This window comes from Lissotriton vulgaris, chromosome 12 (assembly GCF_964263255.1).
Source record: "Lissotriton vulgaris chromosome 12, aLisVul1.2, whole genome shotgun sequence".
NCBI lineage: Eukaryota > Metazoa > Chordata > Amphibia > Caudata > Salamandridae > Lissotriton > Lissotriton vulgaris.
Genome location: NC_141700.1, coordinates 87492171 through 87780528, shown reverse-complemented (window position 1 = coordinate 87780528; position 288358 = coordinate 87492171). Strand labels below are relative to the sequence as shown.

The following is a 288358-nucleotide window of genomic DNA, read 5'->3' as shown; positions in this document are numbered from 1 at the left end:
TTCATAAAGTAGTCTGTGGTACAGAAGACTTTTATGAGTTGTTTCCCATATTGTATATGGTTAATCATTTTGTATAATGTGTTAAGTTATTGATTTATTTTATATAAATTAATTTATTTTTCAGACCGTTTTTCATCTTCTCTTAATTTTTAAATTGGTTTACTTTAAATAAAGTATAACACTGCTTTCCAAATTTTAAAAATAAAAAAAGAATCTAGGTGTGGTATTCTTTGAATACTTGTCTTCAATGTTCTTAAATATAAAGCAATTACATTCATCTGGAATGTCTGTTAATTGTTCCATTTTGTTATACAGGGTTTATCAAGACTGATTCTCCATTTAAATGAAGTGTTGGCTTTTCCAGGGTTAACTGCTCGACCAGCTAATTTTCTGTGCTGTATTCCGCAACAGCTAAAATTCTACTAATGTGATGCATGTGATACCTTGTATTGAAGTATTAGAGACCTTGAACAGTTGACGTTAATGACCACCTAGACTCTGACGCTTACTAATGTAGCCTACTATATCTAAACTTTTTTTGTCCTGCCTGCAGTGAGATGTTACTGATCTCATACAGATGTTGAAGGATTGCCGTAGTTTCTTGTTTGGGTGATCACCTTTTCACTTGGTTTCCTTCAGCCTTGAATAACTTCATGCAGTTTAAAGGGTTAATTTCATTCTGTTTGTCTACTACCATGGATGTCGCTTTTTGTGCATGCCAGGGTACTTGACGTTTTTACCTCTGGCTTAGAGACCACTTTAAATGTCCACCAACCTCGTGGTTTCCAAAAATAACAATACACATTTATATACGGAGAGGGGCTTTTGATAAGTCAGACCCTTTCATTCATTGGTCTTCAAGTGTCAATCACATTTTGCTTGTGTACACCATAGTTTACAGCATCGAGCAATGGTTCAGACAAACTCAGCCATAAGCTCTATTCAAGGTGAATAACAGCAATTTGTTTTTATACATTTATCATGCTCTTAAATAGTCCACTTTAGTGCCATGGCACGTAAGCTAATTTCTGCTTTAAGTTCATGTTTTTAGTCTTTCAGTGGTTCATTTTACATTAATATTTTTTTTCAAACATGCATAGCATCTTAAGAAGGCAGTACTTTTTTCACTTTTTTTACATTTGGTTTTGTACAGTTAGCAAAAAGGGAAAAAAAAGTTGAAAGCTTTCCAATGCCAAATCAAACTGCTTTGCCAATACTTAATTTATTTTATGTATCTAGTCATTGAGCCAGATAATTTAAAGTAGAATCTTAATGGCCCATGCCCCAGCCATGATCTGGGGGGTGTCACGGTATAGGGGATGGCATTTTTTTAAGTTACTGACTCATTCTAGATGTCAATTTTGAGTGCATTTTGTAAATCTTTTCTTTTAGACAACTCGGTTAGTTTCTTACATGCCTCTACTCATCAATGTGTTCCTTAATAAGAATTTCCATATTAAAGCTTGGTTTTGCAGACTGAGTTTGCTATAAAGCACTTTGGTGTCATAAAGTTTGTAAATCTTTGCCATGTAAATAATATTCACCTGGGTAGCATATTTTTACCAATTCGAAGTTGGATCATACTGTAATGGTTTCCACTGACTTATTTGTATATTTGAGATGGAACTCCACTTTCAGCTCAGATTTCTATCATTTTGTTTGGTCATAACACACAGAAAAGGAGGTCAAATGATTCAACCCCTCCCAAAGCTACAGGGTCTGATGACACTACCAGGATGATATATTATCAAGAAGTCTCTGGATACTACCTTCATAAAGTTCAGAAACTGGTACAACAAGCGCCTGAGAAGGAAACCTAGCCCAAAGGGGCAAACTTACTGACCGCCCTTATGTTGACAGAGCAGATGTGCTATATATCATAGACTAAAAAAATAACAAAATGATGCTTTTTTAGGTCTCGTAGAGAGACCTATTACGGTGAACCCAAAAACTTTAACTAAAGCGGATTTCCACGAGTGCATGAGTTCTTGTGACCGCGCTTTTATCCGAGCCGCCTGCCTCCGAGAGCTTCAAATTAAAGCCATCTGTTGCTTCCCCAGCGCACTCGGCCTCACTTCTCCTCCCCCTAATTAACACACACTTCTTTCACGGCGGCCGTGCTTCAAAGGGATCCGCTCCGCCCCTTGCTGCATTCACTTTCCCTCCACGTTCCCTCTTCTTCCTTCGTCTCCCTCGTGACTCCTCTTTGCCCACTTCTTGCTTTTAAGGACTTGTGCCCTGGTAGACGTAGCTCCTCAGCCAGGATACAGTCCTACTGACACACTGCAGGACCCATACGATCAACTTAGATGGCCTCAATATATATGTAATACCGGGACTGTAATGATGTTTAGTTGCAGGTAAGTAAGAAGATAACCACCAATGTAAAATCAATTGCAAAATCCCGTGAGTACTTATGAATCATTTCCAAGCAACGGCTCAACCTACTGTTAAGTTTATATCGTATTTTAGACTACGACGTTGAAATTAATATTCTTATAAATACCATTGCTGTCGTCATCAGCAAATGAGAACAATTTCCGAATGCATGTGCTCCAAACAGTGGCAAAGGGGATCATCGAAAGCATTGTTTAGTTATGAAAATACCAAACTGCTAGTTTTAGTATATACTTTTCTTTTGTAAATAGCAGACTACCGGACTTCAGATAGGGTCAGTTTACATGTGACCGTGTGTATAATAAAATGCAACCCATATTTTAATTTCCACTGGATCACCACTTCCAATTTCTTTACGTAACCCTACCACTTATCTGAGTTTACTCACACCCACATCTTGCGCATTTTCCACATGAGACTCCCTACCTACACTCTGCAATTTCCATGTTCTATGAATTTACTGACCACTAGATAAGACATGGCACCAATTATTTTTTCCCACTACTACTAGTACTTCTACCACCCACCTCGGTTCCTTGAAGTTGGGAGGGAGCTCCTGGAGACGGTTGTACGACGATAACACAGATGTATACTCTCGACGAGAGACGTGATTGCATTATGTGGTTTGTGCACCGCTCAGCACCTCGACTCCCGCCTAACTCAGTAGCTCGCTGCTGTCAGACGACAGCGCTTAGGCTGGAGGCGCCATCCCCAGCCCCCTGTCGCCAGCGCTTCCCTCCCACTCGCTCACTCCCCTGCTCCTTTCGCTTGGCCGGTTTTCGTTTCGTGGCCGCTATTGCTGCCGCTAATGCTTGTTCTGCCATTACTTCTTTAAACTCAGCAACTGCAGGCAGCAATGCATGTTGTGTAATGTCCCGGTTTTTGTTCCTTTAATATTCTGGTTACCCTAGTCTTCAGGCCAGGCTACGCAGATAGTTTGACAAGACTGCGCCAGTCACGGCCAGTGGAATACCTATTAAGGCATTCCAGTGCCTACTAGCAGAGATCCTGTTTATGCCGGTTAGACTTCAATACTGAATTAAGGGCGTGATTATTAGAATAGTTTGCAGTGATGAGAATGCGTGCCGTGGCGCTCTCTTGAGGCTGCTTTTACTGCTCCAAGAACAGGGGCAAGAGAAGGTCTGGGGTGTGCTGCAGCGGTGCCAGCTCATGCATGTCGCATCCCCCGCATGGAAGAGATCACATGACTTCGTCAAGTCAAACGATCGATTTGCCTCGTTTTGGCACTGTACTTAATGCAAAAACCGTGCGATCTTCGGGGCTGTAATTGCATTGTTAGGGCCAAGGAACAAGCCTGTGCCTTTTCAACAGACAGCTGGCAGGGAGAAAGGCATGTTGTTGGGAAAGAGAGAGGCAAGGCAAATAAAATTACTGCTAACTCTTGGAGATCGGCAGGAGCCCTACTTGCCTAATCTCCTAGAGATGATAGGCCGAGGAACGCAGGGTTCGCACATTGCATCTTGTGCCAGCAACATGCCACTGTGTTTCCAACACAACACATTACCAGGGACATGCCACTGTTTCCAACAGAATTCATTACTGAAAAACGCCTTTGTGTTTTCAACAAGATACATTACCATAGACATGCCACAGTGTGTTCCCACCGGGCACACACCGCCACAGACACGTGTGCTCTCAGAGGGGAAGGCGGTCAGGCAGTGCACTGGAGAGGCCCCGTGGACTTCACTAGACGGAAACCTTTGTTACAAGTGAAAGTGGAAAGGGGGTGCTGGGGCGGTGATAACAGCTCGAACTAGACCCCTAATATCATAGGGTTTACAGGCTAAACGGCGAGCATTTAGCGGATGGCCATTGATAAACATTTTTCACGCAGTGGCGTTTTATTTCCCTGCGGTCCCGACTGACATACTGGCCAATTTTCATTTTTCAAAGGTCTCCTCAAACACGTTCGTTCTGAAAGTATTAGCTTCACACACTCTCAGGATATGGGAGACAGTCAGAAACTCGGGGAGGGCATAAAATGTACTTTTAAAGATGCACAAAAACAGAATCCACATTTGATTTCACTTCCCTTCTGGACAACACTGCCAATGCCTATATCTGTAGTATCCCCCTTTTTATTACTTAAAACAGGTACCCACCCCCTCTGGTAAAAAAGATGGGACGAGGAATGAAATATAGGATGCGTACAAACTACACCTTTTCGCCGACTAGAACTGCGAAAAGTAACGTCACCAAAGCAGCTGTGGGCGACCCTTCCCCGGGTATGCACCGAGAACTTCCCCACCCCTACTCAAACCCGACCAAAACTAAAATTCACAGGACACAATAAATACTACTTGTACAATTTCAGATTTGGGAACATCGACAGGAATAAAGCTCACACTGCACCAACTATTTATGCTTAAAAAAAATAACCAAATATACAAAACCCCAGGTGTGTGCATAAGACATAAGCATCTAATACTTAAAAATAGCATACTTAAATCCCATATAATTAAAAATCACTGGACATTAAAAAAAAAAGAGAATGCTGTACTTGATTTGAGGAAACAACGTTTTTGGGAAAAGAAAAGGCAGAACACATTGTTCATTAGAAAATTAAAGTGACCTACCGAGACAAAGGCGTTTTCATTAAGTAATCAACTGCAAGAAAAAAAGAACACATAAAATAGATCCAATTGCATTCACTTTCAAAACGTTTAATCTGGAAAAGCTAATTTTTGGGCACATAACTTTGCCACTTGGGAAACAGCCCACTTGTGATAGTGCTCTATCTATTTATCGCCCTCTATCTATCTATCTATTGCCCTCTATCTATCTATCGATCGCCCTCGATCTATCTATCGCCCTCTATCTATCGATCTATCTATTGCCCTCTATCTATCGCCCTCTATCTATCGATCTATCGCCCTCTATCCATCACCCTCGATCTATCTTTCTATCTATCGCCCTCCTATCTATCGCCCTCACTTTATCTATCTATCAACCTCACTTTATCTATCGGCCTCACACTATCTATCAATCGGCCTCACTCTATCTATTGCCCTCACTCTATCTATTGCCCTCACTCTATGTATCGCCCTCACTCTATCGCCCTCACTCTGTCTATCGCATCACCACAGAATCACTGAACGCCACAGCATCACTCGTCGCCACCACAGCATCAATCTGTGCAACCATTCAACAACTACTGGTTTAATAAATATGTTCTCTCAATGTTTCAAGCTTTATTACAAATGCCACTAAAAGATGTTAATATTTTACTTCTGTTCTTGGATTTTCGTTACAATAAAATACACTGAACATAATCTTCACAAAAGTTATTTACAAAAGTTAAAGCTATTGCCATTATAAATTACAATCACTTTTATGTACGTATTATTATTATTTTTTTAATTAAGGCCATTGTTATTGGTAATATCAATACATTTAAGTCACGTAAATACAACACATATTGCATTACAAATACTATAGGTGTCACATTTGCGAAAGTTAAAACCATTGGCATTGTAAATGACAAAGCTATTAATTTCGCTATTTTCAAAACCAACACATAAATAAAAGATTTGGCATTTACAATACAAATAGCTCAAACTTTCCCAATACGAGACCTATTGCATTGCAAATGCTTGTTTTTAGATCATTCTGGCAAAGGAAAAGTTACACTCCCGCTGATATTTGAGACATTCAAAACTCTGATGTGGAGTTGCAGAGAGATTCCTAATCCAAAAGCTATACAGACGGAAAGCTGACTGGTAATTGAAGTGTTCTTACAGCTGCAAAGCCGTATTTTGTATATGCAGGCTGAGATTTGGCCCCTCAAAAGCTTGCTTTTATCTAGGACTTGCTCCATACTAGATTCTAGAAGGTAGGTTAAAAACTGACATAAGCCGTGCACCGCACCAAAAGCTGCACTGGTACTAGCTTAGCTCTTTCCTTCGTGAACTCCCCAACTGAAGAAGTGGGCTCCAGAAACCTACGTTCCACATTGACATCAAACACTACATGAAACTGATACATTTAAAGGGAATGCACCGGTAATAAGACACAACACACTTGGCTTTTTCTAAGAAGATTAAAAACACAAGATAACTAATTATGTTTGACATAACTACAGAAAGGTGTATTTAGGTTTGAAGTCTACTCATGACTTGCACACACAACAGAAAAGAAAGCGTCTTTATGACATGAGCAAAAGAACAGTTGGGGCATGTAGTGCATAATTGCAAAATCCTGCACAAGACTTGCACACGCTATTAACATGCAGCAAATGCACTCTAACTTCAATGACATCACACATAGCCAAAAATAGGTCTTGGTATGCAGCATGCATCCTTGGATGGTCACCCACCGCTGAAGCCTAACTCCTAGGCATCTACAAAAATAGGTGTGTGCGCGTGGCTATACTCAGCTAGGTGACTTGTGACTGGAGGTACAAATGTAACATGGACATATAACCATATCAGTGGTATGTGGTGCGGGACCATTGAGGTCATACAGGTGTTTGAAGATGGACCATCCACTCTATTTGGTATGGGATCAGGCACTCCCTCAGACATTGATGAGAATTTGCAACTAATGCAGTAAAAGCCTCTGATTCAAGAGAGACTCTGCACTTAAGGAACACCGGAACAAATAGGTCATCCTGAAGCCCATTAGCTAGGCAACACTGGCAACAAATAAGTATGCCAAACGCACCACTTTGCAGTAAATTATGCAAGACAAACAGCATGAAGTACATCAAGGTTGCCTTGTAGTTTAGAGTATCGGCTTGCAGCTAGACATATATGGCGCAATAGGAATACTTTAGTCAAAGGCACCAACTTGCAGACACTTCACCGAACCATACTGAAACTGTGATCTAAATCGGAGGCTAGATTTGTACACCTAGCTTTTCACTAAGGACTAATCTTCATATTTTGTCAAACTGAAACAATGAGCAATTCCACTGCACCATACAGTTTACTCAAACATGTCCACCGAATGATAATGTGCATACAGTAACTTGCAAACCGCATACAACAGCAGCTAAGCTAGAACAGAATCAGTAAAATTGTATGACTTGCCAATCATACAATGAACTTCAAAATAGGTATGCTGTTGCAATGTGTTTATTATTTCTTTTCAGACACTGCATATCTTTATCATTTTACAATCTTTTTTTGTTTTTATTTTTCTTCCTTACATGCCTTGTGTGCATTTTCCAGATTTTGTACTTCTGATTTAGTTGGTGGTGTACTTTCATTTTAACTGTGTCCAAAAGATAAAGCAGGATACATTGTGTTCTTTCATCCATCTTTGTTGGAACCACATTCTGCCACAAGTAGTACAACCTTTTAGTATCAGCGAGAGAGGTCCGAGATTGTTCCGTTTGGGACCAGCTCCTGCTTGTGCCATTGTTGTATTGACTTGCATTAATATATCTGGTGAACCCTGGCTTTCACCCCACCTTCTGTCGTGATCTTGGAAGGTTTGTTTGAACACACATTATCTGAAAGAGAGACACGTTAGCGATAGATTCCTTACCTTAGAATATCCCCAGACGTCAGACTGGATCTGGAAAGTTTTCGCTAGCAGTACCTCTGAGCGTCAGTAGGTGGCGTTGGGCGGCTCCCGTCTGTCGCCGTAAGCGCATAATGACGACACGGAGACTACGTAGGCGCCACCCATGTGCGCTGACCTCCAGTTCTTTCTCTTTCTGCGCCATTAAGTGCAGATCCGGTTAGAGCACGTACCGTAGTCCCTTTTTGACCACCTTTTTTGGGAGTTTTGTCTCTTGTGGGTCTTCTCTGGTGCACATAGGGATGTCTGGTTGTCCTGCGGGCCTGCCGTCGAAATAAGTTGGTGGTGTACCACAACAATGTCTCTACTGCCTGGAGCGCAACCACGACTCCCGGTCCTGATTAGACTGTCGGGCCATGGCCCGAAGGCCTTGAGGGAGCGGCGCCGGAAGTTGCTTGAGGTTCGGCACTAGGTCCAAGAGCCGTTCTAGAGAAGACTCGTGGGGCCTCCATCATCGCTCCTCATACTCCAAGTCTTCGCCCTCAGATTCGGGTAATAGACGATAAAAAAAGAAGTTGAAGTGTTGCAGCTCTCCGACGTCCCCCCGTCGGTCCCCGGATGCGGACGAGGGGGACAGAGGTTCTGCCCCTGCGGCTCCTTAGGAGCCTGGGAGTCCTGTGGCTTACCCGGTCCGTCGGTGACTCCTGCACAGGTGCAAGAGTTTCTTGCTGCCATGGACCGCCTATTAAGGCCTCGGACTCCCGCGGGCGCGCCTTTGGGCCCCGCGGTCCCGTGTCAGGATTCTGTCGGACCTCTGACTCCTCAGAATCCTGCACCGTTGGCTCCAGCCACAGTGCCACAAGGTCCCACGCTGCCAGATGCGTCCCCAGCGCCACCCTCTACTCTGCCTCCAGCACCACAGTGGATGCCATTAGTTTTGCCCCTGCCTCTGTTCCCGGACAGTTTTGTCCCCACCTGGGATCCAAATTGGGAAACGGCGCCAGTTCGGTGCTGTTCCGGATGCCGTTTGTTCCTTCCCCGGTCCCTGCCCTGCCGCCGCGGTCTTGGCCACATGCGGTGGTAGAGGATGACTGGGAGGGGTCCGAGGACCCTCTTGCTCGTCAGTGTGACTCAGAGCAGGATTGGACGGACGACTTGGAGGAGGCCGGCGGCCTTGATGTCTCCTCTGACCCGGGGTTTGCCTCTCCCCTGCCCACCATGGAGGAGGGTGCCTCGTACACGGTGGTGGTTCGTCGGGCAGCTGAGGTCCTTAGCTGGATCGCCCTACGGTGGCCCTAAAGACTAATCTCACTGAGGTGCTCCAGTCGGCATCCACTTCGTCGGAGCCACTGCTGCCATTTAAAGATGCCCTCACTGACGTCTTGCACTTGGTCGCGGCCGGCCACAGGGGCCTGTGTGGATAAGAACGCCGCCAGGCGTCATCGCTCGTCGCCGGGTGACCCTGCTTTTTGACCACTCATCCTACGTCATTCAAGCTTCGACATCCCAGAGTGCCTTTTCCATGGCTCCGCCGGATAAAGACTCTTAAGAGGCTGGAGCAGTTCGGCAAGCGGTTGTTCTCTGCCAGCTTGGGGCTGTGGTCGGTGAACACCGCATGTCTATTTGCTCGCTATTCCCACGCAGCGTGGGATACCGTTGCTCAGGTGTTACCTCAGTGTCCTGAAGAGGTCCAGGCTGTGGCCGAGGGTAAGGATATGGCTAAATTTGCCATTCAGTATGGCTTAGACACAGCCGACTCCCTTGGTAGGGCAATTGCCCCAACTGTGGCGCTTACATGCCCTTTGATGGCACTTGCCTGTTTGATAAGGCCGACAGTCTGCTGTAGTGTTTTAAGGACTCTCGGGCTACGGCAAAGCCCCTGGGTCTTTCCACCACGTGCCCGGCCACGTCTACTTTTCATTACTTTCGTGGCCATGGAAGTGGCGCCCCTGCCCGCTTGTTCAGTCAAAAGCCTGCGCAGAACCAAACTTAGCGCGGCCGTGGAGGCTGCTGTGGTGGCTCCGGGGGCCGGCGTGAGAGTCAGTTCACCTCCACCCCCACAACATCCGCCTCGAAGCCTTCCTAGTCTCAGCTTTGGGACGCACCCCACGCCAGTGGGCGTCAGGATTCGACATCACCTCCCCCATTGGTGTTCTGTAACTTCCGACAAGTGGGTGCTGCATTTCGTCCAGAGGGGTTACACCCTCTCTTTCAAGTCTAACCCCCACCAGCCATGCCACCTCAGTTCCACTGCATGTCGGGGGATCACTTTGCGCTTCTCCAGCAGGAAGTTATGGCCCTCTTGGCCAAGGGGGCCATCAAGCGCGTTCCTGGGCCAGAAGTAGGACGTGGTTACTATTCCCACTACTTTCTGGTCCCCAAGAAGGACAAAGGGGCTTGCACCCTATTTTGGACCTCAGGAATGTCAATCGCTTCCTCTGGAAGGAGAAGTTAAAGATGTTGACTCTGGCTCAGGTCTTGAGTGCCCTCGACCCTGGAGACTGGATGGTAGCATTGGACTTGCATATTTTCACGTCCCCGCCCGCCCCTCGGGTGTTCACAAAAGGGATGGTGGAGGTCGCAGCTCTCCTGCGCCCGTCATGGGTGTCAGTCTTCTCCTACCTCGACTGGTTGTTGAAGGTGGGCTCGCCGCAAGCAGTTGTCACCCACCTTCAGACTATGGCCGACCGCCTGCATTTGCTGGGGTTCTTCATCTACGTGGCGAAGTCGAACCTTAGTACCTATCCAAAGCACCCCTTCATCGGAGCGGTTCTGGATTCGACGAGGTTTCGGGTTTATCATCCCGAGCAGCGAGTCCGGGATTTTCAGGCTATAATTCCGATCTTTCAGCCTCTATCCCAGGTTTCAGTCAGGATGACCCTCCAGATGGCATATGCGGGCTCTGCAGTGGGACCTGAAGTTCCAGGGGGCGCAGCATCAGGGCCACTTGTCCGATCACGTCCAGATCTTGGAGGGCACTGCAGTTGTGGCTCACGAATCAAGATTGGGTCAATGGCAGATCCTTCTCCCTTCCCCAACTGGAGCATACAGTGGTGACGGATGCGTCCCTCCTGGGATGGGGAGGCAACTTGAGAGAGACGGAGATCAGAGGTCTCTGGTCCCTGGCGGAATCCCAGCTCCATATCAACCTTTTGCCGCTTTGGGCAATCCGACTTGCACTGAAGGCATTCTTTCCCTCTGTCCGGGGAAGTGTGGTGCAGGTGTTCATGGACAACACCACCGCCATGTGGTATTGCAACAAACAGGACAGGGTGGGGTCCTGGTCCCCATGTCAGGAGGATCTGCGCCTCTGGACATGGCTGGAACATCAAGGCATTACCTCGGTGGTTTGACACCTGGCAGGTTCTATGAACGCCAGGTTGGACAAACTCAGCCGCCGGTGCATGATGGATCACGAATTGCATCTGAACTCTGACGTGGCGCAAGGTCTCTTTCAGCAGTTGGGAGAGCCTTGGTTAGAACTATTCGCCACCGAAGAGAATGCGCAATGTCATCAGTTCTGCGTGTTGGAATTTCCATGGCGGCACTCGCACGGCGACGCTTTTCGTCGCGAGTGGAGTTGCGGTCTATTGTACGCCTTTCCGCCTATACCACTTCTGCCCAGAGTGCTGAAGAATATTCAGCCCAACAGGGCCCAAGTCATTCCGGTGGCTCCGGATTGGGCACGAAGGTGCTGGTATCCCGAGCTACTCAACATGCCGATCGATCCCCCGATCCGACTGCCTCTTCGGGAGGATCTTCTGTCGCAGAAGTAGGGAACGGTCCTCCACCCGAACCTGTCCAGCCTCCATCTCTATGCGTGGAGATTGAGAGGCGGCAGTTTACAGCTTTCGATCTTCCTCCCTAAGTCTGTGATGTCATTCTGGCAGCCAAGCATCCCTCCACGAAAACGGTATATGCTTGCAAGTGGAACAGGTTTGTGGCATGGTGCACAGCAAAGTCTGTGGATCCCGTTTCTGCCCCTCTTTCCGAAGTTCTTCTGTTCCTTTTTTCCTTGGCCCAGCAGGGCTCTGCTCTCTGCCCTATCAAAGTTTATCTTTCTGCCATCTCCGCCTTTCTTCTGCTTCCAGATCAGCCTTCTCTTTTTAAGTCCCCGGTTGTTAACCGTTTTCTGAAAGGCATCACGCACACATTTCCTCCTGTGCCATTCATCATGCCTAAATGGGACTTAAAGCTTGTCTTGACATATCTGATGTGCGCTCCCTTCGAGCCCATTCAGATCTGTCCTTTGCGTCGTCTTACTCTCGACTGCTTTCCTGGTAGCTACCACCTCTGCCAGAAGAGTCAGTGAGTGTAGAGTGCTGCTCAGCCTGTGCTCGTGTGTATGAATGTTGATTGCATGAATGTTCGAATGGTGTGTTGAATGTCAGTTGATGTTCGGGCTGAGCAGAGATCATACTGCTCCTGGTGGGGTTCTCTAATTTATATCTTAAACCAAAATAAAGATCAACCTTCAACATACGACCTTGGCTTCCTGATATATCTATTCTTTACATTTGGCGACGCTTCAGAAACGGACCTCCGTGCAAATTTAAAAGACACTTTAAAAAAAAAAAAACTAAACGAAAAGAGAAACTTTAAAAAAAAAAAAAAGGACCTAACTGAAAAGAAAATCTTCTACATACTGGCACCGAGAAGAACCCCACTAGTGACCTCCCACCGGTCGCCCTCTACTCTAGACGTGCCACTCGCTGCTTGGTTTTCAACTCTACTCTCTGCTCGCTTTGACTCCTGCCTGTCCTGCAGCCTTGTGAGCGTCCGGTTTAAACAAGCCTTTCGAGGACGAGATCCATTTGCACAGCAGATTGCATAGAGATCGGAGAAAAAGGGTTTGAACAGCTGATTTGAGACGGGAGAGTCAGAGAGGGAGATTGGAGAAAGAAAATGTGAAGAAAGAAAATTTGAACAGGTCACCCTGATGGGAATACAAGAGATTGTTTTCTGTTTCAGTCACCTCATCAGCAGTGTATCAGATGTTTCACGTGAGCATTTTTGTTGTTCATTTTTCAACGTACTTTAAACTTTATTGATATTAAAAGTCTCGAGCATATAGTTCCTGCTCGCGCTCTTACCGTTATAGATTTGAAGCTTCAAATCCAGCGCGAGGCACCTTTATGCATCTACCTTTCTTTACTTGGCTTCCCACTGTGACGTTTTACAGCGTCACTACAGCTATTCAGCGATTTGAGGAGCATCGTACAGCCATGAGCCACCCTGTTCAACGTAAAAGACGTACCGCCATTTTTAATGTGTGTTTTCCAATGGTAATTCCCTGCAAACTATGTGTCGTGGCAATCGCTTTATTTTTGGTTTTTGGAAAGATTCGTGAAGTCGGCTTTCACTCACTCATAGTTGTGGCTTCTTCGAATTCATCGACTCGTTTCAGGGACCTTGGAACGTTTTATTTTTACTATCTGCAGGTACTATTTCTCTGGCTGACATCATACACGGATTTCCCTTATGCCGTTTTCTGTGGGAACTTACATCATTGCTGCCTAACAGTGCCACCTACTGGCTAGTTTCCATCATTTCACGCAAATAATGAATTGATAATGCGGATTTTCTACAACTGAATTTTACTGCTCTACATGAAACTCAGCTCCGTTGAAAGTTCCGTAAAGTGTTATCTCTGTTTCTTTTAGCAGAAGTTTTATTTTATGCAGATGATATCACCTTTCTCTGCTATATTTCTACAGTTGCTTTATCCTTATAGTTACATTAATTATAAGTATTTAATTATTTGAATTTTGCACTGATTTCAGAATGAGTATTTTAGTATAAGCTTTACATGATTTGTATACGTGCATGTCTAAAAATGAAATGATTTTACAGTCATACCTAGTTTCCATGCTTCACCTACCCCACAGTAAATTGGTTTTTACGGTGTGATTTTATAAAAATATTTATATATATAATATATATATTTCAGGTGGTAGTTTTTCAAATATTTTTGATGTTATAAAGTAGGCTAATGCATTCTACTGTTTAAAAAAAGAGAGGAAAGGTGCAAATGCAGTCTCTTTTGAGGAAGAATAAAAAAAAATTCTAATGTTTTGAAAGGAAGAATGCAAATGCATTCCACCACACCAAGTTTTTAAGTTATTTATATGGGTCTTATTTTAAGACGTGTGGTTCCTTCTACTGTACACTGTAAACCACACTAAGCTTTTAAGCTATATGTATATGGGTCTTACTTTAAGACGTGTGGTCTCTTTAAAAATGCAAATTCCTTTTTCAGTACTATTATCCACACTAAGCTTTTTAGCTATATATTTATTTGGGTCTTATTATAAGACGTGTGGGTCTCTTTAAAAAAAAAAAAAAAAAAAGGTCAAATTCCTTTTTCAGTACTATTATCCACACTAAGCTTTTTAGCTATATATTTATTTGGGTCTTATTATAAGACGTGTGGGTCTCTTTAAAAAAAAAAAAAAAAGGGTCAAATTCCTTTTTCAGTGTGTTATTATCCACACTAAGCTTTCTTTAGCTATATATATATATATATATATATATATATGGGTCTTATTTAAAGACGTGTGGTCTCTTTTTCTCCAATATGTTTTTAAGGAGATTTGATGCCTTTCTCTTCATGTTTTACTTATGCTTGCGTTTCTTCCACATTTTTTGTGTATGTTTCTCTTTACGTTTTCTCCTGCACTCTGTGCAGTTTTAACCACACTACTAAGTCTAGTTTCCTCTATCCTGCACTTGTTTTTCTTTTTCAATATTCAAGCTACCTTCGCTCTGGTCTGGCCAATCAGTGTGTCATGGTGGTTCTTGCTGTGTTAACTTTTTCTCTGCTGTGTCTTTGCGCCTTCTTTGCTGCACAATTTTTTCACTCATGTTCTCATTTATTTCTCTTCAAGTGATCCTTGCACCGCTTGCTTTCATTTTTCTTCTCATTTCTTTGTATCTCTTACTTCTGCGTACTCCCCTTTTAGCTCACCTATTGTCTCCGTAAAAGGGGGAAGAGGGGTTGTGTTTCAACGTCCTTTTTGCGTGTTCAGAAAATGGTTTTACTGTATTTTACAGTTTAAGGATTTCACTCCACCTCTTCACTTGATTTTAAATCTATTGAATATATAAATGTTCTTAATTATATTTTATTTGCTTAGTACTTTGTATAGTAACATCTTATAATTATATTGTGAAGAGTCATCTTTTCTTTGTTAACAAGGGAGAAGATGTAGAGTGCTGCTCAGCCTGTGCGCGTGTGTATGAATGTTGATTGCATGAATGTTCGAATGGTGTGTTGAATGTCAGTTGATGTTCGGGCTGAGCAGAGGTCATACTGCTCCTGGTGGGGTTCTCTAATTTATATCTTAAACCAAAATAAAGATCAACTTTCAACATACGACCTTGGCTTCCTGATATATCTATTCTTTACAGTGAGCTCCAGCCTCTTTCTTCTAAACCTCCTTTCCTTTCTGTTCATCCGGACAATGTGGTTTTAAGGACCCGTCTTTCTTGCCAAAGGTTGTCTCACCCTTCCACATCGGGCAAACCATCACTTTTCCCACCTTCTTTCCGCCTCTGCATCCTTCAAAAGAGGAAGAGAGGCTCTACCGTCTGTACCTAAAACGTGCACTCTCATTCTATCTGAAGCGTACACAACAGTTCTGGGTGGATGACCAGCTCTTTGTTGGCTATGTGGGCACCAAAAAAGTTCACGCCGTGCACAAACTGACCATCTCCTGGTGGGTTGTTCTCTGCATTGAGGCCTGTTACTCATTGGCTAAGAAGGAGCCTCCTGTGGGGCTGCGTGCCCATTCTACCAGGGCAAAGGAAGCCACTACTGCCTTGGGACGCTGCATTCCCTTGCAGGACATTTGTCAGGCAGCTGCGTGGGCCTTGCTGCACACGTTTACCAAGCATTACTGCCTTGACAAGTCCGGAGAGACTGCTTCTTTGGCTGATCTGTTCTCTGAGACTTTCTGGTGTAATCTTGTTCGCAGACCCACCACCGGCGTTGGTATTGCTGGGCTATCTATTCCAAGGTATGGAATCTATCCCTAACGTGTCTTTCAGATGCACAAGTTACTACTTGTATAACGATATATCTGTAAGAGACATTAGTTAGTGATCGATTCCTTACCGCCCCACCCATCCTCCCCATTCTGTGAACTGATTTCTAGGGTTAAGGACATCCCTTTCAGGGCCCTAGTTTTTTGGCACCAGTGGTCAGTTTCTTGCATGGCTCTGCGTTCCTGGTGCGTAAAGTCGTGCAGAACTGACTTCAGCGTGCATGAGTGGCACCTCAGCAGTCTCCATGACTTCATCTCGGCGCTTACGACTCCAACAACAGACGTGGTGCTGCACGACGCCACCTACTGACGCGCAAGGTGCTGCTAGCGAAAACTTTCTGGATCCAGTCTGGCGCCTGGGGATATTCTAAGGTAAGGAATCTATCACTAATGTCTCTTACAGATATATCGTTACACAAGTAGCAACTTGTGCTTTAGTTTTCCACCTCACACTGTGCCTCTTCCAGTGTAATGCAGCATTAGGGAACTGTAACATTTGCCTAATCTGTGCTAACTCCCTAGTTTGTCAGTCTGAATGGCTTCTAGCTTCTTGGGGATACTGCACCACTTAAAACTGCTCTTTTCCTTTATCGCACTCAGTTCTGCTTCATAACATTTTCTTTTATGCCCAAATTACTTTTGAATGTTCTTTAGGGCTACCAGACCTCTATGGAGGTGCATGTTTTTTCTTTTTTTAAATATTTTATTTTCCTAAAGGTTGCCTCTTTGAAGTTTCTCTAGTCTTTGGAAGTTGTCTTAACATTTTACTTAGTACATCAGGTTCCGTGGTAAGCCAGCTTATGTCAAAATTAATTTCCCACATCTACTGAAAAAAGCTGCTGGAACAAATTAGGTTTAAGGTGAACTGAAAGATAATTCTTAAAGGCAGATGCCTACCATAAGCTATGTTGTCAACTCTACCCTTTGCCTTTTGAGCACCCAACTGGTTGAATCCTGTAGCTTGAGCAGCAGGGTGTAATGTTCTTACTTCTGTATTGCATGTATATACATGCTTTGATTGATAAATGGCACCCAACTGGTTGAATCCTATAGCTTGTGCGGCAGGGTGTTATGTTCTTACTTCTGTATTGCATGTATATACATGCTTTGATTGATGAATGGTGATTCAGTTCTTCAAGGAAACTAGCGAGGCAGAAGGTGCATTCGTGAATTCCCTTCTCTACACTTAAGAATAAAAGACTTATCTTGCTTTTCCATTACAATGTGGTTCTTTTGATGAACAGTTGGATCATGTTGCGACCTTAGTTGGTGATTTGTGTAAGGGTAATCATAATATTTCCAGCAAAAGTTGGTTGGAACCATTAAATACTGGTCCAAGGAGAGTAATTTGATACCATTTGCCATAGTGGCTTAGTCAAGTCAAGTCAAAGGATTTATATAGCGCACTAGATACCCAGAGGGTCTCAAGGCGCTTGAGAAGGGGTGGGGAGTTACTTGTCAAATATCCACGTTTTGAGTTGCTTTCTGAATGCTAGGTGGTTCTGGGTAAGGCGAAGGTGAGTGGGAAGAGAGTTCCAGGTTTAAGCTGCCAGGTAGGAGAAGGATCTACCTCCCATGGTGGTCTTGTTGATGCGAGGTACAGTGGCAAGGGCTTGGTTGGAAGATCGAAGCTGGCGGGAGGGGGTGTAGAAGGACAGTCGTGTGTTGAGGCATTCTGGTCCGATTTCGTAGAGTGCTTTGTGTGCGTGGGTTAGGAGCCGGAAAGTGATCCTCTTATTGACGGGAAGCCAGTGGAGGTTTTTCAGGTGACCAGAGATATTTTCTTTACGCGGGATGTCTAATATGAGCCTGGCAGAGGCGTTTTGGATTCGTTGGAGTTTTTTCTGGAGTTTCACTCCAGACTATCACTTGTGGATAGTGTCTTATTACACTGATGTCTTAATTCCACCCATCGTGTTGAGATTATTTGATTAAAGTCCATGAAGGTCATCTAGGGTTCCTGCAACAGTTGGGAATATCAAGCAGTTTTATTGGTGGTCAGGCATAGATGCTCAGGTTTACAGCTGGATGTCTTCCTGCAGTAATGTTCTTGTTTCTGACAAATACTAGAAGAGTTATGAGACACTGTTGTACATGGTTCCTTTACCCAGTGGTCCTTGAGGGGAAAAGTTGCACTTGATTTTACAGGACAATTTGATTTATTGGCTTATAACAAGTGTATGTTGGTCCTTTTAGACTATTTTTCTAGGTGAGTATATTTTGATTTTGTCTCTTCATCTGATACTAAGTGATTTATTTTACAAATAATTTTTGTTGTAGAAGGACCTCCGAAAGAACCAGTCGCTGATAACTGGACAGTCATTATGGTTGAGTTACAGATTAAGCATCGCAGGTCTCTTTATTCCCCCCCACCTCCACCCCCTCCAATGGATTGGTGGAGTGCATGAATGCTTTTCCTCTGTCTTTAGGTGTGCCTGCGGAAGTGTTTTTGCGCAAGAAGGCAGTGTTATGTGGTGCCCCCCCCGGCGAGCCCCCCCCCCCCCCCCCCCCCCCCCACAATACCACATTATAGTCTCCATTCAGGTAGTTTCCCAATAGAATGGGTAGGTGTGCTTATTGTCCTGATTGGGTTATAGACATTAAGTGTAGCTCAGATGATTCAGAAGTTGATTTGGACTTAGTCAAAAGCACACAAAATACCATAAAAGCACACAAAATACCATAAAAGCACACAAAATACCATAAAAGCTTACTTTAGAACCAAACGTTGCCAAAGAACTTGTCTTAGAAAGAAGCCCAATGGAGTAAAAAAAAAAAGGGGAGGGGGACTGTAAGTTTGTTGTCTGTGTCAAATTATCCAGAATGTCCAAAGGGGCTGTGTTTTTGGTAGTGAAAGTGTGGTGGAGCAGAACATGCCTTAAAATATCTCCTGGATTGTCTCAAAATTTGGCATGTGAAGAAAAATGGATGCTGTAGTCGTGATTCACATGTCGATGGCTCGTGGTGTGTTAACTGTGATGTTAACCATCAACTTGCTACCTTGCCAATTGTTACTCATGTTTTTTATTTTATTTAACAAGGATCACCTTATGAGGGAAGATGTGGTCAGACAAGTGCAGGGTCAGCCTTTGCTAACAACTGTTTCGGATGACACATCCTCCTGTTCATCTTCATTGGAGGGTTTTCCCAGAACTAGTTTGCAGGAATCTAGGTTACTCAGAGACCTAATCAAAATGTTTCTATACCTATTAGGTCTAGAGATCATTAAATGCATTAATTCTGTTTTTGTGTTATATTGTGTGCATTTATTCTGTTCTTATATTCATGTTTAGTTGTTTTTACTATTAGATTTTTTCGTTTTTTTTTGTTTTTTTTTACAGAAGGGTAAATATGTAATGGTGTGTAATATACTTGTCTCACTTGCATATACAAGCTTTGATTTTTTTATGTTTGATCTATGTTCCATGTTATGCTTCCTTTGTCAATGTTCTTGATGAACAGTGGTTCATTTCTTCTAGGGCGCAGCCATGAGATCCCTTCTCTGCACTTGAGAATAAAAGACGTACCTTGCTCGTCCAGTCTGCTGCCTCTTTCCTTGTCTTATAGGAGTATCCTGTGATGTTACAAGCTGTAAAACAGGACTGCATTTAATATAGCCTTATAGCCCGCCGTAGCGGGCTATACCGGCTATTAAAGGCCTGCTGAATCGTTAAAGGCCCGAGCCGAAGGCGAGGGACTTTAACGAGACAGCGGGACTTTAATTGCTGGTATAGCCCTGCTACGAAGGGCTATAAGGCTATTAGAACATTATGCCACTAGAGGGCAAAATGTTCTAACAAATTAAACAAAGGGTTCTCGAAGCTCGAGGGGATATAAATACCCTCGAGCTTCGAGAAGCCTTTGGAGAACATTGGAATGTTCCTCTGCGGGCCTTTACCGGCCCGTAGAAGCAGGGAGCACTCCGTTGTCTGCAATGGAGCTCCCAACATTCCAATGTTCTAATAGTGAAGAATTATGTGTAATAGACTTATGTCTGAGAGAGGCCTAACCATGTGAATGGTAATGCTGTCTTTGCTTGATTGCTGTGGTTTCAGTTTAGAAACTTAGTCTTCTGACAAAGTTCATCATTCCTGAAAAAAATTAACCAGTGCATCGGCAGAGTGTGACACATGGACTGATTGAGTGGATTTCCACACCATCTTATTTATCAAGTCACAATCGTTTTGATACACTTGACTTGTAGACAAATACTTCACCAAGAAATATATAATACCAAACTTTGCATGTGTGGTCACCAGCAGATGCTATTCTCCCAAAACTCTTTATCTACAAGAGGATACCTAATTATAGGAGAGGTGAGACATCTGGCAGTACTCTTTTTCTCCTAAAGGGTGCTTTTCCTTTTGAGACTATGGGTGTGATCCCCAAAATGTTGCTAATGAACATGATACCAGACCTATATTCTTCACTGACTTGACGTAGCTGCACTAAAAACCAGACCTGAGGCACAAGCCCTTTTGTTTATACTAGCACTCAGAAAAGGAGGCTGGAGGGCCATATCCCATCTGGTAAACTTGCTAAAGGGGAGAGTAAAATGGCTGTCAACAGTAGACTGCTGTATCTGAAAGAAACACGGTAGTGATAAATTCCTTACCTTAGAATAATCCGCCAGGTGTCAGACTGGATCCGGAATGCTTTCATCAGCAGTACGCATATGCGTCGGTAGGGGTTGTAGTACGGCTCCGCGTACGTCGCTGCCGTCGTAGTCGCAGAAATGATGGCATTGGAGCTACTTAGACTCGCCCACTCGCGCTGACGTCAGTACTTTATCTGCGCCAGCAAGCGCAGATCCGGAGAGAGTGGTACCCCCAGTCAATTTTTGACTGACTTTTTGGGGCCTTTTGTGTCTGTTCTTTTTTGAGTCTTTGACTCCTAATGTGTAGGGATGCCCGGTCTTAAATCTTGCGCGGCTTTTCCCCGCATGATGTCGGTGATGGACCCACACACCGTGAGTATCTCTACTGTCTGGGGCACGACTCCGAGTCGTGCCACGAACGCCGGACCCTGGCTCTGAAAACTTTGCGTGAGCGGTCCCGAAAGTTGCTGGAGGTACGGGAGTCGGCTCCACGCCGTTAAATGTCCTGGTCCCGTGGGAGGTCGAGGGACTGGTCACGGAGCCGCCATCACCATCGTTCGACAAAGTCTTCTCACTCGGAGTCAGGTAAGGCGAAGCACAAAAGTCAAAGCAGCGCAGCTCTTCGCCAACCTGTCACAAGACACAACTGGGGATGTGGGTGGCGCGCCTAAGCAGTTGCCGATGGCCTACTGCCCTTTTAGGGTCCATCGGCGACTCCGGGCCAGTTGCAGGAGTTTCTATCAGCCAAGGAACGCATTTTTGGGCCGTCGGCACGCCTTCGGGTCCTGGAGGTCCTCGCTCTTCGACGTCATCTGCTCTGCCCGACGCCGGTGTCAACCCCAAGAAGACCCCCCATGGATCCATGCTTGGATCCTAGCCGATGTTGGTTGGCCTAGTACGACCTCCATCAACTGCACTGGCGTTGGCCGGTTCCCTGACCGACGCCGTCCCCGGCTTCCACCCCAATGTGGGGAATGTGCCGATTGACGCCGACGGGGGATTTCCACTGGGGAGGACTGGGAGGGGTGTGAGGAACCCCTAACAGCCCAGTACGAGTAAGACCCGGACTGGGAAAAGGAAATGGAGGATGCAGGTGACCTGGAATTTTCTCCAGAACCTGGCACACTATCTCCTCCTACCGTGGCTACGGAGGAAGGTGGTACATATTCTGTGGTGTTGCATAGGCCTGCCAAGGCTCTCTACCTCGACCTCCCTACGGTGGCTGTCAGGACTAATCTGACACTAGTGCTTCAGCCGGCGTCTTCATCTGCGGAGCTGCTGATACACTTTAATGACGCACTTTTGGATGTTTTTGGGCACCTGATCCAGGCCCAACACAGGGGCTCCTGTGGATAAGAACGTGGCCCGATGCCATTGCCCGGCCCCGGGCGACCCCATTTTCCTCTTCCAACACCCTACCTCTGAGAGCGTGGTTGTCCAAGCCTCTGCGTCCCCTAGCGCATTCCCTTCCACACCTTCGGACAGGGAATCCAAGAGACTGGAAAAAATGATAAGAAAATGTTCACTTCCGCCAATGCAGGCCTGCGGTCTGTGAATACTACATGCCTTTTGGGCCGTTATCCCTATTCTGTTTGGGACACGGTTGCACAGGTGCTGCGTCAGTGTCCGGCGGAGGCCTGGACGGTGCTCTCCCAAGCTGTCGTTGAGGGGAGAGACACAGCCAAGTTCACGATTCGTTGTGGCCTTGATACCGTCGACTCGCTGGGCAGAGCTATTTCCTCGACAGTGGCGCTACGCCACCACGCCTGGCTGAGGACGACTGGCTTTTCCGGGGATGTCCAGAACACTCTGACATGCCCTTTGATGGCACTTACTTTTTTGGCGACAAGGCAGACAGTGTGTTGGAGCGCGTTAAGGACTCGAGGGCTACGGCCAAGTCCTTGGGCCTTTCGGCCATGTGCACACCTGCTTTTCGCTCCTTTCATGGCCAAGGAAGGGGCACCCAAACACGTTTGTTTCAGAGCCACAGGCCTGCGCAGCAACAGTCCCCACGCAGCTGTGGACGTGGGACCCGCAGAGGTGGGTCACGGGGCCAGCGGGTGGGTCAGTCCACCACCTCTCCTGCAGCCACTGCCTCCAAACCTTCCTAGTCTGGTGCTTCAGGCCCACCACACACCAGTGGGTGGCAGGATTTGCCATCACTTCCCCCACTTGCCCACTATCACTTCGGATAGGTGGGTTCTGCAGATAGTCTGACGGGGCTACTCCCTCCCCTTCGAGACTACCCCTTCCCCTTCGAGACTACCCCTCCAGCCATGCCAATTCAGTACCACTGCATGTCGGAGGTTCACTTGCCACTTCTCCAGCAGGAAGTTGCAGCCCTCTTGGCCAAGGGGGCCATAGAGGTGTGGTTGTTAATCCCACTACTTTCTGGTTCCGAAAAAGGACAATGGCCTGCGTCCTATTTTAGACCTTTGGAGCGTGAATCACTTCCTCCTGAAAGAAAAGTTCAAGATGCTCACACTTGCTCAGGTCTTGTCTGCCTTAGACCCGCAAGACTGGATGGTAGCTTTGGACTTGCAGGACACTTACTTTCATATCCCCGTCCTGCTGGCCCACCGGCGTTACCTGCGGTTCACAGTAGGACACGAGCACTTTCAGTTCACCGTGCTCCCTTTTGGCCTTAAGAGCGCCCCTCGGTTGCTCACAAAAGTGATGGCGGTGGTCGCAGCTCATCTGCGCAGATCAGGCGTTCAGTCTTCCCCTATCTCAACGACTGGCTATTGAAGGTGGGCTCCCCCAGGCAGTCGTCTCCCACTTCCAGACTACGGCCGATCTCCTGCATTTGCTGGAGTTCTCCATCAACGTGCCGAAGTCGCACCTGATTCCGTCAGAAGCTCCTCTTCATCGGAGCGGTTCTGGACAAGGCGCAGTTTCGGGTTTATCCTCCCGAACAGCAAGTCTGGGACATTCGGGCAATGATTCCGATCTTTCGGCCCTTGTCCGGGGTTTCGGTCAGGATGGCCTTGAGACTGCTAGGCCTCCTGCATCCTGCTGACCAATCATGCCAGATGGCATATGTGGACTCTGCAGTGGGACCTGAAGTACCAGTGGGTGCAGCATCATTGAGACCTGTACGAGTACATCCTGATCTCGGAGGACACTGCCCAACAGTTGGCCTGGTGGCTCACAAACCAGCGTTTGGTCAGCGGCAGATCTCCTTCCCTAACCGGAGCGCACAGTGGTGATGGATGCATCCCTCCTGGGATGGGGCGGCGATCAGAGGCAGAGTCCAGGCTCCATATCAATCTTCTGGAGCTCCGGGCGATCCTACTTGCAATGAAAGCATTCCTTCCCTCTGTCAAAGGGTGAGTCGTGCAGGTGTTCACAGACAACACCACCGCCACGTGGTATTGCAACAAACAGGACGGGGTGGGGTGGGGTCGGGTCATGGACCCTATTTCAGGAGGCTCTGCGCCTCTGTACATGGCTGGAAAGTCAAGGCATTTTCTTGATGGTTCAACACCTGGCAGGTTCTTTGAACGCCAGGGCGGGCAAACTTAGCCGCAGGTGCATGATGAATCACGAATGGCGTTTTCACTCTGAGGTAGCACAAGGTCTCTTTCAGCAGTGGGGAGAGCCTTGGTTAGAGACTGAGCAATGTCATCACTTCTGCGCATTGGAATTTCCAAGGCAGCACTCGCTCAGCGACGCTTTTCGTCACGAGTCGAGCTGCAGTTCTATTGTACGCTTTTCGCCTATACCACTTCTACCCAGAGTGCTGAGGAAGGTCAGGACTGACCGGGCCCAAGTCATTCTTATGGCTCTGGACTGGGCACGAAGAGTTTGGTGCCCCGAGCTACTCGGTATGAGCATGGATCCCCCGATCCAACGGCCTCTTCGGGAGAATCTTCTGTAGCAGCAGCAGGGGACGGTCCTCCACCCGAACCTTTCCAACCTCCACCTACATGCGTGGAGATTGAGCGGCGACAGTTGATTCCCTTTAACTTCCCTCCTGAAGTCTGTGATATCATTCTGGCAGCCAGGCGTACCTCCACTAAATCGGTATACGCCTGCCGGTGGAAAACATTTTTGGCATTGTGCACAGCAAAGGCTGTGGATCCCCTTTCTGCCCTCTATCATAAGTCCTTTTGTTCCTTCTTTCTCTGGCCTAGCAGGGCTCTACTCTGGGCACTATTAAGGGCTATCTTTCTGCAATTTCAGCCTTTCCCAGGCTCCCTGATCAGCCCTCTTTTCCAGTCCCCTGTTGTAAGTAGATTTCTCAAAGGCATTACTCTCCTTTTCCGTCCTATTCTGTTTATTATGCCTCAGTGGGACTTGAATCTGGTTCTTACCTATTTGATGTGCGCTCCCTTTGAGCCGCTTCACAAATGTCCTTCGTTTATTGACTTTGAAGACTGCTTTCCTGGTTGCCATCACCTCCGCTAGACACGCGAGTGAGCTCCAGGCTCTTTCCTGTAAGCCTCCTTTTCTGTTGGTCGATCTGGACATGGTTGTGCTTCACACTCGTCCTTCCTTCTTGCCAGAGGTTTTCACTGCCTTCCACATCAGGCAAACTATCACCTTGCCCACTTTCTTTCCGCCTTTGCACCCTTCCAGAGAGGGAGAGGCTCCACCGTCTGGACCCAAAACACACGCTCTCCTTTTATCTGAATCGCACACAACAGTTCCGGGTGGAAGTCCAGCTCTTTGTTGGCCATGTGGGTGCCAAGAAAGGCTGGGCTGTACACAAGAGGACTATCGCCCGCTGGGTCGTCTTGTGTATCAAGGCCTGTTATATCCTGGCTGAAAGAACTTCCGACAGGGTTGCGTGCCCATTCTACCAGAGCGACAGCAGCTACTACTGCATTGGGACGTGGTGTCCCCCTGCAAGACATCTGTCAGGGAGCCTCGCTGCACACTTTTACTAAGCATTGACTTGACAGTCCAGTCTGGAGAGACTGCTTCTTTGGCCGTTCTGTTCTTTGACTTTCTGGTGTGATCTTTGTTCGCAGACCCTCCACAGGAGCTGGCATTGCTGCGGTACCTATTCTATGGTAAGGAATCTATCACAAACGTGTTTTTCAGATGAACAAGTTACTTACCTTAAGTAACAATATATCTGTAAGAAACATTAATTAGTGATAGATTCCTTACCATCCATCCTGTTCTGCGAACTGATTTCTAGGGTTAAGGTCATCCCTTTCAGGGCCCAAGTTTCAATGCACCAGTGGTCAGAATCTTGCATGACTCTGTGTTCCTGGCGTGGAAAGTTGTGTACAGAACTGAGGACCGCGCGCGTTGGTGTGTCTAAGTAGCTCCAGCGACGTCTTCTCTGCGACTCAGACGCCAGCAACGTAAGCGGAGCCGTACTACGACTCCTACCGATGCGCAGGGGTACTGCTGACAAAAGCTTTCTGGATCCAGTATGACGCCTGGGGGGATTATTCTAAGGTAAGGAATCTATCACTAACTAATGTTTCTTACAGATATATCATTACTGAAGGGAATTAACTTGTTCGTTACAGCCACCCTTTCAGGGATTCATGTTTCCAATGTTAATTGTATTGTTAGCAAGATAGGACTGCACTCAGTGAGCCAACAACCACGATTTATTGGAACATGGCCAGGAGCCATACAAATAAGTGAGATGTGAGGGTGTCCTGATTCAAGATGGCACTCTCCTGATGTCTCTTGTGTGTGAACCAATACCGCATCTGGTCCTGATGAGCCCTGAGTTTCCTGGCTGTTTGTGACCTAGCAGCAAATAAAGGCCTTCAAAGCGCTTGTATTACAGACTTTTAGAGCAATTCAAAGTCCCTCTGGCTCGCCTGTGGGCCCCTTTGAGTTGCAGGAGTCTCCATTTACACTGCTGCTAGCGAGTCCACCTCTGCTGCCCCTAGAGCCAGTGCCTGGGCCAGTTTCAAATCTGGTACTGGCTTCACTTCTGTTACCAAGGTTCTCGCTGGTTCCTGCCATACTGATGCTGACTCCAGGTGTCAGTTGACTATCTGATCTCAATGCTGGTCTTGCTGACCCCAGGTTTGTCACTGTAAGAAGCTGGCTCTGTATATGGTATTTCCACTAGGTGGTTATAGCATGCACAGAGTCCAGGGGTTCCCCTAAAGTGTACAGAGCTCAATGTAAAACCCAAAGTGCTCTATTGGTGATAGTGTGGGCGAGCAGCCTTTGGTCTAACACAGAGGGGTATAAGACCGTTATTACACAACATTGACCAATAAGGGCGTAAGACCTTTATTTCACAACATTGACCAATAATGGACACGCAACTCAAGAAGGAGGTTCAGACCAATTTTAGAAAAATATACTTTATATTTTATTTTAATACCAAAATCTTTGCAAACGGTCAAGTACGTTTTTAAATAAAAATATAGTAGAATGTTGCAGGTAAACTGGTAAGGAATGCACTTACACTTCTAGTCTTTTGGGACCAAAGATCTGCCGGGAGCAAGGGTCAGGTGAGTACCAAAACTGCACACCCAGAAGCACAGGGGCGGCCCAATGCTTTTCAGTGGCGATTGGGGGGGGTGCCCAAAGCCACACTGTTCACAGATAAGTATATCGGTTGCAGGGGCCACGCTTTGGGGGATAGGTTAAGCAGTGGGGGGGACCACAAAGCAGCACCAAATTTAGACCATCAGGGGCTACCGGGTGCAATTTTGACTTTGGGCACCTAATGCTTTTCAATGAAGATTCTTCTTTTGGCAAACTTCCTGCAGGCGTTTCACCAGAGATTGTAGGAGGGAGACCAATGACTCCAGAGGTAAGTAGAGATGTAGGGGCACCACAGTTCATCTCACTAAGACCTAGGGGTGCCTTTCGGCGCTGCAGGCAGTCGTGTTCAGGGGTAGGCTCTGGATTCACAGTGTGCGTGCTGCTGTGTAGATCAGGAGAGGTCATCTAACACTGGACATGAGGTAAGGACCACTGGGGAGATTCACTGCGCAGGTGATCCACTCAGACTGGTGCAGTGGGCTTTGGGTGCAGGGTGAGCAGGAGACTCAGATCCACCAGGCACTGGAGTCCTTGGAGTCTGGTTCTTCTGGACAGGTCTGCTGTCCACAGGATATTGGAGTCTTTTTCTAAGGCAGCAGTTCTCCCAGGGTTTGAGGTTGCTGGCTGCAAGACAGGTTGCAGGTTCGCAGATGCCTGAGACAGACCGGTAGGGCTGGGGACAATGCATTCATCTTCAGTCTTCTCTGCTGGGATGTTTTCTTTCTACTTAGTTCATTGAAGATCTACTTTCTAGGTATGGGGTGACACTGAAATGCTAAATTTAGGGGTGTTTTAGGGCAGTATCAGGTAGGGCCAATGGGCACCTTACCTGGGGTTACACACCCTCTATTATGCCACACACCTGTGGGAGTAGCATAGACCTAGCCCTCATTGGAGGGGTCCCCCCATTTTCAAGATGAGTGACTGAAAGATGTGCGTCACATCGCCTCCCCCACGTTAGGGGTGGGGTTGGCAGAGATGGGCACACCTCCTAGTCTAAGATTCCCCACCTGAGGCTGGGGTTTGCATTACAAAGGCGGCAGGCCTTTGAAGCTTCGCTCTTTGCAGACTGGCACATTCTGGGGCGGATTTGTGACACTTCTGCCCAGGATGCGCATTGTTTCTGGTCACAGATAGCAGGGGCTCTCTGTCCAGGGGTCCAAAAACATTTCTGGTGGTGGCTGGCTTTCGACAGACTGTCTGTGACCACACCAGGATTGATAGGTTTTCAGGGGGCACCTCTGAGTACATGATGCAATATATCACAGGCAACAGTGTGTATTTATTGAACGTAGTAGTTTGGTACCAAACACTTGTGTTTAGTGAAACCCTCATGGTGCTGGGCAACTCGAGTTGTCCAGTTTCTAGTCCATGTACTCTTCTGTAATGCTTACCTGGCACTTACAATATTAAGGAATGGATTCTAATATTGTAAGTGCATGTCTGCTCATGCAGATGTGTCCTCACCTGTTGTATAGTGCACCCTGCCTTAGGGCTGTAAAGCCTGCTAGAGGGGTGATTTAACCTATACCTTTAGGCATTGCTGGCTGGCATGGCACCCAGGTAGGCTGCCATGTTGACTTTGTTGTTTTCTCCCTCACAGGCATGAACGGGCAGTCGCATGATCACAGCGGGAGGGTTGGGGGGGTCCCAAGAGACCCTCTTCAGCTCCCAGGACCTAGGTACCCAGGGTACCACTTACTAGGGACGTACAGGGGCAGAAGTACCAATTATGGATTTTTTTGTAGGGAAGAATCACTGGCACAGTGGACCTGGTTGGCAGTGACCCTGTGCACTACAAGTGAAACCACATCAAAACCAGGCAAAAAGTGGGAGCTAACCTTGCACAAAGAGGCACTTTCTCAAGTCTTGCTATGAAATCACAAAACTGCAACCATTGGTTATACTCTCAGATTTCCTCTTCTGCCTCAACGATGGTATCCTTGGAGGGTTTAGGCTCTTTTTTTTTTTTGACTCCGATTCAGACCCAGTGCAGGACTCATTGTTTCATGATACTGATACGGATAGTGTTGGATGTATTGCGGGCCAATGCATAACTTTACAACACGGTCTAAGCCACAAATAAGTCTGAACCACACACGTCTTTACCACGCATGTCCATAGAGATACATTAAAACTACCTTTAACATGTATTTCTTTACCACCCGGAGCGTTTCAAAGCAAGTTTATGAAGCATGTTCAGTTAACTTTATTCAGCTAGTTAAACAGCCATAAAAGTGCAGGAAACATTTAATAAATACAATTAAAATATTCTTAGTATCCCAATAAAATCCATTAGTATATCTATAACATACTTAAATTTCATGATTTTAAATCGGGATCCCACTAATACAAATTACTTTTCCTCACATGGGTGGCTTTCAAAATAAAAAGAGCAACATTATAACGAACAGAGGGTTCACTTAGTGCATGGGTACTCACAATCCTTTTCCCGGGGCCGCAAAGTTTGGTCGTTGGTGTGACAGAGGGCTGCACTGATGCCAGTGGGGTTATAAATATAAAGTCAGTGTAGGGGAAGCAAAGCATGTATATTTAGTAGTTGAACAAAATTACGTAATTTGAAACCAAAAAATCTGGGATGAATCCCGGCTTCTCCACTTGACCAATTGTTTTATTTAAATTTTTCCTCCTTTTTCATCTGAGGAACTTGAAATACATGACTTACGAACCCATGCTGTTCAAAATCATCTCCTGTGCTTGGAGTAATCACTAATAGTGAAAAACATCACTTTAATGAAAAATACTTCGGAATACACTGCTATAATTTGAATTACTGAGGTCAATAAAATACACTTTTGGAATTTTGAAAAGACTATCGTACTTTTACACATTTAACATGTTTAAAAATGTAGGTGTCCTAAAGTTAAGGGCCTAGTTACTGCCTTTCCCTAACTGCAGTTAACCTTTAAATAAGGTCTTGCTGTATATTTAACATTTTTCTTCATGTTAGTGCAGAGTCGAGTAAACAGCAGCCTAGTGCTGCTGCGGCCCAGGGGGCCGCATGTAAGGGTCAGGAGGGCCGCATGCAGCCCCCGGGCCATACTTTGAGTATCACTGACTTCGTGCAATCAAGTATTTCATAGCAGCTTTAAGAGATTTAATATTCTGTACAACAAAAATGGGTTTAAGATGAAAACATCTAAGATTCTGGGAAAAAATACAAAACTGCAAAAAGTGCAATGCGCTTTGCTTGCTTCAACCATCGTATCGGCAAGGGCTCATATCTAAAGAACAAGACCTCATATTTGGAAAGCCACTAAGTGGTGCACAATACCAGTCTTATCAAGACAAAATGGTGCTGAATATTTGTCACACATGATAAATAACTTTCTTGATTTCTTTTTGTTCGTTTGGGCGCTTACCGGGCTGCATGCTGTGTTGAGCCCCACCGGGACCTTGACTCCTGGATTACTGCTCCCAGCACTCCACTCGCGACAAGGACGCCGCCGACGCGTTTAGCACCCGCCAGGAGGAGCTAAAAGGTAGTCCGGCGCTGAGTCCCTTGTGATTTCGGTTTGTACGTTTGGGCACTTACTGGGCTGTATGCTGTGTTGCGCCCCACCGGGACCTTGACTCTCGCACTACCGGACTACTGCTCCCAGCACTCCACTCGCAGCAAGGGTGCCGCCGACGCTTTTAGCACGCTCCAGGAGGAGCTAAAAGGACGCCAAGGGCCCTTGTCCCGTGCGCGGGGAGAAGCCTGGGACAAGGGCGGGCCCGTCTTAGGCCGTCAGAGGCCTGAGGAGGCTGGGCTGGGCCGGGCCACCCTCCTTGGCCCCCACGAAAATAAGGTACTGGTGGCGTGACGTTTTGCTGTTTAATTGTTGAAAGTGCTGCTGACTGCCCAAGTGACTGGTGCTGTTTCTATCTTGAATTGGACCATGAGTAAACGGAAGGGTGCTGCTGGTATGCTTGATAATTTTATAATCAGAGCTGAATCAGTACTGTGCCATGAGATTGAACTGGCACAGAGAAGGCTATCACTTGATTCTTCCAACCGCCCATCATATAGGCAATCTATTACACACTCGCCGGCTACTGCTTCGTATCAGAATGAGGGCAGTTGTACTCAAATCCCCCCCAATTAATTTGAATAACTCTGCGACAGAAATACCACAAATGAAAGAGGGGTTATCAATTACAAATGAACCAGGGATTGCCGGGATATTTACAAGATTACGGGCCCAAAAAACAGTAGGAGTATTGAAAGAAAAAACAACAAAGAATTTAACAAAGGATAAAAAAAACTGGAGAAAAGAAAGGGAAGTCTGGGCCAACAGCAAAAACCAACAAAGGGGACATGAATGTGAAAGAATTTGAGGAGGTCTTATGTAGGACAATTGGAGTCCAAACTGATGTTGATTATTGTTTAAACCAAGGCGAGCAGAATGAGGCGGAGGGAGGAGATGATAGCACTGTGGTGGACATTTTCAAAAATGCCCTAGATCTGATACAGACTCAAATTGATGAATGTTTGAATACAAAAATGAAGATTTTAGACAGTAAAATATCAGCTAAACCTTACCATAGCTATGCTGCGTACAGTAATCGAAGATGGTAACAAAATAATTGAGGAGGGGGCCTGCCTACTATCAGATTTGAGGGCAGAAAATAAGGAAATCGAGAAAGCCAATGACGTTGTACAAATTTCAAAACAATCAAGACTCGCATCAGTAAATCATGCTAGAGCAGGAAGAAGATTAGAGGGATTGGGGGATAGTATGCCCCAGAGCAATATCGCTGTTCGACTTGATAATAGAACAAACCATGTGGGGAACGATAGTGTGAAGGCAGTTATCCACAGCCCAAAGGTGACCAACCTGATCCCCAATTCTGACATCTTGAAATTACCTCCGGCTGCATGTCCCTATGTATTAGTATTATCGGGTGTGCCAGTCCTAAGAAGAGATCAGAAGGAATCTTGGGGTAACCTTAGGAACAAAGTAGTTGATTGGCTCTGTAAATACAAAAAGTTTAACTCCTATAAGATGAACGAAATTCTGATTATTTATTATTATTTAGAAGTTTTCTATAGTGCTAACAAGACCCGAAGGTAGCAGAGCGCTTTACAGTAAAAGGAATGAAAAGGTGAACAACAAGACACGTAACAAGTAAAGGCGATCAACAAAGACAATTTGGGAGGAAGAAAAGTTCGTACAGTAGGACTTCTTGGTAATAGGATATAGAGATACCACATACTTCTGAGGATGCTTGCTTTCCTAGTTACCCACGACCTAGGGAACGGATAAGGAACAAGGATTTGAGTTGGCTCTTGAATTCCGCATAGGACGGTATGATTCTGATGTGCGGGGGGTAGAGTTCCATATTTTGGGAGCATTTCCTGTGAAGGAGCAGTCCGCAGTTCTCTTCTTTCTGGTTTTTGGTAGGACGAGCAGCAGGGAGTTAGAGCTTCTCAAATTTCTAGCTTGGCCTGCCTTTTTTTAGCTTGTTTGCCGAGTGTTCTGCTTTTCTGGTATGGAGGGCCTTGTGGGTTAGGCAGGCTGTTCTGAAGGTACTACGCATTTCCACCGGGAGCCATTCGAGTTCTTTGAGTGCTGGGGAGATGTGGTCAGATTTTTTGCATCCTGTGATCATTCTCGCTGCCGCATGAAGTGTAGTTTTTAGTGGGGCCAGGTGAGATTTTAGGATGTCTGTTAGGATTGAGTTCCTGTAGTCCAGTCTGGATAGGACTAGAGATTGCGTGGCTAGTTTAAGGTCCTTGTTGGGAATAAAAGGTTTGATTTTGTTCAGAAGTCTGAGGTTAAAGAATGCACTTTTTGCCGAGTTCTTAATGTGGTTTGTCAAGGTTAGTTTGGGGTCTAGGGTGAAACCCAGAGATTTTACAGAGTCAGCTAGCGTGAGAGTACCTTTAAGAGCATCAATCGACTTTAGCCACTCGATTATTTGAGGGTTGTCTTCTTTGTTTGAGATGAGAAGAGTTTCGGTCTTGTCTGGATTGAGTTTTAGATGATTCTTCGTCAGCCAATCTTGAACATCATTTAGGACAGCATTTAGTCTGTGGATGTCATTAAGAGAAGAGGTTTCCAGGTAGATCTGTGTGTCATCCGCGTAGAGGTGGAAGTGGATGTTGGAATTCCGGAGTAGTTTGGCGAGCGGTTCCATATAGATGTTGAAGAGCTGTGGAGAAAGTACTGATCCTTGGGGGACACCCTTGTTGACTTGCTGAGTTTCGGAGGTGAAGTTCTGTATTTTTATTATTTGCGAGCGGTTATGTAGAAAGGAGGAAAACCACTCGAGAACTACTTCGCCGAAGCCAGCTCTTACTTGCAGAGTCTTGATGAGGAGCTTGTGGTCCACCGTGTCGAAAGCTGCGGATAGATCACGGAGTATGAGGAGGCAGCACTTGTCAGCGTCAAGAGAACCGTGAATGTAGTCTATGATGTTCAGCATCGCGGTTTCTGTGCTGCGGCCTTGTCTGTAGCCGGATTGGAGGGGGTCCAGGAGATTGATGTTGTCCAGATGGTGCGTCAATTGCAGGAGTCCGCAGCGTTCCAGTGTTTTAGCGAGCAGAGGGAGGTTAGATATTGGTCTGAAATTGTTCAAGTCAGTTGAGTCAAGACCGGGTTTTTTCAGCAGAGGGGTGACTTGTCCCATTTTTAGACAGTCGGGGACCACTCCGCTTTGTAGGGAGCTGTTTATGATTTTGCCCCAGATAGGTGCTAAGGTGAGCTTCATTTTTTTGATTAGTGAGGGAGGAAAGGGGTCTGAGATGTGTGCTGAAGGTTTGGAGGTCGAGATCAGTGAGACTATCTCAGTTTCCTGCACAGGGCGGAAGCTTAGCCAAAGGAGGGGAGAGGAGCCGGATGGAAGGGCCTCTGGGATAGCTGTGTTGCTCTTCTGGAGGTGTAAGTTGTTGATGTCTAGAGATAGTTCGATTTTTAAGACCTTATCGTTGAAGAAGCTGGCGAAGTTACCACATAGTTCTTTGGACGCCTGCAGGGGTGTGGACAGAGGTTTGGATGTTTGATGTCTGATTATGTTGTAGAGCTCCTTAGGTCTGTTTTTGGAATTGGCTAGTGCCTCACGGAAGAGGCTGGATTTCTTGTTTTTGATATGGTTGTTATACTTCCTGCGGGCTGTTTTTAGTTGTAAGCGAAGGATGGCTGTGGGGTTGTTTCTCCACTTTCTTTCTTTGGCTCTCAGGGTTCTTCTTTCTGCGTTGAGGTCCGGATTGAACCAGGTTCTAGATGGGGTGGCACGGCTTCTTTTGAGCTTTAGAGGAGCTAGATTGTCGAGAATGGAGACTAGCTCGGAGTTATAGTGGTCGATGAGATCATTGGTAGAAAGGTGCAGAGAGTTGTCTGGAAGAAGTGAACTTAGCTGACCTTCTAGGATGTCTTGGGGTACTTGGGAGAGGTTTCTCGACCATTTGGGGGGTCTTGAGGAGGTTTAAGCGGGATGGTGGGGTGATTGATGTGAAATAAGATCATATGATGATCTGACCAGTCAACAGGAAGTATGTGGTTGACCGTGATTGAGTTCTTTTGTGCAATGATAGCGTCCAGTATGGCTCCTTTGTAATGTGTCTCCTCAGTACAGTGTTGAGTAAGGTTGTTATCAGTGAGGAGGCTGGATAGCGATCTGATTAGAGGGTTATGAGTTTCGTTCCATCGAAGGTTCAGGTCACCAAGAATTAAGTTTTTGGAATCGCCAAGTGAGTCTTGTGCAATTAGGTTGGATAGTTGTTCTCCAAACTCGTTGTTTATGCCCGGGGGGTGATAGAGTAGGTGGCACAGTAGAGAGTCGTTGTCTTTGGTCTTGATGACAGCGGATAGACATTCAAATGAGTCGAACTCGAAGGGGGAGGTTTCTGTGATGCTCCAGCTGTCCTTGTGGATGATAGCGACCCCACCTCCTCGTTGTTCTATCCTGTCTTTGGAGATGAGGGAGAAACCAGGTGGAACCATTATGTCTAGGCAGGGAGGAGATGTCTTATTTAGCCAGGTCTCAGTGAGGAACGCAACGTCAATGTCATGTGTGAGGATAGCTTCGGCTAAGTCTGTTGCGTGTAGTGAGGCCGATCTGCAATTGATTAGGAGGCAGTTGGTGATTTTCTCCTGATTGCTGGTGGTTTTGTCTGTCGCCTCTCTAGGTATAGCGGTGAGGACTGGCAATCTCTGTCGTTTGAGAGTGGGTGGATCTTTCCGGTGACCCGTGATTACTTGGATTTTAGATTTAGGTGAATCTGAAATGGGAGAGTCGTAGGTAGCGGCTAGTAGGGTTGCTTCCCTGTCTGACATGGGAGCTTCTGATCTAAGCGGCCTGGAGGTCAGGTGTTTTGAGCCCGTTAGGGTGGAAGAAGAGATTGAGGTCAAGGGCCTGGTGCATGGGGCTCTGGTTGATTCCGATTTTTTGGGACTGGAACCCAGGCCCTTGGGATAGGGATCGATCGGCTGGGCACTGAGGGCTTCTGTGGGCCCCTGGGTGATGTTGGCGTTGGCGAGGAGGGGGGTTCGGAGAGGAGGTTTGTGGGGATTACAGGCTATACCGAGGTTAAAGAGGATTTTATTAAGCCTTGGGTGATAGTGTCGACCTGGTTTTCAAGGGCTGTGAGCCGCTTTGTTATGGAATCAAGGGAGGGGTTGTGGGCATCTGGAGTGGGGCCGAGCGTGTTAAGGTTCGAGAGGATGGGTTGGGAGATGGGGATCAGGGTAGAGGGCGGGGAGGGGTGGGGAGAGGGCTAGGAGGAGGTTTAGACATGGGAGGGATAGGGAGAGGGACAGGAGCATTAGACAGGGGAGGTTTGAGAGTTGGGGAGAGACTCGAGGGGAGGCTCGTTGGCTGGGGACTGCTTGTTGGCAGGGAGGTGATTGTCGTAGGAGGTGGTTGGTGGCTGTGGCTGGGGGAGGTGAGGTGGTTGGGGGAGGGGTAGGGGGTGAGAATTGCGTTTCCTGTTGGTGGAGGATGGCTGGGCGTGGGGGATGAGATATGGCAGGGGAGGGGGAGCCTGGCGGGCTGTGTGTGGATCGATAAAGGGTGTGTCGAGGTCTTCTCTGTCAACTAGGGGAGTGGTCGGTGAGGGCGTTGAGGCGAGGTGGGGAGGGGTAGGTAGGGCTCATCTAAGTGAGGAAAATAGGGAGTCGAAGGCTTCCAGGTTCTCATTGTTAGCTTGGATGAGGACTGTGCCATTGGTGACGATAGTCACGGTTGTATAGCCTCTACCAACTGATCTGAACGGGAGAATCACGGTTAATTTACAGCTATGAGGAGTGGAGGTAGTTTTGGCGATGAGCATCCGCGTTCTGATCGTGGAGACCCAATATTCGGGTCTTTCAGTGTGGAATATTAGATCCATCTTCATCGGTCCTATGGAGGCCGAGTGGTAGATGTCAATGATTAGGGTTTCTTTATGTTTGCGGATGAGTTTCTGCTTGAAAGTGCGTTGAAGCTTTGTGGAGAGGAGGGGGGGGGGAGATGATGGTGAAGGAGTTCCGACTGTGAGGTTTGAGGTGGGCAAGTGGGACTGGAGGAGGAGGGGGAGGCTGGTCCCGGGCCATCGTGAGGACGATGGAGGGGGGAGCCTGATTAAGTTGAGGTGTGGAGCTTGGAGCTTGGGTGGCCCGGAGGGCAGGCGACAGGCTGAATTAGGGTTCTGTAGTAGGGGATCTCTGTGTATAGTCATAATCTAGTGAATAGTCCCGCCCATGTGCGTGGACCCCGGAGCAATCAAAAATAATCTCTAAAGTGTCGAAAAAATGCAGAACTGCACAGACACTTAAGAGAGAATTTAAAGACATATAATGCAGCCCATAAAAGGCTACACTGTCCAGTACTTCAGCTAGAAAATTCCACCAAAAATCCACAAAAACAGCAAAGCCTGTCCAGATTTCCTTTGTCTTCAGTACAAACCCCTCTGGAAGATAGAGAGGAAGACATGGACAGACAAGCCCCATAGGCTGCCATTATGTGTCTCCGAATAGGGTACTGTGCCTTTAAGAGAACTTTCCAGAACTTCACAGTATCCCAGAATGCCTTGCAGGTCTCTTACTTTCAGTTCTTTTTTCCGGCTCCTGCAAGCAGGACCCTGGAGCATTGAGCTCTCCCTTTTCAAGGGTTTTGTTGGTGTTTTTTGCACTAAATTCGATTTTGTGTACTTTTAATGTACTTTGGAGCTTTCTTCTTGGTTTCTTGCACCCCTTTGTTGTCCACAATGCCTGCATTATTTGACAAATGCCCGGAGTGCTCCAGGAAGAAGGCCAAGTCAGACCCCCATGAGGTCTGTATCCTCTGCCTTCCCTCTTCCCACATCCCTGAGGAGTGTGAGATCTGCCAAGGCTTCACTGGCAGGACCCTGAAGGACAGACTGAAGATCAGGCTTCAGGGACTAGAAGAAAGAAGACAGAAGGCGCAAGGTGGGTCTGGAGGGGCTTCATCTGCCCATGCTGAGGCCTCTGGGGGGCTCCCCAGGGGCAGGAAGCCCAGCACACGTCCCCATTCTCCGTTGGGGTCGGTGGCACCCACCACGACGTCGAGAGGGAAGTCCAAGGCCAGCCCCCCGTCTCCCCAGGGCTCTGGGTCAAGGAAACGTCGCCCGTCGACGTCGAGGGACTTGCATAGGCCGCCGTCGACCACAAAGACATTGTCATCGTCGCTGTCTTCGGCGTCGACGTCGAGCTCTAGGCGTCGACGGGCCCGGCGTCGACGCTCGCCGTCGAGGCGATACCGTCGATCGCCGTCGAGAGACAAGGCTTCATCGTCGTCGAGGGGATCCTCGTCGTCGAGACTGCCGTCGAAGCGGAAGCGGTCGCCGGCGAGACGGAAGCGTTCGCCGTCGAGGCGAAAGAGGTCGCCGTCGTGGTCGACGTCGAGACACTCCAAGGCGACGTCGAGGCGGTCGCGGTCGCCGTCGAGGCGCAAGAGATCGCCGTCAAGACACCGAGGATCGTCGTCAAGATGGTCCGGGTCGACGTCGAGGCATGGCAGGCGTTCGACGCCGAAGAGGAGGAGACGGTCGACGCCGAAGGGACGCTCGACGTCGAGGGGCCGACGTTCGACACCTGAACACCGGTCAGCGGCGGCGAGGGATCGTACTGCGCGGCCTAGGGCTGTGGGGGGCTCCCCTCAGTCTGGGAAGGATGGTGGGTCACCGGGATCGGTGCACTCGGAGGTGTATACTCCAAAGAAGTCTGTTTCACCTCCTCTTCCGTTACCTAGAGGCCCGCGTCCGAGGACTCCTACCCCTCCTCCGTTGCCTCCTCTGCCTGACAAGCCTCCACCGGTTCCGCCGAGGTCGGTCTCGTTGCCCAGGCTCCCGACCCCTCCCAAGAAGACTCCTAAATCTAAGGAACCACTTAAGCCCAAGTCGGCCACCCCGGAGAATCCGGTTGACCGTCCGAGGCCCAGGAGATCGAAATCTCGCTCCAGACGGAGAGAACGATCAAGGAGCAGGCACAGGTCCTCCACCCGTTCCAGACGGCGCCATAGGAGACATAGATCCAGGTCCGATACGACTTCTAGGACCCGCTCATATTCACCTACTTTGTCCGATTCCCCGGAGACTAGGGTGTCTCCTATCGAAGACATCGGTACATTCCAGGAGGTTCTCCTGAGGGGGGCTGTGAAGTTGGGTATCACGGTGACGGCTCCTACACCTACAACGTCCGTGATATTCGAGACTTTGCACAAGAAGCACCTTTCTCGCCCTCTGTTGCCTTTGGTTCCGGGACTGGTTGAACCGGCACAAGAACTTTTTCTTACACCTGCGGTGGTGAAGGCTGCCCCGTCCAGACTTTTGAAAAAATACAGGGCACCGGACTCGGACCCTGCCTTCCTGAGGATGGACCCAGTCCCCGACTCAGTGATAGTGACGGCGGCCAGAAAACAGCATTCTACCTCCCCGTCCTCCACCGTGCCTCCGGACAAGTAGAGCCGCTGGATTGATTCGGCGGGAAGGAAGGCATGTGGGACTTCTTCCACCACAATGAAGGCTTCCAGCGACTCGGCCTTACTGGGACGATATGACCGTGCGCTTTGGGATTCCATGGAGCCGTTCGCGGACCTTGTGCCGCGTGACAGGAGGGAGGACTTCATGGAAATCGTCAAGGAGGGGATGCTGGTCTCGAACCAGGTCATCAGTGCCGCGGCGGATATCTCCTTGTTAGCCGCACATGGCTACTGCCACGGTATCAACCAGCGCCGCCATGCATGGCTCAGGCTTACGTCTCTCAAGCCAGAGGCGCAACAGCGAGTGGCCAACCTGCCGTTTTCCGGGGACACGCTCTTCGGTAAACACGCAGATGACGAGATGGCCCGGATGAAGGCCGAGGCAGAAACCCTGACGGTGGTGGGCTTGGAGAAGCCCAAAGACAAGAAACCCTACCGCCAGTTCCAACGGCGGTTCGGCTCGCAAGGGAAAGGAAAAGGACAGTCTTCGGGACAACAACAGCAGCAGCAACAACAGCAGCAGTTCCGAAGACCTTTCCAAAAACGTCAGAGGGGTAGAGGTGGACAGCAGTCCTCTACCGTGAACAAGGGCCCGGCCGGGTCTCGACCCTGAGCGGTTACTTCCCCGACTTCCGTTACCCGCTCCGGTGGGGGAAGCGTTCAATTTTTTCTGGCAGAGTGGAGAAAAATTACTCAGGACAAGTGGGTGCTGAATATTGTATTCAATGGATACAGTCTTCGATTCATCAGCCCTCCTCCAGCGATCCCTCCAGTCAGCTCGCAGTGTCAACTGCTCGAGCTCCAGGCGGAGGCCGATATCCTGTTAAGGAAAAGGGCGATAGAAGACGTACCTCTGTCTCAAAGAGGAAGAGGTCTGTACTCCCGGTTCTTTCTGGTTCGCAAAAAGGACAAGAACGAGTTCAGGCCCATTCTGGACTTGCGGCAGGCAAACAAGTGGATTCGCAGAGAAAAGTTTCGCATGCTGTCGTTGCATCAGATTTATCCTCAGTTGCAACAGGGGGACTGGCTTTGTGCCATAGACCTACAAGATGCGTACTTCCACGTGCCCATCGCACACAAGCACAGGAAGTTTCTGCGATTTCAAGTCGGCACCAATCATTACCAATACACGGTGCTGCCTTTCGGACTGAAATCTGCACCCAGGACATTCTCGAAGTGCATGGCAGTGGTAGCGGCACACCTAAGGAAAGACAAGGTGTTTGTCTACCCGTACCTGGACGATTGGTTGATCAAGGCCTCCTCCTTCTCAGAAGCTCAAGCAGACTTCCGGAAGACGTGCGTTCTCTTGAACAAGTTGGGGTTGCACATCAACATGTCCAAGTCTGTCCCGATCCCAATCCAATGTATTCAATACTTGGGGGCCACCATCAATACGCTGTCAGCAAGAGTGTCTCCTTCGGAGGAGCGACGGAGATCGATCCTTCGGAAGGCTCAGGCTCTTATGACCGCTCCATCTACAACAGTGAGGACGGTGTCTTCTCTACTGGGGTCGATGGCCTCTTGTATCTTCCTCACTCCTCATGCACGACTACACATGAGGCCTCTGCAGGAGTGCTTGGAGGACCAATGGGACCAGAGGAGAGGATCTTGGGACGACAAGATACGACTGTCTCTGCATGCTCTTCAGTCTCTGAAGTGGTGGTGTTCAGCGGAAAATCTCCTCAGAGGGGTTCCCTTCCACAAGGACATTCCTACTCAGACGATCGTGATGGATGCTTCTCTCCAGGGCTGGGGAGTGCATTCGGGAGACTTACAGATCCAAGGCACGTGGTCTCAGACAGAGTCCACATATCACATCAATTTCCTGGAACTCAGAGCTGTTCACTTGGCGCTGAAGGCCTTTCATCCGTCCTTCCGGACCAACTCTCTGCTTGTACAGACGGACAATACGACCACAATGTATTACCTCAACAAGCAGGGGGGGTCGAGATCGCGCACCCTGTCTCGGGAGGCGCAGACGATCTGGCACTGGCTTCTGGCAAGAGGATTGACGATAACGGCTACCCATCTGCCAGGTGTGCAGAATGTTCAGGCGGACGCACTGAGCAGACTGATTCAGGAAAACCACGAGTGGGTCATAAACGACGACGTACTAGGAGAAGTCTTCGCGAGGTGGGGGACTCCAGACGTAGATCTGTTCGCCACCGCCGAAAACAGCAAATGCCGAGACTTCGCCTCCAGGTTCTACCAGCAAGGGACGCTGGGGAATGCACTCTGGATCAACTGGTCGAACAGCTTTGTTTACGCTTTTCCGCCCATCCCTCTGATTCCGGCGGTGCTCATCAAGCTGTCCCGGTCCAGGGAACGAATGATCCTGATTGCCCCGGAATGGCCCAGACAGTGGTGGTTCACGGACCTTCTACACCGGTCCCTCCTTCCACACATACGGTTGCCGTGCAGGCCGGACCTTCTCACGAAGTTCGGGGGGCAGATGGTGCACCCCAACCTCTCATCCTTGAGTTTGGCGGCATGGCTCCTGAGGTAGTGCAATATGGCCATTTGAATCACCCAGAAGATTGCATGGACATACTGAAGGAGTCTAAGAGGCCCTCCACTCGGACGTCCTACGCTTACAAGTGGAAGAGGTTTTGTATCTGGTGTGTGTCCAGGAACTTTGATCCTACGACGTGCAAGGAAGATGTCATCCTTCCCTACCTTCTACATTTGGCGCGATCTGGCCTTAATGTTCACTCTATTAGGGTTCATCTCGCTGCATTGACTGCCTACAGGAAAAGCCCTTCACAGACTTCCTTCTTTCAGATCCCTGTGATCAAAGACTTTTTGGAAGGCTTGAAGAAAGTGTTCCCTCCTGTCAGGCTTCCTTCGCCTTCATGGGAATTGAATGTGGTGCTGTCCAGTTTGATGAAGGAGCCTTTTGAACCCATTCATAAGGCTTCGTTGCAGCACCTGTCCTGGAAGGTGGCGTTCCTCGTGGCCATTACATCGACCCGCAGGGTGAGTGAAATTCAGGCGTTGTGTTGTAATGAACCTTATACTGTATTTCATGCTGCTAAGGTTGTTATGCGTACTCACCCTAAATTTCTTCCAAAGGTTATTTCTGACTTTCATGTCAACCAAACTATAACTTTGCCTACGTTTTTTCAGAATCCTTCATCTCCAGCGGAAAGGTCCTTACATTCCCTGGATGTTCGGAGGGTGTTGAAATTTTATCTGGATAAGACTAAAGATATTCGTAGGTCAGACCAATTGTATATCAATTACGGATCAGTCAGGACGGGTCTTGCGACCTCTAAGCAGTCCATTTCTAGGTGGATTGTGTCCTGCATACAACTATGTTACCAGAAAGCTAATAAGACCTTAGGGGGTAAGCCTAAGGCTCATTCCACCAGGGGCAAAGCTGCCACGACAGCCTTGCTCCGTAATGTGCCGATTGCAGAAATTTGCAAGGCCGCCACTTGGAAGTCAGTTCATACCTTTGCTAAGCATTACTGTTTGGACGCTGATGCCAGAGCAGATGCTCAGGTTGGACAGGCTTCGCTGCGGAATTTGTTCGCACAATAGTGGTGTTGGTTTCTTTTCTCCACCGCCGCTTTGGTGTGGGGATGGGCTTGCCATTCTATTCACTAGATTATAACTATACACAGAGATCCCCTACTACAGAAGGAGTAGTTTCTTTTCTGTAACTCCAGTTCTGTAGTAGGGGATGTCGTAGTTTAAAGGCCGATTTAGTCCACGCAATAAAAAACAACAGTTTGTTGGTAGTTAAAGAGGCTAGGATTAAATATAGAATAACACAAGAGAAGGCAAAAGCATCTTGGGACGAAGAGATTTGGTCCAGAATGCTAATTGCGGCTAAAAATAGGGATCAAATGTCATTCTGGAAAATAGTGGCAAAAGGAAATAATAAAGAAAAAGGATACAGGGAAGTCTTTCTTGATGAGACCACCTGGATCGAGCACTTCACTAAGTTATATGATGTTCCAGAGGAGGATCGGGTTTTTCCTGAGGCTAATATACTGTTGATTCCAAGTGAAGATAAACTAGTTTTTGATTTACAGGGAACCGAATTAGCTAATAATTTAGTCAAAAATGGGCAGGCCCCTGGACTACATAAAATTCCGGGAGATTTATACAAACATGAAACTAGCATCTGGGGCCCCTATATTAATTGCTTATGTAATGCTGTAGCTGCGGGTGCAGATCTTCCGGAGACATGGAGGGGGGCGGAAATTATTACAATTTTTAAAAAGGGTGATAGGAGCAATGCTGCAAACTATTGTCCAATTAGTTTAATTGATATCTTACAGAAGATCTATGCAAGGCATATTTTAAATCATATAAATATTTGGATGGAGGAAAAAGCGTTGCTCTCAAAGTTTCAAGCAGGGTTTAGAGCCAAAACGTGTACTATAGATCAGGTCCTAAGGTTCTGCTGCCTGTGTTGGAAGTATGTCACCTCAAGAAAGGGTCACCTGTATGTAGCCTTTTTAGACCTTCGGGCTGCATTTGATTTAATCCCCCGAAAACTGTTATGGGAGATACTTAGACATCAAGGGCTAGCAGCCAACCTTTTAGAGCAGATCATAAAATTACATGAAAATAATTATGCAAAGGTTAGCTGGTGCCCAGGAGAGGAGCTAACAAGACAAATACCGATAAAGAGGGGGGTTCGTCAAGGATGTGTGCTGGCCCCCACATTGTTCTCACTGTTTGTCAGCGATATACCATCCTTTTTTTCGAGGATTGTAGTAATGATTCTCCAAAATTGGGGGGCGAAAGAGTCCCAGCCCTCCTTTTCGCTGACAACACTATACTCATATCCCAAACACCCAGGGGCCTACAAAGCCTACTAAACACATTTCAGACACACTGCAGCAAAAAGGGCCTCGAGATTAACGTTAAGAAAACAAAGTATATGGCTATAAACCCCCATAAAAATTTCAAGGGAAATCTGACTCTAAACGGCCATAAATTAGAAGATGTACAGAATTTTAGCTATTTGGGTGTTTCCCTGGATTCTAACTTAATATGGAAAACTCAGATCGAAAAAAGTAAAATAATACTTACGCAAAACATGTTACCTATTATGAAAAGGCATGGATATGGTCTAAGCAAAGCAGTTTCGCCAGCCTTGGAGATTTTTAAGTTTAAAGCTCAATCAGCTGTATTATATGGAGCTGAATTATGGGGACCCACGTGTAAAAAAGCCTTAGAAACTGGTGAAAACAAATTTTACAGAGCTTTGCTAAGACTACCTGTCAGCACACCACTATTACCACTTATCTTAGATCTTAACATGAAACGTACTGACCACCATGCAATTTTGAGACCTTTAATGCTCTGGGTTAGACTTTGGTCGACCCCCGAGCTGTCAAACTATAAGGATGGTCTGAAAGAAATAATGGAACTGGATTGCTCTAACAATATTCTATGCCTCAAACATGTTAGATCTTGGTTAATTAAAATTGGTCTAGCACATTTCTGGGACCATCCGCCAACATTATCTTGAATCTCGAAGAAATTACTAAAATCATAATTTTGGGCATGTTTGGAACACCACATGTTGAACGCAAGAGTGTATGGATCGTTAATGAACAGTTTCCTCATGTTCAAAGATATAGCACATTATGAATGCTTTCTCGATGAGGTACATCCACCACTTGCCAAGACACTTTACATGAAATATAGATATGGTATCTTGAGGATAAATGCAAGTATAACAAGGTGGTCAAACAATAGTAACGATCGATGCACTTTATGCTCAGGCGAAGCAGAGGAAGATGATCTTCATATTCTGTTTTTTTGCTTGGCCTATGTGGCACCCAGAAAAAGATGGATCCGACCGCTCTGCTTAAATATAGGTGTAAGATCATATAAAGAGGCAGGAAGGATTTATAAAACTGATACCAGTCAGGTCACTATCTTTGGCATTAGCAGATTTTTGTTAGCCATAAATTTTATAAAAGCTAAATTGGGTCTGAAACTTTAGTAGAAATTCCTTGTTTTAAAACTTATGAGCTGCTCCATGTTAAATTATTCTAATGAATTGATAGAATATTTACAAAACCACCCTAATTATCATTAGTGCTGGATTGTTGTGGACATATTTTTGAACTTCATATATTTTTATTTGTACATATGCCTTACCAACTTTTTAATTATTTAATCAGGTTTTTAACGTAATGACAATTGCCCCCGCAATTGTCTTCCGGCGTCTCTGCTGAACTGCACTTTATCTCGCTTGGTACCTTCCAATCATGTCAATTATGTTTCAATGTATATGCATGTGCTTTTTTATGTATCTTTTTTGGTACTAACGTACCGAAATAAAGATTATGAATGAATGAATGAACTTTCCACCTGCCTCTATATTAAGTGACATGTATAGGGCAACTGACTATTTTGATCTGCCGGCAGCCATTCACCTGTTGATTCTATATTGCAAGTTTTCTTGAATGGTCATCTTGGTTAATAATGATACCTGTGCAGGATCTGACCATATGGGCAGCTTAGACAACATGCTAAAAGAGGAAAGTATATGTATGTAGGGGATCCAAAGTAAGACAGATGACATGAATCTAGTAAAACTAGTTTCCTCTTTTACCCATAAAGAAAACCATAATAACAAAGGTCTGACCCAAAGTATGTCTACTAAATATTGCAGACCAACTTCCTGGTGAACAATCGCACTTGAAGCGGAAGTGAGCAAACATAACTGTTTTTAAAAACTATTTTCCTCCACTTGCAAGGCAATGGTAGAGGCGTAACCCCAAAGGCCAGCTCCATATGTAGCAGTGGTCACCCCTCTAGCCTTATAAATATCGTCCATTTCCCTAATCGGTTGGATACCTATTGTAAAAGAAAATCACCCCTTTCTTGACATAAACTCCCCAAAAGCCTTCATCAATTTCTGTAAGCTAACCGGGGTCCTGAAGCATGTTAAAAAAAAAAAGTTTCTGTACAGCTAAATATTTTGTTTTGAGAAATAATTTTTGATGGTTTCTAAAATAGAACATTGACAGAAACACACTTCTATTTCTTTCAAGAAACATTTCACAGAAAACTTTCAAACAATAAGCAGAACATAAATGTAGATTAGAGTAATGCATCAGAAACAAGCCCATTACAACTGTAGTCCTTCCTGTGTTTTGTAAAACAAGCTGAACAGAACTAAACTGGCTGATATAGTTGCGAATTTAGAAAACGTTTTCCTCACACATTTTAAATACACTTTCAGTCACAATAAGAATCATGTTACAATATACATTCCAATGCATATTTTTGTTTGAAAAGTGGTTACCCCTTTAAAAGGAGCTGTCCATCATTTTGTGACTGGTCGTACACAGACACTGATCGCGTCCACATGTCTCTTCGGCTCTGTAAACAGTGACAGTTTGCTGTTGTGATACTGCCATATATCAGAGAAAGTAAGTAGTGTTAAAGCGAATACCATACCTAGTATAGGCACATTATTCGACATGATGAAGTTATTTTATACATTATTTGATTTGAACCAGTTCTGGGATTTTTTTTACTCCCCTGAACAGTAATCATTTACCATAACGTGAGTACACAGTAGTTAGATTTTACATGAAAGTAATAAAGCTTGAAATGATTTCAGGAATTAATTTTTTTAATATGTTCTTGCAGCCCCAGTGGTTACTTAAACCTCCACAGTGGGTGTCCCTCTGGGCAGGTGCTAAACAGCCTTTTTGGGTAATATTTCAATTTAAACTCCGCTGGGGGCATCCAGCAGGGGGCGCTGGACAGGGTTTAGGGGGAAAAATACTATTGTAGCTCATCTATGGGCATCCCTCAGGACAGGTGGTGGACAGTGACCTTGGTCAAAATTACTATTCTAACTCTGCCGGAGGTGTCCCTCAGGGCAGGTGCTGGACAGTGACTGGGGGCAAAATTACTATTCTAACTCTGGTGTGTGTCCTTCAGGTTAGCTGCTGGACAGTGACCGGAATGGTGATTACATTTGATTTTTAGAAAAGTAGTAACATATTTTCTTTTTCTACAGTGCCAGACATATTTTCAATCTACTCTGAAAATAATCAGCTTTGAAACCCAGTGTAACACAAGCCATCACACATTTAAAAGTAATCCAAACTTTACAAACAAGTCACCTAAACAACAATAGGCAAGAAAATTAAACTAGCCGCTTGTTCTATCTTTTTTTGGTCTCCACAACTAGAAAATCAATGACATTGGACGGTGAAATTCTTAAAACTCGTGTTGAAACTAGTTTGTCTTCTGCGGATCCGCAGAAACTGCAGCCACCTAGCGGACTACAAAAGACAATCCCGCATTGTATCACACAAACTACAGGAGCGTGGATACCCCAGCGCCATTATTGCCAAAACCAGCAAAAGGGCCCGCAATATAAACAGAGAACCTCTACTGGAAACAGTGACAAAAGAACAGGAACCACCACCCATGACCTGTGTCACAACCTATAACACAACGTCAAATCAAGTTTCTAGTATCATCCGCAAACATTGGAAGATAATCAATTCAGGCACCAGAGAATGGGGGACCCCGCGCTTCACATTTAAACGTGCTAACAACTTTAAAGACAAACTAGTGTCAACACGACCACGTGCCAGTCCTAAATCAATGGCCAACTCAGTCCTCAACTGTTGGGGCCTCCCCAAAGTCACTGGCCTTTACCCATGTAACAACTGCAGTGTGTGCCATCTCACTAAACCAACAAAAACTCTCAACCTTGAACCTGGCAAAATCTGGACACAATGCCAACAAACAAATTGCAACTCCAGCAACCTTGTGTACCTCATAACATACCCCTGCGGTCTCCGGTATGTGGGCATGACGACCCGCAAAATCAGGACTAGAGTGGTTGAACACAGAAGCACAATCAGGTGCGGCAAAAACATAAGCAGACTGACAGAGCACTACCTCGCGGCACACCACACCCCCAATGACATGTCCTGGACTGTCAATGAACAATTTGACGTTAACCAAACAGACAATGACCGGATCCTTCATACAAAAGAACAGAGATGGATCTATCGCATTTCCACCCAGCAACTGGGTTTGGGCTTGAATGACTCCATACCTTGGAGCTCGCTAAAGACATGAATTATTTGCTTCCCAACTGAAGCACACTCTTGATTCCTCTCCGTGCTAAATGTCCCTCCGTTGTATTAGCCAGTTATAATACACCTGGCCAAACAACTTAACCCTACAGCGCTTTTTAAGTCCTTTTTTCACCGTTAGCGCTCTTTATTTCTCAACCGTTCATGGTACTATACCTGTACACTAATCTATGTACACTGGGTACAGCTTACAGAGCAACACCCAATGCGCAGGCGCCGAAAATCGGTACTGGGCATGCTCATAGCACAATACACTACTTCTCCGCAGATGGGCATGCTCACAGCAGGATACATTACTCTCCCGCACATGCTCAGTATAGCCATGACTCAGCGTGTCCCCGCACATGGGCATGCCCAAAGCAGGATGCACTACTCTCCTGCACATGTGCACCATGACTCAGCGTGTCCTCGCATAGCCTGTTTTCTCTGTCCTTCCCCGCACAGGACAGTCTTACGGAGGCCGCAGAGACAACAAGAGGTTCAACGCAGACACTGACCGAACGTTTCATGAGTAAACCGAGCGCTTCAGCTACGAGCCGGGTAAGCTCTCTCTCCACAGGTCCCTAACCCCCTGAGGCCCCCCTTTTTCTTCCCAGGGTCCACTCCTCTGCTGGACTACTCCATGGAGCTATTTTGGCAATGAGCCAACGTGAGAATAATCTTCCTTTCATGCACCTATCACCGTTTTTTGTGTGTTGATGAGCTTACGATGTTTAGCCCACTTCAAAACCTCATGTATATATGATAACTTTCACCTTAGTCATACCACCAATATGGCTACACTATTTGCCGCTTATTTATCGTCTACACAGCACACTAGATATTGGCAATTAAACTGTTTTGTGAATACGTTACCATACTAAGACTAAGACATGGATCCCAGGACGGGGGGCCTGTGCGGCAACCCGGCCTCGCGGCCCCCGCCCGTGAAAAGCGGACTGTAGTGGCCTGGGAACACGGGCTGGTCAGGCTGCTGGGAACTGGATTCAAAAAGGAGAGGGTACCCCACTTTCACCAGGGAACAGGGTAGGAAGACAGTTAGTCAAAGGGGAAATCCCTGGAGTCGACTAATCCACTAATCACTGTTGGCCTTTCTTGTTGGAGAAGAAAAGGTCACAATATGCCATGGGTATTTGGACAAACTTAAAATTAGGTTTCCACAAAGAAATAGTCTCGTTTACAATCTAGATTTATTAAAATTACATTCAATTAAACAATAAAAACAGAGTAAATTCATACAATTCTTACAAAACAATTTTAAAATCCAAGATTAGGTACCTTGGAAGGATAAAAATGATTATTCAACAATGTTACACAAACACAATATTACGGTACACAATAAATGGGAAGACAGGAAAAGTATGTTCACAATAAATAGACAACAGAATAAACATAATCACAAAAACCCCTCATGTATAAGTGGCCCACTTGATATCTCTGCCACTGTATTTCACCAGATCCAATGGCCATAGACAGTTTGGTTACTCTAAAGCTTTAGTGGAAAGATGAGATACCCATCTAAAGTTTTACCCGGCCCTATCTGGATTCTTTTAGACAAAACAAGCAGTGCGTCGACGCGTTTCGGTGCTTTACACTTGATATTGTGGCACCTTCCTCAGGACTTCTTTTTTCTGGGGTTTCGGGGAACGGATGGATACACCGTATCTGTGGATATATTAGGAGAAATGTACGAAGTCAATTATCGTGCATGAAACCTGTTTCTCATTCGCTATATGGGCTGGGTTGCTGAAATTTACACATACCCAATCTGACTTCACACTCTTAGTTATAACTGCCATTGCTCTCTTGACAATTTATAATGCCTGACACAAATCCGCTTAGTTAGAAAATACATTTAGTCACTCATTGGTGTATACAGCGGCTCAATAGTGTTCAATTTGTCCACTGCTATTACTGTGGGACAGTCCCATTCGCCAAGTAGCAAACAGGCAATTCACATATAGAACCCTCCAAGTCTTTTTCATTGTGGAAGACCAACTGATATAGGAGGGACTGATGAACCCTGGGACCTGGGGAATTAGATAAATGTAGGTTCTCACCCTCGAAGTCGTGTAGGGAACGTTCCAAGATGGGGTCTACTTGAAGTATCGCTTTTGCTACCACAGATATAGTTCTTGGCGCCTTCTGTCAATTAAACAAAACTTTCATTAGGGATAAGATCTCCTATCCTCTACACACTGGGAGGTTCTTTTACATTCTCATATTTACCTCTCTCCTACATAGGGAGCTCCTTTTTATGGGGTTCCTTGATTTTTTTGTTTGTCAGGCGTTTGCCCACTTGTCGTGTATCTGTGGTAACAAAGTACATTACACTTTTTTACTATACTATTTCTTAAATACAACTTTGCACTATTCGCATAGTTTTATAATGGTAGTATCTTACCTCAAATGTTTTTAAAACGTTCTTAGAACGGGCATACAAAGTCGTTGGTCTACTCCTGAACTGGATGTGTTCTGTTGAATAAAGACAAGTATAACACCGTCATGTGTTTTTTTGTACTGCAAGATATTATGCTCTTAGCTCTGTTGGTAAACCTATGATTTAACTGGCACCTTTCTATTTTTTCGCATTTTAGTACCTGCTCCTGTTAGTTTCTGTATCTCCTGCTTAGTACCCATAGTGCCCAAATTACCTATTTGGTACCCGTAGTGCCCAAATTCCTATTTATTGTCTCTAATTTCTACTGTTTGGATGGACCAAATCTTTGTAAAAGTAATTAGCTTTTAGTTTACCCTATCCCGCTAAGGTTAGAGTCTCTAACTCTAGGTACTCAGTAGGGAGTAAATTCCAAGGGATGTCCCCACTCCATACCTTTAAAATGTGTGGGGCTAAGAGTATCCCCTGTTCGAGTTACCTACAGGGCATTATATCCTGTTCGTTAAGTTATATTGTTAATAGGTTACCCTACTTAAAAAGGGGCAAAGGGGCTTGCTCTACACTTACCGGATTAGCGCTGTTTGTCTGCTTCTGCCTCGTTCCTTCACTCGATCTCGAATGTGTTGTTTGGTGTGTGTTTTTATATCTACCCTTAATTGATTGAGTGTCCACACCTGTCAAAGAGGAGCGCTGTTATCGCGCTACAGAGACCGCCGTTAGCGTGGGCGCCATCTTTGAATGGTGTAAGATGCCTACTAATGTATCAAAGGATCTGCCCGTCGGTTATCTCTCTAAGTGCGCGCTTGGCACGAAATGTTTCTACTTGGATCTCCCATTTGTACAAGAAATGTACATCGCCCGTGTATAAAAGATTACCCTCGCTTGCTCGATCGGCATAGTAGCAGTACACGGTAAAGCGTTTCTGCTGCCTTAGTCGAAATGCTCTCGTATTGTATACCGGGCTACATTTGTTTACAAATTATCCGAATTAGTACTCTCGAGTAGAGTTTCTAGGGTCCTGGTCTCAATATTGGTAGTCCTGTTTAGACCAATCGGTCGCTCCGCTCTAACCCCTCACTGTGGGCGCCATCTTGGACTGGTAGTTCGTGTGCTCATTGACAGTGTTGCCCCATCAGTTATGGGTGCAAGAGGGTTACAGATTCCCATAAAAGTGATACCATTGTTCTTAAACCTCAATGTATATATATGAAAAAAGGGTCCCTCACTTGTTTCAGAACTTGATTCCAATGTATATAGTGCTTGTAGTGCTGTCTGCCTATGGTACAGATTAGTGAAAAGGTAGTCACTGAGTGGGAGCTGAGCTTCCTAAATAAGAGCCTCCCATTCTTCCCTGGAATTTAATCCTTTTCTGATGGTATTAAATTTAACCATATACCATTGTTCCTGTAACTTTCGTCTCTTTGTACTATCTCCTGATCTGGTGAGTTCCCTAATTCTTTCCAGAATGACCCATCTGAGGTCCTTTATTTTGTGTCCATTTTCTTTCCAATGGGCCACAAGGGGGGCATTTTCTTTGTTATTATTTATCGCAGACTTATGTTCCCCTATCCTAAGCCTCACTTCTCTGCCAGTTTCACCTATATATGCCTGGTTGGTTGGTCTTCCACAATGAAAAAGACTTGGAGGGTTCTATATATTGCCTGTTTGCTACTTGGCGAATGGGACTGTCCCACAGTAATAGCAGTGGACAAATTGAACACTATTGAGCCGCTGTATACACCAATGAGTGACTAAATGTATTTTCTAACTAAGCGGATTTGTGTCAGGCATTATAAATTGTCAAGAGAGCAATGGCAGTTATAACTAAGAGTGTGAAGTCAGATTGGGTATGTGTTAATTTCAGCAACCCAGCCCATATAGCGAATGAGAAACAGGTTTCATGCACGATAATTGACTTCGTACATTTCTCCGAATATATCCACAGATACGGTGTATCCATCCGTTCCCCGAAACCCCAGAAAAAAGAAGTCCTGAGGAAGGTGCCACAATATCAAGTGTAAAGCACCGAAACGCGCCGACGCACTGCTTGTTTTGTCTAAAAGAATCCAGATAGGGCCGGGTAAAACTTTAGATGGGTATCTCATCTTTCCACTAAAGCTTTAGAGTAACCAAACTGTCTATGGCCATTGGATCTGGTGAAATACAGTGGCAGAGATATCAAGTGGGCCACTTATACATGAGGGGTTTTTGTGATTATGTTTATTCTGTTGTCTATTTATTGTGAACATACTTTGCCTGTCTTCCCATTTATTGTGTACCGTAATATTGTGTTAGTATAACATTGTTGAATAATCATTTTTATCCTTCCAAGGTACCTAATCTTGGATTTTAAAATTGTTTTGTAAGAATTGTATGAATTTACTCTGTTTTTATTGTTTAATTGAATGTAATTTTAATAAATCTAGATTGTAAACGAGACTATTTCTTTGTGGAAACCTAATTTTAAGTTTGTCCAAATACCCATGGCATATTGTGACCTTTTCTTCTCCAACAAGAAAGGCCAACAGTGATTAGTGGATTAGTCGACTCCAGGGATTTCCCCTTTGACTAACTGTCTTCCTACCCTGTTCCCTGGTGAAAGTGGGGTACCCTCTCCTTTTTGAAACCAGTTAAGTACAGCCTCGTGCTGGAGAGTCTAGGTTTTTGTGTAGACTATCACAGTTTTTTCCTATCCCAATAAAACTATATAGTCCCTCTCCAATCATACAATGGACACACTGAAGACATTTGGCTTCAGTGAGGAACAACTAAACAAAATCTTGAGCTCCAATAGAGGGAGCAACAACATCACAGTCATCCCTAATGGGGGCGAGAAGTGGAACCAACTTATCAATCTGAAAAAGAAGATTATTAGAACAGAACTGCATGCGGATTTCATGACACAATATGTGAGGGCAGGGAAAATACTGATAGGTCTTCAAATACGGAATGAGCCAGGCTTATTCGTAGACAATCCAAAGTTCCTGGAAACATGGACTTTCATCTGTAATAGATGCAGCAGGGACCTAATGCTTCTCATTATTGAAACCGCCCAAGCTACGGTCTTGATAGAAATAAAAGAGATGGAGTAATTGGAGAAGGTCTTATTAGATAGCAATGTTGTAGAGGATGCAAAAAAAAGGCTAGAAGAGATAAATCAAGATATGAAGGGATACTGTGAATACTTGACCAACAGGAAAACCCAAAAACTTAGAAAGGACATTAGTAAATTCAGCCAGGAGGTGGTCTATCCATTTTTGAGAAAAGATTATTACACAGATAAGGCTGAGTACAATAGGAATGAGGGACCCAGACCCAGATTTCAAACAAGATTTCAACCCAGGAAACCCAGACATGTACACTTTTCTGGTACATCTGAGAGTAGCATAGAGGAAGAAGAACTGTGCAGAGAAGACGGAGAATATACGGGCCAGAACAGGGAATATGAAACCCCTTTTTTAGACCAGCGCCCACAGAAAAACAGGGGGAGCTTCCGGGGCAGAGGGAGAGGCCAATACCCGAGGAGACCAGCCCCCAGAGAACAGGACCAGGAGTACCAACAGACCCCGGCCCCTCAAGAATACAAGAGAACCAGAAACAAAGTCTATTGGCACTAGATAGGACTCCCATTATAAATCTTTCCAATAGAACACTCACACATACAGAAAAGCAAGTGTTAGGGATGGGTTTTAATTTTGTTCCAACTACAGGAATTAACAAATTCCAACTGGAAAAGGATCTGAGGGCCTTTTTCCGCAAAATACGTCTACGTCGGTTCTTTGAGGACAGACCAGTGAGAGAGCAACCCCAAGATTCGGGCCTTAGAACGAAATCTACCTTCACCCCCAGTCTAGGAATGGTGAACAAGAACTTGGAGACCTTTGAATCAATTGTAAAAATAGAAATAGGTCTCTTGTTAGAGAAAGATCATTTCCAACAGCACAATATTAGTAAAGCTCAGAGAGAGGCCATCAAATCCCTGTCCGAGGACAATAGTATAACTATAAAACCCGCAGATAAGGGGGGAGGAGTAGTAGTTTTTGACACATCTGACTACGAGCAGAGAGCACTCACCCTCCTCACCAATGAACTACACTATTCGAGAGTCTCCCAATCGAGACTTAATAAACTGAAAAAAGACGTAGAGATACTACTCCATAAAGCCCTGGAGGAGAATAAAATCACTGAGGAGGAGTGGAAATTTCTGAACAATACAAACCCAAAAATCCCCGCATTCTACGGACTACCCAAGGTCCATAAGAATCTGAATGACCCCCCCCTTAGACCAATAGTGGCATCTATTGACTCTTTGTTGGAACCATTAAGTCAATACGCAGATAGATTCCTTAAGCCCTTAGTAGCTGAACAAAAATCATATATCCGAGATACAGCGGATATGATATCCAAAGTGGAAGGGATCCCCTTTAATGAAGAAAATGAACTGATGGTGACTCTCGACGTAGAGTCACTCTACACTAACATACCACAAAAAGACACTATAGTGGCAGTTAAGAACCTCTTGGAAGAGACAGACAGACGAGGTGGCAATAAAGAGTTCATTGTTCAATGTGTATCGATGGTCCTACTTAATAACATTTTTCTTTTCAAAAAAGACCTCTACATTCAGAAGAAGGGGACCAGCATGGGCGCAACATGTGCGCCCAGTTTGGCCTGTATATACGTGAGCCTATTTGAGAAGAAGCACGTATACAATGAAGTGAGTCCATTCTTCGAAAATATTCGAAATTGGGCTCGCTTCATTGACGACATATTTTTCATTTGGCAGGGAAGTACAGAGCTCTTAGAAGAATTTCTCAGTTGGCTCAATTTAGGGGACCCAAATCTTAGATTCACAGCAGTACACAGCAGGTCCAAGGTCAATTTCCTGGACATATGTATTAAGAGTCCAGATCAACATTTAAAAGTGGAACTGTACAAGAAGGAGTCCGATAGGAACACAATCCTACATTACTCCAGTTACCACCCTAAGAGCCAGAAGGACTCGATACCATTTGGCGAGTTTCTTCGACTCAGGAGAAATTGCACGGATTTAACAGATTTCCACAAACATGCCCAAGAAATGAAAAAGAAGTTTAAGGACCGGGGCTACCCCAAAAAACTGATAAACCACTCTCTCAAGAGAGCACAATGCTACAATAGGGATTGTCTTATCAAAAAAACAGACAATAAGAAAACACAAGACAAAATAGTGATGGTGAGCCAACATTCAGTCATAGCCAACCAAATCAAAAATATCATAAATCACAATTGGAAAATTTTAAATAATGGCCCAGACGTTACTCCTTTGGAGCGTCCCCTGTATGCATACAGGAAGAACAAGAACCTAAGGTCGAACCTTGTGTATACATACAGAGAGGACAAAATAGAGACCCAAACTACCCTGAGTGGACAGAAAGCAACAGGCAATAACAAGTGTGGAAACTGTTGTATCTGCGAGTTATGTATAGTGACTAAAACAGTGGAACATAACGGTGCGATACACACAATCACCACCTTGAACAACTGTAAAACAAAGAATGTAATATATATGATCCGGTGCCCATGCAACCAGGCATATCTAGGTGGAACTGGCAGAGAAGTGAGGCTTAGGATAGGGGAACATAAGTCTGCGATAAATAATAACAAAGAAAATGCCCCCCTTGTGGCCCATTGGAAAGAAAATGGACACAAAATAAAGGACCTCAGATGGGTCATTCTGGAAAGAATTAGGGAACTCACCAGATCAGGAGATAGTACAAAGAGACGAAAGTTACAGGAACAATGGTATATGGTTAAATTTAATACCATCAGAAAAGGATTAAATTCCAGGGAAGAATGGGAGGCTCTTATTTAGGAAGCTCAGCTCCCACTCAGTGACTACCTTTTCACTAATCTGTACCATAGGCAGACAGCACTACAAGCACTATATACATTGGAATCAGGTTCTGAAACAAGTGAGGGACCCTTTTTTCATATATATACATTGAGGTTTAAGAACAATGGTATCACTTTTATGGGAATCTGTAACCCTCTTGCACCCATAACTGATGGGGCAACACTGTCAATGAGCACACGAACTACCAGTCCAAGATGGCGCCCACAGTGAGGGGTTAGAGCGGAGCGACCGATTGGTCTAAACAGGACTACCAATATTGAGACCAGGACCCTAGAAACTCTACTCGAGAGTACTAATTCGGATAATTTGTAAACAAATGTAGCCCGGTATACAATACGAGAGCATTTCGACTAAGGCAGCAGAAACGCTTTACCGTGTACTGCTACTATGCCGATCCAGCAAGCGAGGGTAATCTTTTATACACGGGCGATGTACATTTCTTGTACAAATGGGAGATCCAAGTAGATACATTTCGTGCCAAGCGCGCTCTTAGAGAGATAACAGACGGGCAGATCCTTTGATACATTAGTAGGCATCTTACACCATTCAAAGATGGCGCCCACGCTAACGGCGGTCTCTGTAGCGCGATAACAGCGCTCCTCTTTGACAGGTGTGGACACTCAATCAATTAAGGGTAGATATAAAAACACACACCAAACAACACATTCGAGATCGAGTGAAGGAACGAGGCAGAAGCAGACAAACAGCGCTAATCCGGTAAGTGTAGAGCAAGCCCCTTTGCCCCTTTTTAAGTAGGGTAACCTATTAACAATATAACTTAACGAACAGGATATAATGCCCTGTAGGTAACTCGAACAGGGGATACTCTTAGCCCCACACATTTTAAAGGTATGGAGTGGGGACATCCCTTGGAATTTACTCCCTACTGAGTACCTAGAGTTAGAGACTCTAACCTTAGCGGGATAGGGTAAACTAAAAGCTAATTACTTTTACAAAGATTTGGTCCATCCAAACAGTAGAAATTAGAGACAATAAATAGGAATTTGGGCACTACGGGTACCAAATAGGTAATTTGGGCACTATGGGTACTAAGCAGGAGATACAGAAACTAACAGGAGCAGGTACTAAAATGCGAAAAAATAGAAAGGTGCCAGTTAAATCATAGGTTTACCAACAGAGCTAAGAGCATAATATCTTGCAGTACAAAAAAACACATGACGGTGTTATACTTGTCTTTATTCAACAGAACACATCCAGTTCAGGAGTAGACCAACGACTTTGTATGCCCGTTCTAAGAACGTTTTAAAAACATTTGAGGTAAGACACTACCATTATAAAACTATGCGAATAGTGCAAAGTTGTATTTAAGAAATAGTATAGTAAAAAAGTGTAATGTACTTTGTTACCACAGATACACGACAAGTGGGCAAACGCCTGACAAACAAAAAATCAAGGAACCCCATAAAAAGGAGCTCCCTATGTAGGAGAGAGGTAAATATGAGAATGTAAAATAACCTCCCAGTGAGTAGAGGATAGGAGATCTTATCCCTAATGAAAGTTTTGTTTAATTGACAGAAGGCGCCAAGAACTATATCTGTGGTAGCAAAAGCGATACTTCAAGCAGACCCCATCTTGGAACGTTCCCTACACGACTTCGAGGGTGAGAACCTACATTTATCTAATTCCCCAGGTCCCAGGGTTCATCAGTCCCTCCTATATCAGTTGGTCTTCCACAATGAAAAAGACTTGGAGGGTTCTATATGTGAATTGCCTGTTTGCTACTTGGCGAATGGGACTGTCCCACAGTAATAGCAGTGGACAAATTGAACACTATTGAGCCGCTGTATACACCAATGAGTGACTAAATGTATTTTCTAACTAAGCGGATTTGTGTCAGGCATTATAAATTGTCAAGAGAGCAATGGCAGTTATAACTAAGAGTGTGAAGTCAGATTGGGTATGTGTTAATTTCAGCAACCCAGCCCATATAGCGAATGAGAAACAGGTTTCATGTACGATAATTGACTTCGTACATTTCTCCTAATATATCCACAGATACGGTGTATCCATCCGTTCCCCGAAACCCCAGAAAAAAGAAGTCCTGAGGAAGGTGCCACAATATCAAGTGTAAAGCACCGAAACGCGTCGACGCACTGCTTGTTTTGTCTAAAAGAATCCAGATAGGGCCGGGTAAAACTTTAGATGGGTATCTCATCTTTCCACTAAAGCTTTAGAGTAACCAAACTGTCTATGGCCATTGGATCTGGTGAAATACAGTGGCAGAGATATCAAGTGGGCCACTTATACATGAGGGGTTTTTGTGATTATGTTTATTCTGTTGTCTATTTATTGTGAACATACTTTGCCTGTCTTCCCATTTATTGTGTACCGTAATATTGTGTTTGTGTAACATTGTTGAATAATCATTTTTATCCTTCCAAGGTACCTAATCTTGGATTTTAAAATTGTTTTGTAAGAATTGTATGAATTTACTCTGTTTTTATTGTTTAATTGAATGTAATTTTAATAAATCTAGATTTTAAAGGAGACTATTTCTTTGTGGAAACCTAATTTTAAGTTTGTCCAAATACCCATGGCATATTGTGACCTTTTCTTCTCCAACAAGAAAGGCCAACAGTGATTAGTGGATTAGTCGACTCCAGGGATTTCCCCTTTGACTAACTGCTGGGAACTGGACCCTGTCCCTCGGGGCAGCGTAGGCCATAATAGCGGGACTGCGGTAGGACAGGAGAGCCGCGTGCGCACACGGGATGATGCCGCAGGCCAAGGCCAGGAAGGGAAGGGCGCGGCCCGTAGATAATAGAGCTGCAGCTGTCGCCGCCTTTGGGTTCATCCACACCATCTCTGGCGGCAATGAGGCGCCAGGCCCGGGCGGCTTCGGGGTGGTGCAGCGAGGTGCGGGAGCAGGCTTCAGAGAGGCTTCTCACTCCGGAACCATCGGTCAGCATCTCAGACCGGACTCCGGCCTTCAACCAGCCCTTGGCAGACTACATGCGGTTCTAGACACCTGGAAGGACACCCTGTGAAGTTTCAAACCTTGGGCTTCCGGTCTCGCACTCTTAGTTCTGCACCGTGACTTTAACCTGTTTACATTTTCTATTCACTTCGTTGAAAACTCAAAGTTTAGGATCTTTCTATAGTTCCCCTGCATCATCCCATTATACTTGGCAACCATGCCTTTCCAAGCGAAGGACTAGAAACGAGCAAATCAAGAGCCCGTGCGCCGCACGTGCAGAGGGGGAGCTCGGCCTGCGGGACTCTGATGAGCAGCTGGAAGCTGGCCAGGCCCTAATCCAATTAAAGGGGGTGCCTCCTGCCGGGCTGCGGGGCTGGCGGCAGGATGCATAGGAGCAGCGTGGCCACCATCTCCTGCACTGCCAACTACCTGATCTGCCCCCGCCGCGGGCACTGCTGCAGGCGTGTCTCTGGCGTGGACCCTCCTGCTGCTGCCGCCCGGGTCCCAGTGGTGTGAGCCGGGCTGTGGGGCTGGCGGCAGGATGCATAGGAGCAGTGTGGGCACCATCTCTAGCCCTGCCCCCTGATCTGCCCCCGCCGCGGGCACTGCTGCCAATCTTGCCCCTGCTGCAAGCGTGTCTCTGCCGTGGCCCGGGGGCACTGCTGCCAATCTTGCCCCTGCTGCAAGCGTGTCTCTGCCGTGGCCCGGGGGCACTGCTGCCAATGTAATCTCGGCTTCTCCACTTCACCAAATTGTTTTATCCTGAGCGAATAGCACATCCTGTGCCACAAATCCCATCACAGCCAAATTCAGGGTGCGCAAAAAGACCAACTGCAGCCACATTCGAATGAAAGAAACTACGCCACGGACTCTCCTGGATTTCTTAACTTTTTCTTTTGTCCTGGCCACCATTTTGCTGCTGATCTTGGCTGCTTTTCTCTGGACTCTGACCCGGCATCTAGTCCATTCCCTCACCCTCTAAACCTTTTCCCCGTTGATGATCCTCAAATGTTTCTTCCCCTCTCTGTTTTGCCTTTTCTCCATACCCTTGTATCCCTCCCACCCTCCCTTGGTGCTATGACTGCATCCCCCCTCCGACCCCACTTAATTGAACTCTGCTTTTCTGTATATAGAGATAACTCTAATCACTAGTAGATGCAGTAGACCTTTGTACTCTCTACCATTCCTATGTGACTCTTAGAGTATATCCATTTGTATCCCTTCCCTATGTATATAGAGATAACTCTAATCACTAGTATATGCAGTAGACCTTTGTACACTCTACCATTCCTATGTGACTCTTAGAGTATATCCACTCGTATCACTTCCCTATGTACATAGAGATAACTCTAATCACTAGCATATGCAATAGACCTTTGTAGTCTCTACCATTCCTGTGACTCTTAGAGTATTTTCATTTGTATCTCTTCTTTCTGTTTGTATCTCTTCCTTGTGTGACTCTACATCTTGTACATTTGCAATTTTTTCTGTATGTATCTTTTATGTAACACATGTAATCCTTAGTTCTTATGTTTTGCAACTGGTTCTTATGTAAAGCGCTCTGACACCTTCGGGTAAAGTTTGCGCTATATAAAATCGCACTAATTAAATAAAGAAAGAAATAAATAAATAAAAAATGTGTGTTTTGTCATACTTGTTGTATGTCCAGTAATGCTCTAAGAGGGAATCCCCCTCACACATGTAAAGCACCTTAGCGAGTGCTACACATCTTCAATATAGCACAATCACTTAAAATTAAGTAATCTGCACCTACACACTTTGGTCCTGAGGAAAGCCAGTTTTAATCATAAAGGCCTTGCTGAAACATGTAGACCCCACCTGGATATAGGAGACCCTAATTAACACTCCTATAACATCCATCAGCCTTTTTTTAATGCTAACAGTGACCCAGATATTAAAATATAATTTACCCTCGGGTACTGGGATCCCTGTATAGCTTTTAAACTTTCACCTTCCCGTCACTACACGGAACAATCAGAAACATACCTGCTCCGCTATTCAGGCGTCAAAGCACACCAGGGACACACGCTGTGTCACTGGGTGGGCCCGATGATGAAGCATGCCGCCAACCAGGTTGGTGGGTGAGGGCTTCATGAACAAACAAAAGGGTTTGTACCCTGTCTGATAACGAGCATCTACAATGGCCGAAAATCACGGCCTCACTTTCAGTGAGGACGACATCAGTGAGATCCTTGCAGATCCATCTTTTCTGGCAGACTTTAACATCGCTAATACCATAGCTCAAACAACAGACTGGGACACACTCACGGAGAAAAAGCGGAATCGAATAAGAACCATCTTACATGGTGTCATATTGACCTAATTTCTACGCACCAATACAGCACCAAGCGGACTCCTTGTTACCAATGCCCGCAGAATATTCCTGGATGACGTCACCTATAGGAAAGACTGGGCCCAGATAGCCTGGCACTGCACCAGGGACTGGTTAGTGCTCATCATTAAAACAGCAAAACGTCTCTCCAACGCTATAATTACTGATATCCAAACCACAGAGAGCCACTTTAAAACCACACTAACATCATATAAAAAGAAACTTGACAGTCAGAACAAAGAGATGGCTGAATACAAAGAATATCTGACCCAAAGCAAAATTAACAAATTCCAAAAGGACCTTAAGAAATGCAGCTATTCCAAAACATACCCATACGCGGAGAATGACTATGTACCCCCGAACAAAACAGATGGCACCTATGACAGCTCTGGAGAAAACACATCCATATCAAGCGACTCGAGCGCAGGCTCCAACAAACAACGTGGCAGAGGACGCCAAGGCCAACGCTGGCCACAAAACTGGCAGGGACCACCACAAGCCCACACCTTCGGCCCACCGCCAATTGGACAAATGCAACACGCGTACTATGCATTCCCACCTCTATACCCACCTGGCCCAATGCGGTTCTACCAAGGGAACCAAAGACCCCCTTTTTTAGGACGGGCCGCAGATCAAGCGGCAGGAGACTGAACTACCAGCAAGTCCAATGGGAAGAAGAAGACCCACTCAGTGCCAACACCCGCAACAAATCCCGGGAACAACCAGGAACGAGCAAATAGTGACCCCTGACACACCCACAGCCCTGGTGTTTAATTTATCGAGTACTCCTGTGACAGAAAGCTAGACAGCGGTCCTCAGTAAAGGCCTCTAGTACGTTCCCACCACACAACTGGACAAATTTAAACTCCATGTCGAACTAGCTGAGTTCTTTATTTATTTATTTAGCTGTTTTATAGCGCGCTCTATTACTACCAGAGTATCCTGGAGCGAAAAAGAAAACAAGCAAGCGGCCATCGAAAAAGAATTATAAAAGCTAATAGGCAATCCTGAAAAGATAAGTTTTGAGTGCCTTCTTAAAAGGAACGAAATTTTCAATCGATCTCAAGGGTAGAGGTAGGGTGTTCCAAGTCCGAGCTGTGACAACAGCAAGCGACTGGCCTCCCAGACGTACTCGCTGAAAGCGGGGTACTCTCAAGAAATTACAGTCAGATGAGCGTAGAGACCGAGTGGGGACATAGCGGCTAAATCTCTTCCTCAGGTAAGAAGACCCATGGTCATTGATTGCCTTGAATGCTAAAGTAAGGGTTTTAAAAATTATCCTTTGCGCAATCGGCAGCCAATGTAGTTCCTTCATATGTATTCGCACACTTTCTCTACTTGGGACTTTGCACAACAAACGTGCCATCGCATTTTGGATAATCTGCAGTCGAGCAACTAAAAAGGCCGGAGTTCCGCTAAAAAAAGAGTTGGCGTAGTCGAGCCGAGATAAAATTAAAGCCCTCGCAACCGACTCTCTAGCTGAAGATGGCAAATAAGGAAAGAACTTTCTCATGGCTTTAAGGGATCCGAAGCACACCCCTGTGAGTTTTTTTATGTGTGCCTCGAATCTCAGATCCTCTCCAAACCAAACTCCCAAATTCTTTGCAGAGATAGTAACTGAGCCTGGTTGGGGAAAATCAGACGGCCACAAGAGTTCTCTAAAATTGGGCGGAAATTGGCCGTACAACAAAATTTCAGTTTTGTCTTCATTGCACTTCAGCTGTGCCACTGCTAGTTAGTTAAACACAGCGGAAAGGCACGAACGGACAACCTCTGTGTTAGTTGCTGCATCCTGCCAAGTAAATAAAAGCTGCGTATAGAAAGCTCAAACTGAAGGCCTGCTTTGAAAAAGTGACACCGGAAGAAACCACCACCAATACCAATCCCAATGAAACAGGCCTTAGGTTAAAATCCACCTTCGTTCCACCTCCTACCAGTGTACCCACAGAAATCTCTATCTTTGAGCAAGCAGTTTACACTGACATAGAGAAACTGAACCCCAAAGGAACCTTCAACAATCTATCGAAAAAAGACCGGGACATAATACAACGCCTACAAAATAGCCCCACCATTGTCATCAAACCAGCTGACAAGGGGGGAGGGATTGTCCTTATGGATAAAATCGACTACAATCGAGAATGCCGCAGACTCCTCAGGGAAACACAAAATTACAAACGCCTGGATAAAGACCCCACCACGGAACTGCAAATCCCCATACACACCCTAGTAAAGAGAGCCTGTGACGCTGAACAAACCTCAACCCAAGAAGCTGAATACCTGTGCACCAAAAATGCAAAAGTACCTTACTTTTACAATGTACCCAAAGTGCGCAAGCGCACCATACCTCCCCCAGGAAGGCCCATAGTCTCAGGGATCAACTCACTATTGGAACCTCTTTCTAGGTACTGTGACCACTTCCTGAACCCACTGGTACAAGAAACCCCTACCTACATCAAAGATACCAAACACCTCCTGAACATCATCAACGATATGACCTTCGATCAAACTACCCAACTCCTGGTGGGACTAGACATAGAAAGCCTTTACACCAGTCTCCCACAAACGCCACCCTGCAAGTCCTACAAGATGTACTGATGCAAAACCCCTGGATGTACCATACACCACGGCAATTCATCCTTGACTGCGCAGCCCTAGCACTCAAAGAGAACTATTACGAGTATGAAGGCACTTACTACCTCCAAACTAATGGAACCTCTATGGGTAGTGTTTTTGCTCCAAGCGTGGCAGGACTGTACGTCCACCATTTCGAGCAGGAACACGTCATGCCACTGACCAACCCATACTCACAAAATATAAAGACATGGCGCAGGTACATAGATGGCATCTTTGTGATTTGGGAGGGAACACAGGATGCACTAAACATCTTTCTCACTTGGCTTAATGAGAGTGACCCTTACCTACAATTCACGTGCAACTGCAGTGCCACCGAGCTGGCCTTTCTAGATCTCAACATTACAGCAGAACAAGGGACTCTGCGCACTACCACCTACTACAAACCCACAGCTAGGAACTCACTGTTGCGGTTTGATAGCTTCCACCACAGACCCATAAGAGAAAAGCTACCTTTCGGGCAATTCCTGCGGATCCGCAGAAACTGCAGCCACCTAGCCGACTACAAAAGACAATCGCACAGCTTATCACACAAACTACAGGAGCGTGGATACCCCAGTGCCATTATTTCCAAAACCAGCAAAAGGGCCCGCAATATAAACAGAGAATCTCCACTGGAAATGGTGACAAAAGAACAGGAACCACCACCCATGACCTGTGTCACCACCTATAATACAGCGTCAAATCAAGTTTCTAGTATCATCCGCAAACATTGGAAGATAATCAATTCAGGCACCAGAGAATGGGAGACCCTGCGCTTCGCATTTATACGTACTAACAACCTTAAAGACAAACTAGTGTCAACAAGACCACGTGCCAGTCCTAAATCAATGGCCAACTCAGTCCTCAACTGTTGGAGCCTACCCAAAGTCACTGGCCATTACCCATGTAACAACTGCAGTGTGTGCCATCTCACTAAACCAGCAAAAACTCTCAACCTTAAACCTGGCAAAACCTGGACACGATGCCAACACACCAACTGCAACTCCAGCAACCTAGTGTACCTCATAAAATGCCCCTGCGTGCTCCGGTATGTGGGCATGACGACCCGCAAAATCAGGACTAGAGTGGTTGAACACAGAAACACAGTCAGGTGTGCCAAAAACATCAGCAGACTGACAGAGCACTACCCCACGGCACACCACACCCCCAATGACATGTCCTGGACTGTCATTGAACAATATGACGTTAACCAAACAGACAATGACCGGATCCTTCATACAAAAGAAGAGAGATGGATCTATTGCCTTTCCACACAGCAACTGGGTTTGGGCTTGAATGACTCCATACCTTGGAGCTCGCTGAAGACATGACTTTTTGCTTCCCAAATGAAACACACTCTTGATTCCCCTCCGTGCTAAATGCCCCTCTTTTGTATTACGAACCAGAAAAGGGGGTGGTGATGAACAGAGTGTCTGAATTAAGCGGACCACTCTTACCCAGTCCAAAGATCAGGGCTTGATCCATCACCGTTATTTAGCTCACTGCACCATCCCAGCTCAGAACCTGGCTATATGCAAATTAGTCTGTCCCTGGCCCAGTGCATCATGGGAACAGGGCAGACCAAACTACCAAGCCAATTCTTCACCAGAAAGGAGACAAGCTACCGGGGACCGGTTTCTGGCATTTCAGCCGTCGTCGGCCCGGCTTGCTTGAATCCTGATGGTGCAGTGAGCAAGGGACTCATGTCTGAGTATACCCTGCCACACCTATAGTGGCCAAAAATGATTCAGAAAAGGGGGTGGTGATGAACAGAGTGTCTGAATTAAGCAGACCACTCTTACCCAGTCCAAAGATCAGGGCTTGATCCATCACCGTTATTTAGCTCACTGCACCATCCCAGCTCAGAACCTGGCTATATGCAAATTAGTCTGTCCCTGGCCCAGTGCATCATGGGAACAGGGCAGACCAAACTACCAAGCCAATTCTTCACCAGAAAGGAGACAAGCTACCGGGGACCGGTTTCTGGCATTTCAGCCGTCGTCGGCCCGGCTTGCTTGAATCCTGATGGTGCAGTGAGCAAGGGACTCATGTCTGAGTATACCCTGCCACACCTATAGTGGCCAAAAACCATTCAGAAAAGGGGGTGGTGATGAACAGAGTGTCTGAATTAAGCAGACCACTCTTACCCAGTCCAAAGATCAGGGCTTGATCCATCACCGTTATTTAGCTCACTGCACCATCCCAGCTCAGAACCTGGCTATTTGCAAATTAGTCTGTCCCTGGGCCAGTGCATCATGGGAACAGGGCAGACCAAACTACCAAGCCAATTCTTCACCAGAAAGGAGACAAGCTACCGGGGACCGGTTTCTGCACATGGGCATGCTCACAGCAGGATACATTACTCTCCTGCACATGCTCAGCATATCCATGACTCAGCGTGTCCCCGCACATGGGCATGCCCAAAGCAGGATACACTACTCTCCCGCACATGTGCAGCATAGCCATGACTCAGCATGTTCTTGCACAGTCTGTTTTCTCTTTCCTTCCCCGCACAGGTGTTCTGAATGATGCAGACTGCATTTAAGGCACAAACACGGCCCAGGACAGTCTTGTGGAGGCCGCAGAGACAACAAGAGGTTCAACGCAGACACTGACCGAAAATTTTATGAGTAAACCCAGCGCTTCAGCTACGAGCCAGGTAAGCTCTCTCTCTACAGGTCCCTAACCCCCTGAGCCCCCCCTTTTTCTTCCCAGGGTCCACTCCTCTGCCAGGCTACTCCATGGGCCTATTTTGGCAACGAGCCAACGTGAAGATAATCTTCCTTTCATGCACCTATCACCTTTTTTTGTGTGTTGATGCGCTTACGATGTTTAACCCACCACAAAACCTCATGTATATATGATAACTTTCACCTTAGGCATACCACCAATATGGCTACACCATTTGCCGCTTATTTATCGTCTACACAGCACAATAGATATTGGCAATTAAACTGTTTTGTGAATATGTTACCATATTAAGACTCTCCCCTGTATGTGTGTTTTGTCATACTTGTTGTATGTCCAGTAATGCTCTAAGAGGGAATCCCACTCACACATGTAAAGCACCTTAGCGAGTGCTACACATCTTTAATATTACACAATCACTTAAAATTAAGTAATCTGCACCTACACACTTTGGTCCTGAGGAAAGCCAGTTTTAATCATAAAGGCCTGGCTGAAACATGTAGACCACACCTGGATGTAGGAGACCCTAATTAACACTCCTATAACATCCATCAGCCTTTTTTAATGCTAACAGTGACCCAGTTATTAAAATATAATTTACCCTCGGGTACTGGGATCCCTGTATAGCTTTTAAACTTTCACCTTCACGTCACTACACTGCACACTCCGAAACATATCTGCTCTGCTGTATTCAGGCGTCGAAGCACACCCGGGACACGCTCGGTGTCACTGGGTGGGCCCGATGATGAAGCATGCCACCAACCAGGTTAGTGGGTGAGGGCTTCATGAACAAACAAAAGGGTTTGTACCCTGTCTTACAGTCTTGAGTCTATGCTAATTCACAAATAGGCTAGTCCTTATTGATTTCACAATAGAATGTGTTAAACTTTCAAACAATACAACATTGATCAACCCCAATGTTACATACCTCCTTCTTTCTATCCTTGCAATAAATGTAGTCCCCTATAAACATTTAAAAATTAAATAAAGTTTGTCTTACCTGACCGCAGCCCTCCCATGTTTCCAATCTCCAGTGCGAAGCTATACCAGACTGTCGAAACAGACGCACAACCTCGTACGTCATAGCTGGATACAAAATCAAGAAAAAGACTTTCAGATATTGAAATCAATGGAACATCATGGGAATGTTATTTATAAAAAACATTTTGTGTGTTAATGTTGAATTTTTTGTTTAATACATTATTTGAGATGGAAAACTGTTTATTTTTTAATTATTACTTATTAAATGTTTACAAATAAATTGGCTGTATATTTATCTTTGTTTCTATTCAAATGTTTTTTAAAAATTAACCTACTTCAAATATAATAAAATAAAATTTTAACAAGGTTGATGTGGCGTATTAATACACTTCCCCACCCTATATCCCTTCTATCCCGTACCTGAATAAATAATCGTTTAGTTTTTTTGCTCATTAAAATTGTTTTTACTTGTAGTTTTGGGGGTTTACTTAAAACTCTGGTATTTTTTTTAATTATACCTTAATACTTTCCATCCCATACCCTTGCATCCTGTTCCAAAAATTATTTATCTTTAACTTTTTACTCGCATGCGTAATACAATATTAATTTTTCCAAATGTAAAATAAATTGATTCTCATGTATTTACAGTTAATACCAGAGTATAAAAAACACTACCCTAACCTAAACAGCAACATCCTTTACATCCCGTCCCTACAACCAATTTTCTTTTACAATTAAGGACTAATACTGCTTTAAATATTTATTAAGAATAAATTAGTACTAAAGTATTTTTAATTAATACCAGAGTATTAAAACACTTCCCCAAGATGTATCCCTATATCCCTTAGATCCCGCCCCTAAAATCAACCTCCTGCATACAAAATAAAAAAATATTTTTACACTTATAGAATAAATTAAAACTCAAATTTATAATAAATACAGGAGTGTTTGTAGACTACCTCACCCTAGAACCCTATTACCATTACAGCCCACTCCTAAAATTTATTTTTTTAAAGCAAATGTAGTCCAGAAAAATATAGAATACATTGATACTAGAGTATTAAAAATACAAGAGTATTAATACACTTCAAAAATCAGGTATTAAATTGTAATTAAACCCCTAACTATTTTTAAAAAACCAGTACACAACCCTAATATGCTTGCCTCTATACTTACACATATATGCCTGGTAAAGACATTTGTTGTAAAGACAATAATGTTTAAAAGGCATGCATGGTAATGACTGAGGTAAAGGCTGTTTCCCAATGATGATGTAGCCTCCTCATTACACTGCTAATGCTTTGGGTTAGACTGCTCCTGAAACAGACCTTAACTCTCCACTTGGAACGCCAACAGAGGAAAGTGCTTAGCTTGCGTTGGTGGTTCAGAGGGCAGCTGAAATATTAGCCAATAGCAAATGTTATTTATTCTTCAACTAGGGCTAGCTTCCTCTGAACATTATTGCTGTTTAATCAAGTCATTATTATACATAATCCAAGTCCTGCTTATGCACACCAGTCAGCCAACCTGTTGCAGGGTGACATAGAATGGATCATGATTGTAGTGTCTTGACAATAAAGAATACTGACACTTACTTTATCTTTCAAGGAGCTTTATTGTCACACTCCTGCTCCATCCCTGTCCCTAATCTAACTGCCCCTTTCCAGCTCGTGCTCCTCCCCTTCCTCCAACCCCATAACTCCGCCCATCCCAACTACTAGACTGCTCACATTATCACATCTCCCCCTTTGTTAACAAAAGAACGAACTGACTCGATTATAGTTCTTCAATCAGTCTTTTGGGCTTGTGGATGTCCCTTTGAGGTCGTAGACCCACGCCTGTATCTTCAGACGCGGCTTCTATCTGATGATCAGGTCTCTGTATAGTACCCATTTGACTAGGTCATTCCACATCTCGTTGATCCGTTGCTCCATCAAGGACCTCTTTCATTGCTGGAGTGCACTTTTGAAAATGGGAAACTTTTCGGGTAATCCTTCTATTCTCAGACTCTGCAGTGATCATGGTACCCTTCTGCTGGGTGATAACCAAAGGTTCATCTTTGAATCTGTAGTCCGTTTTCTTCAATTGTTCTTGTCTAACCACCACACAGTCTCCTGAGTGTAGAGATGGAGACTTTGCTTTCCTTCGAGTATCCGCATAAGACTTCATTTTGCTCTTGCCGGCTGGATCAGCCACTTCCAGTTCTTGATGGACACGGGCCGGAGACACGGCTCGCAGAGCTCCTTCCCATGTTGGGATCCGTGTTCTATTGGGTCGCCCCAGCATGAGAGTGGCAGGACTCTTTCCTCTAGTGGCATGGGTTGTTGTTCTATACGCTCTCAGGACCTCATTGAGAGCCACCTGTAAATCTCTTTTTTCCAAAGTAGCTTGTTGAAATGTCTTCTTTAAGGTAGCTATGAACCGTTCAATAGTGCCATTGGCTTGTGGCCACAGAGGCGTGACCTTGCGATCCCGGAAGTTGAGGTGTTTTGCAAATTCACTAAATTCATGTCCATTAAAAGGGGGACCATTGTCTGTTTTGAGTTCCTTTGGGACTCCCCAGGCAGCAAACACTTCATCTAGTACGGCAATCGTGCTGGAGGCATTGGTGGAGGACACAAACTGTGCTATTGGATATCTCGAATATTCATCCATAATAGCCAACACGTATTTGCCTGACTGTAGTGTTCCATAAAAGTCCATGGCAAGTTCTTGCCATACCCCGCTGGGTAGCTTGGTCATTTGAAGAGGCGCCGGGGAATCCCCGTGCTTAACCAGTTGACACTGGGGACAGTCCTTTAAGGTGAGCTCCACCATTTGATCAAGTAGTGGAAACCATACTCGCTCCCGGAGAGCTCTTTTTGTCGCAACAACTCCACGATGACCCTCGTGGGCTAGGTTAATCACACCTTGACGTAACTGCCTCGGGATGACAATCCGATGATCTCTCAGTAGGAGCCCCTCTGAGGTAGCAGATAATTCTTCACTGATGTGCCGGAAAGCTTGAATTTCCTGGCGGATTTGAGGATCATTCTTTTCTTCCTCACTGTCATGTCTCCAGCGATGTTTGCGCAGTCGACGCACCACTTTCTGAAGGATGCTGTCTTGCGCAGTAGCTTCCTGTATCACTTCCAAAGGAACTGCCAGTGGCCGGGCTAAGCCAACTACAAAATGTATATATTCTTCGGCTATTGAAGGGGGTGAAACCTGAGATGCTTGAGGGTGTCGGGACATGTAGTCCGCAGGATTCTCTGCCTTTCCCGGTTTGTGTACTATTGTGTAGGTGTATTCCTGCAGGCGCAAACCCCATCGTTCAATGCGAGGAGGCATCTTGGCTTTGGGATTCCCAAAGATGGTGATGAGCGCCTGGTGGTCCGTAACCATGGTGAAATGTTTGCCATAGATGAACACATGAAAATGCTCGCAGGCCCATACGACTGCGAGACTCTCTTTCTCTGGTTGGGAATATGCTTTCTTGGTGTCTGATAGGCTGCGGCTGGTGTAAGCCACGATGTGTCGTTGATCAGTGTCATTGTCATACTGGGCGAGAATCACACCCAACCCCACGGGGCTAGCATCCACCGTTATCTCCATCTTCCTCTTAGGGTTAAAGTATGCTAGATTGTCAGCTGATTCCATCACCTGTTTAATTTCCTGAAACGCCCGCTCACACTGGGAGCTCCAGACAAACGGTTGACCTTGCTTGGTGAGGGCTCGAAGCGGGTGACTAATAGTGGCGTAGTCCTTTATATATCTGGCGCAATAGTTTACCATGCCCAAAAACGATCGGATGTCCCTCACATCTTGAGGGCTCTTGGTGGTATTGAGCGCTGTCACTTTCTCAGGATCGGGCTTCATCCTGGCCCCCGAGAACACATGTCCGAAGAACTTAACAGTGGATTGATGGAATTCACACTTTTCCTTATTGAGAGTAAGATTAGCTTCTAGGAGAGCATGGCATACTCGATCCAATGCTTTGTCATGTTCCTGTGTGTTCGACCCATAAGAAGAATATCGTCACTATAGTCCAGTGAATTTGGGATGTGTCTGATAGTCTGGCGGATGACTTCTTGGAATATTTCCGTCGCAGAGGAGATCCCAAAACTCAGCCGTTTGTATAGAAACAAACCCAGGTGAGTGGCGAATGTCGTGATGTACCTTGACTTCTCATGTAATTCCAGCTGATGGTACCCTTTGTTCAAATCAAGCTTGGAAAATACCCTGGCTCCATTCAATGCGGATATCATGTCACTCAGGTGAGGCCCTGGGTGACGCTCTCTTTCTATGGCCGTATTGGGCAGCCTCATGTCCACACATAAACGCACCTTTTCGGGAGTGCCTTTCTTTGGGACGATGACGACTGGTGACACTCATGGTGTGGGACCATCCGTTTTTGCAATGATGTCAGCTTGCAACATCTCCTGAATTTCATCTTCTACCGCTTGCTGAAGATGAAAAGGCAGTCGCCTGGGGTGTTGAGCCACAGGGCGCACTTGATCATTGATGTGCAGGCTGATTAGACATTTGTTCATTTTTCTAAGCCCAGTGAATAACTTGGGGAATTTACTGACGATGTCTGGATCATCACTGACTCGATATAGTATCTCAACCAGTCGGAGGCGCTCCGCTGTAGGCAGACTGAGGAGACAAGCAGCCTCCGGGCCTTCAATGACATGAATATATGCCGACACAGAGGTAGATTCATGTTTGAGTGTCGTTGCAAATTTGCCCATACATGGTAGTGGTTTTCTCGCCATCCAGGTGAACACCCTGACATGTGCTGGACTCAGGGGAGGTGGTGGTTTCATCTTGTTGTATTCGGTCACGGGCATGTAATTTAGTGATGCTCCGCTGTCTAGGACGAACTTGGTCGCATGTGTCCCCACTTTGATGTCCAATGGGGGGTATTTATTTATCTGGTCCGGGTCCGACACCATGCAAATATATTCATCCTTGTACTCTGACTCCCGGGACGTCGATCTCGATTCTCTCGACGAGGACCGTCTCGGCGACCTTCTTGTCCATTGGGATTTGCGAGACCTGCTGGAATGTGACGAACCAGAGGATGACATCGCTCTGTCCTGTACAGCTTTTGCATGATGTCGCTTGACATCTGGACGAAACGACTATGTTGTTTCGCTCCTTCTTTCTTTACTATACACTCCGCACATCACCTCAAAGTGATTCTTCCATCCACACTTTCGGCATTGTTGACCCATCGCTGGGCACACATCTTTGTGTGGGAAGTCATACCCACATCGATAGCATTTTCTTGAGCACTCTGGTTTTCTTGCAAGATCTGACTTCTTGTCTCTCTGACTTGACTCATAGCGTCTGCGACCTATGTACTGATGACGGGATGCCGGTCGGGACCTTCTCTGCCGCTTATTTGATCTTCTGCGGGTGCTGTTAGCATGTGTCCAATATGCTTGCTCTCTTCTCTCACTACTCCCCGTCTCCATGCTTTTGGCATGTTCCTCCGCTTGAGCATGCACCCTGGTAATTTCCTCTATTTCGTCAAGATTATGGCTTTTCCTTAGCAGCCGCCTTCGGAGGGTCTCCGAGTGACAACTCTCAATGACTCATAGTCGGATGGCATCCTCCGTCGAGAATGCGTCAAAGTTGCAATAGTGAGACAGTCGGCGTAGCCTAGATATGAACGTGCTCATCATTTCTTCCTTGTCTTGGCGGGCTTGATGGAATACATATCTCTCGTAATCCACATTTCTTTTGTGTACGAACTTTCTGTTTAACGCATCTCGCACTTTGTCATATGTTCCTTTATCATCTGTAGGCAGCTCTTTGATCAATTTGCACACCTCTTTACCGACCAGATTGTGTAGTGCAATTAATTTGCCTCTGTCTCCCGTGACTTTTGATCCTTCAAGATAATCCTCAAAATCTTCTAGCCACTCCTGCCATCTGGGGTCCATGCTTCTGCCAGCCACCAGGGTCAGTGATTCCGGGGGACGCAGATGTGAAACTCCAGTTGCAACTGGGGCCGCTGCTGCTGCACCACCACCATTTCGGTGCGGCGAATTCGACATTTCCAGACTGGTATATCAATGTCACTCTTCCACTTGTTAGTGCTTGTTTCTCTTTGCCAATGCTTATTTGCATTTGCCAGTGCTTGATTTGCAGTTACCAGTGCTTATTTTGCACTTACCAGTGCTTGTTTTGCATTTAGCAATGTTTGTTTTGCATTTGCCAGTGCTTGATTTGCATTTGCTAGTGCTTGTTTTGCAATTACCAGTACTTGTTTTGCACTTGCCAATGTTCATTTGCTTAGGCCTTGTACTGCCTGACCTCAAAATGGCCGCTTCCACAGTGCACAGGGGAAGTTGTCCTGATGGCTGCCTGGTTTTAAGATGGCCGCCGCTAGGGAAATCTCAGCTCTCGCGAGATCTCGACTTCATCTCCCTCACGCTGACTCTTCACTAGGACTCACCGGATCGCCGGTCCGACAGACAGCACCACGGTGACGGCGCTCCACGCACCTCTACTCGCTGGACCATCCAGGGGGGTCGGGGTGGGCTCCCGACTCTTCCGCTGCATTCACCGGCCACTTCCGACGCCGCGCCGCGTCTCACGCATCTGGGGTAAGCTCCCAGTTTTGGCGCGAATGGGCGCTCGGCTGTGTTTTTCTTCCAGTGCTCGATCGCGCTCGTCAGGCACGGCTCCACACGATCTGCAAATCGCGGGACTGGCGCAATTATCGCTGGCCTGTGGCTTTAGGCGGCGATCTCTTTGGGGGCACACATGTCGCGACGGCGACCACGCTTTCGTGCCGCCCAGGGACAGGACGCTTTCTTTCTTCACGAAGGGATGGAGGGTCACTTTATACCACCCTCGTCGCCAGCTGTAGTGTCTTGACAATAAAGAATACTGACACTTTATCTTTCAAGGAGCTTTATTGTCACACTCCTGCTACGTCCCTGTCCCTACTCTAACTGCCCCTTTCCTGCTCGTGCTCCTCCCCTTCCTCCAACCCCATAACTCCGCCCATCCCAACTACTAGACTGCTCACATTATCACAATGATGAGTCGGACTTTCCAGCCTAAGCATCATTCACAGGGTAGCTCGATTGTTCAAGTTAGGTCAATCCAAATTCTTTCCTGAATAGTGTTCTGAATAGGGAGTCAAATATATTTAATGCTTGCAGAAAGAAAATATTTTCTTCAGCTAGTCTAAACAAGTTATTTCAATGCAGTTTGTCTCTTTAAATAGGTGCATCCGCGTGTTATTGGGTATGGCGATCAATAGTTTGCTGGACCTCATGGTGCCTGGCACAAGTGATTCAGATGCAGCACGTAAATGCTCCTGGTTGGCCTGAACACTGATTGCATTGGCACAGCTTTTGGCATCTGTGTTGTACTAAGAAGGTATGTTTGAATGAGAGCAACTTGGTTTTCTGTCGACGAACAGGCGCTCCTAATGGTCTATTCGATTGCTCTAGGCTATTCAGTGAAAAAGTAGATTCAGCACTGTAATTATTCAAAAAGAGTCAGTCCACTTGCTGGGGGCTAAACCAGTTTCCCATCAATACAGAAAATTCAGAAGCTATTTTAGGGAGGATGGCTTGCAGACAGTGCAAAGCCTTCCAGTCTGGACTGCAACAGCCAAACCAGTCATTTCGGGCCATGGCAGCTGGCAGAGAACGCTTAAATCACAAGGTTTGCTGCAGTTGCTTTAATTTGCCCTTCCTGGAACAGGCCTTGTTGGTTGGAGGCACAATACAGCATTTTCTTTCCCGGCTGGAGATCCTTACATCAAACAGGTGGGTCAGATTGGTGAAAGTGGTAATTCTTTGCCCTTTCCTCACCACACAGAATTCTTCCCTCTCTGGACCGACTCAGAAGGTCGCTCCAAAATACTGATGCAGGAAGTCAACTTTCTGCTGTCCAAGAGTGCTTCTGAGAGGATTACAGGCAGAGAAAGGCAAGGATACTGTTTGTGTTACTTGTCCTGAAGAAGGAGGAAGGCCTCTGTCCTATTTTTGACCTCTGCCCCCCTTTCTGAGAAAGGACAGTTTCAAAATGCTCACTCCAACTCAGCCCGTCCGCTCTCGTTTCAGGGTACTGAAGGGTTCCTTGGACCTGCAGGAAGTGTATTCCCATATACCTGTCTTGTTGTCCAACAGGGGGTCCATGTGGTTCATTATAGGCTTGAAACACTTTAAAATACCGTCCTCCACTTCACCCTTGCCTTCGCTATTGGGTGTTGAAGAAAGTGGTGGCCCCTGCCAATCTGCGGAGGTCAGAAGAATATGCATTATCATACATCAAGGATAGGTTGATTAATGCAGCCTCACTGCAGTTAGTTGAAGACCACCTCCAGATGTTTGCCAAACTCCTGACATCACTGGGGTTTCCCAGCAACGAGCAAAGTCCCACTTGAGCAGCGGACGCCATTCATTGGACAGTTCTGTACACTGGTGCATTCAGAGCCTTTCCCCCATTGCCACAAGTATGGGATATTCAGGATATGATGCTGATGTGTTGAGATCAGATTTTGGTGAGGATAGCGCTTGGGCTTCTTGGCCTCGTACATACTCTAGGTGTCACATTGAGCCCTACAGTCCTCCCTAAGAACTCATGGATCCAGCATCAAGACTGCCTCTCCAAAACAATTCCAGTTCCCTAAGGGGACAGCACAAGATCTGCATTGGTAGGTGCCAAACTGTAGGGTAGTGGTAAGGCGAAGAGAATTAGAGGCAGACTTCCTGTTTCCCAAGCCTCTTTGTGTTATCGGGGGTCAATCGACTGGGCAGATTTCCCGTCTACTCTGCCCTCCCTCGCTGACTGGTGAGCACAGAAAGCCCACTAGGGCAACAACAGTGTCTGAGGTTGCGAAGACCCGCCCTTGATGTGAACACTCTGTGGAAGGCGATTGAACGGCTGTAGGCTCACGCCGACGAGGCCAATTCGCCTGTATTGTTGAACCACTTAGGCAAGTTGTAAAGACCCATTAGGGAACCTCATTCATTCAAAACTGGTCCCACCTCGGGCTCGTGCACACCAAGGATGATTGCTTAGTTCGAAGAATTGTGGGAGGGTTAATCTCTTTGCCCAAGACACTGCTTGCCTGTTGGGCGCCCCCGCATACTCAAAATTCTTTTGCCATTTCAACCCGCTCAAGGGGCCATTGTAGGGAACCCATTTTGGAGTTTTTAATGACGACTTACGCCAGGTCCACTTTTTTCTAGGCAAAATGGCACTCCTATTGACATTAATGGAAATAGAACTAATCTCTCCACACTGAAAAGACTGAAAGAGACATAGGACTATGCCTCACAACTTATCTCAGAAAGGAACAGTTACAACATATCACGTATAGAGAGGGACATAGGACTTCGCCTCAAAGCTGACCCATTCATAGAAAGAGTGATAGGACTACCCCTCAGAGCTCAAGACATATTCGGAAAATCAGGCCGCCATCTTGAACTGACCTCATTGTCAACGGGAATGGGTTATTCCTGAGCAGCAACAGACAGCATCCTATAGTACTCAAGCTCTCATCTACACAGATGAGCCTTACCTAGTCCTATCTCTACTACCCAGTTCCTATACCAACATTGTAACTATACCAACTTGGCCTTATTCTAGGTTCCCCTTTTGCCCTCACCACCCGTAACAACAGTCTGCTCTCATACACCCCTCTCATTACCTCCCTCCCAATCACAGCAATTTACACAATTGCATCCCTGCTTACACATGACCGGCCCCTTTACCGGCCAAAATACACAACTATTCATAACTCCTCCCACCTCATCCTTTACTAACATCACCTCTCTCGCACAATCCTCCCATCCTTCTTCACCCCCCACCTCTCCGCCTGACATCTCCCCCCTACCACACTCCGCCTACCTTTCTACCCCTACAGATAAGCGTCAACTTCACGATGGAGGGCACAGGACAACATACATATACCATAAAGTACCCTCCTAACCTCTCAAAAAAGCAGCCAAATGCTTTAAACATAATCTGCTAAAATCACATCCCCAGACCCCAATCTCAGACCCCTACTTCTCTACAAAACAAGGGCTATATAACTAATGATGCAAACACTAGGAGATGATGGGCGGAGCGCTGAAACTTTTCAGACACACACCCCCAGTCACAGATCTGGGTTGAATCCATCATCGTCCTTTAGCTCACTTCGCCACCCCAGTTTAGACACAGCTATATGCAAATCAGTCTTGACCCTGTGCCTCATGGGAACTGTTCAGCCCGAACTGTCAAGCCATGTCTTCCCTGGACCGGAAACTAGCATCCTGGGACCAGTTTCGGGCTAACAGCCCTCACCAGCAAGGCTAGCTGAAATCCAGTGGCAAAGTGAGTAAGGGACCCACATCTGGGTAAACCCTGCCAACTTAGGATGGACAAAGCAAACAAAAGGAAATGATGGACGGAGCGCTGGAACTTTTCAGACACTCACCCCCAGTCACAGATCTGGGTTGAATCCATCATCGTCCTTTAGCTCACTTCGCCACCCCAGTTCAGACACAGCTATATGCAAATCAGTCTTGACCCTGTGCCTCATTGGAACAGTCCAGCCCGAACTGCCAAGCCATGTCTTCCCTGGACCGCAAACCAGCATACTGGGACCAGTTTCGGGCTAACAGCCCTCATCTGCAAGGCTAGCTTGAATCCAGTGGCAACGTGAGGAAGGGACCTACATCTGGGCATACCTTGCCAACGTAGGGCTAATAAAGCAAACACAGTCAGATGATGGACGGAGCGCTGAAACTTTTCAGACACTCACTCCCAGTCACAGATCTGGGTATCACAAATGACATCATTTTTTACACAAAGAGAAGAGCCCAATGAAGGAAAGCTTTAGGTGCCCTGTTTTCGGTTTCCTATTCCAGGAAAACAGCACATGTTCTCAAGATCTCTATCATCCCCTCACCAATCCACAGAGCCGCAGCAACAATCACCATTTATCATAATGGGATTATACTCATGCAATCATCAGACTGTAATCTAACCTTACTCGATACCAAACTTCCTCTCATCAAGGAAAAAGTCCTCAGACCCTATCCCTCCTCCCCAGGCACCCCTAATTCCATAACGCCCTCCAACTCCATTCCTGAATCCCTTTATAGGCATTCACCTCTTACGAGCCAATCTCTTTATACTACAAACCCTGTGCCAGCAGACACCCTAGGATATGAGAACCAGCCCCCTAACTCCAACATCACCAATCCTATACCTATTACCCAATCAAGTAACATCCCTTACAATTGGCACCCTAATATCATGAACACCCCAATATCCCTAACCCTGCCGCACACCCTCCTGGTATATACCTCGCCATCTTTGGCTATTTCACCCCCCCCTTCGGATAGCCGTACAGGTAGATCTCACTACGCAGACTCAGATTACTGTTACCCACAAAGCCCCATCCCTAACCCAACCACCTTTCCCCTACCCTCAGACCAAACAATAAGCACATCACCCACACCAGACCCTAGACTCTATGAAATCTTACTTTCATTAGAACAAGTCAAAGATGACCTCCAAACGCTATGGGGCTTGACTTTGCGTCAACCTAAGATCAGACGACATGCTGAAGATGCGAATAGGAACCTACACAGTAACAGCCCCCCATACCCACACCAGTTGCAATTATGATCCCCAAACCTTCCGCCCCCATTATGGAGAACAGTACCTTGCCACAACCCAACCAGTTTGAAGGAAGAATCCTCTATCATCCAAGGATATACACTCCCTACTCCTCTCTTACGATCTCCCTCATCCCAGCCAGAACACAGAGCACTCGAACAATCTGAATAAACACTTCATAATCCAAACCATCCACTCCAATACACACAGAGCCCCTAATCACAAACCTAGAGGTATAACCTTAGAGAATCTTATGCGAGTCCCGCTTGTACAGGAACCTCCAACCACCATCAAGCCACGTCTCAAATGTTTTTTACTAAACTATACATCAGCCTCAAAACACGCAGCTGACATAGCTAATCTTATACTCACTCACGAACCTGACCTCCTAATTTTGACTGAAACATGGTTAAATTCGTCTACATCTATTCTCGACATACTGGTTCCCCACAACCATGACATCACCAGATTAGACAGACCAGGAGGCGGTATTGCCTGCATTCACCGGAACAGTCTCTCAGTGAACCGCGCACACTCACCGGTTCTATCCTCATGTGAATACCTCTGTTTAGATATCACAAGTAATAACAAGCCAATCTGTTCAAGGCACACCCTCTACCACCCTCCAGGTGACAACCTCAACTTCATTGATCAATTCATGGATATCATGACTACAAATACTGGACAACAAAATACCCAAGTATTCCTCAGAGATCTCAATCTCCAGTGGAATGACCTTAACGACCCTGCAGTTAATAGTCTCAAAGCATTCCTCGCGGACCTTGACCTTATCCAAATCTACAGCATCCCCACACATGACAAAAGCTCAATCCTTGATTTGGTTATTTCCAACGCTGAAGCCCTTCAGCTTGATACGATCCTCCCCTGTGATTGGTCTGACCATCATTCCATCACTTTCTTCATCAAGGAATCAGTAAAATTTCACTCGGCACAACCTACAAGACACAGAAAATGGAAGAGGAACCTAAAAAACGCCAACACAGACCTACCCACAACTGCCAGTGTCAACCTCCTGCTCCCCTCGGAAGACCTATCTGACATTCAAGCTTTGACAAACCACTACTTTTACTCTATGACCACGATATTAGACACAACCGCTCCATTACAACTGAAGAGGCTCTCCACAAAAGACTCAACACCCTGGTATGACGTTAGACTCAATGAGGACAGACGAGCCCTAAGACTAATTGAACGGTGATGGAGATCATCACCATCCCCTCACCACCGCAAACTGCTTATAGCCTCCAGAAACTCCTGCTCTAGAAAGATCAGAAGTTCAAAAGCAAACTCTTTCAAAAATCAGTTAGACCAAGCTAAGAATCAACCCAAAAAACTATTTGAACTAGTCAAAACTCAATCTATTGGCTTATCTCACCCCCCCCCCCCCCCAGATGGACAACGCGCACCACCCACCTGTGAAGAATTTGCCTCCTTTTTCCCGAAGAAGATGGAATACTTGAAGACGGACCTTCTTAATGCCTTATTATCTCAGACTGACACTCAGAAGGGAACTTTATTTCCCCCTCCAGCAACCCCGATCATTAGCACATCTAAGTTTGCCCTCAAGGATAACACTGCATGGTCCTCCTTCACAACTTACAGTGAAGAAGTAATACTAAAAGCGCTCACGTCCTTGAACCCCTCCACCCACTTCACATACCCTCTTCCTGCAAATTACCTGAAAGACTTCATACCGCTGCTACTGCCACTCTGGACAAAGATTATCAATGCCTCTCTACTTCAAGGAATCATTCCTGAAATTCTTAAATCGGGGCAAGTGTCCCCCATCCTAAAAAAAACTACTGTAGACTCCACAGACTTAAATAATTACTGCCCAATTTCCAACATCCCAACTCTGGCTAAACTTCTAGAAAAATGTGTACTCATCCAGCTGGATAACCACATCGCGCATTTCAACCTGCCCATCCAATACCAATCTGGCTTCTGTGCAGGGCATAGTACTGAACCACATAGTCGATGATGCACTAAAAATCCTAGACCAGAACAAAGCCTGCCTGTAAATCCTGCTTGACTTATCTTCGGCTTTTAACACTGTCAAACATGATAATCTCCTAGACCTCTTGAACTATAGAATGGGCTTATCGGGGTCAGTAATAAATTGGGTCACCTCGTTCCTGCAAAATAGATCCCAAAGTTTCAAGGTCAATCAATTCCTGTCCATGGCCGTCCCAGCCATATTAGGAGTCTCGCAGGGCTCCTCCCTCTCACCTACCCTGTTCAATCTATTCATGGAGCCGCTCACTGATATCCTCAGCTCCTCAAATATCCATTATCACATGTACGCAGATGATAACAACTATATTTAAAGATAACAATCCTGGAGGACATCAAATCCCTCAATCTAATGCTACAAAGAACTCAGTCTTGGCTGGCCGAAAACCACCTGAAACTAAACAACCTCAAAACTGAATTCCTCCTAATCGCTCCACCCAACCAATCAACCATCATACAAGAATGGCTTAATCAACTAACAGCGCTCAACTGCCAACCTCTTGTCATTGACTCAGCAAAATCTCTGGGGGTAACACGGGACTGAAATCTAAACATGGAGAAACACATCAGTGCCGCAACAAAAGAAGCAAACTTTCAGATGAACTCCTGGAGAAAATTAAAACCCTTCCTTCCCACAAATGACTTCAAACTGGCAGTTCAAGCACTAGAAGACCTCAAGAGTAGAATATGGTAATGTGACTCTCTTTGAGCTTCCCAGATCTACAACGGCCCCTCTAAGAGCATCAATCAGCTCAGCGGCCAGGCTCATCACATGATCCAAAAGAAACTGTCACATTTCCCCCAACCTTAACGCTCTTAACTGGCTACCTTTCGAAGCAAGAATTCAACTAAAATCACCTGCATGACTCACAAAGCCCTACATCACAACACTCCGAGGTATCTGGCCCAGAAACGGGTTCTCTCATATGCCAACAGATCCTCCAGGAGCGCCAGCAATCTTCATCTGAAACCACAAAGGTTTGCCAAAAAGAAAACATATAATCGTGCCTTTTCTGGAATCGCTCCTATGCTTTGGAATGCACTGAATCCCTCCACTGCCTCTTTCAAAAAAGAAGTAAATCTTTTCTCATGACTAAATTTACATGATCTTTGTATCTAACTCGCATAATGGCTGCCTGTATTGTAGGACATTATTTTCACATACAGTGTTCTTTTATTCAATGATCTTCCTTGCAAAGCGCTCTGATACCCGCAAGCATCATGTTCGCGCTACATAAAACCTTCAAAATAAATAAGCCACTTTCTCTTCTCTAACCAGAGTTCACTGTGGTGATGAACCTGTTTGTGCTAGGTTGGGGCTACGGATGAAGGAACATCAGCACCTCTAGCCGTCAGAGGAATGCCATCTCCATGTCAGTCTAGTGGAACTATGTAGCCCTAAGCCATCTGGCCATCCATCAAAGCGGCGTGTGCTAGGGCTCATGAACAAACTGACCCCCATGTGGTATTGCAATTAGCATGATGGGCTGGGGTTCTGGATCCTGTGCGAGGAGATGCTAGGCCTCTAGTTGTACCCTGACTAGCATACTAAATTAGTGATCAACAATTGTTTGGTTGAAACCCTGAATGCCAGAGCAGATAAACTCAGCATGCGCTGTCTGACAGTCTCTGAATGATGTTTCCATTCTAGGGTCTCGCAGGACCTCTATGATCTGTGGCAAACCTTGGCTAGATCTATTTGGCACCATTAAACACACACAGTGTTAACAAATCTGCACATTGCTGTTTCTTCCAAGGTTTTCACTAGAAGACCTCTTCCAGCTGGAATGGAAGGACAGACTCCTGTACTCCTTCCCACTGCTAACTCCTAGTGACTTGGTTATGATGAAGGTCAAGATAGAACAGGCCAAGATCATTGCCCTGAACTGGCCAGGATAGATTGGTTCCCAGAGTCCCTGAGCTGGAGTATTTGTCTTTCGATCAGGTTTCCACTTTGGGAAGACCTCCTCCCTCAGCAAAACACACAAGGTGATGGACGGAATGATGCACATTGGCAAAACATTCACCCCAGTCAAAGATCTGGGTTTAATCCATCGTTATTTTGCTCACCACGCCACCCCAGTTCAGACATGGACATATGAAAATCAGTCTTGACCCTGTGCCTCATGAGAACAGTCCAACCCAAACTGCCAAGCCATGTCTTCCCTGGACCTGAATCAAGCATCCTAGGACCGGTTTCTGGCTATCAGCGGTCATCAGCCAGGATAGCTTGACGCCAGTGGCGTAGTGAGCACGGGACCCATGTCTGGGCATACCCTTCCCACATAGGGCGAACAGCAAAACACACAAGGTGATGGACGGAATGTTGCACATTGGCAAAACATTCACCCCCAGTCGAAGATCTGGGTTTAATCCATTGTTATTTTGCTCACCACGCCACCCCAGTTCAGACATGGCCATATGCAAATCAGTCTTGACCCTGTGCCTCATGGGAACAGTCCAGCCCGAATTGCCAAACGATGTCTTCCTTGGACCAGAATCAAGCATCCTAGGACTGTTTTTTGGCTATCGGCCGTCATCAGCCAGGATTGCTTGACTCCAGTGGCCTAGTGAGCACGGGACCCACATCTGGGCATACCCTTCCCACATAGGGCAAACAGCAAAACACACAAGGTGATGGACGGAATGTTGCACATTGGCAAAACATTCACCCGCAGTCAAAGATCTGGGTTTAGTCCATTGTTATTTTGCTCACCACGCCACCCCAGTTCAGACATGGCCATATGCAAATCAGTCTTGACCCTGTGCCTCATGGGAACAATCCAGCCCGAACTGCCAAGCCATGTCTTCGCTGGACCGGAATCAAGCATCCTAGGACCGGTTTCTGGCTATCAGCCGTCATCAGCCAGGATAACTTGACTCCAGTGGTGTAGTGACCCTTCCCACATAGGGTGAACAGCAAAACACACAAGGTGATGGACGGAATGTTGCACATTGGCAAAACATTCACCCCCAGTCAAAGATCTGGGTTTAATCCATCGTTATTTCTCCATGCTCTCCTTGTCCACTAGACTGATTTGCATATGGCTGGGTTCAAACTGGAAAGCCATGGTGAGCAGTAAAACTATGGATTTAGGCCCAGATCTCTGTACGGGGTGAATGTATGACATCGTTCTGCATTCTGTCCATCAACTGTTGTTTTTGCATTTGTCACCCCCAAGTGGGACAGGTATGCTCAGACGTGGGTCCTGTGCTCTCCATGCCACTGGAATCAAGCTATCCTGGATGATGAGGGATGAAAGCCCGAAACCGGTCCTTGGATGCTTGTTTCCAGGAGTGGACCTGGCTTGGCAGTTCGGACTGGACTGTTCCAATGGGGCACAGGGTAAAGACTGATTTGCATATGGCTGGGTTCAAACTGGAAAGGCATGGTGAGCAAAAAACGATGGATTTAGGCCCAGATCTCTGTACTGGGGTGAATGTATGACATTGTTCTGCATTCTGTGCATCAACTGTTGTTTTTGCACTCCTATCTCAGTGGCACAACAGATAACAGCATCTGAGTCTCCACAATCTATGCTCCCATTAATGCAGATTATCTGTAACTCAATGTGTTTGACTTGCCAAAGGAGATGGTGATGTAATACTTGCAGCCAGACGTCCTTCCACAAAGTTGATCTACGCTGGGTGCGGTAACAGATATGTTGCTTGGGTTGGAGCTCATAATACCCACCTTTTGTATATTTCTGTTAGACAACAAGGCTTTGGGGTGGGCATAGGGAAAGGTAATTTGTCAGGCTTTTTGGCTATACCGTATTTACCTGAGCAACCATCTTTGTTAAGTCACAGGTTGTGATGTTTCGCAAAAGGTTTGATTCATATGTTTGCAATTTAACATCTTGTTAAGCTTCAATGGGAGCTGAACTTGGTCTTGACATTTCCCCTGTGCATTCCTTTCGAGCATATACACAGCTGTTGCTTAAGGCACTTAACAGTCAAAGCTGCCTCCTCATTGCTATTACATCAGCCAGCCCTATGAGTGAATTGCAGGTGCTTTTTTGGTTCAAAAGGCCTACAACACCTTTCCTGATACCTTCTTACAGAGGAGCTGTACAGCCTTCCTACCAAAATCCTTCCCTGTGGGACAATTTATTAAGCATGGGCGAATTTTGCGAATCTGGCGTTCGCGAATTTGCGTATTTGTGAATTCGCAATCCACAAAATCCGCGAACTCTAGCGAATTTGCGGATTTTTTTTGTGTTCGCAAGAGTTTCTGCCAGTTCGTGAGGGTTTTGTACCAGTTCGCAATTGCGAACTTACTTGTCGGCTCGCAACGTTCGCGACTTTGTTGTTTCTACGTCTGGTTCATCATCACAGGTTCACAGCACCCTCTGTTTCCCACTGCCATCCTCTGGTTCATCCATGCCACCCTCTGGTACATCACTGCCACCCTCTGATCATTGTAGATTATGGGGGGGGGGGGAAGCAAGCACACCTGCCCTGCTTCAACTGACATGAATTAATTTCTGGTTCACCACTGTAGATTATGGGGGGGAAAAGCAAGCACACCTGCCCTGCTTCAACTGACATGAATTAATTTGGGGTTGATTAATGTGTCACTGAATTTAAACTACCTGTCTGGCACCTGCTTCCTTATCTGTAATTTGCTTTCTGTTGCAGTGCAATTTCTTTCCCCAGGACCTTTGTGGCCTACTTGTAGCTATTCTATGAGCCTGCTGTGAGGGTCAGAGCAGGGTCATAGAATAGTTGCAAGTAGGCAACTGAACTCTGGAGGGGCCCCTCAGGAAGCACTACATGGAATGGTTACTAATGATGAGTTTGAACTTTTGCACCTGCTGAGTGCTTTCAGTTTTGCAAAACTTGTTTTTCTATGGGGCACTTCCTTCCCCCCCCCCACCCCTCCCATGAATAGTTGCAAGTAGACAACTGAACTCTGGAGGGGCCCCTCAGGAAGTACTACAGGGAATGGTTACTAATGACAAGTTTGAACTTTTGCACCTCCTGAGTGCTTTCAGTTTTGCAAAGCTTATTTTTCTATAGGGCACTTCCTTCCTCCCACCCCCCCCCCCCCCCAAATGGACTCCTTGCAACAAAAAGTGCAGGCACATGTCAACCTGAGGAGTTATTCTGATAAAAATCATGATTTTCAGAAGGTTTATGCTGCTTGCTGGTGGATTTCTTGTGCAGAATTGCACATTTTGTAATTTCGCGAGTGCGAGATTGTTGCTGCCCGCCGCATCTACATGTTCGCAATTGCAAACGCTCGCGATGCGTAGCCAAACTCCCGCGGGATCCCGCAGCAAGATCCAAAATGGTGCAGCACTTGCAAAATATCAAGAAAAACAACTCGGCAAACGCTGAATGACGGTAAGTGAACACCGCACGCCGCAATATTGTATCACCAAGCAAAAAAATCCGCTGCGTGCGAATTTTCGGATTTTCAGTAAAATCGCGAGAGTTCACGGATTGCGAATTTACCGAAAATCTGCAAAATCCGCGAACGGAACGGATTTTCTGCCCATGCTTACAATTTATCACTCTTTAAGAGTTTTTGCTTCGGTCACCCTTCAAAAGAATAGGCGAAACTACAACATCTTGACCATAAAAGGGTGGTAAGCTTTTACCTCAACCACATAAAGGCTCATCACATGGATGATCAGTTCTTTCAGCCTGCTGAAGGGAGGCAGATCCATTGTACTTGAGCCCAGGCCACTACAAAAACATTGGTGTAAGGGGAACACATTCTAGATCTCTGATAGGATGTGATATGGGTGTATGCCCACGCCCTGAAGCTTTGTTGCCTTGACAGCCAGGTTCAGTTGGTAGAGGACTTTGCCTGCTCAATTCTGCATGAGCTTTTTGGTCCTTCAGAAGCAAACTCACTCCTCTATACCATCCTCCTCTGTCAGGAATTGCTTTGGTATCGATTTTAAAAGTGAAGGCTCTGCGGTTATAAGTATGCATCAGCAGAGCAAATTAGTTATCCTTGGGAAATGCTCTTTCTTGTGGATACTCTAGCCTCAGATTCCTCACTTCCCTCTCACTCCACATTCTGGGGAGTAGCCTCTTTATCATTTACAACTGTTCCATGTTTGGGAATAGCGCGCACGCACAAACAATTTTTTCAACACTGCATCTGAAGGAGCAGAAGGAGAAAGAGAGAGACAAGGAAACGAAAGTGCACAGTGGTGGCACTTTTATGTGACTCCATTGTCATGTCCAAAGCAGTGTGGAGTTCTACCAGAGCCACACAGCGCCACCTACTGGCTCAGGTGCATTGTTGGAAAATTCTCAGAATCCATTCTTGATTGAGGGGTTATTCTAAAGGAGAGCAATCCATAGTTATACAATCCACCAAAAAGAGCCTTCACAAAGGTAAGCACCTTGTTAATTTGGACATTTATGGACAGTGCCCTTTATAATACAGGCAATTGGTGAGACTAAAAACATAATACTGCCGGGACTCATTAGTAGCAGAGTATACTCAGTTGAATTGACCACCATGCTTCCTTAGAGGGCCCTCTTTCTCTTCCCACCACTCCTTAAGAGAATAATGAGGGGGTGGTGACATTGGGCGGTTCATTGTCCAAGTTTCCCAGAACAGTAAATATGTATTTTAACAAAAAGATTAAAAATCAATGTTGTATACATATTTTGCAAGGACAATATACCTCATAAGGAATGAGAGAGTTGTGGTATTTATTGATTAGACCAATTTAGTGTTAGACCATACTTTTTACTCTTTAGCCCCTTCAGGTTCATGTAGTCAAATCCTCAATCATTGGTTGTAACATTTGGGTAAGGACCATAACCTCCAAATGAAGGCAAACTAAGAGGCACAGTAAATGTTGGGAGTCACAACCTGATAAGTCAGTGCCCATGATCTTCTTCTTCAACGTTACCGAAAACCCTGAAGCCATATAAGTTCCAATAGGGGCTAACCTGAATTGGGCCCTAGACAGTACAATGTTAGTGATACTTGTCATATGTTCAAGTCCAGTTTGATACGGGGGAGGGGCTCGGTTGAGGGATAATACATGCAGTCTGTAGTATTTTTGATCTGTTACTCGCTGTTCTTGTGTGTGTGTGTAAAAAGATGGATAAGTCTATAAAAGTAGCTGTGAAGTGCTACATTGGTACAAAGGTTCTGGCTCAGTCATATAAGCACCTGATTATATACCTGATCAATAGTGGGAAAAATGAAACCCTTAGGGAAGCCCACAGAAGTTTAATACATGCTTAATTCATACATATTGCTTTCAGCAAAAATAATTTAAGCGCATAATTGCAATGTCAACGGACCAGTGCTTTGCCTTCTGAGCTCTTGGACTTAAATTTGCTACATTTGTTTTTCTTTTATACATTTTCTGTAATGCAGCAGCAGAGGATGGAACATGTGGTCTAAACCCAAACTGAAACTGAAGATAGCAGGTAATGAGTAGGTGTCTAGCTGTTCATATTGGAAGAATGCAAGAAATTCCTCAGGAGGAGATGCAGTGGGCTATGATAGAAACCCAACTTCACTAAACCTACAGGGGCAGATTTATGTTGGGAATGCGCCATGTTTGCGTCACGCAACTGCGGCGTAAACGTCGCGCATTCCTATGACCCATTTACAACGTGATGCATCTAGGCAGATGCGTGACGTTGTAAAGCCCTGCGCCACTTGTGGGCGTTCCGGCGCAGGGTGGGCGTCCCGGGGAAGGTGCGCCTCGCAAAAGTGGCTGAGTGAAATCTAGAAGATTGCACTCAGTCACTTTCAGGCCAATGCTGCGTCAAAACCCTGCGCCTGCTTGAAGCAGGCGTAGGTCTTGACGCAGCATTGTAAAGATGGGGCACCCCCGAGCCTTGCTGGAGTTGCGTCGCGCTTGCGACGCAACTCCAGCAATGCGCCACCTTTACGGCACAGATGCGTCACGCATCTGTGCCATTTTTGCCCCATGGTGCGTCGCATTGTAAATGCGGCGCACCATGGGTGGCGGAGCAGCGGCGCAAGATAACTGGCGCATCCCTGGGGATGCGCCAAGTATCCTAAATCTGCCCCACAGTTTTTAGCTTGTCTATGCCAACTTTAAAACAAGGCTACACTTACCCTGTCTAAATGTGCAGTGGTCCACACCCAATTATAAAATGGCAGAATATTTAAAATGTGTGTTAATCTGCAATAACACAAAGGAATTATAGTACATTACTTATCTAGAAACAGGTTTGCAAAATGAGCAAGTGGGTTCACTGGTATACAACCGTATGAGATAGATGTTAGAAAGTTAGGTTAAGGATAATGATGTGAACCTTGCAGTTTTTAAGGGGCAGTACACTAATACATAGACCAGGGACTAGATTGACATTATTTGCCTTGTTTAGGAAATATATCCCAGTTACTAGATTGTCATGTCAACGGAAAAGGACAGATCTATTTAACAAAACATGTGACAGCAATATTTCACAGCTTCAGCAATTGCTTGGATATTTGTTTTCCAGCTTAATACTATAATTGCAAGCTAGTGCACAATTAAATCATTAATCTTTGGAGAAAGTGTAGGCAATGATGCATGCTCCTTAGTCAATTGGTGAATTAAGCCAGTTACCATGTAAGCTAAAATGGGGTTAATTTGCTGAGCAGTTTTCAAAAGGGGACACAGTGGAAGAGCTTTACTAAAGTGGCATCAAATAGCCCGGAACCTCGGCAGACGCTGGCAGGACTGCCGTGCCTGTCAACATATGGAGCTGGGGAAGGCGCAGCACAGGAACCAAGTAAGGTACAGCCATGTGTCTCTGGTGCCGGAGGATTCAAGATTTAAGCACACAAGCTTCCTAGCTCAGGTTAGCAAATGTCATTTGATTACCTTGCAAATTACACTGTTGCAGCATCTGCAATGTCTGCTACGATTTATTTACACCACTAGTGTTACCATCTTTGGGTCTGGATACCGCTGGGGTGGACACTAGGTTGTCCCCGCAGCGGTGGTCAGGGGGGTGGGCGCGGTAGCTAGGTGCGGCTTGCGTCCTCCTCCCAGGTCACATTTCTACGTGCTATGCTACAAGGATCATGAAAAGAATCTCCAGAGACACCACTGCTAAAACCTGGCAAGTAGCAAACTCTACACGGGGTATAAAGAATCGTTGCCGGAAACTTTGCGGTCTGTTCTTGGGCTGTGGAACGGGCCGAGCTAGGTCTGGCGTAGACTGTTTCCATGTGGCCCGAGCTGCAGTGATCTGCCCTATACCCCCCAAAGAGACTCCTGGATAAGACAACGGTGCCACGAGGCAGTCGCTCCCTAAGTGAAGTGACATGAGAGGTAGTGCTCCACCTATGGTAGGTCCTTCTTCATATCATCATGACAAAAGACGAGTCCTCGGGCCCTACATCAAAACGAAGTACGCTTGAACAATTCAACACTGCCCTCCTGGGGAAGGAGGAGGCGATGCAGGGGCCCGTTCCAGACAACCCCGCCCTGCTTTCTGCAATAACACAGTCCTGCGATATGTTGGACGCCAATATCAGTGTGGTTGGGTCAGAAGTTTTCTTTCTTCACCAAGATCTCAGTAAGGCCATGGACTGCATCACTGAGGCAGAAGAGTGTCATCTGTGGAAGATACGGTGGCAACCCTACAACAAAAAGTCAATAAGCTCACAGTGGTGACCCAGGTGCCTCACGGGTGGAAGATGCAGATGATCGAGCAAGACGAAACAACCTACATCTTTTGAATTCCTGGAGGGATGCGAAGGCACATCAACAGAGGTTTTTTTTTTACGCAGTGGTTGGGGTCTCTTCTGCCGGAGGGCTCCCCTTCCTCCTGTTTTGTAATGAAACGAGTCCATAGAGCACTCATAAGGAAGCCCCTCCAGGGAGCGGCCCAACCTATCATAGCTAAACTGTTGAACTATATCGACTGGGACACCATTCTTCAATTTGCAGGAGCCACAGAGATAAACTGGTATATGACCCTCAGAACATCATGATCTTTCCCGACTATACCTGGCTAGTTCAGCAGCAGCACCATTCATTCGCAGCTGCCAAACATAGACTCCGGAAACTGGACATTCAATATATGTTATTGTAATCTACACGGATGCGCATAATCTACAAAAACAAATCCTTATTCTTTGACACCACAGAGGCTATCTTCACATGGGCCGACAAAACTGTTCACCTCAGGCCACATACTCCGCCTCTTCTTAAATCAGACTCTTCCCGAGGCAACATAAGGAATCGGCTGATGAAGTCCACCTCCACACGACAGCACAGGTCCAGGTCCAAGTGGCACTCCCAGGCACAGGGTGGAGACTCCTGACTACAGAGGAAAACCGCAGAGTGCCCGGTTACAAGCTCCCAGGCTGATTGTACATAGACTTGGTTTGGGTGGTCCGCCCTTGGAATATTACTAGGCTTGGGGGTACCCCAACAGGTGTTAACTGCATGCCCTAGGACACTATGGTTGAGGGTATTGGAATGTTGGGTACCCATTGAAAGGAAGCTCCTGGGGCCCCCCGTTGAGGCCCTGGGGCCATTCAGACTGCAACAGATACTTCGTGTTGGCTGAGGTATTGAGGTGGGGGAGGAGGGGAGAGAGTTATGTTCAGTTATGCAGAGTTCAGTTCAGTTTAGGCACAGGTACGGCTGCAGCATAGGCCTCATACACGCACCTCACACCCGAAAACACACCTGAGGAACAGATGACTACACATACTGCTAATACTCCGGTAGGCTCAATATCATGACATGAAATGGAACAGTACTAGATAAAATCAAATGGGGAGCAGTACTAAAGCAGGCTTAAAGATTACATACTCCTTATGCAGAAAACCCATATGATGGGTACTAAGGTACCATGCCCAGCCCGCTATGGTTTTTCACTCCGGATTCGTCCTTGGGTCATGGTGTACAGCGATTCTAATACACCATAGGCTCCCATAAAGCCTTTCAAAAATATGGTCCGACATGGGTGGGAGATACACCATTATTATGTGAACATTACATGGGGAATCCCCGACACTTGGTAGTTTCTATGCCCCCCCCACCCCTTTGTGGCATACCCTTGTAGACAAGGTCGTACACTTATAGGTAGTGCTCCCAGACGGCTTATCAGTAATATGGGGCGACTAGAATGACATTATGGCACCTATTGATTGGTGGCGTGAGGTGGGTCCAGGAAGAAGTGCGGGGGGAATCTAAACCGCACAGATTGGTCTCTGCTCTGGGGTGGGTGGATGCATTGGTATGCCTATAATCCACCAGAGACAGGCTTCACCTACCTCTCGGTGGTACGTGTGTCATTCTCTAGAACAGACTACTTTTTCCTCTCATGAGTACACAATCATAGGGTCACAGGAGTCTCTGTCCTGCCCAGGCGGTTATCAGATAATTCCCAAATAACACTAAGGCTGCACATAGGACCCCATGCATCTCCCTTCAGATGGCGCATGTTGGCCGCCCTGGCATCGGCGAGACCCGTCCTATCAAGCCACCCTCAGACAAGCAATCATGGTCTACCAGGTGGTGGACCTCGAGACACGCCAGTGTACTCTAGAGACCGAAGTAAGGGAGGGCACAAGAGCCAATGCCAAACACAATATTTTCCTCATGCAACAGCATCTATACCAGTTACTTACAAACGAACCCCAACACTTATGGCAAGTGAATATAACAATGGGGCAACAAGTCAAGCAAAATGCTGCCCCGCCTCTGTCAGGCAACACTGTCGCCCACTCCAGTGCCAGCACTGCAAAGCACAGAGGGGACTTTATGCACCACACCCACTACGGTAGCTCAGGTGTTCGCATCCTACTACTCAGCACTGTACACAAAACAACAAACCATATCCCAAGACCAAATTGGTGAATTTCTAAGAGATATACCACCAACATCACTGTCCAACCAAATCTGTGAGCAACTCCAAGAGCCAATCACAGTAGAAGTGCTCAGTAATGCACTATCGGGCCTGGGTCCTGGCTGGGCAACGGGCCCGAATGGATTCCCAAATGACCTCTTATGATCTCATATGACCCTCTTGGGATCACACCTCCTTAGTGCGCTCCATGAAGCCCTAGAACAGCGAATCCTCCCCCTGGACTGGCGACACGCTGATATTGTGGTGTTCCTCAAGCCGGGACACCCACCTGAGGAACCTTCCTCATACCGCCCTATCTCCCTTCTGAACATTGAGTCTAAACTCCTGGGCAAGGTCTACGCACACATATCTACAATCTTGTACATCCAGACCAGGCAGGTTTCATGCCACACAGATCCACACAACACAATATCAGGTGAGTCCACAATGCCATCGCAAAGGCCCTAGACCTTGGCTGCCCCACAGCACTCCTACTCGCCGAAATTGACAAGGCATTTCACTCACTCAGTTGGGACAATTTATTTCTCCTCCTGCAAGCACTTAATTTTGGCCCGCATTTTCTCTCATATGTCCGTCTCCTGTACACAGATCTCGCTGCCTCAGTACGGGTGGTGGGGACGTATTTGAAGTGATTCCCAATCCATTGGTGTGCAAGACAGGGATGCCCGCTATCCACATTATTATTTGCTCTGGCGATCAAGCCCCTTGCAACATGGGTGAGGCGGGAACCCCTGGTGCGGGGATACGAATGGTCCGTAGAAAAGTCCCACAGAATTGCATTACATGCAGTTGACGTCTTGTTCGTTCTCACAGACCCTGTGTTCTCTGGTCAGCGTATCTTGCAAATACTTTGCATATTTCGGGGAAACCACTGGGCTCAGAACCAACCCAGTGAATTCGGTGTTGTTCCCAGTCTGTGGAGACCAGGGGAGGGGCTCTTGGTCGACATAACTAACCCATGCTACGGGGAGGGTTCCAATACCTAGGGGTATTGATTTCTCCATGTTAAATTATCTCATGGTCACACAATATTCATCCAATATTACCACATGTCAGACAGGTAGACAAAGGTGTGGTCGCCTCTACCCCTATCTCCATACGGGCAGTCGGCCATCTTCAAAATGGTCCCCCTTCCACGAATACTGTACCCACTTTAAAACTTCTCATATGCCATACCACAATCTTGGTTCCGACAAGTTAATGCTCTCTGTGGGGGTGCCATTAGGTAGCCCTATGGACCTGCACACAGTCCACCTTTTGCGGGGGGATCGCCGCTGCTGACATATACACTTACTACCACGCCTCTCACCCACTCCACAATAATGAGTAGTGGTAGAGTGCGCAGGCAGATCGGCATTTGCAGTCAAAAAGCGAGTGATGAATCCTCAGACTTTACTAGACCTTCTATATGGGCAGACTAACCTAGATCACATACCCCCAGTATGTAGGTGGTAATATTAATATGGAGATGTGCAGTTAAATGGATGGGCTGGAAATGTCAACTTACACAGATGGCCCCCCTCTGGCACGGTACCTACCTACCAGGTCACCAGGTCACCACATTACCAGGATCTGGGCATGGGACATTATTGGGATCTCAACACTGGGCGACATAATGCAAAGGCCTGGGTTCTTCCAACAATTGCAAAAAGAATATCAGCTACACCGCAGCCAATTCGATAGATATCTTCCGCTCAGACATGCACTGACACCACATATCCGATTTCTGATGGACCTCCCAGAGTTCCACCCACTGGAGGGGCGCTAGTTGATGGGAGACATAGGCACCCACAAAATCAGACACATTTACCAAACACTAATCACGCATAATCACACCACACTATACACATTACACACAACATGGGAAGTGGACATTCAAGACCTCACAGAGGATGATTGGACTGAGGCCCTAGCAAGTCCTTGCGGAGCCACTATCGCTACACAGTACCACTTACACCAATTCAAATATATGCAGAGAGCATACCATTCGAGGTCCCGTCTCTCGCTTATGGGTGCTATTCCGTCCCCCACCTGCCTTAGATGTGGAGACAAGGAGGTGACCTTCTTGCATACAGTATGGAGATTCAGGGCACTTCAGCCTTTCTGGCAGAGGGTGACCTTGTGCCTAGAACAGGTCTTATCCTGGCGACTTGCTCTAGATCCCATATTGTTCCTACTACACAGTACCGACGGGATTGCGGGAAACCGATGTAAGCAACATCTTTTATTTCTGGGGCTTACACTAGCCAAGCGAGACATTGCCCAGACCTGGAATGAATCTCTCAGCTGTCTGTGGCAGCGTGGAAATACGCCATTGATAAATGCATGGGTATGGAGATAGCGGTGTTCAAGGTGCAGGATTGCTCACAGAAACCTTATAAGATTTGGTCTCGCAGGGCTGAACACAAGGATATAGACCTACCCCCGCACAATCCCTAGAATCTTCCATCATACAGGAATTACACCCATATAGTCACGGACCCTTCCTTGATTAGCGGACTTGACCACTCGGATGACCTAGACAGGCAATCTTTACGGGATGTGGTGGGGTGCACTGCCAGTGACAGAGTTGGTTTTCATAGTTTTATTTTCCTTTATGCCTTTGTTGACATATCGCAATCTCTGTACAATTATGACATATTTTCTAATTGGATGCATGCAATGGGCCCCCTGGGCCATGATGTACCGGCAAATATACCACTAAAATTTGTTATAAAAAAAAATAAATCAGTAGGATTTAAGTAATCAGATATCTATCTTTTTAAAACTTTAATATCTCTGAAACTGCTGAACGGATTTAGACCAAATAACAAAAAAGCACACTTTCTGGACCAACATCTAGCTTTCTGCCAAATTTGGTGTAATTCTGTTCTGCTGTTTGGACTGTAGTCATGTTCAAATAATGAAAAATACCAATAGACATAACACACGTTTTGGGACCCCGCTTTTTTCTTGGCCCCCGCTTGAAAGATCATCCCCGAAACTTTCGAGACCGTACTGAACCAAAAAGGTGACATTTAAAAAAAAAATTATGAAGATTCGTCAAGCTGCACCAAAGTAATGGCAAAACGCTTTTCCTATGGGAAATGTCATCCTAACTATAGCTACCTACTGGCTCCACACCCTTTTTTCATGAATTTTAGATATACACAAATAGTTATGAGTTATTAAATTACACAGTTGCACTTTTTTGCACGTAGGTTTAGGGTAAATGATGAGGAACATATATCAGACAGTTGGAGTCCATATGAATTGTTTTGGAGAATACTTTTTTTAATGCCATATACATTCTGTTCTTTTATGATCAAATGGTGTCTTTTAGTTGGATATGCACATAATCTCCAAAATGGTTGTGTATGTATTTTTTATAATGTTTATTAAGGTTTTTTATGGAACTTGATATTTATTGTTAAATTTTGCTCATAACATCTGTAGCTAAGTTGCAATTTCAAATGGGAGTACTTTTATATTAATGGACACTTTGTCTTTTATTGTAAATAATATGTAAATAAAAATGATTATTAATTGTTTTTCTATGTATTCTTCCCATGTTTTTCTATAATGTACAGTATTGTGTATATATAGGAGTTATTTATAATTGCGTACTTTTGCACAGTAGATATTTTGCACAGATCATGACCTTTTCGTGTTTAAACTGTGGCACTATGCCTTTTATCCAACAACTAAGGGACACCCATAATAATTGTATACAGCAATGGGTTAATCAGGGCAGGCCTAGGATATGTAGTGCCACCCCCATTTGGACTCCATAGTACCCTCATCACTGTCAAGCAATGTATCATGTGATCAAGCCTCTGGCTAGAGGCGAAACGCGTCACGCGGGCTTGCTGGGTGTTATTCTATAAACTGGAATAAAAACACTGGTTGCACTAGATTCTGGGTCTGACTTGTTAGTTTTTGAAAAGCAGCCTGAGCAGGATAGACTGTGATGCAGCGGCAGCAGCGGCAGCAGCGGCGAACGAAGAGTGAGGATATATATATATATATAATATATATACACATATATATATAATTGGTCTAAAATTGTGTCCCAAAATATATATCCTATGTGCTCTTTCCATCCTCAGTTCTTTATAATACTTTTATTAAGGTTAAACATTGTTCCTTTTATTAAACATTGTGTCAATATTTTGGTATCAAAATTATTCACAAATTATCGCTGTATCTAATTTAATGGCCAGCATTCTGTTCACCACATACCAAGTGATACTGTAAATGATTCTCACAAGCCGACAATCTAAAACACATGCATTATCACTCTGGTTACTACTGACTTGTAAAACCATCATTGCCTCATGATGTATATTATGTATATTTGGAAAAAAGGGCTCCCAAACCGACAGTACTTGACAAGGATTTAATTAAATTCTAGGAAAAAGAGCAACGTGGGAAGAAGATTTCAGAATTTCTTGGTATACATTGTTATGGGTCCAAATGGCTAACATTGAATACAATTACCTAGACTTTATGTATATTAAATTCTGTCTTGCCCATTTCAGAGTTGCATACAATTAAAATATCGTTTGAAAGAAAATATGTGCCTTGGCAATAAAGCAGGTATCTTAAATAACATTATTTTATTGTAAAAATAATCACATTGCAGAAGATAAATGAAACTCTTGATTTGAAATTACTTTTTTTCTGTTTGAAATATCCAGTAATAAAAAATACAAATCCCTTTGTTTATTTAATTTGTTTCATGTTGGAAAAATACTCAAAACTATGTTTTTTTTGCACTTAGGAATTACATTTATTTCTAGAAAGATATGGCATATGTCTTTTTATATTAACAGTATTAAAAGATTTGGTTTACTTGATCCATTGCTAACATATTTTAAGCTAATGTTATGTTATTTTACCTTGAATAATGTTGTATGTGCCAATACCTACCTACAAATGTTCCTGGGTCACTTTTCTCCTTTTTGTTCTTTCTTTCCATTCAAATTCCCTTTTTTCCTATTATCTTATAGGTTCAAATAGTTCACAAAGAGCATGGCATTTAAGCTTTTATCATATTTATTGTTGTCAGTCACAAATTGTGTCTGTATGTGTGTAATCATTGTTTATACTACAATTGTAACTATTTTTCTTTGTCTATGATTAATTGAATATATTCTATTTCTTATTTTTCTCTTATTGAACTAAAAAAAAACAATCTGGGTCATCTACTATCTTTTTATATCCTCTATCTGACTCTTCCTTTCTTTTATTTTTGTACATGTTTATTTCCCCAGTCCTTTTGTCTGTTCCATTTTCCTAGCATGCTCCTGCTTATATGCTCTCATGCCCCCCAGCCTCCCAACAACTGCATTTTACTCCCTACTTTTAAGTAAAATGTTAATGCGCATCCATGGTAGGCTTTTGCTGTTTAGGCTCTTATTAGTACTTTCCAACTGCCTTATTCCCAATTTTTGTTTTACTTAAACATAGTTCACAAACCTCCAATCAATTTTGTTTTTGAAATTGTATGAGGTTTTTGGCTCAAGTTTTTTTTCTTCTCTTAGAAGCCAACATGTTATTCTCAATGATTTTAAATCTCCTTCCTCAAATTAATTCTATTCCCTAGTAATTAGTATTTTATTATCTTTTTTTAAATTCTTTTTTAACTCAAAGATCTCTTTTCATAATTTTTTTACTGAATATTGTTTTTCCATAATGTAATTTCAACAAAAGGGGCTTGACCAAATAAAACTCATCAAAACAGTTTTCTTAGTTTTTTCTTCTATATGAGGTAGATTCCTTTCCTGATCAAGAAACCCAGAGAGTGCAAGCAGGCAATGCGTAAAAGCACATGGGTGAACGTAACACAGAGGAATTGTAGAGAATAGTAAACTCACCGGATCAACAAATACAAGATTTGGACATTAAAACGGACACATTTGGGATCCCAGTGGAGGATGCAGCCAAACATGTCATAGACATTAAAAAAAGAAATCAGCAAGCCACATTTCATGATCAAGTTGTCATTCTTTCAAAAGAATTGGAATCACTGAAATCAAAGCAAGAGGACTATGAAAACCAGTTTCGTAGATCACATTTTCATATTTATAGGCATTCTAGAACAAACAGAGTGGGTGAACTACCTGTATTTTTCATGATTTAAAAAAAACTAATTCAGGCACGCATTCTACCCAGGAACTGAAGAAGATTATTATGTTGGTAGAGCATACAGGCTTCATTCTACAACAGCTAAAGAAAATGTAAATTTGTTTTAGCTATTTTGATTTCTAAGAAAACATTTTTAGTGTGCAAATTCAAGGTTGCAAAAATGAGGTAGGGATCTCCTGAGAGAGACAGACATCATAACACTATGGAGCAGGAGGAGTAGGTCAGGTTTAAGGACATGGGTCTCAAGTAGGGAGTGAGAAGGGAAGTTGGGTTGCAAGTTGGGTGAGCTTGATGGGGGATAAAGAGAAAATAGTTTTTAAGATTCTCATATTTAGGAGCAACACTCAAATAAGCTTTATGGAAATAATGTAATCAGACTGTTAAAAGGAGCAACATTTACGTTAAAGTCACTGACCTTACAAACAAAAACAAAAAATAATCTATAATGTCTTGGTTTAACAAAGTCTCACAATTGTCCTTATTCTGGAAAGGCACATAAAAAACCAGCATGAAAAGAGAAGTCTTGGGCTGCTATTGGTCAAGACATTTATTCATCACCTTTTCCATAGAGAGGGCTCTGTTTATACGATTTGCTTTCAATTTTGATGCTTTAATATTTAAAGAAGCACAAAATGAAGACAGTTGTTGGCTCAGTCTAGGTCTAGAAATGAATTGCCAACTTTTAATAAATATTTGATGTTATCAGTATTACCCGATATAAGATGATATGGTTTCAAAGCAAAATTATGAGTGAAGATTTAAATTTCCTACAATCTAAAAATTGAATCTTCAAACTTCAATATTTGTCAAACCAGACGCAGATGTGCTAGAGCATTCTAAAAGAATATATAGGAATTATGGATTCCTGAAGAGCTAAAAATACATTTGTTCAACACTTTAACTATTTTCCAAACACTTCCAGACATCTTCATGACTGGATTATTTTTTAATATCTAGGGGGCAGATGTATCAACTGAAATTAAACTCGCAAATGCTGCGATTCGCAAAAAAGCATCGTTTGCGACAAAAAATTTGCAAACGGTATGTAGTAGGGAAATCGCATCGCAAAATTAAGGAATAGCAAATTTTGCGATTCCTTAATTTTGCGTAAGCATTTAAGGTATCACAAATTGCGATTCCTTAAATGCTATGCAATAAGCTTTCAATTTATGCGATTTCTCCTAACGAAATCGCAAATTACCACCAACTTCAAGTTGGCGGTAATTTCTGATTTCTTTCACAAATTCACTTTTTGGCATTTGTGAAGGTGCCATATAGCGCACATGCATGCCCTTAGGGCATGTATCTGCGCACAAATGTTCATTTCAGGGGTGCATCAGGGTGTACTTATGACACCCTTGAAATTATTCTCAAATTGCGATTCTCAAATTGCGAAGCACAATTTGAGAATGCCTACACATTCATTCCTATGGGCCTTCTGGGCCATAGAAATGAATGGGAAAGTATTCCTTAATTGCGATTTCACAATTTGCTAATCGCAAATTAAGGAAAACTAAGAAATCACAAAAATTTGCGATGTTTTACATACATCCTTTTTTGCAATTCTCAAATAGCGATTCTAAAAAAATCGCTATTTGAGAATCGCAAACTGGGATTTTCCTACATATGTCCCTTGATCATTAATCAGTGCAGTGGTTACTTTTATCCCATACTCTTTTTTGTTAGCCACCCAGCTTCAAAGTTAACAATTAGGCTTCAGACACCATCAAAAAATACCCTAGGGGTGATTTAATCAAAGCCTGTTGATATATCCTCCATTTAAAAATGGGATAAAAATTCAATACAATCATTTGGCAAAGAAAACTCTGTGTCAGCATCGATAGGAACGTGTTTGGATGCCTGTAAAGCAACTAAAAAGGGGTAAATACCTGCATAGCAGACACATTAGGCACAGCTAAAAGCCAACAACTAAGGTCTTTTTGAAACGACCTGCTGCTGCCCCAATTGAGGCTTAATCCACAAAATATTAGATGCCGTTACCAAGCTTGAGAAGTAGCAAAAGATATACTAAAAATATATTTTCCAGAAAAATATATTTTGAGGTTCTGATGACTGGACAGCAGCTATATGAGGATGGAGAATGCTGGGTAGATTCTTAACCAGGTGCACTAATATACAAAACATGAAAAATATAATTTCTTCCATTAGCGATCAAGACACAGGCATCATTAAGTTTAAATCTTAAAAAAACAGAACTGATAATTACACATTTTAATAATAATTATCAAACTCAAGAATGACCCTCCAACAAGAAGATTGAGTGGTATCAGAAACTGGCCAGGATTCCCTCATTATCTGATATAGAAAACCAAGTGTTAGCTTACCCGTTTCGGAAGGGGGAAATATTAGAAGCAGTAAACAATTTAGCTAAGGCATCAGAGTGGTATCAACAGGTTTTCACTGAATGAAAAGATTGACCATTAGCTTTTTAATAATGTCTTGCTAGGGGTAAAGTTCTTAGTTCCATTCTTAAGCATACTTTGATATGCTTGCCTAAGAAAGATAAAAATGCAATTGATTTAAGCTCATAGTGCCTGATAGCACTGCTTCAGATTATAAAATATTTACTATGCTACTCACTATGTAGACAGTTTTTAGGGTCTTGGATTTGATACAGACAGTTAATAATGGTTTTATTCCCACCCATCAGGTATATACCAATGCACATTTCTTCATGAAATACATAAACTATTTTTCTTACAATAAATAACCAGCTACTAATATTTTTCTTGATGCCAAAAAAGCTTTTAACTCTGTGAGCTTGAAATTATGACTAATTATTATGAGTTTATGTTCACCGAGCACTGAGCAAGTTTGTTCAGGTTCTTAATGGTAGACTAGTTCACAAATTAAGGGGTCCATTAGGATGGCGGGCGGAAACAGTCCGCCCGCCAACCTAACGGAGATCGGGACCGCCCGCCTAAAGGGCGGGGGTCCCGACATTGGCATTAGGATGCGCCCGCCACTGTGGCGGGCGCATTCCTCAAAGTAACATTGTGGCGGGCGGTGATCACTGCACCGCCCACCACAATGTTAAAAACAAATGCACGCATTTGCATACTCGAAGCGGCACCGTGTGCCACCCCCGTTTGCCCGTCACTCTGGGGGCCCACAGGGGCCCCCCAGAGTGAACACCGCATGCCTTTCCGTGGCGGCATTGCCGCCACGGAAAGGCATTGAGAAATGCCTATTCTAATATGGCTGGCGGTGTCTGATAGACACGCCACCATGTTATCCCTTTTCCGCCCGGCCGCTATGCGACCGGGGCGGAAAACAGGCGGGCGGTCTTTCCGACCGCTGCGGTCCCCTCCGCCATCGTAATATGGCGGGGGGGAATGCAGGGAAGGATGGCGGGCGGATTGCCTCCGCCAGGGTGGCGGTGGCCACCGCTACCCTGGCGGAGGCAATCCGCCCGCCATCCTAATGGGCCCCTAAGTGTTTGCCACTTTTATTGAACCTTTATCTATTGTTCTCAGATTAAACAATTCCATCAAATGTGTCTTGCCTAATGCCTTTATGCTCAAAAGTTATGCCTTTGATATGCAGCTATCCTTACATGTGAATAAGCAACATTTAGAAAATGTTTTTCAGCTGATTGCTGCTTTCACAGCCTGGATAGGCACATAAAGTGGATGTTACTGAATATTTAAGTTTTTCCTTTCACAGCCCTGAGTACTTCCTAATCCTGATGGCTTAAGCCAAAACCACAATCTAAACCATAAGAGATATCTGGGGATCTTGGTAAGAGGAATCTACAACGCATGTATAACTTTTTCCAATTTTTAAAATAAAATGTGTCTATTGCAAAGATGGAGCTTATTTGCACTAATTATAAATGTCCTTGTTTCAGTGTTAAAAATGAACCGTCTTACTCCTTTTTAGGCGGCTTGATACATTGTATGATAAATGTCTTTTAAAAAATTGAAGACTTAGCCAGTAGTTTGATATGACATGAATGCCAAACTGCAACTAGTCTGGAAAAGCTATCACTGTCATCTGAAGAAAGAGGTCTCACTGTACCAGATTTTCATATCTATTATTTAGCAGCCTACTTATTATTGAATACCAGATTAGTCAAGCATCACACGTCTAACATTTTTGGCAATTTTTCTCTTAATCTTATAATTGGTGGATCACTGACATAATATCGAGGGACATAATATCGACTACCAAAAAAATCGGCGAAAAAATATCGACAGACAGAATATCGACTTTGTATCTACAAACAAGTAAGTACAAAAATATCGAGTAAAAAACATTGTTTACAAAAATATAGTTTGTAAAAATATCGACTTTATTAAAAACAATGTTAAATTAAATTAATATTAAACATATTTACTTAAAAATACTTAAATTACCTTATAACAATTAAATAATTAATTAAAGTTATAAAAAACATTTTTACAATCATATTTGTTAAAACATATATATGTAGTAACATAATATAATTTAAAAATATCCAATATTATTACCGTAGGATAGCGGAAGTGTAAAATTACTATTCCCACTGCAGAGAGTGCAACAGTAGGGAAAGTGTTGGATAGCATAGGGGTAAAAATTACTATTCCCACTCCAGAGAGTGCAACAGTAGGGAAAGCGTTGGATAGCGTAGGGGTAAAAATTACTATTCCCACTCCAGAGAGTGCAACAGTAGGGATAGGGTTGGATAGCGTAGGGGTAAAACTTACTATTCCCACTACAGAGAGTGCAACAGTAGGGAAAGCGTTGGATAGTGTAGGGGTAAAAATTACTATTCCCACTCCAGAGAGTGCAACAGTAAGGAAAGCGTTGGATAGCGTAGGGGTAAAAATTACTATTCCCACTCCAGAGAGTGCAACAGTAGGGAAAGCATTGGATAGCGTAGGGGTAAAAATTACTATTCCCACTCCAGAGAGTGCAACAGTAGGGATAGGGTTGGATAGCATAGGGGTAAAACTTACTATTCCCACTACAGAGAGTGCAACAGTAGGGAAAGCGTTGGATAGTGTAGGGGTAAAAATGACTATTCCCACTCCAGAGAATGCAACAGTAAGGAAAGCGTTGGATAGCGTGGGGGTAAAAATTACTATTCCCACTCCAGAGAGTGCAACTGTAGGGAAAGCATTGGATAGCGTAGGGGTAAAAATTACTATTCCCACTCCAGAGAGTGCAACAGTAGGGAAAGCATTGGATAGCGTAGGGGTAAAAATTACTATTCCCACTCCAGGGAGTGCAACAGTAGGAAAAGCGTTGGATAGCGTAGGGGTAAAAATTACTATTCCCACTCCAAAGAGTGCAACAGTAGGGAAAGCGTTGGATAGCGTAGGGGTTAAAATTACTATTCCCACTCCAGAAAGTGCAACAGTAGGTAAGGCGTTGGATAGCATAGAGGTAAAAATTACTATTCCCACTCCAGAGAGTGCAACAGCAGGGAAACGGTTGGATAGCGTAGGGCTAAAAATTACTATTCCCACTCCAGAGAGTGCAACAGTAGGGAAAGCGTTGGATAGTGTAGGGGTAAAAATTACTATTCCCACTCCAGAGAGTGCAACAGTAGGGAAAGCGTTGGATAGCGTAGGGGTAAAAATTACTATTCCCACTCCAAAGAGTGCAACAGTAGGGAAAGCGTTGGATAGCGTAGGGGTTAAAATTACTATTCCCACTCCAAAGAGTGCAACAGTAGGGAAAGTAGATACTTCATATATTATTTAAAAATATATATATATTAAAATCTATGAAAAAATTCATTTATTTATTTATTTTATTTATTGACATTTGTAGAGCGCGGCGAATACCCGTAGGCGTCTCGGCGCTAATTAAGGGCATAGATCAGCAACAGGGGTAAAGAAGATATACAAGGCTATTGGTCAAATAACCACGTCTTTAGCTGTTTGCGTAATATGAACAGGGAGGGACTTGCTCGGATATGTGCAGGAAGGGTGTTCCAGAGTTTAGGGGCGGCAACCAGAAAACGCCTGTCGCCCCATGTGACTGTTCTAGTGCGAGGCACAGCCAAGAAGTTCTGATGAGAGGAACGAAGAGATCGGGTTGGAACATGATGGAGAAGATTCTGTTTGAGAAAGTGGGGACCTTGATTATTGAGTGACTTGTAAACAATACACAGCGATTTGAATTTGATACGGCTGCGTATCGGGAGCCAATGGAGATCCCTAATGATGTTTGTGACTGGTGCGAACTTGGGGATCCCAGCCAGCATTCGTGCGGCTGCATTTTGGATTGACTGCATCTTATTTGTCACTGGGACTTGAGCATTTAAGAATAGAGCATTGCAATAGTCCAAGGAGGACAGGACAAGTGAGCTGACCAGTGTTTTCCCGGCCGTGTTCGGTAGGAAAGGTAGTATTTTCCTAATCATTCTCAATTTCATATGAGCTGAAGCCGCAGTTTTGTTCGCGTGTGCCATAAAGTTGAGGCCAACGTCAAAGATGACGCCTAGATTTCTCACTTTGCTAGCTGGACTAGGCGGGAGACCGAAAGACCGATTTAATATAATATTTACCAATTTAATATAATATTAAAATTAATTAATTACAAATACTAATTTAATGTAATCATTACAATTATTTATCTATTAATACTAATTAATTACAAATTAACTATTAATTAATTAGTAATTAAAAACTTACTTAACAATTAAAATCTAATAAATACCCCCAAAAAATTAACATATGTAATTAGTTATAATTAAATTATTTCCCACCCTATTCCCCTATAAACCCACAACCCACTACAGAAAATAAATTAGTAAAATTAACATAATTATCAATTAATCAATTTAATAAAATTAATTCTCAGTGAAAATGTAATTAATTACCAAATAAAAATTATTTAACAATTAATTATAAATAAATAACACTACATAAATTAACATATTTAATTAATTATAATTAAATTACTTCCCACCCTACTCCCCTATAAGCCCACAACCCGCTACAGAAATTAAATTAGTTAAATTAACATAATTATCAATTAATCAATTAAATAACATTAATTGGCAATTAAAATGTAATTAATTACAAAATAAAAATTAATTAAGAATTAATTATAAACAAATACCAATAAATAAATATACATATTTAATTAATTATAATTAAATTACTTCCCACCCTACTCCCCTATAAACCCACAACCCACTACAGAAATTAAATTAGTTAAATTACCATAATTATCAATTAATCAATTAAATAAAATTAATTGGCAATTAAAATGTAATTAATTACAAAATAAAAATGAATTAACAATTAATTATAAACAAATACCAATAAATAAATTTACATATTTAATTAATTATAATTAAATTACTTCCCACCCTATTCCTCTATAAACCCACAACCAGCTACAGAATTAAATTATGCAAAATTTAAATAACATTACATTCATTAATTAAATTACATTATAACATAAATAAACACTTTTAACACATAAAATACACTATAAAAAAATTCAATATTATTAGATGTTCGATATTTTTATTAACCTATATTATGTACTTCGATATTTTGACTATCTATATTTTAAAATTCGATATTACATTACTTACCTTCAAAACAATATTTTTGATGTCTATATTCTGTCCATTCGATATTCTGTCTGCCTATATTTTCTACTCCATATTATGTCCATTCGATATTTTGTAGTCGATATTTTGTCTGTTTACCATAATGGGTGATCAATACATATGCCCATCTCAAAAAATTTATATAATTTGAAATCCAAAGCTAATAAATAATCACACATTTAAAAATATATGTCTAGTATCATGAACAATTAATGTGATTTCTTCAGATGCCATACCAATTTGAAGATTATAGGGAGAGTCTGTGTTGAGTTGGCACGTACGGACGACAGTTGATGGCAGAGGATTGGTATGGGCAGAATTGGGGGTGATACATTTCGATTATCTAATACACTAAATGTATCAAATTGCTGAATGGTTTCAATTTTCATACTGAATACACACTGTTTTGTACAACTTTGTATCTCAAGATATTGAAAAAAGGAGTTCACAGGTGCTGATATCTACAAAGAGAACCACAGATGTGTAAGAACTGAAAAATAGGATAACGTTTGCAATATGTCAAAAATAAATTGCTTTTAATTATTGTGGATTGGTAATAAACTCTGGTACATGGATTCAATTGTCTGAATAGAGTTGGTGCACACTTTAGGAGAATGCAACTCTGCACAATGATTGGTCTATTACACACGCTGCTTCAAGACACAAAGGTATGCCTAAAATTCTGGGTGAGTGACCCAGATATTTAGGGCATGGCAGCTGGATGGATTTGATTTAGTCCTGTCTCTCTTTACAACAGTATTGGCATGTTTTTCATATATATTTAAATGTGTTAGCAAAGATTTAATACCAGATGCGATCAATTTCTTGCTTTCAGGATATGGGAATTTCAACTAAAGTGGCTTGCAGATGGTGGTTCTTAGCAGTATTCATTGATGGATCTGTGATCACCACTCACTGGTACGATAATGAACCCTCTAATTTGATACCATGGTGGCAAAAGTGAATTAAATACATGGTTTAGAAAAAGCCTTTGCAAAATATATTGGAGCTGTGTGCAAATCTCATGAAATGTGGAGGTCATATGAAAATTGTATTTAAAGATATTATCTTGATTTCTTGATTAACAAAATCGATGATGCTATTCTAAATTCAAATCTCAAGTTTAGATTTGATTGATTGTATATTTATGAGTTAGTGCTATCTTTTGGTATTGAGAATCTAGTATAGTCATTATTATTATGTTTTTTACCACCGCAAGAAACTGTATAAAATTAAAAAAATAACAAAGCATAAATCCACTCGTACAGCAATCCTAAGAATATGAGTTGAAGATTTGTCTCATTCTCCTAGTCTCAGATGAGCCAAAAATAAATATTCAATTACTCATTTCCTTATTGTAGATCTCTACAAAAAAGATGAACATCAAAAGTATTACAACTGATTAAAAAAATGACAGCAGGCCTTTGACTTCTACGCCCCATGGATTGGAAACAACATCCCCATATCCATCAGGAGCACCACAACATTTCTACTATTTAGGAAACAGACTGCAGAGGGCTCCACTGCCTTTTGTCCAGATTCACACTATAAACACAGCACATACATACATCTATACCCAATAATCAGTGTGCTACAACATTTAAATGAATCTTTGCATAACAGCACGCTAAAAGTTTTTAGGTATTTCAATTAATGCAGGCCTAGTTCCAAGTGTCATAGGAGCACTTAACAGAATATTTGTTTTTCAACAGGAGCATCTCAAACATGGGGTAGTGAGCTCAGAAATATGATTGTTGGGTGCATATTATTGAGATACTACAGGACAGCACACTCTACAGTTAGATTTTTTCATTTTACAATTTTCCATTATCGGTGTCACCATTTGAGGCATCATGAGATAAAGTAAACCATTTTTTGAGTTCATTTCTGTGAGTGCAAAGAATAAACACACCCTCAAGCAAAGGTTTGACCTTTTATTTCCATGAAAAGACTTTTTCATTTGGATGTTCTTAGACAGGGGATGTATTAATAGGTGCATAAGATCAGTTTGATAACTTCTCCATATACCATTTGGCATGAAAATATTACTCAGAGGGATTACAAAAGAAATACCATAATGTGCAATTCAGCATAAGACATGATCAGTACAAAAAATGTGTTATTTCATATTATTCTTTGACTGAACATAATGCTTTTCCTTGCAGCCTCTCTTTTCTCTCCATCTCAGAGTCAGTGTTCTTGTCACGCGGAGTCAAACTGATTTTTAATGTTGCTGCCTATGACTCGTACATAATGACATTTTACAGGCTAGAATCTTTAATGATTGAATGTTCTTTCTTTTGTTTGTCTTGGAGGCATTGTGTTTGGAATGAAAGTGTGGCATTGTGTTTGGCCAAACACTAGATTGAGGTATTGTTCGGTCTCCTCTGTACGCCATGAGCCTGGCCCTCCATAAAACACACCCTTCTCTAGTTCTTGAGAGGGAAATGTCTCCACTCTAACATCCACCATTCTGTCCTGATTTCTTGTATATCTTTTCCTTGCTGATTCAAATTTATTTTCATTTTATTCCTGCCCTATTACTTTGGTCTTTTGTGTGGTTTTTTTGTATTGGACTTGTACACTCCATTACCCTTTGTGGTTTAAATCCATCTTATCAACAGCTAAAAATGTGCATTTTTTTTCAAATGATTGCTCTGTGCTTTAGTGGAAGGGCACATACTTCTTGCTTGGTAGCACTGCAATAACATAAGGAAACAGGTGTGTGGTTGGTTTTACCCAAGGTATTCCCCTTGATGAACTGTTTTGCTCATACAGTTTCTATTTGAAATGTAGGAGGAAATTGTAAGTGTTCAAAACACCATAAACAAGCTTAATTCATGCAAAGCACATGATTTTAAAAAAGAGCTTGAATACCAGTTTCAAAGAAGACATCTGGTTAATGATGTCATGGTCAGTCTGAAAACCAAGCAAACCTCATAAATGCCTATTGACTGTGATTGTTAGCAATTAAGGACCTGATATATTGAACTTTTTGTTCCTTCTACAGGAACGGCTCCTGTAAAATTCCAAGCACTAATCCAAATTTAGGCAGAGAAATCTACAACCATTTTTCAGAAGGTTCCATGTCAGAATATTGCATAGAAAATGTTAACCTGGGACAATATAAACTGCAAAATATTGAATTGCACAATGCCTTCAAGGAAAGCACTCGTAGAGGTAGATTTGCTATTATAATTGTGCATCTATGTAGATTGATGATATTGTGCAGTTTATGTTGTTGCAGATTGATATTCTGGTACTTTTCTGTTAATAACCAACATTTGAGTTCACAACTAATGGAGATGATCCTTTCTAAATTGAATAGATTGGTTATTTGTTTCTTTTGTACAGCCTCTCAAAGATGTGATCTTTGATACCAACGCACATGCTCATCCATGGGTTATATAGAAACAGTAAGAACTTCAGGCGCTTCTGTGGTTAGAGAATGTCCCATTTTGAGACAAAATGCAAGGGGTGCCATAGACGTACACACAAAAGTAAGATACTTTTGCCAATCTTGAACAACTTCCCACTTAGTCCAGAACATTCATTTTCCCTTATGACTTCCTGAAGCACAGCATTCAACTGCTGTTTGAATCGCACAACTCCAACCAGAATGTCTTCCAACACGATAGATTCATATGTTTTATTTACAGGTGATGTCACCAAAAAGGAGGAAATTGATGGGCCTTCAACATAGAGGCCACATATTAATTTCACACATTGTCTTGGGTTCCTTTCTGCTTTAACATCAAAACCACTGGTAGGGATGCTTGAAGATATGGGTTGCTTAGACCTGGCACACATTGTAATGAAACCCAGTTCGTTCTGCCAGAGCCTCTTCTATTATCTCCATCACTTCATGCTCTTTGGTCATTGGCTTCCGTTGCGCATTCGGACAGGGCTCCGTGGGATTCGGCAACGTTTGCTGGAAAACAAATCACAATGGCGGCCGATAAAATTTTGTTTCCTTAATCTTTCCTTCCAATTTGTCTTGTAATATACACTTACTGACATCAAATTAATAAATAGCTTTTTGCTTTTCAAATGGGCAATGGCACATAGTTGTGAAATTGTTTGCACAACAAATGGCGATGCAGAGATGCCTGACAGTACCATTTTTAAATCTTCTCATTCCCTAAATGAATAGGCTGTCTATAAATGTAGTGCTAATTGCTGAATAACTAGTACTACTTTTACTGCTCATGACGTTTTTTTCATTCATGTTTTTAAAATTTGCTAATGGATTGATTATTGAAGGCACATTTTGCACAGCAATGAACAATCATAAATGTGCAACCAGCTAGTAACAATTGAAATCATCTATCATTTACATCTTTTTCTTTAGAAATAGCTTGAAAGTTATGATTACACGTCTGTGCAATATGGATCATAGAAAAAATATATGTTGTGAAGTATAAATAGTTCCTTGTAAGACTAAAATGTTTACCAGGTGTCAGTGCATTATATTAAGGCAACGGTGATCTATGGATTGTGTCTAGAGTAATTATAATGGAGGCTGAAATAGTGTTTCTTGAATACTCAGAAAGGTTTTATATATATATATATATATATATATATATATATATATATATATATATATATATATATACATATATATATCAAAACAATCACACTCACGTCTTTGGTAGATGCGGCAGTGTGAAGTACGGACACCAATTGCGTGTTCCACAGTTTCTTTAATCAGCCATGACAGAAAACAGAAACAATGTCTCTCCGACGCGTTTCGGGGCTCCTTCCCTTGGTCACGAGTGGTTGGAAAGGTGAATGGTGCATACAATTATAGATTCAATCACATGGTGTGCCATAACAAAATAAACATAAAGAAAATACTATCGCGCTCACAGACGCGAAAATAACAACGTGGGGCGGCAAAAATATTCTGCTATATTAACAGTAATCATGGAGAGCCAAATGCTTAGTGAGTAATTTTTGTAGAATGCAATTAATATCATTTACATCATGGTATTATTTGTACTTGCCAACTAATTTAAGGTCATAAACATAAATGGCAGACTTCAATTCTATATACGTGAGGGAATGTTCCGAACACCTATGATAGCAATTTCATAATAGTTCATATTCGCGATAACAGTTCTTGCCCAAGTGGGCAAAGTTCCTAAATGCTGCCACACTGACATTCAATACCCGAAATTAATGGGTGTAAAGGTCTCTGAAAAATCAAAGAACAAATTCCAATCATTGCCCCTGTGGGCTTTTGTGTGCAGAAATAACTCTACATCCGGAGCCACCAATTCTTCCCATGTGGGCTGTTATTCAATCATACATGCTATCCTTTATCAGAAATGTTCCATTCCAACTCTAATCAATGTTTATGCTGGTGCTCCCAGTCATTAAAAAAAAAGGATTCATTCAAGCCGTCTCTAAAACAGAGAAGAAAAAGAAAATAATGACCAGTGATTCAAGAAATAAATCAACAATAAAAAACATTCCTAACTTTTCACAACTCATGTAAAAAGACAATAGAAGTTAAAAACACTTTAGGGCAATATATAACACAGTTCTTAAACATCCATCAAAGAGCTCTTACTAGACCACAACTGCAAAAAGCTCAATAAAACTTGAAAATGTATATTATATCATAGCCAGCCAAACTCAGAGTACTTGAGCACTTACATGCTATTACCAACATGGATAAATCTTATCCCATAGCGCGCCACTTTCAGAGTCATCACAATCAAAATGTGAACTTACTGAGCTTTTGTCTATTGTGTACCATGAAATTTGATGGGAGAGGTGGCAATCGAGTACAGAATTTGCGTAGAGCAGAATCAAAAATGATTATTCAATACAAAACCATGGTCCCTAATGGGCATAACTGCGACGAGGAGATGGAAGTTCATCTAGGATGATATAATATAAATTTTCAAGTTTTATTGAGCTTTTTGCAGTTGTGGTCTAGTAAGAGCTCTTTGATGGATGTTTAAGAACTGTGTTATATATTGCCCTAAAGTGTTTTTAACTTCTATTGTCTTTTTACATGAGTTGTGAAAAGTTAGGAATGTTTTTTATTGTTGATTTATTTCTTGAATCACTGGTCATTATTTTCTTTTTCTTCTCTGTTTTAGGGACGGCTTGAATGAATCCTTTTTTTAATGACTGGGAGCACCAGCATAAACATTGATTAGAGTTGGAATGGAACATTTCTGATAAAGGATAGCATGTATGATTGAATAACAGCCCACAAAGGGAAGAATTGGTGACTCCGGATGTAGAGTTATTTCTACACACAAAAGCCCACAGGGGCAATGATTGGAATTTGTTCTTTGATTTTTCAGAGACCTTTACACCCATTAATTTCGGGTATTAAATGTCAGTGTGGCAGCATTTAGGAACTTTGCCCACTTGGGCAAGAACTGTTATCGCGAATATGAACTATTATGAAATTGCTATCATAGGTGTTCGGAACATTCCCTCACGTATATAGAATTGAAGTCTGTCATTTATGTTTATGACCTTAAATTAGTTGGCAAGTACAAATAATACCATGATGTAAATGATATTAATTGCATTCTACAAAAATTACTCACTAAGCATTTGGCTCTCCATGATTACTGTTAATATAGCAGAATATTTTTGCCGCCCCACGTTGTTATTTTCGCGTCTGTGAGCGTGATAGTATTTTCTTTATGTTTATTTTGTTATGGCACACCATGTGATTGAATCTATAATTGTATGCACCATTCACCTTTCCAACCACTCGTGACCAAGGGGAGGAGCCCCGAAACGCGTCGGGGAGACATTGTTTCTGTTTTCTGTCATGGCTGATTAAAGAAACTGTGGAACACGCAATTGGTGTCCGTACTTCGCACTGCCGCATCTACCAAAGACGTGAGTGTGATTGTTTTGATTGATTGGGCTCGCTGCCCGATACGGACCGCTGTTGTAAGAGGAGGGGCCATAGCGGTGTGCAGCGGCTGCTGCGCTTTCATGGATATATATATATATATATATATATATATATATATATATATATATATATATATATATATATATATATATATACACACACTCAAGTTTTGCTCTGAACCCCTGCCCCTTTCAGCGGAGGGCCCAGACGGGGTAGCGAATCACCAATAAATCCAAAGATATTTCCAACACGGAATGGGGAATGATGATGAAACGGAAGGGCCGGACCCCTCAAGGAGCCCGGGCCTACTGAGCCCAAAAGATTTAATTTTAAAGGAGTTCGCGATGATGGCGCAAGGGAGATCGGAATCCCAGAACAAAGGCAACTCCAACGTTCAAAGAGGACGTGGTTGAGGGGGGAGAGGCGCCGCAAGAACAAAATTAATCGCGACAGACAGAAGCAACGTTTCAAGCCCGGTGGGATCAAGAACAAGGGGCCAACAAAAGAGAAAATGATGGAAACCAAGACAATAATTAACCTATCGGAGCGTGAACTAAGTGAAGCCGAAAACGAGGTACTGTCCCTTGGTCTTTCTTTTTGCCCATCCTCTTCTTTTGACTATGCTAGAAGCAGAGTGGATCTTTTTCATTTTACCCGGAAACTGAGACTACGTAAATGGTTCAGTAGTAAAGTAAACACTGATATGGTTAAGAATGATAAAGAACCAAGTAACATATGTGTAGAAGATTTGGAGTTTTTAAGAACCATGTATGAAATGGGTGATAATTCTAACCCAGTATTTCATCCGATACTTGAATTTAGTTAATGATGACACTGACATTAACCAGAGTACACGTAGCGGGTTCAAACCCAAGTCTGTTTTCCTTCCGCAAATTGTTAACGACTCTATTGATGTGTTTGAGAGAGGTGTGATCCGGGAATTTGACAAATTATCAAAAAAAGTCCGATTTGGCAGGAAGAACCTTACTAAGGTACAGTTTGATGCAATTGAAATGTTGGGGAATGACAAAAGCATTATTATCAAGAAATCTGACAAAGGCGGGAACATAGTGATTCTGCCACTCCAAATGTACATAGATGAAGGTCTCTCCCAATTAGGAGATACACAGAAGTATGAGAAAAGTAACAGAGTGTCCTACAGAACCAGCTGTAACAATTATCAGGAACAATTGGGTGAGTGGAAAGACAGAGGTCTTATAGAAAAGGAAGAATTTGAGTTCCTCCAATGTAAGAACCCTAAATTACCTGCACTTTACCTTTTACCCAAGGTGCATAAATGTCTCACTAAACCCCCTGGTAGACCCATCGTATCGTCCAGGGGCAGCTGCTGGGAGAACACCTCAAGGTATGTAGATTTCTTTCTGCAGCCATTGGTGCAAAACCTACCCGCATACCTTAAAGACTCGGGAGATTTCCTGAGAAAGATTGAGCAAGTTCAATGGACGCAAGGATGGCAACTTGTAACCCTTGACGTCAACAGCCTGTACACTTGCATTCCACATCACCTGGGAATACAGGCGTGCAGACACTTCTTACAGACCAGATCGGTATCATACCTTCTGCATACTGAAATGATTCTGGACATGGTCCTAACATGCCTCACCCAGAATTTTTTCACGTTCAATGGGGAGATCTTCCATCAACTCCTTGGGACCGCGATGGGATCTTGCTTCGCTCCCAGCTTTGCCGGACTGTTCTTAGGCTGGTGGGAGGAGCAAGTAGTCCAAAGGTCCCAGGAGTTTCAATCCAAGGTCATCACTTGGCTGAGGTATATAGATGACATTTTTGTCATCTGGAATGGCACTAGAGAAGAAGTTATGGATTTCGTGGAATCCCTCAATACAAATGAACTTAACTTATCCTTTACCTGCCATGTCAACAGTAAAGAAGTGGATTTTCTTGATCTCAAAGTACGTGTAGTTGACAATACACTCACTACCATTCTCTATAGGAAAGAGACTGCGGGCAACAGTCTCCTCCATGCCAGTAGCTGTCACCCCCAAAACCTGATTAATTCAATTCCTTTGGAGGAATTCCTGCGCGCTAAACGTAACTGCTCCAGCGAAGGTGACTACACTAAAGAAATTGAGGTCATGACCGAAAGATTCAAAATAAGGGGGTACAGCGATAAAAGCATCAAGACAGCAATTACCAAAGCCAATACCCTTAATAGAATAAACCTCCTCAAAGAAAAAAGCCACACTAGCAGTGATTCCACCCCCACTACCAGATTTATAACTGACTATCACGGTCAAACCAGGGAGGTGAGGAAGGCCCTTGATAAATTTTGGAATGTCCTCACCTTGGACAAGGACCTTGCCACAGGGATAAGCCCACATCCCCAGATCACCTATAGAAGGGCCAAATCACTCAAAGACATTGTATGCACCACGTTAATTCCCAAGAAAACGACCAGTAATCCAGTGATGGGATTTTACGTGTGTGGGAAATGTAAAGCCTGTAAAAATAGTGTGAGCACCAAAACCATCAAACTGTCAAAAAATCTTGACCCTTTCAAAATCCGCATGCACACATCATGTCACACTGACCATGCTGTGTACGCACTTACTTGCCCTTGTAAATTGAACTACATAGGCAGCACCACACTTCCAGCCAAAGACAGAGTGTTACAGCACATGAGGGCCATCAACAAGAAAGACAAGAGCTATCCCATAGCCAGACATTTTGAATCCTTCCACAAGAGCAATGCCAATCTTTTGTCTTTCTGTGTGCTGGCATCAGTCCCTTTGAAAGAGAGGGGGGGAGACAGGATTCAGGAACTCCGGAGGCTTGAATCCATACTCATCATCAAATATCATACCATGCAGCCTGAAGGGCATAATCATGATGAGGAGTTGGAAGTACACCTGGGTTAGCTGCCTTTTTTAAGCACCATACAGAAATGTACATGTAGTTGACTGTCATTTTAGCTGTTAACATCTTTTGGTTTGTGAGATACATGTGTTGATGCAACATTGCATTTGATTTATGTCACTACTGCACATTAAGTCACTGTATTTTTATTTTTTTACCAGATCTCTGTGAGGAGTAACAAGAGATTGCAATGCACGGTCATTTGACCATTTTTCACGTATGGCAGTTGTGCACGTATGAATTGGAGCACGGGCGGCGGCTTCCCAGCACGTTCATGATGACACCACCGAATGTTCACTAGCAGGACACATGCAGTAACTTGGCCAATTTTGCCCACTAGGGCACCACTCAAACTTTGATTGGATGAGCGACGTGGCCCACAGGGGCGACATTTAGTCTGTATAGGCGATTGCAACCTGGAATTGATAAATAAGGTTGTACAGTAAAGGTTTAACTGCCACCTTAGGTCACGCGCGATTTAAGAACCAGCATTTATGTTTTTTTTAGCGCGATGCGATGAGAATCAACACTGCCATTTAAGTGTTTTTTTCTCCCTCAGGTCAATGCATGAACAATGTAACACGCAGAGCCAAGCGCCTTCATTTATTCATTTATTATTTTTTCACCTATTTCCCGCGGCAATGTGGGTGTGAAATGTGCATGCCTATGTTCATTTGTACAATTTCATTTGATGTACTGTCATTCAAGTATGCATTGCAGCTCGTTGTTCCCACGAGTCTGTTCACCATTGCACTTATGTCATGTGACCGTATTTAAAGCACTAAGTTACTCTCACTCACGCTCGTGACCAAGAGGAACATTTCCTCGAAACGCGTCGAGTGGAGCTAAACATTAAAACTCGTTAAACTGAAGAAGCTGGCCCGGACATTCCTTCTTTATCGTGTTGGAAATATCTTTGGATTATATATATATATATATATATATATATATATATATATATATATATATATATATATATATATATATATATATATATATATATATATATATATATATATATGGCTTAACATCAGAAAATAGTTATTGTGCATTATTTCTTGATGTTTCTTAATGGAGATCAATTCTTGTGTCTTGGATAATGGTGATAGACATATTGGACCGTATTCACTAATTACATATTAATTTAGCTTATTTGTGAAAAGTTATGTTTTTTTCTATTTGCAATTCACAAAAATGCGGATCTGATAGAGGCATCTAGCTGCATATTTCTTGCCTTCGAATTTCCCGCGTGGTCGGACTAGATCCGGAAGATGTTTTGTGAGCTGTTCCCCTGTGCGCCGGTAGGTAGCGTCGATCAGCTTCACATGGTGTCGTCTGCACTGGCAGTGATGTCTGCATCACCTATTTAGGCACCACCTCAGGGCATCAATTCCTTTATTTGCGCGTGAGCCAGAGTTGATATGAGAGAAGAGCTACCCCTCTGTCAGCTGGTGACAGGATTTTTGTGATGTTTTGTACTTTTTAATGGTTTCCCCCTGGTGTATCGAGGAACCATGAGGCGCCTGTCACTATGCCATGTCGGTGACGGACCCGCACCATATGTGTTTGTGCTGTTTGGAGTGTGACCATGACTCAAAGTTGTGCTCCGACTGTCAGGCCATGGCGCCAAAGGCTTTGACAGTGCAGGCCCTGAAGCTGCAAGTGGCTCGGCAGCCGACTTCATGTAAGCCATGTGCCTACTCGAAAGGAAGGTCTCTTCACCATTCCAGGTGTCCAAAGTTCTCCTCGTTCTACTCCAAATCATCGGGGCACTCCAGTAAGAGGTACAAAAAACACAAGAAGTCGAAGAGTGCCTCGACTTCTTGTCCGTTGGCCGACATGACGACGAAACATCGGCGTTCCAGGCCTGGGTAGACTCTGGGCCTCTCCAATTTTCTGGGAGCCGGAGCAACCCCGCTCAAATTAAAGAGTTCTATGAGGCCATATGCCTCATTTATGAGTAGCCTGACCCCTCTGGCACGCCTTAGGGCCCGACGGGGTCAGAGGGGGCCCATCTGGTTCTGCACCGGCTGCCTCTGCTCTGATGGGCCCCCATTGATCCAGACCGGCACTGTTCATGCCACTGTAACCTTCCCAAGCACCGCCAGCCCCATTCGGATACCCGAAAACATGGAGCTTCCTGATTTCGGTGCCAACAGGACCCCTGCCTTCTAGGTCGAAGACTGAGCCCTATTCTCAAGGGGTAGGCCTCAGGGAGGAATAGGAAGGGTCTGGACATGTATCCAGATACCAGCATGGTTTCTCCCCCTTCCGTGGTTACAGAGAAGGGTGCTACATATGCAATGGTGGTACGGAGGGCAGCTGACGTCCTTGACCTTCATTTGCCCTCAGTGGCAGTCAAGACTAACATCTTGATGGAGATACAGCAACCGAAAGTCTCCTCCTCTAATTCCCTACTCTAGTTCAACAAAGTCCTCACCGTCATCCTTCTGGGGACCTGACACAAACCCAGCACAAGGGCTCATGTGAATTGGATGACTGCCCACTGCCCGGCCCCCAGGGGTTCCAGACTTCTTCTCTTAACACCCCACTGCAGAGAGCTTGGGGTGCAGCCAGTGAACTCTGCATGCTTATTGGGCAACTATTCTCACACACTGTAGGTGGGAAATGGTTGCACAAGTGTTGCCACAGATCTCGGCGGAGGCCTGGGCCATTCTCTCTCAAGCAGTTAAAGGCGGGAGATATGCTGCAAAGTTCACTATTTGCTGCTACTTGGACACAACAGACTCCCTGGGCTGAGTGGTTTAATCGACGGTGGCACTCAGACGTCACACCTGGCCTAGATCGGGCTTTTCATTGGATGTGCAGGCTTCCCTCATGGGGATGTCCTTCGATGGCACCCGTTTCTTCAGAGACAAGGTAGACTCAGACTCATAGCTGGAGCGCTTGAAGGACTTGTGTCATCCCCAATCGGCCTTTCGCAGCCATGGAAGGGGCTTTCAACAGCTCCAACCTTATCCCAGCCACTGAGCCACGCAAGATTCCCAGTCTCTGCGTGGAGGAGGGCATAGTTCCTATGCGCCTTGTGGATTGGGTCCTGCCACCACCCCTCCGGCAGCCTCCAAACCCTCCTAGTTTCGCCTGTTTATATCATGGGTGCCCAGTTATTGGCAGGATCCGCCATCACCTCCACCATTGGCAGTCCATAATATCGGACAGCTGGGTTCTGCAGATTGTCCAAAGGGTCTAATCTCTTCCCTTCGAGACTATGCCTCCCTCCATGTCTCAATCTAACAACTGGCGTACGGAGGATCATCTGTCTCTGCTCCGGGAGGAAGTCATGGCTTTCTTTTCCAAGGCAGCCATAGAGAGGGTTCTGGTGCCAGAAGTAGGCTGTGGTTGCTATTCCCGCTACTTTCTGGTCCCGAAAGAGGACAAAAGCCTTCATTCTATCCTAGGTCTCTGAGCCTTCAATTACTTCCTCAAAAAGGAGAAATTCGAGATGCTCAGGTTTTGTCTGCCCTGGACCCAGGAGACTGGATGGTAGCTTTGGACTCTCATCCTGCCTCCCCATCGATGTTACCTGCGGTTTACAGTAGGCCATACCATCACACCTCAGGTGTTAACTAAGGTGATGGTGGTGGTCGCTGCTCATCTGCGCAGATCAGGAGTGCCAGTCTTCCTCTATCCCAACAACTGCTGGTTCAACACCTGGCAGGTTCCCTGAACACCAGTGCGAACAAACTCCGCTTTTGATGTCTAGCGGATCACGAATGGCGTCTCCTTTTCAAGGTCTCTTTCAATAGTAGGGAGAGCCTTGGTTAGATATGTTTGCCTCTGCTGAGAATGCACAATGTCAGCAGTTTTGTGCGCTGGAGTTTCCAAGGTGGCTCTCGCTCAGAGATGCTTTTTATCTCAAGCCTCCTGTATGCCTTTCCCCCCATGCCACTCCTGCCCAGAGTTCTCAAGAAGATCAGGACCGGGCCCAAGTCATCCTTGTGGCTCCGGACTGGGCGCGGAGAGCCTGGAATCCCTGGCTTCTGAACATGAACATCAATCCTCCGATCAGGCTGCCCTTTCGGGAGGATCTCCTGTCGCAGCAGGGAAGGGCCCTCAATCTGAACCTGTCAACTCTTCGCCTTCTTGCGTGGAGATTCAGCGGTGACAGTTGATAGTTTTCGACCTTCCTCCCGAAGTTGTAATTTCATTCTAGCAACCCGGTGTCCCTCCACGAAGACGGTATACGCCTGCTGATGGAAAACGTGTGTGTCATATTGTACAGAAAAGTCTATTGACCCTCTTTGAACCTCCCTTTCTGATATTTTACTTTTTATTTTGACTCTTGCCCGGCTGGGCTCTGCTCTGGGCACTCTGAAAGGTATCTTTCTGCCTTGTCTGCCTTCTTGCAGCTGCCTGATCAACTCTCCTTATTTAAACCTCCCATTGTAAATAGATTTCTAAAAGGTCTTGTACATATGTTCCCACCTTCATCTTTCATTATTCCTCAGTGGGACCTTAATTTGATTCTCACATTTCTGATGTATGCTGCATTCGAGCCTTTGTAAAATTGCCCCCTCAGGCTGCTCACCATTAAAATAGCCTTTCTTGTGGTGATTACATTGTCCAGGAGTGTGAGTGAGCTGCTGGATTTACCATCCAAACCACCCTCCCTATCAGTTTTTCCCGACAAACTGATGCTTTGCACTAGGGCCTCTTTCATGCCAAAAGTGGTAACACCATTGGCAGAAAACTTCATAAACCAGCAACTGTCCTCATTCCTGGAGGCCTCCAATTTGCTCCATCCCTCTCAAACAGGCTTCCGCCTGGGCCAAGGGACGGAGACGGCACTCCTCAAGGTGGTGGAAGAGTCTAGGAGGATCCTGGACACAGGTGGCAATGTGTCCATCATCCTCCTAGACCTCAGCGCCGCCTTCGATACGGTAAGCCACCGTATCCTTCTAGTCCACCTAAATAAAATCGGAGTCTCGGGAAAAGCTCTTTCCTGGCTTGAATCCTTTCTTTCTGAGAGATATTTTAAAGTATTTGAAGGAGACTGCCACTCCGCGCCAGGGGTAGGGTGCCCTGTGGCACCCTACCCCTGCAGTGTAGGGTGCCACAGGGCTCCTCCCTTAGCCCCACACTTTTTAATGTGTACATGTCCCCCCTAGCTAAGATAGTGGCCCCCTACGGAATTGAATTGATCAGCTATGCTGACGACACTCAGCTCGTGGTCTCTCTGAATCAGGCTGAACTATCCCACACGAGTCTGAGTGACTGTCAGAAAGAGGTCTCAAAGTGGATGGGCTTGTCCCAGCTAAAACTCAATAACCAAAAGACCGAATTGATGTTACTGAGCAGGAAGGCATCATTTAACTCCCCCACGCTATGGCCACCTTCTATGGGCGCTAGCCCAACTCCAAAAAGCGTGATCAAGAGTCTGGGCTTTTGGTTAGATAACGATCTTACTTTTAAAGTACAAGCCAGAAAAACTGCGGCCACCTGCTACTGCTTGCTTAAATCCATTCGTAAAATCCTCCCTCAACTGCCCGACAGAGCCAAAAAAATCCTGGTCCAAGCCATGATCTTGTCGAGGCTAGACTACGGTAACTCGCTCTACCTGTGAGCCCTGGTCTCTGTAATCCAGAAACTTCAGGTGGTACAGAACTCCGCCGCTAGATTGCTGACGAGCACTAACCACCGCTCCTCAGCCAAACCAGCGCTGAAAACACTCCACTGGTTACCCATACAGGAACGGGTACACTTCAAGGCCCTCTGTATAGCCCACAAAAATCTATCTTCAGGGCAAAGGCCCCCCCATTCTGGCCAATCTGATTAAACCAAACAGAACCCCTAGAAACCTCTGTTCCAATGAGTTTAACCTGGCACAAGTCAGCAGAATCAATAAGGCTCGTACGGGTGGTCGCCTCTTCTCCTACAACACCTCAAGGTTGTGGAACTCCATGTCTCTCCCTCTTCGACAGGAGCCCAACCATCTTTCTTTCCGTAAGAAATTAAAAACTTGGCTCTTCCCTACAAAATAACGATATTTGACCTTGTCCTTCTTTAACCTTCTTTTCGTAGCTGCAAGCGCTGGGATGCCTCCGGGTAGCCATGCGCTATACAAGAATACTTTTCATTTCATTCATTCATTCATTTCATTTCATTTGGGCCAATCTGTCACCTTGCCCACTTTCTATGCTTCTCCACCATCTGAACACAAAAAGAGCATTGTTGTTCTACAATGACCAAATACGAGAGTTCCGGGTGGATGACCAACTCTTTATGGGAAAAGTTGGTACAAAGAATGGTCGGGCGATGCAGAAATGGATCATCTCTTGATGGGTCATTCTCTGCATCAAGATCTGCTTAGCATTGGCAAAGACGCAGCCTCCTAAGGCTTAAGAGCTGATTCCACTAGAGCTAGGCTGCGACCACTGCGTTAGCCCAGGAGTTCCAGTCCTGGATATCTGTCAGGCAGCGACATGGGCATCCCTGCATACGTTTACTAAGCATTACTGCCTGGAAAGTCAGTTCCTCTGGGATTGGCACTTCGCCCATTCGGTCCTGCAAAACTTCTCAGTCTAAATTTATCTGCAGTCCCACCTCCGAGGATGGTATTGCTTGTGTATCTATTCAAAGATAAGGATTATGCGGCTAGATGTCTCTATCAGATGAAGAAGTTACTTACCTTCGGTAACGCCTTATCTGGTAGAGACAGTATTCTGCAGATTCCTTACTGACCCAGTCATCCAACCCACTCCCTGGATAGATTTCTAGGGTCAGGGCTGATCCCGTCAGGGCCCTGGTTTGGACACACCAGGGTCAGTGCTATTCATGACTTTGCACTTCTAGTATGGAAAGTCGTGAAAAGTAACTGATGGCGGTGCACCAAAGTGGGGCCTATACATGTGACATGAACTTCACTTCCTGCATCGCCGCCAATACGCGGAGCCGACTGACGCCACCTACCAGCACGCAGAGCTATTGTTCATGAAAAATCTTTCAGATCCAGTCTGAGCCTGGAGGAAATTCAAAGGAAAAGAATCTGAGGCTAAATATTGTCTCTACCAGATAATGTTTTACTGAAGGTAAGTAACTTCTTCTTTTAAACACATAAAATAAATTACTTGCACAAATCCTAAGTGGATAATCAACTCTCATGATTAGGAAGTGGACATGACAGGATGGGACTGCCTTGGAAGTGTTGACACACTCATAATTGTACCTATTTGAAATGACAAATATTTATCAGATCTATTCCTTCCCAGGGAAAGGTGAGACATTTACTCCTAAATCCCTTTGGTTTTCTATCAGATGTTCGCATAAAAACACTCATCCCATCAAGGCTTCAGTTGACATGGAAAGAGTTAATGGTCAAACTTAATGTAATTCTCTTTGGATGTAGAACACTTACTTTCTCTGGTACGGATGCAAACTCTCGCCGACAAACATGTGCAACGATTCCTGCAGCCAACGCATCCCCAAGCACATTGGTCATTGTGCGAAATCGATCCCTAGCAGTAGAAAAGACCACCATTTTGTTCTTATTATTATGATGTTTTAGAGCACAGATAAATGCAGTTTATAACTAAAATGTCTTAAGCCCTGTAATAGAAAAGTATTCCTTCATTAATTAACACAAGTTCAACAACTCTACAATCTTCATCGTAATTGTGGACTTATCAGTCATGAAGGTCTCCAAACACCCTTTAGAATTACAGTGTAACAGCTGGACCCTAGCAAGCATACTAATTCATTCCCTGTTTGCACATTCTTCTGTAACTCCAAGTGCCCCACACATCAACAGGCTATACATCTAATGTACATAAACTAAGCTGGATACCATATCATTATTAATGGGGCACTGTGTAACTTCAAAGTGAAACTTCACCAATGAAGATGTATTCGTCTAAAGAATCAAGATAAGGTTCTATAATGCAAAATCTAATATTGAGATGGTATACATAGGTGCATAAGGCGCTACAGCGTTAAGAATGTACTATACATTGAGCGAATGATGCTCAGGGTTATTAGTGTCCTCAGTGAGTGATGGACCTTTGGATGTAAATGTAATGCCTTATCCCTCTTTGTAATTATCTCCATCTGCTGCGGGGCGGTGGCTTTGAAGAGTGGGCAGGGCTGCCTCGGTCAACGGATGTACGCAGCACTACGGAGGTAGTGTTCGCGACGACCGTTGGCCGACAGAAGCAGGGAATGGGTTAATACTGTAACACTATATGGAAATGTTAAGGTGATGGAAAGACCTGTCCGTCGCTTGCCGCACCTGGACAGGCAATTAGCATTAGCTCAAGAAACCATAACTTGAGCCCCTGAAATGAAAACCGTAACTCGTCCACCAAGTGAACTACTCATGACATCACATATGATGTGACAGATGGCACCACAAACTGTATTGATGACATCGCTCCTGACATTACATATTGTCTGCTGATGACATTACGGATGACATTTCTATGAGTACATTATCTTCATTTGATTTTTTAAATGTACAATATTTAGGGCCTGATTTATATCTCGGCAGACGGGTTACTTTGCCACAACGCTGACAAATATCCCGTCCACCGCACTATAAATCCCATCATATCCCATGGGATTTATATTTCGCAGACGGGATACTCCATCACAAGGATGACGGATATCCTGTCCACTAAAATATAAATCCCGTTCTATCCTTTGGGATTTATATTTCGCAGACGGGATACTCCATCACAAGGATGACGGATATCCTGTCCACTAAAATATAAATCCCGTTCTATCCTTTGGGATTTATATTTCGCAGACGGGATACTCCATCACAAGGATGACGGTAAGCATGGGCGAATTTTGCGAATCTCGCGTTCGCGAATTTTGCGAATTTGCGAACTCGCAATCCGCAAAATCCGCGAATTCCCGCGAATTTGCGGATTTTTTTTTTGTGTTCGCCCGTGTTTCTGCCAGTTCGCGAGGGTTTTTACAATTTCGCAATTTGCGAACTTACCTGTCGGGTCGCAAGTTTTGCGAACTTGTTGTTTCTACGTGTCCAGCCTGTTTGGGACACTCTTCTTCATCACTGCCACTCTCTGTCACCACTGCCACTCTCTGACTACTCATGCCACCCTCTGGCCCACCCATGCCACCCTCTGTTTCATCACCACACCCTCTGGTTGTCCAGTGTACATTATTTTCGGCAAAGCAAAGCACACCTTCCCTGCCTCAAGTGACCTGAATTAATTTGGGGCTGATTAATGTGTCACAGAATATTTTTTTAGCTGGCACCTGCTTCCTTAGTGCGCCCTGATTAGTGATCTTTTGCACTTGCTAAGTGCTTTCATTGTTGCAAAATTAGTTACAACACCTGCCCTGCCCCAACTGACAATAATGAATTAGGGGCTGATTAATGGATTTTAACTTCCAGCCTGGCTCCTGCTTGTCTCCCTTAGCTGTAATTCAGGACCTTTGTGGCATATGTGTAACTATTCTGAGGTTCAGAGCAGGGTCACATAATAGTTGCAACTGGCAACTGAACTCTGGAGGGGCCCCTCAGGAAGCACTACAGGAAATGGCTACTAATGATGAGCCTGAACTTTTGAACCTGGTAAGTAGTTTCAGTTTTGCTAAGATCGTATTTCTGCAATTTAGCACTTATTCGCGGGGCGCGAAGTTGTACTGGGAAGCCGCGAACTCACGCGAACAGTGCGAGCAGTGCGAGCAAAATCCGCTGCTCGCGGATTTGCGGATTTTGCGGGAGATTCGCGAATCTCGCGGATTGCGAATTTCCCGAAAATCCGCAAAATCCGCGAGCGAAACGGATTTTCCGCCCATGCTTAGATGACGGATATCCTGTCCACCAAAATATAAATCCCATTCTATCCTTTGGGACTTATATTTCGGCGGACGGGATATCCGTCACTGTTGTGACAGTCACCCTTCTGCCGAGATCTAAATCAGGCCCTTAATGTTGTTGCATTATTAAGTTATGTCATTTATTCATTTAAATATTGTGAAGTTATGACAGAGCATTGATGGATTGCTTCACCAACCATATCAGGGCAATTTCAGTGTTTTTTTGGTTTTATATTTTAACCATGGGAAATTTCAGTTTTTTTAACCCCATGTTAATGTGTTATGGCAGATGCAACCATAACTCTCCCTTAGCGCTTTTTCAGTGATTTATTTTTTTATTTTTTGTGGATTTGCCTTCTAAAAGCAACCACGCGGCACTTGGCCTGCAGCCATGATCACCGGAGGCCGGCTCAGTACCTGGCGTACAACTCTTGGTGGGTGACTAATCATCAATGATGCATTGCCTTTGTCTGTTCATAGCATAATTGCCGAAAGGTCTAACCCATGGAGAGTCGCTGCATCCAAACCCTATGGGTTCCCAACCTCTGAGGCATACAGCCTTCAGCTCTGGGCACAAAATCACCATGCTTGGCACAGTTTCAGTAAAATATTTAAATTGGTATTCACAGTATTTAAAATCATTGAATTTGACTATCGTAAAATTCTAGCAGAGATCCTATTTTGGACTACTTCAGTCTACTTGAATCCAGTGAGGACTGCAATTGTGTTTTAAAATGATGACTGAAAAAGTTATCTATAATTATCCATATATATATATATATGCATATAGTTTAACTTTAAAGGTTAGATATTGTGTATTGCACGACAGTTTGTAAGATTAAAATATACTACAAAAAATTAATTTAAAGGTCACAGTTGACTGTTATGATAAAACACAGAAAACCAGTTGGTAACTTACAAAGCCCAATCTACAGCAACAATCAGAGTGATGTCATCAGTGGGAAGGCCAACAGATGTAAGAACGATGACCATCGTGACTAGGCCAGACTGTGGGATTCCAGCTGCACCTATACTTGCTGCTGTTGCTGTTATACTGCAAGGAGAAAAGAAAAAAAAGTCATTTCCAACCTGAAATGATCCACATAAATATGACTAAACAAATTCCACTTGCACCTAGTTTACCCTGTGCTCCAATTGCTGCAACACACAATTCAATTTTCTCATAAATTCTTGTTTTAGAAACATACCTTTTTGGGGTTTCCACCTTCGCAACTTTAGGTCTATGTGAATTGGAGTTGTAGAAATCACAATTGGAGGACAAAGCCTCCCTCGTTTAATACTGAATTTGGTCAATATTTCATATGGAGGTATCAGTTTGATAAATAATTGTAATAATTCCATTAATGCTCCACAATGTGAAATAGATATTAACAGAAAAATCACCTCTACACTCAAGTATTTATTTTAATCTGCCAAAGTGTTTCAGGCAGCATGTGGTTTTACAGTTTAAATCTAAATCCATGGGGGCCTATTCACAAAGGCATTTTGGAGTATGTAAAAGTGTAACACAAGATTAAAATGGGAATATTCAAGCATTATCCATATACAAGGACTTTGCTCTCTTTTCACTTTTACTAATAGGCAGTCAGATGATTCAGGGATGATTCACAAAAACATGTAAATGTGAATGTACTCCTGTAGTACTACTCCCATATGCATAAATGCTTTTGTGCATTGACCTTGTATCTTGAGAATACTGTTGAAATATTCCATTTAGGATTTACTCGTTTAGGTTCTTTATTTTTATTTTTTAGCAACCTGCATGCCCACCTAATAGCCTTGTGAATAAACCAGTATGTAATGCTCTTCAGAAATGTGTGGGAGATACTGACAGTACAACCCGGGCGAGGCCTGGCTCCTGCCTGGTACTTCTAGGCCACTGCCCCTTTCCTGATTAGGGGGTCTTTCAAAGGACAGTATTGCCATCTCTGTCTTCAGGAGGTTTCAGAACCACAGCTAGTTGGGATTTTCTATTGGGTTTGGAGACAGAAGGTTCCAAATTTTAAGCTATGGACTCCCATTTTCCTTCCCATTTCACAAAATATCTGTGTTCCAACCCATTGCAAAGGAGTTTAGGATGCAGCCTTTGGCATTTGATAAATGTTGGTGGCTTATCGGTAGGCAAAACAGAGGTTTCACCAGACTAGAAAGATATTATGAGGCTGATTTGGATGTTGGGTCACCGACAGGCCATCAGTGGCGGTCCAACCGCTGACAACTCCTTCAAGCTGACCGCCGCATTACGAAGCTGGCGGTTGGCCCCACTTCTATACAATGCAAGACTGCTGCCTCCACCAGAACCAGAGATCTTGACGGGGTGGGAGTTGGTGCTGCGTGCCAGAATGGCAGTGGTGACGAGGCAGGCACCACCGTCGGGATTACAATATCCCTTTCCAACAGCCTTTTCATGGTGGGTACACCCCTGTGAAAAGGTTTTGAGAAACCGATATGGGGGCCCCAAAGAAAACCCATAGTCCATCGTGGGCCACTAAAAAGTGGCCCTAGGGGCATATGTAGTGCCCCCCACACATCCATGCACCGTGTGCCATGTGCATGGCACACGGTGCACAGACGTGGTGTTGCCCCGTTAAGGCATGTACTGTGGCCCTTTTACATGGCTGCAGCATTCCCCCACAGCATTTCCGACCGCCAACCCAGTGGTCGCATCATAATGCAGCTGACGCCCTGCCTGCATGCATGTCGGCAGTCTTCAGACCGCCGTAATAGCGGTCAGCAGTCCAACCGTTCAACATCATAATGATGCCTTACAAGTTAAGGTATTCAATTAGATTATGAAACTTGTAGAACTAGAATCCTGGTGGATTACTGAACTAGAGGAAGAAAAATTAGGAACTTGCCTGATGGTGATAATTTGTCCCAAGTCAAGATCGTACTCGTTGACCTGTGCGATAAAGATGGCAGCCACGGCTTCATAAAGTGCAGTGCCGTCCATGTTAATGGTGGCTCCAACAGGAAGAACAAACCTCGCCACTCGTCTGTCGATTCTGTTGTTCTCCAAAAGGCATTTAAGAGTGATTGGAAGAGTTGCAGAACTGTAGCAGGAAGGTAAAAGCATAGTTGATGTTTGTGGTGAATTAAAGCTCCTTGCTTTTAAGGTATGTCAATCACTACAATTGATGGATTTATCAAATTATCGAGTCTAACAGTTTAAAATGGATCCTCTGCATTGAAAATACACAGTTGTACAATAACAAGCAAGATACTCATCAGATGTCCATGACAGTTGGGCTGGCACATTGTCATCTGATGCCAATCCAAGTGATCATCAGCCTGCCTCGCTCCTCCCTAGTGACCCCCCATTCTGCCCCCTCAAACATACTAGCATTCAACATTCTGGAGGAAATCCGGCATTTGTGATACTACTGCCTTCACTCTGATATCTTCAGCTTGCTGGTTTCAGCTTTTATCCCTGCTTTATCTCCCCTTCCTGGGCCCATCTACGGCTCTCTTTTCGTGTTATTATTGCTGGGGTTCATTTTATTGCTGAGGATGGCATATTGTATTGGTGGTCATGGGTTACTTGTTTCTGTACCAGTGTCCATCCTCTTCTGCTCATCTGTCCTCCCCCACCCTGCACTATCCTCTTACCCAGTCCCATCACCGAGTTGTACCACCAGCCACAGCTTTTATATTCTTAAGTATTTTTTCTACATTCAAGCAAATATAGTCCTCACAAGTGTATCCGTCTATAAACAATACACATAAGCTAGAGGCTGAAAACTTTGCAGAAAGTTGGTTACTACCGATGATTTATCTAAACCTCCAAACCTTGGTTGAATGATAGTCTTAATTCCGAAAGAAGGAATTTAAGACATGCAGAAAGATTGTGGCGATCCTATCCCTCCCCTGAAGATCCCTACCATCTGAAATCCCTAAGAAGCATCTACAACAAACGCATCAGATGCTTAAAGGCCACCTTCTTCCGAAATCAACTAGAGCAATCAAAAAATCTTCCCAAAACTGTTTGAATGCATCGAGTCCCAAGCTATAGTCATCCTAATCTATCGCCACAGTGTCAAGGGCCACTACCGAACTCAAATGAATTTGCTGACTTCTTCAAAGATCAAAACTGACCCACGCTCTGCCCTTGAACGACTGTCGATCAGTCCGCTGAATACCCTCTCGCCCACTGGGTTGGCTGTCAATGTCCCGAAGCAGCCTTACCTCCCCAAAAAACAAGGCATCCTGGAGCCATTTCCAAACACTGGATGAAAGCATTATACGTAAAACGCTGGCTACTCTGAAACCTTCTAATCACTACAACGACCCCCTGCCATCAAACCTCTTCTCCGAAGTTAGAACCTCCTTACTCCCACTCCGGAGTAAGATCGCCAATGCTTCACTTCGGGGAGGTGCTATTCTGGATTGCCTAAAATAGGGTCAAGTTATCCAGATTCTAAAGAAACCATCTGCTTTCTCCCAATCTGTAACATCCCCATGTTGGCAAAGCTCCTGAAGAAATATGTTCTCACCCAACTCTGTAACAACATCGATCACTTCCAACTCCTTGGCCAGTGTCAATCTGGTTTTCAACCGGGCCATAGTACACAATCTGCATTATCTCACATTGTCGATGATGCGTTAGGAATGTTGGATCAAAATGAATCTCGCCTACTGATCCTTCTCAACCTTTCCCCAGCACTTGATACCGTTAAACACGATAACCCAATTGACCTACTGGAACACAGAATGGGGTTGGCTGGGCCTGTACTAAACTGGTTCTCCTCATTTCTTCATAACAGATCCCAAAGCGTCAAGGTGAACCAGTCCCTATCTAATCCTTCGCCGGTCACGCTTGGGGTCCCACAGGGTTCAACTCTATCACCCACGCTCTTCAACCTGTTCATGGATCCTTTGACAGAAATTTTGAAATCATCCAGCATTCACTATCACATGTATGCAGATGACACCCAACTATACCTGAAGATCGCCTCCCTCGAGGACATCTGGTCCCTCAACTCAGTCCTACTGGAAACTCAAAGCTGGCTGACACGCACCCACTTGAAGTTAAATTCTCTCAAAACGGAATTCCTCCTAATTGCACCACACAGGCAATCTCCGGTCATCGAACAATGGTTGAATCATCTCACTGCTCTTAACTGTAGGCTGCACCTTGTTGATTCTACAATCTGTCTGGGAATTATGCTAGACAAAAGTCTGAACATGCAGAAGCACATCAGATCCCTCACCATAGGAGCGAACTTCCAACTCAACATTCTAAAGAAGCTCAACTCATACCTGCCTGCTCATGATCTAAAGGTGGAAGTGCAAGCCTTAGTGATATCAAAGCTGGACTATGGTAACGCAGTCCTATGCGGCTTACCTAGAGTGAAGACTGCTCCTCTGAGGGCTGCACTCAACTCTGCTGCTCGGCTCGTAACAGGCACCAAAAAATACAACCATATCACTCCTGCCCTGTTGTCCTTGAACTGGCTGCCATATGAAGCTCAGATACAATTAAAAATTGCATGCATGGCACACAAAGCCATTCACTTCAATACCCCACTGTACCTCGCTCAGAAACTGGAGCTCTCATGTGGTTTGACAGCCTCCAGAAGCGCCAGCACCCTACTGCTCAAACCACAAAAAATCAAGAAGAAAAAACCTACAATCGAGCCTTCACAGGTATGGCACCGAGGATTGGAACTCCCTCCCACCTGAAGTCAGGGTGAATCCTTCCATTGTCCTCTTCAAAAAGGAAGTCAAAGTGCTCTTGATGAAGAAATTTCTGCCTCTGACTGGCTATCCTTGGATACTGAGGTCTCAGTCACAATTCTGTGGCCCAGCTGCCATGGTCACGAGAATCCCTTGGCTTTACATGACTGTGTATTTTTGTTTTGTTAGTTGTTTATATGATTGTCTGTATCCCTATTGACGTATAAACTGTAAAGCGCTCTGATACCCGCTGTGGTCATGTTCGCTCTATAGAAAACTTTCAAAATAAAATAAATAAATAAACAGTTTGTCATTTGTGTGGTCAACATTTAACCCTAAACTTTCAGGAGTCAACTAGGGATCTAGCAACTGAAGGATCACTGCAAACTCTCCCAAGAGTGAATTGCCCACTGATGTCCTGCCCAGATGGAGTGATCTGGCGACCCACAGATCATCTCAAAATCTGCAAGAGCGAACTGCTGATTTGATGACCTGCCAAACAGGAGTGATCTAGTAACCACTACCTTTTACTAAGGACCTTGTAGCCACCTGAGGCAAATGCCCGATTTGTATATATACAAATATACACATTTCTGAACCATCTCTTACCTCGAAGATGTCGCCAAGGCAATCAGGAGTGCTTGTAGTATTCCCTGGATGAATGCAAAAGGATTCTTCTTGGTAAATATGAGATAAAGGAGGGGCAGAAGAATGACGCCGTGGATAAACAGCCCCGTCATCACTGTCATGGCGTAGAGGCCTAGTTTCCTCCCAATCACTTCCGGATCCTCCATGTCTAGAATCTTTCCAGCAATGAGGAAAACAATGCCGAAAGGGAAGTACCTGCAGATACAAAAACGGATCATAAGAAACAATGTCACTGACCTCATTCATGACAATGTAGACATTCAAATCTGTGACACCATCAATTAAATTGGGGGTCACACCAGTAATGACATTGTAAATGAGGAAAACTATTTCTAATGGGCAGTACCTTAGGCGTATAAGCAAAGTATACAAGCCATCACACATGACATAGTCTGTGAGAAAACCAAGAACGCCATCCCTTAAATTATACTGTGCACCAGCAATTACATCTGCAATGTCAGCAATAAACATAATTAGAAATTTCATGCATTAAGTAAGAATGTCAATATAAGAAGGAATGCTAATAACACCACACAATGCATAATATATGAGATCATCAATTATACCACCAATTAAATTAAGGCATGCACTAGTCATTATACCACCCAAGACAGAGAATTTGTGTCTTGACTGTTCCTTGCAGGAAGATTCATATCCATATTGACCTTCCTACAATACTTCATTATTTGTTTCTAATGCAAGTATGTACTTTTGAGTAGCAACTGCAGGCAACCGTTTTCAGTACCTGTGATTTAGTAACACTGAATTGGGGTTTTTATAAAAGTTTATATGGGGCAGCTCTCGTGTATTCAATATGGAGTGTCTAAAAAAAAGTCAGCAGTTATGTGATGTCACTTCCTGTGATGTCACTGACGCGTTTGAGGAGTGTAGGTGTTGTCACTTTCAATGTCCTTGTAATTTTAATGAAATGGTGTAACTAATTTATTTTTTATTCAATACTTTACTAGTACCATTTTATGGAAGTTTGTCTTCAACTATATCTTATTTTTACCTTGTGGTTCTTCATTGTTCTACTGCCCTATGTTTTGTGAAATTTACCATAGAACAGCATTATAGATGCATTTTTCCCCCCTTGGTTATTTTATATTTAAACGCTCTTGAAATTGTTCAAGAAATTAGGTGAAAAGAAAGGCTGAAAAATAGACATTATCCACTGGAATCAGATGAAGTGAAAATGATCACTATGATAATTCCCCATTTTTAAGAGCATCCTCAGGGTCAAGGTTGATACACCACGGTATTCCCTAATCTAAGTATAAGTGATTCCTCTGGTATTGGTAAAATTAGCACCAGTAAGCCTGTCCCTCACAGAATGGAGACCTTAAAGTAAAATATTGACACAGCGAACATCAAACAGATAAAAAAAAAAGGGCATAGGCATTTGCAATTGGGGAGGGAATGGCACATTCGAGGAGGTAAACCAGACAAGGTAGCACCATCTTTCCCACAATCACTTACCCCACTTGATGACAGTGCATGTACCTTCACAATGCAGTCTCATGTTAGACTTCAAAGGCCATGATGGCCAACTTTAGCCCTCTATTGAAGACCCAATTTCACAGAAAGAGGATGTGGTAATGTAAATATGCACAAAAAGAAAGACTAATGTAGACCATAGAAATCTGCTCGAAGCCCTATACATTTATTATGCTTTCCTTGTTAAATATAAAACTAGTCCATTGAAATGTGGGTGCTCAGGCCATTATTAATCACAAGCTAGGTGGGCTGTTGTGCTGCTGAGGTGGTGTGAGCCCCCACAAAATAGTGCTGGGCAGACCACCATTCCCGGCAACATGCTCTGCACTTTTTGTTTTGTGACACAACTCCCTAAGTGAGAAGTTTATTTTAGGAAAATGAAAAATAAACTAGCTGCACACAGCAGTTTAACCCATGAGCATACATTGTTTCTTACCTGGGACCACCATGCCTTGTTGAAATGTTGACAAGCCCACCCTAAAACAGCTGACCTGTAGATGTTTGAAGACAACGGCCCTATGGTAGATGGGCCTTTGGTAGGGCACTTTCTCTCAGGGTAAACAGTAAGAACTATTTTGTTGTGGGGTTACTCAAATTCCAATTGCCCATCAAGAGCTAAGCCGGACTGCCAATATAACATCTGAAGAATTTTCATACTAGTGAATACTCTGGATTGAAAAAATGCATAGATCAATCAATGTGCTTACCAGACGGCCACTGAAACAATTTTCATTACAGCTTCATTGAGACATTGACACACATTTACCAAAGGTAATCCTCTGTCGCCCATTTTTCCAAGAAGCAGACCTGAAAGCAAAGGTGGAGTACATTTTCAGAAAATAAAAAGGGATTGTTGTGCATGCAGTTAACACTTTGTTGCAAACAACCAGTTTTCATTTAGATCCCAATACAGAGGTGACACGTTTCTAAATGGCCCATGCTTTGGCAAGTGAGGGGAACCGAGATCTAGTGAGAAAAGGTTTTTGCCCTGAATGACAAAACGTGGACACTGTAAAGGTGTGACACCTGCAGCAATTGTACTAGACAGCTAGTTCACATGCCTTGTAATATTATAAAATGTACTTTATATTTTTAAAAGTTGTAGATTTGATTTAATATTTACATTTATATATTTAAACATTTTACAGATAAAGTGTGGTATTCGTTTACTATTAGAGGAAATACTAATTGAGATATTTTGATGTTGTGCTCCCATTGTGTTTAAGAAAATGTGTTTGTCTGACAAAATTAATTTATAATACATTTTGTGTCATCTTTAAGCATTTGTACAAATGTTAATTGAATATTCTAATCCTATGTGCAATTCATTAAAAAAAATACTACTTGCTCGGAGTAGGTGGCATTTCTAGTGCTAATTCCTCACCTCTTCTGGATCCAACAGCAAATTTTAATAAGATTTTTATTTTTGCACATTTACTTTCCAGGTACAATTTTGAAGCAGCAGGTGCGGTAAAATGGCACCAGGAAATTCAAGTGCAGTAAATTCAGAACTAGTACATCCAGCTATGATTTTAGCATAGTATTATGATTGTGTGGGGCAGACTTAACATAAAAAACATGCAGTAAATCCACTCAGCTCAACTCATAATTATGACTTCAGTGTCAGGTTATAATGATCATGTAAGTTAGATGTACATATGCAAATAGTCTGATATACACCACTTTTCTAATTCGGGGTTGAGGGGTTGCGTCTGAAAGAGTAGATTGCAAAGTGAGTTTATTACCAAACAATCCTCCACACTTGTGGATATTCTTTAACCTATTTCTGATTCCCCCCATCCCTAGAATAATGTGATTAAAGTGTGTCAAGGCAAGAGTAGCAGTACATGCCATTCCACTGAGGTACAATGAAGAGCAGACCCCTAACATGTGGTTGGGCAGTAGGAGAAATGGTTTTAAAATGCAGAAATTATTTATTTTTACAAAAATTAGAAAGTGCCGCTGTTTTTTTTGTACACAAAAGTGCACGTAAGTTTCACATGTCAAAACTGAACAAACAACAGAGTATCTCTCCAAACGTAAAATTTACAGGTTTCTATGCATTCTGGGAAAACTGTAGTGAAATGTAAAAAAGCCAAAAATGTACTTATGGTGTGGACCATGAGCTGAAACTCACAAATACCTATAACCTAAATATTGCTTATAAAAATACCAGCACTCTGTGATTAGGTTCAATGTGTCCATTGTAAGAAACTTCTTGCTATAGACCTGTAAAGGGTAAATATTAAGGCTATACAAGGTTCATCCTGGTAGAAAGTTTACCTTCTGACTTAGATACATTTATGGAGAAAAAGTGGTTGAATATGAGTCAGTGGCGGGGCAGGCTGCAAGCTGACAGGTTGCTAAAGATCGGTGTCTCGGTGCGGTTCTTGGCGAAGGCGGGAAAGCTCAGAGCAGGCGAAGTCCGAAGTCACTGCCCAGAAAGGCCTCAACATCAATCGGAAATAGAAGCAGATCTAGGTGGTAGTTTAATCTGCCACCTTTGTAGCTCAGGAGGGGGCTGAGCAGAACACCAGGCAATCCTGTTACGGGAAGAGTACCAAAACACACACCGAGAGCCCTTTCTCCACTGTCAGTGAACAATAAATATCTCACCACAGAGGAGCCATCAGGGGTCAAGTGACAGCTGGACACTAACAGGAAAGCCTTTTAGTTTTAGGCAGGAAAATGGCAATTTTGTAAAAGTGTAATTTCCAAACTAGTAAGAAAAAATCTGATTTATTCTTGGGAAGCACTGTGGTAAGTGTCCATTAGTCTTTGCCACGCAGGCATTTAAAAGAGATATTGAACCAGACTTTAAACAAAGTAAATCTTCGAAGTAGCATCTATCATGTCTGTTGGTGTAGAACGATGTGCCCTTACCTGTTTGTCATACCCCAAGGACACCCTTTTTCTAAACATGATTCCAAAAATGACAAGGATACTCTAACAACTGCACTTTGGTTATTGATTGGATTTCCAAATGGGACATATTTGCCTACACTTATCCCTAATGGCATTTTCATTAAGTTGAGAAGTACTGCTTACCTGTCGGTTGGGACAGTTATACATTAAAAGTGTAAGAGTGTTCGCTCTACCTATGGTTGCCGAGAAGATGACAATCCCCAAGACATTCATTTCTGTGGCACTTCCAGGCTTTGTCTTGTAGCTTATTTGAGGAGATGGGGTAATCTCTAAGAGGACAGGGTGGTGAATTTCAGGATTCGAATCGTCAGGAGCAAAATAAATAAAACTCAGGGACTTCTTCTGGTACTTTGTGTCTTGAGCCTTCACCACAGGAATTAGAACTGTTCGATACTATAACAAATCAAAAGATGTAAAAAATTAAATTCAAATTAAATACATTTTTATTTGGGAACACAAAAAACTGTTTAATTTTGAACAAGCGAAATGCAACACAATAGGCGAGAGAATAGTGGATATCTAAATTGATAGTTAAGCACAAGGTTTGTAATTTGGATTGAAATATTTTACCAGCATCAAGTATTGTCATTTTATACAATGATAGATTATCTTGATTCATACATGTTAATATTCTGTTACCAAAAAGTGTGAGGCTTTTTTAGGTTTAAAACATGCCAATTAGCATAATCATGACATTACAAAAGACTACATTGCATGACCTTATTTATTTATTTAAAGTTTTATATAACGCTAGCTAGACCCAAAGTTATCAGAGCGCTTTACAAGTTGTGAGGGTAGGTTAATTTGAGATACATGCATGGATAGTGTGGGTCAGATGCAGTCATTAGACCTTACAATAACATCAAAGAGAATGAAATCATGTGACACAACCCACATCAAATCTTTATGTAAATGTGAAGAGAAAAGAGGTATGTGTGTCTTTTGCATGGAAAGGGTAAACATATGAACCTGTGCATTAGGGTGGGGAGGAGCACTGGAGGAATTTCAAGGAACTTCAATATCAAAGGTAGGCAGCTCAGGTAAAGTGCTTTGGTGCCAAACTAATAGATAGATCACTTATGCTATTCAAACAAGAGGTACTACTATTGACTTTCTGAGTGCTATTTTGTCATTTGCAGTTATTCTACAGAATAAATGTGTGGTTTTGTGATCAGAACTACATTTTTCAGTTGTATAGCTTTATAATTATTAACCCCTTTCGTGCTCATGACGAGCTGAGCTCATCATGAGGCACGGTGCTCGTGTGCTCATGACGAGCTGAGCTTGTCAAGACCACAACCATTAACATTATGGTCCAGCACAGAAGGGGAAGTTCAAGAGCAGCCAAGGTGTTAAAAGAGTAGGGTATACTGTGCTCAGATATACCCAAAAACATTTCAGAGGCAAAATGTTCCAAAAATTATTTAAATGAAACCTTTAAAAATAAACTTAGACATTGGATAAATGTATATGTATATTATCTGAAAACCAATCAATAGATTACTTTATTTTGGCAAAAAGTGCACATACTACAGCTCGATAAAATAATTCATTTTAAGAACACATTCGGACAAGTACAATTTCATAAAAATGTAAATAATGGCCATCAGACCAACACTAGGATTAAAAAGATAAGAATAAAAAAATATATAAATACACACAATGTTAGGACAGCCCAAAATCACATTAATAGTAGTTATACAATTAAAGCCTCCTTGGTTGTTGGTCACCAGCTTGTAATGGTGTAACCCCTATATAATGCCTCGATGGATAGACCAAGTAGATACTATTAGCCACTCTGCTACCGGTTGAGTGACCTCCCTTCCACTTTGTCCTGATACCCCACATGTGGCCAAGGAACTTAGCTACTTCACAAACAAATATAGGTGTCTGATTTTAAGATGCAAAGAACTTCCAAAAAGTTCCTTGTGCCCAGTTGCTGGTAGATGGGCTTAATCCAGTTCTGTCTTGGACCTGCGTAAGCAGGGCAAGCAAACAGCACATGGTCTATGGACTCTACAGGAGCCTCGCATCCTGGACATTTACTGAGGCACTGGTCTTTAGTATGCCACCTGGCTTTTACCTCATTAACTGGAAGCGTGCCAAGTCTGAATTGGGCATAGAGCTTTCTGTCTTGGGTTACTTGTATTAGATCAAAATAGGGTTCGAGAAATCTGGTCTGTTTGTGGAGTAAGAATTCTAAAGTTAGTTTACCCCTCTCGACCCTACCAATGTCTACCTGTGCAACCCATTCCCAGTAGTGCTTCTTTAATCAAGCTTTCCAAAGCAAGGGCGAGTCGTCTTTTTCCCAGGCTTCTTTTAGCCCTATGCCAAATACAAGCTTCTATATGTTGCTCAGCCACCCCACCTTGTTAAAAACATCTAAGCGGATGACCTCTGCCATAGCTTCGGCATAAGATGGCAACTTCGGGGGCCTCTTGACTGTGGCCCAGAATAGCATCCGCCAAAACTTAGCAATGTCGCTAATGGGACGTTGCCCCACATCTAACATAAGTGGGTATATTGGGGTACTTTGGGGCAGCATCACTAGGTTCCTTATAAATTTGTGCTCCGATCTAGTGAGCTCCAATATCTTTTCAAATTCCCACAGTTCGGAACCGTACAGGGCAGAACTAACAGCTGTAAGGTCGTAGATCTCTAAAAACGGGGCAACTGGTCTAGTATGAGAAGACGGATTTTCTCTCACTAGTGCCCCTGTTACATGTGTGTGATTTTTAAAGTCATTTTTGTTAAGTGGGGGTTCCAAGACATTCTCTCAAGACTTTAACCCCTAGATAATAGAAAGTACTTACTCTCTCCAGGGGTGTCCCTCCCAGCGTCGGCTTAACCTTGTATGACGTGTGAGGGTTGAAAGCCATTAATTTTGTCTTGGAATTGGTTTCAAGGCCCCGAACAGTACACAAATGGTGAAATCTGTTTAATAGTGACTGCAGCCCTGCTGAAGTTTTGGACACAAATAGGGTGTCGTCTGCAAATAAGAGGATCACTACCTTCTCTCCACCTAAAATCGGGACTTCAGCCGGCTCTTGAGATAAAAAGCTTACGATTTCATTCATGTAAAGTGAAAACAGGGTGGGCACCAGGATGCATGCCCTACTAACAGGAATGCGGTCAGTAAGCTGCCCCTGTATTCCCCATCTTATCCGAGCGAAATTATTTTGTGGAGTCGGATGACTATGTTCAGGATAGGAGAAGGAATTCCCATGTCATTCAATACTTGCCATAGCTTAGATCTGGGGATTAAATCAAAAGCTGTCTTCAAGTCAATAAAAGCAAGATACAGACTACCCTGAGTCTGAAAACCAAACATCCTACTCACCACTTGCGACTTCACTAAATGCAAACCATGGGTAACTAACAACGTTTAGGTAATCATTATGGTACATAACTGAGTACTTTTTAACAGTTTTTTAGTAGATATACATCCTACATCATTCAGTGAGTAATTGGCTAAATTCTTTGGAAAGGAACATTGATGATAACACATCTTTTAAAATATGCCAACATTTGCCAGAGATGGTCAAATAATATTAGAGCTATTATTAGTAAAAGGGTGCAAAGCTACCTAAGAACTTAAAAAGTGATGGCTTGCCCTTGTTATCTTGCAAATCATTTCCTGGTTGCTCTTTTGAAGCAGATGCAGTTACAGTTGTACAAATAATAGGATTGAGTAAGTCACATAATTATCAACAGAAAGGTGTTTCCATGGACACATTAAATACTACAACAGGCGATATAGTGTAAGACTATCCCCAATTTAGATGGAGAATGGAAGCGTGCAACATCATAGCGGGTTCTGTGGCGTTTCATTGCATTAAAGATTCCACAAATGTTTGCCCAGCATTCAGAATTTAGCCCTTAACTTTTAATGAGGCCAAAGCGTTATCCATGCTATCTGCTGACTTTTTTTCACTATAGCAGCTTCATAAGTCAAAATTGTTGTTCACGTGGTAAAAAATTGAAGAATGCAGTAAATGTATGCTCTGAGAAGCTAACATATCTATTTATGAACCTAATCTTAAAATTCTGCCAACCAACTGCTTATCTAGTACATTTATATTCATGCTGTAGACATCATATGTTGCTTTGAATCTTGTCCTCTGTGACAACATTTATAGGACTAACATTTTGTTCAGGGCAAAGTGAAAACAGTAAAGCCTTTTTCTTCTACTGTCCTGGGCTGGGAGTTGTGTATCTACCTGGGTAAAGGTTTCCCTTCTCCTGCGGGACAACCTCTTCTGCAAGAGTACCCCTGGTCTCATTCGAAAGCATTCATGCAGTGGCCAGATTGTTTTCCTTCGCACTCACAACTGACCAACCCTAGAGTTTCTTCCAGGCAGGAAAGAGGAAGGCACTGCCAGATGCTCAGCCGCACCCTCTAGCCTCTCATTGGCTTATCACACTGTCCAGCAATTTTCATTGGCTGCTCTCAGTGAAAGACCGCCTCTTTCAGTCTGCACTGGGCTTGTTTTTAAAGGTTTTTATACAATTCTTTCATATAACAATTATCTGCAACTAGAAGGGGCATTAAAGGGGTAGGAAGGCAGGAGGCTGCTCCAAAGGTAGCAGCCTAACACCAAAATCTCCTGGGTTGATAGGTATTAGAATAAAAAAGGTAGTTCCCTAGTGAACATATATATGTTCAGACTGTGTAGGCAGCTATCTTGTAGGTCATTTACAGACAGAAATACAAATTACAAGTTTTGCAGGACTCCCAACCTGCACCCTTGAAGTCCTAATACTGCAGTGAGCAAAGCGTCCCGGGTGCAGTATTACTGTACTATAATGAGTTCTGGGGGCTGGACATGGGGAACACTTGTAGAGATAGGTATTTCCATTCAATTTGCCATTGGCTTTTCCACTTCTGAGATCTATTCTCTGGCCAAATTCCACTTGCTCAAAGGTGTTCAGGGAGAAACTCATAATCACTGTTCGGCCACTCACTCTTGTTACTGGTCCAATCATTGTTTCTTTCAAACTTCTAATGAGAAACTATTTTTACTCCAAGGCACTTACATGTGTGTAAACTGTGCTAGCAGTTTATTTTTAATGGTTTATTTAGATCTCAGTTTAGGATCAAACTGATCCATGGGTTCTTCCCCAGAGTGATAATCTTGGGGTCCCATAATTAGTCTATTACTTGAGATGATCTCAAAGCTGAAGGTCCTATTTCGATAGGCGGTCCTGTGAAGTGCGACCACGTGTGCCTTTATTCTGGCTTCGTTAAATGGTACGCGTTCTTCGTGGGCAGGTCTAAGATTTTGGCGCTACCCAGGCTTACAAGTTCCTGTAAATCTGGGGATGCATCGAATCAGAGAGATTTGCACTGCATTGCGTTACTCCAGATTTTTTCAGTCACTCGGAGCCACGCAAAGTGGCTTTGCGTGACTTCAGAAATCTGTCTTAAAGTTTGCATCGCTCCTGCAACACATTGCATGGTGCATGAGCGACACGAACAGTCTCATAAAGAGGCCCTCAAATGTACCAAGGCCCATTGTACTTGGAGGATGAGTTGTATCCTTGGTGTGTTTCGTTGCCAGCCATGTCGGTGTGGTGGTGACTCTGTTAAGGAGGGTTAGGATTATATTTTGGGTGGGTCCAAGCATCAGGGAAGGTGGTGAGGGGCTTTTATGATCATTGGGGGATGGCAGTACCACTTAGGCTTCCATTCATTGTACATTTTACACATTCATTGCAGAACTTACAAAGGCCTCCAAGAGCAAACCTCTAAAATCAAGCTCTGACGCATTGCGAACAATGCTCTCAGATGTACCCATGGTGCTCCTTATCTGAGCATGAAAACGCAAGCTCCACTTTCATAACCCATTTTGTTACCCCATTTAATGAAATCAGAGCGGAAGGCACTGGTGCTGCGTTAACTATGGACACGCTTCTGATGGGCTGGGAAACTTCTGCAAGTCATCATTTCCATAAGATACTGAAGACCATTATTTGGCCTCTGTGAATTCTAGGCTACAAATGTTGTTCCAGCATCTTGATACCCAAAGAAGACTGTGCTCTTAAAAATATTAACCTGAACAGGAGAAATAATAGCTTATGCTGCTGGTATGTGATTTTTTATGAAAATGTTATCTGTGACCTATTTCCACACTCTCATTTCCAGCAAAATAAATTGAAAAAGTCATGAATAGTCAACTGCCTCAATTTATGGACGAGAACGATCTATTAGATCCAACACAATTTGGATTCCGATCGGAACACAGCAGGGAGACGGCTCTGATTGAAGCCACTGATGAACTAAAATTCATCTTAGATGGAGGAGGAACGGCCGCTCTGATCCTACTGGATCTGTCTGCGGCCTTCGATACCATAGACCACCCTAAGCTGATCTCCCGCCTGAAGGACTTAGGCATAAAAAGCATATCCTTAGAGATACTTAAATAATTTTTAAAGAACAGAGAAAAGATCGGGAAACTGGATAATTTCAGCTCCAGCACCTTCTCTTTGCCTTGTGGGGTACCACAGGGATTATCGCTTAGCCCCACCCTGGTTACTATATATGTAGGAGAACTCGCCCCCCTGATTAAATCCTTTGGTTTCTCTGTTACCTCATACATGGATGACACGCAGATTGTTCTATCTACTTCTAATGACACCAATTTCACTAGTCATCAGCTCCATAATTGTATTAGAGAAATTGGCTCATGTATGAGTAAGCAGTGTCTCAAACTTAATTCAGATAAAACTGAAGTGATTCTCCTGGAAAACAATCCCCATTTCTGGTCTACCGCTAGCTGGCCATAGGATTTGGGCACGTTACCCCAACCTACCACAAAGACCAAAATCCTTGGGGTGATGTTCGATGATAAGCTTGATTTCAGCAAACAAGTCAACACAATCCTATCATTTTCTCACAACACTTTCCGAATCATAAGAAAAGTTATACATTTTCTTCCCATTAATTCCAGAAAAACAGTCATACCATCTTTAATCCTCCCTAAATTGGATTATTGTAATAGACTTTACATTAATCTACAGGCAAAATATCTCAAGAAGCTTCAGGTTTTATAAAACTCTGCTGCCAGATTACTTCTTGACCTCCCAAAACACCACCAGTCTCTCAAGCGATCAAAGATCTATATTGGCTAAAGATCAAGAGCTGTATCATATTTTAACCCCTTCGATGCTCATGACGAGCTGAGCTCGTCATGAGGTACGGTTGAGCTGTGCTGATGACGAGCTGAGCTCGTCATGAACAATGGTAATCAAAGATTCTCAGCACAGGAGGGGAAAACCATCAGCAGCGATAGTGTTAAGCACTCTGCGTCATTTTCAAGGCTCTGATGCCACAGGACTAGATTTTCTGGGAAAGTCCATTTCTTGGTTTATTCCCCACAGGAACCTTAGATCAACTGGATCCTACAAAGCTACCACCTTCAGATTCAAGCAAACTAAATGGGGTGGAAGCAGCTTCCTTGCTGGAGAAACCAAGCAATGGAATTTGCTGCTGATACACTTATGGTCGGCACCTTCTCTACAGGTTTGCAGAAGGCTTCTAAAATACTGGGTTTTTACCCTTATGCTTCTATCTGTTTCACCTCTGCTCTCTGTTAAGCCAGCATCAAGACACCCCAGGGTAAACGTACTGTAACAAATATTCTAACATAACATAATAAAGTTTTCAAATGAACTGTAAGCTATTTAAAAGTGGAGTATGCACCATCCTGCATATGGTCTAATCTCCATTCAGATTTACAGTTGTTCCCCTTTTCATATAATAATTTCTAAATACTTTTAAATGTATAAATATAACGTACCTGTTGGAATGACGCTTCGATCAGATTAGCAGGAAACATGTTTCTGTAATATTTAAGAAAAAAAGATTGCTTTTCTTTTGAATTGATTTTCAAACTTTGTTGGTACAATTACTTTATCACTTTCCTGAAAGATGTAAGCAACCTCCTTCATCTCAGTATGTCACTGCCATAAGTGCTGGCATCTGAGCCCCAGAAAAAGGTTTAGAATATATTTATGAATATCACAGTCAGAAACCTACACAACAACATATGTACACAGGCAACTGAGAAATGGGTAACTACAAATTGGCTGTATATCCAGTGTCAGGAAACTAGATGCTCACCTACTCAGCAATATAATCTCAAGTTCCAAGGTCATTTGTTTTAGAGCCCTTAATATACTGGAAGCAATTGGACCTGCTTTGTGTCCTAAATTAAGATGGCGACAGTGAAGCACCTAACAAACCGCACCCACCCAGACTGATTGCTTTTGGAGATATATTGTTGCTAGTCAGGAAAACAGGAGAAACAAGTAACTCTGTGGCATGTTGACTATTCCTGCTAGAAAGGCCGATCTCCAGGTAGAGGCATAGGAGCTCCAGGGGGTCTAGGTTTTGTTTGTAGCAATCAGTGTTTCCTAGCAGATTCTACGATGAGATGCAGGAGCTGTTGGCAGCACATAGTGTTGATTTCGGCAATCCCCCGCTTAGCAATAATAGTCGCGCTGCGCAAAATAAACAAAGCAAACACAAGGAGATGATGGACGGAGCGCTGAAACCTTTCAGACACTCACCCCCAGTCACAGATCTGGGTTGAATCCATCATCATTATTTAGCTATCTTCGCCACTCCAGTTCAAACACAGCTATATGTAAATCAGTTTTGACCCTGTGCCTCATGGGAACAGCCCAGCCCGAACTGCCAAGCCAGGTCTTCCCTGGACCGGAAACGAGCATCCTGGGAGCAAAAGAATGATGGATTTAACCCAGATCCTTGTCACTGGGGATGAATGTTTGCATTGTCCAGCATTCCGTCCATCAATTGTTTCTTTTGCATATGTCGCCCTAAGTGGGAAGGGTATGCCCAGACGTGGGCCCCATGCTCACTACACCAGTGGATTCAAGCTATCCTGGCTGATGGAGGGTGATGCCCTGAAACTGTTCCCAGGATGCTTGCTTGCGGTCCACGGCAGACCTGGCTTGGCAGTTTGTGCTGGACTGTTCCCACAAGGAACAGGGTTAAGACTGATTTGCATATGTCTGGGTCCAAACTGGGGTGGTGTGGTGAGCAAAAGAATGATGGATTTAACCCAGATCCTTGTCACTGGGGATGAATGTTTGCATTGTCCAGCATTCCGTCCATCAATTGTTTCTTTTGCATATGTCGCCCTAAGTGGGAAGGGTATGCCCAGACGTGGGCCCCGTGCTCACTACACCAGTGGATTCAAGCTAGCCTGGCTGATGGAGGGTGGTGCCCTGAAACCGGTCCCAGGATGCTTGCTTGCGGTCCAGGGCGGACCTGGCTTGGCAGTTTGTGCTGGACTGTTCCCACAAGGAACAGGGTTAAGACTGATTTGCATATGTCTGGGTCCAAACTGGGGTGGTGTGGTGAGCAAAAGAATGATGGATTTAACCCAGATTCTTGTGACTGGGGGTGAATGTTTGTATTGTCAAGCATTCTGTCCATCAATTGCGTCTTTTGCGCAAATAAACAGTCCACACAAGTTTTGATGGGAAATACAGTTTGCTGCAGGTTTATTACATATAAGGATTATGGCAACTTAGTATCATTTCCCTCAGCTCAACAGCGTGTCCAACAGGGGACAAAGAGGGTGGCCATTGGGTGAGGTAGAGTAAAAGTACTGGCCCCAGCCCACTGCGCACCGGAAATGACACAACAGAGGCGCTGGATGTAGGAGGGACTCTCCGAGTGGGGGGTCCCTGCAACAGGATGCGGGGAGGTGCCCAATGCAGCACTCAGAGTGCCGCCCTCTTACAGGTCCACAGCGTACGCCACATGCAGCCGCAATTTGTTGGAGTATATGAGGGGTGGAAAACATGCCTTCGAAAAGCACCAGGCAATCCCAGGAATTGGCTGTCAACACGGCCCCTCTATACACAACTGGGCACATCTACTCGAAAATTATGGGCGCAGTGAAAAGACAGGTGAGCGGTTTGCAGAAAGAACCGGCACCTTAGGGGTTACACAATGAAGCAAAAAATGGAGCTAACTACAGAGAAACACAGCGTGGACAACTCAGTTTAATCAGCCAGTCGCAATTCTCGAGTGCAAAGGTTTTGGGTATCCCAGCATCAGCTCCACGATTCCTCAATGTAGAAGGGAGAGTGGACACAGCAGTGGAGCATGCGGAGGTGCAAGATGGAGTCTGTGGCCACAGTATGGTGCCAACATCAGAGAGCGTATCCTCTCTACAGTCCCTGGAAGGAACTGAAAAACGTCTTGAGTCCAGGCCAGGGTTAGAGGTCTCTGACAAGCACCAAGTGGTGGAGACCACAGAGACTGCAACTAGTGTGCACTTTAGTGTGGGGACTGACCAGGAAAAAGAGAATGTGTCGGGAGGCCAATATTGACTATGAAACATCTATGACAGATAGAGCTGAGCCTCTCAAATTGCCTAAATCTGGCACTGAGAGTACGGTGAGTTTTGTCCGTTCTGGAGCTCTGGATTTTATCTCTAAGACCAGAGCACAAGCTCACCTGAAGCTAACCCCGGTGGCTCAGAGGAGAATGTGGGTTCCATGGATGATGTAGAAACATTTGTTTTGCTCATCGAGGAGTCAGGAATATCTAATACGAACGTCAGTGAGTCCAAAATCAAACCACATACTTGGGGATCAGGTGATAACTCCAACAGTGCTCAAAATGAACTCTGTTTAATGGTGAGGAAAACAAAGCCGCAAAGAGAAAGCTCAAAAGGGAGAGCATCACAGGAAGTCTACCCGAACGCACATACCCTGAAATGAGACAACTCGTCAGCCCAGCAGATGTACTCTGATGAACATGATGGGCATGGGTCATTGCAAAAAAGGCGGTGACAGTCTTCTAGAGCTGGACCAGAAGAGTTTGGGGAGCCCAAGCTGGTGCTCAACTATAGCTCCATAAAGCAACTTCAAGAAGAGTCTTGTAGCCACAATTGAAATGCCTGCTTAAACACAAAAAACTGCATGGGGCTATAAGGAAACTGAATCAAACATGCTCTGAAATCGGAGACAGGATCGCTTGTGTAGAAGAGCGAGTCAGTGCACTGTAGAGGGATATCGCCTCAGTGAAAGGTCAGAGTGATACCCATGAATCGCAATTCGTAGATGTAATGTGCAAAATGGAAGATTTCGGAAATAGACAGCGAATAAACAACTTGAGATTCCTAGAGGTTGCAGAAGGAGTGGAAGGGGCAATATCAGAACCTTCATGCCAAACCTGTTGAAGGGGCATTGCTAGGCCACACAAAGTGTAAGTGGGATCTGGAGATGCAGCGTGTACACCGTTTTCCTGAGATGCTGAGACAGTCACAAGAGGCACAATCAGACAGACCTAGAGCAATTTTCGTTTATTTTGGCAACCTCTTACTCCAACAAGCAATTTTTTAAAAAGCCTGTTCCTAAGCCAGGAGGAGCTTTGATGGTTATAGCTTTTTTCCCAACCTGATTTCTGCCATGCTACAGAAAGAAGACAGAGGTTAAGGCAACTCATCAAGCCATTTCAGCTTCCTGGCTGTGAAGTGTATCGAATGAATCTGGCCTGTCTGAAAATGATATCTAGAGGAAAGATTTGAACATTTGTCTCCAAAATAAAAGTCAAGGAGTACCTGCAAGAACTCTCCTCAGGGTCAGCCATAGAGACATTAGAGTCACGAGAAAATTGCAGTGATGTGGGGAAAGCTTATGTTGATAACAGCATATTGTTGATTGTTGTATGCTAATATGGTTGCCTTTTCTATGGACGGGGTACAGCAGGTCTGAGGGATTGATTTGGGGTTGATGGGGAGATGCTTGAAGGTCTTATGCTGGGGGGAGAGTGATTGAGGTGTTACCAGGAGGGAACACTCAGGTAATGGCAGACATTACTTCTTCATGGTGGTGGTTAGAGACCCAGGGTTGTGTGGGGTGAGATGGCGGGAAGGGGAATGGGGTCTTGTTGGGGGGGCTTTGGGGAGGGGGTTGGTTGCAACACAAGGAGAGAGATATGATGGTAGAATAACTGGTGGTTCTATGGAAACTTCTAATATGTATAGGAAAATCAGAGAGCAGTAGTGTGTATTTTGTTTTAGTTAGCCTTGGTATATATGCTGAATTTGGGATTAAGTTATGTGCAGTCAGATATCTTGTCATGGTTAAGATCTGTATAGCTATACTAAATATTAAAGGGATGAATGACAGGCTCAAGAGGCAAAGGGTTGCCTTATACTTACTACGAGCTGATATATCATGCCTGCATGAAATACACATAGAAGGGGTAAAGAAACACCTGCTGGAATCACTGGGTTACCTGGTGATTGATTCCATGACACAAGGGACAAGGACACAAGGGGTAGCCATTCTAGTGCGAAATAATATTTTTAGGTTTAAGCAAACTCATGCCCATAGCTCTGGAAGATGGGTGATTATGTAGTGTTGTTATGCAGGTACGGTTTTCACACTGTGCTCAGTATATGGACCGGTCAAAGATGTTCCAGGGGTTTTTAATTGGTTGGATAAAGAAATGGCATTGTGGCCTACCCTGATCATCATTTGTAGTGACTTAAATATTCACTTATGGGGTGGATTACTGGAGAAAGGGGATCATTTCTATGTAGGTCTTCAACCCAGGGTGTTTAAGGCACTATACTATATGGGGGAGAGACCATGGGCTAACAGATTTCTTGAGCAAGGCAAAGGCATCAGATCCAGGGTTTACATATATTTTGGCCCCACGTAGAAAACAAGCCAGTTTAGATTCTTTTTGGTATTTTTACTGGTCTGCTTCAAAATTGCAAGCTTGACCCAGGTCATCTCGTGGCATTGTCTGAATGCCACGACAAACTAAGGAGGACAAAGAAATCACAGTGCTTTGCTGCAAAAGACCCGCTACTCAGTTGTAACAAAGAAGCCATATTACGGGAAGAAAAAGAGGGTTTCCACTTCACGAGGCTCGCCACCAAGCAGTAAAGTTGGAGACCAATGTGAATTTTCTCTCCTGGATGAGGGACTCTGTATGACCTGATCGGCCATTCTTGGATGGGATGTATTGTGGTCCTGGGGCAGTGGAGACAGGCCAGACACCAATGATGGCAGCTACAAAATGCCCTACGGACTTCCGGACTTGCTAGTGAGGTTACCTTGATACCAGCAATTAACAACAGGGACCACGCACACAAGTTCAGCTATTGAACTCTAATATCCTTGAAGTGTTGAAGTAATAGATCTGATCTGTATAGTAAATAAGAACTTTACGGTCCTGATGAGAACCCGACAAACAGTTGGGTTTGAAACGCGTCGACCTTTTGTCTCCCTTGTCAAACAAACCATGTTATACAATTGATTTATTGATGTAATGATTTAGTTGTTGGATGTAGGAAATGGTGATTTCTTAGAATCATTGCTACATTTCAATAGGAGAATATATGATTTATTTGGTTGTTTGACCTTGGGTGTGTGAGTGTTATCCACCAGATCTGGGGCCACACACAATTTATTTTACTCGCTCTGGTGTGATGTTTGGATGGTGTGAGTGTTTGGTATTAATGTTTGGCTGAATCTGTTTGAGGTATGTTTGAAAGTTTGCATTGAGTGTATGGTGGTGTGTTGGTGATTGCTTGATGAAATGTAATTTTGTGTACATAGCTTTCCCTTCATTTTGTATTCATTATTGATGCACATGTAGATAAAGTATTATTGTTAAAGTGATTTGTATGAGACTTGTTAAATAAAATAACTGATGGTTTATTAAAATGTGGGGACCTGTATGATTTAGTCGTAGGACTGGTTATTAAAAAGTTTTTGGAGTTTTGCTCAGTATTGGCAATTTTGTTCCGTTTTGTTATTATATTGACTCAGCCTTACTGAGTAGAGTCAGGACCCTTTGGTGTTTCTTGATTCTAGTTTGTTAAGGGTCATTTGTAGGTTCGATTTATTAGTATTCTGAACCATGATCAATACTGATCATTGGATCTCGTTCTCATTATGATTATATTGCTGATAATGTTGTACTAGCCGGCACCCTGTGTGTTGCATCTTAGGGGTCCATTAGGATGGCGGGCGGATCGCCCCCGCCAGGCCGGCAGTACCCACCGCCGGCCTGGCGGGGGTGACCCGCCCGCCATCCGTGCAGGAATGAACCCTGCCATATTATCATGGCTGGGGGGGTCTGTGGCGGATGGAAAGACCGTCCGCCGCTTTTCCGCCCCGGTCGCCTAATGGGCCCGCTTTTCCGCCCCGTCATCCTAATGGGCCCCTTAGTCTAGACCTATGCTGCAAAATGCGCACTTTAACAGGTTGGATATTTTGTCCTATTTAGACCTTCTCACACGGACATTTCAGGCAGTAAATCACGTTTATTGTGTTGCAGTTAGAGAGACTGTGTTGTATATGTTTTCTTACCATTGATCATGATAGATTTGGAGTCATTCATCATTGAGCATGCTGTACAGTTATTACATTTGAATTGCCCAATCAATGGTGCGAGTCCCATCATTCCCTGTAAGTCCTTTGTAGTCTGTGTTGGTCGTGTTGCTTTGACCAAACTTTAGTCGAGGTTCTTTCCTTTACGGAAAGAAAGCATCAGTTTAGGAATGCCTAGGTGACTCATCAGTTTCCAATTGCACAACACGATCTTTTTAATTGTGTTTACCTTAGGATTGTATGTTAGTACGCAAGTCAAAGGATTGAAGTCTGACTTAGGTTTAGGGGTCAATAGTTCTTCTATTATGGTAAACCATGCTTGTTTGAGCGCTGTTCTCTCCAATTTCTTTGGATAACCTCTATCAACCAGTTTATTTTGCAGGATCTCGGCGTTCATAAAGTAGTTTTCTCTCTTAGTACACTTACGGCGGATTCTGAGAAATTCCCCATAGGGCAATTTCTCCTTTAAGCTTCGCGGCAGTCCGCTCGTGAAGTGAAGCAATGTGTTGCAGTCAGTTGGTTTGGTGTATAGGCTGACTTCTAGCTTGCCATTTTTATTGAAAATCCAGACGTCTAAAAAGTTAATCTTTCCATTACTGCAGGACATCGTAAACTTAAGGTCAGGGGTCCTGGTATTTAACCAACTCTGGAACCGTTGAAGGGTATATCAATCCCCTTCCCAAACCATCAGAATATCAACAATGGAACGCAGTCATTGTGCAGTGTATAGTTTAAAGGGGTTGGCAGGATTGTAAATCTACTGATTTTCAAAGCAATCCATAACATGATTCGCTATCTCGGGGTCAAAACTACACCCCATGGCTACCCCTTTAACTTGTAAAAAGAGACTGTCTTTGAAGTTAAAATAAGTATTCTTCAAACATAGGGTCGTCAAAGATGTAATGAATTCTGTTGGTACCTGATGAGGTCAATCCTCTGATCTAGAGTGTTTCTAAACACAACTAGGGCTTCTTATTGGGGAATGTTGGTGTATAAACTTTCAATGTCAAATGAGACCAAAAGTAGATTTTCCTTATCAAAAGGGAGATTCTCTATTTTTGAAATTAGATCCATGGTGTCTCTAACATATCCTCTTGTTTTTATGACAAAAGGTTTCAGGAAGTAATCTATATATTTTGCTGCAGGTTCCAATAGTGAACCGCAAGCAGAGATGATTGGTCTCCCAGGTGGCTGGTCAATATTTTAATGCATCTTTGGTAAAACATATATATTCGGGGTTTCGTAAGTAGTGGTATTCAGACACTCGTATTCTTTTTTACAAATCCATCCTCCCTCCAAAGCTTCAGTAGTGAGATGTAAAATTTGCGCTCGCAAGCGTGGAGTGGGATTATCTTGAATTTGTCTGTAATGGGAGGTATTATTGAGCTGCCTCATTACTTCTCTGTCATACGCCTCACTGTCCCACAACACTATCCCCCGTCTTTATCGGCTGGTTTAATAACTGTAGTGGGATTCTCAGATACATTTCTTATGGCTGTAATCTCTGCCTTAGAGCAATTTGATTTATAGAAAGTTATTTTGCCGTTGAGTACATCTATCTCTCTCAGAACTTGTTCTTCAAAAGTCAAAATTTCTATAGGCATCGTGGAACTCTCAGGGCAAAAAGATGATTTATTTTTAAAGCCACTCACATTGGTCTCATTCAAATCATTGGTTTCAGAGAAAAAGATTATTAATCTGATTTTACGTAGAAACTGCAAGATTTCCATCTTGGTTTCAACTGGATTCTGTATGACTACAGGAACAAATGACAAATTCCCTTCAGAAGTATACTTAACTCTGCATCAGTAAGTATGTGTTTTGACAAGTTGTAAATAGGAATAGATTCACATCTATGAGAGGTTATTTGATTTTGACTATGTATTATCGTTTGTAAACCCTCCTTCTTGTAATGAAATACCCTTGTTCCTGGTTTGGATTTGCCCCTCTCCATTTTCCCAGGTATCCTGTCCCCCTGATTCCGCCTCTGTCTAAAAAAGGTTGGGCCCTGAGGTACTAAAAATATGGATATGACAAAAGGTAGAGGATCCTTGTTCTGAATCGCAGTGTCAGAGAAAGTAATAAACTTCTGCATCTGTCCATAAACAGCAGGAATAATGTCAAAATGATGTTTCTTTCCAAAGTGTTATATCTCTTTCAGGCCATCCCACTCAAATTCGGAAATCATTAAGTTGATTGATGAGATGATAACTAGATTTTTCTGGGCCGGCTGTAAAACTAGGAGGGCTCTCAAGTTTTTGACTCACCCTAAAGAAAAAGGTAGTTGGGCCATTCCGAATTTTAAAATGTACTACTGGGCAGCGGGGCTTCAATATTTGGTCACTTTAATTGGGGAGGAGGGTGGGATGCAATACGCAAGGGAAGAAATTTCTTCTGTTTTTTAATTGATGCTCGGTGCAGAGGTTAGAAGGTGCCTTCTCCGTCTGTTTGAACCCAATTATTTTTTTAAAAACTCAATTCAAGACTGTTCAGGGAGCTTATTACACCTTGATACAAGAAAATCCTAGTCTCCCAGGGGTCTTTTTGAACTCTTATATACCTGGGTGGACTTGGTCTTAGAAGAATAGGGGACTTACATACCAATGTGGGAATCACATCCTTAGAGGACCTAAGGACAAAGTTTCAGCTTATTCAAAAGGAATTTTTAAGTATCGGTAAGTTCGGGATTTCATCATTAAGAAGGGTGGGTGCCTGCAAGGGTTTTCTTGAGTAGAGCTTGTGGATGTATCAAGTAGGGGTCACATTTCCCAATTGGATGGATATATGGGGTTTTAAATTTTCTTTCACAGGTTGATCCAGAAAGGCAATCTTTGAAATGGCAAACGAAACTGGGGGCCACCGACAGCCCTTTTTTGGAGTCAATTGAGTTAGGTCACTCTATATTACTGTCTGCTAATTTGGTGGCTCAACACTAAAAAAAACATTTATGATCTGTATTTTAGCCCCGGGAAGATCGCTAAATGAGGTGGGGGGAGTGCAGGTACTAGCTGTCCAAGATGTCAGTGTATGGGTGCAGATCAGGTACATAGGTTTGATCGTTGTCCCGCGCTCTACTCTCTTAGAGCAGAGATTGGTAAAATTCTTGGCAAAAACCTGAAATGCAAAACATCCCTAATCCCCCCGCTCCCCGACCCTAAACACGTTCAGGAAGGACCTCAAGATCGACTGATCCGGAGCACCTCCCTCCCCCCCAGGCGCCTTGAGACCCTCACGGTGAGTAGCACGCTTTACAACCCCTGATTGATTGGTACATAGTGAAGATGTCTCCAGTTCAGACCAATTTTTTTATGTTTGTTGCCATGGCTGTATTTTGATTATGTATTGAGTCTGCCTGGTTCGATCAATGCCCACCCTCTTTTCATCAATGGCTCGCGCGACTACTGGCAATCTATAATTTGGAGCTCTCGCTATACTCTTGCAAGGGGAGGAAAGCAAGAAAGAAAGGGAATCGTATTTGGGCTCCCTATGTAGAATGGATTATGGATCAACAAAACTGAAAGAGGTCTTACGCAGTGGAATTTCTAAAGGGTGCTATTGACCTTATTGCTTCTGTTTATCCCACTCAGGTTCAAATCTGCTTTATGCTTTGGTATTCTGATTAGTCATCCTGTTCAAGCATGTTGTATATATCATAAGAATGGCAGGATCCTGTCTATTTTAGTGTTTCAAGGCTGTTTTATATATGATTATGTAAAAGACAATATTATATCTCTATGATGTAATATAATGCTTTTAGACATGAGGCATAGGCCTGCTGTTATTATGTACTGAATATGATATGAATTGTGGCTTTTCATGCCCTCTTTGGTGCAAGGTTTACATGTTTTCCCTTTGTGTTGATTGGGAAAAAAAGGATCAAATCTGTGCAATAACAGTGCAACTGGACCTAACAGAACCGTCTTTCATCTGGATTTACCAAGGCTTTGTGCCGAAGAAGCACAACGCAAAGTGGTGCATGCTATTTGTTATCCAGCGCAAGCCAGATTTGTCATACATCCATGCAACGCAGCACAGCAAAACACCTTGCGGCACTACGTGAAAAGGAGAGGACGGGAATGCCCAATATTTAACATTATATGGTGCCTTTCTGTCCTCTCTTTGCTCTGGTGCACAGTGAGTTACCTTGCTCCAACACAGACACCCTTGAGCCCTGTGCAAGGGTGCATGCTTTGTCGGCAGGATTGTTTTTGTGCGGGAAGCTGCACCTTCCTTTACAAAAACAATCCTCAGGGGCATTTTCCTCTTTCTAGGGGCCATATGTATCAAGCCTTTTGTGTTTCGTTAAGGCCGAAATTTAGCGAATTGCAAACAGCCTTTTTTCCGATTTTTAAATGTATGAAAAATTAGCAGAATAAGGAATTGCAAAAAATGGCAATTCCTTATTTTGCTTAAGCATTTAGGGAATCGCAATTTTGCGATTCCTTAAATGCTATGTATGAAGCTTTTCAAAACTGCGAATTCAGGTTTAGAAATCGCAAATTACCACCAACTTGTAGTTGGTGGAAATTTGCGATTTCTTGTAAATATGCACAATTGTGCATTTGTGAGGGTGGCATATGACGCACATACATGCCCATTGGGCTTTTATGTGCGCCATATGCACACACATGTAATTTACAGGGGTGCAGCAGGGTGTCCTTGAGACACCCCTGCACCCTTGAAATAATTCTCAAATTGCGATTAGCAAATTGCGAATTCGCAAATTGAGAATTATTTCACAGTCATTTCTATGGGCCTCCTGGCCCATAGAAATGAATGGGAAATTATTCCTCATTTGCGAATTCGCAAATTGCGAATTCGCAAATAAGGAATAATTGGAAATCGCTTAAAAATAGCGATTTTCTACATACATACCATTTTGCGATTTCTAAATAGCGATTACTTCCAATTCGCTATTTAGAAATCGCAAATGGTGATGATGATACATATGGCCCTAGGTGTGCTGCAGAATGCAGAACACTTAGAAAGAGGAGCCAATGAGAAGAAATAAAGATGTTTCTCCTTGTTGCGCCTCCCCAGGGAAGGCAGAGCATTTTGACTCATTCCTAGGTTTACCTGTTTTGGTAAATCTGGGATTGCGCAAAAGAAAATAGGTGGATGATTGGAAACACCCACTCTCCACCCATTGAATGCCTTCCCAGAGCAGAGTAACACAAGGCAGCGACTTGCGCAGCCTTGCAATACTCAAGATTTACCAAGCCACACATGGCCCCGCGTCCTCTTGTGCGGTGCAATGGCGATGCGAAACCTTGATCAAGGTGGCCCTGCATGTGCACTGCACAATGTGTGAAACCTTCCAAGTTTGATGACGCCTAGTAATATCTAAGGGAAAATTAAGCCTCCAGTAGCAAACATATACTTTAGACCACAGACTCATCTCTGTACCTCGAGGCAATGATGTACATCACGTAAAGCATTCCTATATGAGTGCCTGCGTAGGGGGTAACACCAGAAGCAGGCTGTATTTTGTACATATGGAATTGCACAATTGCTCTGGGGCGGAGAAATCCAATAAAAAAAAAAAAAAGAATTGCACTCAGTCTGTCGTGATTGGACAGAACGCCCTACCGACAGCTTGCTGGGTTTCCCAAAAACTTTTTTTCCTTTTTTTATAATGAATATAGACCGAGAAACAGATTATTTACAACCTCTATTTATGAAGTAGACATAAGTCGAAATGGAAAACTGGCAGGCATATTTATGAGAAATTCATGTGTTATATATGTATATCAATTGTCCCACAATCTTCGTCAATCATTTATGGTCAGGTGTAAAAATCTTTCTGTAATACAGGCCCTCATTAGGATTGCGGTTGTTCCGCATCCTCCGGGCCGGCGAAGTGTCCGCCGGCCCGGAGGATGCGGAAAAACAGCTGCGGACACTTCAAAGACCCCCCGCCAGATTAGGATGGCTGGGGGGTCAGGAAGACCGTCCGCCGCTTTTCCGCAGCGGTCGCCTTATGACCGCGGCGGAAAAGCTCTAATATGGAGGTGGTGTCTAACAGACACCGCCAGCCATATTAGGATGGTGGAAAACTGATGCCTTTCCGCGGCGGCTTCTCCGCTGTGGAAAGGCATACAGAGATTTCTTTGGGGGCCCTTTGCAGGCCCCCAGGGTGACGGGGGTGGGGGCTGCACATGGGGGGTACCTATGGTACCCCCTGCATTTGCGTGCACAAAGCAGCAGGCACCCCGCGGTGCCTGCCGCTTTGTCCCTGCAAATGCAAAGCATACATATTTAACCTTGCGGCGGGTGCTGCTTCAAGCAGCACCCGCCGCAATGTTAAATATTGAGGATGTGACCGCCAGTGTGGTGGTCACATCCTAATCTGCATGGAGGGACCGCCGCTGCCCCTGCGGACGGTCCCTCCTACTCTGGGGTGGCGGACGGACGCAGGTCCGTCCGCCATCCTAATGAGCACCATAGTTAGAGTAAAATACAGTTGCCTCATTTCATGTTAATCAAACAAGTAAAAATGTCTTAGATTGGTTGCTTTGAGAATGGGCATTATCCCATTATCCTATACTTCCCTATAAGGAGAGGTCTCAGAATCCGACCAATTTTATGACTGTGTGCTTTGGATTCTGCACAATTTTGCTTAAATGTTTTCTTTGTTTGCGTGTTTTTTGCAGTCTTTTGATGGAAGTTTTTAATGGCAGTCTTTCTCTCTTTGCCTCAACAAAATTGCAGGCTTGTCTTTATCAGCTTATTTCCAAATTCCCACCTAGTTAGTTTTGCTGTAACTACATTTCTGGGTTCTACCCCTAGAATGAGCAGCAGTCTAGTAAATTAACATCCCTTTCCTACATCATGTGGTGGGATACCTGTGAATCCATGCAAGCTTATAGGCTTGTGCATTGACATCCTCCTATACTGTGGTTTTATTTGTGCTGTTTGTGAGGTTTTTTAATAGTTTTATATGTTCTTAATAGTACTTTTCAGTTTTTTAATCTTTTGCGCAATTGATTATAGAATGATTTATTTGTAGTGTTTTGATATTGTTAATTGATCGAAACAAACTATTTGAGTGAATGTCCTTGGTTTGCTTTTTTGCTGCAGTACAAAATCTATGTAAAGTGGGCCCAGGTTGGAAATTAAATCGTTGGTTTCAGTTTGGCGTATAGTCTATATTATGATTGCGGATACAGTTAATAGTGAGGGTATGGATGAAACATTTCTTTTTTTCAATGTTAAAAATTTCATTGCGCATCAAATGCTTCACCAAACTCTGTATTTGAACACTGTCGCGAGCTATGACACAGTGCATATATTTTATTTTATTTTTGTTTTAAATTATGGTTTTCATACAACGCCAGCTACATTTCTGATAAAGCTTCAGGAATACGAGGGTAGCTTGGCAGCAACCGCTTCCCAAGGTCTTCTTACCTTGGCTGCCCAGTTCCCGATGGACAATGGATGTTGTGAAGGTTGGGGCACTGGAGAAGGAGCAGGGCTTGGGTAAGGAATAGGCGCTTTGGGAACTAGAGGCTCATGGGACTTCACTTCCAGGCTACCAGGATTGCATCAGTGCGGGCCATCGCTGAGTATACAAGATATTAGTACTTTGCTAGTGGCTCGCAACTAGCTGTACCTCATTTCCTCTTCCCACTTGGGTTCCTTCCTAGCTGCAGTGCTCATGAATGCCCATGTTTGCTACATCTCCTCTGGTGTCCCTGTATCCTTTTTATAGCAGGGATCTCCTAAGGGCAATGGTCTTTGGTGAAACTACTCTGGTATACTTTTCCTGGCATGATTCGTCATTGAGCAGTCATCCAGGAGACCGACAAGCGCTTTTCTTACTGTCTTCCATTTTATTTTGGGTATGATGATTGGCCGTGTAATTAAACCCTGTTCTAATTGTGTTGTATACAGAGGACTGGAGAGTTTGTGGGCCCAAATGAAGGATGCTTGTATGAAGGTCAAGAGGATCCACTGTTCTTGTGTTCTGATTGTAGCCACTACAACTGCCTAAGGGAACATCTCCGTCCAGGGATACTGCCCGGGTGTATGGAAGACGCTCAACGTCACCATCCTTCCCTTATAGTCCTGTTAGCTGTCACGTCCAACTGTATTAGAGTTACAGTTTAGAAATGCATCATGCTTATCTGCATTAAAGTGTGTCATATGCTAAGGTACTCAATTGCAGATCACATTTAGTACAACAAGATATAGATCCTATATGAATATTTTCAAATTGGGCTCTTTTCTGTAAAAAGGAGGAAATAAATTAACTGCGTGAAAAAAACTATATTGATGGACATATAAGGATTTTAATATTCTGAAGGAAAAGATCCAGTCTTGTTTAAGGAGAATAGTTCCCCAAAGTCATATAGCTGAATTTCCAAAACCTGCTTGTAAGATTCAACCCTGACACCAATCCGAATACAATTCTCCCTGTGAGAGCACTTGTTGATAACAAAGAATTCCTCTTTGCTAACCCAATAAGTATAATGATTTGCATTTTGTATTGGAAAGTAAGATATGTCACATCACAACTTTTCATACATTTCAAAAATTAGAAATTAATAAACAACAAAAGAATGTTTCAGATCAAATAAAGAAACGAAAGCTGCGAATCAGTGCTATAGGCTTATAGTAGTTCAGCATAAGTGATAAGTGTCCACTCAAATAACAAAGATAGCAATAGTAGCTCATACTACATCAAGGTACATTTTCAATTTAACCAATTATTAAGTTGTATCCATCTATAAAAACATATATCAGGGTGGTCATTCGTCCAACCACTCATTCAATTCAAGTTGTAAATATTGTGATCTCCATTTTTGGGCAATCAAGGTATGGGTCACTAATGAAGCAAGGCGTGATTTATAATTCCAACTTTTCATAACTATATGATTTTTAAAAAGGATTAGGGATGGATGACAACTTTTCCCCTTTTACTACTATTCACATTGTAACCAGCATCCATCATAATTGGAACATTTAGTCATACTTAGGACACCAAATAAGAAGATGGGTAAGTTTAGGTAATTGTACTGTAGATGACATCATAAGGACCCCAAAAAATCAACCAAGCAAGAGATGAAAATGAATTAACGATTCTCAAAGTTATTGGGCTCACACATTATTGGTTTCAATTGCAAATTGTCGACATTTTTCACCATAGTCATATGTGAAAATTAGAGATTATTTGGAGAAAAAAAGTTTGAGTTGTACAAGTTGTTTTGTGCCCAGTGTAGGCTCAGAAGGTCATAACCTTCCTGAAATGTCAGGATAACCACTAATTAAGTAAATGAGTTACATTTACAATAATTTTATGTAAGTTTATCTTAAACTAATATCCAAGATATATAGCATGGATGTGGCATTCCTTGACCTGCACTAGCAGGCTTGCGTGAAGTGATAATAGCAAAGAGAGAAAAAGATGATTGCATATAGTCTGGATAGAAACAAGCTCTCCATCTTTTGCCCGCCACTATGTATGTAAAGGAGATACCATGCCAGCTGTACAGATTAGGGACAGATACTTTTTGTTAAAAGCCAACTCTGACTCAAGTCTGTAGAGTTCTCTTTTTTTTCAGCTCATTTTTTGTGCTAGCCTGAAATGCACACCATTCTATTAGACAATATATACTGAAAAGGTAAGTCTTACTTTTCTGTTACATCTACTGATGGGAACTCCTGCCATCTGACAACAGAGGGATTTTCACCACCACAGAATGGCTGGTAAAAGTCCAGATATTTGCAAGCCAGGTGAGAAGGATTTGGCTTGGCACGCAGAAGGCGTTCTAAGGAAACGCCACACATCACTTTGGGGACCTAGTTTCCTCATTATATCCCCTGGTCTTAGTGTAGCCCATGCCAGGATATCACAAGAACAATTGCTGCAACCCCTCTTTGCTAAAGTGAGTGTTGCCTTAGCAAGGAAGCAAGGAGAATTGGGGCAGTAATGGACCAGTGGGCTTAAGGTGGCAGTGGAAGCTGGAGGGGCTTGGGTGATGGTAGCAGGAGCGAGAGAAACAGAGACCAATGCAAAGGCCAATGTTGGCTGCAGGGGCCATGAACTGGAAACCTGGGACTACATCAGAGTAGTGACAACCTGCTTGCTTCCCTGAAAAGCCCATTCAAGAAGCAAAAACAATTTTTCTTCTTCTGGAAAAGGAACCTGACAGCTGTTTTTATAAAGTCAGAAGATGCACATTCGAAATTTCAAGGACCTCCCAAATTTGCACACCTATTGTTAGTAGGAAAATGTGTGAAGTGTAGAACAGAAAAATCACTCAACTGGTTTGCAATGGCTATTTTTAAAGAAATGGCTCAGGTATTACGTGTCAAACAACAGACCTTTCAGATTAAAATCCAATGAAGCCCTATCTAAAGGAATTGAACTATTTTATAACGGGGTAATAGAACAACTTTGTTGCCAACTGTTATTCAGAGATTACCTTATTAAGTCTAAGAGAGCATCTGCTGAACTTAGGATAGGTTTACCACCGATGTGTTCTTCCTTCTGTGCTGCGGCTCCAGGATGTATGGTGATCACCAGAATGATCCCCACCGCGACCGCCAAAAATGTGGTCCAAAGGTAGTACGTGATGGTGATCAGTCCCATTTTCCCGCAGACCTTAGAATCCATAGTTGCTAGGCCGGACATTAAGCTGCAAAGAAAATATCACCTTTTATCACTCAAAGAGATATCATTCTCCAAGATCTACATATTGTTTTATGTACCTAGCTTGGTGGGAGGAGGAATAAACACTGTTAACGGGACATCATCCAGGTCAATAAAATATTAACGGGGTCAAAGGTAAATTTGTTTGGAAATTTTCCAACCGCAATAGGAACCCAAGTGGTTGATGGTGCTTTAGAGAACTACATGGAAGAATGAAGGCAGAACACCAATGTATTAGAACAAATACAAGAATCACCATTGTTTAAGGATATTGTAAATTAATTAAGGACAGATATTGATTGTCCTGATATGTGATTACAGCAGACTAGGAAATGGCAGCCTCAAAGAGGCGCTAGTAAACATATTATTTCACAGACTGCCTTGGCATTGTTGAAGAAGCATAGAGCCTGACATCTATCAATTCAATTCACATTTTTGTGCATTTGCTAAAGCTATCCTAAAACGATACATATGAAACAGTAAAACCATAAAAACAATTTAAAAAAGTTCTATATAATAAACAAATCAATCAGTAATTATATATTCGCAAAAACTGCAAATCTGAGAGAGAGAGCTGCAACTGATAGGATAATGTAGTTGGAGAATATTGTAGAAATATCCGACCACTACATCTGCTCAGAAAGAGTAGAATTTAAGATAGTGAAAAATCCACTGATTCTGTAGTAGGGGATCTCTGTGTATAGTCATAATCTAGTGAATAGTCCCGCCCATGTGCGTGGACCCCGGAGCAATCAAAAATAATCTCTTAAAGTGTCGAAAAAATGTAGAACTGCACAGACACTTAAGAGAGAATTTAAAGACATATAACAGGCTACACTGTCCAGTACTTCAGCTAGAAATTCCACCAAAAATCCACAAAACAGCAAAGTCTGTCCAGATTTCCCTTGCCCTCAGCACAAACCCCTCTGGATGATAGAGAGGAAGACATGGACAGACAAGCCCCATAGGCTTCCATTATGTGGCTCAGAATAGGATACTGTGCCTTTAAGAGAACTTTCCAGAACTTCACAGTATCCCAGAATGCCCTGCAGGTCCCTCTACTTTCAGTTCTTTTTTCCGGCTCCTGCAAGCAGGACCCTGGAGCATTGAGCTCTCCCTTTTCAAGGGTTTTGTTAGTGTTTTTTCACTAAATTCAATTTTGTGTACTTTAAAGTACTTTGGTGACTTTCTTCTTGGTTTTTTGCACCCTTTTGTTGTCCATAATGCTTGCATTATTTGACAAATGCCCGGAGTGCTCCAGGAAGAAGGCCAAGTCAGACCCCCATGAGGTCTGTATCCTCTGCCTTCCCTCTTCCCACATCCCTGAGGGGTGTGAGATCTGCCAAGGCTTTTCTGGCAGGACCCTGAAGGACAGACTGAAGATCAGGCTTCAGGGACTCGAAGAAAGAAGACTGAAGGCGCAAGGTGGGTCTGGAGGGGCTTCATCTGCCCATGCTGAGGCCTCTGGGGGGCTCCCCAGGGGCAGGAAGTCCAGCACACGTCCCCATTCTCCGTCTGGGTCGGTGGCACCCACCACGACGTCGAGAAGGAGGTCCAAGGCCGTCTCCCCAGGGCTCTGGGTCGAGAAAACGTCGACGTCGAGGGACTTGCATAGGCCGCCGTCGACCCCTGGGAGGTTGTCTTCGACGTTGTCTTCGACGTCGACATTGAGCGTTCGGAGTCGGCGGGTCCGGCGTCGGCGCTCGCCGTCGAGGCGACGCCGTCGATCGCCGTCGAGAGACAAGACATCATCGTCGTCGAGGGGATCCTCGTCGTCAAGACCACCGTCGAAGCGGAAGCGGTCGCCGGCGAGACAGAAGCGTTCGCCGTCGAGGCGGAAGAGGTCGCCGTCAAGGCGGAAGAGATCGTCGTCGGGGCGGTCGAGGTCGACGTCGAGGCAGACGAAGTCGACGTCGAGACATTCGAAGGCGACGTTGAGGCCGTCGCCGTCGCCGTCGAGGCGCAAGAGATCGCCGTCGAGACACAGAGGATCGTCGTCAAGATGGTCTGGGTCAACGTCGAGACATGGCAGGCGTTCGATGCCGAAGCAGAGGAGACGGTCGACGCCGAAGGGACGCTCGACGTCGAGGGACCGACGTTCGACGACTGGTCACCGTTCGTCGGCGTTGAGGGATTGTACTGCGCGGCCTAGGGCTGTGGGGGGCTCCCTTCAGTCCGGGAAGGATGGTAGGTCACCGGGATCGGTGCACTCGGAGGTGTATACTCCGAAGAAGCCTGTTACACCTCCTCCTCCGTTACCAAGAGGTCGGCATCCAAGGGCTCCTCCCCCTCCTCCGTTGCCTCCGCTGCCTGCACTTCCAACCGGACCACGGGCCCCTGCGCCTGAAAAGCCTCCACCGGTTCCGCCGAGGTCGGTCTCGTTGCCCAGGCTCCCGACCCCTCCCAAGAAGATTCCTGAATCTAAGGAACCGCATAAGCCCAAGTCGCCCGTCCCGGAGACTCCAGCTGACCGTACGAGGCCCAGGAGATTGAGATCGCGCTCCAGACGGAGAGAACGATCGAGGAGCAGACACAGGTCCTCCACCCGTTCTAGACGGCACCATAGGAGGCATAGGTCCAGGTCCAGTACGACTCCTATTCACCTACTTTGTCCGATTCCCCGGAGACTAGGGTGTCTCCGATCGACGACATCGGTACATTCCAGGAGGTTCTCCTGAGGGGGGCTGTGAAGTTGGGTATCACGGTGACGGCTCCTACACCTACGACGTCCGTGATATTCGAGACTTTGCACAAGAAGCACCTGTCTCACCCTCTGTTGCCTTTTTCATGCCAGGACTGGTTGAACCGGCACAAGAGCTGTTTCTTACACCTGCGGTGGTGAAGGCTGCCCCGTCCAGACTTTTGAAGAAATACAGGGCACCGGACTCGGACCCTGCCTTCTTGAGGATGGACCCAGTGCCCGACTCAGTGATAGTGACGGTGGCCAGGAAGCAACATTCTACCTCCCAGTCCTCCACTGTGCCTCCGGATAAGGAGAGCCGCTGGATTGATTCAGCAGGAAGGAAGGCATGTGAGACTTCTTCCACCACGATGAAGGCTTCCAGCGACTCGGCATTACTGGGACGATATGACCGTGCACTTTGGGATTCCATGGAGCAGTTCGCGGACCTTGTGCCGCGTGACAGGAAGGAGGACTTCATGGAAATCGTCAAGGAGGGGATGCTGGTCTCGAACCAGGCCATCAGTGCCACGGCGGATATCTCCTTGTTGGCTGCACATGGCTACTGACAGGGTATCAACCAACGCCGCCATGCGTGGCTCAGACTTACGTCGCTCAAGCCTGTGGCGCAACAGCGAGTGGCCAATCTGCCGTTTTCCGGGGACACGCTCTTCGGTAAACACGCAGATGACTAAATGGCCCGGATGAAGACCGAGGCGGAAACCCTGACGGCTGTGGGCTTGGAAAAGCTCAAAGACAAGAAACCCTACCACCAGTTCCAACGGCGGTTCGGCTCGCAAGGGAAAGGAAGAGGACACTGACAGTCTTCGGGACAACAGCAGCAGCAACAACAGCAGCATTTCTGGAGACCCTTCCAGAAACGCCAGAGGGGTAGAGGTGGACAGCAGTCCTCTACCACGAACAAGGGCCCGGCCGGGACCCGACCCTGAGCGGTTACTTCCCCGTCATCCGTTACCCACTCCGGTGGGGGGAAGCGTTCAATTTTTTCTGGCAGAGTGGAGAAAAATTACTCAGGACAAGTGGGTGCTGAATATTGTTTGCAATGGATACAGTCTTCGATTCATAAGCCCTCCTCCAGCGATCCCTCCGGTCAGCTCGCAGTATCAACTGCGCGAGCTGCAGGCGGAGGCCGATATCCTGTTAAGGTAAAGGGCAATAGAAAATGTACCTCTGTCTCAAAGAGGAAGAAGTCTGTACTCCCGGTTCTTTCTGGTTCGCAAGAAGGACAAGAACGAGTTCAGGCCCATTCTGGACTTGCAGCAGGCAAACAAGTGGATTCGCAGAGAAAAGTTTTGCATGCTGTTGCATCAGATTTATCCCCAGTTGCAACAGGGGGACTGGCTTTGTGCCATAGACCTACAGGATGCGTACTTCCACGTGCCCATCGCGTACAAACACAGGAAGTTTCTGCGATTTCAAGTCGGCACCAACCCTTACCAATACACAGTGCTGCCTTTCGGGCTGAAATCTGCGCCCAGGACATTTTCGAAGTGCATGGCAGTGGTAGCGGCACACCTCAGGAAAAACAGGGTGTTTGTCTACCCGTACCTGGACGATTGGTTGATCAAGGCCTCCTCCTTCTCAGAAGCTCAAGCAGACTTCCAGAAGACGTGCGTTCTCTTGAACAAGTTGGGGTTGCACATCAACATGTCCAAGTCTGTCCCGATCCCGGTCCAATGCATTCAATACTTGGGAGCCACCATCAATACGCTGTCAGCAAGCGTGTCTCCTTCGGAGGAGCGACGGCGATCGATCCTTCGGAAGGCTCAGGCTCTTATGACCGCTCCATCTACAACAGTGAGGACGGTGTCTTCTCTACTGGGGTCGATGGCCTCTTGTATCTTCCTCACTCCTCATGCACGACTACACATGAGACCTCTGCAGGAGTGCTTGGAGGACCAATGGGACCAGAGGAGAGGATCTTGGGACGACAGGATACGACTGTCTCTGCATGCTCTTCAGTCTCTGAAGTGGTGGTGTTCAGCGGAGAATCTCCTCAGAGGGGTTCCCTTCCACAAGGACATTCCTACTCAGACTATCGTGACGGATGCTTCTCTCCAGGCTGGGGAGCACATTCGGGAGACTTACAGATCCAAGGCACGTGGTCTCAGACGGAGTCCACGTATCACATCAATTTCCTGGAACTCAGAGCTGTTCACTTGGTGCTGAAGGCCTTTCATCCATCCTTCGGGACCAACTCTCTGCTTGTACAGACGGACAATACGACCACAATGTATTACCTCAACAAGCAGGGGGGGTCGAGATCACGTACCCTGTCTCGGGAGGCGCAGACGATCTGGCACTGGCTTCTGGCCAGAGGATTGACGATAACGGCTACCCATCTGCCAGGTGTGCAGAATGTTATGGCGGACGCACTGAGCAGACTGATTCAGGAAAACCACGAGTGGGTCATAAACGACGACGTACTAGGAGAAGTCTTCGCAAGGTGGGGGACTCCAGATGTAGATCTGTTCGCCACTGCCGAAAACAGCAAATGCCGAGACTTCGCCTCCAGGTACTACCAGCAAGGGACGCTGGGGAATGCACTCTGGATCAACTGGTCGAACAGCCTGTTGTGGATTAGCTGTTTGTTTTTTGCCCGCCTAACCCATTGCTGCCACTGACCTCCGGATCCTGTGGGGGACCTGACATCTCGCCAGACCCGCTTTGCGGGTCCCGCGGCGCCCTGCATCCACCCGGAGCTGTTTGCTGAGAGGAGCTGCACCTGTGAAGACCTCGGGGCGCGTGGAGTCGCCGGCAGGGCTGCGAGCTTAGAAGCAGGGACTCCAGCTACCAGGAGTCCCTGCGAGCCCCATTGGCCACACCTGGGCTGCTCTCCCTGCTGGCCCCGCCCCCCCGCCCACGGAGTGAAAAGCAGGCTTGGAGTTCCTGCCTGTGGGACACTCCTGTTGTGGATTAGCTGTTTGTTTTTTGCCCGCCTAACCCATTGCTGCCACTGACCTCCGGATCCTGTGGGGGACCTGACATCTCGCCAGACCCGCTTCGCGGGTCCCGCGGCGCCCCGCATCCACCCGGAGCTGTTTGCTGAGAGGAGCTGCACCTGTGAAGACCTAGGGGCGCGTGGAGTCGCCGGCAGGGTTGCGAGCTTAGAAGCAGGGACTCCAGCTACCAGGAGTCCCTGCGAGCCCCATTGGCCACACCTGGGCTGCTCTCCCTGCTGGCCCCGCCCCCCCGCCCACGGAGTGAAAAGCAGGCTCGGAGTTCCTGCCTGTGGGACACTCCTGTTGTGGATTAGCTGTTTGTTTTTTGCCCGCCTAACCCATTGCTGCCACTGACCTCCGGATCCTGTGGGGGACCTGACATCTCGCCAGACCCGCTTCGCGGGTCCCGCGGCGCCCCGCATCCACCCGGAGCTGTTTGCTGAGAGGAGCTGCACCTGTGAAGACCTCGGGGCGCGTGGAGTCGCCGGCAGGGCTGCGAGCTTAGAAGCAGGGACTCCAGCTACCAGGAGTCCCTGCGAGCCCCATTGGCCACACCTGGGCTGCTCTCCCTGCTGGCCCCGCCCACCCGCCCACCATCTTTCCTCATTCCATCAAAAGGAGATCCCTTGTCCGCTGCGCGGGAGCGCGCGGGAGCGCGCCCGGGAGAAGCCCGGGACAAGGGCGGGACCGTCTGTGGCCGTCCGGGGCCGGAAAAGGCCGGGCTGGGCTACATCCCTTGGCTCCGTAAAGTGGGCACCCAGCCAACTGGACAATGGCTTCAGGTACTCGATCCTGTAAGACAAAGAAATCTGCAGGAGACGTTGTTCTAGGCACTATGGACCAGTTTATAACCCGAGCAGTTTCCATAGTCGAAAAGGAGATAATCCTGGCAGAACGAAGGTTATCCCGGGATTCTACGAGTATGTCTAACAAGCGCTCATCTTTGGGCGCCATTGCCCTAGCTGCTAGCCCTGGACATATTTCCCCAACTCCATTGTTGACAATTGATTCCCCAACAATTGACGAGAGAGTGAGTCGGATTAGGGCTAGTTTAGAAAGGGTAACTACCACTGCACCAAGCATTGTACTTGACCCGACACACTCCAATTCCTCCGTCCAAAGTATCTCATCGCCAGGGGGACAAACTCTGGATTGCAATCCTGAAACCCATGAAGTCTCTAGCCCCCCTGTGCCTTCTAGGGAAGCTGTGAATTCCCCACCCACTGTAGGTCACACCGAAGCCAGTACTCCTAGAGCAGTAGTTCACCAAACCACACCTGCAGAGAATCTAGCTTTAGGTCCAGTCTTACAAAAGAAGAGAAAGCGTCCCGCTAGCCCCCGCAGGGGAGGCTCTCTAAAGCCCCACAGTAAAGTAAGCAGGAACATTGTACCCAAAGGGGGCACTAGTTCGAATCAGGTTCCTCACCCAAATTCACACGCGACCCATATCGGAGATTCTTCATTGGAGGGCACTCCGGGTCAAATGGCTCCTATAGATATTAGCATTTTCCCCCAAGTTGAGAGCATAATTAAGTCTGTGGTGATGCCTCTCGTAGATAAGATTGACGGCCTCACTCGCAAACTAGCCTCACTTGAACAGTCAATGCTGGACAACTTTTACGCGGTGAAATCATTAGTCAAATTCCACGCCAAGGCCCAGGTTGAAGAAAATGGAGGGCTAAGGAGTGGTGTTGTCCCCTTAGTCCCCTCTACTTCTACAGCCCACCCTGAGCTTGCATCTTGTCAAAAGATGCCCGTCTTGGGAAAGGCTCCCCAATTGCAGCAACCTAACACCGGAACTATACCCCCACCACCAACTCCTACTCCTGAGCCTAGTCTGGCCCGACCAAGGAACAAAGCTAGTACCCAGGCTCCCAAGGCACTTAAGGTTAACTTTGCTGTAAATTCCAAGCCTATAGTGCCTAACACCAAGGTACCTGGAAACACAGTAATCGCAACGAGGGGTGATACAACCCCATCCCCTCCAACTCCTGCCAAACAGGTCGTGCCCAAACCCCCAGCAAAAACCACGGTAAAATCTCCGGCTAATGACAGGGCAAGAAGGCACACGCCAAATGCTAGCCTTCCCCCTGGCTGTAAGCCTTATGTGGTAATTTTAACGGGGATCCCTGAGCTTGAAGAGGGTTCTTGTGAGTCATACTCTGACCTTAAACACAAGACGCTCTCCTGGCTCAAAGCTAATAGACCCCTCCCAGGGCACATTGATGGTAGAATAGCCTTTGTCCGACGTGTGGGTTGGATTGGCAACAGACGTAAGGAAATTAGCGGGGACTGTGTGTTGATCAATTTCAACGACCCCAGAGCAGCAGGTATGATCTGTAGTCAGCAGTCACATTACAATTTCTGCGACATACAAACTAGGGATTTGGGGTACTTCTATCACCCCCCTCCTCTAATGTGGCCTAAAAAATCCTTTCAAGATGGGGGCAGAGGAGCATGGTTCCCTCATTATCCAACTTTGGACCCCAGAGCAAGGGCATGGACACCTACTCAAGCAGCCCCTCCACAGGGTTGGGGTTGGTGACTTGATAATTTAGTGGCAACAAATGCCTCCCCTCCTAGGGTCAATACAATACGTATAGTTGGGGAGGAACCCTTGTCCAATAATGTTGTGCCCCAATCCCCGCCTAACTCAATTATGCCCTCTCTCTCAGGCGACGGGTCAGAGAATATTGAGTTAGTGGATGGAGCTCAATCTCCCGGTCCACAGGGTGGGAATGCCGGATGCGATGAGCCCCTGCACCATGCATCCCTGAAAGCCATTAGTTGGAATGTGGCAGGCTTAAACAGCAAGCTAGATGTCCCGGACTGGGTGGCGCTCATTGAACCCCACTCAGTCTGTGCATTCCAAGAGACGTGGAGCGTAGAACCCAGGCACCGAGTGGGCCATGCCTCCTTTTTTGTCCCGGCAGATATTCCAACATCGGGAAGAGGTCGCCCCTATGGAGGTCTCTTAGTTTGGGTAGATATTTCCTTGGGATGGAGGGTATACCATCGTCCCCAAAAATCTCCAGACTTGATGCGCCTCACTGTAACATGCCCGAGGAGAGCCGAAAAACTGGAGATTATTAACATCTACACACGAGGGGCCTCTGGGAGAGCCTTATCACCAACGCTCTCGGACCTGGAGGTAGTCTTGGGTGAGTGTAGTAGCGATTCATTAATTATGGTCATGGGGGACTTTAATTGTACATTTGAGCCCTTGTTGCCCGATGAATCCCTGGACTTATATGACGAAGATTCAAGGAGAGGTGTCCCGTCACTTGATCTTCCAATCATAAACAGTTGGACCCCCAGAATCATCCAGCTAAATTCCCTCACACTGGAGCACGGCCTGAGAGCAGCCAACGGGAGGACACCCTCAGACTTAGCGGGGGCACACACATATAATAGGGTTGGCCATTCATCCCGGATTGATTATATCCTTTTAAATTTTTCTTTGTGGGCTCACATGAAGGATATGATAGTCCTATCTTCCCTGGATAGTGACCATAACGCTCTCTCCTTGACCCTATCATACTGGTGGAGGGAGATTCACCCAGCTTGTGGAAACCATGATACACTAGCGACAGGGCCATTGGGAGGGGTGGTCCCATCAAACTGCTTAAGACGCCTGAAATGGGACAAAGTGGCAATAGATGAAGAGAAACTGTCATGTATCAGAGCTGTTACTTCTACAGCCTGCGCCATTTTAGAAAGCGAGCCTGTCAGCTCAAATCGGATTACAGCGTTGTTCTGCGAGGTCTCGCTGTCAATTGGGGACCTATTCAAGGCTAAAGTAAAAAAGGGAAACACTAACCGCGATAAGCGGCAGGGCAAACCCGGATGGTACTCGAAGGAGTGTCGTGCTAGGAAGAGAGCACTGATATTGGCTGTAAAAAGTGGAGATGCGACCTTAATAGCCACCAAACGAAAGAGCTACAAAGCGGAGCTTAAAACAGCAAGGAGAGACTGGGAAGACGAATTTTGGCAGGAACTCCGAATCGCCAGTGTTGGAAAAAACGCAAAAGGTTTCTGGGACTTATTACGCAAGAAAAACAGACCCCTAGACACAGTCATCACCTGCAACATAACTGAGGATCTATGGTACTCACATTTTTCGAAATTGTATACAGCAACTGCAGCTGAAGCGGTGGATTTCGCATTACCACAGTTCTCTCGAGTTGAGGAGAGACCAGAGGAAAGTCTGTTTACCAAGAAAGAAGCGGAAGGTGCAATAAAATCTCTTGTCCCGCGCAAAGCGGCTGGCCCCGATGGACTCCCGGGCGACCTGCTTCGTGCAGACCTAGGCGATTGGAGTATGTTAATTACATCTGTATTAAATGCTGCCATGGCAGGTGCTCCTCTGCCCGCCTCCTGGATGGCCGCAGAAGTGGTCCCCCTGCACAAAAAAGGCTCAAGAGAAGACCCAGCTAACTACAGGCCGATCAGCCTGATAGACTGTTCGCAAAAAGTAGCAGGCAAGGTCCTCCTAACCAGAATACAGCAGTGGGCAGATGAAAACAGGATACTGTTGGATCTCCAGGCAGGGTTCCGAACTGGTACAGGAACAATTGAACAATCGCTAAGGCTACTTATGATTCACTGGAAGGTCGTCACGATTGGGAAGGGCACTTTATATCTTGCCTTTATCGACCTCCGGACGGCCTTCGATTTGGTCCCCAGAAACAACTTATGGAAGGTTCTTAGTGATCTTGGCCTGCCACCTTATCTGCTTCACTTGATCATGAAGTTCCACGAAAACAACTATGCCCAAATTCGCTGGGGTCCGAATGGACAAAAGACCCGAAGAATAGATGTGAGCAGAGGAGTGCGGCAAGGGTGTGTTCTTGCCCCAACACTCTTTTCGCTCTATGTCAATGGGGTGGTGGACCACTTGTCAAGGTTACCAGCAGATGCCCCTCGCCTGGCAGGTCGTTTAATTCCCACCCTGCTTTTTGCGGACGATACTTTGCTCCTGTCAAAATCGCCAATGGGCCTACAACAGCTTCTTTCTGGCTTTGACGATTTTTGTAAACAAAGAGGACTCTGTATAAACACAGACAAAACAAAGTATCTCATCTTGAATCCTCCGCAAAAACATGGACCTCCACCAACATTGGGCTCCGTTGCACTGGACAGGACCAAGACCTTCGACTATCTGGGTATACGGCTGGTGGATTCCATGAAATGGGACCAGCATTTGACCAAAATGTTGCTTAATTTGAAAAGAGTAACCGGGACCCTGCTAAAAGAGCAGAGAGCAGCCTCAACCAAACCTATAGCTGCAGTTTTGGACATTTACTCGGCCAGAGGAGTAAGTGCCGCTTTGTACGGGGCGGAACTGTGGGGAATGTCGAACTTGAAAGATCTTACTCGAGCTGAGAACACCTTCTTGAGAAGCTTGATGTCCCTCGGCCCTTCTGTCCCCATCTTGCCTCTGCAACTGGACATGGGCTGTCGGGCGATTGAAGATCTAGCAAAGCTACGCCCATTGCTTCTGTGGGCCCGCATCTGGAGAGTCCCTGAGCTCTCAAGTTATGCGGATGGACTGCGGGAGATATTAAGATCGACAGGTTGGGCGAAAATAAAGTGGCTAACGGATATCAAAGCATTACTCACCAATCTGGGGCTGGAAGAAGCATGGTACCAACAGACAGCCCCGCCCAAATCAACGATAAAACAGCTTTATTGGAACTGGGTGGCAAACAGAAGGAATTCTTCTACCTCGATTTGTAAGTCGACCAGAAATTTTATGGAGTCCAAAGATGTCCCCATTAGAGAACTGTATTTGGACATTATCTCAGCCCCTTGGGAAAGATCTTTGTATTTCAAATTCAGAATTGGTCTTCTCCCCGTGATGGAATTTACTAGTCATTGGAAAATTCCCTACCAGACTGCTCCGTGGTGCCCCTTCTGCCCACAGCGCCATGAATCTGTCCCTCACTTTTTATTCGAGTGTCCTGCCTATAAAGTCCCACGGTCAAAATGGCTAAAACCCATGTGTCGCACACTGGGAACTAGATACTGTAATGTGGCACTAAGGATTCTCCTTTCAGACACTCGTACTTTTAATGCATGCGCCACCTCAAAGTATCTTGGGTGGGCATGGCGGATTCGGTCAAAAAGACTCAGACAAATTGTTTAATTATGCTTTTACTCTTATGGTCTGCTTCAAAACCATGCTTACTTTAGGTAATTTAATTATTCTCCCCCTAAATGATAACAGTAAAAATTGCAGTCATAGATCATGCAAGGGGTCTTTTTTCAAAAAAACTTGTTTTTATCTTTAAATGCTTTTGAAATGAACTTTACTTGTATGTACGCTTTTTAAGATATTTTATATGTCGAAATAAAGCCTTTTTGACTTTGACTTTGCTTTGTTTACGCTTTTCCGCCCATTCCCCTGATTCCAGCGGTGCTCATCAAGCTGTCCCGGTCCAGGGCACAGATGATCCTGATTGCCCCGGAATGGCCCAGACAGTGGTGGTTCACGGACCTTCTACACCGGTCCCTCCTTCCACACATACGGTTGCCGTGCAGGCCGGACCTTCTCATGAAGTTCGGGGGGCAGATGTTGCACCCCAACCTCTCGTCCTTGAGTTTGGCGGCATGGCTCCTGAGATAGTGCAATATGGCCATTTAAATCTGCCCGAAGATTGCATGGACATACTGAAGGAGTCTAAGAGACCTTCCACTCGGACGTCCTACGCTTACAAGTGGAAGAGGTTTTGTGTCTGGTGTGTGTCCAGGAACTTTGACCCTACGACGTGCAAGGAAGATGTCATCCTTCCCTACCTTCTACATTTGGCGCAGTCTGGCCTTAATGTTCATTCCATTAAGGTTCATCTCGCTGCATTGACTGCCTACAGGAAAAGCCCTTCACAGACTTCCTTCTTCCAGATCCCTGTGATCAAAGACTTTTTGGAAGGCTTGAAAAAAGTGTTCCCTCTTGTCAGGCTTCCTTCGCCTTCATGGGAATTGAATGTGGTGCTGTTCAGTTTGATGAAGGAGCCTTTTGAACCCATTCATAAGGCTTCATTGCAGCACCTGTCCTGGAAGGCGGCGTTCCTCGTGGCCATTACATCGGCCCGCAGGGTGAGTGAAATTCAGGGGTTGTGTTGTAATGAACCTTATACTGTATTTCATGCTGCTAAGGTTGTTATGCGTACTCACCCTAAATTTCTTCCCAAGGTTATTTCTGACTTTCATGTCAACCAAACTATAACTTTGCCTACATTTTTTCAGAATCCTTCATCTACAGCGGAAAGGTCTTTACATTCCCTGGATGTTAGGAGGGTGTTGAAATTTTATCTGGATAAGACCAAAGGTATTCGTAGGTCAGACCAATTGTTTATCAATTATGGATCGGTCAGGACGGGTCTTGCGACCTCTAAGCAGTCCATCTCTAGGTGGATGGTGTCCTGCATACAACTATGTTACCAGAAAGCTAATAAGACCTTAGGAGGTAAGCCTAAGGCTCATTCCACCAGTGGCAAAGCTGCCACGACAGCCTTGCTCCGTAATGTGCCGATTGCAGAAATTTGCAAGGCCGCCACTTGGAAGTCGATTCATACCTTTGCTAAGCATTACTGTCTGGATGCTGATGCCAGGGCGGATGCTCAGTTTGGACAGGCTTCGCTGCGGAATTTGTTCGCGCAATAGTGGTGTTGGTTTCGTTTCTCCACCGCCGCTTTGGTGTGGGGATGGGCTTGCCATTCTATTCACTAGATTATGACTATACACAGAGATCCCCTACTACAGAAGGAGTAGTTTCTGTCCTGTAACTCCAGTTCTGTAGTAGGGGTATCTCTGTTATGGTCATAAGCGCCCGCCCTCCTCCCCGGTGGAGAGAGATTCATGTTCGGAATGCTACAGGTCTGGCGTGTTACGCCTTCAAAAAGAACTGAAAGTTGAGGGACCTGCAGGGCATTCTGGGATACTGTGAAGTTCTGGAAAGTTCTCTTAAAGGCACAGTATACTATTCTGAGCCACATAATGGCAGCCTATGGGGCTTGTCTGTCCATGTCTTCCTCTCTATCATCCAGAGGGGTTTGTGCTGAGGGCAAGGGAAATCTGGACAGACTTTGATGTTTTGTGGATTTTTGGTGGAATTTCTAGCTGAAGTACTGGACAGTGTAGCCTGTTATAGGCTGTATTATATGTCTTTAAATTCTCTCTTAAGTGTCTGTGCAGTTCTGCATTTTTTCGACACTTTAAGAGATTATTTTTGATTGCTCCGGGGTCCACGCACATGGGCGGGACTATTCACTAGATTATGACTATAACAGAGATACCCCTACTACAGAACTGGAGTTACAGGACAGAAACTACTCCTTACATTTTAGGGAAAAAAGCTAGCACTAGAAGCAGTGAGCAAATACTTATTGTATAGAATATCTGGATAATCTCATAATTAGTTCATGGTTTTGGTTGCCAAGAGACAAAGAGACTTATTTAGGCCCTGTTGGATGACTCACTATTCCTTCGTGGGGGGCAGTGGTTAAGATCATTGCTACTCAGGCAGTGGACTGCCTGCCCCATTTAGAGCTTTGTGCCTGCCAGACGCGGTTCTCTGTGTTCCAGAGGAAGCCACCATCACAGCCCCCTATTGCAACACTGACGGTTTTCTGAGTAGAACCATGTTTAAAGCAGATGTTCAGCAAGCCTTTCCATTTGCAGAAAAAAAATTCCCAAAACAGGAGTTTGCTTTCTCTGAACTAAAAAACAGATGAACCTAAGCTGCATGGAGTTTCCCCTGCATGAGAGAGTCATCTAATGTATTATGTGCCCTTTACAACATACCTCGCATTGGCACACTTGTGTAGGGAAAACTAATGATCGTCCCCCCACCCTTAATAGTTTGGAATGGCCACCACTATGACCCAGGGATCCTGCGTTGACTGGACCTTTGGGTCAATGGTTACTGTAGGCCGCGCAAGTGGCTGTTCCGCCTTCGGTAGCCTGGGGAACCGCTGGTTTAGGGCATTCTTCTTGCTCCTTCAAACCCTAAATGAGCCATAGAGACTTTAATCGGACTTATATTGCTTAATATATCATTTGACCATTCTACATTGATAACAAAACCGACAAAGGTGAAGCAAATATATACTAACAAAAATATATGATAACAGCTTGCAAACCATCACAGACAGCATTAACAACATTCTCAAGGTTATCTTCATGTAATGGACTTGTTTAATAATACTAATTAGTAATCCAATCGTCGAAGAGCAGTGGGAGCCTTCCTGCTAGTGTCCCTGTTTGAAAAGCAACTGCCACACTCCAGCAAACTACAGAATTTTTGTCATGTTATCTCCTCCTTCCACATTTTTTTAGAAGATTTTTCTGCAGGAAATCAAGAAACTAGCATAAGGTAAGGCACAACTGCCATTTGGATAGGACACGCAGAATGTCTGCTACCCATAACACCATTGCACCAGCTCTTATTGACAATAAATCACAGGCTCACACCTTGCGAGTTTGTGGACTTTAACAAGACACTTCACCTGTTTAGTCATATACACTTTTAAGGAGGAATCAGCATCTATCTTCAGACTTCCCAAAGCATGTCATGTCTACTTTATTCTAAGTACATCCTCATGCCTATGTTAAAATGCCTTGCTTGCCAACATAGGGGTCAATTAGGATGGCGGTGAATCCGCATCCTCCGGGCCGGCGGAAGCCACCGCCGGCCCGGAGGATGCGGATTCACCGCTGCGGACCTCCCAAACCCCACCAGCCACATTAGGATGGCGGTGGGATCAGCGGCGGACGGCAAGACCATCCGCCGCTGATCCGCGGGATGTTGTCCGCAATTTGTTGGCGGTGTCTGCAAGACATTGTCAGTCAAATTACGAAGGGTGAGGAAGCATGCTTTTCCGCGGCGGATTTTCCGCCGTGGAAAAGCATGTGGACCTTTGCTTCTGGGGGCCCATTGCGGGCCCCCAGGGTGTTGGGGGGTAGGGGGTGCACATGGGGGGTACCTATGGTACCCCCCTGCATATGCATGCGCAAAGCGGCAGGCACTGCGCGGTGCCTGCCGCTTTGTGTATGCATATCCGAAGCATGCAATTTTAACCTTGCGGCGGACGCTGCTTCAAGCAGCACCCGCCGCACGGTTACAGATACGGGATGTGACCGCCAGGGTGGCGGTCCCATCCTAATTTACACGGAGGGACCACTGTTGCCCCTGCGGACGGTCCCTCCACCATCCTAATGAGGCCCTAAGTACTCACCGGTACCAATTAAACGGCATCCAACATGGATATGTGCTTGCGTCACCTCTAACGTTAATTTGCTGGATCTTATTTTTTGCGGTACATGGGAGAAAACAGTTGAAAAGTTCTGATGTACACTAGTACTTAGGACTACTACTTGGGTGTACACTTTGATTAGGAGGAAAAAGGAATGATTAGAGTGAAAAAATATTGGGCCTCATACTTTGTGGAACACTTATGTTCACTATGGTGTCCTCCTCTCGCTTCGAGCTACGATTGGGGCCAACATGGTATACGTTCCCTGATGAATCTGAACCTCCAGCCGAGAAAACATTTTTGACCTCAATGATGGATCCTCAGTGGTCTAATGGAAGCTAGCAGTTAAATCTAGCTGGTCAAATGCTTTAAATCCTTCCATATGTTTTGTTACACAAACATGCTACCATTATTACTAATTCTGCGAATGTGTGAAACGTCAGAATAATACAACTACTGGTAGATGCAGCATCTCCTTCAGCTTTCGTAAGAAGGTTGATAAGAGGCTGCAGTGGTTTGATATTATATGTAAAAGGAGTAAACCTACTTTTGCCTAGTGGTTTCACATGTTTGGGGTTCTCAGTGGGTCAAAAAAGAAAATATATGGTTTCTTTTCTGGTTCTGCGGGCCCTTGCATCTCCATGCACTGCCTGTCAAGATGGCCGCCTCTTTTGTAACTAATGGCATTTCTGAGATGTCCAGCATATCCGTGAATTTCCATCCTGATTTTAATTGGTGCACACTTTAAGGATTTTTGAATGTGAAAAGACATATTCTCCTCATCCAAGATGGATCCCACATGGGGCTTACAGTTAACAGAGAATATAATTTAACTTTCTAATATTGAACAAACATTTTTTAGTGAAGAAAGAAAAAGAAGTTAGGCAGAAAATGTATATAAGTAGTTAGTGCACAAATGTGGCACAGGTATTTGCATACAGGATAACATGCAAAATCCTGTCTGAATGATTTGATTACCTGTATTTGCTTTTACGTAAGGCATTTTGATTATAAGTGAGAGTAATGACACACAAGAGAAAAAAAATCAAATGCTGAGTTTTCTAGCCCAAGACTTTGTGGCTAGCATACTCCACGTGTGGGTAAAATATTACAGCATGCCTACCTTGAAGTAATGAGTGGAAGAATTAGCATCTTTAACATCCGCATTAAAAGCTCTCCTGGGAAAGAAAAGTACTGCTTCTCCTGCACAAAACACAAAATGAAAGTAAACGTGAGAACTTCCGAAAAAACAAGTCATCCATTTAAACCAACGCTTTACAATGTCAGATAGTACACACTCTGTTGCGTTCACAATAATTGGCAATCATTTTATGAGATTAAAAAAGCGATAAAACATTTACTTTTTACAGCAGTTGCCAGAAATTTAGCCAGGAAAGATATCTTGCAAAATCTATCTCTGTGAAAAATTTCAGCAGCGAAATTTTGTGAATTTAAAAACTATGCACCATTGTGAAGGTGGACTTTTTTCAGCTTCACACATTTTTCGAAGTATAATATAATTTCACAGACTCCTAAGGGCCGATTACGATGTCGGTCAGATCGCAGTCTGACCGCCGAATTATGTTGCACGCCGGTCACAGGCAGCTGCGGAGGGACCAACTGAGGATTCCGACAGGCTCAAGGAGCCCATCCGACCTTCGGTCGGTATGTAATTCTCTGCCGGGCCCCGGGGAAAGCAGAGTCGCAGACTAGTCTTTCCCCGGGGTCTTTCGCGCAGGGGATAGTCCAGGCAGGGGAAGGGGAGGAGCTAGGGGGTGGGTACTTAAGGGCGGGGGAGGAAGGGATCTTCCTCTTTTCCGCGCCTGGCACCATCGGGAGGGAGCTCGAAAAGAGTTGTAGTTAGTGCGTAGTTTGAGGCCTAGTGCTACTTTTAGGAATTGTTCTCGGAGCTGTTCTTTCGACAGCTGGGTTTTTTGTACTTCTTTCTCTTGCTTTTGTTGCTGATTTGGCCGGTATGTCTGGGGTGTCTGCGGAACAGGTCCGTGAGGCCTTGTTACTGCTCGCTAGGGCCGGCCGCGATGACTTGATTAGGCCCGGGGTCATGGACCAGGCCTGGGTGGGGGCCACCAGAGGCACGAGGGCTGCCTCGGCGGGGGTGCAGGCGGCGGTTTTCGCCTGCCTGGAGGACGACCAGGTTCAGGAGGGTGGCTCGGGGGCCAGGAGGGGGGCGGGTGTCCCTAAGGATACTGCGCGGGCGGGAAGCGTCGGACGACTTCCACACGCCCCTTCCCCCAATTGGAGTTTTTGCCTGGGGCCTCGGGGGCGGCCGTGCGGGCCGTGCCCGAGGAGCTTCCGCTCCAGGGTCCTCTGTTGGCACCGGACGGTGCTGCGCAGAAGGTGGAGCTAGGTGACGCCCGGGCTGGGCCCGCGGTGGGCCTGGTCGGGTCGGAGGGTGACGGCGGGGCCCCCGGGGCCTTGGTTCGTTTGGATGGGGCTTCTTTTAGTGGGGATGGGCCTGGGCTGGACCTGCGGGTGTCTGGGGGCGGCCCGATTGACTTGTCCCGGGGCTCCAGGGCGGGCACCCCGGCCATGGTTCGGCCGCTGGTGCCTGGGTTTGCGGTGGGCAGGAGTGCTTCCCTCTCTCTGGTTCCCATTGGCGGCCCGGGTTGGGTCCAAGGTTTCCACCAGGTGGGGTTCTTCCCACGGGGGGGCGAATTTTTTGGCCACGGCCAGCCGCTCCCCCCTCCGATTTGGGGCTCTGTCTCCTGGGAGGAGAGGGCCAGGGGAGAGCGTATCTTGGAACAGATTCAGGAGGTCAGGTGGGCTGAGGAGACGAGGGCCCGGGTTGGTTCTGTGTGGGGCCCCGACATTGAGGGGCCCCCCACCCCTACCTCGGAGGAGGAGAGGGAGGCGGAGAGGCAGGACGAGGAGATCCGGCAGGCGAGGTTAAGGAGGTCAGGCCTGGCCGCTCCCTCTACTGGGGGCGCGGCCGGGGTAGGGACGGCCAGCACGGCTTTGAGGCCCGATGGTGCCGGGGCCCTGCCAGGTTCGAGCGACCTGGGGGGCGGGAGGGGATCCAAGTCGGCAGTTGTCGGCAGAGCCAAGGGGGGCCTAGCGGGGCGCAACACGGCTCCAAGACGCAGGTCGGAAGCTGTAGGGCAGTCCGCGGCGGCTGTCCCTCCCCCGCGGGAACGGGCAACGAGTTCTGGTGGCGCCACCGTACAGCGTGGCCGCGAGTGTGGAGCCAAGGGTGTGAAGCGTGCAGTGAAGTGTGTCTCGACTGAAGGTGTGGATCAGGAACCGGTGCTTGAACTGGATTACAGTGCTGAGAGCGAGGAGTTGGAAGAGGGGGAGGTGCGGGATGACCTGGAAGGCGTAGGCCGCGCAGCGGGGGGTGACGACCTTGGTGTCTTGCAGGTCGACCCCGGATCTCGGAAGAAGACTGGACCGGTGAAGGCCCGTGGAAAGGAGTCCAGAGGACGGCCCCGGGAGCGGACGGAGGCACTGACAGGTGAGAGTGCCTGGTGGGCGGTTTGGGATGACGCACCCCGGGGTGGGGAGGGGAGGAAGCGGGCCTGCCGGTCGGTGGGAGTGGGGGATGGGTCTGTGAGGGAGGGGGGGGCGCCTGCGGGCGGTCCACCTGAGGATGGTAAGAAGGTGGATGGTAAGTCGGTAACTTTGGGGGTGCAGACTGACAAGAGTGATGGGAAAGATGAAAAGGGGGTGAAGGTCCCGAAGAAAATGCCGTACATGGGGCTGGCAATGCCATTGGGGTCACATTTGTCCGAGAAAATGAGGGAGAAGATTTGGAGACATGAGTTTGTGGATGTTTTTAAGTTACTGCACCGGGAGGTTCAGGCGAAGGAGGGTTCCAAGGAGGAGGAGTGGGAATTGACGAGGCGGCCTAGAGTGCCTATCACCATGGAGAATTGGACTTCGGCTTTTCTGATCTATGCTAGCGTCTATTGTTTGAAGTATCTCGATCGGGCGATTGCGTTGTTCAAATACATGGACATTATCCGCAAGGCTCAGATGCAGTTTGGGGGGTTTGCTTGGCTGAGCTATGACGAGGAGTTCCGGGCCAGGGTCAGCGCCGATCCGGAGAAAAGCTGGGGGGAGGTGGATCAGGAACTTTGGATGCAGTGGATGGCGTCGTCGCACTCGTCGGCCTCTACGCATACGGCCAGCGGTTTGCCGGTGTTGTATCGGTCTTTTCTGACGCGTCCCGCCCAGGGCGGGGCGGGGGGCGGAACTGTGCCCAGCACCATCGTGTCCGGACAGCCGCCCAAGCCGGGGGGGGCCGCCACAGGAGTGTGTTGGAGCTACAGTCGGGGTTTCTGCTCCAGGTACCCGTGCAAGTTTAAACATGAGTGTTCTAAGTGCGGAGGGAAGCACCCCATCACTCAGTGCCTCTCGCTCGCCACCCCTTCTGAACAGTGGCGGAACGCCAGGGGACGAGGACAGCCTGGCCCGAAGGGCGCCTACTCCGGTTAAGGTGGAGGCTATGGCCCCGTGGCTCGCGTGCTATCCTGACCGCGAGGCCGCGGCGCGGCTCTTTTGGGGTTTCACCAAAGGCTTTCGGGTGGGTTATCAGGGCCCCAGGGAGCGGCGGTGGGCAGAGAATTTGAAGTCTGCGAAGGAGTTGCCGGGTGTGGTGGGTGCAAAGTTGAGGAAGGAGGTGGTGGAGGGGCGGGTTGCGGGGCCGTTCCTGGATTGGCCGCTGCCGGACCTGATTGTCTCGCCACTGGGGGTTGTGCCGAAGAAGGAGGTGGGGGAGTTCAGGATGATTCACCACTTGTCATGGCCGGAGGGGAGGTCTGTGAATGACTTCATTGCGGAAGAGGACTCGAGGGTGCTGTATGCGTCGGTGGACGATGCGGTCCGGATGGTGCGTTCTTGTGGTCCCGGGGCTGAGCTGGCGAAGTGCGACATCAAGTCGGCTTTCCGGCTCTTGCCGATCCACCCGGCGGATTTCGGGCTCTTGGGCATGCAGTTCGGGGGTGCCATCTATGTGGACAAGGTCCTTCCCATGGGTTGTGCCATTTCCTGTGCTTTGTTTGAATTGTTTAGCATGTTTCTGCAGTGGGTCATGGTGAGGGTGAGCGGGTGCCGCGAGGTCACTCACTACCTGGACGATTTCCTCTTCCTGGGCAGGGCGGGGTCGGGGGATTGTGGCAGGGCTCTGTCGCGTTTCCAGGCCTTGGCGGTGCAGTTCGGGGTGCCTCTTGCGCCGGAGAAGACGGCTGGTCCCAGCTGTTGCCTCACGTTCCTGGGGATCGAGTTGGACTCGGTTGCATGGTTGGCGCGTCTGCCTGCGGCTAAGTTGAAGGAGATTTTGGAGTGTCTGGAGTGGGCTGTGGGGGAGAGGAGGATCCCTTTTGCGGGCGGTTCAGAGGCTGCTGGGTTTCCTTAACTTTGCTTGCCGGGTGGTGCGGGCGGGGCGCACGTTCTGTCGGCGGCTCGGCATGGCCATGTCGGGGGCAGTGCTTCCGCATCACCGGGTGAGGATCTCGCTGGGGGTGCGGTCGGATCTACGGACTTGGATCGCTTTTTTGCAGGAGTTTCATGGAGTGCCCTTGGAGTTTGATGAGGAGAGGGCGGTGTGGCAATGCCAGATCTTTTCTGACGCGGCTGGGTCAGCGGGGTTTGGAGTCTTTTGGGATGGGCGGTGGTGCGCGGAGAGCTGGCCGGCCTCCTGGATGAAGCAGGGCAGGAGTATTGCTTTTCTCGAGTTCTTCCCTTTGCTGGTGGCCCTCGTGGTGTGGGGGGATGACTTTCGGGACAGGACGGTGCTCTTCCACGTAGACAACATGACAGTTGTGGACCTTGTGAATAACCAAAGGGCGAGGGACCTGCGAGTGTTGAAGCTGTTGCGAAGGTTCATGCTGGCGTGTCTGCAATTGAATGTGGTGTTTCGGGCCAAGCATGTCCCTGGGGCGAATAATGACATTGCGGATGCTTTGTCTCGTTCGCAGTGGCAGCGGTTCCGACATCTGGCGCCGGGAGCGGACGCCTGCAAGACCGAGCTGCCGGCCGGCATCTGGGCATTGGGGGAGTGAGGATGATTGGTCTGGTGGAGGGTTCGTTGGCACCGTCCACAAGGAGGACATATCGGTTGGCATGGTCTGAATTTAGTTCTTTTATGGGTTGGACGGTGGATGGTGTGGTGAGTGGGGAGTCGGAGGTGCTGGGTGGTGTGAGGGGCTATGTGCTCTCCTGCATGGACCGGGGCCTGACTGCTGCTACGATTTCTGGAAAGTTGGCTGGCATTTCCTTTTACTGTATTCTGTTTCTGGGTTTCGACCCCACCAAGGACGTGGTACTGGCTCGCATGTTGCGGGGGTGGGGCCGGGAGAGGGGTGTCGGGGGGAGGCGCCTGCGGGAGGCGGTGACGTTTGACCTGTTGGTGCGTCTGGTGGGGGTGTTGCCTGAGTGTTGCTATGACGGGGCCGAGGTGGGCTTGTTTCGCCCGTGCATGGTGTGGATGTTTTTCGGGGCGTTTCGCGTGTCTGAGTTGCTGGGCACGAGGCGGGGGCCCGGGCGGTTGTACGAGGATGTGCGGGTGGATGCGGGGCGTTTGGGGATTTGGCTGGGCCGCTCAAAGACTGATCAGATGGGCCGTGGTACGTGGGTGTGGCTGAACGAGTCTGGTGGGGCGGTTTGCCCGGTGCGAGAGTGGCGCTCCTTCTGCGGGGCTGGGGGCCCGCGGGGAGGTGAAATTTTCCAGCATACTTCGGGTGCGAGGTTGTCGGCGGGCCAGCTGTTGGCGGTATTGAGGATGGCTTTGGGTCGACTGGGGATGAATGGTGCGGGGTTTGGTACTCATTCTTTCCGTATCGGGGCTGCCACTGCAGCGGCTCGTTTGGGTTGGTCCTGGGACCGGATCCGGAGCATTGGTCGTTGGAAGTCTCGCTGCTGCGAGCGGTATGTGAGGAAGTAGGTGGGGTCCCAGGCAGGTTGTTGGTTTGTGTTTTCTGTTTTGCCCGTTTCTAACATCTTTTTTCTTCGTAGGTTGCGTGGGTGGCCCGGGTGGTAAGACGGTGACGTGGATCGTTGGGCACTCCTTTGTGCACTGGGCATCCAAGTACGCTGACCAGCAGGTTTACGGACGTAACCTGGGACTGAGAGGACAATTGCACGAGGTGAAATGGTGGGGAAAGAGCGGAATGCGATGGGGGACACTACTGCCCTGGCTCGCGAAGATGGTCCCACAAAGGGGGTGCCCGGATCTGTTGATCATCCATCTGGGCGAGAACGACCTGGTGCGATTGTCTGGACTGGCTCTGTTGCAATTGATGCAGAGGGACTTGGATGTGCTTAAATCAAGGATGTCGGGGGCCTGCATTGCCTGGACGGAGCTGGTCCCCCGTAAAGTTTGGAGAGGGGCCATGAAACACGGGGCCATTGAGAAGGCCCGGAGAAAGTTGAATCGGGCAATGAGACTCTACTGTGTTGATAGGGGGGTGAAAGTTATCTCACATCCTGGACTTCGCCTGGAGGAGCCTTTAGCCTTTAGGGAGGACGGTGTGCATCTGTCTCGCCTGGGGAATGCATGGTATATGATGGAACTGAGGGATGTGGTGAGCAAGTTGTGGAACGAGTCGATCTGGTGTCGGAGGGAGTGACTTTGCGCGGACGGATGGACGGCCCCTTGGTGGGGGGGGTGGGGCAGTGTACCGCCCTACAGGGGGTCCACTGGGTGGCAGGTTCCGAAGGGATAGGGGGTCAAGAGCGGGCATACCCATCCCTTGGGGGGGAGACTTGGGCAGGACGGATCGAAGTTGGTTTGAAGTTGGCAATGGCTGGGGGCTGGAAGGGTGATTGACGGCAAGTGGAGGGTGTTTGGAGCCGCTAGGGCTCAGTATTGACATGAATGATTGAAACGAATGGGGGGGATGGATGAGTGGGGTGTTTTCTGTTATTGTTTACTGTTCTATTGTTATGCGCAGTTCTGGTCTAATAAATGGCCTTTTACGCCTATAACTGCGTGGTCTGTTTATTGCGCGATGCCGGGCCCCGGGGAAAGCAGAGTCGCAGACTAGTCTTTCCCCGGGGTCTTTCGCGCAGGGGATAGTCCAGGCAGGGGAAGGGGAGGAGCTAGGGGGTGGGTACTTAAGCGCGGGGGAGGAAGGGATCTTCCTCTTTTCCGCGCCTGGCACCATCGGGAGGGAGCTCGAAAAGACCGCCCACCCACCCGGCAGTTAGAGGTGGTTCTTGGGTTGGCTTTGTTGCGTTGCCAGTTTAGGCCAGAGCTGCGGTATGCAGGTTCCGAAGGGATAGGGGGTCAAGAGCGGGCATACCCATCCCTTGGGGGGGAGACTTGGGCAGGACGGATCGAAGTTGGTTTGAAGTTGGCAATGGCTGGGGGCTGGAAGGGTGATTGACGGCAAGTGGAGGGTGTTTGGAGCCGCTAGGGCTCAGTATTGACATGAATGATTGAAACCAATGGGGGGGATGGATGAGTGGGGTGTTTTCTGTTATTGTTTACTGTTCTATTGTTATGCGCAGTTCTGGTCTAATAAATGGCCTTTTACGCCTATAACTGCGTGGTCTGTTTATTGCGCGATACAGTAAGGGCCCGATGTAGGTACCAAATACCGGTCGGAAACGGCCGATTTCGGCCGTTTCCGACAGGTATTTGGCCTACTGAGATGTAGGGGACCTTTTTTTGTCCGATTCGGTATTTTACCGATTCGGTAAAATTACCGAATCGCAAAAATACCGAATCGGTAATTTTACCGATTTTTAAATTTGGGATGTAGGTGGGACTACTTTCTGTCCCACAGGCCCTTCAGATTCGGTATTTTAACACCCAATCCAATTGGGTGTTAAAATACCGAATCCAGGTGTGCATGCACATGTGTGCATGCACACCTATGCCATGTGACAGACAGACATGCCCTTAGGGCATGTCTGTGTGCCACATCGCTCACATGCCTGTTTTGGGGGTGCTAGAGGGTGTCAAAGTGACACCCCCTGCACCCTTGCACAAATCGGTAATTACCGAATCGGTAATTACCGATTCGGTAGTGCCATTGATTCCTATGGGCTTCAAGGCCCATAGGAAGCAATGGGGGATACCGAATCGGTATTTACAGAATCGGTAAATACCGAATCTTACAGATTCGGTATTTACCGAATCTGAAATACCTACATCTCCCCCCCTCTAATTTACCACTGCATAAATACCGATTCGGTATGATTCGGTATTTATGAAGTGGTAAATGTAGATTTACCTACATCGGGCCCTTGGAGTGGTGCCTGCTCAGGCACTGCCGTGGGGATTACGATGTCCCTTTAAGACAGCCGTTCAATGGTGGTCCGACCTCCATTGAAAGCCTGTGGAAATGGACTTTGGGAGCCCCCAGCACGGCCCCTGTCCCTCCATGGCCTCCACTATGAGGCCTGTGGTATCCCCCAAACATCCATGCACCTTATGCCAGTCATCAGGTGGTTTGTTTACATGCTCTTTATTATTGCAGCTTGTGCTTCATCCCTTTTCCGACCGCCAGCACATGCTGCATGTTTCCGACCGCCGTGCTGGCGGTCCCATCCTATTGCGGCGGATGGAACCTATGACTCCTTGTTGAACGATCCCATTACCGCAACGATGTTGGTCGGACAAGCATCGGAATTTGGGCCCTGGTGTTAAATCATTCTTTGAAGAATAACCGGCCTCTTTAATGAAGCCTTATAGCCCGCCGTAGCAGGCTATAACGGTTATTAAAGGCCCGCTGAATCGTTAAAGGCCCGAGCCGAAGGTGAGGGCTTTAACGAAACAGCGGGACTTTATCAGCCGTACAGCCCTGCTACAAAGGGCTATAAGGCTATTAGAACATTCTGCCACTAGAGGGCAGAATGTTCTAACAAATTAAACAAAGGGTTCTCGAAGCTCGAGGGGATATAAATCCCCTCGAACTTCTAGAAGCCTTTGTAGAACATTGGAATGTTCCTCTGCGGGCCTTTACCGGCCCGTAGAAGCAGGGAGCACTCCATTGTCTGCAATGGAGCTCCCAACATTCCAATGTTCTAATGTGCAGTTACAATTACAATTATGCATTTTTATGACTACTACATATATATTAATGAATTAGATGGTTTCACAAGTGGTCACATAAATATTGAGTGATTTCATATACATTTTACAGTTCTGTTTCTGACGATTTGATGCTTTTTCAAGCTGCTGATATGGAAGCAAAACACCCAGTTTCAATGAATGTTGCTAAATGTAGTCATGTACTGTAAATTTGTTTAATTTCAAAACCATTCCCACTTGCAAAAATGTATTTTAAAATAAATATGGAAGACCTGTAGAGCTACAGTTCACACAAAGTCTAAGGTTCCAAATAGTTACTTGGCTCAAAATGTTTTCACCCGCTCTCATAAGTAGAGGACATGAAAGAATAATTGGCAACCACAAGTGTTTTCACAAGAAAAGTAAACACTAATAGCACAGTTTATAGCTAATGGCTAATAGGAAAACCTTATAAAACCAAAAAAGAAGAAAGCAGAACAGAGTATTAGAGGTTAAATGAAAATAAACAAGGTAATTAAAGAATTAGATATAGTAATAAATATTCAAGAGGGAGTCAGCTCTTGTATTAGATTGTGAAAGATAAAAATGAATAATATTGCCAATATGGCAAATCCAAAGTAAAAGGAATGTATAGACCTATTATCAGTAATGCAAAATATGTAAATGATCAACATTTTGACATTACAAATATGATCAACATTTGAGGATCAGTTTAGGGAATTTATTGATAGTAGTTCTAATATTATTTTCAGATGTCCATTTATCAACTAAAAAAGAGTGGCATATATATGTATATATATATGTGTGTGAGTGTATATATGTTCTGCTCAGTGGGGTGTCCATTTCAGAAACCGCACTCAAACGCAGGTCAGCTTTCCCCAAAGCTCTTTATTCGGTATGGAAAACAACATTGTTCAGTCCATATAGCATCTGACTGGAAACGCCGACGCGTTTCAAGATATTCCCTTCTTCAAAGCACAAGCAGTCAACGAGTGCGAGGTGAGCTCCGCCTTCCTTTGTCAAGCACTATCACACGCCGATTGGGCTGCTCTTTATGAGACTGTGCGTTGCTTTATGGTTCATGGTCCAGTTGAAGGCTTTTGCCGAAACGCGTCAACCGTCCTTTTTGTTTGCACATGGTGTCAGAGAAAAAATAAAAATTACCTGATAGAAACTTGCCGTGCTATGGAATCCCTCTGTGCCGTGGAGACTATAGGTGGCGGACCTCACCGAGTTGCTTTGAGGATATATATATATATATATATATATATATATATATATATATATATATATATATATATATATATATATATATATTTTCACAGAAAAAACCATAGGTTTTAGGCCATATATAGTTAGGAATTTGCATTTACAAAACCTTGAAAATTCACTGAAAAAACCATTGGTTATAGACCATATATAGTTAGGGATTAGCCTTTTCAAAACCTTATTTTACTCACACAGAACCATTGAAATTTCATATATAGTTAGTTGCACTAACTATATATCGCGCACCCGCAATCCACTGCTGATGATGTCACATATTACATCATTCATGACATGGTTAGTGACATCACTGATGACATCACTGATGACATCTCAAATGACATCACTGATGACATCACTGATGACAACATCCAGTGACTGTATGTTTCTGTAAAGTTAAAATATGTCTTACATATTGAAGAATGAGTGGATGTATAAGTGTCTGGATGAAGGATTTAGTAGGTGCATGACTGACTGTATGAGTGAGTGATTAAATGTGTCTCACTGAGTGCATGGGTTAGTGACTAAACTGTTTTAATTTGTGCATCATTATATCTGTTGTTCTACAAACTGCTGCATATGTTGATCAGTAGCTATATGAGTAACTGTATGGGATATTCATTGGTTGTCCAAGTATTTGTATGGGAAACTGAGTGTGTGTGTATGGGTGGCTGGGAGGTGTGTGACTCTGTACATAGATGTGTGAGTAGTTGATTCACTATATGTATGGGTTCAAAAGTGCATGTGGAAACAGCTGTATGTGCGGTTGACTGTGCATGAGTGTATTAGTGAGTGAATGGATATCTCAGTGCTACATGTCAAAGTAAGTACATATGTAAAACACAGTACATGTGAGAGTTGACATATATAAATAACTGTGCATAAGAGCCAGTGAATGTGTGAGTGGCTGTATGGATCATTGTGAACATGTATCAGGGATTGTATAAGAGAGTAAATATGTGTTAGTATATGTTTGAATAAGTAAGGTGTGTATAACTGTATATTTGAGAAAATGGAGGTGTGATTGATTGTTTGCATAACTGACTAGGTGTGTGAGTAACTCCATGGATGAGTGACAGTCTGTGACTGTCTGTTTACACTGATTGTATCTAAGGTTATATTAGAGTCTGAAGAGGTTCATGGTATTATCACATGAATGATGTCATCAGTGATGTGATCAGTCATGTCAAATGAGATGTTATCAGTGATGTCATCAGTGATGTCATTTGAGATGTAATCAGTGATGTCATTTGAGATGTCATCAGTGATGTCATTTGAGATGTCATCAGTGATGTCATCAGTGATGTCACTAACCATGTCATGAATGATGTAATATGTGACATCATCAGCAGTGGATTGCGGGTGCGCGATATATAGTTAGTGCAACTAAATATATATGAAATTTCAATGGTTTTGTGTGAGTAAAATAAGGTTTTGAAAAGGCTAATCCCTAACTATATATGGTCTATAACCAATGGTTTTTTCAGTGAATTTTCAAGGTTTTGTAAATGCAAATTCCTAACTATATATGGCCTAAAACCTATGGTTTTTTTCTGTGAATTTCAATGGTTTTTTAATAGCAAATATCAAAAGCTGTCAAATGTCAAGTACGTGATAGGTAAAAACTTTTTCGTGTTTATGCACGCTGATGTGCTTTGAACGCTGCCCCCCCTTCTTTTCTCTTAGTAGTACTCTCTCTTTGCAGATAGTGAAGAGTAGTTAACGCAGGCCTTTACCCCCGTTGTAATCCGTCGTGCCTGCTTGTCTCTCCATTTGATTGATTGTTATCCAAGCATTTACTGTTTTACAATTGATTCTCTTTGGTTCATTCTCTATTTACAAACAAGCACAAAGTCGCAATACTCTGTTTAGTCTTTGCAGATAGTGAAAAATCGTGTAAAAAAATAAAATTAATCGAGCAAAATCAGTAGGCCACTAATTGGATCTCTTTTTGACCTCGCTAAAATAGAAATATTAGGAACAACCCTTCATGAGAAATACGAAAATAGTGAGATGAACTGAGCTCCACACCATGAGGGCTGCAAGTCAGCTCGGCTCCGTCACCCACCCCGCCCAAAATAACGACAAACCCTATGCAAATATTAAAAATATATACAACACACCAGCAAAGAAACAGGGTAAAGCATTTTATTAAATAACTATTTACATAACTATTTTATACTTTTTATTGCCCGATCCGGCTAGCTCAATCGATCGAGCATGAAACACATGCACTCTGATAGCAAGCGTTGCTACTGATGCTATGCAGACCAAAACTGGTTTTCAGTTTGTACATTTTTCTAGATTTTTCCATCCAAGGTTGGTTGAGTTTGTAGAACGATGGTTTCAGATTTTCAACATACGGTGTGGTGGCGCGGACTGGGAGGGGGCGGTTCGCTCCTGCCCCCTCCCCAAGTAAGATTTTCATACGTGAAAGTACGTTAATGGTTTTGGTCCCTGAGTTGCTTCGATGTCACTGCCCTTCTCAAATGGCATAAGTTCTGGATGTTGGGTGCCATAGTTCAGAGTTCTGAGCAGGGCTTGTAACACTGTCTGAAGCTTATTTCCACCTACTGCAGCTTCACTATTTTCAAAGTAAGTGAGGGTCGTTTGTGGACCTGACTGCATTTGAAAACAATGTGATATGGTACCTCCCTAAACCGCTTGACGGAGGCCCCCGAGGGGCGGTGTGATGGCACGGACTCGGAGAAGACGCTTGGCTCCGACCCCCTCCCCAAGTCTTAAGGGCACCGGTTTAGCCTGAGATCGCCCCCGACATAGGCGGCCGGCTCCCGGGGTCCGGCGGAACTTTTTGCCTTTTGATGACTCTTCTATTCTGGACCTTGTCCCACAATCCGTTTGACCTGAAGACACGCTGTAGTGGGGCGCCCCTTTACCGTTTTAGTTGCCATTCCGCCCGCTTTTGCTACACTGTGCCTCTTCCGCCATTCAGCTGTTTACCGCCCGCTCTTGCGACTACAGCGTCTCGCTCACCATGTAGTTGAGTTGCTCCCGCTCTTGCGATGCAACGATAAGCGACTGCCGCAGGACTCTCAAAATGGCGGCCGGCTCTTCAGATTTGGGCGTGGTCCACTAAAATGGCCCTGGGACACCTTGGAACTCGGACGCTTCCCTGATAGGGCTTGGGTCCCATTCTCGAAAGCGTCCCCTCAGCCGTGAAGATTCTACAAAAGTCTTGGGGGCCCCTGACTCCCGCAGGCTTCTGGTGGGGAGCGGCTGCCATGTTTGCTCGTGGAATGGCCACGACGGACCTACGAGATGGTAGTGCTCTCATGCTGACGCCAGCTTTAGTCTGAAACATCCAGAAACACTGTAGACTACCAATTCGATCAGTTCCGGTATAGCCCCAACATGACCCGGTAGAGAAGAACTTGCCCTCCCCTCTTTGACTGATGGTTCTTGTTGCCTGTCCCCTCTGTTGTCATTTAACAGAACTTTTTGGACTGCTGAAAGGGGTTGTGTTCCGAACGCTGGTTGGTGGAGACATTTTGACTATATTCTTGACCTACGTTGTCGTGTAATGCGTTATATGACACGCCGCGTTAGCGCACCCGGAAGTGATCCGGGGCGCGGCGCGCAGCGCGTAACGTAAGCATAACAGGTCATGTGACTTGTTAATAAAACTTTTTATTGGTTCATTTTACTTTTGTCATTTTAATAATGAAAAGCTTGGTCATATGACCTAAAAAATACGCTTTTTATTGATTTCTAACTTTTTTTTTAAAACATATATATTATAATATTCCAGGCTAATGTACTTTCCCGGAAAATTTACAACTGTCCTGCAAGTAAAATATATTCCTTTTTCGAGAAAAAGGGCGTTTCTTCGTTCCATGACGGAGCCGTTGAGTAAAAGAGACTCGGCCTGCTGTCTTAGTCGCCGATACGCCTGATTATCAGATTCTTATCGATCACTTTATGTTGCAGGAGTGGAAAACACAACTGCCCTTGACCATTTATCTTTACTGCGTTCCTACGTATTATACCTTTTATCCGTCATGTAATTGGACTGCTTTATTTCACTTGCCTTTTACTGATTCGAAAACAGTGACTAAAAGTAAAAACTTTACCAATGTAAATACTACTACCATGTTTTGTTTTAAAAACCTTTATTGTGAAAATGTCAGTATACAAATACGGGCCTATAACCACGTGGGCCGGCCACGGAGCAAACTGAAATCGTATATGATGAGGAGACATTTACATTATAGAGGAACGTAACGAGCGGGCCATTAGGTTGCAAGAACTAAGGTGTCTAACAGTTGCGGAATCGGTGGACGTACATTTTGTAATAAAATTACGACAGGGCCACTTACAAAAAAATCATCTAGATATACATTTGCGGGCAAGTACCATGGGTGACGTTAATTCGAACTTTCAATACTACAGTAATCAATAACACATCAGAACTTAATATCAATAGGGATGTCAAAATATTCAATCAATTCTCGTCCCCGCCCGCCATGAGCATCAAATCTGAATTCATATCTCGTGATATCAAAGTTGTTCAACCAGTACACAACAAGGAGTTACGAGTCCCATTTATACCGGTGCCATTTTGGGCGAGGCCGGGCAGGTCCAAGATATAGTCAAAATGTCTCCACCAACCATCGGCCAGACCAGAACCCATTTCGGCCCTTTATGCTACAAGATGGTGTCTTCCATTCAGAAAATATTGTTGGAAGCATTTTGAAAGGAAAGATAAACAGCCGTTCTCCTAGTGAGTCTCACATTGTTACATTTAGGAAGAATGTTGAAGAGTAGTATGTGGAAAATCTGAAGCCATTTTTCTACAAACTCTCAATCAGCCTTGGATGGAAAAAAAATCCTGAAGAATGTACAAACTGAAAACCAATTTTTGTCTGTATAGCATCAACAGCAACGCTTGAGTCAGCTTTGTGTGAAGCCGCCATTTTGATTCAATCAATAACGTCCCTCTGCACACATTCAGGGACCTGGTCGTGTCTTCAGTTGAAACGGATTGTGGGACAAGAAGCAAAAAGGAAAAGGAAAAAAGTTCCGCCGGACCTCGGGAGCCGGCCGCCTATGTCATGTGCGATCTTTGGCCACACCAGGGCAATAGTGAAGCTGCAGCAGGTGCAAATAAGCTTCAGACAGTCTTACAAGCACTGCTCAGAACTCTCAACTATGGCACTCAACATCCAGGACTTGCCATTCGGATCTCGGCGCGTTCGAGTCACTGTACCGCAAGAGCGGGAGAAACTCAGCTGGACACGCCGTCTTTCGGCGCAGCATTGTAGGATGGCCACACCAGTGCGGCAATTTGCTGGACACCACCTCGGTGCCATCCGGATCTCTGCGCGTTCGAGTTACTGTACCGCAAGAGTGACCGCAACTCAGCTGGACACGCCGTCTTTCGGCGCAGCATTGTAGGATGACCACACCAGTGCGGCAACTTGCTGGACACCACCTCGGTGCCATCCGGATCTCGGCGCGTTGTCCTGCCTTCGGCCTACTGTAGCCACAAGTGCGGACGCAACTCAGTTGGACGGCGAGTGAAAAGATAAGGGGCGCCCCACTGCAGCCGAGGAGCCTCCATCTTGGGGGAGACGCACAGCCCCCACTGACTGACGTGACCTCACAGGCCAATGGGGCGCCCCACGCCGACTTTCGGCGCAGCATTGTAGGATAGCCACACCAGTGCAGCAACTTGCTGGACACTAACTCGGTGCCATCCGGATCTCGGCGCGTTGTGCTGCCTTCGGCCTATTCGCACATCGGTCCGCTACTGACGCCGCCTCACGTGCCAACGGATTTTCTACGCTTTTTGTAGCCCTATGCCGCATAACAGGTCATGTGACTTGTTTATAAAACTTTTCATTGGTTCATTTTACTTTTGGTTTCCTAAAGATGGAAGGCTTGGTCATATGACCTAAAAATAACACTTTTCATTGGTTTAGAACATTTTTTTTCCCAAACGATGAAAGCACCACCTTGTTTCTGGATGTTTCAGACTGAAGCTGGCGTCAGCATGAGAGCACCACCATCTCGCGGCTCCGTCGTGGTCATTCCGCGAGCAATCATGGCAGCCGCTCCCCACCGGAAGCCTGCAGGAGTCGAGGGCCCCCAAGACTTTTGTAGAATCTTCACGGCTGAGGGGACGCTTTCGAGAATGGAGCCCAAGCCCTAGCAGGCAAGCGTCCGAGTTCCAAGATGTCCCAGGGCCATTTTAGTGGGCCAGGCCCAAAACCGAAGAGCCGCCCGCCATTTTAAGAGTCCTGTGGCAGCCGCCTATCGCTGCACTGCAAGAGTGGGCGGAAGTCAACTACATGGTGAGCGAGACGCTGTAGCTGCAAGAGCGGGCGCAACTCAGCTGGATGGCCGCCACCTGGGGAGGCCAGTTCACGCCGCCTCCCCCACGCCCCCCCCGGGCCGCCCCATGCCAATTTTCGGAGCAGCATTGTAGGATACCAAAACCAGTGCGGCAGTTTACTGGACATCACCTGGGTGCCATCCACATCTCAGCGCGTTATGCTGCCTTGGGACTATTCGCACAACAGACCGCTACTGACGAGGCCTCCCCCCGCACCACCCGGGACGCCCCACGCTGTTTTTCTGAGCTGCATTGTAGGAAACCAAAAACCAGTGCGGCACCCAGGTGACATCACCTGGGTGCCGTCCAGAACTCAGCACGTTGTGCTGCCTTGGGACTATTCGCACAAAAGACAGCTTCTGACCATTGTTGCTTTTTTTTGTCAAAAAATGTTTAAATGTATTTACAGTTTTTGTTGCGTTCGTTATATTTAAAAGTTAATAAAGTTTTATAATCCTACTTTGTTGGAGTGCTATATATTTTTTTAAAATCGGGTGAATGGGGCCTTGAATCGGGTTATTGTCATGTGTGGGCTTTGCAAGTGTACTGCTACAGGATCGGACATTTCAAACTCAAATGCACGTTCTTTTTCTTACCTTTCCGAAGCATGGAGCGCAATAGCAGGCAGAGAAAGGGTGATGCAAGTGTTGAACACTGCCTGGCCTGGCAAGTTGCTGGCAGTGCCCCCCCCCCCGCCCGCTCCCGCACCCCCTTATACCTAGTAATTTAATTAAAACAAAACACAAAATGGCGAATTCCCGTTTCGCTACCAGTTTGCGGCCCGGGAAGCGCTTCTACCGTGAAAAATCAATTTTTTTTCCCCACGGGACCCTTTAATAACCCCAACATCATTCCTAGGGGGTCAAGAGGGGAATACCTTGCCCCCTTTCATTAAATTCCCCCTTCGTTTTTCACCTCTTCTTCTCTCTCGATCCTACCGAGAGACAAGATGGCGCACGCACAGCCGCTGGAAGACATATATCAACATATATGAGCCTCCTCAGCCACCCTCAGAAAACATAAGGGATTAGGATACGTCTCCCGCACCCCCTTGTACCTAGTAATTTAATTAAAACGAAGCACAAAATGGCGAATTCCCGTTTCGCAACCAGTTTGCGGGCCAGTTCGCGGCCCGGGAAGCGCTTCTACCGTGAAAAATATTTTTTTTTTTATTTTCCCCACGGGACCCTTTAATAACCCCAACAACATTCCTAGGGGGTCAAGAGGGGTATACCTTGCCCCCTTTTATTAAATTCCCCCTTCGTTTTTCACCTCTTCTTCTCTCTCGATCCTACTGAGAGATAAGATGGCGGCCGCTCCGGACTGTTTAGAATGTTGACAGACACCGGGGAGCCAATCAGCTTCGCATCGCAAAGTTCCGTTTCGCGAAAAGTAAGCGGACCGGAGCGCAGCCCGGAGCGCTGTTACAGATATATATCTTGTTTTGAACGTTAATTTCTCAAAATCCACTGGAGCACATATATTGAGACCTAGCAAAGGCACATCGGGCTAACAGTCCCTACAATTTTGCCAAGTTTCGTACAAATCCATTCAGCCGTTCGAGCTAAAAGTGAGGCCAACCGCCCTATGGAAATTAACATGGGGAAAACGCGTTTTGGGACCCCCCTTTTTTCTCGGCCCCCCCTTGAGGAAACCCCCCCAAATTTTCAGGGGCTGCTCAGAAACAAAATGTTCCATTTTCCTGAAAATTTCAGCCGATTCCGTCCACAAACGCCAAAGTTATTAGACATAGAATTTTCAAAAATCCCATAGGGAAAAAATCCTAACTATATATACCTACTGGCGACACGCCAGTAGGTAATATATATATATATATATATATATATATATATACAGACACACACATATACACACACACATATATACATGCATGTTTTGTTCTTTAGAAATTATAATGATACAACTGCTCACGTTATAAGGGGCTTGACAGAGGCTTGTGAAGAAGAATTTATTTATTATTTTCTCAAATATGAAATTTAACTAGGGGTAGAAAACTCTGATGAAAGTAAAGCAGGGCTTGAGGTAGGCCCGGTCCCTCCGGGTCTCAACCCGGAAGTACTTTAAAATATACATTGAAACGGGGGTTTCTAGCAGGCTCCATATTCACGTACTTAACTTCACAGCCAAAACATGTTTCAACATATAAACAATAAATAAATAAAAAAATAAGTCAGTGATGTAGTTCCTGTTTATATTTCATGTTTTACTTAATCCCAAAAAGTGTTTGCTTTTTCCGGAATGTTGTTTTGCTGTAGTTTTTTCGATGATGCATTTTACTCCTGTATTTTGCATACTTTGAGTCCAGGCCAGGACTGGCCACAGCAGGCACCAGGCATTTTCCTTGTGGGCCGCCAAGGAGGCGGGAGGTTTTAGACCCCTGGTGGGGCCGTTTTTATTACTGGGGGCTGGTTTTGCAGCAAGAGTGTATATGGCATGTCTGAGAAAATTCTCAGGGAGATTAGGAATGATATCGCAGGTGAATTGCGCACTCGTCCAATGGATGCAATCAAAACCTTAGAGCCTGGAGTCTGTAAATAGAGGTCAATCCGAAACAAGAGCTGCTGAAGGGTAATCCTGTTAGCAGACCTTTTTTATTAAGCATTTTTTAAACAAGGAGCAACTAATGCTTCCTTTGTTTCTCCGACATAAAGAGGCATCCTTGTTCCTCAGCAGCGTGTCCATTAGGGAATTTCTAAGAAATAATTTTCTCAGACAGGCCATATACACTCTTGGTTTACAGTCCTGATGAAGACACCACGGTGACGTTGTCTACCCACACTCACACTAAGGGGGTCGAAACATCGACGTTAATCATACAAGCGTTCTCTGCCTAAATAGATTAAGCTACATATGAAGTAGAAATTGCATGTATATTTAGGGCCTTCTGAGATATTTGGATGCTGTAACACTTTTTGTGTTATTTATGTGTAACATTTTGGTTCTTTTTGTCTCAGCCACACTTTTATGTCACAAATTTGTATTTTTATTGTTATGTATTGTACAATGTGTATCAGTCCTGTCTTATATTATTATTGATATGTCTTTAATCACATACGATATATGAATTTCAATATATCGGACACAATCTTTTCAACTTGAATTGAGTCCTTGCCATTTGTAATTGATATTTATGTCTATGGTCATTGTTGTGTGTATTATTGATTGATGGTCCTACATTTGAGAGGACAAAGTTATTTCTTTGAAGAAATTTCTTCCCCATCGCAGAACCACTGTCTATATGTTATGAAAAAATAGGCAACAAGGACAAATGAGACAGTATGGGCCAGATGTAGGTAAATATCATTTACCGATTCTAAAATACCGAATTTTACCGATTCGGTATTTTAGAATCGGTAAATGGTATGCAGCTAATGATTCAGTAAATTTTACCGAATTGGTAAAATTCGGTAAATACCGATTTAGTATTTACTGATTTGGTATTCCCCATTCATTCCAATGGGCCTGGAGGCCCATAGGAATGAATGAGTATTACCGATTCAGTAAATACCGAATCGGTAATAGGGGGCAGACTTACAAGGGTGGCGCGGTGTCACATTGACACCCTGTTGCACCCCTGAATAGTGCATGGGTGCACATGTGGCACACATACTTTCCCTAAGGGCATGTATGTCTGCCACATGGCACTGTTAAAACAGTACAACATTACTTTTTTAACGGTTTTCGTTATTTACCACCAACTTGTAGTTGGTGGTAAGTAACGAATCCTTACAAGTGTAAAGCACTCACTTGAGTGCTTCCTACATTAAGGATTCAGTAATTTACTGAATCGGTATTTAAGAATTCGGTAATTTACTGATTCCTTAAATTACCGATTCAGTAAATTACCCAATCCTTAAATTGGGCCCCTACATCTCAAATGCCTAATACCGGGCGGTAACACCCAAAATTCGGTAATTTTGGCCGTTACCGACCGGTATTAGGCTTCCTACATCTGGCCCTAAATCTCTTATGACCTATTTAATTGGTCACATGGGAACCGTGGGGCATATTACCAAGGAGTAGCGATATTTATCGCTAACTAGGCTTTCCAATGATTTTTTTATCACTAAGCATCGCCGGAAATTATCGCTGAGATAACTTGCTATTATCAACGTTTATCTCTGAAGTGATAAAAATCCTCACGCTAACTGCCAAATGAGAGATTATTGCTGGAAAACCAACGATAATCTCTCGAAGTTTGGTGTTATCTTGATGATAGGGGCTCACAAACTTAGCCATGATATCCACCTTCCATATCATGGCAAAGTCAGGAAAATACCAGGTGTAAAAGGTGATTAACCGTGGTTAGCGCTGCTTTTTTGTCGTGATAATAGGAGAAATGTCGCTTAGTGAAGAGTGAACTATGAACCAGCATCAGGGACCTGCTTACAAACTGCAAGGCATGGGGTTAGAACCTGATTTTCTCAATCATTTGTTATTCTGGGGTTCCTATGAAGGGTAATTTGTATATTAATAAAGTTTGATTAGTACAGACAACTCAAACCACTGTATTATAGTTTAAACTTTAAATCTTGAATTCGTGTTTCTCCGGACGATGAACACTTGGGGCCAGATTTATAATTATTTGACGCAGCACAACGCAGCAAGACAACTTGCTGAGCTGCATCAAATGTAAAGGGCAGGAATGCACCATATGTCATATTGTACAGTCTTATTGTTGTTGTACAGTCTTATATAGCGCTCGACTTACCCTGGAGCATCTCGGCGCTTGCCTTGGGAACCCATCCTGGCTTTTCCCTGTGAGATAGCCCCTACAGAGCATCCCCAAGGTGAAAGCCAGGCATCCCGCCGCGGGGGGCCGTTGTGGAGATTAAGCAAGCTAATGCCCAGAGTTGCAGAGTGTGAACCCATGATTCGAGTGGGCAACGAAGCGAGAATTATCGAGTCCATGGACATTTGGGCTCAAGACCCTGCCGCGTTGGGAATTGAACCCTGGTCCCGGGTCTGACCTCTGCTTCTGGGTCTGCCTCCTCTAACCAGTGAGCCACACTTCTCCACTAATCATATCATATATCACGATATGGTGCACTCCTGCTCTCTCCTGCGCTGGTGCACTATGAGCTGCCTAGCGCCAATGCAAGCTCTGTTGCAACATGGTAAAAGGGTGCCTGTGTTGCAGGCAGGATTGGTTTTGTGCAGGAAGGAACAGCTTTCCACACAAAAACGATCCTTAGAGGTGTTTTCCTCTTTCTACGTCTGCTGTAGGACACTTAGAAAGAGGAAACAGCGAGGAGAAATAATGGTATTTCAACTTGTTGCCTCTCTCTTGGGAAAGCATACCATTTTGATGCATTCCAATATTTGCGAGTCAGGGTAAATCTGGGAATGCACCTTCTTATTGTTGAAGACCGACCAGGTTCTAAGGGGCAAGAAGAAAAAACACACCTTCTTTCTATTTATTTACTCCTCGCATAATTGAATCGAATCTGGGGCAAGTAAATCTGTATGGCTCATACTTGATGACTCTCCCCCATGATTCTTGATACACCTACCATCTCTCTGATTGAACTCATACAGCAGAGGTCATGCCCTGACGAAGTTCCGCCATAGGAACGAAACGCGTTGGCTGTTTGTTTTATCTGGTATAATTACCACAATAAGGAAGATAACTATTTGGACTAAAAGCATCGTCATCGAGATATCCTAATGAGTGCGCCTTCCGTCATTTGTTAAAACTAAGCTCGAACCCAGTTCCCCAGCTTCGAGGGCAACCACTCTAGACATTAGGCCACATCTGTCACCTCGATGCAAGGGCAATGCAATCCTTTAATAGATCTGGGTCTTAATATATAATGCCTAGCAGTATAAACAATATTGATTCCTACACCTTGTAACCCTTATTGTCTTGTAACATTTCTAGAACATGCACATACACTTGATACATTGATTGTCTCTATCTAGTGTCTGTGTGATAAAAATCGCTCTTGCCCCACCATTGCATGTAGTGGTGCCATTAGAGAAATTAAATAAAAAAATACATGAATAAATATTAGATAAATCGGTATTAGTGTAATTACTCATACAGACAGATATATCTGACATTCGTACGGAGCATGCATATCTTGTGCATAATTAGGTGGTGACCTCAAAGGAGGGTCTCTAGAATCAATAATGCATGTCAAGTTTTAAATGTAGGTTTTTTATTTGTCACATATTGTCTAGCTACCCTTTGACACATACAACATCACAATATAAGACAGTCAAGCATACAAACTCTATACTAAGTTCAAATCAAAGATTTCTGGAAATTAAATAAGGAAATAGATCTAGAGTAAGTCAGTGTGATCAGATAGAAATACTGAAAATAAAAGAAATACTAAAAAGGTTGCACAGGCTAGCTTTGTCCTCGTGATAACTTATTTATCCATTTATGGAGCTCTACATACTTTCTATTGATATCTTCAAAACTCTGGGTGAAGAGCAAGGTTGCCCTGGGCACTGATGGAAGAAAATAAATTCCCCTATTGTGCCCTTTAGTAATAAAAGAAACAACTTTGGCATAGTGGACTTTTCGCACCGATGAGCCCTGGTACCACTGAACATTCTGTACTGAGGAAAGCTACAGTCCGGACCAGATGCTGCAAAACTTCCTTCTTAGGCCTTTGCTGAAATGGCTTGGGCTTAGTGACTTTGACAGTCTGTGTCCCTGGACTCACAGAGATCTGCCTATATGTTTATTCTGTTTGAAGGCTCATTGAGAGGTAAAGTCGCCATCATTGATCACAATTCAACAGGAACATAGGACCTCATTTAGATCTTGGAGGATGGGCTACTCCGTCACAACAGTGAAGGATATCCTGTCCACCAAAATATAAATCCCATTGTATCCTATAGGATTTATATTTCAGTGGACGGGGTATTCACCACCGTTGTGATGGAGTAGCCCACCGGCCAAGGTCTAAATCAGGCACTTAGTCTTTTGGAATATGTTTCTAGTAACAAGGAGATTGATTTTGTGTTATGCGTTTATGAATCGTCAGGTAGGAATATATGGGAATATTATGAACAAAGATGTATCGGACATCTATAACATGTTCTCCATTCATTGAGTTTTCTTCGGCTTTTATAGAGTTGGCCGCCGTTTACACTATAATTATAAATTACAGGAAGGAATTGGGAAAACTTATTGAACCTCCCTCACTGCCATCGACACACAATATTTTTTAATTTCTCCCTTGCTACCATTTTCCTCACTCTTATTCAGCTATTGTGCTCTGTTATACACAAGTCCATATCTGAGGAACATGTCACTCTTTACTGGTCCTCCTTGGGTCAAGTAGGGTTTAGGAAAATTTTGAGATATCACCATAAACATTTTATTGATAGGCTCTGGATTCTTAGTTTCATCTCCGTAAAGTAATATGGCTAGTGTAGGAGTCACCTTTATGATAAATGTCCTAAGAGCCCACTTTCATCTTATATTACGGGAGCTTGAAGTATAGGATTTACCTTGGTCATAGAATGTTTTTACTTTGGAATGCAGTACGTTGAGGACTTATCGTCCCTACTACGCACCTAAAGATTGCAGTCTTTTACTGCCATTGATCAGAATAGTGCTTCCCCTGCTTGGTGGCATTCTCTACTATCCCTAGCCAGATTTCTGTTCTCCTGCTCAATAGTGTTCTCCTCCACCATCCATGCTATGACCATTTCTCTGGACCACTACAAGCTGACTACATTGGGCTACCTCACAAGACCACAGTCTTCCTGCATGCATGCAGGCAGCTCGCACAGAGTTGTCAGGTCACTGGGAATGCCCAACAACCCACTCTGTCCCACTTTTCCACACACCACCGAACATGTTTATACCCAGTGAGGCTGGATTCCAGGCTTGGGGATCACAGAAAGTCTGTTATATGCCAATGTCTGTTTATGCACCGCTGCAACACAGCTTCAATCCCAAAAGAGAGACAAGAGAACCTATAAACTGACAACACAGCTCCAACCACAATTGAGTGCGCCAAAAAACTAGGCTTGAAGGAATTAAAAAAGACAAATCCAAACCCAATAGAGTGAAACAACAACTGCAACACTGTTCCCCAAATAGGTGAATAAAAGTCAAATGATTTATTATTTCAGCTAAAAGTAATTCAATTGGTGTGCTCCATTAACAAATATGTATGTGCATGTTAAATATATATATATATATATATATATATATATATATATATATATATATATATATATATATATATATATATATATATATATATATATATATTTATTTATATATATATATATATATATATAAGCAGCCCAGGTCTCACCTATTCTGAAAAAACTAAACGCTGACAAATTGGATCTCAATAACCACTGAAACGGCCCTTATACACATTTTTGATGACATCCTGAAAATGCTTGACAAAAACAAATTCTGCCTCTTGATCGTCCTTGACCTTTCCTCTGCATTTGATACGGTCAATCATGACAACCTCCTATGCATCCTACAAAACAGAATAGGTTTCTTGGTTCAGGTGCTCCACTGGTTCTCTTCCTTCCTTCTCCACAGATCTCAAAGATTCAAGACAAACCACTCTCTCTCTCTCAGCCCTCCCCAAGGATCCACCCTTTCACCTATCCTCTTCACCCTTTTCTTGGAACCTCTTACTAACTTACTTAACTCTATGAACATTCTCTTCCACATGTATGCCGATGACACACAACTTTATTTGAAAATGTCATCCCCGGATAACATCATCTCACTAAATTCTATTCTCATATCGACTCAAAATTGGTTAACGGAGAACCATCTCCTGCTCAACACCTCCGAAACTGAATTCTTGCTCATCTCCCCACCGAACCACACCCCTAAGATCGATCTCTGGATGCCTCACCTCACGGCTCTCAACTGCACTCCGATGGTCATAGATTCAGCGAAATCGCTCGGAGTCCCAGATAACAAACACCTGAGTATTAAGACTCATAACAGCAATGTTTTGTAAGGGAGCGAACCACTTGATGAGGACACTCAGAATGATCAAACCCTTCCTGCCACAAAAGGATTTCAAGCAGGTGGTACAAGCTCTTGTCTTACCAAGGTTAGACTATGGCAGTGCAACTCTCTGTGGCCTTCACAAATTCGCCCTGGCCCCACTTAGGGCTTTGCTGAACTCTGCAGCAAGACTGATTACAGGCTCCAAACGAAATGAGCACATATCCCCAGTCCTCCCCCAATCTCTCAACTGGCAACCCTTTGAAGCACGAATCCAGATAAAGATTGCAATCTTGACACACAAAGCCATTCACTACAATACTCCCATGTATCTGGCGCAAAAACTTGATTTATCCTGTGGGGTGAGGGCATCTAGAAGCGCCTCTACTCTCCTCCTGAAACCTATCATCCTAGCAAAAAGAGAACTTGTCCCCGAGCCTTCTCTGGTGCTGCCCCTAAAATATGGAACTCTCTCCCTCCGGATGTACGCAGACTCTCCTCAACGACGGCTTTCAAACTGAAGCCAAAAGATTCTAAGGGCCCCATTACGATATCGGGCGGATTGCCTCCGCCAGCGTGGCGGTGGCCACCGCCACCCAGGCGGAGGCAATCCGCCCGACAACCACTCTCGTGTTCCCCTCCGCCTGATTAGGATGGCGGAGGGGACAGCGGCGGACGGAAAGACCGTGCGCCACTTTACCGCCGCGGTCGGCTTGCAACCACGGCGGTAATAGATTAATATGGTGGCGGTGTCCAATGGACACCGCCAGCCATATTACAATGGCAAAAATCAGAGGCCTTTCCGCGGCGGCATTGCCGCCACGGAAAGGCATGCGTGATTGCTGCGGGGGCCCCCTGCAGGGCCCCCAGGTTGGCGCCACTGTCTGGGGGGCACATGGGGGGTACCAATGGTACCCCCCCACATTTGCATATGCAAAACAGCATTTTTTACATTGTGGCAGCGGGGCAGAGTGCACCGCCCGCCACAATGCAAAAACTACAGGATGTGCCCGCCACTGTGGCGGGCACATCCTAATTTCCCCCACGGGACCCCCGCCCTTATGGCGGGCGGTCCCGTTCTACGATAGGGTGGCGGGCGGACAGCGACGGCTCGTGGAGGGAGTTACGGTGGGGCAAGAGGGTGGGGAGGGGGAGGGGCAGGGTGGAGGTTGCTAAAAACCGGCATATGGATAATTGCAGGTTAGTAAACAATTTAATTAATAAAACAAATTTCGTAGCTCGCACTGCATTGCATTTTGCGATGCAAGGCGCACTAGGAAATTCGTTTTATTAATTAAATTGTTTACTTACCTGCAATTATCCATATGCCGGTTTTTAGCAACCTCCATCCTGCCCCTCCCCCTCCCCACCCTCCTGCCCCACCGTAACTCCCTCCACGAGCCGTCGCTGCGGGCGGACAATGTCCGCCCGTCATCCTAATGGGGCCCTAAATGAGCAAATTCTTGCCATAACGGGTTGAGGCACTTATAAGGCTGCTGTCTCTTTGTTCCTAGCTCCATGCCACAACTAACAGTCACGGATCGTATCGTCTGCATAATATTATACCTTATACGTGTACCATTGTTTACTATAGCATCGTTTTTTTTTTCTTCCCTCAATTGCTATGTATATTTCATTTTGTCCTCTCTACCAACTTATTGTAAAGCGCTCTGATATCCCTTGGGATCTTGTTCGTGCTATATAAAACGTTATAAATAAATACAATAAATAAATAAATATATATTTTCACTGAAAAAAGCAAAGGCTAAAGTAACGTTTTAGTTAGATGAATATGTCAGTGACAACATTAACTTTTTAACTCAAAAAAGAAAACACAGAAATTCACCAGCTATTGTTAGCAGAGCTAACTAAAATTTACACCCCTGCCAAGCACTGCTTATGACTTCACAGATGACATCACTTATGGCATGTTCTATGACAACATCACTGATGTGTCCCTCGAAGCTAACCATCCAGATATGCAAATATGTGTGGACCTAACTTTCTCAAAAACTGCTGTACAGATTTACAACAAATCACTAAAAGCACAATCAGTGCACCATGATCTAACTTCCTACCAAATGTGGTGTAATTCCATTCAGCAGTGTTTGCTGTAGCCCTGCCTAAAAAAGTCTATGGAAAATGCATGCAAAATTTGAACTCTGGGACCCCCCTTTTATTCTCGGCCCCCGCTTGACGTATCATCCCGAATCTCTCCATGCACATTCTAGTCAAAACGACCTAACTAATACCACCCTGTGGCGAACGCTCTATATGTTATGTTAAATTTACTTATTTAGAGCGCGAATGCCTGGAGGCGTATTGGCACTGACTATGGTGTGAAAGAAGGAAACTGAGAGTTAATCTTTATTAAATAAACAAGTCTTGAGAGATTTCCGGAAAGTAAGAAGGTTGGTAGAGGATTTGATAGGCAGAGGAAGGCTGTTCCAGGCATTGGAAGCATTTAGCAAGAAGCTGCGGCCACCCCAAGCTGCAAGTTTAAGTTCAGGGATGATCACAAGTTTGGCACTAGCCTTAGTTGTTTAGTAGGAGTGTACCACCTGAGGCTCTTTTTCAGAAAAAAAGAGGGGCCCTGATCAAGTAAGGCGTTAAAGACGATACAGAGAGCCTTAAAAGTAACTCTGTGTCTGATAGGCAGCCAGCGAAGGCTTTTCAAGTGTTTATTTGATAAACAACAGAAGAGTGAAGGTACCAACAGAAAAACCTCAAATAAAAACTTTTGAGGTTTAAGTGAAAGGGAAAGGAGGGTAGGAAAAATCAACACATATAACAAGTTATATAAGAACCCTCACTCACCAACCTAGTGGTGACATGCTTCATCACTGGGTTCCCACTGGAAAGACCTAATGTCTTTCCAGTGTGCTACAACGCCTGTTTACAGCGGAGCTGGTTCTTATGTGTGTTGAGGGTGCAAAAGGAAAGCCAAATAGAGCTAGGTGAGTGCAAAAAAAGGAGTGTTAAGTCTAAAAAGTGCATAGTTGTGACTGTCAACTATTTTATTAATAGTCCAACCAGCACTGATTAAAAACAATTTAAAGTGGAAACATAGGAATGGTCTCGACAATTAGAGACACCTAGTCCACAGTGAGAAATAAATTCAGGTCGACATGTTTCTACTTATAAGAGCCCGAGTCGCTCAGCTTTCTTCAGGACCAAGTTATGTGATCCTCCGGTGGTGTACACGCACTAAGGTGCACCCTGCCGTGAAGAATGTAGTGTGAAAAAAAGACAAAAAGAGTGGAATTTCCGTAATACTTACGGCTAATAGCCGTTGGGACCCACTCAGCTTTTTGCTAGGGTCAGGTACCTGTAAAAAGTAAATGTTTTCAAATTAGAAACAACTTTTTCTTAATTACAGTGCGTTACCGGTTAATACCATTCAAATCCCTTCACCAAAACAACCACCCGTGTGGTGAAAGTACAAGAGGTGGTATTTGATTGCTCATTTAATGCGAGCATTTATTGCAACTTATAACTATAGTAGTTAGTAATAGTCCACCTAAACGTCAGCAAGTGCGGTTTATTTTACCACTACGTCTCTGAGGTGACATCCACTGTTAAAAAAATCGTGGAAATATTTGCTACTGGCAACAAGCCAACAGTGTACTCAATCGGATGAGTAATGGAGTCTAATTACGCTCCAGAGGGGAGGGGGATTCAGGTAGTCACATAACCCCAGAAAGATAAAAAGGTTCACACGCAAACTCACGTGAGGAGGACGATTCTCACTCCACATGGGCAGACACGGTGGAGGGTATACTTCACGTCGCATATCTACAGAATAGATAGCCATGCGAACGTTTGAAGAAAATACACTGCCATGTGTGCGCTTTTAGAAACAAACTTTTTCGGAACAAACTTTCTGGGATAACACATAGGCACACAAATAAGAAAAGGAAGCAGGGTGCCCAATGTTTAACTTACATTTATGCAGACGGCTCCCCACAGACTACCTGTTCTGTCAACACCGCGGCCCGGATGAACGCCAAGATTGCGCGTTGCCGATAGACGTAGTCTGTGGTACGGACACGTGAGGAAATCACGTGACCTAGTGTGCCGGAGATTTTGAATTTTAAAGGGGCCATACTGATATTGTCCGTGCCCATATTGCTTAGATGGTCCCGTGACAATTGCCATAATATGGAATAATGTTTTAGTAGAACTGTACCGATACTAGAAGGTTTTGTATCGTTCGATATTGGGTGAACAGGAGTTATAATGAGATTTGTACTGGTTCTTCGAAAAATCATAATTTTGGCAACTAAAAATGCACACCTGCAGTTATAATGTAGGTGAAGTTATGTATTAGTGTTGGTACCACATTTATAGCAACCTACTCTGGATGTGCAAAATGAGGGATGCAGGATGGCAAATCTCCCTTTATTTAAGAGAATTCCACTCAAGGAGGTGGAACTAGTCTTAGAGGTATTACCAAACAGTCTAGGGTTGTGACCTGATTAAGTCTTACATTTTTTATTTGATATTCGGGTCCAATTAAGGTTTTATCGTCTCAGCACTGAACCCCAAGCAATATCGTCATTGAGTCCCAGGCGATGGCTGGATAAGCGATGGATCCACCGTTGTTCCTTCTTGAATAACAATTTCTCATCGCCAAGGACATGCTCCACCACGGTCCACCGCATGTCGTTTGGTGTATGGTTACTTTCAATAAAGCGGTTTGTAAGCTTGGTCGCACTACGTTTGCACCGTATGCTGCTTTGATGCTCGCATATTCTCAACTTCACACGTCTCCTGGTCATACCAACGTATTTCAAACCGCAGGTACAGATGATCAAGTACACAACGTTGCTGGTGTTGCAATTGGTATGGCTACGTTGTTCCCACTGTTTACCAGGTTCTAAATTCAGGAACTTCGTGTGGGTGGTAAGATGGCAGATGCTACAGTCTCCACAAGGGAAATGACCCTTCACGGCCGGAAGTCCCCAAGTGTAAAGTACAGTGGGGTCTTGACTTTTCTGTTTCTTAGCTCTGCGTGTATGGACTAGAGAGTCCTTCAGACTAGTCGCTCTCTTGTAGGAGAAGAGTGGTTTTTCCCACTTTAATTTGCTGCTAGTCACAATTTTCCAGTTTCTTTGAATGCTCCGGCTTACCACATTAGACATGGTGTTATACGTTGTTACACATGTTAAAGGGACTTCTTGTTGTACATTTTTGGGATATGACTCCAAAAGGGCATCTCTATTTTGATTGAGTGCTCTCTTCCGACTTTTATGGAGTATTCTCTTGGGGTAGTCATGTGCCTCCAATTTCTCCGTTAGATCATCTGCTTGCTTTTTAAAATCAGCTAGGTCACTGCAATTTCGTCTTATACGAAGATATTGTCCCTAGGGGGGATTCTCCCTTAATGGTCGAGGGTGGAAGCTACTGAACAACAACAGGTTGTTTTTTGATGTAGGTTTGTAGTATGTCTTCGTATAGAGCAAATGATCTCTCTTGTTGATGGTAATGTCAAGAAAGGTAATACTTTCTTTGGCGTACTCGTGTGTAAATCTCAAGTGGGGATCACAGGTATTGACTCAGGTGAAGAAAGGGAGTAGGGACGCTTCATCTCCCTTACATAGCAGCAGGACATCGTCAATGTAACGTTGCCACAAGACGATGTTGGTGGTAAAAGGGTTTGTAGGGGCAAGGATGTATTTTCTTTCAAAACTGTACACGTACAGTCCTGCCACCGAAGGGGCAAACGTGCTGCCCATGGAAGTCCCTGTTGTTTGGAGATATATCTGGTTCTCATATTCAAAATAATTCCTCTCAAGGGCTAGGGTGGCACAGTCTACTACAAAGCCCTTGGGTACTAAGAGGTTCCAGGTGATTTGATCAAGAGCCTCTGCAACTACTTTGATGGTGTCATCCTGCGGTATGCAGGTATAGAGGCTCTCGATATCCAGAGTAACTAAGAAGGTGGGTTCCTCTGGTAACTCGATGGTTTTGAGAATAGCCAAGAGACTCTTGGTGTCTTTAATGTAGGTCTCAGTCGATTGTATTATGGGTTTGTGGAAAAAGTCACAATATTGCGAAAGAGGTTCCAATAGTGAACCGATCCCGGAAACAATTGGACGTCCAGGTGGAGGTGAGATGTTCTTATGGGTTTTTGGCAATGTATAGAAGTATGGTACCTTGCCCGTTGAAGATGTTAGGTAGTCAGCTTCTTGTTTTGAAAGCCATCCGTCAGATTCGGCTGTGGAGACCAATTCTAAGATTCTAAGATCTCATCACGGAGGCTCTCAGTGGGGTCCTCTCTCAGGGTGGTATAGTTATCGGTGTTACTCAATAACCTTCTACACGCAGCGTCATATGATTGTTTGTCCTGAATCACTATGCCTCCGCCCTTGTCGGCACTTTTAATCACAATATATTTTTCTTTAGTGATTGAATTGCTTGGTGTTCTGCTGTTTTGAGATTTTTTAAAACAGGTGGGCTATCTAGTGCTTCCACTTCAGATAGAACGGCTTGCTCAAATGTCAACATTTCTGGTGGTACAAGATGGGTAGGGGGTGTGCAGTTCGATTTTATTCTGAAAGGGGTATCACTTTTCGTCACTTCTGTGAGTTCAGTGTCCTTGCTTTTCTCAAAAAAACTTTTTAGTCTTAGTTTTCTAAAGAACTCATTGAGCTCACAGAGTAGCTTGAATTTATCAAAGCGTGGGGTGGGTACGAAACCCAGGCCTTTCTCCAAAACAGCCTTTTCGGCATCGTTCAGGTTGTAGGCTGATAAATTTGTTACCAAATTCATTTGCTGCTTGGGCCTGCTCTCTGTTCCCCGGTTTTGCTTCGAGTGTTGTCCCCCACTGTTTCCGTTTGATCCCAATGGACTTGGTTGGGTCCCTTGCGTTTCCCCCTGCCTCGTCGGCCCTGGTCTAAAAAAGGCTGGCGATAGGTATTTTGCTGAAAATGGGGTGGAGCAAAATGCGGATTCCACCCCATCATCGGTGGTGCAGGTGGTGAAAAAGGGATTATTTTGATACGGCAGTAAGCCTGGGTGTTGAAAAAATGAGGGCCATCCTTGATAGGGGGGGGGGGGGAGTTTGATTCCCACGTCCACGGCCTCTGCCTCTATTCCCTCTCCTCGTATTTCCACCGCTAGAACCACTCATATTTGAATTTGCCGAGGAATCAAGTGTTTAGACAAAAAATTAATATTTTGGATTTTGAATACATTTATATATTTACTGAAAAAAACAAGAGTTAAAGGGATGTTATAGTATGTGAAAATGTCAAACCCACTGAAAATCACCAATTATATAATTATCTCAAGTAACTATAACTCGTGCCCTAAAGTAAGTTGTCATCAAAGATGTTGCAATCATGTTATCAATTATGTCATAGTCATAAGTGAAGTAATATGTGAGGTCACAAGAATTGCATGGTGAGGGCGTGAATGTTTCAACTGACATTTGCACCTAACTATAATGTTCTTTTAATCTTTGTTTTGTCAATTAATTTCTATGTATTTTTACTACAAAGTAACATACTATTACCATACCTAACCTTTGTTTTTCTGAGTGAATTTCTATGTTTTTTAGCGTAAAGTAAGACATTGATTGCCGCACACAAGCTGGGTTTAATGCAGGGCTTATGCCCAACCTCGCGCAGGCATCCAACCTTCCAGTTTGGGCATAGGACCTGACCTGACTCCCGATGCGCCTATCTCCAACTTGCACCCAACACCTCCCTTTGGTGCGCTCAGATGACTATTTGTAGCATCATAAAGGGTGACATTTTAAGTAAAGCAGACCTACTAACTTTGCTAAAAAGTCATCAATAACTATAATCAAATGTATATTCCATAAATTCATAAATTGCAATGCTTAATAAAAGTGATTGCTACAAAATATTTTGAATAAGGCCCTTTTATAAAAAAATAACATGTCTTGGACTCCTTCTTTTAACATTTTTCAAGGCACAAAGTGCAACCATAGACCCAACCACTAGAGGTCTCCCCACTCCAGCTGATGAGCATACAGCTCCAGCAAGAAGTCCTGGGGTCATGAATTTAATGACCCAAAAGACTTACTTTTTTATGTTATGGGGGACAGCAGTGAATGCAGCAGCCCCCCACCCTCAACATTAAAAATAATTGTCTGATTGTACCTCTGCCTCTTCTAGGGTCACCATCTGCAAGGAAATAAGCAATTCAAAAAAGGCATGGGCATTATGGGGAGCACCTTGCATGTTTTGCCACTCATTTATTATTCACTTTTTTGTTTCATTTCTGTGGGTGCCCTGTCCGGCCCGGGACACCCACAGATCTGATTTATGTTGAACAGATGGGAGACTTAGGGCCAGCGCCGCCCAATTGGCTCTCTACAAGCTGCCCTCTTCAACAGGGCCTCGCAGGAGCGGGATTTGTTTTCTGGGCTGCCCCGGTGCCCAATACTCTTAATGCTGGAGCCCCAGGAGCAGCCCCAAGGCCCATACTGCAACACCAGCTCCCTGCTAGCCCAGAATCTGGCAGAAAGAAAATGTTTTTAATGGGGTGCCTCGGTGTCTACCTAGGATACACCACAGCATATTTAAATGTTGGGGGCCACAGGGGGAGCCCCAAGCTTTACCGGCTCAACATCCCAGGTGCAGCGGTAGTCAGTATTTCTCCCGACCTGCAGGGGCAGCTTTTCTTTTGCACCTGCTGGCTGGAGCAATTCTGTGTTTTTCTTTCCCTACAAGAAAGTGGACAGGGAAAAGCGTGTGTGCTCCCACCTAGCAGTAGTAGCTGTCTGCGGGCAGGGAATCTACATTGTCCCTGGGGTGGGGGTCCCCAGGACACTGCAATAGAGCCTGCCCCGGGGATAGGGGTCCCTTGTCTTATAGAATGGATCAGGGATCTCCCCAATTATGGTTATGGGCCTGGGAGATGGAGTCCCCTGGGGCGGTGCAAGACTTGAGGAGGGGGATGCACACCTTACTTCCTTTACTTTAATACAGCCCCTGGGATGGGGTCCCAATGATCTGGAAGAGCCTTGGGATGGGAGGCCATGCGCCCTCCCTCCCATTAATATTCAGATCAGCCCGGGATGGGCTCTCCTGGCCCTGAGGAAGGCGGATGGAGGGGGGGGGGGGGGCGCGTGTCCCCTCCTGATTTAGCTGTACCATAGCCCACCCTGTTTTTTTTTTATAGCACAGGAGTCCGTTTTGTTTATGTTACAGCAATTTCGCAGATCCACCACAAATTTGGAGTTTTTTTTTTTAAAGCATTTTTAGCCTCAGGCTACCAGGCCTAGCGGGTCCTTGATATATTTTTTCACCTGTTTTTTCAGGATAGAGGACTGTCCGCTGCCACATGTTTTTCAATGTGGTGGCAGCCAATCAGATCTTATCTTGAATTCTGCCAAATCTGCTGATTTCCAAAAACCACTGAACGGATTTACACCAAATCTCAAAAAGCGCACTTTCTCGGCCACAATCTAGCTTTCTGACAAATTTGGTGTAATTCAGTTCAGCCATTTAGCCTCCAGTTGTGTCTCATTTTTCTATGGAAAAATGAAGAGGGAAAATGAATTTTGTGACCCCCCCTTTTTCTCAGCCATCACTTGATGGATCACCCTGAAGCTTTCCAGGAAGGAGCTGAGGTGGATGGGACTTGTTTTTGAAAAATGTATTGAAGATTTGTCAAATGTCTCCAAAGTTATAAAAAAAAACAATATCTCCCAATGCAAAGGTGGTTCAAACTAAAACTACCCAGTGGGGAGCTCTAAGACGAAACATTTCTCTCTTTTACCTCTGGGATTGAGGGTGATCCAAGAGAATAAACAGATGCCAAATCCTGACTACATCGAGTCTGTGCCCTCTTCCGTGGATAATTCTGTGGGGGTTGGATGGAGTGTATATATATATATATATATATATATATATATATATATATATATATATATATATATATATATATATATATCGTAACTCCTTGTGCCAAGTCGCTACTGCCGTATCTCCATAACAATGGGTGCGTCGTCGTCAACGGGCTGACTGTCCAAAGTCCGTATTAAATTATCCAACTCCTATACCAAGGTATGGGAAGACGACGCCATGTCTTGCATCAAAAAGAAATTTATTTACAAACGGCTGCTGGGCATGTTTTGCCTGACTCGCAGGCTTGTGTCCGGCAGGCGAAACGCGTCTGGCATTTAACAGCTGACAATAAAGCGGATTTAACTAAACGAGACGGCGTTGACTTTCCTTTTTCGGATGATTGCAGCATATATATATATATATATATGTATGCTGCAATCATCCGAAAAAGGAAAGTCGACGCCGTCTCGTTTAGTTAAATCCGCTTTATTTTTTATTATATATATATGTATATATATTAAGGCAACCGTGATCAAGGTAGTGGGGAGCTACCGAAACGCGTTGGTTTGTGCTGTGAATCGGCTGTCAATGGATTTAAGAATAAATTAAGTGTGTCTCAACAAACTCGAGTGGCTGGAGTGGCAGCTTTTTTGGTCTTCTATGGAATACTTTGTCTTCTGTGGGATACAATGTTGAAATATATATATTTATATATATATTACCTACTGGCGGTCGCCAGTAGGTAGTTATAGTTAGGACCTAGTTTCCATAGGAAATCCGCAACATTCTATTGGGAATAACTTTTGCGCCGGTTGTTGAATCTTCGCATATTTCTCAAAGAAGATGGTTCACTCCGCTCCGCTCCTTCCCTGAAAGTCTCTGGAAGATTCGTCAAGCGGGGGCCAAGAAAAAATGGGTCCCAAAACGTGTTTTCCCCATGTTAATTTCCATAGGACGATTAGACACGGCTACAGCCCGAACAGCTGAACAGAATTACACCAAATTTGGGAAAATGGTAGAGTCTGGTACGGAGATCACGCTTTTGGTTAAATGGTGTAAATCCCTCCAGTAGTTCCTGAGAAAATCAAAAGAAAAAATATATATATATATCTGGGCGGAGCCTAACCACACATCTCATCATGAGATCTGATTGGCTGTCAGCACTTCATCCAAGAAGTGTTGGCAGCCATCTTGGGACTAATATACATGATAGCACCTCATTAAAAAGCATTGCAGTTAATAGAAGGTTTTAGGACTTTAGTTACATTATAAATCATTTGTTGATGGTACCATACATATTTTAGGAATTGTGGTGTGTTCTAAGGTGATTTTACCATGTGAAAAAGCCTTCTGCTGGGATATCATGAATCATGTTTGAAAGAAAACTATTATCTCATGCTTTTCCCACAGTGGTTTGGAAGGGGATCTATAAGCTAAACTGAAAGCATATGTTCTGTAAATTCACATTATCTTTCTCAGTCATGTGAGAGTGAAGTCTGACATTCTCAGTAAAACATATACATCCAACAAGGACAGAGACTGTCAGTTGATTCTATTACAGGACCGAAGGCTTCAGATTATGCTTCTCAATCTTTACTGCAAAATTCACAGCAGCCAATGAAAACGCATATTTTCATAAATGACAATAAACAAACTACATTTTCCATGATGACATGTATATTGGCACGCCCCCACAGTCCATAAGAACCCCTAGCGTGCCGCCATCTTCCTCTTTCTTTGCTGCTCACAGCAAGAGATAAGTGCACTTTGTTTCCTCCCTCTGCAGTATTGCATTGGATGCTTATTATATTTGATGGTTATTACATTTGATTGTTTCTGACTGTACTTTATAAGGATTAGATGTTCTTTGAACTTGCCTTATTAGGGCTTGATCGTATGTCATTCTATGGTTTTGAGGGATTGGTGCATCAGCGGGCGAACGCGGAGTTAGGAGTGCTTTGTCATCCCGCTTTCTAATTTCCTTCCTCAGTGCATGGTTCGCGCCGTACTGGCGTGTGGAGGTTACGGTCGATGACCGGGGGCAGACCGACACCAACACCGACACCGTGTTCTCTTGAGCCTTTGTTCCCGGAGCATAATTTCCCCTTCCACATAATAAGCGCGCTTCTCGCGCATGCGCAAGGGCTTCCCTAATCGCCCTATGACGCAGTAGAGGCCGGGTGGCTCTCGGCGTCGACGCGCTACCCAACACGCTGAAATTGGGATTTCTTTTGGCAGGATTTCAGTCGCGTTTGGGCAGCGCGTCATTTAAACGCTTTTACAGACGGTGATCGCTCTGCTCTGCAAAACGCCTGATAAAGGTTGTAAAATTATGGCCTGACGACAGAGTGGGCACACGCTCTTTGAATACCTACATTGGCCTGGGTCCCTGACCCTTTTGATTACAGCATTGCTGAGGGGGTCTTTAGTGAATACCTTGGTGTGCTGGTGGGCTGACCCCCCCCCATTACCCTCCTTGTGGCTGTGAGAAAGTTTAGCATAGACTATTTTCCATAGAGTGAAAATAGTCAAAGCCACCCCTAACAATGGCTGAGTGGGAGCAATACCCGGAAGAGTATGCTGAGGAGGAGGCTTATGACGGACAGCAGGAGGCTGTTTTGGAGGACAACCTAGTAAATGCTTTGGACGCCTCGGTCCACTCCTCAGTGAACAGGGCTATGGAGACCATGGTCCCGCAAACTGTTCAACAGGCCCTGGCAGCAGCTCTACGCCCTATCAGAAAGCAGCTTGAGGGCTTCGCAAAGAGACACAGCTACGATAAAAAGCTGCAGAAGAAGAAGGCAGAAGCTTCTACATCTGGTCAGGGCTCTTTCAGCCATGCACAGTGGCCACATGCACAAGCGCTGTCTGCGTTGCCCGCCAGTGGGGCAGCTGATCATTCCTATTCGGGTGGCAAGGCCAAGGCTAAGCTCAGGGCCCACACCGATACGGATACAGACACTGATACCACGAATACAGACACTGACACTGATACCTCGGAGAAGCCTCCTCCGCCTAAGAAGGCAAGAACATCTCAGCCGACTGGGGTTGTTCCTACAAATACCCCTTTCACCTTCGACCCTTCAGACATTATGCACCCCAGGTCCTCGGACTGGGTGCCCTCCCCTGCAGTTTCGACCTATCTGCACGAGAATCTTAGGAAGAGTTTTCCAAGAGAGGTCCGTAATCACCTAAAGTCGGAGTGTCCACGACCTGAACTCCCAGACAAGGTGGCGGAGACTCCGGAAATCGATGCTAGCCTCCTGACCTTAATACGTAAATTTTCAAAGGACCCCAAACGTGGCATCGATCGTGCCTGGAGAGGATGCCAGGGCAAAATGCTGGATGCCGTGGGCCCCTTGGCCAAGATTCTAGAAATGGCCTTAGCAGCCAAGGAAACATCGACGCCGGTAGACCCGGATATATTGGCAGGTTGGACCCAGCGGGTCATATGCCTTATTGGCAACGCCAACTGTGCTATATCCTCCGAGAGGCGTAAATCTGTCCTGATAAAGATGGATAGCAACCTGACTGAGTTGGCAGATGCAGAATCCGGACCCCCAGCGGCGGGTCAGCTCTTCGGCAACAGATTCGTTAAGGACGTCTCAAAGTACGTCGGGACCTTCACGGCCTTGGATAAGGCGCAGTCGGGGATTAAAAGAGCTCTTAACCAGGGTGTTTTTAACCGGGCCGGACGAGGCGGGGCCGTTCGTCAGGCCGTGGAGGTCCCCAAGGCTCCCAGAGAGGCGACTTTGGTTGGGGAAGAAACGACTATGATTCCACCAGAGGCGGGACCTTCTATCCATCCCGCAGGAGGTTCAACAGGGGTCGCTTCCAGTCCAACAACAACAGGGCGAACTTCAAAGCTCAGCAAAACACAGGTGAGCGCTGTAGACCTTTCTCTTCTTCCTTTGGGGGGTCTTACTCAACACTGCCTACGGCAGTGGCAGGAACTAACACAGGACGCCTGGGTGTTGCAGACAGTACAGGGCTTTCATTTAGAGTTTTACTCTCGTCCTTTTCAGTCAGGTATCCCTGCAGATCTCCATTTTTCCCTACAAGATCGCAGTTTTATAGAGTAGGAGATCGTTGGGTTGCTGCAAAAGCGCGCGATAGCACCAGCCATCCGGGGGCCTCACGGCTTTTGCAGCAACATATTTATTGTACAGTGAAGTAGTGTGGCTCACTGTTTAGAGGCGGCAGACCCGAGAGCAGAGGACGGCCCGGGACCAGGGTTCGATTCCCGGCGCGGCAGGTTTCTGGACCAGGGTCAGCGGACTCGATAATTCTCTCGCCTCGGTGCCCACTCTGATCAGCGATCACACTCGGCAACTCTGGGCATTAGCTTGCCTCATCTTCACTAACGGCCCCACCAGACCGCCGGGGATGCCTGGTCTCACCCTGGAGATACCCATTAAGGGACCATCTCTCAGGGAAGCCAGGAAGGGTTTCGCAGCGGTCGAAGCGCCTTGGGACCCTACGGGTAAGTAGTGCGCTATATAAATGCCTATACATTTACATCTATACAAAGAAGGGAGGTGGAAACAGACTGGTTCTGAATCTCAAAGACTTCAATCAGTTTCTAACGTACAATCACTTCAAGATGGAAAGCATTCATCTTTTAACGGATTTGCTACAGGAAGGGGACTGGATGGTCAGGTTGGACCTCAAAGACGCTTACCTCTCCATTCCAGTCTTCCCCCTGCATCGCAGGTACCTCCAGTTCAGGTGGAACAGCCAATGGTACGAATATTTGGCTCTTCCTTTCGGACTCTCCTCAGCTCCTTGGTGTTTTACCAAGATAATGAAGCCGGTTGTGGCTCATCTACGGGAGAGGGGGATACGTCTCATAATTTACCTGGACGACATCTTGATAATGGCACAGAGTCAGCAGATTCTTCAGCAGCATCTCGTCCTTACGACAACGCTACTTCAAAGTTTAGGTTTTGTGATCAATCCAAAGAAGTTGGTGATAGTTCCCACACAGGTAATAGACTTCCTAGGATTTACGATAGACTCGATGTCTGTCCAGTTGTGCCTCCCCAAGGCGAAACTGAAGAATCTCAAGAAGGAGATCCGGAAGTTGTTGAACAGTCAGACAGTCACCCTCAGGGCGATCGCCAGAGTGGTAGGGATATTGGCCTCATCTGTCCAAGTGATATTCTCGGGCCCTCTTCATTACAGGGCCCTGCAACGACTAAAGATCAAGCATCTCCAGAAGGGACTGTCCTATTCGGACGTCATCCCTCTGTCACAGGAAGTACGGACCGAGTTACAATGGCGGCTAGGCCATGTAGACGCCTGGAATGGCAGAGCGATATTCGGCTCCCAACCAGAAGTCATAATCGAGTCCGACACCAGTCGTTGGGGCTGGGGGGCGCGTTGCGGAGACATTTCCACAGGCGGCAGATGGTCTCCACAGGAGCTTTCCTTGCATATAAATTGCTTAGAACTGCTCGCAGGGTCGTTCGCCGTGCGGACGTTATCCCCGAGGCAGACCTCTTGTTGTATCCTCCTTCGCATGGACAATGTGTCAGCGGTGAGGTACATCAACAAGTTGGGCGGCACGAGGTCGTCGCTTCTTGTACAGATAGCCAAGGATTTCTGGCATTATTGCCTGGCGAACCAAATATCGGTAATGGCGGAGTACCTTCCGGGCCAGTCCAATCAGGTGGCGGATAGGAATTCGAGGTACCTCAGGGATTACAGCGACTGGAAGTTGCTTCCCGAGGTCTTTCAGTGGATCCAGAAGATTTGGGGTCCATTCCAGATGGACCTTTTTGCCTCCAGACTAACATACCAGCTCCCGCAGTTCTTCAGTTGGAGGCCGGATCCGCTGGCAAAAGCGACCGATGCCTTTCTGCAGGAGTGGTCGAAGGCAATTCAATATGCCTTTCTCCCTTTTATGTTGATCCCCAGAGTAATGTCGCAGGTGATCAGACAACGGGCGGAGATAGTCATGGTGACGCCATGGTGGACGTCCTAATCGTGGTTTCCCAAGTTGTTACAGTGGAGTTGCGATCTCCCCAGACTCCTTCCGGAGTCGGAATTGCTATTGCTGGGCCCTCATCAAGGTGTTTCGAGCAGGACTTCTGAATTTATCAGGCAGGCCTGGGCACCATCCACACGAAAACGGTATTCCTCGGCCTGGAAGAACTGGGTGGATTGGTGCGTGGAACAACATTTGGATCCCGTGGGGGCCGAATTACCCCACGTGTTACATTTTTGGTCGGATAAGGCAGCGGACGGATTGGCTTATAGATCAGAATCTATTTCCGGTCCGCCATTTCTGCGGGGCATGTCCAGATACACGAGAAACCGGTAGGCACGCACCCAGTGCAAATTGCTTAAGGTTATTAGGGTTGCTAACCCACCTAAACCAAAGTATACGGGTTTGTGGGACATTTCTTTAGTTCTCGCGTTGTTTAACAGATGGCCTGTCAACGCGCTCTTATCCAGGAAGCAGTTATCGGCCAAGCTGGCCATGCTACTTTGCCTTTCAGCATTCAGACGTTAATCAGACGTGCGGGCTATCGACGTTACAGGTAGAGTATTTACTCCGGAAGGAGTTTCCTTTACCATTACAGGTCGCACCAAAACATTGTCACGTCATATTGATTATAATGCTTTTCATGATAACGAGAAATTATGTGTGGTACAATGTTTGAAGATGTATGAGGAATGCACAGAGGCCATGAGGCCTCAGGGCTGTTCACAATTGCTGATTGCATCGCAAAAACCTTTTAAACCTGTGGCGGCCGCCACCATTGCCAGATGGCTTCGTTATATTATGCAAGAGGCTGGCATTGACACCACCATTTTCGGTGCCCATTCTGTAAGAGGTGCTATGGCGTCGAAATCATTCATGTTGGGTTCTAGCATCCAGGACATTATGCGTTGCGCAGATTGGTCCTCTGAGTCCACTTTTAAGACATATTATTATAAGCCGGTGGGGGATATTACCTCTGTTGTTTTTAATGAGCGTTAAACTAGCATAATCTGAAGCCTCCGGTCCTGTAATAGAATCAAAAATATGCTAGCATTCGCGCCAAGAATTTTCAATTCTATCAAGGACACGAGGCGAGGATTATCCCACCCGGCTTGGTTAAGTGTAACAGCTTGCCCACCCAGGTGTTTTCGGTGGTTACGGTTTCATTTCCTTTGTTTCAGGATCAGACAAGAAATCTGAATAAACGCAGAAGACTGCCAGGATATTCAACCTGAGGAGCACGTTTATTTCTTCCATGTTGGAGGAGTTATCATGTTATTCAAGTTATTTTTGGACTTGTTCGCTACAAAGAAAGAGGAAGATGGCGGCACGCTAAGGATTCTTATGGACATGCAGTCTCCCAAGATGGCCATCAGAGACAAAGGAGCCCAAATGTAGCCCAAATATCACCCATATCTAAAGAACAACTAGAGTGCTAACAGTCTTACTTTTGACAAAAGTATGGCACACCAGAAGCCATCTTGATTGGAATGAAGTGGTAAGTCTGAAAACATTTAATTTAAAAAGGAACAAAATAAGGGGGTTCATTTTGCCATAGAAAGTATGATTAGTGCCTAAGAAAGTAAAAGTAGGGCACATTTTGAGTGACTTCTCAAATCCTCTTCTATTTCATTAAAAAATTCTGACATGCAGACTGAAACATGCACTTTCAATACCAGCAGCAGACTTCCCTGGTGAGCAGTAGCTTTACTACAGTGATCTAATAAGCAACTAGCGTGCTAACATTCTTAATTTATGGCAAATGTGTGTCACATCTGCATGCCTTCTTGATGGAATCAAAGTAGAAAACTGAAAGTATTACCTACTGACGAGACTGTAGTAAATGAGGAAATTACGAAACTTCATAACAAATAAGTCTCCCAAGATGGCCACCAGAGACAAAAGAGCCCAAATGTAGCACAAATATCCCCCAGATGTAGCCCAAGTATAGCCCAATGACAGAATGTCCCAGAGTGTTCTAAAGAACAACTAGAGCGCTAACAGTCTTACTTATGACAAAAGTATGGCACACCTGAAGTCATCTTGATTGGAATAAAGTGGTAACACTTAAACATTTAATTTGCAAAGGAACAAAATGAGGGGGTTCATTTTGCCATAGAAATTATGATTGGTGCTGAAGAAAGAAAAATTAGGGACAATTTTGACTTCTCAAATCCTCTTCTATTTCATTAAAAAAATTCTGACATGCAGACTGAAAGATGCACTTTGAATACCAGCAGCAGACTTCCCTGGTGAGCAGTAGCTTTACTACAGTGATCTAGTGAGCAACTAGAGTGCTAACATTCAGAATTTATGGCAAATGTGTGACACATCTGAATGCCTTCTTGATGGAACCAAAGTAAACAAGCATTGAAAATGCAATAGATCTCGCCCTCGTTTAAGTTAAAGCCATTCTGTTTGTAATGAGGTGGCTTTTTAGCTTTGCTTTTATTAGTGTTTTTCAAACTTTCATGTAAAACCCATGCATATGTATGCATATATGTATATGTATGCATGCATTTATATTTGTATGTATATAGATTTGCAGATCATACATGTTTATATATGTATGCATATATATATATATATATACACAAACATATATATAAATGCATATGCATATATATGCATATATATATATGTGTATATGTGTGTGTGTAGAGAGCGGTAGAGAGGTAGAGGTGTAGAGGTAGAGGTGTAGAGGTAGAGAGGTAGAGACTAGTAGAGAGAGAAGTAGAGAGAGGTGGAGAGGTAGAGAGTAGAGAGTGAGTAATAGAGAGCAGAGAGTGAGTAGTAGAGAGTAGCAGAGTGAATAGTAGAGTGAGTAGTAGAGAGTAGTAGAGAGTAAGTAGTAGAGAGCAGTAAAGAGTGAGTAGTAGAGAGTAGTAGTGAGTAGTAGAGAGTGAGTAGTAGAGAGTGAGTAGCAGAGAGAAAAAATAGTAAAGAGTAGTAGAGAGTGAGTAGAGAGTGAGAAGTAGAGAGTGAGTAGTAGAGAGTAGTAGAGAGTGAGTAGTAAAGAGAGAGTAGTAGAGAGAGAGTAGTAGAGAGTGAATAGTAGAGAGCAGAGAGAAAAAATAGTAAAGAGTAGTAGAGAGTGAGTAGTAGAGTGAGTAGTAGAGAGTAGTAGAGAGTGATTAGTAGAGAGTAGTAGAGAGTGAGTAGTAGAGAGTGAGTAGTAGAGAGTGAGTAGTAGAGTGAGTAGTAGAGACTGAGTAGTAGAGAGTGAGTAGAGAGTGAGAAGTAGAGAGTGAGTAGTAGAGAGTAGTAGAGAGTGAGTAGTAAAGAGAGATTAGTAGAGAGTGAATAGTAGAGAGTAGAGAGTAGTAGAGAGTGAGTTGTAGAGAGTAGTAGATAGCGAGTAGTAGGGAGTGAGTAGTAGAGAGAGAGTAGTAGAGAGTAGTAGAGTAGTAGAGAATGAGTAGTAGAGAGTGAGTATTAGAGAGTAGTGGAGTAGTAGAGAGTGAGTAGTAGAGAGTAGTGGAGAATATTCCAAAGTTTGGCACAGCACCACTTGCACAATAAGTCCAATCAAATCATATCACTTAGAGTCCTTATTGAAGCGCTGAATCTTGGTGTATATTCAAATGCTTTTATTTTCCTTAAGTTTATGTACCACAGCCAGCCAACATGTTTCGTTCTGTACAACAGAACTTCTTCAGGGCGTTCTTATTTCCTTCAAGTTATGTCGGTATCCTGTTGTCATATAACTAGATATTTCTTCCAAATGTTAGACGAGTCATAAGTACATTCTTATTCAAAGTGACTAGGTATCAATTTTACCCACACAATTCGGGCAGACTTGAATAATTTATAGCATCCTCAAAGTCAGTCTTTCAAAAATTCCAAAGTATAGGACATGATAATCCAAATCCAAATGTTTCTCAAGAAAAGTCATTTTCAATCGTTCGGAACATTGGCGTTTGGGCAGATAAGACCCACGGACACGGTTTATGACTTTTCTTGAGAAACATTTGGATTTGGATTATCGTGTCCTATACTTTGGAATTTTTGAAAGACTGACTTTGAGGATGCTATAAATTACTCAAGTCCATGGATGCTGCTGGGAACGCCCCCAGCAACACCCATTGCACACCCCTTTAACGCAGGACACTGCGTTAAAGGGACTGATATTTATCAGGCAGGATTACGCCACAAAAAGTGGCTTAGTCCTGCCTGATAAGTATCACTCAGTCTTCTGCGCCACCGGAACGTGACAAAAAGTGACGTTCCGGAGGTGCAAGGGGCTTGTAAATAAGGCCCCATAGGTTTCACACTCGTTATAGTTAGGAATTATCATTTGAAAAACCTTTGAAATTCACTGAAAAAACCATAGGTTTCAGACCAGTTATAGTTAGCTGGACATTTTACCCATACAAAACCAATGAAATTCCCCCGTTATAGTTAGTTGTACTCACTATAACTCGCGCGCCCGCAATCCACTGCTGATGATGTCACATATTACATCTTTCATGACATGGTCAGTGACATCACTGATGACATCACTGATGACATCTCAAATGACATGCCCAATTTGCATGTCATTAGCGATAAATATTGCTGACATGCAAAGTGGGCCCCAAACCGGTCGCTATCGCCTAAAAGCTGTTGCTAACTGCTGTTAGCGACAGCTTGCTAATAGGGCGATAAAAATATCGCCGCTTTAGCGGCAAAAAGTGCCGCTAAAGTAGCGATATGGCCCTTGCTAATATCCCCCACATTCTCAATAACGCTCTGTCAATGGTACAAACTAAAATATTCCACAGCCAACTTTTTTTATCAGATTTATATAGTGCAAACTCGACCCGAAGGTATTGGAGCACTTTACATGAGCACCAGTTTCATTACAAAAGGAGCCATTTGCCCAGAATCACAGGATGTGGAGTCGAGCCCGAGGTTCGAACCTTGGTTTCCCAGCTCAAAGGTCGGCAGCCTCTGCCTCTAATGACCTGTCCTCTCGAGGTCAGGTCACCTGCTGGCAGCAGTAATCTCTGGTGCGTTAAGTCACCTTTCCTTTCCCAGGAAGGCTTTAGAGCCAGGCTATTTACATCAAAGCAGCTTACCCCTGTAAAACATGTTGTCGGAAATGCGCTTTTAACGCCAATACATATCCGCATGTTCAATATCCTGGAGAAAGAAGTAAAGTGTTCTATAGACTTACAAAAGTCATAATGCACACTGTGACCCCCCTCGTTGCCCGTGTACACCTGCGTATTGTATTACCCTCCTGAGGGCAATTGTCCCGCATTCTGCAACCATTCCAGTCTTTTTTCTTTTTTTTTCTCTCTCCCTCCCGGATGTTGCTATCGTATTTATGTTCTTCCTCCCATCATATTGTAAAGCGCTCTGATATCCTTCGGGATCTTGTTTGCGCTATATAAAACTTTATAAATCAAAAAGGAATCTTTGGACCTCAGCCATGTACATGAAATATTATGAATTTATTTATTTATTTAAATAAATATTTGTTTATTTAGTTTGTAATAGTAGGAATAGGGAGTGAGCAAGGCCATATGCAGCAGATCAAAGTACAATAAAATTATATATTCACGGTGGAGATGGAGCAATCCGAGTAGCAACGATGGATTAGGAACAGCCCAAAAGTCACATAGCAGTAGTAGTAATATTTCAATGTAGAAGAAATTTAAAATTAATGTACATAACACAATACAAAAGTACATTGAGCTGCAAAAGCAGACGCTAAAACAGATTCAGTCACAGTTCCAGTGCACTTTCTAAAACAATTTATTAGAAAACAATCTCTGACACCAACTTCATGGTTAAAATGTTAATTAAATGTTCAAGAAGAAATAAAACACCCCCACCCCCTCCTGAAAACTGCAATCATATGGCTAAGAAGAAATAAGTCTACTGCATGCCCATAGGTATTAGAAAACAACAAAAGATTTTTAAATATTGAATATTAGACCAGAAATTCATCTGGTGCATTAACAGCTTTACTGGGACACATCAGCAACCCTCAAATACATGTTTCTGCTGCTACACATATCTAATTAATAGCATGTAGAATAACTCTTGATTGACACTTGTAGGCACAGACAAACACATACACACGAATACACAAAGATAAATTAACTCAACCGTTCAATAAAAGCAGATGTTGTCTTTCCTGTCTGTGGACCACTCATAACAGGAGGTCACAGCATGACGTTGGTCCAAGAAGCATAGAACCCAAGTGATGAATGTTTATTTATATTTAACTTTATTTATTGAAGGTAATAAAGGGGATTACCCAATCTATAATGTGTGGTACATACAAAATAGGACAGACTGCTGCTGAAATAATCAGTATTTATAGGAGATTACAGAAACATCCTATAATTTAACTTTCAGACTCCCTCACAGACACACTCACGCACAGACAAAGACTTACAGACACACAAACACACAGAGTGATGTGCAAACATACAGACAGACACACACACAAACATGCACACACATTGCACCCCAGAATTATGCTGTGAGATAATTGCATCGGAGAGGGACGTGGGTGGCTAGTTTGTGCCCACTTAAAGTCTGTCCTACCAGCCCATAATCAAACCATAATATCATATCTATGTTTATATTTATTTGTTTATTTATTTATTTATTTGGTGTATATGAATCTTAATCAATGCGTCAAAAGTTCTACAAGTCCTTATGACATAAAAACAATTGTCTTCATAAACTGGAAGTCAGGCTGTAAGCCGTACATTGAATAATGTGCCCTGAGAATTATAAATGTAGACTACTATGAACAAGTGATATAAAACGTAAAGTACTAAAAATATAACCATTTCTAAAAACTTGTTAACTCACCACAATAGTTAAATTATAGATTGATTGGAAATGGACTACGTTTAGATGGTGTGAAAATGGAAGTTATATTGACTAATGTTTCCAAATATAACAAGCCCTAATTAATTTGTCTTGGGCGCCACAATTCAATGTAGCTTTTACACCATTTTCTCTAAATTAGATTATTAACTCAAAGGGAAATACAAGTAAATTTAGGCCTAGAAAAGTTTAACTAGATGTTGTAAGAAAGTGCCCTCTTTCTGCATGGTTGCCCCCACTTTTTGCTAGCCTGCTGATGTACTGAGTGTGCCCCGGGCTCCTGCCATTCAGGTACCCAGGGCCTATATTCTTTCCCTAAAATGCATTGAAGACAAAAACTAATTGGCACTCTGGCCACAGGTCAGCCCCTGGTTAATAGTACCACAGGTACCAAGGGCACTGTGACCAGGGAAGGCCTCTAAGGGCTGCAGCACTTACTGTGCCACTCTTAGAGGCCCTGTACCTTTACACACACACTGCCATTTCAGGCTGCATGTTTCGGTGGAGAACAAAGTGAGGAATCAACATGGCACACATCTCTGTGTGCCATGCCTAAAACCCACTACCCTGGCATAGATCAGCCACCCCTCTATCGGGGTGCACTATACCAGTGGTGAGGGTTCAGGTGCATGAGGCCTGTACACCTACAGTGTCTAAGCCAATTCGTAGACATGGTAAGTGTAGTAATGCCATTAAGAGTATATGGTGCTGGGAGTTTGTCATTACGAATTCCTCAGTACCATAATGACTTTACTGAAAACTGAGGTTTGGTATCTCAGCACATTAAACCCACACTTATGCCAGTGTGAGATTTAATGAAAGATGCACACAGAGGGCATCTTAGAGATGCCCCCTGAAAAATGACCTAACACTAGTGTCCAGGCTGAGTGGCTACTCCCCAGCTGCCAGCACCAGACATGTTTCTGGACCCCGGGGTCGTGAGTGCTGCTCTCGGGGGTCTGAAACAATGTACATCCTGGGACGAGGTGCCAAGCCTCCTCCCCCAGGATGGGCAGGGTCCACAAAGGGGAAGCTTCAAAGGCTTGCCGCCTTTGTGAGCTTCCCCAGGCCTTTTGCTGCTTCCAGCAACTGGTCCCCATCGGTTCTGACTCCCACTTTGAGTGAGAGAACTGACGGGAAAACCAAGTGAGGAAGGGAGGTGTGCCAACCTTTGCCAACCCCACTCCTCAGGTGGGAGAGGCGAGGTGAAGCACAACTCTCAGTCCCCAACATCTTGCAGATGGGGGGACTGAGCCAACCAGAGTGAGGCATATGCCCCCTCCCACTGGAGGGTGGCATAATAGGGGGTGTACCCACCCCAAAGAACGGATTCATTGGTCCAACCTTTTACTTACCTGTAATGCCCCTAAATCTAGTATCTATTGGAACCCCTGAACCTTGCCTCCTCAGACAAGCAACGACCAAGAAGAAATGAAGAAGAAGGACCTACTAGTTGAGCCAAAGCTAAGAAGAGGAGGACGCCCACTGACTTGGCCCCAGCTCTAATGGCCTCTCCCCACCTTGAACCTGCAGAAGCAAAACTCCAGTGTGTCCTGCAGGCGGCAACCTCAAGAACCCTGTCCTGCCTTCAAAAGAAAATACTTTGTCTCCCGTGAACACCGGATTTGTTCACCCACAGACTCCAGCTCCAGCCAAATCTGCGAGTCTGCACAACTCTGCACCCGTCGCCCTTGGCCTGAATTCGAGTGGCCCAACACCACGAGGAGGTCTCCCCTACGATTCTGACCCGAGATATGGTGATCTCTGTCCTGCCTTGAATCTCGCAGCGAAGCCTGCAACCTCTTTCTGGAGAATCCCCCGACTTCGACCGGAGCTGGTAAGAGAAACCCGACACCTAAAGACACCCTGCACCCGAAGGCCCGCGGTCTTGGGAGACTCAACCGACGGTGTCCCAGCATCCCCAGGCATCCCAAGTTACCTCTCCAACCAGTGGCCACCTCCAAAAGATCTTCGTTCCCTAGCCTGCAGTCTTTGTTGAAACCGAAGAATCCCCATTGCAATCAACAGGGCATCCAACGCCAAAACAGCACGCTGCACCCAGCTACCTGTACGCCACTGCGGGTGTACTTTGGGTGCTAACTCGGATACCCCTTTGCCCTGAGCCTAACACCAGGAGCTTTGCTCCCACAACCCAGTGGCCTGCTCGTAAGCAGCCACCAACCGGAGGCCCCAACCCCAATTGGATAACATTGGACCTCAGCAATCCTCACCCGACCGCCTTAGTGCCACTGAGGTTGTAACAAGAGTGCATTCTTGACCCTGGGGGAATCCTCGTTCTTACCCCAGAAACTCAACCCCAAAGATCGAGTACTTACCTGGTAACCATTAACTTAATTTCTCTCCATAGGAACATATTGACTGTTTTTCTCTGAGAAATGTTCCAAGTGTGGATTTGATTTTTATGAAAACCTGAAAAATAACAATTGTGCAAAACTGATTGTACTTACCTTTTCTCTAAGAAATGTCCCAGTGTGATAGCTAGGCATATCACACGGAGTAGAAAAAGTAATCTAAAAAGTAAAAGTAGTGTGTACAACAAATGCTTAACACTACCCTCTGATAAATCCTTACTGCTCACCCTCACTACCACAAATAGAGAATAAGGTGCTATCTACTTTTACCTCTGCCTACCTTTGGGGTTCCACTGGACTCTGTACACACTATACCTTACTTTGGTATAGTATATAGTGAGCCAGCTTCCTACAGATGTTTAATAGTTTTTCTTATATATTGTACTCACAGTAACATGTATGCACCACAAAAGTCCATTAGAAGTTCATTCACATTCAGATCAATAATGAACAATAACACTACCTATCAAAAATGTTACGATCAAGTATACCAACCCAACCCAACCCACCAAAATGTTGCGTGATATTACCAACGTTCCACTGTGATCAAGTGCCAGGCACACTGTCAAAATCAAAGTACACATTTTACAATCAAAGGAAAGGAAAATTATTTGATATCATCCAGGTAAACCAAAAGTAAAAAGAGATATAATCATTACAAATATCACCAAAGAGCCAAAGCTAGAACCCGCATGCAACAAAGGCTTAGCATCAAAACGATAAATGTTTGGACAAGTGTAACCACATCTCAAAATCCAAAGTCCCAAAAAAATAAATCTGATCAGTGACCTACTAGATGTGAAAAGGGCACATAATCACAACTTTCAATGACATGTGTTTCTAATGGCAATCAGTCAATCAAATGAACAGTGTAGGACGTTGGCTCTTTATGTGATGCATCAATCATCTGATATACAGTGTAAAGAGTCTAGGGGAAAAGAGTCTAGGGGTTCCCTTATGACTGTGCAATCCCAAAGAGCTCTATTAGTGGGTAGCGTTGTTGAGCAGCCTTAGGCTTAACACAGAGGAGTGTAAGACATTTGCAAATAGACACAATGATCAATCACAAAATGACTTCACGACTCATGAAGAAGATCCACACCAATTTATGGAAATAACAAATATCTTTATATATGTTTAGGCATCAGAGAAAAATCACTCAGGTAAGTACGTTTTCGAGGATTCATTCTTTTCACTTTAAAAAGTGGACGCAGCAACTTCTGAGTTCTGCAATGTTATCCTATGGAAGGAAGAACAAGTTCTGCAAACAGGTATAGTACATTGGCTTACAGGACCAATCTCCAGCAGTTAAGGTGAGTGGTGGGCAAGGTCCAAGGCAGCACCAGGAATACACCACCAACGGCCAAAGGGTGACCGGGTGCAAATCAGCATTGGGAGCCCAATAGATTTCAATGGGAATCGGGCTCTGTAAAAAGTGGCTGAAGGTTCTGGCTAGGAAACCCGTTGGTTTGAAACAACTTGGGGGTTCAAGGTTTGCGATGCTCGGGGATGTAGGTACACCTGGTATCCTCTTCGCCAAGGCCCGGGGGTTATGGATTCAGATATGTCTTTAGGCATCCGCTTTCTCTTAATGGGAGTAGTTGTGGTTGAGGGGACCTGCGTGCGGAGTCTGCAAGTGATGTCAGGGAGTCCACAAGCGGTGAGACCACAATGAACTCAAGCTCTGGAGGGCTGGGGAATCTTGTTGGCAACAGTGGCCCACTTCAATTCGGGCCAGTGGCGATGGTTGCAGTGGGAGCTACTGGTGTCAGGTTTTGGTGGTTCCAGAGGCCTCATAGTCTTCTTTGAAACAAGTCCGAAGTTCACGGAAGGTCTTGGTCTTCAAGGAAGGCAGGCAGTCATCCCAGGTTTTGTAGGAACTTAGCTGCAGGATGAGTCATCTTTGCCGCTGGGTTGACAGAGAACAACAGACTGGTCAGCAGGGAAGGTGCCAAGTCAGGTGCTCTCTTCAGTCTTCTGGTTTTGCACCTTTTTGTGTCCTTCTTCTTCTTCATAGGTCATCAGGATCGGCTTCTCTGGTGCCAGAGACTTCCCTAAATACTGAATTTAGGGGCATTAGGGTCGTGTCGGGTATTAGCCAATGGGCTACTGAACATTGGGGCCTCTATTCCCCCTATATGACTTCTTTCTGTGGGAAGTGGACATAACCCTGTCACAAAGATGGCTACTTATGCAAAATCATGTCCACCTCACAGTAGCCCACCTTAGGGGTGGTACTAGCCTGGAGGTGGCACACCTACCTGACTAGCTAATTTTCCCGCCTGTCCTGGTACCAAGGGAGCACTGGGCAGAGGGGGGCGGGAGGGGTGGCTTCCTTCTTTTAAGAGGTGCCAGATTTGCATCCCAAAGGTGGCAGCTTCTTTGAACCCAGCCGGTGCAAGGAGGCTAATGAGAGGCCATCCTGTGGGAGGGGGCGTTACATCCTCTTCCCGGACAGGCTTTTGTTCTGGGTCTCCTGAGAGCAAAGACTCTCAACCTAGGAGGTCAGAACAGATTATTGGGTGGCAGGTTGACAAAAACCAGTCAGCAAGCACACCAGAGGCTGGTAAGGTTTCAGGGGGCACCTCTAAGGTGCCCTCTGGGTACATGTATTGGTAAATCCAACACTGGTATAAATGTGGGTTTACCAACACAAGATATTTGACACCAAATATCCCTATTTTCAATGAAGCCATCATGTAGCTGGGGGACTTGTTTTTACCAGTGTCCTGCACGTTTTAAAATTACTTCCCTGGTCACTTACACTGACCAGCACAGGGGCATATCTGCTCATGCAGGTATGCCCTCACATGTAGTTCTAAGAACCCTGCCTCAGGGCTGCTGTTGGGGTGACCTACAAGTATCCCATGCAGTAATAGAGGACATGGCACACAGAGATGATTGTCATATCATGTTTTCATTTTTGTCTGCACCAAGGCACGCAGCCTGCAATGCCAGTCTGTATGTGATTGGTAGGGGTCTCCTTGGGTGGCACAATACATGCTGCAGACCCTGGGGACCCTCTTTAGTAACCTAGGCCCTAGGTACCAGGGTACCATTTACTATGGAATTACAGAGGGTGCTAAAGATTTTGCCAATTCGGTAAACCATTGTACCTTTTTGGGGAAAGAACACTGGTACTGTAGACCCGGTTAGCAGGAATCCAGTTCACTTGCATCATAAGTGCATCATAAAAACCAGGCAACGGGGAGGCACTGCAACAAGTACCCAGCTTCCTACAAACAGAAATAAATACTTATTGTCCATTTGCTTATGAAGTATTTAAATGACCATCATTTTGAATGGACAATAAGTTTGAGAACACCGATACAAGGCCCATCGGAATAATAAGCTTAGGAGCATAGTGAATGTCTTGGTATCTCGCCTAGAGCTTTTACTCACTAGAAACAACATATATGGAAGCAGAATCCAAACATGCATGTTACATACAAATAAGTCCTGATTGTATGCAAAACATGAGAGGCATTAACTTCTTAGAGTATGTATACATTAGACTTAGGACCTAGAAAACCTACAAAGTGAGTGCAAGGATACCATATTATTTTAGATGCAGGACGACTTTAGTCGTGCGCCTAAAAATACAAAGATAGCTGAGATGAATCTTCCATTTTGTGGTACAGAGAGTGACTAGCACTGCAAGGCCACCCAGACACACACAGAACAAACTTGGAAGGAAGGAAGTTGGTTACCGTTGCTTGTCTTTTGAATGCATCTCTGACAGGAATATTTTCAAATATATTTTATAATGCAGACATGAAAGGCTGTACCGCGGCTCCTCCTTCCTTCTCCATAAAGAATCATTGGGTGAAAAGATCTGGGAATTTGGAAGAGGCAGACGGGAAGTCTAAATGCACATGGGAATATGCCCATGTGACATTATCTGAATGCATGCCTAACAGCTTCAAAAGGTATACAAGGGTAATTAGATGGCCTGGCATCAAATATTTATGGATAATACTAATCATACAGCCAATACAATAAGCATAAGGTAGCAGAGATATCTGATTTAGAATGCTTGCATTATTTCTAAATGTCATGTTGTTCTTTATAATGATTGCTGAGATTATCCTACAAACTACCACCATTTTACTAGCTGAACTTAATAAATATCCTCTAATTGTACCAACATCTGTGTATTTCTGCTGCTTTCATGGGCTCACACTTAGAATACTGTCCCCTGCCATAGGAGCTTGTCTGGCATGGTTGTCTGACTCATAACATTCTGATCCTGGCTGAGCCTAGCTCATCATATAGAAGAGTGAGAGTCACCTGCATGCTGTTCTTTTTTCTCTAAAGGACGCAACACAAATTTTCCTCTTGGAGCTAAGGACTTCTCACTGGGTGTGCCCACTCAGATTGAGAGGTTCATGGTGAAACAGGTGAAGTCTATGGGTGAAATACCTCAGAAGAATGTGAAAGGAGCAAGAAATGTCCAATTATAGAATATTATTTCCCAGAAAGCTGTAATACCTATTAATTCTCAATCACCAGCATTGTCAAGATCCCCAGAGAAGGGGGAATAACAAACTACTCATAATGAGAGCAATACAGTTATTGGGTAACCTGTTTGTAAGCACTCCCATTTTTAGTGCAATCGTTCACCGAAGCACAATTCTGGAGGAGAATTTGTTTTTTTAAGTGCGACAGGCTTTTGGCACCATACAGCATGGCAGAAACCAGAGACCCTAGGTCTTCATCGGGTTTGTGGGAATAGCTTCAGGAGCAATATAGATCCATTACGAACGGCAAAAAACCTAGGCACCAAAACCAGCATTCACCTTTCCTTCACTCACAGGTAACGTCTGTCGCAAAAGGCAAATATTTAATCTTCAGGGTAAATCAGGATATAATTCCTGCTCTTCAAGTTGATCCATTGATTGAAACTCAAACAAATATTGGCAATTTTATGCTTAAATTTGGGAAAGTGAGCATGCGTAGTCTGACCTAAAATCTTTGCACCAGCTCTGTAACCCAGGCTGGAAGACCTGTGCAGTATCCTAAGGACTTAATAGAGTCCATTTCTGGATACGTTCCAAAAATGGTGTTCATTTACACACTCGTCCTACCCTCTTATAGTGGTGAATTTGAACAATCTGTCAGCGGATGCAGAGTTCTCCGAAGATCTGTTTGAGATCCATCACTAGTTTCCCTATTCAAGGATATCCTGCTCATATCCATACCACCACCCTGTCTGCAGAAAGATTAAGCCTATTAGTTGGCCCTGTCTCCTTTCCCATGTGGCTTATAGATAAAACAAACATCAGCTGATCAGAAAGCCATCATGGCTGATCTCCTAAGAGTCAAATTAGCTTCAGAAGAGATACGATGTGGCCAAAGGGCAATGTGGTGGCCATCAAAACATCTAAATAATATATAATTAAATAGTTTCTTGTAACTTCCTATCTTTCCTCCATATGTTTTTAGAAAATGGGAAAATTCATTGATATTTCCCCCTACAATTAACTCCACGTAAAACATGTCACTATTTATTTTTCCCTACAAATTATATTTTAGTAGTGAAACAACTTTTTAAAAAATCCATTACATTTGACAAAGATCTAGGGGGATATTGACAAATTGTTCACGCAACGCAGGGCAGCAAGCAATGTCTACTAAGATATGGAGCATTTCTGCTGTCGCCTAGCGTGGGCGCACTGGGTGCTGCCTAGCAACAACACAGGCATCCTTGCAGCATGGCAGGAGGGAAACCTTCCTGCACAACAATCCTTAAAGGCATTGTCCCCTTTCTATGCATGTTGAGGAATGCAGCATGCATATAAAGATAATTCTCCTCATTACGCTTGGTACAGCGAGGTGTGGAACTTTGGCGTCCAAATCATGGGTGACTTTGTGCTGCTTAGCGCCTTGAGACCCTCATGGGTGAGTAGCGCGCTTTATAAAGCCCTGATTGATTGATTGAGTAAACCTCTAAAATGGTTTTGCTTCGCTGCTGCATCAAAAAAGTGACACACCCCTGATACCAAACCTTAGTCATCATCATCATCAAAAAAACATCTTTATTCGATTCACAGAATCATAAAAGAACAGGCAATACTATACTATGTTTTACATCCTTCAAGTCCAATGCAATGATATTCGAAGGTATAGATTGCAAATTTTTAAAACATGACATATGTGCAAGTACGCCGTTCCATAATAAGGTGCGATCAGAATAGTGCAAAAAGAATCCTGATCATTAAGTTCTCAGTGCAGTGGGCAGTTGGAAATATAAAGTGCAATGTTTTATATCATGATGTTATTCCCCAGGGGTGCTTATGCCCCTTTAATATTTGTTACATAATCAAAAGTAAAAAGTTACTATAAACACAATTCATTATAAAATATTAAATACTATATACAATAAAAGTGATCAACTACAAGGTGCTAAATTACATGGTTAAAACTTTTGGTCCACTATTGTAGGATCCTTGTTAGAATTTCAAACCCTTCTTCGTTCTTATACAATTAGCAACCAATAAAAATCTCGAAACTCCAAAAACAATGAGCTGGATGTTTTCTTTTTTTAAGATGCATAACTTGTCTTTATTTCTCCTCACACCCATTTTCCTTCCCAACGGTACAATCCATTTCTGTCTGGCTCTCATACAAGTGGCGCAAAATAAGAAAACGTGTGCTATGTTTTCCTGCGTGGCTAGCTGACACATTTTACACTCACTATCTTCCTCCCCGTTACGGGACTTTTACCACTTGGTTGTAAAAGACCTAACACAGAGGGTCCTGTACCTGAATTTCAGGTATAATATTTTCGCGTGTTGGGGGTTCAATTTGGTCAAGAAACACCTCAAAGCGGGGAGTGGGTGTTACCATCAGAAAGTCATTTGTGAGTGAGCCGGCTCCACTGTTCTGTAAAACTTTAGTTAATTTGCCACCAGGTCCCTTCCGAGTACCATGCCAAATATATATGGGTAACAGGATTGTATATTTATATACAGAAGCACCACCAAGGAGACACATATCAACTAAGCTTGATGCAAAGTTAGAAAGGAGGGTATGTTTCCTGGGTGGTTAGATTTTTTTTCTCTTGCATTACCTCAAGGATTATTCATTATATGATTCACTTTAAAATGAGTCCAGAGTTTGCATCTGCTTGACCTCCTTTGCATTGCCCACTCTTGGGCAGGCATTTCTTCTTCCACTCATACACAGGAATGGAACAAACTTGAAAGGACACAAAAATGTCCACACGCCATAGCCATGTCATCATGGGCCATAAACGAATTCCATGCTCTGCACACCACCAGCTATGAATTGCACGCCCCCAGACACTGCACACGCCTGTGTTGCCTATCCCCGCCCATCGCCTGTTCATTACAAGACACTGTGCAAACATGTAGCCATGTTTTACACACTGGCAGCCATGGTCTGTGCAACCATGTTATGCCCAAACCCAACCCCTAGGTTGCCATCTTATGGTGAGGGAAATACTATTATTAGTTACTCTTTTGAGAACCTGGAGGGGCTGTGGGGCCAGTGCTTAAATATGAACTTGGTTACAATCCTCTGTATCCCTTTTAAACATGGTGATGCTGCCCCTCTGCACTTTAAACAAAATCTACAAAGTGTGTACATGGCAAATATTTTTTTATCAATTTCTTCTTATATGTACTGTTTGACGGTTGTATTTTAACGCCTTAACTGCGGCGGTTTTTCCGGTGCGGGCATTCTAAAGAGTGGGCGGGGCTCCGTCGGCCGTTGGCTGACGGCAGCACCCGCAAGGTAGTGCTCCCATCGGCCAATGGCCGACGGGAGCACGGAACGGGTTAAATCGGGACAATACTGGCATTTGCTGGATTTCCCTGGTTTTTCTAAGACTTATCTTAAAAACATCCATCATAGTGGTGAAACATTGGCCATGAGCAACCCTAACACCCTCACCTGACACTTCACTCCTCATTGAGACGTGGCCTGCCCCAGCCCCCTCTGCGGTCATTCAGCGGAACACTACAAACCCTGAGCCGGTCTACCCATTTACACTTTCTCTCTCTCCCCTGGTTAGGTGGCAGGGGTCTGTACTGGTTCTATGATTGGGTTGGTTAGTCATCTTCAAATGCTTAGAGGATTGGGGGGGGCTGAGGTACTACTTCCAGCACTGTCAAATGTACATGAAAAGTACTTGAAATATCACAAATATCACACTGTTTAGTCTTTCGCGAAATCATTGATACCTTATTATTGGTAGGATTCAGAACTACTGATGTAAACACTAGTCTAGTAGATTTAGATTTTAGACTTTAGATTTAGATTTGAATTTTATATAGCGCTTAAATACCCAGGGGCATCTTGGCGCTGCTTCCTGCACAAATCTGATGCTTTGTCTTATGAAAAAATGACTGTCTGTTTAAGAGCCTGTTTTAGTGACTTCCAAAAGGACAGAAGATTTGGGCTATCTCTACAGTATACAATGTCGGTGTTAATTTCACAATATACATGATAGGTTGGTGTGAGATTACTACTGGACAGTCAAGATTAAAGAGACTATTTACTGTATGAAATGGCAGCTTCAAAAGAATGCTAAACTGTTTATTAAAATGTGATCTGCTATGCTAGATTTAGCCTAGTTTTCTTAGTCAGTGAGTTTTTGTACCTACTTGGTTAATTTCCATTACGTAGGTAAGGATTTATCTGTTCTAAGAATTAGAAGCATAACATTTGAGCAGCTAATATAAGAATTAAAGTACCCCACCTCAAAGTGACACTGGATTCCCCCAGAGGCTTAATTTGTGTCGCGGTTGCTGGGGATCAGGGCTATAATTGTAGCATCAGACTTTGAGCCAAAGTAGAAAAGTAGAATAAAGGGTGAAGGGAAAGCTGTGACAAAGGGAGTTAAAAGAGATTAAAAAGAACTCACTGGACAAGATAAAGAATCAGGGATGCAGAGGGGGAACACAGAGGCGTAAGGCGGATTCAAGACTGGGCATCCTTAGTAAAAATAACTTTGGGCCAATGCAGTTATTTGTTTTTGATAATATGGAACACGAGGTGCTAGTAGGTTAGTAGTCCCACTCAATGTATAGCAATTTTTGAGTTGCAAACTGCACTTGTAAAGGCATAGCTTTTTTTTAAGTTCAAAATGATTTTATTGAAGTATTTTGTAGACAAAAGAAATAAACAAGTACAATACAAAAAGAATAAAGCTTACATGCGTAAATGATGAAATGTTGAGCATGAAATGCAATAAGCTAAAAATGAAGAGGAAGGGAAAAAGGGGGGGAGGGCGGGGAAGTAAACATATCATAGAATCATAAAATCATACAATATAGAGTCACAATTAAATTGAATACAAAAAAGATGGTAAATAAGGAAAAATTAATCATCAAAATACATAAGTATATACCATAGAGCTTACCGGATGGAATACATTTCTTTGAAGGCTGTGACCTCACATATATACAACGTGTTGTGTCTAAGAAAGACCCAGTGTATAATTGAAGTTCCAATCATTCGCAGCACAAAGTAACGTTCATATTTTTTCTTATCTGATTCATGGTTTAATTAATGATTACAAAGAAGTACATTTACTGTAAACATTTCAAAAATCCAGGTTGTTTTCAAATAATTGGAAATGAGAGTGTGGACTTAATTGGAGTTTTACTTATGGTATGCTTTTTGCATCTAAAGATAAACTGGTGTTTATTAGTGCAGAACAATGTACAAATGACAGAAGTGCTCACTTCACTTATGTAGATAGCAAGAAAAACCTCTAGAGGAAGCTTGCAACAGGTGATCCATGGGCGACAGACAGCGGCGGCTCCTACGCAATGGCGGAGGAGCGTCGTCCCACTGGCTCAGAGCCCGCAGCTGAAAAATAAAACAATATTATCATTTTCTTTTTCAGCTGCTGGCCGAGCCAGCGTGTGTAGGGCAGGGCAGGGTTGGGGTCACAGGGAGGAGGGGTTGGTGCACTTGTCTGTTTGGCCGGTTGTCGTAGGCCGACCAAACATATATGCACAGTTCGGTTTCTCTACCCCAGAGAAATGGCACAGACACCCTGTGCCTGAGCGGAGCGTCAAACCAGCCCGCCCAGGTCAATTATGGAGCTGCTCTCATAGTATGAGAGCAGTGTCTGGATTGGTTGGGGGTCTGTCCCAGAGACTGCCAAGAACAGAAGGGAGGAGCACCTAAGCACGAGGCGGCCTCAGGATCAGGTACGTTTTTTTGTTTTTCAACTGCAGATTGGCAGCAGCCGCTACTGGTGACAGATGCATGTTACTAGCTTCATCGAAGCCTGAAAACCTAAATTTAATAGGGGCAGATTTACAAGCCCCTTGTGCCTCTTTTACGCCACCGTTGCATCATTTTTGTGATACAACGACGGCGCAAAAGATGCGCCATGGTGCAGGGTATTTACAACATGACGCATCTGGGAGATGCGTCACGTTATATGACAAGCGTGGAGAATCACGACGCGCGCACTTTGGACCCGGCCTCTCCGGAGCCCGCCCGCTCCTGGTCTCTGGTGGTTGGTCGGGTGGACGGCCCAATCGGCGTCCGGCCGACCCATTTCCGCTCCGGCGATATCGCGTGACCCGAGGGTCAGGGGGTGGAGACTCTGGGCCTATTTAGGGTCAACTCCCTGTGACTGGGGTCTCTGTTCCCGCTAACACTCCTGGATACCTGACTGCTCACGCCGGCACCTGGCCATTCTCGTGATCCGCCCCGGAAAAAGTGTTAGAGAGAGTGAGCGCTGGGGTAGTGGCACCGTGGGTGCCCCCGCAGGCCACAGAACAGGGCGCGTTGCAGGATATTCAGAGTCAGTTGGCGCTCTTAGTCGAGTCGAGCAAAGCGTTGCCCAGTGTAGCGATTGGAGCTCAGCCCTCCGCGACAGCGATAGCGGTGCCACCTACAGGAGGTAAGCCTGGTGACGCTACACTGAGGAACAGCGGGGTGGGAACTAGTCAAGGGAACGTGTTGTCTCAGTCAGGGATGTTAGCTACACATGTGAGTATGGAAATGCAAGAGAAGATTGGGAAAGGGGCCTACGTAGATATATTCTCCCTTATCAGGCTGAAGAGACGAGAGGAGGATTACAAGGACAGGGATGGGAAAGAACGCTCCTTCCGAGATCGGAGACCTAGGATAGAGGAGACCATAACCAATTGGTTGTTCGGCTTCCACGTCTATGTCACAGTGTTATTTAAAAAAAGGCCAGAGTTGGCGGTTCCGCTGGTGTTTTATACTAATAAGATTGTAAAGGCTCACGCCACTCATGGCGGTTCAGCTTGGCTGACATACGATAGGGAGTTTCGCTGGGCGAAGGAAGAAAACCCCTGCATTTGTTGGGATCAGGTTGAGGTCAATGCCTGGTTGGAGAGCGTGAGCACTAGGGAGCACCCGGCTAGGCAGCCCTTTCGGACTTCCCAGGGAGGGCCGGGCGAGAAGAAAGGTACATGCTGGGCATTCAATGGTAAAGGATGCACATGGCCCCCCGGGCAGTGCAAGTTCAAGCACGCATGCGCATCCTGAATCAAAGTGCAATAAGAAAACCAAAGAACGGGGGGGGTAATGCCCCTAAGGATATCAAGCCTCCCCAAGTCTAATCTGCCTACTCCTGTTGACATTGAGAAACTGATCTTTTGGTTGGACAGGTATCCAGATAGGGCAGCGGCTAGGATGTTGTTTGAAGGTTTTTCCAGTGGTTTCCATATCCCAGCATCGCATGTCCCCCCTATTACTCAGTGTAAGAACCAAGTTTCAGCGAGAACCCATCCCTCAGTAGTGGCCACAAAAGTGGAGAAAGAGCGGGCCTTAGGCCGAGTAGCAGGCCCGTTCCCGGCACCTCCCTGGGAGAACTTTGTTTGCTCCCCTTTGGGAGTGGTGCCCAAGAAGGAGCCGGGACAGTTCAGAATGATCCATAACTTATCCGCACCGAAGGGTGCATCGGTAAACGATGCCATCGACCCGGCAGTGTGCTCAGTGACGTACTCGTCCTTTGATGCCGCGGTTCAGAAAGTGAGGGAGCTAGGCCGAGGGGCGTTGCTAGCAAAAACCGACATTGAGTCAGCATTCCGCTTGTTACCAGTACACCCCGAGGATTACCATTTGTTAGGCTTTCAGGTCCAACAACAATTCTATTACGACAGATGTATGCCTATGGGTTGTGCGGTCTCCTGCAGGTATTTTGAGACCTTTAGCTCCATGCTGCAATGGGTGTTTTCGCAAAGTCAGGATGCACGGATGTGGTGCATTACTTAGATGATTTCATGGTGATGGGTCCCGCATCGTCGGATGCCTGCGCGTTGGCCCTAAGCCAGCTGGTGGCGATGCTGAAGGAATTTGGGGTGCGCTGGCACCGAGCAAGACAGTCGGCCCTGACACGTGCATGTCCTTCCTGGGCATTGAAATTGACAGAGTAGCGGGGGAATTTAGATTGCCAATGGATAAAGTAAAGGCCTTTTCCCTAGCCATTGAAGTAGCGTTGGCGTGTCCAAAGGTGACGTTGCATCAGTTACAAGTGCTCGTGGGACAGCTAAACTTTGCTTTACGTATCATTCCAATGTGACGCCCTTTTTCGAGGTCTATAGCCAGAGCGATGGTGGGTCTTACCCTGAAACATCACCGGGTGAGGATAAAAGCAGGGGTGAAGGAGGACCTCAAGGTGTGGCGTGACTTCCTGGCAGATTTCAACGGGCGGGTAGTGTGGCCCGCGCCGCCGGTATCCAGTGAGGATCTAGGATTATACACCGATTCGGCTGGTAGTGTTGGTTTTGGGGCAATCTTGGGCCCTGCCTGGTGTGGGGCGGTCTGGCCAGCAGAGTGGCACTTAGCAGGTTTGACTAAGAATTTAGCCTTTCTAGAGCTCTTTCCCATCTGGGTTGCGGTTACGGTGTGGGCAGAGCGCTTCAGGGACAGGGTCGTGACCTTCTGGTCGGATAACATGGCAGTAGTTCAGGTTATCAATCGGCAAGGGGCGACTTGCCCACATGTGCTGAAGTTGCTGAAATTGTTGGTGTTGGCATGCTTGAAATTGAATTTGACCTTTAAAGCTGCGCATATACCTGGAGTTGATAACCATGCTGCTGACGCTTTGTCTCATTCCAAGTTGCAGGACTTCCGGAGGTTCCACCCGCAGGCGGAAGAGCGCATGACGACGTTCCCTACGTCACTGTGGAAAATTGGAGCCCCGCTTTAGCGGGGCCGGTAGGTGCCGCTCTGTGTGACCGGACCAAACGTGCTTATCAGTCACAGTTTAATGTTTACAGATCATTTGTGGAACAAGCCGGAGGGGTTAGGATCTTCTCACCTGAAACAATGTATGCCTTCTTATAGGTTCTGCGGGATCAGGGCAAATCAGTGTCTTATGCTAGGGCCGCCTTGGCAGCGATAGGCTTCTTCGCTAAACTGGTGGGGGAGCGGGACCCTGGGGCTTCAATCTTGATCAGGAAGGCCTTAGCGGGTTGGGCCCGATTGGAGGGGCCACGGCGGGACTGTCGTAGGCCTATGGATCTCCCGACCTTGATCGATATTCTGGTGGTACTGCCTGTCATTTGCCAGTCACCGTTCGAGGGAATCATGCTGGGGCTGCATTTTGCCTAGCTTTTTACGGGGCCTTTCGCTTGGGTGAGATAGTTGGAGCTTCCAAGGTAGACCATGGGGGAGGGTTGCAGGTCAAAAATATCTCCCTGTCCTCGGGGGCTTAGTACTGCGGTTGGGACGTTCCAAGACAGACCAGACAGGAAAGGGGGTCACCATCCGTTTGCTGCCAGCTCCTGGGATAGCAGCCTGCCCCGTATTCCGTATGCAGGCGTACTTGGCCCGACACCCAGCAGGAGGGGGGTCGGCTCTCTTCGTCCATGAAAACGGGGATTGCCTGTCTCAGTATCAATTTAAAGCAGTATTTGGGTTGGCCTTGGGGAACCTGGGTCTGAGAGCAGCGGGCTATTCATCTCATTCCTTTAGGATTGGCGCCGCTACTCTGGCGGCAGGGGCCGGTCTCGCCCCCAACGTGGTAAAAGGCGTGGGTCGATGGACCTCGGACTGCTATAAGCAATATGTGAGGCCTGTATTGTTGTGAAAACATGTGAGTGCACTGTCTAACGGCCTCATCTCTCTCCTTTCTGATTAGTATGCCCGATTCCGTGGTATGGGTACTCGGGCACTCTTTTGTGCGTCGCGCGGCGGTGCGCTTGCAGCGAAGAGAGGTGGTGAAACCAGCCGCATTGGGCGAGACCGAATTCGTATGGCACGGCGTTGGAGGAATGCGTATCCGACACTTGAGGCGGATCGTTGAGGAGCTCAAGGCACGAGAGCACAAATCGCAGGATTGGATTATTCTACATTTGGGTGGCAACCACATGGTCGACAGAGGGCGCTTGGCTGTCAAGGAAGCCCTACTAGCAGAGTTTGCCTGGCTGGGGCATGAGTTCCCCTCGACAAAAATAGTCTGGTCTGGCATGATATCACGCAGGGCATGGGGCCCAGGAGTGCGTCTTAGATCTTTGAACGTCTCGGTGAGGCGATTGAATGGCGAACTAGCAAGGTTGTGCTCAGGGAAGGGCCGCTCGCGCTACCTCCAGCACCGGATGATTTCCGGAGAAGCAATGTACCACCAGGATGGGGTGTATTTTTCAGACTGATACTTTTATCCGAGAACTTTGGCCATTTATTCTGAACGCAGGTGGGGAGGGTGGCAGACCTGTGGGCCTTGGCCACCCTTGTGGCGGAGAAGAGACCTGCGATCAGTAAATAGTGGCTAAACAAGATGGATGGGAGCCCGCTTGCTGGGCTCTATAGGCCAGCTCTGAGGGGGGATATGGCAAGCTCTCCACTGGGAGGAAGTGACCACCGGCTGGGGAGGCTAGGGCGACAGGTTTCGAGCCTCCCGGGGCAGCCTGGTGGTCGAGAGGTGGGCCCCGGTAATGGCGGACAAGGATAGAAGGGCGGGACCCACCCCTCTAGGGGGCAGGTGCACGGCACTTGGCGTAGGAGACCCAGTTGCGAGATGCGAACCAGATGGTGTTCCTCCCTTAGGGTTGGGAAGGTGATGGAGCATGATATGCTCATAAATGTAGTTATGTTATAACTTGTGAATTTAGATATGCATGTTATTGCTTGTCATGTTTATACAATGTGGCGAATAAACATGGCCTTTTTAACCCCACCTGAATCTCTGGTGATTTCAAATGTGGGGATCTTGCATGTCTAGGGTAGTTGGGCGGCGGGGTCATATCTGGAGGGTACAGGTCCTAAAGCCCTGCGCCAGGAGTAGGCGTTCCTGTGCAGGGGGGGCATTCCGGCACAGGAACGCCTCCTTAAAGTGGCTGAGTGAAATCTACAAGATTTCACTCAGTCACTTTTGGGCCCATGCTGCGTCAAAACCCTGCGCCTGCTAGAAGCAGGCGGAAGGATTGACGCAGCATTAACAAGATAGGGCCCCCGGCCAGAGCATTGCTGGAGCTGCATCGTGCTAGCGACGCAACTTCAGCAATGCGCCGCCTTTACGGCACAGATGCGTCACCCATCTGTGCCGTTTTTGCCCCATGGTGCGCCGCATTGTAAATGCGGCGCATCCATGCTGGCAGAGCCGTGGCGCACAATAACTGGTGCATCCCTGCTGATATGCAGGGATGCACCAGTTATTGGAAATCTGCCCCATAGTATTTTGGAATATGGTTTACATCAGTGAGACACTGACACAATAATTGTACTATCACAGGGAAGTGACATACATTTTAAATGCAATCAAGGAAGTAGGATGTTGTGATCAAGCATAATTTCCTGTACCAAAGAGGGAAATTGATTCCTTGGCCCAAGTCACAGTCCCCTCACCATGAAGACAGTTGCCACCAGCATACACTGGTTTTCAATGGTTCATTGGTTGGGAGGGGGAAAAGGGTCCAATGATAAAAGATTATATTCGCAACGATTTAAGCTCTACTTCTGTTACTGAACAATACATGACTTCTTTAGTGCTGATTGTTCAGTTGTATGAAATAAAAATAAAAATAAATTTAAAAAAAGAGGGAAATTGATGCTACTTTTCTGGACTGACACAGCTAGACTAACCAATGACGTCAACATAAATTGACTAGTCACAATTACTTCACTTCTCTTACTTGAGAGCATCGCTCTCACAAACTCGGAGACTATGGGCTTGAACTGCGATCTTGGTGGACAAGGTTACTCCATCACGAACATGGTCGATAATATATACTGTCTGTCAAATTACAATTGCATCATATACTATTGAACCTGTAATTTTTTTTATTTTACAGAGTTTTATACAGCGTGAACTTGACCCGAAACTGGTATCAGAGCGCTTTACATAGCACCAGTTACATTACATGAGGACACATTCCTTTTTTTTTGTTGGGCACGGGAAGATTAAGTGATTTACCCAGAATCACAGGATGTTCAGCGTCGTTGCCGAGACTCAAACTCAGTTCCCCAGATTCGAGGTCAACCGCCATAGCCGTTAGGCCAACTCCTCTCCCCGATAACACTGCGGACGGAATGTCTGTCACGTTTGTGGCTGAGTATCCCATCCAATATCGTAATCAGGCCCCATATTTTTACAGACTAAAGCAGAGAGTGTATCAAAAATCATTCATCTGCTAGAAAAAAAGTTATTCACATAGATTTGCAGAAACCTTGCGTACTATCATCCAATCATCCAACATAACAGGAGAAGTGTGGTATCTGGGGGCTTTAATATAGCCTTATAGCCCGCCGTAGAGGGCTATACCAGCTATTAAAGGCCCTCTCCAGCGTTAACAAGGGAGAGGGACTTTAATAGCGGTATAGCCCATCTACGAAGGGCTACAAGGCTATTAGAACATTCTGTCACTAGAGGACAGAATGTTCTAAAAAAAAAACAAAGCCTTTTGGAAGCGTGAGGGGATTGGAATCCCCTCAGGCTCCCTGAAGCCTTTGTTCACAGCCAGAGCTGTGAACAAAGAAACATTGGAATGTTGGAGCTCCAGGCTTCTACCAGCCATTATAAGCCCAGAGCACTCCATTGTTTTCAATGGAGCTCCCAACATACCAATGTTCTAATATCAATTGTTGTCAGATCTTTCATAAAATATTAAGATAGGTCCCTAAAGTGTTCACTGTAATAACTGGAAGGCTATTTGCTGCATTACTTCCTGTTGCCACCTTGGCTACTGTGGTTATAACAAATATATTTTTGCTCTAATAGCGCATCCGCTGACGAGTGCTGTGATAGGTTTGATGGTAGATGACGCCGCCATGAATAAACTATCTAGCATAATTCTATCCCCTGAGCTGGGACAGGTACAACCTGTTCCCAGCTATTTGAGATGTGCCAAGAAGATAATATTGAATTTACAGCTGGCACTGGATAACATCAATCTCATGTTAACTCTTGAAAGGCTACGACAGTATTAGGATGGCTGTTTCGCAAGATTGAAAATTCTTGCTCTTGTTTATATGGACTTTGAGCCTGCTAATGTGAAGAAAGAAGAGAATGAAAACAATGAAAAAGCCAAGGCCTCTTTCTTAAAAGATGTGAAAGTAATTGCAGAGTTAGCTACCATCCTAGGATGATTTCTACTAGTGACTTCAGTAAGATCTGGGGCACATGTACCAGGAAATGCTGGAGCGCAGAGCTGCACCAAATGTGGCAGTTCCACACTCTGACATTTTCAAAATGCAAGAATGTGCTGTATCCACAAGAATACGGTGCACACTGTGTTTTACCTAGCGCTGGTGCTAAATTTAGCTGCCTAGCGCCATCGCAGGTACCCTTGCACCATAGTGCATGGGTGGCTGTGTTGCAGGGAATGATTATTCATGTGCAGGAAGGTGTCCGTATGGCGATTTGTTACTTTTATGTGTGCTGTAGAATACAGCACACATAGAAGTAGCACATGTTCATTATTTAATAAATGTTTACATGCAGGAAGGGGCACCTTCCTGCCCATAAACAATCATCAATGTCATGTTGCTCTTTCTATGTGTGTTGCAGAATGCAGCACACATAAAAAAAGCAAAAACGAGGAGAAATGAAAGTATTTCTCCTCATATCGCCATTTTAACGCCTGCTCTTGCATGGAGTTGTCTTTTGGCGCTGACTCCTCCTTACACCTCCTTGTAAATCTGAGGCAGCTTCAAAAGCAATGGGTGCTGCGGTGGAACGCCCACAGCAACACCCATTGAACGTCCCCTTCACTCTAAGTGAGGTGTGTAAAGGGGCCTTACTTAAAAGGTAGCGTTAAGCCACAAAAAGTGGCTCAACGCCACTTTGTAAATATGGAGAAGGGCATATCGTCACCAGAACATTGCTAAAAATGACTTATTGCTGGCGATATCCCCTTGTAAATATGTCCCCTGGTTTGGAAAGAAAATCTGAAAGAGGTGCTATCAATGCAGGTGTTTCAACATTTTCGCAGACCGCCAGGATTGACAATGTGTGTGAATCAGGGTCAGGCTCTGCTGAAGGCCTGACTTCTTCATGACTTCTCAGGATTGAAACATTATTGCAAGAAACGGAATCCAACAACTGGTTTGGCCAGATTGACTATAACACGTACAGGCAACTTTTTCGAGATTGCTACTCCAGAATATAGAAATCTACTGGAACAGAATTCTGATCCACAGATGCCAGATTCACTGTCACCTTTTCTTCATAAAGAAACTGCTACCTTGCTTTGCTACATTACACTGTCTTGTTAGACTTTGTGGCAAACGTTAAAACATTGTTGCCAGATGAAGAAAAAGATTGATTATTTTCTTTAGGATCCTTCATACCTTGATATATTCATGCTCACTTACATACACTCAAGCTAAGTACTCGCAAGCACCATGCACCTATAGTGCCTAATTTTTTTAGAAAAGGGGAGAAAGGTCCCTAATTTACTGAATATCCTCTATTCTGGAGGTGTGAGTTTATCGACATATAGCATGATGAAGCTATTACAATATTAAAACTTGACACCTTGAGCTTTAACCCAGGAAGATGTGTTTTCTGTATGGTGTATTTTATGTGGAAATACTACTGTGTGATTGAAAATTAATGGGGGGTTTGTTTAATTTAGAACAAAACTGATTCATAAGCATTCAGACAGCAACCTTATTAGCATCACTGCAACCTTCCGAGCTTGCTTGCTCAGAGACGTTGTAAGGCATGGGCGAACTGGGTTATTGGCCAGTACTCCCACCTTCCAGGGGGCCCTCCTGGGAAAGTAAATTGTCTTTTTATCTAACTTCTATGTATTTCTGTATCTTAACTTCACTATATAAGTCAATATCAGTGGTGAATGATAAGGTGTCACAGGAAGCGCTAGGATGCCCTCGGGTAGCCATGCGCTATACAAGTGCGTATTCATTCATTCATATTGTTAGGCAACATAGTGCTTAAATTAGCAGAAAATAAGTAATACAATCACAATTTGTGCCAAGCAGGGGGCCCCAAAATATTTCTTGCCCAGGGCCCCCAAATTGATCAAGGCTGTATTGCACTTGATGCTGCGGCTGCCATCCAATGTCTTTAAATGACTGCGAATGTCCAGGACAGCAAGGCGCGTCCTTCGATACGAAAAGTATCTTAGGATTCTGGGATATATTCCAAGTGATGACGTAACACAGGTTGCATGGGAACAACCACACCTCCCACACTGGATATTAAAAGTTAGCAAGAGGTTATGTTTTCTGAATTGTACTGGACTCTTTCACACAGAGGTTTTATTGGTCAGGCAGAAATTTAAACATTCAAAGACATGCACCAATATTTTTTTTTTGCAGCTTCATATAGCTCGAACTCGACCCGAAGGTATTGCAGCGCTTTACACGAGCAGCAGCTACATTACAGAAGGACACATTCATTTTTTTGGTAGGCACAGAAGATTAAGTGATTTGGCCAGAATCACAGGATGGTGAGCCAGCGCTGAGGCTCGAATCTGGGGCATATTATCAAGAACAGGAGATAAAATTATCACCGCTTTATCGGCAGAAAACTGCCGATAAAGCGGCGATAATGGGCTTGATAATAGGCTCTATGGAATTCCAATCGAAGCCCATGTTAGATGTGAAGACTTCTAACATGGGCTTCGATTGGAATTCCATAGAGCCTATTATCAAGCCCATTATCGCCGCTTTATCAGCAGTTTTCTGCTGATAAAGCGGCAATAATTGTATCTCCTGTTCTTGATAATATGCCCCACGGTTTCCTTAGTTCCTAAGTCGGCAGCTCTGGCCATTAGCCCACATCCATGTCAGGTATAGCCTAATTTTAACCTCACTTGCTCAGATCTGAATGTGAGATCATTGCAATTAGACCTGAACCAATGAGCTACCTGAAAGCTGCCCATCCCTAATTAAGAGGAGTGTTTGAGTCTTATACATTAAAGTTCTTGCTTGAGACAGTCTAGAGGTCTAGAGGCTGGATGAGGATAGTTCTGGACCAATGGCAACAGGAGGCAGAGAAGTCTGCACTTGCATCTCTCAGCGCGATTGGATGTTTAAATCCTGAGTTAGAAAACATAGGAGATCTTTTCAGGAGACTGACTCTCCCTCTCTTATGGACTCTTAAAGATCTGGAATGAGAAGCCTCAGTGGGAATACCTTTACACCTGCAATTATCAAGGTATGCATTGGTGTGTGCGCGCCTAGTATTTTAGCCTTGCATTAATAATATTAATAACACAAAATTAGAACAGAATTTATTTAGAGTAAGCCTGTAGTACCTTGATATAAAACAAGCCATTGAAAGGTTTTTAAATCTGATACAACAAATACAATGTCTTCATTTCTTTTCTTTTTTTTGCATCATTTATACTGACTAGTGCCTTTGCAATGTTTTTGTCATTTGTTAATGTTACAAATAATGCCTAGAATTTCCATTAGGTGTGGACAGTATATATCCATACTAATATAATAAAGAGAGAGCCCAAACCTTTGAGGCGGGTAATCTCAGGAACCACAGCACCAATCACAACACCCAATACAGCGCTGGAAAGGGCAGTTGCAGCAGAAGGACATAGGCTATGCAGATGCCCACCATATACATTTAAAAGGTAAAAGAACCGTGCCAGCAAAGTAGTCCCTTGTGGGCGTGTCTGCGTTGTGCTGTGGGCGTGTGCTGGGGGGCGTGACAAACGCTGGGGGCTTGTGGTACGTTCCGCCCTTCATGCCATGTCTCATATCGTGTGCTAATCCCACCCTGCTCCCTTTAAATACCCTGCACTCCATAATCATAACCCACCCGTACTCCTTAAAATACCCCAACACCCTTAAACACTAACCCATCTTAACCCTATAAATATACCCTGTACCCCAAAACCCAAACCTATCCCTAAACCCTAAAAATACCCCTATACCCCAAAACCCAAACCTAGCCCTGAACCCTATAAATACCCCTGTACCTCAAAACCCAAACCTACCCCTGAACCCTAAAAATACCTCTGTACCCCAAAACCCAAACCTAGCCCTGAACCCTAAAAATACCACTGTCCCCCAAAACCCAAACCTACCCGTGAACCCTAAAATACCCCTGTACCCCAAAACCCAAACCTAGCCCTGAACCCTTAAAATACCCCTGTACCCCAAAACCCAAACCTAACCCTAAAAATACCCCTGTACCCCAAAACCCAAACCTACCTCTGAACCCTAAAATACCCCTGTACTCCAAAATCCAAACCTAGCCCTGAACCCTAAAAATACCCCTGTACCCCAAACCTATCCCTGAACCCTTAAAAAACCTCTGTGCCCTAAAACCCAAACCTACCCCTGAACCGTAAAAATACCCCTATACCCCAAAACCCAAACCTAGCCCTGAACCCTACAAATACCCCTGTACCCCAAAACCCATACCTATCCCTAAAACTACCACTGTATCCCATAACCCAAAACTATATCTAAACCCTTAAAATACCCAAACACCCCAAAACATATACCTCAGTACCCCAAAACATATACCCCTATACCCATACTTACCTTATCCAAACATTAAATAAAAACCATGCTTTTACCATTCATGCATTTACCACCAATTTTGTTGTAAATGTATGCGTGGTAAAAGCATATAAAATGTAATGCCGTGCGTTATAATGGCATTGCTGAGTCATGGTACTTTCGTAATGAAAGTATGCGGAGTGATGGTATGCGGAAAGAAAGTTGCAGAATAATGGGTGTTTAAACCCACAGCAGACCCCTCTGAACTTAAGAACTACCGCCCCATCTCACTCCTCCCATTCCCTGCTAAAGTCATTGAGAAAGCCGTCAATAGTCAGCTCGCCACCTTTCTTGAATCCAACAACTCCCTCGACCCCTCACAGTCCGGCTTCCGAGTCAAACACAGCACCGAAACCGCCTTCATCGCTGCTACAGACGACATCCGAACTCTACTGGACAACGGAGAAACAGTTGCCCTAATCCTACTTGACCTCTCCGCCGCCTTCAACACAGTCTGTCATAGCACCCTCATACAACGCCTCAGCAACGTTGGAATACAAGGAAAAGCTTTGGACTGGATCATCTCGTTCCTCGCCGGAAGAACCCAGAGAGTCCGCCTCCCCCCATTCAAATCAGAGGCCACCGAAGTCATCTGCGGCGTACCACAAGGATCATCACTCAGTCCCACCCTCTTCAACGTTTACATGAGTCCCCTCGCATCCATCGCGCGACAACACAACCTCAACATCATCTCCTACGCAGACGACACCCAGCTGATCCTCTCCCTCACCAAAGACCCAAACACCGCCAAAACCAATCTACACGAAGGAATGAAAGAAGTAGCCGAATGGATGAAGAACAGCCGTTTAAAACTAAACTCGGACAAAACAGAAGTCCTCATCTTAGGATCATCCCCCTCTGCCTGGGACGACTCATGGTGGCCACCGGCCCTGGGTACAGCACCCATACCTACAGATCACGCACGCAACCTGGGCTTCATCCTAGACTCCTCCCTCTCAATGACCAGACAAGTCAACGCCGTCTCATCTTCATGCTTCAACATCCTACGCATGCTCAAAAAAATCTTCCGTTGGATCCCCACCGAAACAAGAAAGACAGTCAACCACGCACTGGTTACTAGCCGACTGGATTATGGAAATACCCTTTATGCCGGAATTACAGCCAAACTACAAAAAAAAACTCCAACTGGACATCCCCCGTCAAGCTCACCTTTCCGGTCACCTGAAAGACCTCCACTGGCTCCCCGTCAACAAGAGAATAACGTTCCGTCTCCTCACCCACGCACACAAGGCCCTCTACGACCTAGGACCCGAATGCCTCAACACACGACTGTCCTTCTACACACCCACCCGCCAACTACGATCATCCAATCAAGCCCTCGCCCCAATTCCGCGCATCCATAGATCCACCATGGGAGGAAGATCCTTCTCCTACTTAGCGGCCAAAACCTGGAATTCTCTCCCCACTCACCTCCGCCTTTCACAGAACCACCTCCCCTCAGAAAGCAGCTAAAAATTTGGCTTTTCGATAAATAATGCACCCACCCTCCCTCAAGCGCCTTGAGACCCTCTGGGTGAGTAGTGCGCTATACAAATTCTTGAACTTGAACTTACCCTCCCCCGGTAAGTGCATTGGTGGCACGGCGGCCCACATCTCCAGCAACATACTCATATTTTTTCACCACCCATTTGAAAAATGCACAGCACCGACATACACTTTTAGACACACCTCCCGCCACATGTTCTAGAATTGCAAACTTTAGAGCTGGGGAGCTACGTTCGAATCTCAGCATCAGCTCAACATCCTGTGATTCCAGGCAAATCGCGTTGTCTCCCTGTGTCTACCACAAATGAATGTGTTCTACTGTAATGTAAATTGTGCTCATGCCATGTTGTCGAGTTCGCGCTATATAATATTGCAAGGAAAAATAAAGTAGGGAAACTCGAGTTCACACACTACTGAATGCGCACTCTTAAGTGCATCAGCAGTGCACTGTGAATCGGAGCGTTTCACAGGCCTGTCACAGATAAGAAATGCTATCTAAATGAAATCCTACAAAACAATATACTACTGGCCGGCAGCAATTCATACCCGGACAACGTCGGGACGGGCTGCTAGTATATAAATATATATATATATATACGCACACACACACACACACACAGCACACACATATACACTGAAAAAAATCAAAGGTTAAAGGAATGTTATGGTTAGATGAAAATGTCAGTTACACATACCGTTTACAATCAAGGAGGGCATCCCCTGCCGTAGAGGCAAACGAAAAATAAAATCATGATCGTTTTATTTTTCAACCTGTAGCCAAGTCTTGGGGGCGGAGCCACAGCACTGCAGCAGGGGGAGGAGGAGGGGTGGGCACTGCCATCAGTGCGCATTTCCTATGGGTATGAGAGTAGTGTCTGGATTGGCCGTAGGGGTCTCTGAGCGCTTCAGTCTGCGTCCAGAGGAGCAGAAGAGGGGTGAGCGGAGGGGCGAGCAGAACACCGGCAGGTATGTTTTTTTTCTTGTTTGTTTTGTTACAGGCCACCCTGGCCCACACCACATTTCCTTGACACTAGCCGCTACTGCCATCAACCTTCTGCCAAGGGTGCCAGTTCTCGTTGTATGGTTACTTGAGTATGCATACAGCTTCCCAAATGTGCTACAGCTAATGGTCGCCTGGTGGCGTGCTTAAGTATGTATGTGTGTTCACCCATGTGTATGTACACTCTTATAGGGAGTGTTCTAGGGTCCTAGAAAACAGTTGGCTTCCAACACAGGACTCAGAGGCGGCTCCTCTGCTAAGGCGGAGGAGCGTCGCCCCGCTGAGCAGGTCAAAAAGGAAAACATGAAATGATAATACCTCATTGTTATTATCAATATATTTTGCTATTGTTGCTCACCTGGATGAGGGGCGGGGGGCTAGCCTGTCACGGAGGAGTGGTTTGTACTCTCTTAAGTGCACATGGCGCTTTGGGCAGCCATCTCAGGCCAGCCAAACCGTCATGCGCACTTTGTATGTTCTCCACCCAGGTTGCATTACAGCCTGAGTGGCTCCCTGTCCCTGTCTGAACGCTGAACAATGGCGCTCAGAGCAATCACAATGCAGCGCTGTGATTGGCTTAAGGGAGCCTGGAAGCCTGGGTGCTTCCTCTTCCCACTTCCTGTCCTGGAAGCGGGCGAAGAGGACCGAGCGGCGGCGGCGGCACACAGGTCAGTCAATGTAGGACTAAGAAGAAACAATCCATATGTAATGATATGGGGACAACAATAACAATATTGTTTTGCTTGCAATATTACTTTTACTTATTCGTATACCCATTACAAGCAGAATCGTTGTAAGAGAGCCCCTGTGCCTCTCTCCTAGCTAGCTCAGTTGAGCAGGAGGGTGTGTCTAAATTAGGATTTACTTCTTTTTTCAAACAGATGCAAAGATGCTATAATTAGCTCCATCAAATATAACACAGATTTCTCTTCCTGCACCCCTCTTTCTGTTTCTACTATGGAGAACTGTCCACACATCACAGAGCAAACAAGTGAGTACCACAATATATATATTCCATATATTGGGTGGAAATCTGCTTCTCAGTATATTGTGAAAATAAACTCGTACAATATTTTAGGATTTGGAACTGTACCCAGAAACATTATTTGCCTGCAACAGCTATTCAAATATGAATTGGAAAACAGTTCTACTGCTCCTCCATGTCTGACTTCAGGAAGGAATGTGCAGAGAATCTGTCAGCTTGCCCAGTCCTCAATGCAACCCACTGACCACAAGACTAGTGGAATCAGGAAGAGATGTGGTGAGAATCTACAGGCTTGTCCAGTCCTCAGTGCAACCCTGACCCAGCTTCCTCCTATACCCGAAGAAGACTTCCTCTCCCTGCTAAACAAAGTCTCATCTGGTTCCCCCACAGACTGCTGCACTACGGCAATTCTCCGGGCCGCTTTTTCGGCCTGTCCTGCCCCTCCACTGGCCCTCCTGAACAACTCTCTCCTGCTCGGCGAGGTTCCCAGTCAGTTCAAGAACTCTGAAGTGGTCCCTATATTAAAAGAAAAACAACGCCGACCCCACGGTTTTGGGCAACTTCCGTCCCATCTCCCTTCTTCCTTACCTGAGCAAGGTACTTGAGACACATGTGACCAGCGTCCTCAGCTCCTTTATTGAGGACTCTAACGTTCTAGACTCCCAGCAAGCCAGGTTTAGACCTGCCCATTCGACAGAGGCGGTTATCCTCTCTGTTATGGAGGAACTTCGTAGAGGCGCTGACTCCAACATCAGTCAAGCCTTGGTGCTCTTGGATCTGTCGGCGGCCTTTGACACGGTCGACCACACCATCTTAGTCGACCGTGTCAAAGAGGCAGGCATCAGTGGGACGGCCCTTAACTGGGTTCGTTCCTTCCTGGCGGACCGCCACCAATCGGTCCGTCTTTCCCAGTTTACGGCAGACAGGACGAAGGTCACCTGCGGTGTTCCGCAGGGTTCATCCCTGTCACCCCTTCTTTTTAACCTGTACCTCACCCCCCTGATCCGCTCCCTCCACGGTAGGAATGTCACTGCATTTAATTATGAAGATGACATTCAGCTCGTCTTCAATCTCGACTCCTCGGATGAAGCGGCTCAAGATTTCCAGTCCACCCTCTGCCATATCAGTAATTGGATGGGCACTCACCATCTTAAACTTAATCCCGACAAGGCGGAGCTCGTTCTTGTCGGAGGCCCATCCAATCCCTGGAATTCCACCTTCTGGCCCCTTTCCCTCGCCCCCCCCCCCACCCTGCCGACAAAGTGAAAAGCCTGGGGGTTTACATCTCCCAGGACCTCTCAATGAAGCACCAGGTCAGTGCTACTGTGTCCTCCAGCTTTTTCCAGCTTCGGAAGATTCGGAAAATAGCCCACTTTCTGACCACTGAAGCCCTCGCCCTGGCACTGCTGGCTTTAGTCATCTCTCGGATCGACTACGCCAATGCCCTGTACGCTGGCATCCCACAATACCAAATTAACAGATTGCAGCTGATACAGAACCTGATCTACCACCAACCAAAACATCACCACGTCCGTCCTCTCCTCAAGGCACTGGCTTCCCGTTTCGGAGCGCTGCAAGTTCAAACTGGGCTGCCTGACTCATAAATCTTTGGCCGGCACCGGTCCCTCCTTTATTTCCTCTCTCCTGCACCCTTATACTCCCTCCAGGCACCTCCGCTCCTCTCACCTTGCGCTCCTTCAGACACTCCGCTTCAGGCGCAAAAAACACGGAGGTCTCAGATTCTCCTTCTTGGCACCCTCATTCTGGAACTCTCTGCCGCTGGAACTGAGACTCTCTTCCTCCCATCTTTACTTTAGGTCTCTCCTAAAAACCCACCTCTTTCGTAGTATTTACACATAAGCTCTTCTCTCCTCGCCTTCTGCCTCTCACCGAATAAAGTGAACAGCGCCAAGAAACCGTCCGGTGAATGCCGCGCTTTATAAGTAATTTTTACATTACATTACATTACATTTTACCTTACATTACATTGCAACCCACTGGCCACCGAACTAGTGGAATCAGTAAGGAATTTGCCAAAAATATGTCAACTTGTCCAATTCTCAATGCAACCTATGGGCCGCTAGAAGAGTAGAATCTGGAAGGAGTGTGCCAAGAATCTGTCAGCTTGCCCAGTCCACAATGCAATACACTGGCCACCAGACTAGTGGGATCAGGAAGGAACGCGCAGAGAATCCGTCAGCTTGCCAAGTCCTAAATGCAACACACTGGCCACCAGACTAGTGGGGTCAGGAAGGAACGCTTCGAAAATCTGTCAGCTTACCCAGTCCTCAGTGCAACACACTGGCCCCCAGACTAGTGGAACCAGGAAGGGATGCACCGATAATCCGTCAGCTTGCCCAGTCCTCAATGCAACACACTGGCCCCCAGCCTAGTGGACTCAGGAAGGAATGCGCAGAGAATCTGTCAGCTTGCCAAGTCCTCAATGCAACACACTGGCCACCAGACTAGTGGAATCAGGAAGGAACTCAGCGAGAATCTGTCAGCTTGCTCAGTCCTCAGTGCAACACACATTAGCCACCAGACTAGTGTAATCAGGAAGGAATGTGCCGAGAATCTGTCAGCTTGCCCAGTCCGCAGTGCAACCCACTGGCCGCCAGACTTGTGGAATCAGGAGGGAACGTGCCGAGAAACTGTCAGCTTGCCCAGTCCTCAATGCAACCCACTGGCCACCGAACTAGTGGAATCAGTAAGGAATTTGCCAAAAATATGTCAACTTGTCCAATCCTCAATGCAACCTACGGGCCACCACAGTAGTAGCATCAGTAAAGAATGTGCTGAGAATCTACAAGCTTGTTTGGTCCTAAACGCAAACCACTGGCTACCAGACTAGTGGAGTCAGACAGGAATGTGCTGAGAATCTCGCAGCTTGCCCAGTCCTCATTGCAACACAGTGGCCACCAGACTAGTAGAATCAGGAAGGAATGCGCTGAGAATCTGTCAGCTTGTCCAGTCCTCAATCCAACACACTAGCCACCAGACTAGTAGAATCAGGAAGGAATGCGCAGAGAATCTGTCTGCTTGCTAAGTCTCATTGCAACACACTGGCCACCAGACTAGTGGAGTCGGGAAGGAACATGCCGAGAATCTGTGAGCTTCACCAGTCCTCAATGCAACTCACTGGCTGCCAGATTAGCGGAATCGGGAAGGAGTGTGTCAAGAATCTGTCAGCTTGCCTGGTCCTCAATGCAACCCACTGGCCACTAGACTAGTACAATCAGGAAGAAATGTGCTGAAAATCTGGCAGCTTGTCCAGTCCTCATTGCAACACAGTGGCCACCAGACTAGCAGAATCAGGAAGGAATGCGCTGAGAATCTGTCAGCTTGTCCAGTCCTCAATGCAACACACTGGTCACCAGACTAGTGGAATCAGGAAGGAACTCAGCGAGAATTTGTCAGCTTGCTCAGTCCTCAGTGCAACACACATTAGCCACCAGACTAGTGTAATCAGGAAGGAATGTGCCGAGAATCTGTCAGCTTGCCCAGTCCGCAGTGCAACCCACTGGCCACCAGACTTGTGGAATCAGGAAGGAACGCACTGAGAAACTGTCAGCTTGCCCAGTCCTCAATGCAAACCACTGGCCACCCGACTAGTGGAATCAGGAAGGAACTCAGCGAGAATTTGTCAGCTTGCTCAGTCCTCAGTGCAACACACATTAGCCACCAGACTAGTGTAATCAGGAAGGAATGTGCTGAGAATCTGTCAGCTTGCCCAGTCCGCAGTGCAACCCACTGGCCACCAGACTTGTGGAATCAGGAAGGAACGCACTGAGAAACTGTCAGCTTGCCCAGTCCTCAATGCAACCCACTGGCCACCAGACTAGTGGAATCAGGAAGGAATTTGCCAAAAATGTGTCAACTTGTTCAATCCTCAATGCAACCTACGGGCCACCACAGTAGTAGCATCAGTATAGAATGTGCTGAGAATCTACAAGCTTGTTTAGTCCTAAATGCAACCCACTGGCTACCAGACTAGTGGAGTCAGACAGGAATGTGCTGAGAATCTGGCAGCTTGCCCAGTCCTCATTGCAACCCACTGGCCACTAGACTAGTAAAATCAGGAAGAAATGTGCTGAGAATCTGTCAGCTTGCTAAGTCTCAATGCAACACACTGGCCACCAGACTAGTGGAGTCCTTAAGGAACATGCAGAGAATCTGTGATCTTCACCAGTCCTCAATGCAACTCACTGGCTGCCAGACTAGCGGAATCGGAAAGGAATGCGCTGAAAACCTGTCAGCTTGTCCAGTCCTTGATGCAACACACTGGCCACCAGACTAGCGGAATCGGAAAGGAATGCGCTGAGAACCTGTCAGCTTGTCCAGTCCTTGATGCAACACACTGGCCACCAGACTAGCGGAATCGGAAAGGAATGCGCTGAGAACCTGTCAGCTTGTCCAGTCCTTGATGCAACACACTGGCCACCAGACTAGTGCACAGAGAATCTGTCAGCTTGCCAAGTCCTCAATGCAACATACTGGCCATCAGACTAGTGGAATCAGGAAGGAATACACCGAGAATCTGTCAGCTTACCCAGTCCTAAATGCAACACACATGGGCCACCAGACTAGTGGAATCAGGAAGGAATGCACAGAGAATCTGTAAACTTGCCCAGTCCTCAGTGCAACTCACTGGCCACCAGACTGGTGGAATCAGGAAGGAATGCGCATAGAATCTGTCAGCTTGCCCAGTCCTCAATGCAACCCACTGGCCACCAGACTAGTGGAATCAGGAAAGAATGCATCTAGAATCTGTCAGCTTGCCCATTCCTCCATCCAACCCACTGACCGCCAGACTAGCGGAATAGGGAAGGAGTGTGTGAGAATCTGTCAGCTTGCCCATTCCTCAATCCAACCCATGACCGCCAGACTAGTGTAATCATGAAGGAGTGTGCCGAGAATCTGTCAGCTTTGCCAGTCCTCAATGCAACACACTGGCCGCCAGACTAGTGGAGTCGGGAAGGAACATGCCGAGAATCTTTCAGCTTGGCCAGTACTCAATGCAACCCACTAGTCATCAGACTAGTGGAATCAGGAAGGAGCGTGCTGAGAATCTGTCAGATTGCCCAGGCCTCAATACAACACACAGGCCGCCAGAATAGTGGAGTCAGGAAGGAACACGCCAAGAATCTGTCAAATTGCCCAGTCCTCAATGCAAGTCACTGGCCACCAGACTAGTGGAATCGGGAAGGAACGTGCTGAGAATCTGTCAATTGCCCAGTCCTCAATGCAAACCACTGGCCACCAGACTGGTGGAATCAGGAAGGAACGCGCTAAGTATCTGTCAGCCTTGCCAGTCCTCAATGCAACCCACTAGCCACCAGACTAGTGGAATCAGGAAGGAACGTGCTGAGAATTTGTCAACTTGCCCAGTCCTCAATGCAAACCACTGGCCACCAGATAAGGGGAATCGGAGACATTGTGGTGCTGCCCTACGCCAATGCCTCATAAATTCAATGCAACCCACTGCCGCAAGACTAGCGGAATCACAAAGGAGTGTGTCGAGAATCTGTCAGCTTGCCCGGTCCTCAATGCAACCCACTGGCCACCAGACTAGCAGAATCAAGAAGGAAAGCACTGAAAATCAATCAGCTTGCCCAGTCCTCAATGCAACACACTGGCCACCACACTAGTGGAATCAGGAAGGAACATGCAAAGAGTCTGTTAGCTTGCAATTCCTCAATGCAACACACTGGCCACCAGACTAGTAGAATCATGAAGGAACGCGCAGAGAATCTGTCAGCTTGCTCACTCCTCAGTGCAAACCACTGGCCACCAGACTAGCGGAATCAGGAAGGAAGGCACAGAGAATCTGTGAGCTTTTCCCATCCTCAATGCAACCCACGGGTCACCACACTAGTGGAATCAGTAAAGAATGTGCAGAGAATCTACACGCTTGTTCAGTCCTCAATGCAAACCACTGGCTATAAAACTAGTGTAATCAGAAAGAAATGTGCTGAGAATCTGGCTGATTGCTCAGTCCTCATTGCAAACCACCGGCCACCAGACTAGTGAAATCAGGTAGAAATGTGCTTAGAATCTGCAGCTTGTCCAGTCCTCAGTGCCACCCACTAGCCACTAGACTACTGGAAATAGGAAAGAATATGCTCAGAATCTAAAAGCATGCTCAGTCCTCAATGCAAAACTCTGACCACCAGACTAGTGGAATCAGGAAGGAATCTGCCAAAAATCTGTCAGTTTGCCCAGTCCTCAATTCAACCCATTGTTGAGCACACTAGTGGAATCAGGAATGAACATGCCGAGAATCTGTCAGCTTGCCAAGTCCTCAATGCACCACACTGACCACAAGATTAGTGGAATCAGAAAGGAATCTGCCAAAAATCTGTCAGTTTGTCCAATCCTCAATGCAACCCACAGGCCACCACACTATTGGAATCAGTAAAGAATGTGCTGAGAATCTACAAGCTTGTTCAGTCCTCAATGCAACCCACTGGCTACAAAACTAGTGGAATCAGAAAGGAATGTGCTGAGAATCTGGCATATTGCTCAGTCCTCATTGCAACCCGCCGGCCACCAGACTAGTGAAATCAGCAAGAAATGTGCTTAGACTCTGGCAACTTGTCCAGTCCTCAGTGCAACCCACTGACCACCAGTCTAGTGGAATCAGGAAGGAATCTGCCAAAAATGTGTCAGCTTGTCCAATCCTCAATTCAACTCACGGTCCACCACACTAGTAGAATCAGTGAGAAATGTGCAGATAATCTACAAGCTTGTGCAGTCCTTAATGTAACCCACTGGTCCCCAGACTAGTGGAATCAGGAAGGAATGTGCAGAGAATCTGTCAGCTTGCTCACTCCTCATTGCAAATCACTGGCCAGCAGATTAGTGGGTTCCGAAGCCCTAGCCTGTAATCAATAAATCAATCAATACATAGGGGTCTCAAGGCGCGGGGGGGGAGTGCCGCTACTGCTTGAATAGCCAGGTCTTGAGGTGTTTTCTGAATGTGAGGTGGTCCTGGGTCAGTCGTAGGTGGGCAGGGAGGGAGTTCCACGTCTTGGCCGCCAGGTAGGAGAATGATCTTCCTCCGGTGGTGGTCCTGCGGATCAGTGGGACGTTGGCGAGGGCGAGGCTGGCGGAGCGGAGTTTGCGTGTTGGAGTGTAGAACGTGAGGCAGTTGTTGAGGTATTCGGGGCCTATGTCGTGGAGCGCTTTGTGTGCGTGGGTGAGGAGTCTGAACATGATCCTTTTGTTGACTGGGAGCCAGTGCAGGTCTCTCAGGTGGGCTGATATGTGGCTGTGGAGGGGGATGTCGAGGGTGAATCGTGCGGACGCGTTCTGTATGCATTGGAGTCTTTTCTGGAGTTTGAATGTGGTTCCTGCATATAGGGTGTTTCCGTAGTATAGTCTGCTGGTGACGAGGGCCTGGGTGACCATCTTTCTAGTTCCGGTAGGGATCCACCGGAAGATCTTGCGGAGCATGCACAGGGTGTTGAAGCATGAGGATGAGATGGTGGCTCAATGGTTAGAGCGGCAGACCCTGATGTAGAGGTCTAGCCCGGGACCAGGGTTGAATTCCCCGCCTCGGCGGGTCTTGGGCTAAAAATTCCACGGACCTGATAATTCTCGCTCGGTGCCTATTCCAATCATGGAGTCCCACTCTGCAACTCTGGGCAATAGCTTGCTTAACCCCTTCACTGCGGCGGCAATTCCGCAGCAGTGCTAGGGGGTGGGGGGGCTGCATGGCTCATCTGCGCTTGTGACGGAACCGCTCCGTCACGCGCCTCGGGTGAGCTGTGCTAGTGACGGAACGGTTCCGTCACAAACGCGCCCGCTCAATAGAACGTGCCGCGCAGGCGCGAAATCAGCGCCACGCAGGCGCGTCGAGCGGGCCGTGACGGAACCGTTCCGTCACTAGCACAGCTCACCCGAGGCGCGTGACGGAACAGTTCCGTCATAAGCGCCGAACGGGTTAATCTCCACAACGGCCACCACAACGCTAAGGATGCCTGGCCTCCACCTTGGGGATGCCCAGGAGTGGACGCCTCACAGGGAAAGCCAGGATGGGTTCCACAGCGGTATTCGTACAAGCGCCTTGAGACCCTTGCGGGTGAGTAGTGCGCTATACAAGTATCAATTTCCATTTTACGTTTACATTTTAGATGGCATTGACTTGCTTGGTCATCGTGAGAGAGGAGTCCAGGATGAATCCCAGGTTGTGTGCGTGGTCAGTGGGTGTTGGTGTGGTGCCCAGTGCTGTAGGCCACCAGGAGTCGTCCCAGGCAGATGGGGATGGTCCGAGGATGATGACCTCCGTCTTGTCTGAGTTCAGTTTCAGACGGCTGAGTTTCAACCATTCAGCGACGTTTTTCATTCCTTCCTGGAGGTTGAGTTTGGCAGTGGCTGGGTCTTTGGTGAGGGAGAGTATCAGCTGGGTGTCGTCGGCGTAGGAGATGATGTTGAGGTTGTGTTTGCGTGCGATAATGGCGAGGGGGCTCATGTAGATATTGAAGAGGGTTGGGCTGAGCGATGAGCCTTGGGGTACGCCACAGATGATCTCGGTGGCCGCGGAGTGGAAGGGAGGGAGGCGTACTCTCTGGGTTCTGTTGGTGAGGAACGAGGTGATCCAGTCCAGAGCTTTGCCTTGGATCCCGGCATTGTGGAGGCGGGATATTAGGGTATGATGGCAGACTGTATCAAAGGCAGCTGAGAGGTCTAGGAGGATGAGGGCGGTTGTTTCCCCGTTGTCAAGTAGGTTCCTGATGTCATCGGTGGCTGCGATGAGGGCTGTCTCAGTGCTGTGGTTGGATCGAAATCCGGGCTGGGATGGGTCGAGGGATCCATTGGCCTCAAGGAATGCGGTCAGCTGTTTATTGACGATCTCCTCGATGACTTTTGCAGGAAAGGGATGAAGAGAGATGGGGCGAAAGTTTTTGAGGTCTTTAGGGTCCGCTGTGGGTTTCTTCAGTAGGGCGTTGATCTCTGCGTGCTTCCAGCTCTCTGGGAAGGTGGCGGACGCAAGGGAGTTGTTTATGACGTTCTGTAGGTGGGGAGCGATGATGGTGTCGGCTTTGTTGAAGATGTGGTGAGGGCGGTGCGCAACGTTACCACAACCTACTATTACCACGCGGTTGTAACAACGAATGTTGTTACAAGGCATTGCGCTGGGGGGCGCTAGAGGATAGTATATCATTTAATTTACTATCCCAACACCTTCCCTGCTATCCACGGGGACTGGTGTTGGAATAGTAATTTAAATGTTTTAAATTTGCGCCCCCCCCCAACGCAAGTCGTTGTAATGACTTGCGTTGTTACAACCGCGTTGTAATGGTAGGTCGTTGTAACGCGCGCGTTGTAACGACATATATCCGGTGAGGGCATGGGTCAGAAGAAGAGCCGGAGTGGATGGTGTTCATAGCGTGGGCCGTGTCTTCTGTGCTGATGGGAGTCCAATCGCTGAGGGTGGTTGTAGGGGGCATTGGTTAGGTGGCTGGGGGCGGAGTCTGGGCGCCGAATTTATCATGGATGTCGGCGATCTTGCGGTGAAAGAACGTGGCGAGGGAGTTGCAGAGGTCTTGCGATGGTGTGATTTCGTTGCTGCCCTGCTGGCGCTGGGGTTGGAGAGCTCTATTACGATGCTGAACAGTTCCTTGCTGTTGTGTGTGTTGTCCAGCCGTTCTTTAAACAATGTCTTTTTGGTGGTGCGGATCAGCTGGTGGTGTTTGCGGGTGACGTTTTTGAGGGCTGTCATGTTTTCTGTCGTCTGTTTGCAGCACCAGGCTTTCTCGAGGCTTCGGCAGGATTTCTTTGATTCTTTGAGGTCGTCGGTGAACCATGTTGTTTTCCTGTTGCCTGGCTTTCCTGGGGGGTTATTCAGTGGTGCAAGGGCGTCTGCAAAGTTGACGATCCACTGTGTGAGGTTGCGGGCTACGTCGTTGGTGTCAGCAGTGTTGATTGGTGGGTTCTGGCTCAGTGATGTGGTTAGCTGGTCTGCGGTGACTTTGCTCCAGCATCTACGGGGGATCTATTGCGGGCGGTGGTCAGATGTGGTCTTCTTGAAGGTGAAGTGGATGCAGCTGTGGTCGGTCCAGTGTAGTCCGGTGGAGTGGCTGAAGGCAACGTGACTGCTGGCGGAAAAGATGGGGTCAAGCGTGTGGCTGGCGTAGTGGGTGGGGGTGTTCACCAGTTGCTTGAGTCCGAGGTTGACGAGGTTGTCGAGCAGGGTGGTGGTGTTGTTGACATTGTTGTTCTCCAGGTGGAAGTTCAGGTCCCCTAGGAGGATGTAGTCTGATGAGGAGAGGGCATGTGGGCTGATGAAGTTGGCGATGGCTTCACTGAATTGTGTGCGTGGGCCCGGGGGTTTGTAGATGAGGGTTCCTCTGAGGGTTGTCTTGGGGTCGGTGTGGATCTGGAAGTGTAGGTGTTCGGCGGTGGTGAGGGCATCTTCGGAGTTGGTCATGATGCCGATGGAGTTCCTGTAGATGATGGCGATTCCTCCTACGATTCGGTTGACGCGGTCCTTTCGGGTGATCTTGTAGCCGTCTGGAATGGCTATGGCGATGTCGGAGGCTGAGGAGGTGTTCATCCAGGTTTCTGCGAGGAAGGCGATGTCTGGTGCTATTGTGTCGAGGAGGTCCCAGAGTTCGGCGGCGTGCTTGTGGACAGAGCGGGTGTTGATCAGGATGCACTTGAGGTGGTTGTTGTTGTTGCCACGGTCCGGGTGGTGGGGTGCAGGTTCGGACGCAGGTGAATTTGCAGGTTTGGCAGGAGAAAGGTCCGTGGGTGTGCTTTGGAGTGGCTTGGTAGCAGGCAGATGGTCGGACGGTGTTGAGTGCATGGAGGGTGTTGGGGTCGTACTTCCGTTGGGTTTCTTGGTTCCGGCGGGGGCCAGGGGGTCTGGCGCTGGGCGCGGTCCAGGCGCAGATGGGCTTGCCTTGGGCGTGCCTTCAGCATGCCAGCGGCGCGCGCGTGGTCGCTGCGCGGCCTCCATATGAGGGGCTGAGGGAGGGAGGAGCAGCTGTGAGGCAGGAGCGGGCGGCGATTGGGGCACCAGGGGGGCGGCGCCGCAGGGGAGGCAGCGGCGGGAAGCGTGAGGGAGGGGAGCGGAAGGGGGTGGTACAGAAGAGAAAACAGGGGGCAGGGGGGAGGAAGGGCACAAAGGGCACGAGGGGTGGCAAGAAAAACAGCAACAATGACAGAGAGTGAAAAAAATAAATCAAATCAAAAACCGAGGAGAGCAGCACAGGACGGACTCAGGCAGCGATCTTGGTCACAGCGGGTGGCCGCAGCGGGACAGCGGCACAGGAGGACCGTGTGGCGGCTGAGGGGGGCAACCTACCTGGTGGCAGGGTCAAGGATTGCTCCTTTGCGGGATAGCCATGCTTTCTGTGCCTGTTATACTTGTGTCGTCCAGTCTCCATCCTGAACCCACAATATTTAAAATGAGGGATATCTCTGTTGCCTAAGAAATCAACCTCTAAAGTAATTGCAATCCGAGGGGGATGCTGCCATTTATGGCCCATTCCCTTACCTGAGCTGTAGATGTCTTAATGAATGCCTAAACCTGCATGGACTGCTGCTGACAGCACCACTGTTGGAAGCTGGGGTCTGTAGGGCTTTGTACTCTGGGGCCCAAGGCCTGAGTATCAAAGACCTGCTAAAATACAGTTATAAATCCTAGAGGCTTCCAAGTGTGAGGGTGCATTATTCACTGAAGTGCTTACAAAAATAGCAGCTTCCATTGCTTTACAGAACAAAGAAAACATGTAGATACACAGATGGACAACAAAGGCCTATAGATAAACCTGGGCGAGAGGGTGTAGCCTTATGGCTAGAGTGGTCAACCTCGAAGCTGGGGAACTGGGTTTGAGTCTGAGCAACGACACTCAACATCCTGTGATTCTGGGCAAATCACTTAATCTCCCGTTGCCTACCAAATATGAATGTGTCCTCATGTAAGGAAACTGGTGCTCATGTAAAGCGATCTGATACCCGATGTCTCTGGTCTAGTTCGTGCCATATAAAACTCTAAACAATAAAAAAATGTCAAAAACAGAGAAATGTGAACACAAAACGTATCATGAAACCAGAAGCCCTAAAGATAATGCAATATTGAAGCACTGATATAAGACCCCGCGGTGTAATAAATAATCGTGTTTCCCTGCTGCAGGATCAGGATAAGGGCTGTGGCACATAGTTGAAAATATGAGTGTAAAATCTCTCCCTGAAAGGTGGTTGCCTTAGTTCTGCCACAGAGATGAGATGAATAAATTGCCGGGGTCAAGGGTCTAATGTATCTCAGTTCATAAATACATCACTTCTTCTGCCAGGTGACTGATTTGTAACCTGAGATTACTTTTGCACTGGGTTGGGGGCACCAAACCACCACCGCACAGGACCATTATGTAGGATTCTGTGCCTCATTATTTTTAATGAGACAGGCTTCTGTGCCTAATTATTTTTAATGAGAGGATCCTGTTTGAGAATTCTACGGAAAGGGATGAAAATGCAGCTATGGAGGCCACTGTGAATTTTGGCCTCGCACTGCACCTTCTCCTCCGCTTCTTGCAACAGTGGTTCACAATCTTGGAGTGAAGTTTGACAATAATCTTTCTTTTAACACCTTCTATACTCATGACGAGCTGAGGTGCTTGTGTGCTCATGGCGAGCTGAGCTTGTCATGAGCCGTGGAACGCTCTCACGCGGGGATAATTCCCCTGCTGTGCTGAATGTTCCATGGAAACAGGTGTGGTCATGGCGAGCTCAGCTCGTCATTGGCACACGAGCACTGTGCCTCATGACAAGCTGAGCTCATCATGAGGACGGGGGCGCTGTGCGCGCCCGCGCCCCCAGAACAGCGGGGGAATTACCCCCGCTGCGAAGGGGTTGAATCACAGGTGGCAAGTGTAGTTGGGTCCTGTTTTGGTCTCTCCGATGTCTGAGCAAATGTGTGTTCCTGCTTCCATTGTGGTGTCAGAAGACAGTAGTCCATGCCCTCCTGACATCTTAGCTGGACTTCGTCAATGCGTTATACTAAGGTCTCCCTCTGTACCTATTCACATATCTGCAGTTGGCACAGAATGCTGCCGCCCGACTCTTGCTTAACATCTCAAGAAACACTTCAATTTATTTCCATCTCAAGAATTTGCACTGGCTGCCTGTGTGGGAGAGAGTGATGTTAGAGGGGTTGCTGTTGGCCGGGAAACAACCTTTAGAATGCAACTTTTACAACGCACTACCATTACAACGCAACATCCCTTACATTGCATGCCATTACAACGCAACCATTGCCAGGCATGACACTACAACGCATCCAATTACAACTCATGTCCTTACAACGCAGTCATTACAATGCATACCATTACAACGCATACCATTACAACGCATAGTACCCTTACTCTATCCAACACTTACCCTATTGTTGCACCCGCTGGAATTTGAATAGTAATTTTTACCCCTACACTATCCAACACTTACCCTACGGTTGCACTCACTGGAGTTAGAATAGTAATTTTTACCCCTACACTAACCAACACTTACCCTACTGTTGCACTCCCTGGAGTTAGAATAGTAATTTTTACCCCTACACTATCCAAAACTTACCCTACTATTGCACCCCCTGGAGTTAGAATAGTACTTTTTACCCCTACACTATCCAACACTTACCATACATGCAATGTAATGGTATGCGTTGTAATGGTATGCGTTGTAAAGGTAGTATGCGTTGTAATGGAATGATTGTAAAGGTAGGTTTTAGACAATTCGTTGTAATGGCATGCATTGTAATGGAATGCATTGTAAAGAATGTTGCGTTGTAAAAAATGCGCTGTAAAGGTATGCGTTGTAAAAGTATGTGTTGTAACGTCATACATCCCTGTTGGCCCATAGAGCTTTCTATGGTGGTGGTCCCAGCTTCCTTACTAAGAGACTCTCATCCCACGAGAACCCGTCGATCATCGGACGCTTTATTGGTAGTGGTTCCCAAGATCAAGCAGAAGAAATGGGGAGGTACCTCCTTCTCAGTACTGGCTGCTATAGGGTGGAATACTCTTTTCATCTGGGTGCAACTAAGAACGCGATCGCCTTCACAAAAGGCCTAAAACTTTGGCTGTTCAACCGTGCTTTTTGATCTGCGCTCCGTATTTGTGAGACTTGGATTTGACGTACTGTTAGTGCCGAAACACTGTATTGAGTAGCTGCATGCTTTATAAGTGCAACTTTGATTTGATTGTGGACAGCTGACCCACATCCCAGTATTCACCTTTGCAAAATTCAATTTTTATTGCAACAATGTTCCTTTAGGCTAAATGTAAAGACCAAAGGAACACTATCTGAGATACAAAAGATGGCACGATGCAAAGGTGTTTCGGTGGAGCATGCAGGAGTCAACCCAGTATGCATCTCTAAAGCTCTAGCCATATTCACAAAGTGATAGCGGTCCCTCGTGGTCGGCTTCCATTTTGCGAATGTCGTACTACCCCCAATGAGGATTCACGAAGACATCTGCAAATGACAAGCTTTCCGGTGTGATGCATGTCAGTAGCCACTTGCATGGCTCCTGGGGGAAGCATTTGGAGACCTTCATGAGAGTAGAGAAAAGGAAGGAAGGAGCCTTAGGCCTGTCCTGGCTCTGGTGTGGGAGGCTCACCACTGACATTTGTGGTTCTTCCAGAACTGAGCGACCTAAAGGAGCCTGGACTGTGTCCTGACATACCTGGACCCAGTGGGTGACTCCTTGCTAGTCCACAGGCTGGAACTGAGCCCTACCCCAGCCACGGGGGTTGCACAATTGCTCGTAAATGAATGGTCCTTGCCCTGGTTTAGCAAATTGGCCGCTGTCAATGTTACCAGTCACACGGGGCTTTTACTTGATGTGGGTCATTTGGCTGAGCTCGCCCTTGTATAGGAGCATGGTGTCAACACAGAGGTCAAAGGGTGCCTGCCCCCCGTTACCAATGGCGATGCTGCTCATCTTCTGGGATGCACAAATGGCTAGTCTCTGTTTTGCATCTTCATGCGTGGACACTGCCGGTAAGTCTCACGGAGAGACTAATGACTGACTGATTATATGTATAATGCACTCATTACTTGGTCTCAGGTCTGTTTACACTCGTCCTACAACTGTCCTACAGTTCAAGGGAGTTCAAGGCACCTAGAGTGGACCCCCTTGGATAGGGATGGTGGCTGGACAGCAGCCTGAAAGGGGTGCTCTTAGATCCCGGAAGGTTAGGCACAGACAAGAGGCACTGCACAGTCAGGGGGTTATTTTTTAGAGCCTTGCTTCACTTTTGCCACCACGTGAAGTGGTACACGCGTGACTCAGGGCTCTGAATCAGATTTATGAAGTCGTGCAAGACCACCCTGCATGGCTTTGAGTGGCCTCATAAATCTTGAGCAAGCGCCGCAGCGCAGATCCCTGCAGCGCCTTGCTTTGCTCCCAGGAGGCGTTGCAGTGGGTGTTTCCACGCAACACCCATGGATTTTGACACTGCCCCAGATTTACAAAGTCATGTAAACCTGAGGATGCGCCACATCCTCACGCCTCCAAAGTTGAGGTGTGACTAGCAGAAATATGTTTATTTCTCCTCGTTTTTCCCTCTTTCTCTGTGTGCTGCATTCCGCAGCACACATCACACATGGAGAGAGGAAAACGCCTCTTAGGGTTGTTTCTGTGCAGAAAGGTGCCCCGTCTGTACGAAAACAATCCTGCAAGTGACACAGGCACCCTTCCACCCTGGTACAATGTTGCCAGCGTTGGTGCTAGGCCATCAAAACGGTGCCAGTGCCGGGAGAAAGGGCAGGGATGCGCTGTATTTCATAAATACAGTGCATTCTTGACCCTTCACTTTGGCATAGGGCAGCGCTGCAAGCTGATTTGCTTCGCTGCCCTACGCCAAAATCCTGTAGATGCAGGCCTTGGTCTTTTGACCATGTTCTGCCCCCTGCACAGGAAAGCCCAGCAAGGGACTGGTTTTTCATTGGGTGAGTAAACACTGGGAGTGGCTAGTGTAAGGGATCCACCCTTTTGTAGCATCTACAGTTTTTTTGCATTTAGGACAATAGAGTACCTGGTATATTTGGACTATGTTTTGACTCTGGGCACTGGAAAACTTCTAAATTGTCCACATCCACACTGCATGTACTCTGCCCTATTAAAATGGCAACAGATTGGCTAACCCCAACTGGCGGGTCTGACCTCCAGTAAAGAGACAATGGTATAGAAAGCACATACAAGTAACTGTGCAACATGTGGGCTGGCTGTGTAGATTGACACCAGCCAAATGAGTGCATTTACACATATGTCTTCGGCACTGCCATTGCAGCCCTGCCCTGCTGTGAGCACGGCTGCGACAGATACTTCTCAAAGAAAACCCCTTTGACATGTTTAAATGTGATGTTAAAAACACTTGTAGGTAAAGCCTGCAAGGTGTGGTGCATAATATCCAAACCTAGGACAGTTCTAATATTTATACTCGTAAGTCTTTGCATAGAAAAGATACCAAAAGCTCCTTTTCCAGAAAGTGCAGGCTATGGTAGCCCATTTTCCTTTGATAAAAGGCTTCCTGTGAATAGAACTCTATACTCTAATAGTTCTGGTTATTAAATGCAAAATATATCATATATGCACTGTTGTAATGATTGTTATAAATCAAATTCAGAGGCACATACAGATGTGTGTTGCACATAAAGCTAAGCTGATGTTATGAACATCTGTCCGAGTCACACAACAGGGGCCCCCTGAAACTAGCATAATACCCTGACAGGGAAATTGCTTTCTGGGAAAAGTCACACACCGGGCATAGTTCTAAATATACATATATTAGTGCTCACACCATGTATCTGATTTTTAAATACATGACACAAAACTTCGTGTTTTATTAAGAAAATACATCTTTTTTTATTTCATTATTTCTGTTCAATTTTATATTATTTTATGATAGTTATTTCTCATTTTTCTCAAAATTATTTCACATATTAAAAACAACAGACAAACATATATGTAACAATTTCATCACAATTGTTTTTTTGTCTCTAACTTTCCCTATCTGTTTTTAGAAAACCCAAGTCCGTAGATGGTATATTGCGACCTAAGTAACTAGAGAACTATTTCTAATGTAGATGGAATAGTACAAAAAAATCCTGTTTAGATTAATAAACACAACTTTTCAGATTGTTATTTTGTATACATTTTAACATTCCAATTGTTGTTTTCTTAAACACAAAATAATAATCCAGTTAAGCCAAAATGCTGGTTATAGAATGTTGAATTGCATCTGTCCGAGTCTGCCAGAGAGCCTGGGCGGTATGTGTAGCCCTTCTCCCTAGTGTGGCAATAATTAGCTCTTTGGTGTAGTATAAAACCCCTCCCTGGAGAAGACAATAGTCCTGGGCCTGCTAGCAGGAAGGATGCAAGAAGTCAATATTGGCTCACTTGATGTGGAGGAGGGGACTGGACCGGAAGAGCGCGTGGCCCGGATGTCCAGGCCCAGGTCAGGCTTGAACCTCCCACAGTAGCATAGCTATGGTGCTGTAAAGTCAAGGGGGGGCTTTAAAGCTGTCTGCTACCACCCAACCTTTCTCTGTTATCAGCAGAGGCACCACCTCAAAACAAACCAGAGCTTTTTTCCAGGGTTTGTTCCTACATCTAAATAGTTCTGTTTCTACAATTGTGATAGACTTCCCGAAACAAGAGTTCCTCTGATAATTCACCGTAAATCGATGGAAGGCGCTGATAACGGAGGATGGTTTGGTTAGCCCTCACCAATCATTGGTTAAGTAGAGCATCTAAAACCAGTTCATGAGAACACAACCGGTGTTGAATAAGTGATGATCTCTGCTGCCTGTGTCTGCCTTTGGACAGGTCTGAGGCTGACCCTGCTTTCTCCTGAATTGAAGCATGGACGTGACTTTGAAAGGTAAGACCCAAAGACCGCTTATAGACATAAAGGGAAAAAAAAGGTAAATTATGGAAGAACCAGCTCATCAGTTGGGAGTGGACTGGATTGGACATTGCATAGGCCCAGGTTGTGGTGACTGGTTGAGCTTCCCACTCACTTCCATCTGTTATCTGGTCTCCAGGAAGAGAACAATGACAGTGTGTGAGGTTTTGGAGTGACCTGGAGGAATATATCCAGAATCTGAAACATCTAGAGGTGTTTGTTGTGTCCTGTAGCAGGAATGAAGGATTGGGGGTCTGTAACCCCAGTGGACCTATCAGGAAGTTTGGAAGCCATTGAGGCTACCAGTCTGGAAGATTACCGACCCCTCCCCAGCCTTCCAGGCCTCTCAAGAAGACCAGTGTTCCAGAGAGCATGGCTCAGTGGTGGCGGTGTGTCCCTACACATGTGTAAGCATGAGCGACAAACTTGAAATGCTCTTTCTTACAAAGGAAAAAAATGGTGCAAGGTGGGTACCTGTACATTTACACTTATGGGCAGTGCACTGTTCATAAACGTAATGCACTGTGGCCATATATTTTTTTAAGTTGTATTTACAATTTAAATTTGCCAATGGCTATTTTCCAATGGTAAATTAAGAAAAAGTATGTATGGGAGCCTAGGGAAGAAAGAGGAGAGTGACGCATTAGCAGCATGCAGCTTTCCGGCCCTCACAAAATGCAGGGGTACCCCTTTTTTTTTTGCCTATTCCTATTCTAAAAGGATGGCAAAAGCCATTAAAAATAAAAAAGATACTTTGCTATCGAAAAACATGTGATTTTGTGAATAGCAGGCTTTTCGAATGCAAAATATCTTTGTACATCAGGCCCAAAAGGACCTTATATTTGTATATTCCTATATTTTGTTCTGTATTTTTTCCTTGCCCAGTTCTACGGTCACTAATTAATTAAACTGCCATATTGAATGTGACTCTGGCTAGAACTAGCAGCTTCAGAACATTGACATAGTATATGGTCCTTATTTCTCAGCAGCATTACCAATCTCTCCCTAGTAGTCTTTTCATCCTCCAGATTGTTCACATGCCTCCTGGGGAACCCCCTTCGGACATTTCAGTGATGTTATCAGTGATGTCATTTGAGATTTCATCAGTGATGTCATCAAAGATTTCATTTAACCTCTCATGAGTCATGTAACTTCTGAGGCCATAAGAAGTGCATGGCGAAGGCACAACTTGTGGTTAGTAACTGACACATTTCAGTAGTTGTCATGTTGTGTTATACCTGAACTTTAGCTGTCATTTTCAGTGAATTCATTCTGGTGTTGTATAGAAGCCTAACCACAACTTCAGATAGATTAACCTTATGAGGCTTTCAGTGATAACCTGGATTTTAGATCATCTTTAGTGTGGACCTGTCTTTTCACATCATCATCTGTTTATGACTAACCATTACACCACACACAATTTGGCTGTGAGTAGTAGGGAATAGCTTTCGGCTCTGTATAAAAAAAACTTGTAGTAGACAATTTAAGCCTTCCAATACATGACTTGTAAGTAAGTGATGCAGAAGTTGACTGCATATCATGATGGAAGGCCCCATAATGTATCTATACAGGTGATTGTGTATACAAACACTGTTTCCAAACCTTCAGCACAGCCACACTCAGCTGTGCACTTGCTCCAGCTGTATTCAGAAGTGTGCAAACCAGAGGGCCAGGCCCTGGAACTCAACATCAGCATGCCTCCTTTAGCTGTGCGCAGTTGAGTGTAGGATGCAGGGCGTGACCGCTGGCCAGGCTCTGGGACCCACCCCGTCACATGTGTCACTTGCGTCAAATCCTCACAGCCCATTGTCCTCAGTTGTGCACAGCGGGGTGTGACCAGGGGGCTAAAGACAGGACACTGCAAAGGTGGAGTGCATGAGCTGGCGTTCAGTCAAGTATTACCCCCCACCACCATAGGCGTCTGTCCTCCGTTATGCACAACATTCAAGTTCACGCAGAGGGGGGTCGGCGGCCGAGACTGACCTGCAGACAACTCACTATGGAACCCAAAGGTGTATGTGATATTTTTTGTTGATTGTTGGAACCGTGTTGCATCATGCACAGCAGTAGCCCTTCAGGCCATGACGTTAGCCCCTGTGTTAGTCTACTGGGTGGGTGGAGATCATGAAGGTACCTTTGGGGGCCATGCACATTAGGACCTTCCTGTCCCTGAAGCTTGCCTATGAGCTGGTCTAACGGGTGGGGGGAAAATGTGACCCCTGTGGGACATTCCCAGCGGGACGATCCAGCCCCTGAAGCTTGGTCTAGTGAGTGGGTAGATGTTTTGCTGGTACGTGAAACATCCATTACAATGCAGTCATTACATCGCACTGCTTTTAAGAGGCAGCTGTTACTATGCAGCTGCTTTTACATCGCATGCCATTACAACGCATGCATTACAACGCAAGTCACTACAATGCATGCATTACAAGGCATACTATTACAGCGCATGCCATTACAACACATTATAAAGTAAGTAATGGTGTTTTTTTTGTTTTAGGGTGGGTATGGGGTTTGGGGTACATGGGAATAGTAATTTTTACCCCTACGCTATCTAATACTTTTCCTACTGTTGCACTCTCTGGAGTGGGAATTGTAATTTTTACCCCTACGCTATCCAACGCTTACCCTACTGTTGCACTCTCTGGAGTGGGAATAGTAATTTTTACTCCTTCGCTATCCAACGCTTTCCCTACTATTGCACTCTCTGGAGTGGGAATAGTAATTTTTACCCCTACGCTATCCTACGCTTTCCCTACTGTTGCACTCTCTGGAGTGGGAATAGTAATTTTCACCCCTACGCTATCCTACGCTTTCCCTACTGTTGCACTCACTGGAGTGGGAATAGTAATTTTTACCCCTACGCTATCCAACGCTTACCCTACTGTTGCACTCTCTGGAGTGGGAATAGCAATTTTTACTCCTTCGCTATCCTACACTTTCCCTACTGTTGCACTCACTGGAGAGGGAATAGTAATTTTTACTCCCCCTCCCCTATCCAACGCTTTCCCTACTGTTGCACTCTCTGGAGCGGGAATAGTAATGTTTACCCTCCCGCTATCCAACGCTTTCCCTACTGTTGCACTCTCTGGAGTGGGAATAGTAATTTTTACCCCTACGCTATCCAACGCTTTCCCTACTGTCGCACTCTCTGGAGTGGGAATAGTAATTTTCACCTCTACGCTATCCTACGCTTTCCCTACTGTTGCAGTCACTGGAGTGGAAATAGCAATTTTTACCCCTACACTATCCAACACTTACCCTACTGTTATCCTAAAAGTATTATGCATTGTAATGGCATGCGTTGTAATGGTACACGTTGTAATAGAATGCATTGTAATGGTATTTATTTTTAATGTGTTGCAATGGCATGCATTGTAAAAGCATGTGATGTAATGGTAGTTGCGATGTAAAACCTTGTTATAAAAGCATGCATTGTAAATGTTTGCGTTGTATCGTTTTGCTAGATGAAAATAAAGAGTTCATTTTTCAATTTCATTTTTTTCAACATTTCATTCACAACTTCCCACTGCTTGAAAGTGGCCCCCTGCTCTCCTGGGAAGGCCTTATGCGTGGAGCTCCTATTTATTCCCATTTCGGGCCTTTGGAAAGAATTGGCACTTTAAAAGGAACTTATGTAAGTTCTTTCATATTCTCATTTTTACATTTCAAATTCTGCCTCTGTTTACGTTACTAAGAATTTAGGAATAGTTTAAACAGCTCTGAAATCTGTTGATTTTAATTAGCTACTTTACATTTGTATTTCAAACGTGAAGAAATCCAGATTTTTATGGTTTTCACAATATTTTTAAAACCTGATCATAAAATGGAGACTATATCAGTAAAATACTGCTCAGGTGGCACCCTTCCTCGAAAAAGCTGCTGTAGCCTTGCATGTCAAGCTGTTGTTTAGTCATAATCTCAGACCTGTTCCAGTTATATTTATCTTAATCTACACCCCACCAGAAGTCATGAAGATTCTTGAAAAATGTTGTCGCAGAATCAACTAAAAATTGGAATGCTGTGGAGTTTGATCGAATCAATGTGCTCATACCTAAGTTTATGGCAGACATAAAATGAATGTATTTCTTTATTGCCAGTTTGGAACCAACTAAATGCACAATCGTACAAAAATCCAATAAAATACAATACAACTTCTTAAAAGTTTACCTTAGAGTACAAAAGGAAATGCAAAGATATATACAATTCATAAAACATCTTCTAGGGGCATGCATATGTAGGTAATTTCCATTTTGCGATTCTCAATTAGCGATTTTTAAGGAATCGTTATTTGAGAATTGCAAAATGCAATGTAGGTAATAAATCACAATTTTTTTGCGAATCTCTAAAATTCCTTAATTGCAATTAGCAAATTGTGAACCGCAATTAAGGAATGAGTGTCCCATTCATTCCTATGGGCCAAGAGGCCCATAGGAATGAATGGGGATACATTCTCAAATTGCGATTTTCTATGAGAAAATCGCAATTTGAGAATCGCAATTCCAAGGGTGCCAGGGTGTCCAAAGGACACCTGTTGCACCCCTGGAATGTGCCTGTAAGTACATGTGGCGCACATACATGCCCTAAGGGCATGTCTGTGCGCCACATAGCACTTTGAATTTAAAAAGAAAATTAATTTTTACAGGAAATTGCAAAATACCATCTACTTGGAGTAGGTGGTATTTTGCGATTCCTTAAGCAAAAATCGCAATTTGCGAGGCACCCCTACATAGCATTTAAGGAATCATAAAAATTGCGATTCCTTAAATGCTTGAGCAAAATAAGAAATCACAATTTTTGCAATTCCTTATTTTGCTATGTTGCCCATACATACCAAAACGCCGTTTGTGAATCGCAAACGCCAAAATTCCGCGAATTCCGGTGTTTGCGAATCGCAAACGGCTTCCTACATATGCCCCTTAATCAGCAAATAAGCTACCTGGATTTCAATTTGTGGAATCACAGAGCACAGGATTTGCATGGAAATGGACTCACCTGTTCGCTCAGCTCCAAGGCCCTCAGCAGGAACCCGATTAGACACCCGGTGAGGACGGAGAGCATTGACAGGGTGAGTAGGCCATTCTTTCGCCAGAAGGCGGTGAACCACTTCCCAAGATTGCCAAACCTAAAGGAAAAGGTGTTCAGCAGGGCCTTCTTGATGCGCTCCCACATGATGGTTCCGCGCCCCGCGCGCCGCTCCCACGGCGGGGGGAGTCTGCACTTTGGGTGCAGACTGCGTCACCGCCCTTGGACATCCTCCATCACCGGTGATGCCTCCAGCCCCGGAGATGCACATCCCTTCCTCGGTCCAGGGCTCCTCTGAGGCAGATCACCCAGAGCGCAATCGCTCAAGCCAAGGAATTACCAAGGGTCGCGAGGAGGAGGGAACGCGCTCCCAACCAGCTATTTACGAATCCTCACTCTTTAATTACAACTGACATCTTAGCTGATCAGTCCTTCCTCGGATCAGTCCTCGGCTAAGTGGCTGGCGTTGTGAGACGCAAACATTGAATGCACAGCCTTTTTTAGTTATTCACCCTGTTGTAACTAATACAGCCCTTTTATTTCAATGATAGATTGAGTACAAAAGCGAAGTATTATACTATTATGAAGATTTAATTCTGCAGATGTAAATCTTGTAAAAATAAGGTAGAAAACAAATTTCAACCATCAATGCCTTTTCCTCAGGAAATATTGTTCACCTCTATGGCTCTCATTCGAGTTTAGGTGTGAGGTGTGTTAAATACCTCTCATTCTGAGTTTGTAAAGGGAAAATGAGGCATAACCTGAAGAATTGGGTTTTAACCCACTAGATTTATGGTTGAAAACTTTTGTTTTTATTTTATTTCTTTTCCTCCAGTAAATTTCGGCATATTTGGCCTGCCAGAGTTTATCAAGGGAAAGCTGCAAGGGTGTGATAATTGTCACACAACTAGTCATTTCGATACCTGCACAAACACGTGTTTGCCCCGGCTGTCAGAAATGAGTCCTTAACTCCTATTGAGGGCTTATGTGTCCATACAATTTCCATGAATGTTTGAGAAAACATACATTTCTATTTGTGACTTTAACTTGTTTTCAGTCTAATCGTCTGTGTGTGGTTATCTTCGTGTGAGTAAAAGTGATGCAGAAGTGTCTTTCACACCTTATCATTTTCTGTATTGTACTGTTTTGTCATATGGCATAACTGGTTCCCATTTTGATGAATAGGCGTGGTGCATTTGTATGGATAATACAGAAGTGAAACAGCCAGGGTTCATGGTACTTCACTTCTCTGTCCTGCAAACAGGGAAAAAAGTCACGAAAATCAGGATGCAGAACACACATTTTCACCACCTGCTGACATTTCATGATAGAATGCATGATTCTCAAAACATGTAAACTACACAAATCGCATAATAATTCAGACGAACATTTCCTAAACGACAAAACCACAGAAGCAGAACGATTTCACAAAAAAACAACCACAAATCCATTCTGTGTGGAAAATTCATCACTTGTTGGATTTTGCTGGTTTCACAGTGGGTCAGAATGTTTCCATCACCTACCATTGAAAAAGGTGCAACGCTATACATTTTCAGCATCTCAGCTTCCGGTCTAATAACCGAAGGCTCTATGCTTCTCTGATCTCCAAAGAAAGTCGCTTTCAAAAATGAGCCCTCGGCATCTGCCTCCATCACTGCTCAGCTTACATTCAGTTGGGCAATAAAAACATTAGCTTTGCTTTTGACCTTAAAGTTCTATCTGTCAAGAATTTTGTGTACACTCGGATTTACCAGTGTAAAGTTAGTACTGGTAACTGTACGCACATTAGTGCACACCTTACCACTAAGACAGATAGGCCCGCACACTACATTGAAGGGAAAATATTAGAGTTTATGAATGTTTAAAAAAAATATTGAATATAAAGCAAAATATAAATCTTTATATAAAAGTACAAATCAGTTTATTTATTTTAAGATTATTTCCTATGGGGTGTTATTTTAAGTCAGGGTCGCCAATGTTTTCTATTGCAGTATGTTGCAGTACCTGTGGGTGACCATGTGTGGTGCTGAACCAGGGCAGAGCCTAAGTACATTTACAACTGTTGTGGTAACTTTTTGGCAGAAGTAACTTTAGAAGTGTAGGTTGTGAATAGCAATAGGCTTACTCTTATGCTAGTTGGGTGATTGTAGTTCCATGGCCCTCCCTAAACCCTTCATTACCCCTCCTTGAGCCCCCCCCCCCCCCCCCCTTTGATGTAAGTATGCCCCTCAAGAATGAAAGCGAAGGGTACCTAGGTGAACAGATTTTGAATATCCCGCCTCATTGGTTCCTACAGTCAGGGGGAAATAGGCGTGGCACCAATATGAAAATTGCCCAATTGTAGCAAGTCAGACTGCTAAAAAAGTGGCCCAGGTTTGGAAATTGGGGCGGTTTTGAACTTGGAAAGAACTGTTCTGCAAGGTTTCTGGGACTGCATGGACTTTGAGCATGCTGCAGGAAATGTTTGTGGTAATATCAGGGATACAACATTAAAAACCGGTCCAAAAGACCACAAAACAGGCCCACAAGCAGCCAAAACATGAAACCGCAAACTGATCTCTCACACCAGCCCTTCAGGCATCACCAGACTGCCCTACAGGCCAGCCCGGCCCAACCTACAGTCTGGTTGGAGCTACCTACTAACACACAGACAATACACAACTAATGGAACAGGGCAGATGTAACACCACAAGGAAATCCACACATCTGTAAATTATTTTGAGGATGCGGGCCATACTTGGACTGTGGGGGTCTGGCACGTCACCCTAAGCTGCCCAGGCCGGAGACAGTGGTGTGGCACCCATTGCTGCAGCAGGGGCAGTGACACCTGGGCTCAGGGCTGAGAGCGGACCACTGGAGTCTAATAGAGAAGCCAGCCAGTGACGTCAGTCACTAGTTTATATTCACCTTTTTCCTTGCTGGCATTTGACCCCTCTGATCCGCAAATCACAATACTGATGTCCAGTGTTTAACTCGCTGAGCCAACATATAACCAGGGCCACTGAAATGATGTGATTGTGCGTCTGCGGCGATTTTCGCATAATTATACATTTGCCGCATTTGCCATGTAATCCATCATCTGCCGCATAATCTGCATGATTTAACAAAAAAATTGCTTCTAGCTCAAACGGTTCAAAAGTTACTAAAAGTGCAGTGAGTGGTGGAAGGCCCTTTGCAAAACAGGAATTGTCAACTTTCTGTTGCTTATTGCTAAATGTAGGTGTTAAATTGGTACAAGTGGGGTGAAACCAATGTCCAGACAGTGTTACCAAGTTTAAAAATGACAAATAAATGAAGTAATGCTATCACAAAATGTGCTGCATTATACTACATAATTTGGCTTTTCTTGCCACATAATTTAAGCAACCCTGCCGCATAATTTGGCCCTCTCCTGTCGCATAATTCCAGTGGCCCAGCATATAACCTAGTCAGTCCTGCTTACATGAATCAAGTGTGATAACCTTTGTACGGGCTCCTGACAGGCAGAAAAAAAAGGTTTTCCTCAGCCCGAGTCCCCGAGCAGTGGCTGACTGCCCGAGGCTTTTAAATCAGAAGCCCTGGTAATTAGTTAATGGTAATCTGCTGAGCGCAGCTCATGACATCACGCGACCTCTGGTAATCCCCTGATCTCCGGCAGGGGCTAATTTGAATAATGAACGACGAGGAAAAGAGGCCGGATGCGCAGGTGGGATTTTTACCCGACGACAGCTGAAACTAATAAAAATCATCGAACATAAAGGTTGGTGGAGGTACCGTCTAAATGTATCATAATAAATTACATGTATTAGTGAGAAGTCAGATAACTGAGTGAGATAGCCAGAGAGAAACACCGAGATTATCCAGAGATGTAAGAGGGCGCCGACAGCTGAGACAGCCAGGGAGATGTGGAAAGACAGAAGGGAGGAGAGAGACCAAGGCCGACCGACAGGAGCATGAGAGACACAGGGGCAGAAGACAGACTAACGACAGACTGACCGGTGACAGTCAAATGGCAATCAGACAGGTAGACAGAGACATATGAGCCTATAGGGAAACAAAAAGTAAAGAGTGGAAATAGATAGACAGGAAGGAAGATGGATGGATGGATGGGTGGGTGGGCGGGTGGATGGATGGATGGGTGGGTGGGTGGGTGGATGGATGGAGGGATGGATGGATGGATGGATGGTGGGTTGAAGACAGGGAGGGAGGGATGGATGGTGGATGGGTGGGTGAATGGGAGGGCCGGTGGACCGACGGATGGATTTCATGAATGGAACAGGTGTGATGTCTTGGATAACGCCCCGGGCCGCACTCCACCTCCTGAGCCACAAATACCCCTTGGTGTCAAAAGCCCTTCCGCCGGCGGCCCTGATGAGGCTAAATATACAACGCGGCTATATGCGGCCGCGGGGGGGGGGATGGGGGGGGGGGAGGGTGATGCGCGCGCTTTGCTCCTGGGAGCGCTGCGTGATGCGAGCAACATGTCTCGTGTAGCTCTTTCTATGTTGAGTGTGTGTCTGTAAACTAGGGCGCTTTCATTTAGGTAGGTGTATGAAACGTGTGTCTGTGTTAAGTCGTTGTGTTTCTGTTTGTGTGTTGTGGATATGTAGAAATGTTGGTGTGTGCTTGCATGGGTGTTTTATGGTGTTTTTATTTCAGTTATACTTGCGACGGGTTTCTCTACTGATGTGTACGAGATATGGTTGGGTTTTGCAGGTGTGGATCTGGGAGTGTGTGTGTGTGTGTGTGCTTTAGTGCATAGGGAAATGGAATTGTTATGTTTTTGTCTGTCGGTGTATCAGTACTTCATTTGTAAAAAAAAGCGCCATGGCCCTAATCAGGAGGCCACTGCAGCTTGCAACACACATTTCATTTCCCCTGCCATGCTGCCGGTGGTTGTAACTAAAACAGGTGATGGACAGAATGTGGATCAATGTCACACATTCACCCCAGTCCAAGGATCTGGGCCCATATCCATCGTTTTTTTGCACTCCACACCACCCTGTGTTTGACAATGGCGATATGCAAATCAGCTCTGACCCTGTGCCCCATGGGAACAGTTCAGTCCGAACTACAAAAGCCATGTCCTTCCCAGAACGGAATCAAGCATCCGAGGACCGGACCGGTTTCGAGGTAACACCTCTCATCAGCCCGGCTAGCTTGACTCCAAGTGGTGTGGAGTGCCTGGGACCCACGTCTGGGCATCCCCAGCGCACTTAGGGCGGCAATTGCAAAAACAACAAGTGATGGACAGAATGTGGATCAATGTCACACATTCCCCCAGTCAAAAGATCTGGGCCCAAATCCATCGTTTTTTTGCACTCCACACCACCCTGTGTTTGACAATGGCGATATGCAAATCAGCTCTGACCCTGTGCCCCATGGGAACAGTTCAGTCCGAACTACAAAAGCCATGTCCTTCCCAGAACGGAATCAAGCATCCGAGGACCGGACCGGTTTCGAGGTAACACCTCTCATCAGCCCGGCTAGCTTGACTCCAGTGGTGTGGAGTGCCTGGGACCCACGTCTGAGCATCCCCAGCGCACTTATGGCGGAATTTGCAAATAAAACAGGTGATGGACAGAATGTGGATCAATGTCACACATTCATCCCAGTCCAAGGATCTGGGCCCATATCCATCGTTTTTTTGCACTCCACACCACCCTGTGTTCGACAATGGCGATATGCAAATCAGCTCTGACCCTGTGCCCCATGGGAACAGTCCAGTCCGAACTACAAAAGCCATGTCCTTCCCAGAACGGAATCAAGCATTCGAGGACGGACCGGTTTCGAGGTAACACCTCTCATCAGCCCGGCTAGCTTGACTCCAGTGGTGTGGAGTGCCTGGGACCCACGTCTGAGCATCCCCAGCGCACTTATGGCGGAATTTGCAAATAAAACAGGTGATGGACAGAATGTGGATCAATGTCACACATTCACCCCAGTCCAAGGATCTGGGCCCATATCCATCGTTTTTTTGCACTCCACACCACCCTGTGTTCGACAATGGCAATATGCAAATCAGCTCTGACCCTGTGCCCCATGGGAACAGTCCAGTCCGAACTACAAAAGCCATGTCCTTCCCAGAACGGAATCAAGCATCCGAGGACCGGACCGGTTTCGAGGTAACACCTCTCATCAGCCCGGCTAGCTTGACTCCAGTGGTGTGGAGTGCCTGGGACCCACGTCTGAGCATCCCCAGCGCACTTATGGCGGAATTTGCAAATAAAACAGGTGATGGACAGAATGTGGATCAATGTCACACATTCATCCCAGTCCAAGGATCTGGGCCCATATCCATCGTTTTTTTGCACTCCACACCACCCTGTGTTCGACAATGGCGATATGCAAATCAGCTCTGACCCTGTGCCCCATGGGAACAGTCCAGTCCGAACTACAAAAGCCATGTCCTTCCCAGAACGGAATCAAGCATCTGAGGACCGGACCGGTTTCGAGGTAACACCTCTCATCAGCCCGGCTAGCTTGACTCCAGTGGTGTGGAGTGCCTGGGACCCAGCGCACTTATGGCGGAATTTGCAAATAAAACAGGTGATGGACAGAATGTGGATCAATGTCACACATTCACCCCAGTCCAAGGATCTGGGCCCATATCCATCGTTTTTTTGCACTCCACACCACCCTGTGTTCGACAATGGCGATATGCAAATCAGCTCTGACCCTGTGCCCCATGGGAACAGTCCAGTCCAAACTACAAAAGCCATGTCCTTCCCAGAACGGAATCAAGCATCCGAGGACCGGACCGGTTTCGAGGTAACACCTCTCATCAGCCCGGCTAGCTTGACTCCAGTGGTGTGGAGTGCCTGGGACCCACGTCTGAGCATCCCCAGCGCACTTATGGCGGAATTTGCAAATAAAACAGGTGATGGACAGAATGTGGATCAATGTCACACATTCACCCCAGTCCAAGGATCTGGGCCCATATCCATCGTTTTTTGCACTCCACACCACCCTGTGTTCGACAATGGCGATATGCAAATCAGCTCTGACCCTGTGCCCCATGGGAACAGTCCAGTCCGAACTACAAAAGCCATGTCCTTCCCAGAACGGAATCAAGCATCCGAGGACCGGACCGGTTTCGAAGTAAAAAAACGATGGATTTAGGCCCAGATCATTTGACTTTTTGGAGTGCAAAAAAACGATGGATTTAGGCCCAGATCTTTTGACTGGGGGAGTGTGTGACATTGATCCACATTCAGTCCATCACTTGTTGTTTTTGCAATTGCCGCCCTAAGTGCTCTGGGGATGCCCAGACGTGGGTCCCAGGCACTCCACACCACTTGGAGTCAAGCTAGCCGGGCTGATGAGAGGTGTTACCTCGAAACCGGTCCGGTCCTCGGATGCTTGATTCCGTTCTGGGAAGGACATGGCTTTTGTAGTTCGGACTGGACTGTTCCCATGGGGCAACAGGGTCAGAGCTGATTTGCATATCGCCATTGTGTAACCCAGGGTGGTGTGGAGTGCAAAAAAACGATGGATTTAGGCCCAGATCTTTTGACTGGGGGAGTGTGTGACATTGATCCACATTCTGTCCATCACTTGTTGTTTTTGCAATTGCCGCCCTAAGTGCGCTGGGGATGCCCAGACGTGGGTCCCAGGCACTCCACACCACTTGGAGTCAAGCTAGCCGGGCTGATGAGAGGTGTTACCTCGAAACCGGTCCGGTCCTCGGATGCTTGATTCCGTTCTGGGAAGGACATGGCTTTTGTAGTTCGGACTGGACTGTTCCCATGGGGCAACAGGGTCAGAGCTGATTTGCATATCGCCATTGTGTAACCCAGGGTGGTGTGGAGTGCAAAAAAACGATGGATTTAGGCCCAGATCTTTTGACTGGGGGAGTGTGTGACATTGATCCACATTCAGTCCATCACTTGTTGTTTTTGCAATTGCCGCCCTAAGTGCGCTGGGGATGCCCAGACGTGGGTCCCAGGCACTCCACACCACTTGGAGTCAAGCTAGCCGGGCTGATGAGAGGTGTTACCTCGAAACCGGTCCGGTCCTCGGATGCTTGATTCCGTTCTGGGAGGGACATGGCTTTTGAAGTTCGGACTGGACTGTTCCCATGGGGCAACAGGGTCAGAGCTGATTTGCATATCGCCATTGTGTAACCCAGGGTGGTGTGGAGTGCAAAAAAACGATGGATTTAGGCCCAGATCTTTTGACTGGGGGAGTGTGTGACATTGATCCACATTCAGTCCATCACTTGTTGTTTTTGCAATTGCCGCCCTAAGTGCGCTGGGGATGCCCAGACGTGGGTCCCAGGCACTCCACACCACTTGGAGTCAAGCTAGCAGGGCTGATGAGAGGTGTTACCTCGAAACCGGTCCGGTCCTCGGATGCTTGATTCCGTTCTGGGAAGGACATGGCTTTTGTAGTTCGGACTGGACTGTTCCCATGGGGCAACAGGGTCAGAGCTGATTTGCATATCGCCATTGTGTAACCCAGGGTGGTGTGGAGTGCAAAAAAACGATGGATTTAGGCCCAGATCTTTTGACTGGGGGAGTGTGTGACATTGATCCACATTCAGTCCATCACTTGTTGTTTTTGCAATTGCCGGTGGTTGTAACAACACAACTACCAACCTTCACACTCCCACAAGTGTGACAGTTCGGACTATTTCAGGACCACAAAGCTATGAGAATGGCCTGGGTAGCAGATAATAGTCATTTTTATGTATATTTAATTAACTGTTGTTGTGGTCATCTCTAAATTAGCCAGACAGCCCCACCTTGTGGCAGACTGTCACAAGCGCCAGTGTTGAGAATTATGTGCAGGTGCCGAGCCACGGAAACCACCAGCTCAAATTAAGCACTGCAGTGAGTGTTTGTAATCATAGAGTCCCTTTTCATGGAACCGTGAGGTATATGCAGTTATGGTTGTAGGCATTTCTGTCTATGGATTGGGGTGTCTATATGTAGTTATTTTTGGTACGTGAATTTATTCTTTTGATTGTGCATTATCGATGGGGCTGTGTGCTTTTATGTAGGGGCTTGCATGCATTGGTGTCAGTGATGTATACAAGTATTGATTTTTAGGGTTCTCTGTGATAACCTATTTTGAGGTCACAAATGCAGTGATTTGCAAAATAGAAGATTTTTCCACTGCACAATAGGTTTTCGATATGCCTGATTCCCATATTAGAAGCTGGTAAAATTTTACAGAATCCAAAAATAGTATTTAGAATTATTACAGATTTTTAATTTGAAAGGGCCATGTTGTTGGGGTCCCTTCCAAATTGCTAGCCTATGTGTCAACAGTTTGTGAATGGATTGCTGGCCGCGAACCATTAGATATGATAACTTATTTTGAGGTTGCAGATGCTGTGATTCGTAAAATAGGAGCGTTTGCGACTGCAAAATTGGCTTTCCATACGTACAATCCAATTTTAGGAGTTGGCAAAATGTTACAGAATCCAAAACTTCAATTAAGAATGAATATCAATTTGCAATTTGCATGGGCCATGTTGTAGGCGTCCCTTATGCGTCGATTGTTTGTGAATGGATTTCTGGTTGCACACCACTGAAAAGATACTGAGCACCAAGGAGGAGTTGGTAGGTCATTCACAAAAGGGGAGAGGTCCCTTTTATAACTTTTTAGCTGTTTTTAGGAGCTATGCTGCTAGTTATCAGTGAGCCTGTCTGAGAAGGATCTTATTTAGCTTGCTTATTGCATTAGAACAGTAGCTGATTATTTTAACATAGGCAACATATTCAACACTATGTCTGTTGAACAACTCTCTGTCCATTCTTTCGGTAAGAATAGGGTTGGGAGCTTGGCTTGTTGGTTTTCAGTGTCAGAAAGCTGGGATCATGCTTAGGTTGCTGGGTTAGTTCCTTCATTTAAGTCCCATAAACTTGTAACATTCAATGACTGCAAAGTATTACGTTTAAATCTAAATTAAAGGATTATTGGAACAAAGTGAATGAATGTTTTTGAAGCCGGCCTGGGATCCAACCTTT

General features: G+C 45.3%; 1 protein-coding gene across 1 annotated transcript; it reads right to left on the bottom strand.

Moving 5' to 3' along the window:
* Nucleotides 1-109231: 109231 nt before the first annotated feature.
* On the bottom strand, nucleotides 109232-278641 carry LOC147673430 (excitatory amino acid transporter 5-like). Its single transcript, XM_086946352.1, has 11 exons — nucleotides 278373-278641; nucleotides 179536-179615; nucleotides 162287-162499; nucleotides 145265-145307; nucleotides 137639-137858; nucleotides 135248-135347; nucleotides 133005-133238; nucleotides 129578-129772; nucleotides 127618-127752; nucleotides 124270-124369; nucleotides 109232-111035 (listed from the first exon to the last, which is right to left on the bottom strand). Exons 1-11 carry the CDS (start codon nucleotides 278547-278549, stop codon nucleotides 110898-110900), a joined length of 1635 nt encoding a protein of 544 aa, XP_086802478.1. The 5' UTR covers nucleotides 278550-278641; the 3' UTR covers nucleotides 109232-110897.
* Between the last annotated feature and the right edge of the window lie 9717 nt (nucleotides 278642-288358).

What these genes read in the sequence shown, in the direction of transcription:
- LOC147673430 (XM_086946352.1), bottom strand. Translation starts at nt 278,549, where the DNA reads ATGTGGGAGCGCATCAAGAAGGCCCTGCTGAACACCTTTTCCTTTAGG. An exon ending in CATCTTCTCGGCAACCATAG is followed by an intron (nt 135,348 to 137,638) that starts GTAGAGCGAACA and finishes CTTTGCTTTCAG; the next exon opens with GTCTGCTTCTTGGAAAAATG. An exon ending in TTGCATCCGTACCAGAGAAA is followed by an intron (nt 111,036 to 124,269) that starts GTAAGTGTTCTA and finishes TTTGTTTTCCAG; the next exon opens with CAAACGTTGCCGAATCCCAC.